This window comes from Colius striatus, chromosome 1 (assembly GCF_028858725.1).
Source record: "Colius striatus isolate bColStr4 chromosome 1, bColStr4.1.hap1, whole genome shotgun sequence".
In the NCBI taxonomy this organism is placed as follows: Eukaryota; Metazoa; Chordata; class Aves; order Coliiformes; family Coliidae; genus Colius; species Colius striatus.
Window position 1 is genome coordinate 35,505,853 of NC_084759.1, and position 288,358 is coordinate 35,794,210.

The following is a 288,358-nucleotide window of genomic DNA, read 5'->3' on the forward strand; positions in this document are numbered from 1 at the left end:
TTCCTATGTCATGGAAAAAGATGGAAAGGAGAATCTTGAAATACCACTACTTGCTTATAGCCTGGATCTGACTTAGGATCTGTGTTGAGAAACATCTCACTCAAAGCTGTTAATTTAACTCATCAGATACCCAGCCCACTCTAAATGTGATTTTAAAACTATCTCATCTTCTCTTTCTGTGATAGAACACACAAACTGCTAATTGGTTAGTCAAGTTTCTTGTTGCCATGGATCCTCTAAAAAATGATAATCCTCTGCTATCCCCCACCACAAATCAAAGGCTTTTTTGAAGGGTCAGGAATATTATCCAATCTCCAATTAATACCTACAGAATATATTGTATTTTTCCTTTGTTTGCATGAATGCAATGGAAAAAGTCAGCAACAATAGACTTTTGGGAGACATAGGCAAGAAAATATCCTGATAAGATCACTGTTCTACCAGCTGAGTTGGCTAAGCTAACTAAAAGTCCACAGTGGGAGAAATTTTCTGTTTTCCTTAGTGTTTATTACAAGTTCCTTATTGGTTTATATCTATTCAGTTAAGTCTGGGCAAATGATCAATAAATACATTCACATAAAAAGAACAGAATATTCCCAGTCTTTCACCTACACCAGCAGCTACGTGGCCCATTACTTCTTTTGTCATGTGGTTGGCTGCCCCATGGGAAAGTCAAGTGTTGAAGTCTATATTGTGACCTGATGTGGCTTTGAGCCACTCACCTAAAGTTCTATATTCCCCTGAACCACTGAACCATGTATGTTCAATATCATGCCTCTCAATAATACACTTCCACTGCATGTTATGTTTTATGAGTAAATCTTCCAGCCATGGGAATTTACAATTAAAATAACCTTCATATTGAGGACACTTCTGGTATTAGCTCCGTCTCTTATTATCCTACTTCTGTTTAAGCCTCTTGGATATGAAATTGAAATAGTTAGTTGTACATGGTAAAACAAGGAAAATCTATTTCCATTTTCAGAAGATGAAACTTTCTGGTGCATGAGCTGGGACTGAAGTGGAGGGTGGTAAATTTTCGTTATGGTATGTAGGGACTTAGCTGTATGACTCATTAATGTTAATTCCCATCTGTAAATAATTCTGAAATACTTTAACTAGCAGGGGAGCCATTTCATCTTTTATATTTAGCTGATTGTAAAAATGTATGCTGAAACCACCTGGCCTTAGTGTTTCGCTGGACTTCAGACTTTTAGCAGCCAGTCTGATTTCCTTCACTGAATTGGGGTTTTCTAATCCCTGGCTCAATTCTCTTTCCAAACTAGGTAATACCATGTTGCTATTTGCTTGTCAATCAACGCCTATCTCACCAATTGAGATGAATAACAGAGTTGCTATAAAAACTTAGGAAGGCTTTGGGCCTAATTCTCATTCATGGTAAAGTTACTTTACACTACTCAGGTTGCTCATTTACTGGGTGTAAATGCAATTTACTGCCTGAGCAATATAAAGCGACCGTAACATAAATGAGAATCAGATCCCCTATGTTCAGAGCAGCTAACAACTTCAAATTGCTGAGTGCGTTTTTCCCCTAGGAGCCAGCGCACTAGGATTTCAATGCATATAAAGAGTGCCACAAGCCAATTAAAAATGAAGATATTAAACGAGAAATTGAATGGTTATTTCTAAGGTCTGTTTAGAGCTGATTTTTCCAAACAATGGGACCGATTAAGCCTGGCTGTTACAAACATGCTGACTTCATCTAAAGTTCAACCCTGCGTGAAGCTTGGGTATGTGCCACAGTGCATGCAATGAACTCTCCATATTACTTGGAGGAGAACTGTATTTCAGAGGTGCCCACTGCGCTCTCTGACTCACCCAAGGGCGCTTTTCTCCCAGGGACTGTCACTAAGATCCAACAATTATTAAGCAGTGATGCACAACAGCACATTTTCACAATTGGTGAGTGGAGGGATAATGGCAAAAGTGCCTTGAAATGGTAGTTATCACAAATACTACAGCAGATGCTACTACTTCACACCTTCTCTCATTTCTGAAGTCACATTTTTTATTGCCTGGAGACTTGAAGAACAGTTTTTGTTGCAATGACCCATAATGGCAGTGAAAATCTAAGCTGACATTTGATGCTAAGCAGACTGTAGAGTAAGCTATTTCAGTTCAGACAGAGGTCAGCCACCTCCAGTTTCTTCTTGTACCTCTGTTATATGAGCATGAATACCCACTTTCTTATGAAGTCTGCATTCATTTGGTCTACCAAAGATACTTCAACAACCCACACGCTAATTAAGAATTGTTCTATCATGGAAGCTGCAAACATAAGAAAACCAAATAGCTAATACACGAATCCTTACATGCCATAAGTAAATCACCCTCTGTGCTCTACTTCAAGACGTATAAATTATAGAATCGTAGAACCACAGAATCATTCTGGTTGGAAAAGACCTTTAAGATCATCAAGTACAACCACTAATCTTACCCTGCCAGGTCCATCACTAAACTGAACCGTAGCCCTCAGCACTTCATCTATGTGTCTTTGAATATCTCTAGAGATGGTGACTCCATCACCTCTGTGTGCCTAGTCTTCTCTCACCAGCTGCTAGATATCTGATTTTAATCCCACGTTTAGTTTTCTGAAGATCACAGGGAATATAGTGTATTTTTCATCTTATGCAAAGATTAATAGCCTTCCATGGTTGCCAAATAACATCCTGGTTGTCTAACTGAGGACTGTGTTATGGTGTGCGTGTCACAGCCCAGATTCCTCACCTGCTATAGCAGAATTCTTAAGCAGTGTGGTGTTTTTGCAGTACTCCTCTTACTAACCAGCTCTTGAAGCTGGATTCTGGAAATGAAACCCATGCAGTTCCTCTGCTGAAGGAGCACACGTGTTCCTGTTGCACAAAAAAAACATCAGCGAGGCTTGTGTCCATGTAAAAGTAATTTTTGAGCTGTTGTAAGACAGTCCTATGTCTAAAATGACTTTGCTAATTTTTAAACAAAAGATAAAAAATAATCCTACTGCTCCCATGTAAGCACACAGTAGGGTTTATGGGTGCTAATAAACAGAATCATCTTCTTACTCTTTGGCATTGAGTGCTGTGATTTACACCAACATAAATGAAAGTGGAATATTTTCCTGCCTTCCAGTTCAGATAAATCATTGTAAATAGTAAAATATTTTTGAGATGTGGCTCCTGCTATCATATACTGTCTGTTTTGCTATGAGAAAAAAATCAATGGAAATATTTCAGTGCAGAGTTGATCATCATGTATTACTTCGGCAGTTATGATTAGCTCTGCATATGTTAAAATGCTGTGACATTATTTAAGGTTGTGGTGAATACAGGAATTACTAGTGCCATCTATTGTTGGAAAATGTAGACTTATAAATGTTAATCAGCATATTCTATGGTAAAGTAGCATTAAAAATTTAGTATTTCACTGAAGTTTATTGCAAGATAAAATAGTTTATGTAATTGCATGTTGGAATTTTTGTACTTGACATTCTTTGAAATTTGCCTTCAGAAAAAAATATCCCCGGGGTTTATTGTCATTGCAATCTTGCATCTGAAACCAAACTCTGTTTTAGTTTTGGAACTTGAAATAAAGCTTGTGATGACTTACTGCACAATAGGAGAGAGATCAAGTTTTTGCTTGCTGGATGGAGTTAATTTGGAGTTGAATTGTCTTCAAAAGTGCGCAGCAATTTGAGCCTGAGTGTCACGTTCCAAAGCAGTGCTGTGATGCAGAAGTCTCCGTTTCACTGACATAGAAACTTGGGGCTCGATTTAGACTATTTCTTTTACATCTCTGTGATGTTTAAAAAGTACAGGCCCAGACTTTGCTTACAGCAGAGCGAAGTGAGATATGTGAGACAGCTATGCCACCAGCACAGGAAGGAGGTGACTTCAGAAGACCTGAATGTGGCTTTTACCTGTCACCATCGGTGTAAAAGGAAACCTCCGATGGGCAAAGCTGATAAAGCAGAAGTAAAGCTGTGGATTTTCTCAACCTTGGCATCCTTGGGAGCTGTTGCCTTCAGAGTCACAGAGTGTCTTTGTGTTTTTCCCAATAAATTTTTCCCAAAAGGAAAGGTGAGAGCTGTTCCCTTGACACTAGGGGAAGCACAGAAGTATTGCTACAAAGTATCTAGAGCTCTGTGGTCTCCAAGTGCCAAACTAGGTGATGTTTGCCTCGGTGACATTTGAACGATGATGTCTTAGTGTTGTTTTCCTGTATCGCAAATGCTTGCTGTGGTTCCCGCATCGCCATACTCCATAAGAAAAAATCTTTATCAAAAGAGGGATCAGAGTACTCCAGGAGTGTGAGTCTGACTCAGCAACACTGCTAAGCCGCACGTGAGTTCCTCACCTGGTGTTTTGGGGACACTCTTGCTTTTTGCCTGCTATCACTGTACAACAAATGGTAAAAAGTTTGTAGCTATGAGAAAAGGGCAGTAGCTGCCTGCATCAACAGGTACATTTGAAGGACGATGACATGATCCAAAGAAATCCAGTCTAGCTAAATCCTTTTAAAATCAGGCTAAAACTCAGCTATGCCCCCTGCAGCAATCTATTTTACCTTGGTTTAATCCTTTAAGTACTTAAATTTGTTCGTGACGGGTTCCCACCTGTCACTTTATCCTCCACTGCAAGCCCCATATAAGCAGGCATTACTTTGACTCAATCCAAATCACCTAAATATTCCCCAACTTTCAGATGTGGGGGCCCAGTCATGATGAGTGCACCACTGTATATAGATAAGCATACAAGTGTCATGTGGAAGCACAGACAAGCAAACCATAAACAAAGGGGCTGTGGTTAAGGCAATCACCCAAGAGGGAACAGGCCTCTGATTTCCAAGCCAGGCTTCTCAAAATCATGCGCTTTCCATTGGACCACCTTTGATTAAAAATTCCAGCAACCTTGAGAGCATGAGCCGAGGACTCCCCCCATATTCTAGCAGAGTGCCCTGTGAATGTCATGTTTTGTCACTAGGAGCTTGGGCAGTTTGTGTTTCTTCTTTTTTAACCTATTCACTTGATAAGAAGGGAAATGTAAACCTTGAAAAGTTATTTTATTCCTTTATCTCTGACAGGATTAATTTTAGCAATTAAAAATTAATCATGTAAGAAGGAATAGCTTTATCTCAGAGTGATCAAGGCAATACTAAATAAAACATATTCCATTTCTGCATGGCAAAATGGCTTCGTTATAGCAAACCGGCATTGCCGTTTTGCTTGGGGTAAATCACTCCGTATGAAAAATATGACATCTAAGCATAGAACAATTTACTTTTAAGTTACAAACTGTGTGTTTTGGCTTTATATTAATGTGAAACAATCTCTCATTGCCTCAAAAACATGGGTTGGGCTTTTTTCCTTCAGTTTGTAACACACAAATCATAGCACTTTGGAAATGATACTCCCTTTTCTCTTATGGGTCTGTAATAAGACTAGCAAGACACAATTCCATACAGGTATAGCTTGAAAAGTTAAGCAGTTTGAGACTTTTCAGATTGTTTTGTTTGCCCCTGAAATCGACTTTGGAATCAAGAATATCTTTGCTGTAATATTATTTTAGAAAAACTACATGAAATCTTATTTTTCCTGAATATGTTGGAAAATAAGAAAGAGGAGGCTGGGATGTTGAATCTCCTTCTCTGGATACATTAAAAACCCTCCTGGACAAGTTCCTGTGTGACCTACTCTAGGTAGTCCTGCTCTGGCAGTGGGGGTGGATGAGATGATCTTTCGAGGTCCCTTCCAACGCTTAAAATTCTGTGATTATGTGATATCTTCCACCTGATAACATTTTACTCAGCTCTGGTTTGGCTTGCTCTCCGAGTTATATAACAATTACTTCTCTTGCTGTTTTCTTTGTTTTCCTTCTGATATACACACATGCACACACAGTAATTTCAACTCAGGTCATGTATTACCACTTAATCTAAACTTGAACACAAGTCCTATGAGGAGAAGCTAAAGATTTTGGGTTTGTCTACTTTGGAGAAAAAGAGGTTGATGAGAGATGATCTCATCCTCTTTACCAAGAGGATGGTCAAACACTGGAATAGCCTTCCTAGAGAGGTGGTTGATGCCTCAAGCCTGTTGGTATTCATGAAGCATTTGAACAATGCCCTTAACAACATGCTTAAATTTTTCATCAGTCTTGAATTGGTGAGGCAGCTGGACTAGGTGACTGTTGTAGGTCCCTTCCAATCGCAATTTTCTATTCTAAGCTTCTATTGCTGTCTGCCATTAGTAAACTGAAATTCAACTGCTTTCCCATTTGGCTTGAATGAAATGGCTGGCCTTATTATCCACATCAGCTCTTGAAAATCTGTGATCGTCTACCAGTTAAAGACCAAAGAGTCATAAGCCATTCAGTTTCCTGCATAATAGCTAAACTGTGAACAAAATATTGAAATGAAGCTTTTCAGTTGAGATATTTACCTCCCTCGGGCTTTTACGGTGCTTGGGATAATGGAAAAGAGAGAGATTTGAGTATGCACAATGAAGATTAATAATAATATCAGAGTTATGTCATGACAAGTTTCAGAAAGAAAAGGCAAAAATGAATTCTTAAACGTCAAGTGTGAAGACATGGGGAGTGTTCTAATCAAAAAAATCAGAATCTTTTTAAGAAACTCAGCTACAAACTGTAATTTAGATTTTAGCACTGTGTTGAGCTTTCTATCTTTTCAGTGGTTGAGCCACTATCATAAATACAAACTGTTTTTAAAAAAATTCTTACCAATAGCTACAAGCAACATCAGAAGTATAAACCCCAACTGTTTTATTAAGAACGTGTTGGCAGACTTTCAGTTGCTAGATTTAATGTTATTTTGAAATTGGATAAAGGTTTGATGGGACTGATTCTTCACTTAAGATAAAATAAAAAAATCTACTGAGCTGCTTTGTAGATCTGATAGTTGAAATAATTAGGTGTCCCTGGGCAAAACACTGGTCACATCTAAAGTCGATTAAGGAATGTGATTTTCATGGATCAAGATGTGTTCATAAGTAGGACATGAGCAATCCACTTGACTGCCTCAGATCCATTAGAATCACTTCCAGACACTGTAACTAGTTTTGGAAGGTTAAGAGATACTTAAGTTAGATGCTGTTGAAATGTCTAATATCATTTGCAGAATTCCTTGTGTTATAGTCATGTATCTTATATCAGCTCCAAACTTCAACCATGCTACCTTTTACATATTGATTTGTGAATCTAAGAGCACTGTTTAAATTTGTCACTACCTGATGTCTTGAATTGCCAGAATGCCAGGTGAAGCCATGTACGTAAATCATGCTCAATTGGAGGAGATAATGGCAGAGAGCTGGAGCTGCAGAAAGCTGCAGGAAGCTACAGAAGACTACTTTAGCTCTGCTTGGCAGGTGTGATGTTCCAGCAATGTTTCAGGGACTCATGGACAAGATATTAATGTCAGCATGGTTATGTATTCACATCTTGATAAATGCTACCTTATGCACACATCTCACAGACTGAACAAGTACGAAGAACATGAACTATTTTTCAAAATTTATTCAGGGTAATGGAATTCATTTCCATCCCAGTCCTGTAACGAAATATGAGAAGTGAGAAAAACCACAGAGGATAAGCTTTGATAAATTAAAAAACTGTGAGGCTTGTAGACGTGCCTTTTGCTGAACTGTCCAGTTTTACCCACAAAATTGCAAGTAAAATATTTCATGGGCTCAGTTAGTTGCATGCACATATTTTTTTCTAACTGTGACTTTCTAATGGGCTTATTTGATACGACATCAAATTAGAGAGATGATATAGAGGTCATACACTGATGTGGCAGGTTAGCCACGACTAACAGTTAGACTCTCACCCAGCTGCTGTCTCTCTGCCCATCATCAGGGGGATAGGAGATAAAAACATGATGAAAAAACTTGGGTCAAGATGAGGACATGGAGATTGCTCACCAAGGATGTCATGGGCAAAACAATCTTGACTTGGAGAAAATGACTTAATATTGAGAATTAGAGTAGGATGATAATAAAAAGGACAAAACCTAAAACATCTTCCACCACCTTTACTCCCTTTTTTCCCAGGCTCCACATTGTTCCTTCATTCCCAGCTCCTCTATGTCCTACTCCTGGCCCTGAGTGGTGCAGGAAGAATAGGGGTTGTGGTCAGTTCATAGCAGCTCCTCTCTGTTGCTCCTTCCTCCACACACTTTACCTCTTCTTCAGCAAGGTTTATTCCATGGGCTGCAGTCCTTCAGGGTAAACTTGCTTCTGTCTGGGGTCTCCAGGGCGTGCAGTCCCTGTCAGGAGCCTGCTCCACTGTGGTTGGCAAGGAAATCTCTGCTGCAATGATGACACTAAAACCTGCATTCCCTGCACCCCTGAGCCGTTCAGCGGGAAGAGAGGGGGGAGGGGGCAGCGAGATAAAGACAACGGGATCAAGACTCTGGGTCCGGGAAGAGAGGAGGAGTGGGGAAAAGGTGGTCATAAAGGGCTGATTGTGCTCTTCATCACTGTACCACTCTGTGTTGTTTTCTGTTTGCTATATTTTGGTTGGTGGCGGATTAAATTATTTTCTGTTTTCTTCCCCAAGCTGAGTAGCCTGGTCTGTTTTGTCCTGGACCTTAAGCAGCAATTAAGCCCTCCCTGCCCTTTGGGAATTCTTAAGTCTGTGGTTCTTGAGGCTAATCGTGGTCTTTTGCCCCTGGATGGGCCTAAACTATGACAGTGCCTAAGAGTCAGAATGAGACTGGAGGTTTCTTTATCTGCCAGGAGAGATTGTCTTTGTTGCTTGACCATTCATTTCTTTTCATAAGTGATAGTGCTTCATGAAATCCACGCAATGGCCCTTGCAAAATTATCAGTATTATCCTCCCTTTCCTGTGTTTCAGAGTATGCAGCAATAAAGTGAGCATGTGGCAACGGATATCGACTACAGATATATTCTACAGAGCAAAAGATAAGATGATTTTAAATTTGTAAGCTATCTGCTAGGTTGTAGAATTTAATTTGCAAGACCAAACTTCCGCAATATTGTGTTTATGTTGCAGTGTCATTTACTGTTTAATAGAAACATTCACAATGCCCTGGTTCCATCTGTTATAAATAGTGAAGGCTGATAAACACTATGCAAACACAAGATGCAGCTTTCTGGCAAATTATGTTTAGTACAGCCCCCAAACATAAAGCAAGATTTATAATATTTGCATCTCCTTTTTTTTTTTTTCTCTTTTACTCCACAGTAATTACTCTACAGCCTTGAGTAGATATATAAATAACACCCAAAGCTTTACATTACATTATTGTTTGAGAAGACGGGGACAAGTGTACTCACATACACATACAGGCATTTCACACCTCCAGTTGTACTGCAGTTATAAATCTTGTTATGGCTGCAGAATTTTTGATATCACTACTTGTAAATACATTATTTTTATTGGATAAGTGCAGTTGAAAGGCAAGCCTACACGGTGTTATGCATTGTATGAACAAAACTCTCAGTTTTCAATTAAGAAAATGGGGATGTACCAGACGAATAGCAATAGACTTGCACAGAGCTCTCTGACGAATAACCAAAGATGAAACTACTGCTGTTCCCTGCTCTCAGGAGAAAGGGAGAAATTGTGTAGCAGTAGGGTGAGTCACTGAACAGGACGACTGTTGGAAGGTGTGGGTGAGGTGCAATAGCAAAAGAAGGCTTCTCATTATGCCGTTTAGGCACGATCATTTTATTGTTTGGCAAGACTGAAAAATTATTCTACACATTTAAGAAAAACAAACTTGCAATCTGAAATACCTGAGACGGCCTATAGGAGCACTTGAAAAGACAGAGTTTAGCTAACTTTATGTCTTCTTTTGCTCAAGCTGGATTGCTGGCAGGTGAATCATGCATCCACGCAAAAAGTGGAAGAAAGATTTCTTTGGTTATTTGATTTTTGAAGCAGATCTGTTTCAAAGGAATTAACTTGACAAATCTCACCATAGTTACCGCTGACAGTCTTTAAGGACTGTGAACATTTCTTCCTTTGCAGAAGACGTTTATTTGTTTTTCCATTTGAGTTGCCTTTGACCTAACCACATCCTTTCCAGAACATATTCTCACCATTTTAATGCTTCTGGATGTGTGAGCAGGTCATGTTATAAAGTCAGCTTTTTTGAAAGCTAATTGCTTTTGGAAAGAGAAGGTGTAAAAATCTCCGAGATGAGTTTTGCACATCCATCTCCTCAATTATATTTGATCATGGAGCAATTAGCAGGAGCAGACATACTCTTTAAGGCAAAAGGCATATTACAGAAAACAACTGCTTCCCAGTCTGTCACACCAGTGCAAGACACTTCTTCCATATCCACAGCCTCAGCTGTGTAACCCACAGTGCTCATGCATTCATGGTTTCATCTTCTTTTCCCCTCAATGTTTTAAGTACTGACTTCTGAAGTCTTTTTCTCTTCTCAATATAGGGATGAGACTTTGATGCAAGCCTCAAAATGAAGAGGAAAATGAGAAGAATATAATACACTGGCCAGTGTAGCTGTAGTTTGACTCATTAATGTTCATTTGTGACTTTTTTTTTTCCTGGAATACGGTAAGTTCGGTTTCTGCAATAAAAGTGCAGTGTTTTTAGGTACATCAAGTCAGAATGTATAACCAGAAAGTGACCTTAATCTGGAACACAGACAAATAAAAAGATTTCCATCAGAAAGACAGAAACTCATAGAAAATGCAAGCCCCTTATCCCTCTGGCCATTATTTCTTTATATTCCAGAATTTTTAAATGTGTACTCTTCCCATTCCTTGTTTGTGACCTTTCTGGTAAGGACAGACATTTTCTTATCTTTTTCTTCAGGGAGTCAAGTTAATTTAATTTACTGATCATATCAAAGGCCTAATTCTTATGTACGTGTATTTCACTGGATTAGTTTAACGGGGTGTAAAAGAATGTTAAGTAAAGATAATAGGATGATTCCTTTGAACACAACAGGTACAAATTAAGTTGTTAACTGTATTATATATATTGCATTGCTTATCATGTCTGATAAGCAAGCTCAATAACATTTAGCTTCCGCACATTTTGTAGTTTTGTGAAGAACCCAAGTTTTCCTACTGATTTTTACTTGCAATGAAAGCAAAAAAAGAAGGCTCCTGATTCAGAAATTGGTTTTGCCCGTGCTTCGTTTTCCTCTCGACCATTCTGCCCTCCACCTCCTGTGGGGAGAAGTCAGTGTTTTGTGCAGCAGCTACGAACATATTTCTAGAAATTACAGCATGGTCTAGTATGAGGAACCAAAACTGATCAAGGGAGGAACTGAAACTGGCGGTAGTTTACCAGGTTGTGGTGTAAAGCAAAGTTGTCCACTTCATAGAGGAGAGACGGGGAGGTCCAAGAGAAGTATGACAGAAGGGTGAGATGGACATTCAGCTCTTGTCCCCAGAAGAGCCCTTTTTTTGTACGAATCAACACTTTGATAAAAACCCCGGTTCCTTTGAGGTATCATGTAAGGCCTACGTGGAGAAAGGTCTGCACTTTAAGCCTAAATTACAGTATCACTTCAGTGCCACTGCTGAATAAGGCCAGAAGAGCTAACTAATTGCTTATGGAGTCAGAGTCCATTAGCCTGGAAGGAAACTCCCTGGAAGGAACCTGGCCCAATCCAGCAGCAGAGTAGGTCTTGCAGGCTGCTTAAGTCATCCAGATGAGTTTTGAGTATTTGTAAGAGCGGAGATTCCTCAGCCTCCCTTGGCAACCTGTGGCTGCCTACCCTCAATAGTGCTTTCTTTTTTTTTTTCCACTTAATATTTCCTTTGTAGCAGTTTGTGCTCACCCCATCTCATGCTTTCACTGTGCACCCTCAATGAGAGTCCGGTTTCATCTTCTCTGTACCTCTCAACAGACATTTGTAGAAAACAACTTCCCCCAGACTTCTCAAGGCTAAACAAACTCAGTTCTTTTAAGCTTCTCCTCATAAGTCATGTACTTCAGGTCCTAATCACCCAGAGTAGATAAACAGCTTTATCTAAATTTGTAAATTAAACACTGTATAGTGTTCAGCTCTTGGAATTCAAGTCCTAGACATATAGGAATCTTATCTTTGTGTTCAGGAGACAGAAGAGCCACAAGAAATAGCAAGATTTATCCTAGATGCATGTAAATCGGCAGGATAACTTAAAATCTGAAGTGCCTGAATTAATTGCTGAGATCTTTAGATAAATTAACAAGAAAACTGAAAGCTGTATTTGTGTGCTTATATTGGGCATTAGTGCAGAAATGCATTAAGAAATAACGTTCTTCTGTGTAGTCTTTGAAAATATACAGCAAACACTTGTAGTTTTCTTCAGAATCTTTTTTTATCTGGTAACATTCAGAAATCATATCTTAAAGCCAAAAGATAAGTTAATGAGTTTCATTTACTAAGTTTGGCCAACATGAAAGTCAGTGGTTATTTGATCATAATCTATCAGTATGTACACTGGGATGACACTTACAGGAGAGAACTGACAATCAGTAAGACAACATATCACAGTTCCGTAGTTGGAAGACAAACATATCCTGTGTGACCTGATCTAGGTGGACCTGCTTTGGTAGGGGAATTGGACTAGATGATCTCTAAAAGTCCCTTCAAACCCCTACCATTCTATGATTCTATGATATCAGTGCAAGCTAAAATAATGCACATCATTTTAGTGTGATGGCAATTTCCAATAAAAAAAACCCCTTACATTGGGAATTAACAAATTTCTCACTATATGAAGTCTTTAAATTACAACTGTGTGTCTTTCTAAGGGATGTCCTCCAGTCCAGGCAGAAATTATAGGTCAGGAATTGTAGGGTGAGGTAGTGTGACCTCTATCATGCAAACACTGAGAGTAAATTGTCTGCATAGCTATTTCAGTTTTTAACTCCGTGAATCTACTCTGCTACATGGCAATCTCCAATGGCTGCCTGGACTGGAAAAAATGCTGTACTCCTGTGGCAGGTACTACTGTGCTCTTCATTTTCCAAATTTCTACTTATCACTGGCGTTCACTTTTGCAACAGCCATGCCAAAAGATGGCAGAAGGAAAAGATGTTCTCTTTTTTTGGACATAAGTTAGACTGTCTTATTTTGACATTGAAAGTCACTTGGGTTATATCTCCTATTGCAAATAACTGGATTTTTTAGGGTAACTTCTGACCAATAAGCAAATTAAAATCAAACCTATTCAATAATCCACGTGGATTAAATTCCCTAACAATATTTCACTTTCAAATCCCCTGAATTTATGTTTTATTTCTTGACCCTACTGCATATGAAATTTTACAAAACAAATAAAAAACAAGCAAAACCAATGCATATAACTTGGAAGAGAATAGAGAAGAGCATTTCAAACCTAGGAAATAATTTGTCTCTCTCCTTTTGGCTACACATGGAAGCAGAGGAACATTTAAATCACCCAAAGAAAGCTATTAAGATAATTATGAGCTAAAATTTCTGCACTTCATCTTTCTGTGATGTTCCCAGTTGGAAAAGCATTAGGCTTCATTTTTCTGTGATTTCCTCTAGAAAGCCCTCTCTTCTTCACTGGGACTACTCCTGCTTTGCACGAGGAGGCTCTTCATCCCTAAAGCTATTCCATCACTTCTGTAGTAGCATACCATGTGCATCCATCAGCCTCCTTACACAGCAGATTGCAGTAAATCTTCATTTTAATACCCTAAAACCTTTTTTTATGAGGCACAGAAATAAACTTTCCTTCAGTAAGTGATACTTCCTCAGCTTTCCAAAAGCACAACCTAACTGGAGAAAGCAAAAATAAATTGTATGCGTGTTCTACAGAAGACCTCTAAACAAATAAAACCGAGACACATTTTATAGCTGTAATAATTTCTTACTTGCAAGTGTTTCAAAAGACTCCCACAGCAGCAGGTGTTAAGGAAGTATCCATCTGTTCTTGTTTCTCTGCACAGAAGTATACTGAATAGAGTTTCTAAGTGTTCAGGGTTGCCATTAAAATGGGTTAGCTGTGATTGTCATTTAAGGCATTCCTGATATGGAAATTAAAATTAAGACCATCTCCGGCTCTGTTGCGATCTGAGAACGCGAGCAACGGTTCCCTGAAGAAACATCCTCTTGAGGATTCCTGTGACTGAACTGGAAATGCTGTGTCAGCACCACTGCTGTTCCCTGATAAAAATGGATCAAAACCCAGCTGTTGTAGATATGTTAATTGATGAAGAAGGTTAAGAGATCCAAAGCCTTTATACTACACTTTAAACCAACGCTTCTGTTTAAATATTGAAGGCTTTTCATCTTTCTCCTCCATTGTGAGGAGTTATTTGAGTCACATCTAAGCAAGGCTTCAGGGTCTCCAAACTTGAGTGCTGGTTTTGAAAGTGAAACAGAAAATATATAGGGCAAGGGTATAAGTGAATCTACAAAACATCTAGGAAATTTCTACACACAAGCTACTGCATTGTCATATATTCAGATTAGAAAATGCATCTTGGCAAGCAGTGTGAAAGTGTCATTAAGGATGACAATACCCTCTTTGCTCTTTAGCATTGTACCCCACTAAGCAGGAGGAAAGAAAAGAGTTTTTTGCATGTAGCACATATTACAGTTATAAAACCTTTCAAATCAAACTAGCACCAACTGAGGTATTAAGGCTTTGTATTAGTTCACGATTTGCAATGACTGATAGCTTTCATCCAAAAACCTGCCAGCAACACCTTGCTCGAATGCCAAGATTTTCACATTTATTTCTATATTCCTCTGATTATTTGTCCTGTCACGAAGGCAGACTGCTTGAAACCTAATGGAACATTTTGCTATTTGTATGAGATGACTTGTTCTGGATACCTGGTGGCCAAATATGCTCATTCCATGATGGAGTCAGTCGAGTACGGTCAACTGCAACTGTTTACAGCTGAATCTACAGGAAAAGCTTCAGGATCTTAGCTCTGAAAACATTATGTTAAAGAGAAATACACAGAGCTCTGCATCTTCCAAAGAATCCTCTCAAAAAAGTAAAAGCTGGCTAGCCTCCATCTGGTATGGGATCTTTCCAGATTTCAAGTCCAAGCGTAAATGCAGTTACACACTTTACATTGACTTTTTTGTGGTTTCTGGAAGGTTTGTTTGTTTTTTTTTTTTTTTACCTTGGTTGTTGATCTGGCTGAGATTTTCAGAGCTACAAAACCCTGAGTAGAGGAAACTGGGTTTTTTAGAAAAGAGTTTGTTAGCAAACTTGTAGTTTATAGGTGGAAAAATTACAAGACTAACATTTTTACCCAGGAAAAAAACCAAACATACAAACAAAGAAATAAATCTCACTCTACCAACAGAACATGTGATATACTAATTTGTTTGATGGAAAAGTATAGATTGTGTGCTAGGATTGTTTCAGCACTAGGCATTTTGCTAAGCCACCTGCCAGGTTAAGCCACTCTAATAATGTAACCATGGTAATAGTGCTGGTGTTAGCTTGAAAGACTGATTTGAACAGCTAGTAAGAACTGGGCACCTTAATGCATTAACTGGAGCTGTTAGGAAATGTTTGGAAATAAATATGTAAAATAGGTATAAAAGGTTCTTTAAAATTGTTTAGTGTTTCGCTCAGGGCAATATTTGTTAACAGCAGGCCACCCTGTTTATAGGGCTAAGTGAACATGGTTGTGAGCACTGAAACAGATAATAAACTGCTGGCAGATTCTGTTCTGCTGCTTCGCTTTTGATGGGAAACAACTGTTTCATTTTCAGCAGTAAAAGTGTGTTAGCTTGTGTATCTGCTGGTGTAAACCTGAGACTTGACAGCAGTAATTGCAGAAAATCTGAAGAAAGACAAACCCAGAGAAACCTGGAAGTTTCAATTAAGCTCTGTAAAAATGGTCAGTGAGTTGGCCAAAGTGTTGCTACCATACTTTATCCCTCTTCTCCTCATCGCTCTGTTGTTCTCCTTGTGCTTTTCCTATACACACATTCCCTGCCCCTCTCACATATGCCATTCATATGCCCCTTGGTTATTTCTCCTCAAACCTCTAATTTTAGCTACGCTACTCCACAGTAATGGGTTGGTTTTGTTCCAGAGAGGCAACGATTTGATGATATACTGTCTCCAGCATCAGTGCTGACCTAATTTCTACCCCTATGTCAACACAAGTGGTCCAGGACTGTAACATGAATCAGAGCAGAAGAGAAATTAACGTTAAGGTAAAAAACTCAGAACCTCTTCTCTCCAATTTCCCTTTTTTCAGCTGGACAGCTGGTTCATATGGTAGCCCCATGAGCATTAGCATACATAAACATGATTAAAGGAATGCCTCTGTGTATTTTACAGAGAGTGGAATAGAGTACTGATTATTTCTGATTTTGTGGCCAAATGAGGAAAAAACCCATACATTTATAAAATCTGGATTCACCCCCTGTGCCAAAAGGCAAAGAAGAAAAAAGGGAGTCCTTCATGACTTCTTGTGCTAAGAAATATTTTTCATTCATTATTTTACTGGTGTGAACTCCATTTGACACAGGTAGCCCAAGTTGTTGCTTTAGGCTGGGGCCCCATTATTGCCAGCTTTTCTAATTTTGTCAATTTGCATAGAAACAGAATCACAGAATGGTAGGGTTGGAAGGGACCTCTAGAGATCACCCAGTCCAATACCCTGCTAAAGCAGGTCCACCTAGATCAGGTCGCACAGGAACGTGGGTTTTGAAAATTTCCAGAGGAGACTCCACAACCTCTCTGGGCAGTTTGTTCCAATTTTTTATTGTCTTCCTCTAAAACTTTTTCTTATGGTCTCTCATTTCTCTCTTTTCCCTCCTTTTGCTTATTTTCCATGCTGAGTGCCATTTCTCAATGGTTCACTAATTTGCCAGATAGCACTGGGCTTTCTGGAGAGTATTTGTGTTCCTCAACTGGTGGATTCTGCATACAGCACTTGCTGAATTAGCACACAGATTTGCTTCTGAACTGAATCAGATTTTTTATTTTTGAGTAGGCTGTGGAAAAAGTGAACTTATGCTTTTGTGTTGAATTTAATAAATCACAGCTTTTAAAACAACTGTGGCAACAGAAGAACACTTGTGAATTTGGGACTGTGCAGCTTTTTCAGTCTCTGAAGCTCTTCGTTTTTATGTCCTGTTGTTTTATAGACTCCAATTGAAATATCTTAGGCACTCGGGATAAATATCTAAGCCAGGGAAATTCAAAGTGTATATTTGCAGATAACAAGAAGTTGCTCAGGGCTCTAGCATTTCTGTCTCTTTTCATTCTTCATCTTTGAGAGCTGCAGAATTTAACCTAAAAGTTAACTGAAACATGCAGTTGGAGAAAGAATATTTTGCGTTTAATAACTTAAAATATGTAAGGCTGTTTTAAGGGTGGTTCTAGAATGCTGTAATTCCCTTCATAATTCTGCAGTAATTCAAATAGAGGATCAAATCCTATACGGAAAGAAGATTAAAAACCTACTATGAAGATCAGATAATTTTTTCACATTGTTTTGGTTTCTTGTATTTTGCTAAGAGGCAGGGAAAAAGGAGCACTGGGGACCGAATAGTAACTAAAATCAACAGAGACGAAAAAGTTACATAAATAAAAACAGAATCAGAAAAGAACTGAATCATTCATAAGTGAAGGTCAGCAAATGGCACGCTCAGTTACTGCACTCAATTGTTGGAAGCATTGATTTTGGTGCTTCTTGAAAGTTCTTAGGAAATTCAGTTATTTTTCAAAACTGCACCAGTTTGAGTCTGCAGACTGCAGGGCAAAAGCAGTGGTAGGTAAAAGCTGGCATATTTGAATAGGAAAGACACATGACACAGTATATTTTCACTGCCAGGAAATAACACAGAAACATTCTTGCCTGTTCGGTGTGTATTCAGTCATGGACAGAAAGTCAACTGCTTAGCTGCAGCCTGGCATGGATTTCCAATAACTCGCTTTTCCTCAAGCACAAACATACAACAGCTCTTGAGGAAAATCGCAGAGTGAATCTTTTCTAAACCAAAAATAATCTTTATGTGTTTGCCATGAGAAAACACTATCTATTTATTTATTTATTCAGCCTTTTTTTGTCCCACCATGCAATTAAGTCAAGTGCTGACACAGATCGCTGGATCGTTTATGCCCCGAACTGTTCATATGGAGATGATGCCTCCTGTGATTGTGTGAAAAGTACAACTTCATGGCTTTTAATAGTAATAATAGCAGAACCAATACAGAGAGTTACCATACAGCCATATATATTGCTGCATAATCAGTGACTACCTGTCACTGTCTTGCTGTGCAGCTGTGCTCTCCAATCTAATTTATGTTTATAGTTAAGGTCATATTCTGTTCGTGTACTATACAGGAGGATGATGTCTTTGCTCGTATTGCTCTGATGGGTTGATCTACGGCCTTCCATCAGCTGCAGTACTTTGGGTGTTGCTGCCCTGCCCTAGAGGAATGGGCTGTGCTTCCACAGGGATACCCATGGGGCTGGACAGGCTGCTCTAAGGCATTTTACCCATGCCCACGCTGACGGTATTTTATGTCACACTGAGAGCTACCTGACACTGTGTGAGGTGCCCTCTTGTATGGCAGCTATTCCACAGGCCTTTGGCAAGCCTGGCAAGGCCCTCCAAGGGCTTTTCCTAACTCTTCTGCTCATATACATGCCATGTTTTCACCAGGCAGCTCCTTCATGAGCAGTTCTGCCCAGAAGTGACGATCAGTATCAACCTGAATTTCTCTGAGACAAACTATGACGAATTCAACTTGATAGGCAGGGAAAGCAGAAGTCTGCAGAGAGCTCCAGGCATTCCCTACCTGTTCTCCTATCTGAGGGTGCTGTTGCTGCCTTGTGCATTAAGTGATTGTATGGATGGCAGTCGGTCTTCAGCAGTGTCTCCACTGTTCCTGTGTTTTGTTCTGTTACATCACGTGTGCCCATTTCAGACATGAACTGACTGTCAATGTGACACTAACTTCTTGATATAACAGACCATTATCCTTGTTCTGGGACAAGAGGTGTCAGGAAGCAAAAATCACAGGCTGTCGTGCAAGGGAGGAATCCAGGAGCTGAAGGCAACAGCAAGGCAGGTAGGGCAATGATCTCAGCCAGGCAGCCACAATCCCACAGCACCTGAGCAGGGTCAGTTCCCTGACTAGATGGACTAGACATGTAGGCAGTGATGAAGCAGGTGCAAGAACAAGCCAGTAAGTCAAATCAGTGGTTCAGGATCAGCAAGGCACATGGCCAGGCACAGGCATACCTTAGGCAAGTCTCAAGGATGAAGGCCTGAGCTTCAATGCAGCTCCTAAGCAAAGAGTAAAAGACACCTGTGAGGCTTATCGTACCTCCTTCTCACATAGCTCTTTCCCTAGCAGCGTGATCCAAAGCTACAGCTGCACCATATCAGAGCTGGAATGCAGCACTGGCAGCCAAACTCCAAGGAGGGGAAAAGAGGCTCTTGGTGCACTCAGAGCCATGACAACAGCATGCTTATTTCCAGATTTCCATCCAGTCCAGAAGGTATCAGTCTCTTAAAAGTAATCTTGTTAGAGATGAGACACAGCTGTTCAGGGCTGGAATGTTTACTGCAGCCCAGTAAAAGTCTGCAAAGCCATATGCTGTTTGATCCTCTGCTCCCTGGCTATTATCCAATTCTGTATCCAGAGGACCAGTAGGTTGAGCAGTGCCAGAATCTCTGACAAACACAAGCATTTCTGCTAGCCCTCGAGGGGCCACACCAGTGTCATAATTATATGAGATTACATTCATCTGCACTTTTAGATCTGAAATGATAGTCTGTGGCTATAGGTGGTGATATTATGTCCCAGACTTCATCATTATTAACAATTTCCAAGCTTCAAAATGTCATCCCGTTTGCCTCTTTTCTTCATCCTTCCATTTTCCAAGCCTCTCTCCTAACTCTCCCCCAGAAAAAAATCATTACCTCTGTAATTTTCCCTTCACTCTGTGAAAAGTCGATTCCTTTTCCAGTTGCTGTAACAGATGACAGTCGCTTGATTGCCTTGAGACCCAACTGGTCAGGCTTTTTCCTTCACCTCCAGCAAACACCTCCCTAGTGTGAAGGACTAGTAGTAATCAGCTGTCTTTGCTCTTTGCAGTTTAGAGAAGTTCATGATAGAAGAAGGATAAGGACAAAAACCCTTCAGACAAAACAGAGAAAACATTTGCAATGCGATGCAATGCTCTTGCATTTTGGTAAGAGGGCATGTTACCTTCAGATAATGTAATGAAGAAAGCCCATTCTACAGAAGAGGAAATGAAAATTGAGACCAAAATGGCATTCTTGTCCTCGTGGTGACCTTGCACCAAACCTGGTTTTCAGGGTCTCTGTCTCACGGTTGCTTGTTTCGGCACACCAGGCTGGGGTGCACGGTGCTGTGACTCACAATGACTTCTACAGGTTCCTGCTCTTGCCTGTTTCTGGCAGGCGCAGTCAACAGCTTCAGCCCCCCAGTTCTGTGAGCTCATTGCTGAATGTAGTGGGTCTGGAATGGTCAGGGTTGGGGTTGGCAGGAGACTACAAGGCTACATGGATGAATCAATCCATGGGTGGGAACCTGCAGGGCAGCTGCAAAACCTGGCTTTTGCTGTTTCGTCATGTGTGCTAGTTCTGTCTGTCGTCTGCCTCACAAGTGACCTAATGGAGGTGCTCAAGTAGATCAAACATTTTAGGTACTTACCATTACAGAGCATTGTGGAAACAACCTCTTTGTCATACTTTGTCATACTGCCCTTTGACATGGGCAGCAGTCTAGAAGAACTGCATTGTAGGCACATCTTTACACATATCTCACTACCTGGTGCTCCAGAGGAGGGGCTGCTGCCCTCAGTCACTGCATGATGCGGTGTACACTTTGTGGATTTGGTGAAGAAATCACAGGATCTAGTCATTCTTTGCTAAAATAAACAACAGAAGCTAGTTACTGCCTAAACTCAAGCCTCTTGCATTTCTAATAAATAAGGTAGATAAATACAGGATGTGCAAGCAAAGTGATAGTCATGCAGCACTAAATAGCAGTACTTCAAACTTTTTTTGGTTAATAATCTGAACATAACAGAAAAACAACCTGTACTGCATAACTAAATATTGCTTAGAAGTAAAACACATCAACGCTTCCCTCGGTCTTATGTTATTGGACACTGTTTCATACCTGCAGTTAGTTACCATGCTTAAGATTACATCTTAAGATGACACATTAAGCAATCTTTCCCCATTTAGTCCCTCTACCTTTTTAAATAGCCACGTCATAACTTGAACATACATAACATCAAAAAAGTGTATTTAATAGACCTAAAACTTAATGAAACAATCCAGTTGATTTAAGAGGATCTTATTAGAATGTAAATAGCTTCATGCATAGCACTCTGAAGATACAAAGTACTAGGTACATTTTATTTATTTGAAGGAGAAGATCAATACAGGTAATTCTCTAGTTTTCCTTGAAAGCTGAAATCCTTTGTAAAAGATGTGCCAGAGTAAGCTGTTAAGTTCCATGCCCTGGTTTTGGATGATTTGGAATGCAGTTACTATTAAGCCTGTTTCTGCTTAAAGCATTGAGAAACCCATCTTCAGAGACAAATCAAGGATAAATGAGTATGTTGCTCACCAGACCTGTTTGCACACTAATACAGCAGCAGAACTGTCTCGTTCTCAGGGCCTGGAGCACACCCGCTACTAGGAGATCAGTAAGTTGAGTCAACAGGTTTAGCTGACCAAGCTCATGGTTGGTTTTTTTGCCAGAAAGAGCTGTCAGAAAGAAGGTAAACATGAGGAGTCGCCTCTGCTTTCCCACAGGAGCTACATTTAAGTGGTGGCTGTCCCACCAGCCACAGCCTGGGCTGCACTACAGCCATTTCATAGCTACGTCTATGTTTGGGCATGGACCTCCTCCATTCTGGCCTGGGCTCTGCCCCGGCTTCCTCGCTGCACTCAGACCAGTCTCATCATGCTGCCTGTGCAGGGTGATGACTTCGCGGTGTCAGATCCTGGCCACCATCTCTGGCCTTGATCCTAGTCTGGACTTGCTACTCATATCCTGGCTCCTTATGGTGTGGTATCTGCTCTGCCTGCCATGTTACTGTACCCCACTCCTAGCTTGCCTTGAGACCCAGCTGACCCCTGCTGCTCCATGACACTTCTCTGTGTCATTTGTAGGAATAACTGGTTTGGGTACTTCTCAAAATGTAGCATTATCTGTTTGGCATGTGTAACATTTGTAAACGGCACTGTTACCTAGTCATGCACGGAGATGCATTTGTGTAAACTATCACAATGACTAAAAATTACTCTTTTTTGTTTGTTTTGGATGCTACTGACATCTCTCAAAGGTACTACAGAAAGTGATTTTGTATCACAAATTATCCTGAAGCTAAATACGAAGCTTAGCAGTGTTAGTTGTTCCTCACAGACCTTGTTTTTTAACCTCACACTTTTCTATGGCTAACACTTTGAAACAGACACCTGGGAACAGAAATTGGAATGAGCCTTTCAACTTCAGTGATCAAACTAGATTATGGTTTGAATTTTGTGAACAGTGACACACTGATTCATCTTGAGTAACATGCACTTTTCAGGGAAAGCTATGGAGGCACAGAGCCCCTTACACACGTGCTGGTTCCTGTATAACTACATATACTCCAACCCTCATTAGCTTCAGCAATATCCTTTATTCTAAAGGTGATAGATATGGAGAAACGCTCTAAGAATGTTTTATCATGAGCAGTTGGTACAAGGGGCCTTATCTCTCCAATTTTCTGACTGCCTGGCAAGCAGCAGGTCACCTTCTGTTTACAGTGGAGCTAATGATCTACCTCACTGCAGCACAGCTAACAGCAGCTAGAAACACTAAAGATTGGGCAGTGCCTTCTCTGAGCAGAGAAACATGTACTAATGGAGATTTCTCAGGTCCAAAAGGATGTGTGTGTATATATATACACGTTATCTCAGCTTGCACATAATGAATTTGTTAGAACAGCTGCCTGTGCAACCTTAAGTTGGACAGTGCTGAGTACCACATTTTCTTTATAGATGGTGTTTTGTGCTGTGAGGTGCAACAGCTAGCCATAAGGTGTAAATTGCTGGTATAATTGCCTGGTGATTTTGATGAAGATTTAAGTAAGCAGAAGCTTCCATGCCTTAAACTAACATGAGGTAACACATAAAGTCTGTAATTCTCATTATCTTCTCCTAGGTCATATTCCATCCCTTACTAATTGGCTCTACAGGCACCCTTTTTCGAGCTACAATAATGTTTACAACCCTTTCTTGGTCATCTAAAGTGCAGCCAGGTCAGATTCCAAATGCAAGGTGCTTTTATTTCCATTTCTTTTTCATAGGAAGTGTCTGAACTGGCACTACCACGTCTCTGCTGGTGCTTTTGCGTGTCAGCAGCTGCAGTGTGCAACAAGGGTGTCACTTGGCCACTAACACTTCAGCGTGACTCCCCTGCTTAACTTTAGAGTATTCTTCAGCATTAATTTCACAGTTTCTTTGTTACAGGCCTACAGTATGTATATTTCTTATGTTTGTTGTTCTTGATGCAATTCCTTTGGAAGCTCATATTCACCTGGAGTCTTGCCATGATATGGGATTGCATAACTTTTGAAAACCCAAACAACTGATTTGGTTATTCAGGCTATGAAGTACACAGCAAATGGTAGGGGGAAAAAAAAAAAAGCAAATACTGTTGACCAGCACAGCAGAAATCACAGCTTGTTGCAAGACTCCTCAGTGACTTTTACTCAGTATAGCAAAGAGAGGTTTTCAGGTGGGTAAAAAAAAATAATAAAAAAGGAAAACCAGCAAGACTTGAAGATGCTGCACAACCAAAACATCCCAAGGATGTGAATGACCCACGAAGAAATGTGCCTTTTTTACAGACAAATATAGTAGGTAGCTAGGTTTTGAAACCTCAGTGCAGCAAAAGAATTATTTAACACTTGTCACCAGTGGGTTACAGAAGCAGAGGGATGTGACTCACTAATGCAAATCCTTGGATGTCTTCTGGAAGGCCGCTGCCCTCACCTGCAAGCGGAGTGCCAAGGCTCAGGAACGCATCTTCATAACTTCCGACCCGCTGACGTTCACCTTATGTCAGTTGCCTTTAATGCTGGAACAGAAAGGAGACGTGAGGACGGCGGTCCCGCGTTCCCTCCTATCCCTGTCTGCCTGCTGCTGACACCTGACCCAGCTGGGTACTTAAAACAGCAACAACTAAACACTGCTGTTCTTTTAAAAGATAGCTCCTGTTAAAAAGGCAGATAGCAGTGAATAAACAAACAAACACTCATGCCACTGCTCAGCCTTTTTGGGCACTAAAGAGATAAAAAATACGTTAAAGAAACACAGAAATAGCCTTTCACATCCAAACACGCTAAAGGCTAAAAAAAGCCCTCCTCACCAGCAATACTAATTTTGAGGGCATGTATGAAGCTCTTTGCCTACACAACGTTACTACCAGTAATATTACGTACAGATGAAACGCGTTTAAAACAAACTGTTCCCGCTACTCCAAGGTGGTAATGGCCTCTCACACGGCTCCAGCCCCGGCGGGCCGTGGCGGCGCTGCCCTGAGGGAGCCCGGCGGGACCCGCGCTCCACCCCCGCACTGCCCCGCGACACCGCCTCCTCTGCCCTCACTTTTTCCCTTCTCCGCCATGGCTGCAGCGGCTTCCCGAGACGCGGCAAAACGTCCTCTCCTACCGTCTCCCACAGTACCGTAACAGCCGGTCGCGGGTTTTGTTCGTCTATGCCTGGGCCGCCTCCGCCCCTTCCTGCCCTCGGCTCCCTTCCCCCGCCGTAGAGGTAGCCGGGCCAAGTGCCCGGAGAGGGCTGAGGGGCGGGGGAGCGAGTGGGCCCCGCGTCCCTCCTCCGAGCGCTGGGGCTCCTTGCAGCACCCGGCGGCCCCGCGTCTGCCCGGCCCCACCGCTCCGCCCCGGCGGCCCCGAGCGCGGTGGGGGAGCGGCGGCAGGAGGCGCCATGGCTGACAGGACGAGGGCGGCGCTCTCCGAGTCGGGCTGGTAAGTGGGGGCGGCTTCGGCTGCCCCGCGGCCTGCTCGGCCCCCGAGGCCGGGCTTCGCCGCCTTCGGGGGGCAGTGGGCCGCGCCTGGGGCAAAAGCAGTGGTTGGGATTTGGGGTGGTTCTCCTACTTTTTGAAGCGTGCATCAGTGAGGGGACCTCTGCGCCCGAGCTACGGCATGGAGCTAGTGGCGGTGTGTGCGGGTTAGGGGAGGGTGTTGTCCTGCCCGAGAGGCACACGAGACCTGTCGCTGGAGCGGCACCCCCCCCCCCCAGCCCTTCCGCCCCGGAGCAGGCCGCCCCCCCGCCGACGGGGCCCAGGGCCGGTGGAGGCTGCGCTGCGGCCTGCGTCCTTTTCTGCCTGCTTTTCTCTGAGGCCTGCCTTAGCTGCGTGACGGCAGCAGTAAATGCCAGGAGGCCTGGTGGTTGTTGATAGCTTCACTTTGGACTGCACTGTGGTCCCTTTCGGCAAGGAAGATGGAGAAAGTGGACTTGAAGTAGAGTAAACTTGTGAAGCTTGAACCCGTGTGTTTGTGTTTTCTAGTCAGCCTAATTGCTGGGCACACCATTTCTGTTTTGAACTTATGTTTCCATAAGTTGTGCTTTTCAAATAGCTGCTATAAACTCTCATTTGCTAGCCTAGAGTTGTTTTGATACTTCAGAAGTTTTGGATATTTTTTTATTCTTTCTTTAACTACTTACAAATCTTCTATGGAAACAAAAGCTCAATCCGACTTACCAAAACATAAAGCAACTTACTTGGTCTGTAACTGAGAGAAAGTGCTCAAATTACAGGCAAGGTTATTATTTACAGTATCATTTTTGGGATATTTCTTTTCTGCTGTTAAGCTTAGCGGTTCTTGTGGACTGTGATTTCATGTATGGGTAAGTTGTACATGATTAAAACACACATCACCTGGTCTGGAATAAAATAGGATAGTTTGGTTGGAAGGGGCCTGTGACCATCATCTAGTCCAACTGCCTGAGCAATTCAGGCCTAAACAAAGTTAAAGCATCTTTTTAAGGGCATTGTCCAGATGCCTCTGATGGGCTTGGGACATCAACGAGCTATCTAGAAAGCCTGTTCCAGTTTTGACCACCATCTTGGTAAAGAAATGCTTTTTAATATCCAGTCTGAACTTCCCCTGGTGTCCCATGGCTGGATACCAGGCAGAATAGCTCAGAGTACCTCCATCTCCACTTCCCCTTCTCAGGAAGCTGTGGAGAGCAGTGAGATCACTCCTTGGCCTCCTTTCTCCAAGCTGGACAAACCCAAAGTCCTTAGCTGCTCCTCATAGGACATGCCTTCCAGCTCTTTCACCAGCTTTGTTGGCTTCCTCTGCATTCGTTCAGACTTTCACATTCTTTTTAAATTATGCACACAGTGTTCGAGGTGAGACCACGCCAATGCTAAATGCAGGGGGATATTCAGCTCTTTTGACTGTCTGATTATACTGTGTTTGATAGGCTTTTATAGTGCTTACCTAGCCTTTATGGTGTTACTTTGTGTTAATACTACCCAAATTGAGAAAATTAGTGTTTTCAGGTGTGCCTCTTGGATAAGCATATCGTATGTTGCAAAAATACTTTTCTAAACAGATCTTGAGTGTGCAGTCCTGTGATTCCTGGCTCTCAGTGAATTCAGTGCATCATAACTAACTGTGCTATTTTTAATAACATTAGCTTATTTAAAGGCAAGTTTTGAATGTAGCTGGAAACTCAACCCATCCTCTTTCTTACTTATTTTTCTCCAAAAAGAAGAAAGCTTTCCATAAGTTATTTTTTATTTTCATAGTTTTAATTTCTTGCTTTCTGTTGCATATTCAAAATTTTATTGTGCAGTTTTCAGTTCCTTGGTGTTTTACTACTTTGTTAGTTGAATGAGTGCCATCAGTAAATGGCTTTCAGATTTTGTCAGTACAAATGTAAGGCGGCCCCGAGGTGATATTTTGTTCTGCAGTGTTAGCCTCTTTCCTCATATATCCTTGAATGACTACAAACAATTGTTATTCTTGCAGTACTGCAGGGTGTGAGCCAAAGACAGACTGAAAGATTATCAGGCAAGTAACGGGCTGAAAATCAGGTCATCTGGAATTATGCCTTGAGGTAGTTGCATTCAGAAGGGTAGTACGAAAGGGGGGAAAATGGATGCATATAGTTTTGATGTGACATGGAGTGGAAAAAGACGCTTCAGAAATGTTTAGCTAAGTTTCCATGCACTTTTAAAGTTTTTATTTAAAAAATAATGACCTAAATATCCATGCTTTTAACGGTTTCGCCATTGCTTTTAGGTTGTAAGCAAATTGTTAGCATATTATTAGTACATCTTAGTTAACATATGTATGAGTAAGCCTTCAATGGTATTTAATGTGTTATATTTCTGACTGTGCTTGACTAAACTGGTAGTTGAGTCATTGTCTGTACCAAATTGGTTGCCACCGTTGCTGTCACTTTGTGTGTCGAAGTCGTACATTTTTCTAGTACAAAAAGATAGTTGAGTTTATACATTAAAATCTGTCCCCACTTAAGCTACAGAAGCATAACTTGATGCTTCCAACCAAGGAAAAACTGTTGTTCTTCCATAGTTACAAATCTTGCTAGTTTGTACTGATTGGGTTTTACAGTAACTTTCTTAAATCCTTTCTACTTTTAAAGATTTAGTATAGATGGTCATCTATGTGAATATCTACAGTTATTTTTTCTTCATTACAATTCTGAATACAAAGTACATTTATTTTTCAAGTAAAGCAGTAACATGATGTAGTTAATTTTTTTTTTTTTTCTCCTAAGTGTTCTAAGAGTGTTATCTGTTGTGAAATTGCCTGGGAATTTGTAATGTTTGCCTTTAAAGCTTATTTCAGCATATCAATTACATTTTTATCAGCTTTGGAAAGATTAAGTAGCCGTACCAAGTAAATGTAGCAGTGGTAGCTAAAGCAGAGAATAGTTTTCTTTTTTTTTTTCCTTGATAATGGATTTTCATGAAAATTGATAAAAGACCCCTGTAAGTTTGTGTGCAGAATTGCAGTTTTTCTGAAGAGATGTCCTTGCAGCTGTCTTTAAAAGCATGCATTTCTTGAGGCTAGTTCTTTTCATTACTCACTATACTATACCTTGGAATGAGATACTGGCTTTGACTTTAGAGAGGAGATAAGGTGTGTTTGTATTATGTTGCAGTGAAAAAGATACTCTGTCTTGGAGCAAAAATTGTATGTTAACTTTTTATTTAATTACCAGACGTGAGGCGAAAGACTAAGGGGCAGAGGGAATTACCTTTTTATATTGTTCTAGTTATGTTCAAGAATTTTGGAACTGGTTTTCCAGTGTTCCCATTAAAATACAGACCTTGGTGGAACCTGAGTTATTGAATTCAGTTTTCTTTTCAGCAGTGAAGTCCAGATAGACTACAGAAAACATCCACCTTATGTAAACACTGAACCACAGAATACTTCTCCCAGGCCTGCAACAGAATTTTTTTGTCTGGGGTGTTTTGTTTTGTTTTTTTTTTTGGAAGTCTCTTGGGTGGCATTTCACAAGGGAATGTGACAAGCCAAGGCCTCCTCAGTGTCACAGATGTTTGCAGAACTCGGGATTTTATTATGTGGAAATGCATACGTGTTGTCAAAACTAAACAATATATTGTATCCTACAGCAGGTTTAACCTGTAGTTCCACAGCTCTTGGGTTTGGTGAGTGATTGATCTCTGAATGTAAGAAAAGAAGACATGCAAACAGGATAACTAAATAATTTTTAGTACAACTAAATGTACATGTGAGTTCCTTGTCAAGCAGTATGGATTTTCTTATTGCAGTGTGTGATGGCATAAAAATTAGTAAGTTTATGGCAAAAACGTATAATCTTATAAACACTTTAAAGATGGTTTTTCATTTTAAAGATTATGTAAACAGTATTCCAACTAGGAAAAGTTGTTCCCAGAGATGAAGAGGAATTGGAATTGTACTAGTTGTTTGGAAATAAAAGAATACTGCTTAGTAATCCTTGAGAAAACCCTTATATCAATCTAAACCTGAAATTATATACTTCTAAAGTGAAAACTATGTAATTGGTGTATACCAGAGTGAATTTTAAGTATTTTGGCCAGTAATGTGCTGTGTATTGGAAAACTTCAGATTTTAAGATTGATCTGTTCAAACTTCTCTTGTAGGACTAAGCATGTGATGTGATCCAACCTCTAAAGCAAAAGCAGGTACATACCTAGAAACACAGGGAAATACTCATGGGGTACAACTTTCAGCAGGAATTTGGCCAAATAGTCAGCTCTGGCATCCTGCAAGGTGTTCTGCTTTTCTTCTGTGTTCTTTTGCTCTTCCACTGGAAGCTCAGCTGAAATTAGTCCCTGTGTGTGGAGCAAGTTTGGACTGGATACAAGATGCTCCTTAGACAGAGGGATAACACAGTGATTCACAGGAGAGATATATACGTATTTTGCGATGTACGTTATTTTGTTGGTACGTTATAAGTTTGATTGGTACCGTGAAATCTCAAAAGTGCCAGTACAAAAGAAAACGCTGCATCATTGCATTTTTTTGACTGCACTGATGGGTTTGCACTCTTCCTGGATCACAAATAATGCATAGTGGGGTCTTGAATTCTTTGTCATTTTCACTCTGGAGTTGCAGAAAAGGTCTGGTGTGTTACCTTATGTTAGGGGAAACAAGCCTAAGGAGCTAATACAGGTTGGTGACTTTTTGTTTTTTTTTTGGTAAATTGTTTTCAAAGGAAATGCTAGGCGGTAAAAATGACAGATATCAGATGGAAATTTCTCAGCTTTTGTAAGAAACAAATTTAAGGCTATAATGAATAGATAAAAAAAGTGAAGAAGGATAACTAAAATAAGGAGGTAGAAGGAGGTAGTGGACTAAAATGTTTGAAACCCCTCAGTTTGCAGAGGGAAAAACCAAAAGAAGTGGACCTCTTGAAGTTTATATAGTCTGCAAGCAGTACGTAGAATGAAAGTAGAACTTTGGCTCACCAAATCCTGCAGTATTATTGCTTACTGAATGCTGCAACACTAGAATTAGGGAGCACTTACAAAGCTAGTAGCAGACTAGTTTGAAAATGGGTAAAATATTTGACCGAGGACCTCAACCAAACCTAAATTTCCAAGGATAAAAGATTATCTTGTGGATTAGTCCATTTGGTTAAAAGATGAGAAACTAGGTAATTAAATGACTGCTTCACGATTGAAAAGTGTTACCAGTGTATTTCTGCTGAGATCTAGGCGTTCATTGTATTAAATAATAATCTTAGGGAATGATAGTGTTGTGGCACCACAGCAGTTTGTTGATCTATATGGGGACTGGTAAAATCTAAACTGACTGGGTAGTTGCAGCAAAATCTTATGATACCGTTGCCTGGTGCTATCACATAGAAATGTAGTTAAGTTTTGCTGAATGCCAAATGATACTCTTGCAGGGGAAAATAATAAAACCTATCTACCCAGCAATAAGCTGTACATTGGCTAATGTTACTTTGAGAAGGGCTGTGGTCAGAAAGCTGTTGGGAATTATTCACAAAGAATGAAATAATTGATAGGTTGTTATGTCATTAATGGTGTGCATTAGTATAATCACCCCAGCACACCAAGTCTTTCTTAGACAGTGGAAAAGTGGATGAGAGGTTTGGGAGATCCTCTGTGCTGAAAAGATGAAAATCTTTAGTGTGGCAAACAGAACAATAAGGGGAGAGGTGATAGAGGTCTATAAAATCCATAGATTGTGCAGAAGTGATGAATAGAAAACAAGAACAGCTATTTTTTTAAGACAAGAATTAGGCCACCCAGTGAATTAAAGCTGCTACCTGATGAAAGTCAATGTAGCTTTTCAAGCTGTGTGTTACTGAATTGTGGAACTTAATTACTATGTGATACTGTGAAGTAGAAAAATATAAGTGGGTTAAAATTGTGATTAGGCAAATTCAGGTGGAGTAGATGTACTGAATACTGAACATTATTCGATTACTATCTAAAATGGCTGAAAGCTTGGAATTACTACAGACACTTCTAGAAATTGGTAGTGTTGTACATTCTTTACCTGAATCATCTGCTTTCTGGACACCCTTGAAAAAAGAGAAATGTGGTAGATAAGTGTCTTCACACTGTACTTCTGCTGAAGGAAGAATTTTCTCCTCTTAACTGGAGCTGGGGGAAGAGGGAGTGAGAATTTGGAGAGAAAAAAACAAGACAGAGAGACACAAAGCAACTGTGATGGGCCCTTATGTACTTGGTCTCAGGTGTGATTTCCACTGCTTTACTGCATCTCAGCCTCCAGGTTTTCATTAGTTGCTGGGAGAGACTGCCCTTCTCTTGTCTTGGTGTGCCAGATCTTACATTGATTTATGCATCATCTTTGGGGACAGAGGCTTCACTTTCTTGTATCTCTGAATAATCTGCTCGGAAGCTGAAGCACAGATATAAAATGTCCTTTATTTATAGAACTGTTACAACTTACAGTGAAGATATTGCTACTCTGAACCCCTTACTCAACAAAAGAAAAAAAAAAAGAGGAAAAAAAAGCTTAGTCTGCTCACAACACATCTAAAGCTGAAAGTTGTTTAAATTGTTACAGACCTTTTTTTAACACCCACCTTTTCAGTGGCTTTACCTTTGTTGATATAGTGTGTCTGAGGTTGATTCTCTCCAAGCAATGAGTTTTGGAGGAGTGTGTAGGCTTTCCATAGTTAGCCTCCATTTTGTTGTCTTTGGAGATTTTGAATGTGTTGAGTTTTATTTCCGAAGTTATTGATTTAGCCTTATAGTTCATATGCTTTGCCAGCTTTGAGTTGGTGTAGTAGCTTCTTTCTTTCATTCTGCCTCTTTTTGTCCCCATGTTCTTTGACTGATCTGGTATTGAACAGTACTCTGTCTCTGAGGTGATGTCTTCGGATTTCCATAGTTTACATCAGTTTGTCTATTTTTAAACTAATAGATGTCATCACCTAAACAAGGGGATTAGGTGGAACTTATTACATGACTGTGACTGTTTGGGGCTGGTTGACCTCTGCCCTCCCACATATTTTGTTTCTAAGTATACTATAAGCAAAGCATGTAAAAGGTCATCTTGGTATGAATTTGAGAGAAGGACTTGGGCAGAATGAAATAGTAGCGTGTTTGATTGTTGTTTGCCTTGTCCAACAAACCTAAATGAACTTCCCAATGGAAAAATGAGTTAGTAAAAGCAATATGTTTAACAAGTCAGCATTTTCTTAATTTATTAGCTTGTACCTTCTGGAAAATGGAAATTTGAAGCATTTGGAGTAGATGATGGATGTAGATGAACTACCAGGTCTCAGGAGAAAGCCATTTCTAAGGATTTTTCAATCTGAAGTCATGTTATGAGACTCTTGAGAACAGATAGGGGTTTTTTTTGTCATCAGTTTCTCTATACTCAGACTTCCCAGACCCTGAATCCCTGGACAACAAGCTAGTAGGAGAGTAGCTGGTGAATTCTGGAGTGAGATGCTGCTGTCTGTCATACTAACAAACTGATACTTATATGTGCATGCTGTAAATTGATGTTACTGATGGAGAAAGTATAACTTAATGTAGATAATACATATTAGGATATGTAGAAGTATGAATCTGTCCTGAAGTGTAACATAGATAGAATGAAGCTTAGAAATGTTGGATTTCAAATATCCTACACACTGGTTATTTTTTAAATAGATTTCTTACTCTGTGATAGTCGTAGCACTATAACTAAAACAAATTTAAGAACTATTCTCCAAGCTGTGTACATTATTTGTATTTTCAGAAGTAATACATTTTCTGCCTCTTCAGAGCAAAAGGGAGACATTTAAAAGCAAGTAACAGTACTTCTAATGCAGCTGACAGAAAGAAGGAAAAGTTCTCTGGAAGATGAATGGTACCTGAATGTTTCTAATCACATTTTATGTATTTTGCGTAATGCATAGTTGTGTGGTGTCAGAACTCAGGAAGACTGGACAGCTCTAAGACTGATATACAGCCTTTGAGCTACTTCACACATTTAAAGGAAAAAAGAAAGTTTCTGGTTTAAATAATCTTTATAACAATGGTAAGCAATTGAAGCATGATTGCATTCTTGCATTGACATCGTTTTGAGCCCTTCAATTTGAGAAATGTAGCATAGGTATTAGAAATTTGAAGTGATAGCATTAACTGACAGCAAGTGAAGACTTACTCTGAGTTAGAGAACAGACTGATGAAATTGCTTCTTTGTCAGAAAGCACTATTTGGGGAGTGTGGTCAGGACCAGATATTTCTTCCTATTGTTTTTCATAGAGCTCTAGGAACGGCTGGAGCTTCTTGTGCTGTGTCGTGTCTGAAAATGAATTGCTGAGGAAAGCCAGTGGAGAAAAAGCTATGTGTGTTCAGATGACTTCAAGATACTCTCAGTGGCATGGCAGCTGTGTCTTTGGCACAGCCCCAGCCTTAGAACATTTGTTTTTGGTTTAACACTTTATGATGGCTGCCAATGTTTTCTTGGGGAAATGTGAGTGAGAAAGAGTGTTCACAACTTGAGCCAAAAAACCCCCAACACCAACTTTGATTAGATGAAGAAAACAAACCCTCCTCGTTGTTTTAAATGTCAGATATATGTGTACCTTTATGAATCATGGGGTAGCAAAGCACCCAAGAGGTCTTGTCCAGAACTTTCTTGCCGCAGGGACCATTTCTAGCATCAGTGGTATTACAGCACTGCTGCTTGCTGAAAGCTAATCTTTCCCAAGTTTGAAGTTAGTGAGGTTATCTTGGGCACCTCTCTCTTACCTGGAAAAGTTTGACATTTTTGCATGACAGCTGGTTCTGCTGGATAGAAGCGTGTGTACTTAGTCACTAAAGCTGCTCTGTGAAGTAGTTGTAGAGACTCACTGTAACTTGTTTTTTTCCATCTGCTGAAGTTGCACTGTTATCTTCTTTTACAGTCATAAAATAGAATATTTTGTTATCTCAGTAGTAATTTCTGAACAAGACATTTTTTTATGTTGAAGTACATGAGCTAAAAGGAATAGTGAGAGGACCTTGTATAAAAATATGATCCATCAAGCTACTTTTCAGTGAAAACAATATATAGTGAACACAGTCATGATTTTTGTTTTTGAAACTTATTCTGACTTGTGGTTTTAAATTCATATGTAACTTAAAATACACAGATGCATATCTGTGTAATACACATAATTATTGGTAGACTTGAGAGTTGCAGTTCAGCTATCTACGAAACAGCTTGGAGATCTGCCTTGTGGCAAGTACTTGCCAAATACCTCTGCAACTTCTCACTTGAGTGCTATCTGCAGTTTTTGACACAAACAAATCTGATATTATTTTCTACCTGTGAAAATCAGAGTAAGTGAGGGCAGTAAATGCATTAATGTTTACAGTTAGTATTTTAAGGTAAACCAGTTTGCGTTTTTTAATAGTTATATTTTTCTCTTGACTATGTAGCATGTAATGATTTCAAACCAATTCTTGTTAAATAGTGAGTCAAGTAAAAGTTTTTGTGACTTTGTTTTTAGTGGCTGATGAAGCCTCACTATGAAATTGGCCTGAAACTTTCATTACATATGTTTCAGAACTTTATTTTGAAGGATTGGCTAAACTGGAGTGAATCCTTGTGGAATGTACAAATGAGGAAACAAGAACTTTGAGCAGTTTTTGTGCTTGAAGTGTGGAGTTTTGTCAATCCACCAAGTTTTCAGCCTTGATCAGAAACGTATTGGAGAAATTAACGATTGATGCTGACTATTGTCTTGTGCAGTTAGGCAAAATTTTCAGTTATGTGGTTTTGAGATGGAAAAAGATTTCCTTGGAGAATGCTGCTAAAGGTTTACCAGTGTCCCTGTATCTTGGAATGGGGAAGAGAAGGGGAAAGGAAATGCATTTCTAATTACTTCATTACTCGTTGCCCGTTCTGATGTTTTACTTTACATTTCAGTACCTAGTCTAACCATGTTGCCATGTAATGGGATGAAGCTGGAACACAAAAAGTTCCACTTAAACATAAGAAAAAACTATTTCACTGTGAGAGTGACAGAGCAGTGGAACAGGCTGCCCAGGGGAGTTGTGGAGTCTCCTTCCTTGGAGGTCTTCAAGACCCACCTGGACATGTTCCTATGTGACCTGATCTAGGTGAACCTGCTTCTGCAGGTGGGTTGGACTAGATGATCTCTAAAGGTCCCTTCCAACCCCTACCATTCTATGTGATAACAACATGAAGAAATGGAAGAAACTTAATTTCGTCTAGAACAGTAATTGCTGTTATGTTCCAGCTATGATAATATTTTCTTCATGCTGTTGCTCTAGAGAGATGAACTTATTGCTTTTTAACTGAAGTTCTGTTCTTAAATGTTCTCCAGTTTCTTCTCTAGGTTTGAGTTTGTAATTATTTTTTTGTTCCATGCGAATAATTACTGTGTTCTGTTGTTGTTTGCTTTTTAAATTAGTAACATTACTGTTATTGGAAGATAAAAATTATAACTGACTCCTCTCTCCTCCTCTCAGTTACGGACTGGCCAGAGGAAAAAAGTAAGGTTCTGTCAGATTAAATGTTTCTTTGATTGATTTAGAAAGTACAGGAAGTAAAAGCTTGAGTATAGAGCATCGTTCAAAAAAAGCCAGGAGAATGAAGACTATTGCTCTTCTTTTACACGTTGTCTGCTTGGAAGGTTAGATGAGTCTCTGGAGTGTTACAGGACCTAATTTAAATCCTTTCTCTTTCCAAGCCTACAATGCTAAAATATGAAATTAAAAATATTAATTAATCCAGAGAATATGAAAATAAATCTTGATAGTGAAGGATCTCCTTCACACCCTGGTTTGCTTTTTTTCACGTGTTACTTCAAAGAATGGTTAACAATATCCACTATAGCAACTATTCTTGGTATCTTTGTGTTGGTGATAAAATTCTGTTTTAAACATTTCAAATAAAACTGAAAGCATTTGCTTAGTATCTTGCTTTGTTAGTCAGGAAACACAGTGGATATTAAGCTGGATATTAATAAATACAAAATGTCTTGCAGCAGAAGTATTTCACGTCTTTGATGCTGATATAGAATATGAGGAATATGTGCTTTAATAACAAAATATCAATTAGTAATGTTTCCAGGTTTCATTTTAAAGTTTTAGGGTTCAGTACTGTTCATATGTGGTAATAAAGTGATATTTCACAGTGTAAATTGAGGAATATTAATTATCTCCCTCATGAGTACAGTCAATAAGCTAAATAAGGTGATTAAAAATGGTCAAAATTATATGATACCTGCTAAAGATACATACTAATATTAATATTTATATGTACAAATATTATAACTCAATTATTCCAGTCTCAATAAGCCTACTTTTTGGTATCCTTACTGGAAAAAGTGCACAAAATTTTCCTTTAAAATGTGTTTGGGGAATTAATTCTTAGAAAGATGTCAGGCTTCACTTTGAGACACTCAAAATATATTAAAAAATAAGTTTGATTGAACAACTTCTGGAGAGGCCATCCTAGTCCCAGCTCTTGCTCAAAGCAGGACCAACTCCAAAGTTAGATCAGCTTGTTGATAGTGTTGTCTAGTTGAGCTTGGAATATCTCTAAAGTGCCTTGCTCCAGTGCTCAGCCACTTTTGGGGAAAACTTTTCTCTCCCTTATGTCCAGCTGAGCTTTCTTGTGTTTCAGCCCATGTTTATAATTTCATTCCACACCTCTCAGAATTGTCTCTGTCTCCTTAAACTGCCTTCAGATAGTTGGGGCAGGAGAAGGGGAATGAGTTGCTCTTTTAGCCTGGCCATCTTCAGGCTGAACAGACTTGACAAACCAAATGAGGCTCTGAGCATCTCCTCCTATGACATGGGCTCCAGTCCTCAAAACATCTTAGTGATCTGTTTTCAGTTTGTGGGTCTTCTCTCATATTGAGCTCCCCCAAAACTAGACAAAATCACGTCTGTTGCTGATCTTGTTTGTGTTGAGATTGTTCTTTGCCGTGAACCCACAGAGCTGGTTTCTGTCCAGCTGCTTGTCAGCCTAAGCGGTTATAAGGGATATGGATCAGCACTTACCTTTGAGCTCCATGATATGCCTTTTGGTTGAGAAACAATGCCTCTTACATAGTTCGGTTTTTACTAACATTTCATCCTCCGTATCCTTCCTCTCCAAAAAAGAAAAAATCGGAAGTTGGTTGTATATTTCTTGATGAAAATTGGTACATCTCTTCTAAAGTGGATTTGTTAATACAATTTTGACATTTGTTCACAGAAAGTATGGTGATATGTAGTGAAAAAACTGAAATATACTACTTGGTTATAGAAAATGTGATTCTTGAAAGTAAGTACTTAATCACAACCAGTACTAGAATGCCTTTTTTCATCTGGTAGCTACTTCAGGTTCTGATTTCTCTCAAATTTATCAACTGGAGACTAACAAGAAAGATCTTTTCATTTCATGTGCAAGTGGTGTTTTGAGTTAACTTTCCTACAGACCCAAGAAACTTTAATCTTTCTGTTCCCCATGCATATCTTTCCTTGCTTGGTGGATGATCTTGAGCTGTCCTTTGCTGTGTTGATCAAAGCTTCTGTCCTTGTATTATGTCTCTAATCAAGTCAATAACTAATGCCTGTAGAGAAGCCTGAGACTGTGACAAATACGCAGAGACGATGTCTCAGAAGGTTTGCCCAGTTTTTAACTATTGTTTTTTCATCAGTTTCCTCAGCTGGACATTTTCTTTATGTTAAATAGATTTTTATTAACTTCTTCTGCATAGATCTGTGCAGTTGTTTTTGAAGCTGTATAAAAATTCAGCAGCCTCAGAACAGTGAGTAGCAACCTTGTATGCTATAGGAAGCACCCTGTTTTTGAGTTTGCTGAATTTCCCGCTTGCTAATTTAGAGACCAATCCATTTTTATCTCTTTAACATGACTTGCAACCATATAGATATGTTAAATCCTTTCATCAGTTTTTCATTGTGAGGAAGCCTGTTCTGTGTAGTTAATCCTCAAAAGAAAGGTGTTCTGTATGTTTGATCTACTTTGTTACTGTCAAATAAAAAAGGGCAGGCAGAAGACAGGATTCTGAGAAGAGAAAAAGACGTGGTCTCAAAAGATGGAAGAGGAAGATGAAGGCAGATACTCTGTAGATATGTATTGTTTAATCTCTGTCATTATAAGAGGAAAGTACCAAATGACTGAGAAAATGTGATGTGACGCACATATGACATTCAACTCCTTCCCCCTCCAAAGGGTAATTAACAGTTTATTAATCTAAATATAATTCATGGTAAATGACTTAAAAATTTTAGAATTGCAAGTGTGTGGCTTTTAGGTGATGCTTTTTAGCTCATCACACACTTCTGAGTTTGGGTATAAGAGTAGGCGTAAGTGTGAACAGTTACTTGCAGTTACAAGAGGTAGAGCTTGGCTTGCACAGGCTTTTGCTGAGATCTGGTGCCTGGATGTGGGCGTGTTCTTATGTCGTTAAACATGCAGAATAAAAAAAGGCTTAGCTTTATTGTGTCATCTCTGTCTGTGAAGATGTCAAACTTTGTTCACTACTTGGCAGCTGAAAAATGTGATCAGTGATGGCTACTCAGCTGAGACATGCTTGTTCCTTGAGTTGTCTTATCTCAGCTGGTTTTTGTTTGTCTGCCTGCAGCCGTTGGAGTCCTGACTCCATCATGTAATGTGAATTACATTTTTCTATGGAATACAGATGTCTGTTTCACAGTGTATTTTCTAGCTTAATATTGTTTTCTGAATGTTGTGACACATGCTTGATTTCACTATTTCTTAATCAGAATATTAGAGCATAAACTTTAAGTGACTTGCATTAAAGAAAGTAAGTAGTCTGATTTTGAGTCGTAGAGTTGAGTCGTAGAATTATGATTCTTTGACTTTGCCGATGAAATGAGAACCAAGCTGACAATAAACTTTTGAGCACCATGGAAATCTGAACGTCTAGTTGTCTTCAAGCTTGTGGCCCCCTGCTCCTAAAACAGCTTATTGTTGTAAACTTTCCCCTTTGACTCCTGTGACTGCCTGCTGCAATGCCGATGGTGCTCTCTAGTGTCTGTGTGCTGTCATGCCTTCATTTTCTTCCTGGGATCTGTTCTACCCCACAACACATTTGGCTTCCTCTCACATCCCTCTCCATTTGGCAAGCACCAGCATGTGTTATGGCTGGTTTGGAGCTCAGCGAGTGCTTCAATTGACCAGTTGATTGCTGCTGCTCAAAATGGATGAGAGCCAAGTGCTATTTCCCTCTTCCACAATGCAATTGCTAATTTGTATGTCTTGCTTCTACCCAGCAGCCCATTTCTGTGGAACTTAGGGGAAGTCAGCGTCTTTGAGACCTCTGTTTCTGTGTCGAATTTGGCTGAAATTGGCCTGCCCAATTAGAATTCATCAGTGTGACAGGGCTGCTGGACAGACTGCATAGTATATAATCATTATTTTCTAAGGCTAATTGAATTCAACTGCATTTCAGAAACTTCTGGATTTGTCTGCTAAAATGAAAATGAAGAAACTAAATGTTAATGTGAATTGGCTTGTCTGATCTGTGAAGTGTTTGCTTTTTCCAGGTATTGAGTACAAAAGGAGAGATGAGAAATTTGGCAAAAGTGCCTATTTCTTCCTTAATGCTGGTTAGTTGAACAGCTAGAGTGTTCCAATACCAGTGAAGTGAATGCCAGCTCAGGCACTGGAGATTTGAACCATGGATTGTGTCCTGTGGGAGAGTGCTTTGTATGTGAATCTATGAGATACGGTGTGGTGAAGTAGTCTTTCTTCTTTGATACCATTCTGTATTTCATATATAATCAGACTTTCTTTAGAGTTGGCTCAGTGTTTCAGGCAAGTTACCTCTTATACCTAGTAAGTCAGTCTGGTTATGGTTTTGTTTTTTGTGTGTTTTGTTTTGTTTTTTTTGGGGGGAGGTGACTGGATTTTTTTGTGTGTGTTTGTTTGTTTGGTTTTTTTCTGTATTTGGAGCAACTTCAACAGAAGGAGTTGACAAAGGCTCAGATACCTAGCACTGAAACTGGGGACAGATGTTCATGCAATGCTGTGATTTGAATTCTAATTTTTGTGCACAGTGTTATTCATTGTAGAATTATCCACTGCAATTTTTCCTTTGGTAGGAGAATATGCAGCTGTGATCAAGATCCTACATGTTTTTGGGAGCAGAAACTAAGCTTATTATTCAAGACAGGTTGGAAATAATCATTTCCTGAAAAACTTGTAGATAAAATTTCCACAGGCACAGAAAGGATTTTATCAGTATTTTTCCAAAATGAATATATTTCTCTTATGAGTTAGCTTATAGGGCTTACTTATTGGCAGGTAATTATCCCATGAAGTGTGATAAAAATTTTTGAAGCATATTATCTTCCCAGCAAACAGAAGTTTCAATGCATCTTACCTTGATTTGAGGCTGTGCCTTCAAAATAAGGAAGATGATGGTCCTAAGCATTGCTTTGCAAATTTTACTTTACCCCACTCTTTGATGAGGCACCATGACTTGTCCAAACAGTAAGAATTGTCAATTTAACTTCTCTATCCTGGTGTGTTAGTTTTGCTCACTGACATGCCCTCTTTTAGTTGGCAGAGATCAAGAGCATGTGCATACTAAGGTCTTTAGCTTTCAGTACTTCAGACAGAAGGAGACTGGAATGTAACTGTCTGTGAAACTTAAAAGGAAAACAAAAGCTGAAGTAGCTGTGCAAGGACTTGGGTTACTAATGAAGAGTGACAGAACTGTAGGAATTCTGTTTCAATAGTCTGCCATGCACTTAATAGATAACAAAAACATGGGTCTTCTGTTACAGGTTTTCCACATTTGCTAACATATTAAGTCCAGTCAGGTACTCCTAAAGCTAGAAAAGAAAAAAACAAAGAGAGGAGAAGGAGTGAAAAGTCTTCTAAAAAAGCCACAAGTTATCTGACAAAATGACTGTCAGACTAGTTACTTCTTTAGCTTGGAGGAGACTTGAGGGCTGGTCTCATTACTGTTTACAAGTATGTAAAGGGTGGGTGTCAGGAGGATGGAGCCAGGCAGTTCTCAATGATGTCCAGTGATAGGACAAGGGGCAACAGGTCCAAGCTGGAATGTAAGAAGTTCCGAAGAAACACAAGGGAAAAAATATTTCGCTGTGGGGCTGATGGAGTGCTGGAACAGGCTGCCCAAATGGGTTGTTGAGTGTTGTTCTCTGGAGACGTTAAAAACCCCCTGGATGAGTTTGTGTGACCTACTCTAGCATGGGTCCTACTCTGGCAGGAGGGTTGGACTAGGTGATCTTTCAAGATCCCTTCCAGCCCTTAAGATTCTGTGACAGTAGACACTTCATGTTATTTCATTCTTTCTAGACATCTTTTTCAATACTGTTTAAAGAACATCAGACTGTAGAAAACTGAATGGTGCTGTTCCAAGTGATATAAACAACAAAAAAAGCCGAAGCAAGTTTACTGATTTTGTCTTTTCTTTTTTTTTTTTTTAATAGCTTTCTTCTTCATCCTTTTATTTTATTTCTGTCACTCTTTTATATCTGAACCCATTGCATTTCTTCCTACCAAAGCTTGCAGTTTTCATTAATGTGAACAGTTTAAAGGGAATTTTTTTTTTTTTGGTCAGGGGAAAGCTGCAGTGGGCAAATGCTGCTAATGTCTGGAGCAGAACACCTCAAGTCTTAGTCCCTGTACAGCATTCCTCTACAACCCATGGCTTGCTCACAAATTACCTCATCTTGCCTCACTGGTAAACATAGGTGGAGCTGTGAATGCAGTTATATAGTGTTAAGTTTTGATGATGTATTGTCACGTACTTTCAGAAGATGGATCAGGTGTTCAGTTAATTCAAATGCATTAAAATTTTTGGACATACACGCAGAATGCATCAATTTAATACCAAGAATACTTTGTGATGTGTGTGTTACTGTGCAGTTTATTGTGAGGTGAGACTTCACACTGAAGTCTGTGGTTACACCTGTTATCATGGAGATTGACTGATGGACAGATTTAATTCCCAAATTTCATAGGACATATATGATTGCCCTTGTCAAGTTAGGTAAAACCACATAGTAAAGGATTCATATTGGCTGTGGAAGAATGAGATGATGCCTGATTCAGGAAAGAGTCTTTGAGTAAAAGTTAGTTCTCAGATTAAATTTGTATGGATAAAGCAACTTTATGAGGTCAGCACTGTGAATTGTATGATCAGTCTTCCCGAAAGCCAAATTTTTGTTGTCAAACCATTAACTTCTCTTAATTTCTCAGTAGTAAATAATGTAATAGTCTTGCCAAGTGCAAGCAGTGACTCTTGACCTTTCAAAGTATTATCACTAACATCAAAAGGATAGAGGCAATCATGTTTGGCTGTACTTTTTAAATTTTATTTTTGAGCAGACATTGGCTAAGACCTTAAATCTGTAAAGATAAAATAAATAGTTGGCCATAAATGGTAAGCATAATCTACAGCAAGACAGAAGCCCTTATTGACTTGTTGAGGAAGGCATTTACAGCTTGTTTGTGGCTTAGAGAGATGGGAAAAGAGATTGCTTAAGCTCTTAGGAAATTTTTTTTTTGGATAATCAGCTGTGTTTAGTGTGATTTAAAGAGCTCTGGTGTATCAAAAATATTTCTGAACCTTTAAAGTCATGAGGAAATTTGGTAGCATGGACGTCTCATATGATGATATTTAGAAAATCATGGAATGGTTTGGGTTTGAAGATGTGGTAGGTTGATGCTGGCTGGGTGCCAGGTGCCTACCAGAGCCACTCTTACCATTCCCCCTCCTCAGCTGGACAGAGGAGAGAAAATGTAACGAAAGCCTTGTGGGTCGAGATAAGAAAGGGATCACTGACCAGTTACAGTCATAGACAAAACAAACTCAGCTTGGGGAAAATAGTTTGATTTGTTGCCCATTAAATCAGAGAAGGGTAATGAGAAAAGCTAAATATTAAAACTCTTTCCCCTCATCCTTCCCTTCTTCAAGGGCTCAATTTTTTCCTATTTCTCTATCTTCTCCCCCAAGCAGTGCAGGGGGGTTGGGAGTAGAGGTTACAGTCAGTTCATCACTGCTGCTCCTTCCTCCTCAGGTAGAGGACTCCTCACATTTGCAGTGTGAGATCCTTCCCATGAGAGACAGTCTCCCATAATTTTTTCCAATTTCAGTCCTTTCCATGGGCTACTGTTCTTCCAGGTTGCTTCAGTGTGGGTCCCCTTGATGGGGGAAGCAATCCTTCACCAATAGGCTGCTCCAATGCGGGACCTCAGTGGAATCACAAATACTAACTTCATGTGGGCCCAGTTCTTGAGCTTGTTCAGGTCCCTCGGGATGACATTGCACCCCTCAGATGTGCATCAGATAGGCTGAGAAGTGAAAGAGTAGGAATTCTGACGAGCAGAATGATGAGGAAAGAAGTCAGGATTTTCATAAGTCCAGCGCTTATGACTGTCATACATTCAGTGCCTACCTCTAAATCTATATGAAAATACTAACTTTTCAGGCAAAACAAAAGTTGAGTTATTTCAAGCAGGGCATTCAAAGTTAATGCTTGTCTTTTGGATGCTTTTAACTAAGATGTAACTGTACTTAAATTCCATATTGTGAGATGAAGGTAATGTAATCACACATTACAGAAGCCCTCAAAGGCAGCTTTAATTATTTCATATTGTCCACTTGGATACTCTGATGACAACATCCTAAGAACAATTTAAAGAAAAAATCATAATGGTGGCATGATGTTATATTTAGTTTGAACTGCAAATAGTAGCTTTTGAGAGTAAGAGTGAGTGCATATTGTGATATTGCTTATACCTGAAGTGGTGTGTGTAAATACATATAAAAAGACTGTTTATGAAACCTCAGGTTTTTTGTGTCTTCTCTCTGGTGTTATTTTTGAAACCTAAGTATGTCTTTAATAGGATTTTTGTGTAGCAAGTAATAAGTTATGAAAGCAGCCTGTAGATTTCCAATATATCCCAGTGGATAAGTTACTGAGAGATATATTTTTTGTATACCTGAATTTTCTATTTATGTGTGAACGTATGGTGATAAAATCGACTTGAGAGAATTGTGAGAGGCAGTGCACAATAGAAGAAATTTTTGTAGTATTCATATGATGAAGCAGAGTAGAAGTTGTAAGATTATTGCAGTTAGCTGTGTCCATACTACTTGTGACAAATCAATTGCGTGAAGTAGAAGTTCAGATTGGTGTCTGTTCATTGAAAAAGTAATAGCAATTTTTTTCTGAAAAGACACCTGCGTTATATGTATTATTCACTCATTATAGGTTTGTTCCTTTCATGTTCTGCTGGTACAATAGTCTGTCTGGGACTATGAAAGGAGTTTGTGGCTGTAGCTGTGCTGTTGGCTGTGAGAGTTGGAGTGCTGTGTATATACTTGGAGACAATTTCTGAAAGGAATGGCATTCAGTCATTCCAACTTAGACTGCCTCCCTTCTGCAAGCTTCTGGAGTGTGTTAGAGCCACTGGTGCTGTAGATGTGAAAGTAACTTAGGGTTTAAAGTAGCAGTTTCCCTGAAATCGTCCAGATCAATCCATATCATTTTTGTGAGACAAGAAGTTCAGTCATCGGTGAAGGATGGTGAAATGATTCGTTAACTTCTTGAGCAAGTCCTCTATGAGACTGATTGTGTAGAAGCTGTTTCTGTTGTCTTATTATAGGAAACAGTAAGAATCACAAGTGTAGTTCCTCCTAAGGAGGACTTGGATATTCAGGGGATTTCTTGGGATTCTCAGAAGATTTTGATTATGTATATACGTATTTTCCATTGTTATTTCTGAAGAGAGTTTCGTTTTCTGTAGGACTGTGATTCTGTCTGTTTTGCAGAGATTTTATCTTTTCTGTTATACTGAAAGCCTTTCTTGCAGTTGAATTCAAATAGTGGATAAGTCTTAGCCTGTGCTTCAGAAAGTATGACTCTTGTCTTGATGCCTGTTTTCAAGCACATGTAGTCTAGGAGTTATGCTCCAACAGTAGACAGAAATTTAATTCTCTGTCCAAATTTACTTGTCTAAAATGTAGATGCCAGTGTTGAGCTGGTTATTCTTAAGTCTCCATTAAATTTACAGAAATAATTAACTCCAGAAGGTCATTCATCACTTTCTAAGCTAGGTGTACAAGATAAGAAAGATAAATTGCTGTGGTGATTACAAATGGAGCAGAATGACTCATTCAGATTCAAATATCTAGCTTACCCTCTGTGGTGTGGGTCACCGAATCTCATCAGAACTGTTCAGATGGCACTAGCTCAGTTGCAGATTGCTGCTTCTTGTTTCTACCTGTGTAAATGATATGTATACGTGTGGACATGGTGGGGCTTATCTATAGAAGAGCAATGAGGCTGGTGAAGGGTGTAGAGCACTAGTCTTCTGAGCAGTGGCTGAGGGCATTGCAGTTGTTTAGCTGAGGGGGAGACTTTATCACTCTCTACAACTACCTGAAAGGAGGTTCTAGTGAGGTATGTGTTGATCTCTTCTTCCAAGTTACAAGTGATAAGGCAAGAGGAAATGGACTCAGGTTGCACCAGGGGAGATTTAGGTTGCATATTAGGAAAAAAATTCTTCACAGAAAAGATTGTTAGACATTGGAACAGGCTGCCCAGGGAACTGATTGAGTCACCAGTCCTGAAGGTGAATAAAGATGTATAGATATGGTGCTGAGGGATATGGTTTAGCGGTGGGCTTGGCAATGCTAGGTTTATGGTTGAACTTGATGATGCGAAAGGTCTTTCAAAATAAATGATTCTATGATTTGATATTTTTGAAAAAACTAATTTTTAAGTGTAAATCAGCTGTCACAGCATGCACTCGAGGCTCTGGAGGGTTGAATGAGTTATTGCTGTTTGCTTCACCTTTTGGTTCTGGAGAGCCCAGTTCTGGAGAGCCCAGTTCAAAAGAATCAGTTGTAGTTCATATGATGTTTCTTTTTATCTGAGTCATTTTAAAAAGAGTATTTGTTTTCTGAGTTGTTTAGTCATAGTTCAGATGGATGTATAATACAGTCCAGTGATTTTTGATTTTTTTTTTTACCATGGTAGACAATATTAACTGGTTCTACTTTTTAATTAAGTTTTTAGTTATAGTGACCATGTAGTAGATCATAATTTATAAAATACAGATACTTTTTCATGTGCCTTTTCCTTGGAGGATGTGGAGGAAGGAGTATGGCTTTGTGTGTGACTTTTGCAGTTTTCCTGAACATAAGGTGTAATAACCATGTTGCTTCAAATGTTTAGTTGTTGATTAAGAAGACTTGAAATTTGATCATGAAAATATTGGTGTTTTGTCTTTGAATGCTTCCTACCTCAAATTAATTTTTCCCTTTGGTTCTTTTATGAGGTAGAGAGAGAGGTTGTTATCATTCTTATTATGGATGGCAGCTGTGGTGGAGGCTTTCTCATTGTAAGCTGAGATTGCAGTGTGCCGGTGTAAGCCAAGTGCCAAGTCCTGTAGACATGAGGGCTCTGTTACACTCCTGGAACTGGCAGTTTGCAACTAAGGGCTGGCAGGTGTGACACAAAGCTTCCATGAGTCTACCTGTGAGCTGGAAGCTGGTGGTGTCTCAGATTAGTACTAATTGGTACCTTAAAAGAAACCTCTTTAAATTGATCACATGAAGATTGCAAGATGGCTGCTACTGGAATACTTTATTTTTTTGGCATACTTTTCTAGAGTCTGATTGTTCCAGTTCCTTTGGGAAACCAGAGTTTTCAGTCTGAATTGACAATTTCTGCATGGTGTCTTCATTACCATTAGTTGGTAAGTTAATTATTTTTTAAGTAGGAGATCTCTCAAACTCAAGTTATTTATAGAAAACATAACTTTTTTTGCAAGTCTAGGCTTTTTTTCTTTGTAAAAACTGTGCAACATACCTTGTTATCTTGTGTGTTTTGACTTAAGTTATGACAACTTGATGCTAAATTTGTTGTAAATCACTATGTTACTATTCACGTCACAAGTGCTAGTAGCAGGTATGTAGGAATATTTAATTATGAATGAAATAAAACCTTCTGTTGGTGTATTACAGTTAAATTTTGCTGCTTAGATTTTGACTTTTTTTGTTTTCTGTGCTTATAGAAGACAATGCAGGACTAACTGAAGTGTTAAAGTTTGACTTCTAATTAAGCAGGCATGGTACTAGTAAACCTTCTGACTCTGTTTACACTGTCAGAGTTTGGAGAAGAGAGGCATGCTGTGGTTGTGACCACCTCAAAAAATGCTAATGATTCTTGGAATGATGCTGTAAAACTTCACTAAATCCTGAGAAATACCAGGTCTTCTGTGTTACTTTGCGAGAAATATTTTTATGGTGTAGTTTCTATTTTAACCTTTATATAAACCACTATAAACCAGCAATTCCAAAACTTGAGGTTGTTACCTCAGATAGAGTTGTGACAACTGGAAGCAGAGTCACAAGCATGAGCAAGAATCTTTTATTTTGTCAATCCTGTAATAGTTTTCAAACAATGCTTTGAATTGTCTCAACTGGAATTGTAGAAAAATGAGTTGGATTTCTTACTGAATACTGGATGTAAAGGTGAAAGTTCCAGTTAGCAGTATTCTGAGAAGCATTAAAGTTGGTGGAATGTAGCTGGTTGTGGCTTTTGAAAGCTGTCCTGGTGTTGGGACACCCATTTGTGTCACTTCCTCATAGCACAGAATTATTTCCAAGGAAACTCAGGTAAAGTTAACTTGCGTTACATTTCAAAAAAAGTTTTGTTTTCTTGCTAAGAAACATCTAAGGTTTTGCAACCTCTGCATTCTGAGGTGTCAAGTTTGTTGTGTGCTCTACCTCCCTCAAGAGGGGACTATTTCTTGTGTACTGTCACTGAAAACTCTGATTTCTATCTGTCAATAACAGAGATGACCATTTTCTGTCTAATTATCTCTCCTGGTTTTGGATGAATTCTAGGGTATATTCTGGGCAGAAAGGAGCTCTGTTTTTTCTTCTTAAACCTGTATACTCTTTACTTTTTTAAAGCTCTGAAATCTTTTATTATCCATTTTTTTTCCTACTTTTTTAATCTGTAGTAATGGTAGCAGTTAGAGCTGTTTTTCCTCATTGAAAGTTATAAACTACAGAAAGAAACATTTCCTAAGCAAATTACAGTAAGTGGTAAATGGTTGTAGGGGATTGGCTGTTTGTAGTGTTGGCTTTTGGTTGAGGGGGATTGCATGCTACTGTCAACTGAAAGATGTTTTTGAAAATTATGGAAGAGCCTACTAGCTGTTCAATTTCATAGAATCATCGAGTGGTAGGGTTGGAAGGGACCTCTAGAGATCATCTAGTCCAACCCTCTGCAGAAGCAGGTCAACCTAGATAAGATCGCATCGGGACATGTCCAGGTGGGTCTTGAAGACCTCCAAGGAAGGAGACTCCACTCCCTCCCTGGGCAGCCTGTGCCACTGCTCTGTCACCCTCACTGTAAAATAATTTTTTTAGTATGTTTAAATGAAACCTTTTATGTTCCAGCTTCATCCCATTACCTCTTGTCCTGTTGCTGGATACAACAGAAAAAGGGATGCCACATTTCATTGCTTGTTGTGACTTAATTTATTTTCAGTATGCATTAACTGTTGTTTCCTTGATCATTTGTACTCTGTATTATATATGAAACAATGTTATAGATGGATAAAGGTAAGATACCTTTAGAAGTACTGTTGAGAATTTTTGGGGGAAACGTGTATTCCTGTAAAAACAAATGCTATGATGTATGTATCACTGTCAGATGGACTCTGTGTTAGTGATTTTTTTTTTTAATAAAAACTGCAGCAGTAGTGTTATTGTAGCCCTGATGGACTAAGAGTAAAAGGAAGCAAGACTTAGATGAAGAAGTAATAAATCAGGACAAAGTGAAAAACATTTTGTACTCAAAATCCCTTCAGTTTTTAACACTGAGCAAAGTGTAAGGTAAATGCAGATCAAAGTACATACAGATTTTATGGATCAGCAGCTAAGTTTTTATACTTAGCATCTCTTTGGAGGAGAAAAAAGGGAAGTTTACCACCCAATAGATGGAGGGAAAGGTGGGAGCAGGGTCACTTTATCCTTGGGAATAGTGAGACTTTGACAAGTGTTATTGAATTTATGAAAACGTTTTTTCTTGGTGTCTGGGAGTTTTGCTTGCTGATTGTTTGAATTCCTTCTGTGCTACAGTAGCTCATTTTTTTCCTGGGATATTTTCACTGTATGTTGAGCCTCTCAAATGTGAGTTCTTCTATGCTTAGTATGTCTTGACTTTAGGAATCTGATTATTATGAATGCTGCATCAGTGCTTAAAATTGAAGAACTTGTGTTCTGAAATATTTCGCCATGGCATGATGTTATCTTGTACTTAACAGAAGGAGATAAACATCAGCATACAGATGCATATCTACAGCTATGCAAAGCTGTTGCATTAGGCTGAAAATTAACTTGATTTTAGTTTATTCCCTTCCTGTCATAGCAGGATGAGCTCTAACACAACTTGGACAAACAAGTGAGTATTTTTTGTTGCTGGACTGCAGGAGGTCAGATTGGAACCAGCACTGTTGAAAAAGCTTGACAAATGTACTGTTAGAGCTGTGAAGCCCCTGTACTTCTAGTAAAAAACAGTTACCTCCTGGGAGTTTCTAGGAAGTGGGTTTGAGGAAATGTGCTGAATTGCTTAACAAGCTTACAAAGATGTTTTTTTCAAGCCAAGATATTTTATGACACAAGTATGCTGCTTTGTTAAATGAGAGAAGGGAGTGAATTTTCCTTTTGTAGCTAAAAGTGGTTGGAGCTTCTTCAGCTACCTGCAAGCTGCTCTTTTAATGGCATAGCATACCCTGTCTCCATAGAAAGGATTGGGACTGCTGCTGAGAGGTTCCAGAGAATCTTTGATGTGAATTTCACCACTACAGTTAGGCTGTTTCCTTCCCCCCCGCCCTGAAAGGTATAGTCATTCTTCTCTATTGTACTGACACAGCCACCTGAACTCATCATAGCAAAAAACTTTGCTGTAAGATGCTGCCAGCAACAACTTGGCTGCCATCCTGCAACAAGAATAGCCCACACCCAAGTTCTGATACCAAATCATGTGTAAGTTAACCTTTGTAACCCATGTCAACTCGGTATGTGCCGTTTCTGGAGAAGAAGTCTGACCTATTTATACGAATACGATGCCTGTATTAGATATCTTGCATGCAAACTACACATTTAATGCCTCTAGAAGTTGTTGCTGAGAAGTTTCCCCGCTGTGAGGCAATGTCCGTGACAAACTAGTTTTGTAGAACATAAATCCTCTTTTCACCTTAAGATTCCACTTGCCTGAGTCATCGAATGTGGGAGTATCAGTAAAGTGTCTATTGCTGAAATACTATCATATACAGGAACAAGTTACAGTTCATATCTCTTTACCTGACATACGACATGGGTGGTAACTAGCAACATCTAAATGAAAGATTTTGTGACTTGTGATCAGGGATGTCATGTGAGGACTGTTAACACTGCAAGTCATACCCGAAGCTGACATCAATTAAATTTCAGAATTTCGAGCATTCAAGCCATACTTGAATGTTAGCACTTAACATAGTTGTAATGGTTCAGCTAGTAGCAATTTGCACAGAGGGAAAGTTTAAATGAAGAGGTATTCCCCAAAATCTGAGCAATGGGACAAATCTTTTGAGAAAAAATTTGGTAACTATCTTTTACAAATTTTCTTTCTCTCTCTAAACTTTGACTAGGGGTGAGAAATATTTTCCTTCCAGAGATTATTATTTGTCTCCCTCTATAATAAAGAAGTATCCCAAGGAGCAGGTTAAGGTAGGAGTCTTATCGTATGAAGTATGTATCTTTTTTCATTTTATGTCTTTAATCTGTTCATCTGGATAATTTCCATCTAGGATTAGGTTAAAGTTGTTGTCCTATGGTTAGGTAACAACACTAACTCCAAAAGGCCTGGTTTTCACTATATGTTAAGTTGAATGATTCACACTTCACACTTTTGTCGATGTGGCATGAGAAGAACACTGGTAAAAAAGATTAGTGGGCTTTCACCTTTGTTACTGCTTCTTTAGATTTTTCCTGTAAAAATGAGAATCTTAAAATTCTCAGGCTAACAATGTGTTTGGTAAACAGTTTTAATATTTTTTCAGTGTTTCTTTAAACAAACAGAATGACAACCAGGCACAAACAGAAATCTAAGAAACAAGGCATGACAAGTTTTGACAAGGAAAAGTGCTACTGTCTTGTATCTTTAATGAAGCTATTGGGTTTTGTTAGGTACTTAAAATATAGTTCATATACAGCAGACATATTTGCTTTGTGGGATTACTTACAGTATGACAATATCTAACCTGAAGCATTGTGAGCACTTCAGCAGCATTTGAAATGAACTTTGAAAAGGGTGCAGAATGCAAGAGAAACAAAAGCAAAATATTTCAATAGGCTTGATACAGATTGTTTAGTGGGTGTAGGTAGGTTTAGTCACTGGCATATGGTAAGGTTCATAAGCAGTTCTGCAGAAACACGTTTTCAGGGTTTTTTTTTTTTCTGTCATCTTGTATAGTATATAGAGTGTGATGGAATATCATGCTGTTGCATGGGGTATAGAAAGCAGCTGTTCTGGTTCTTATTTAAGTACGGTGTTTGTAAAATACCTGGAAATGTTCTTTTCCTTTGATCAGTACTTTAAGGCATTAGCTGGAGTTAGTGTCCAGTTTGGATACAACACTGCATGAAAGGTCTGTGGTTCGGGAGAAGGGAAGGGAGGAACAGAAGTCTTAAGTAGAGAAGTAGAAAACAACATGATTTTTTAGGGAAAAGCTGAAAGAGTTGTATTAGTTATCAAAATTCGAGTGTTCAAATGTCTAAAAACTATGCTCTCCTCTCATTAATATTTATAATGCTTTCAGGGTAGTAATGGTCAAGAATATACAACTGACTTCACCTACTTCTGTACCTACCTCTACCAAGTATATTTGGGTAAATTTTATTTTGGTAGTAGAATTAATTTGTGACAGTAAAAATAATGTCGAGTAGATAAGTTACTGTATAATTTATAGGTCAAAATAAATCCCCTGAATGTGAGCATAATAGTACTACAGTAGCATGGAGGTTAGTATATTTTCAAGGAAATGCATTTGTATGGTGGATCTTTCCTCTTGGAGAAAATTGTGAACTGCCCATATGAAAGCTGTCTTCTATCTGGATCATTAAGGCTTGCTATCTTACATTGCTTTCTTGCGTGTTATTACATGAAATCAGCTTATGTTATTCTGCAGATCTTCAATTTTAGAGTAAGAGCTGGTTAGATCCATGGGGAGGAGGAAAATAGAGTAAAGAAATAGAAATGAACCTGTCTGCCTTTAGAAGTACTATGTAGGCTTATCTTATGGATTCAGTTATTTTAGGTAAATGAGGAAACACATAATCCTCATGGGTTAATTAAAAATGTTGACAAATTATGGCTATACTCTTATTTGAAGATAAAATGAATTAAACACCGAGTTAGAAAGGAGAGCCTTTACAGAGATCCTTGTCTTTGTTACTGTCACTGGTAAGGCGAAGTCTCAAAACGTAACAAAGTTTTGCAGAAGTTTTTATCCAATGTTGATGATAGACTCCATTACTTTCTCAATATTAGTTTTGAAGTTCAGAAAACTGAATTAAAAAGTACATTTTGGTGATTAGAAAGTATTTCTAAAAACAACTTCTGGACTTCAGTAGCAATTATATCTGATTATTTTGTGAAGGGGAATAAACATTGTCATGTTTGTGTTGATGTTGGAGTTGCTTTTGCTTTGTTTGAATTTTTTGTGTTTTGATGGAATTCACTTATTGCTGCAACACTTTGTGTTTCGAGTAGTAAAATGTTGCCTTTTGTTTTGGCAGAAAACTAGTTGTTGTCTGATGGTTGACTTGGCTTTTCTATGTAGTGGAATGCCAGAAGCGTCACAGCCTCTCTTTGTATCTTGCAATAATAATTTAGCATAAACACTTTAATTGCTGTATTTACCTTAACTAAATTTTTCCAGCCTGTAAAATTATAAATTACATGTATTTAGTGGGCAGTAATGTCAATTTGGGTGAAGGAATTAAAAAGAAACAGTGCTAAGTTGATTACAAATGAAAAGGCCAAGATGATTCTGGAACTACATATTAACAAATATATGCTTATGAGGATGCAACCCAAAATTTGCCAGCAAGAGAATGACTTAAAATTCATGCTATTTTATGCCTAATCAAGGGTTTTCTTATGTCACTTTTATGTCATCAAATTACTGATGGTAACAATTACTTGATAGCCATACTATCATCTTTCTCTGCATCTTAATTCTAATCCTATTTTTCTTATTTGCCTTTCTTGAATAAGAGAATGGTTTCTGTGGGAGAATGACTTGTATCTGGTCAGGTTTTGCAGTGCTGATGTCCAGTTAGAGCCATCAGAGATGGTGGTTTTAGGAGTGCTCTACATCACCAAACTGCAAATCTCTATTATTTAGTCATCTAAGCCATGGTGGGATCTTAACTTTGGATGACTGATGGTGTTGGTAGACGGGGATAAATTGCTGCGTTTCTGCCAGTTATTAAGCAAAGTGACCTTAAAAAACCCAGCCAAATAAAATCTCTAAATATCAATTGCAAAATTGCATTCAGATTCTTAAAAGTGTTTATATAACACTTAGAACTTGTTGTTGTGACTGATTTTGGGGGGAAAAAAACAAAACCATTTCAGTAACATTTGCTTACTTTTTTTCTATGTGATAGTTGCTTACAGATCTGTTTTGGTATTGGAGACATTATTGATTCTCAACTTGTTCCCAAGTCATTAGTTGTTGAAAATACATACTGAGTTCACATACAGTAAATTACCACTTCATTAGTTGTGTATGTTTAAGAGTTGGTCCTGGTTTATTCCTGTATGTCTTTTTATAGAAAGCTGAGTTCTGTAATCTGTAGCTTTGTTACCCATGTGGTCTCTATGTATCAGCTATTGGCTGTAGGTCTTAAAAATGTTGGTAAACCAGAACATTAAAGTATAAAAGAATTGTAACATTTGAGGACATGTCTGCTATGACACTATGCCGAGGCAGCAGTACAAATGATAATACTTCATGCTTTTGAAGATGGGAAATGTACCATGTAGAGTTATTAGATGTACTCCAAACTGGGATTTTGTATCTTTATTTCTCTTTAACAGTATTAGCAACTGACTTTGAATTTCTCTTGTAAAATGTATACGTTAACTAAGTTATTTCAGTATTAAAAAAAATCAATTTATAGAAGCTAAATATCTTTTGCTCTAACGTAGGAAAGAAACTAAACAAGCAAACCACTGACTAGAAGGTCTGACAACATCTGTGAAACTGCTGTAATTCCAGTTGAATTGAAAACCATGGAAATAAAAGGGTGGGTGGGTGTGTTTGTGTGGGTGTGTTTGTAGATATGTATAAATCCAACATGGAAATAGGAGTAAAATGCATGAACTGAGGGCAGCGTAACTTCAGGCTATTTAAAAATAAGCCTATAAATTTGCATAGTAAATGGTAAAGTTCAGGTACAGATGCCAATGAGATTGAGCTCTTGAAATAACAGAAAATTTGATAGAAAGACATCCCTGAAAGTCATCTTAGTGAAAGCTTTTGATCCAAGAAAGACTCTAGATAAGGTCAACTATAGTTTTGCTGAACTGTATCTTAAAGTCTAAAGGATAGAGGTTCTGCCACCACTCTGAGGAACCTATTTCTGTTCTGTGACCTGTGGTGGAAGTCTGCATTAAAATTAAACAACTCATCGTCATCAACTTGTATAACTGAAAGTTATGTACAGCAGCACTATTACTTATTAATTCTGATTCTATTTGTATTGTTTTACAATGTTGTGTCTTGTGTTGTTTTGAAAACAGATCCTAGTATTTTTTGTGTATTTTGGATTGCTACTGAGCCATGAGTTAGTGTCCACAAAATAACCATATGACTGTGTATTTTTCAGAAATGACAACTAAGTTAGAGCTCAGGACTGTGCATGTTGTATAATGGTTGTTTTCCTCTCCTTGCGGAGTACTTGTATTAATGCTGAACTTCACCTGACACTTTGTCCTGTGGTCACAGAGGGCAGTGAGATTTAGATTTTGGTGTCACGTAGAACTATGTGTGATCATCACTTGTTGCCACATTGTTGTCCAGTCCTTTGTGTTAACATTTGTGCTGTGTGGTGCAGACCAATGGAATAATATCTAATATGAGTTTGCTCTTAAGGTCTATATAACTCCTATGGATTGCCCCTTTTTAAAACGCTGTGTCATCTTTTACTGTTTTCCATTCTTCTAAAGCATGTCAGCACCTTTGTATTCTGACTCTTGTTGATCTCTTGGGTGAATACTTGGTTGATCCCAGTGGGATTTGTTGCCGCAGCTGTATTTTGTTGCCACAGCTGTATTTATTGTAAGACCTTTTTTATTGTAATATCAGTTGAAGATGCTTGCCTAGAAGTGTGTTTCAATAATAACTTCAGTTTGGAAAACTTCCAGGTGTCTGTGGAAGAGATGCAGTTTAGAAATAAATAATAATTCAAAAAGAATCTTATATATTATAGCTTTTTCCCCTCTTTATTAATCATTTTGCATTTCAGCCATTTATCAGCACTGTCATCTGTCAGATTTCTTGAGTGCTTTGAATGGCTTTATTACTAGCTTTTATCAAATTAATCCTCCAGAATATGTTTGGTCAGTCTTACCTTTGAATTAATTTTTTTGTTGTTGTTTGGTTGTTAACCTCCTTTTCTCCTTTGAAGCATGTCTGTTAATTTTGGGGTTTTGAATATAAAATTGTGTACCCTTTTATTGTTTTTCCTAAGCCATCAGTAATAATAACCTTGGAATAAATTTATCTTTGAAGTCACAAAAACATGAAACACTTTTTAATTATGAAGTAGAAATTCCTTGAGAATATTTTTATAGAATTTTAAGTATCTAATGTTTCCTGAGCCTTTGACTGTGTTCTTTGAAGTTGATGGTAACTCATGCTCTCTGTAAGATTCTGCATGTTGCTATCCATGTGATGAAGTGAGAACTATTATGTATTTTTAATATTAACAATAAAAAAAAGCAAAACATACAGCCACTAAAGCAGAATGGAATTCTCAGTTTGACATTGCTAGCCTTACGTGGCGGTGAAAGAAGTGATTTCTGTGTTGCATTTTGATGTGATTGATGATTATCTTTGGGTTATTGAACTTGGTTGGTTACTTCCAGCAGAGAAAGTTAAACTCTGTGTTCCTGCAGGACTGAGTAAGTGGAAATAGTCATGGGTGAGATGCGCAAAAATTCCTTCTAGTTTCATACTAAGCAGCTGGCAATTGAAGTCTTAAATTTGGGGAAAATTCTGTTCTCTTTCATTCTTTCAATCCACTTAATTCCATACTTCCTAAAAAATATTTTCACATTTTTAATAATAAAAATGTGTACTTTGTTAGATAATTTTTGACTGTAAACCACCTGCCACAGTATCAGTTGTTTTAAAGTTGAAAATAAAATGACTGTTTACTTAGGTAAACATTGAGGGTAGTTACCTTTGTGTATGCTCACAGTGCTGCTAATGCAATTTAGAAGTGTATCACAAATAAAACCCCAACAGTGCAGCTGTACAATTTATTAAAACCTACCACATGTGGATCTGACAACTTAATTTGTAGCTTTTATTCTGTCCTTGAGTGATTTCTTACCCTGTTTACAGATGCCAATGCAAAGAGATGAGCATTACAGCGTTCAGTGAAGGCCATCTAATTTGAGCTTTTTGGAAGCATAAGGAAGTAAATTCAACAGCTGCACAGCCTTTTCGGAGAGTACCCTGCTTAGTAGTTTCTTGTCTATTCAAGTGAAGCCACTCCACATGCATTTCTCCCTTTCCCAGTCACTTACTTTGAGAAGAACAGTGGGTGTCCTGAAACCAGCCTTCTGTAGAACTGTGTGATGAGACATTCTCTCATTTCTAGGATTTGTGTCTTGTTCAAGGCCTTACAAGTGATTATTTTATATTCTTCTGTTGGGAACTGAGATTATGAAGTAAAATTGATACTGTTTTTTAGTTCTGCTTACACAATTTAGTTAAAGCGTTTAGTGAATGAAATATTACATTTGGGAAGGACAAGCATGGAGATTGAGTTTTTTAATAGTTCCATTATTGGAGGTTGGTAACGTGGCTGTAAAGATATCCCAAGTGTTATGTTTGATTCTAGTACCAAGTTTGTCTTATCTTTCTGTTGTGAAAATCATGTGAAAGATGTGCTGCCAGTCTCATAATCTAAGTTTTAAGTCTTTTTGGGTTTTTTTGTCTTTTTTTAAAGTGCATTCCCAGCAGCAGGAGTCTTGTAGATGAACATAGACATGCAAAAAGCTACAACACATTACATATCACATTAAGGGAGGTACTACTATGAACACCACAAATGCAAGCGTTAAAATGTCTTAAAATGCGTGTTCCCTGTAAGAACTAGGAAGGCTATGCTGAGAAGTTGGGTTTGATACTTAATTTTTGGAACAGAGTAATTTCAGGGAGACTGGAGGGAAGAAAACAATACATGTTTCAGTAATTAAAAAGAAGAATGATGTGTGGGTCTAGGGAGGTGTGAGAGAAAGTGATGGACTGTCAGGCTAGCCTAATAATAGACTTATACTTCTGTTTGCATGTCAAACCTATTAAAGAAAGATTCTAGAAAGTATCTCTAGTTACTCAAGCTTATTTTGTATAAAAATAGTCCTTTTCTTTGGAGATGGATGAGAAACTGGGTTAGTAAAGTGACAAAAAAAATCATGACAGAAATAGAGACTTGAAATATTGCAGGGAGTACTGGGATGCCCTCTGCCTTTGAACCCTGGCAGAATTCTCCTTTCCACAAAAATTCCTCTCAGGACCTACTGATGCTGTTATAAGGCAAATCTCTCATACTGCTGTAGGAGAGGAGAAAAACACTGCTGGTTAGGGAGAGTGATTACGTCCAGACCTTTCTCCTCTTCAGTGTTGATAGGAGTGGAAGGAGCTGATTTTGCAGGAAGATGAGGTAGTCTGGGTAGGGAGCAGGAGGTTCCTGAAGGAGCAGAACAGTGAGTGTTTGTGATATTTGCTTCCCCACAAGGGAGCTTGGGGGGAGGGGATAGGGGAACGGGGCAGCAGTAGATCTGACAGACATTCTGCTTTCAACCCCAACATTTATTTGCTTGTTTCATTCTAAGGATACATTGGCTTTCTTAGTGATGTCTTTATCGAAAGCCAAGTGTTATAGACGACTGACAGAGCTTTAAGCCTTATTTTTTTTCAACTAAACATGTGAGAACTGGAGCTTGGGAATGCATATTTTATGAATTCCTTTCTGGGGTTTCCTTCTGACCTGGGCTGCAGACTGCACTTAAGGAAATTATGTATTCCCATATGTGCAAGGTTAGGTAGCTGGGATGCAAGTTTTACTGCCCAGGCTGATGAGATGCTATAGTTGCTGTGCACTGCTTTTAGGAATATCAGTAATATTTTAAAGATAGACTTAAATACCTTGGTGTCTTTCCTCTAAATGCTTACTTAGTTGCAACCAAAATCCTGTAATTCTCAGTGTTCTTTCAGCATGGTGCATAATTCCACTTAAAACTTAGTGAGCTTTTAATTATGAAATACTTTCTGTTGTTTTGACATCTTGATTTTGGATCTTTAAAGGAAAGAAATAAGGAAACAGTTTAGATTAAGTTCCTTTAAGGCACGATTTGACTGTAAGATTGGTTTGCTGTTCCTGTAAAACTGGTTTGACTGTACTAGAAAGAATTGGTTATGGTTTATATTTACTGTTAAAGTCTGAGGCTGCATGAAGGCATCTAGGTCAAGTTTTATTTGATACTGTCATTAAACACCAGGATGGTGTAGCATGAAATACTGAGCTTAAACACAAGGTAAAACTCCTTAGGAGTGTGAAGCTGTGAGTGCTCAGGGTCAGAGTTAAAAGCAGTTGGAAAGGTAATAGGAGAAAAAAATACACTTGGATAGCAATAATCATCAGTGTTAAGTACAAGATACAGAGGAAGATACACCAGATACAGAAAAAGATGTGCAAGGTATAGGAAGTAAGTCTTTAAATGTAACTGCAAAAAGGAAAGACAAGTTCTCTTCTCCTTAGGTATGTAAAAAACAAGGTAACAGAAGAGAATATAGCAAGGTTAGGTTAAGAAAAACGTTCCTTTTCTGGGTATGAGAATATTAATAGTAAACTTGATAAGGATGCCACTGAACCTGTGTTTGTCAGTCCTTAGATGTTTGCATTGTGGATAAAGGAAGAGTCAGCCCTAACTTTGGCAGGGCTTTCAAATCTTTTTCACCCTTAAGTTTAATTTTATTGTGTCTGTTAGTTAGTATAATACTACGTTATTCTTAAAATAAAAAGCCCATAAGTTAAAGGGAGGTACAGTGTCAGTTGCCTTCCCAGTATTGTTCAGCAGGTTGTAGGGTATGAAGAAACCTTCTTTAAAATCTGTTTTTGATATTTAGCATAGTAATATTTTAAAATGTGTTGTCTAATGATAGCCTCTCAATAAAACTTGTAACCTTGCAATGTGATTCCTTTATAAAACTGAAATTCAGTTGAACAATTTTGAAACTTCAAAGAACTCCCCAAGTTTTTAAAGTAGCTAATATACGAGATGAGGTTCTTCGGTTATGGAACAATACTGGCACCCAGTGGTGGTCTGGTACTAGTGCGTTCCTTGAAATTGCTCTGCGTTACTGTCAAAATTGTTCTCTCCAACTGTTACCACCTATGAGACATTAGAAAGCTGTCTATGAATGTGGTTTTGCTTTTCCTTTAAAACCTTATATTTTGTATGGCGTGATTGTATAAACCTGCCTTCTTTGTTGGGTAGGGGAAGGAACATACTGATCTCTGCATATACATATGGAAAATAGAGATGTAAAATTTACTCTAAAACTTCCAATGTTGCTTCATGTGGCTGACACTGAATTACAAGAAGTACTATTAGTGCAGTTCTGTGTTTTCTGCTAAAATACAGTGATTCTGTGAGGAGCTGTGAATCAGAAATACGTGAATTTTATAGACCAATATTAATTTCCCTTATTTACTGCTTCCCTTAAAGAAAGCTTCTCCTTAATAAAATGTTAATTGTAGAGATGAAAGGAGAAAATTAAGGGATTTCTAGAAAAATACGTGACAAAAAAGGAGGATTGATGATTAGCATTTATACATGAACTGTTAATTACAAATAGAGAAAGCACACTGTTTAAGAAAGCTGCTTGTGAAGAAGAAACTTAATTAGGAAAGCTGTTTACCTGATGGCTTTAATTCTAGAACAAAGCTCTTATTTTAAACCTTTTGAAGTCTGTGTATACATGTACATGTTTGTCTGCAGATCAAGTATTTGACCTAGCAGTACAGAGCAGACAAGCAAAAATGCATCTTCCTTTCACACTGCAACACTGAAAAAATCAGCAGACATTGGTGGTAATAGTGTAGCAGTAGAGAAACCTGTCTGTTTAGTCCACATCATGTGTCATCTGTTCGTGATGAAGTAAAGCCGAAGATAAAATGAGCTAAGTAAGGCACAGCTGAGATTGGTACTACAGAGTTATAGCCCTTAGCAATGGGGAATACTGAAAAGAAAATGTGCACACCTATAATGTGTAAGAGTGAGTTCTTAAATCGATATCATACTTGATATGAAGGAGCAGTGGGAAAACAGCTCTGCCTATTACTGATATAGTATGTTTTTCTGTGTATTACAAAGGAAGAATTACTGAAATCTGTTTTTCATAGAAGCTTATTGAGAACTTTTTGACAGAAAAATTGCAGATTTGGCTTTGTATGTGAATGATTCACATTGATTCACATTGAAAATGCTGATTCATTACTAATGACTTTGTTTTAAAATTTCATTTGAAGATAAGGTAAGAGTCTAGGTACTTCCTAGGAGACATTCGTCTGACAAAAGCTTTTACTAAGCGATTGTACTGCTACAGGTCTCAAATGAATGGAGCTTGGGGGGCAGGGGAATAGATGAGATCCCTGAGGTTTCAGCAAGCATAATATGAAAGAACTGCAGCAGAAGCACTTATTTTCTTCAGTTTTCTGATCTCCTTGTCAGGAGAATGCTTCACACTCATTTGGTTGTGAACAGATTTTCTTTCTTTTTTTTTTGGGGTTTTTTTTTTGTTTCTAAAAAAAAATTGTATTTATGTTACAGGGCCTATGTTACAAGTCCCTATGTGGCTTGTGCGGCAATGCTTGCTCTAATTCCTTTGAAATCAGTTGAATTGTCTGCATTACTTCAGCTTAAAACTTTTGAGATTGTTTTAGAATAGATGCAAAAAAGAAGACTCATGAATACTTTTTTCTTGGAAACTGAAGTTGCTAGGAATATATGTTGTTAAGAGTTATCAATCCTCATAGAGGAATGTTCAGTGTGGTGTGTGTGTTGTGGTTTTTGTGGTTTTTTTTGGTAATGGTTTTAAAGTTTAAAGGAAATTTGGAAAAAAAAATAGGATACTTAAGATTTTGATGGATAAAGCTAATAAGTAAGCTGACAATTTGAACACAGTTGTATTATTTTTTAAGTTTTTCAAGCTCATCTTTTGAGGTAGTGTCTGCATTGTACATTGAGGTAAAAATGTGTTTCATTGGTGTAAGATGTCAGTCATCAGCTACTGACTGTTTGATTGCTCCTCACCCATTCATTTTACCATATATTTATTTGGTCCTTCACGATAAGCAGAAGTACATAATTCTGACACGATTGTTCAGGGAAAGACAAAGGGAAACTTGCTGATTGTGGCAGCAGCATTTCTGTGTGAAGTTATTCCTTATGCCTGCTTGCCTTTTAAAGAAAATGTGGAGACATCTTGGGATGGGAGATATGGAGAGCAGGAGTTGATGAGGACTGTACAGCACCACCAGGTGCCACATGGGAACTGGGAGCTTGTGAGCTGCTTTCAGCAGTGTGATCTGGTTCATTGGTGGTTTAGGATTGCTTCTTACCTTTTGAAGATAGGAAATATATTGAATTAATGTAATAGGATCATGTTGTAGTTTACCTTTAGTTATCTAAGGTTGTGATGGGCAGAATGTCACATAGATGTTGTGAAGCACTCTATTATAGAGACACAGAGCTGCAGGACTGTTCTCTTTGACTCCAGATGATGTTTTTCTGTCTTTGGTTTGGTTTAGGGTCCTTTTTTCTTGATCTAATATAGGGAACAAAAAGATTGAGTGGTCTAGTGCTGTAAAGGTCCTGTCTTCAGCACATCACATGCCCTTATTAAGAGCAGATAGAAAAGGAGACTCAATTTTGTTCAGAGCCTGGAAAAATAATTTCGAACTTAATAATCTGTATTTTTTTGGAGGGAAAGATTATGCCAGCCGAAAACTTAATTTTATCTATTATAACTCCTTTTTCATACTTGAAAGGTATAGAAGTATGGTTTTTTTTCTGTGTAAGGACATTTATTTTTTAAAGAAAAGTCCAAGAAATAGTGATTTTTGTTTTTCCTGCCCCTTCAATAATTTGTGGGCCTGGAGCAGGAAATAATCAAGACTAAAATGGATATAATTCTTAAAGGAGACTGTACAAAAAAATGAGGAGAAAACAAAGTAATTTATTATAAGTAATTATAGAAAATCTAAACATGTATTTGAAAATACTCATTGCTCTGTAATGTAAGTTATTAGGGCAAAATGCAAAAGACTGACTTGATAGACACATGTTCCAAGCTTCTGCCGAAGGAGGAGAAATCTGTGCTTTGGCTAATTCTGGTGTCCAATGTTTCTTAGTTGTGGTCTGTTTCCTAACCAAATCTGCACTTTTGTATGGTTGCACAGAAGCAACATCTGATACATTACTAGAGAACTCTGCTAGTTTTGTTGTTTTGTTTGTTGAAATTCTTCAGCATAGTTTTGCTGACATACTCATTCACTTGATGCTTCTCTTGAAAGTAATTTTTGTCCTGATCTTATACATTTAAGTAATTTATACTTTCATGTAATAAATATCTTTATAAACCAAACCAACCAAGTCCAAACTATAAAGTATCCCCCCACTCTGAGTTTTCACATTTTTAGGAGTGTTTTAATAACCATTATTAATCAATCTTTTCTGAAAAGCTGTAGTGTTTGCTTAAACTAACAGATGTCTCCAGTGGCACATCATGTTTGGTGCCTCTGTTATGTTGGCAGAGATTTTGGGCAGGTGGGCAATGTTTCTGCTAAGTGATGTTACTTAAATTAGCACAAGTCAAAAAATTAATAGGATTTTTCAGTGGGTTTCACCTTATCCTTCTGTCTCTAAAGACCTCCAAAGTAATGAGACAAACTAAACAGGAAATTTAGGTATAAATGTATATGTAAAAAGTTATGTACTGGAAATTTTGACCAAAGCAGAACGTAATTTTTACAACTGGTTCAGTTTTCACTTTGAAGTGAGCCAGTAAAGCATGACTCAGCAGTGATTTTTGTGATAGTAGAATTAATCTTGTCCTTTATAGGGAAAACTTAATTTGCAATCAGTTTCCTGTTGATTCTTTCATGTAACCATTTTTTTTTTTTCCTGCTGAAAAGCAGTAGTGTGTACATCTAAATGTTAGGTGAATTAACTCCATAAGAGATCTGTGGTCCTGCTAGCTTCAGTAGAATCAAAGAATGACTTCATTTACGGTAGGAACAGAAGAGGAGGAATTTTTCTACAACTTATCCAAGTCTAAAACTTAGTCTATGGATTTTGTGCTCCCCTTGACTCCTGGTGTTGAACATTGTGTTCAGTTTTACTCGGAAAATGAGAGAAGGTAGATTTGTAGAGTTTATGATACTGCACTTTCTAGGAAATATATTGGTGTAGTTAAACTACAATTGAAGCCTCAAGAGTAGGATAGTGCCTGTAGCATATATCTGCTCCAGTTTCACAGAATCACAGAATAGTAGGGGTTGGAAGGGACCTTTAGAGATCATATAGTCCAAACTCCTCTGCTCAAGCAGGTCTACCTAGATCAAGTTGTACAAGAACTTGTCCAGATGAGTTCTGAAAACCACCAGAGAAGGAAACTCCACACCCCCACTGGGCAGCCTGTTCCAATGCTCCCTCACCCTTAGAGTGAAATAGTTTTGCCTTATGTTTAAATGGAACTTCTTGTGTTCCAGCTTCTGTTACCCCTTGTCCTGTCACTGGATATGACAGAAAAACAGTGATGCCTCAACCTCCTGACATCCACCATTTAGATATTTCTAACTATTAATGAAATTTCCCCCTCTTATTCAGATCTCATCTAATGAGATCTCCTCTCTAGACTAAACAGCCCCAGTCCCACAGCTTTTCCTCATAAGGAAGATGCTCCAGTCCCTTGGTTATTATGATGGCCCTGCACTGGACTCTCTCCAGAAGTTCCCTATCCCTCTTGAGCTGGGGAGCCGAAAACTGGACGTGGGACTCCAGATATGGCCTCACCAGGGCAGAGTATAGAAGGAGAGGAGAACCTCCCTTGACCTAGTGGCCATGCTCTTTTTGATGGACCCAAGAATGCCATTGGCCTTCTTGGCCACAAGGGGACATTGCTGGTTTAGCTAAACATGAACCAGCTTGAGCTTTCTGATGAGGATGTTATGGGAGACGGTGTCAAAAGCTTTGCTGAAGTCAAGGTAGATGACATCTGCTGCCTCCACCTTGTCTAGCCAGCCGGTTTTGCACTTATAGAAGGCTATCAGGTTGGTCAAACAGGTTTTCCCCTTGGTGAATCCATGTTGACTTCTCCTGATAACCGTCTTTTCCTTCATATGTTTAGTAATGATATTGAGGATGAGTTGTTCCATCACTTTTCCAGGGATGGAGGTAAGGCAATTTAGAAAGGGAATACTGTTCTGCTTGACCTTCTGAGCCCAAATAACAAGACTGCTGGTTCATGGTTCATGTAGTACTGAAGCTCAGGGTTTCTTGACTGAGAAATCCTGTTTTCCTGTGTAAGCCACCAAATTTTGCCACCTTATTGTTCTCAAGCTTCTGCCTTTTATATGTATGTATATATGTATATGTGTGTGTATATATATAAAGGATTGTTTCTTCTTAAGTTTTTATGTATGCAAGTTTTTTTTGCATACAGTGCATCCAAGTTTTAGGTTGTTTTTGACAGTGATCTTGTCCCTCAGGATTTTCTAGATGTTGGTGTCCTGGGTTTGGCCAGGACAGAGTTAACTCTCCCCAGCCGCCGCTAGTGGGCGTGGCCAGGCTATTCAAGCCCATGTGATTTCACGCTCAGTATATAAGGGCAGTGGCAGGGCACGGTGGCGCTGCGGCAAGTGCGGGAACTGCGGCTGAGCGGCGGCGGGGCTGAGCGGCGGCGGGGCTGAGCGGCGGCGGGGCTGAGCGGCGGCGGGGCTGAGCGGCGGCGGGGCTGAGCGGCGGCGGGGCTGAGCGGCGGCGGGGCTGAGCGGCGGCGGGGCTGAGCGGCGGCGGGGCTGAGCGGCGGCGAGCAGTTACACTGGGCATTGCTCGTTTTTCTGTGTCCTTTGGTCATCATTGTAACTGCCTACTCTTTGTGGTGTTCTATTAAATTGTCCTTATCTCAGCCCAAAAAGTTCTAGAACTCTCTTGATTCTCCTTCCCATGCTGCTTAGTTGGGGAGGAGTGAGTAACTGGGTGGTTTGGTTATTGTTTAGTTAGGGCTAAACCACCACATCTGACTTGGACAGTTGGTTTCCATCAGGTTTTCTGGGTTAGAACACAACTGGTATCATTAATTAGTCCAGAAACAGTGACAGGAGATTAGGGTATTTGTTACCTTGGTTAGAATAAAAAAGATCTGTCAAGTGAACTTGCCATGTTTATATGCCAGATAATAGAAGTTACTTTCTTCTAAAAGAAATATTTCTTCTCTCTTGGGAATATTTATTTTTCATATTTATTCTAGAAACATAAAATTATTTTAGTTGGAAGAAACTTTTAAGATCCTGTAGTCCAACCACTAACCTCACACTGCCAAGCCCATCACTAAACTGTGTTCCTCACCACCTCATCCATGCATCTTTGGAACATCTCCAGGACTGGTGACTCCACCGCTTCCCTGGGCAGCCCATTCCAGTGTTTTACTACCCTCTCAGTGAAGAAGTTCTTAGTACTAGCCAATCTGAATCTCCCCTGGTGCAGCTTGAGGCCATTTCCTCTTGTTATATCATTTCCTACTGGAAATGAGAGACTGACCCCCAGATCACTAAAACCTCCTTTGAGGTAATTGTAGAGAGTGATCATGTCACTGCTCAGCCTCCTCTTCTCCAGGTTAAACAGCACCAGTTTCCTCAGCTGTTCCTCATAAGATTTGTTCACTAGACCCTTCACCAGCTTTGTTGGCTGCTTCTGGACATGCTTCAGCACCTCAGTGTACATCCTGTAGTGAGGGAACACAGTATTCAAGGTGCGGGCTCACTAGTGCCAGGTATAGGGCCATGCATAATCATTTCGTTGTCCCTGCTGGTCACACTATTTCTCATACAAGCTAGAATGCCATTGGCCTTCTTGTCCACCTGGACACACTGCTGGCTCATGTTCAGGCATCTCTTGATGAAAACCCCTAGGTGTGGAATTGTTGTGGCCCAGCTGCAGGACCTAGTACTTGGCCTTGTTAAACCTCATACAGTTGGCCTCAGTCCATCCATTTGGCTTGTCCAGGTCTCTGTGAAGAGTCTTCGTGTCCTCAAGCATATGTATGCTACCACTCAGCTTTGTGTCGTCTGTGAATTTACTGAAGGTGCACTTGATCTCCTGATCCAGATCATTTTTGCAAAAAGATGTGCACCTTGGACTACCACCATGAGGGTCACAGATGCTGTTTCCAGATGTGATGGTGAAAAAATGTTTGCTTCTAACTTTAACTTTTTCACTATATTTGGCTCTTGATACACTGTAATGCACTTGCATTTTTATAATTTCCTATGTAGCTGTGGTAAGCAAGAACACATCTTATAGGATGACAGTGTTATGTGCCTCAGCCCTTGAGGGTTTAACTGCATAGTCTTGGGAAACAGATGTGGCTCCTTTGGGTTTTTTTTGTCTAGGATTTTTTTACGTTTATTTTCACCTTGCAAGTGGATGAGTTTGAAATGTGTCACTGACATTAAATAAAGCCCAAATGGTTGATTTTGAAACCAGTTTCCTGCAATTTAAGGGGACAGGCATGAGGAGCATAATCGTAACTTGATGGATATAATTGGGATGATGGATGTGGTTACATTTTAAGTGGAGCTTTTTTTTGTTTCAATTGGTTGATTTTTGTTTAGAAATTATCAAGAAGAACTATCTTATTCTCATCTTGGTATAAGGAAACTGATTATATTGTCATTATCTAAGTATTTTTAATTCTACACTTCACCAGTAAAAAAGATACAAGCTACAGACAATCTGAGATACATAAAAAAGTTGACTTAACAGATACATCATGATATTTTAATATTTTCTTTTTTTCCTTTGACAGGTATCTTTCAGATGAAGGAATTGAAGCTTGTGTAAATTCCTCTGAAAAAGTTAATACAAATGATATTATCCTAGTTGCCCTTAATGTAAGTTATGATTGTGAAAACTTTTTTTCTGATGGATTGTGCTAAAAATTATATATATTGTGGCTCAATTGTAGGCTTATGTGGCTAATTAAATCTAATATTGTGTGATTTACATAAAGAACAGAGTACCTATCCCTGTCCTTGCATGTATTTGAGCTGAGAATTTTACTTGGAAACAGCATCTATTTCAAACTGAGGAACCTAGAGGAGAAAAGTGAACATAATTTGGCTTTATGCTTTTCAAACGAAAATATAAAGTCAAAGTACAAGCAGGAATAAAATCAGAAGTGCTGCTTAGTGACTTGATTAGGATCTAGTTTATTGGGATGAGTAAAACAGTCTTATGTAGTTTGACTTCTGGACATGATATTCCTTAAAGCATATTCAAACTAGTGGTGCGTTTTCCAGTGATGTGGACATATTTGTGTAATGATGTCAGGTTTTTTTAATTTGTGGTAGAAATCTGGATTAGGAGTCATTGTTCCTGCGAACAAAAAAATTTAGTTTACTTTGTTTAAAATTTTTGTCATCCACACCCAGAAGCTGGAAAGGTTCTATGCGCAGTTTATGGATTTATGTAAACTTCGTCATTTGTAATAATGGTATGTAGCTCCAAGGGGAAAAACAATGTAGTAGAGCATTTAAGGGAAAGGAATTATTTCTTAATCAAGTTATGAGTAAGAGTTAGGAATTGTTTTTTCTGTCTTTGAGGTTCAACCACTGTTGGTTTAAGATGATACTCTTTTTTTTTCGTATCTCTAGTGCACCTTTTGTTTAGTCTTTGAAGCATGTATTTTGGTCAGGCATTTGATATGTGTGCATGTACCAATTCATGTAATGAATTTGGAAAAAAGTAAAGCAAAATTAGTCTTTGCATTTTTGCATTATACTATGAAACATGCAGAGGTTAACGTATGGCCTCTGGGCTGTAGTCACATGCCTGTATATAACTGAGACTGCATTATTGCTTTGTAAAAAGCCAAATAAAATACTTGCAAGTAAGTTGCTGGGTTTTACCCTGCAGATAATTACATGTTGAACAAGTACTAACATAATCATTTGTACATGCATATGTTGTATTTCTGGTTTGTTTGATAATAAAAATAATATAAACAAGAATTGTTATGCAAGTATTCCAAAGCCAGTTTTAATTACTTACCAATACTTTGTTGTTAAGTCAGTTGTTTTGATGTCCAGAAGATTAAATTGTTGGGTAAGAAGACAATAGCAGTGGGGCTTGAACAACAGGTTAACAGTGAATTTAGATTCTGCTTCTTAAAAATTCACAAATTCTTTTCTTGTCTGCTGGAAAAATGTCGAAAGAAAGTCAGAAGAAACCATGAAGTCAATTGAGCTATCATTTTTTTGGTGTGAAGTGCTTAAATAAGTATGAAAGATGTAAACATACCTCCAATCCTTTAAATGCTTTTATTCTGTGTAAGATCTTGCAAAGAGTTTGTGAAACTTGTATCTCCTTGTTGCTATGATTGCAAAGCACCTTGCTGGAGACTTGTCAATTATATGGGTATGGAAGATGTGGGGACGGTTTCTAGCAGCCTGTGTGCTATTCAGAGATAAATAACGGACAGATGACAGATCAGTTCCCTCAGATGGACTCAGTCTGAAAACCAAGTATGCTTTCTTAGTGGATTGGGCATTTATGCGCTACAAATAGTAATAGTAATAGTAAATACACTAAAAGAGCATCCCTACAATTAATTTTCTCTTTGTAGGGTGGTAGTGTTTCTCACTGAAAAACAGAATAAAGCACTAGTTTATAATGTTTTAGATAGTTAACTACAGTGCTGCTCAAATCTACATCAGGATGCCAGAAAAATAGTCCGTTGACATATAGAAATGGCAAGTTAGTGCACAAGTTCCTGTAGTAATTATATTTAGCCTTTCTTTGTTCGGAATTATTTATGACCATTTTATAAATAAGGATGGTTTTCTACTTCAGTACAGTAATCTGCACCAGCATCTTCTATTTAAAACAACAGGCTTATTTCAAGCAATGGAGTTTAGAAAACACAGGTGATTTATGTTACACTACTGTGCTTTATTTTTTTTTCTTAACACATATAAATCCACTGAAAACTTACTGTGTGAAATGTAATTATTTTTTATTCCTTTTTGTAATATTATATGCTGCACCTTTTAACTATACAGTGCATCCTTTTGTCACATGTTGGCTTGATATGATTGTGTTAGGTGAAGGGAGTGCTTTTCTGGAAATTTACTCCATTGATGTATGAATTCTTCGGTTTAATGTTGTCAGTGACCATGTTGCACAGTTCCTGAATAATGCAACTGTCTGCCTTCCAAAAGCTTCCATAAGAAGTAATCAGACATTTAAGTTAAAAATATTTTATGGAAATACGATATATGCTTTTATTCCAGGTATAATTGCAAAAGTTGTCCCAGCCTTTTATTAAGGATTTGTGCATGTAAAAACACACAAACAAAACATTTATTTTCTCTTAAGTATCAGCTGGAGAATGAAGAAAGACATTTACCTCTGTTAAACTTCTGTTATGTCTAATAATTACACATAGTTATCTCTTTTCATCTATTCAAAGCATTTTAATCACCTTTGGAAAATATGCTTAATAATATAATTAAGAATGCAAAAGGTTTTATTTTTGTGAACTCTTTATCATTTTTTTCCAACATAGTTAGTGAGATGTTTTTTTAATAGTCTGTAAATAGTTGGCGTTATGAAAGAAATAGCCTTTTTCCTTTTTAATGACGATCAATTTTTTGAAACGGGATATTTTAGGTTAATATTCTCTTGTCTTCTGTATTAACTTCAGACAGATTTAAGAACGATTGGCAAGAAATTCCTCCCCAGTGACATCAATGGCGGAAAGGTGGAAAAGGTAGACAATAATTTTATTTTCATTCCCTTTTTCTGTGTTCTGTGATTACTGTGTGATGACAGCCTTCTATGGTGTATTAATATGTTTGTCGTTTTCACATACAGAAAAAGAACCCAATAATTGAATCTAAGATAAATATATGACACACTAATTTGCCCACTAGGCTTCCTGAAGAAGATACTCATAATTTCTCAGCTTAAATGCTTAATGAAATGTGAACAATCCTAGCAATTTAATCACCTGAAAGTCATTTAACCTGTTTAATCCTGACATAATCGCAGAAGTTCATTTTTTTTTTTACCCTGCTCTATTCTTGTGAGGGCAACAAAGCAGTTCAGGAATGTTTGTTACTGTATTACTTGACTTAATGATATGCATGATTATAGCTATACATATTATTTTTTCCTATGAGACTCTGTTCTATATGTTAAATGACCAACATTTTGTGTGCTGCAGAATAGTATACTTGCGACTTGGATGTGATACATTATATGTTGTGTGTTTAGATAAAAATTCAATTTGCCCCCTTTGAGTACATGCTGCTTGTTTTCTTACATGCAGTTAAGAGAGTGCATAAAGGAAGGATTTAGTTTCAAATCTGGTAGTGGTTCTCAATTCAAATCATTATCCTTAACTTCCAAGTAGTGTCAGTCTTTATCACTGACACTGAAAGTTCTGGAGGAACATGTTAGTGTTGAACATTAGTGTTGAAATTCAAATAGTGATAAGATGAATTTGTTTTAAGAAAGCAAAATTGACAAGAGAGGCTGTTAAGAGCTGTTCAGATTTGTTTTTCTGCTGATGCTATTGTCTAAACAATGTGGTGACTGTTGCAAACACTGACTGTTGCAAGAACAACAGAAGGAACTTAATTGCCAAATATAAAAGCACACTTCAGAGTGTATTGCAGGATCGTAGGCTGTAACCAGGCAGCAATCTGCGCATGCAACATACTACTTATTAAACTAACTTTCTGGGAGAAGTTGTATTAACTCTATTTTTTTAATACCTGCAAAAACCATGGTCACACATAGTAAGAAATAATCAAGATGGTATTTTATTAAACGGATTCTTTACCTCCATAGGTTTCTGGTTAACATTGTGTTTAAGATAATTCACTGCTTAAATAATTTTTTTGCTACTTAGAAGAATTTGATTTAGCTTTTTCTTACATCTATTATTTTAATGTTTTTCTTCCTCTTCAGTGTCATGTTTTTAAATATAGAAAAACAAGCAAAATCATTGCTTTTTATGTCATCTGGTTTTACACTATTCATTTATCGACTGCTTAATTGGAATATTACTGAATTTTGTATTTCAGATCATGTAATATTCACAAGGTTCAAATGTATCTTGTTAAATATAATTTTGCCAGAGTTATTAAGGTTGTATTTATGCTAACACTTCCCTTACTTAGTTTTGATGTTGAAACACGCCTTCAATAGTACTGTTTTTCAGAGTTACATTGTATTATGGTAGATTTTCTTTAGAGACAGTTGTTTAGTTTTCATTTATCACTTGATGGTGAATTACTTGGTAAATTTCTGTTGTTTTTATGTAGTTCAAGTGGTCAATTAAAGGTAAAAGAGTAATTAATTTCCTGAAAGCTTTGATACATGTTGTATATGAAAACCTATTTCCGTGTTTTAAAATGCCTCAAACTAGAGAGGGTGCAATTATGCCATTTGTTTCCACAAAAGACAAAACCTGAGGCATGTGTGCCTCAAAACTGGTAGTTAGTGCTTTGAAATCCTTGTGAAATAGTAGCTACACTTTCATGGGGAAAACCCTCTGCACCTACATACACACAAATACATATATATTGTGTAAAACTCAACATCTCGGAAAAATTATAAGGTAAGAAAAACTTAGTTCAGTTTTCAAGGATCCCTAATAGACTTGCAACTCTTCCCACAGTGTGTATGTTCTACTGTATGTTTACTGTGTGTCATTTCAAGGGTTCTAATTTTTTGTTCCTGGTAGTACAAAAATACATATTTAGGTAAAAAAACCTGCAAATTGTTACTGAATGCAGCTTGAATAGTTTCTGCATAGGATTCTCTTAAAGTTGTTGTAGATGGAAAGCTGGATAATAAGACTGAATGCTGCAAGAATCCACTTCAATCCAAACTTTCTTTTTGAAAAATTGTTTGATACACAATCTGTTTCCGAGATTGTCAGATAGTTGAGAAATCAGTGTTTACAAACTCTTTCCATTTTTAATGGCTTAAAAGTGAAAACAGAGGAAGAGAGTGGGGTTTTTTTTGTCTTAGATAATGACTCTTGGCAACAGCAGCAGGAATTTCAAGAAGCTGGAGGAAACAGGCAGGACAGAGGAATACTATATCCCCTAATGGTCTTAATGTTTGTTTAACAAATGGTATTTGTTAAAGCCTAGACATTTAGGTACTTCTCAGTGTCGTTAAGGAGTCAGGATTCTCAACACATGAAGAGAAATAAAATTTAGTTTGGTGTTATTTTATTCAACTGTCTTCATTTGGATCATAGATCTTTGAAAATTATTCTTTAAAAAATTTCAAACCAAAACAGACACCTGCATACCGTTTGCTGGAGGATGGTAACCCTCCAAGTTTTGAAAAGTAATGATTGCAGAGAGAAAGTCTGTTTACTTATTCCTGGTTTTTAACCCAACCTATTAGGTAATGTACTGAATCTTTACTTTTTGAACTGTAGTGTTTCCATTTAAATAACATAAAGCAAACTGAAGTATTGAGTAAGTTCTGCTCTTTAGCTTATAATGTATACAAATATTTTATGTTACAAAACTCTGTGTTTATAAAGGACAGTATTTGTATTATGCAAGTAGAGGATACTATTGGAACAGGAGTGACTTCTTAATATAATCTCTCAATAGACTGTTATTTGTGGTTTAGAAATGATTCAAGAAGCAAAAGAAATGATACACTGCTATTGTTCCCTTCATCCAAGACTAGGACAGGAATTAGTTTTCTCTAACCCTGTAATTTGTTCCTGTCTCATAGAAAAGTAGTTTGTAGTGTTACTGTAATAGGCAAGTATTTGCATAAAGGTGACGTCAAGTCCTAGTGTAAAATAACACAAGTATTTCAGTGTTATAGGTGATTATGAACTTCAATCATTAATACGTAGGAATATTTTATTCACTCATTTATATCTGCGGCTTATCAATTTAAAAAATAAATCAATGTTACCAACATTAACCACAAGATGGCCACATTTGCATAGGATTTGAAAAAGCTGAACCCTCCTATTTGCATCTAAGTGACTATATACCGTAAAAATACATGGAGTATTTTAATGGGATAAAAATTCAGACAACTATAACATTACAACATAAAATTTAGTAACAGTGTTATGTTTAAGGTGTAGCTGGCTTTCCTTTGAGTAGTTATATCTCGTTACCATGGCAACATTAATTTCAGGAAGCATTCAGTAAGGATTTAATTTCTGAGCTCAGAGAGATACTTTGTGAGTATGGACAGATTCATGGTAAGCAGTTAAAACATAAGTTGCCAGCAATTCTAATTCCTGTTTAAGGTTACTCATATGTTTTGCAATTTCTGTATCATTACTTTAATACAACAGTGCTTTGTTGCCTTTTAGTGTCTCCTTGATTGTAGGTTCTTGTTTCCTACATGCTTTTTAGTTTTTGAGGGATGATGATATTTACTGTTCCAGTTACAACTGATTTGCATTTTAAAAAAGCCACTCTCCAGTTTTGAGGTACTCATCTACACCTTCTAGTGAGAGTGATTGCTACATCAGACCTCCTGAGCTGTGTTTGAAACTGCATGTGTCAAAAATTATCCTACATATTTTTAGCTACTTGAGGTTTAAGGGTTTTTTTTTTGAACAGCTGAAATAATTTTGGCAAGACTTTGTGTGGTAATGCTGACAGGTCAAACTGAGTCGTAGTCATTTTAGAAATAGCTGTTTGACAGCCTTAGGTAAACAGTGAGTCTTTGAGCTATTCACCTTGATTAGTGTTTTGATTATATTCCTAGCTCCTAATGTCTAACTCAGAAACCCTTAAAGGCATGATTACTTCCATATTTTTGAGCAAAAGTATATAATGTCAGATATTATAACCTAAATCCTCGTGCGAAGCTAACCAGTTTTTGTTTTCAGCCCATTTTGAGTATAGGGAAGCAATGTCTCTAGAAAGACAGTGCAATAATAACCTTGAAAAGAATAAAATATAGTCTAGTTCCTGTAGTGCAAACTTGTTGCAAATTATTAGCGAGCTATTGGGCATTGTTTGAAATTTTGTCTCTAGCTTAGGAGTCTGAAGAGTGATTTATTGGAAGACTTTTTTTCTACCTTGATCACATTGACATGTATGCTTCTATATATTTGTCACCCTAGCTTCCTCTGGATCATCTCCTTTTATTCTAAGGATGGCAGTAGTGGTTTAATGCCAGTTTGTGAGCAAAAATATCTTTTGGCAGACATTGTGGTAGATGTAAGCACTGTTTGAAGAACACAGATGTAAAGGAGTTTTACCGACTCTCGGGATTTGCTGGAAAGGCTATTGATTTGTTGTAGATTGAGATAATATTTCCAACTGTTTATCAGTCTTTTCCAGTTAGTGTGTGTAGTAAATATTTCAGAATTATTTTTTCTGAACATGAGGTGATGTGAGTCCGTAAGACTCATTTCTTCATATTGAAGAAATCTGTAAGCTGACTACACATGAGCGAATGGTATTTTAGTTAATGTAAGCTATGTCAAGGAAGACCTAAGTATATTCTATCGTGTGATAGCATGTATATTTGTTTACTTTGGGGCTTTTATTTTATTTTCTTTTTTCTTTAGAACAGTCGTGTGTTCTTGAGTTAGTACTGATAGATTTTGTGCATAAAGAGGAAAGAGTGGGATGTAGAGTGTCTCAATAGATTTTTACAAAACTTTTAATTTTCAGACGTCCATCTTATGCCTCTTTCCACTGTTACAAATTTCACATTCTTACCCAGTAGTTGTCCTAGATATTAGTGTAAAACCTACAGTATGAATATTATAATGGCATTCTATAGTATAAGTTACTACTGTATTTCCACTCTGAAAAGTAGGCAGAACGTTAATTATGGAATTAATAATGGGTAAAGATCAATTAGCTTATGTTCTGTACTCTTGTTTACATTTTTTAGACTCTAGTCACTGAAACCTATTTATACTGCTCTTATGGCACTTAAAATACAATTAAAAAAATTGTCTTTGCGTTTCTATTTTTTTTAATATAGTTTTAAAATTAAAGTTATTTGAAGCACGTTTAATATCTTTCTAGCCTTAACACGTGTGCAGTTGCTGTTTGGTTTGTAAATACTTCTGTAGAGAGCAATCTACAACTATACTGTTTGGAATTCGGAATGAAAGCATTACCTAAGTATTAACACAGGATTCTGTAAAAGAAAATAGTCACAGGATCGGAGAGTGACTGAGATTGGAAAGTTCCTGATGAGGTCATTGGACCAACACCTCTGCTCAGGCAGGACCACCTAGAGCCAGGTGCACAGGAACACCTCCAGATAGCTTTTTGTTGTCTCCTAAACTGGACACTCTGCAGCCTCCCTGAGCAGTCTGCTCTAGCACTCAGCCACTCTCACAGTAAAATAGTGATTCCTGATGTTCAGATGGAGCCTTCCATGTTTCACGTTGTGTTTATTGTTATTCTCCAGGCTGAATGGTCCCGGTTCTCTCAGTCTTTCCTCTTAGCAGAGATGTTCCAGTCCCTAAATCACCTTTGTGGTCCTTTATGTCCAACCTTGATATCGGTCCTGGAATAATATCCACTACAGTTGCCCATCAGTCAGTGTTTCAAGAGAACTGGACTTCACTACTGTCTCCATTAGGACTGTTTTATTACTTTCTCCATGTGTTCATCTGTTTTGTATGCTGAATAACGTTTTAAATGTACAAAACTTTACAAAGCATTCATCTTTACAAAACACAATTTTGTCACATTGCAGTCCCTTTTTGTAAAGGGTAGAGGGTGTAGAAGTGTTGAAAGAAAGCACATGTTAATCACAAGCCAGACATACTATCCATTTTTAGAAATACTAAAGTTCATCTAGCTGATGTCTTGAAATGTTTTTTCTTTCTTCCCCTTGTGGGGAAGACAGAACTGTAGGTGACGCAGAAGTTGTCTGAGGTACTCAACATTGCTGTACAAAGTGTTCAAAGTGTTTTGTAAGGGAACTGAAATCTTGTTTTTATATTTGAAAGTGATTCGTAACATTAATAGCTGGGTTATAACCAGCCTTAATGCGTAGGATACTTGTTCAGTTACTAGAAATTTTTGTTGGATAAATGAAAGTTGTCTCACCTTTTTGTATGACATTGAACACCTGAGTGCTGAAGAGGTTTCAGATTGCCTGACTCTTTGATTAAATGTGTGAGTGTACCTGTTGACCATAACTGATTTGATTTTTGTTTATTTATTATCATTTTTTTCCCTGTCCTGGCTCTCACAATGACACTTTAAAATAGTTCACACTAGCATAGATTTTCTGGATTCACCTGGAATCTAGTGATGGTTGTTCTTGTTCTGCAGGAAGACTGACCTTGTCTCTTGTTACTTTGAGCTCTTTTCATGTGATGACACGAGAAGTAAGCTAAAGTGGGACTAGAACATGTGACTGTTCTAAAGTGTTGATTAAGTCCATCAAAATAACTGCGATGTCAGTGTGGTGTACATTTGGGAAAATTACACAGTTTCATTCCTCTTTTGCACCTGTTTTCTGAAATGACATGTATTTTTTTTATTGAAGAAGCAGACACCATTGTCCAGTCTCAACAGATGTGCAGCTCTGCTTTACTGAAGTGTATGCTTGACACTGCAGACACAAAACCCTGAACATATTGGCATGTATATTCATAGTTAGCCCTCATTTCTTTACACACCAGAACTACAGAACAGATGTTTAAAACCAAAAGCAAGTACCTAGAACTAGAATTGCTTGACATTTGTGAAAGTTGTTGACATAGTAAAGCTACTACTATTCAGCAGTGATGCACCTAGTTGTCATTAGAAGTGCTTCTCAGCTGCCTAGTGTTTTTTCATCTTTTCAAAAGTAAACACGGCATGATATTAGAAATTGTTAATGTTAAGAAATGACAAGTTAGTCTTTCGTTGAAGCAAGTCATGAATGTGGTACTGTGGTTCATTCAGTTGTATAAACAGAATTGTCTATATTGATTTTTTTTTTTTTTTGTGACTGCTTTGCTGTAGTTAACTAATAAAGAGGAACTTGTCTTTTTACTGTGCAGTAGATTGTCCAGTTTTGGTTCTGTTGAAATAAAGAGGAAGAAAAATTAATTCCTATGAGAAACAGAATTATTTTTTAATTGTTATTGAAAGAAGTAAGATTGAGTCAGCATTTACTAAAAATGGATTCATTTCTTTGAACATTCAGTATTGAAAAAAAGATAAGAAAGCAAGTTTCAGTAGATTCCAAAGAACTTTTTCAACTTCTGAGAAATCCTACATGTAAAATACTGTGTTTTTCATTGTTGGATTTGAAGTCATCAGCAAGTGTCTTCAAATTTTATTTATTTGAAAATGTGAAGAACAGGAAAATAATGTAGAAATTTTAATTGCTATTACTGACTTCTGTGTCAGGATCACAAAACCATTTCAGAAGTGAACTCTTTAGGGTGCTACTTTTAGTGACTGTTTTCTGTCTCAGTACAATTTCATGCTTTTTGGTATTTCAAAATATCTTCTTCTCATACTAACTGAAGTTCCTGTTTCCTTATCTTTTAATTTATCTAGTTTCACTGCTGCTATTCTTTTATTCATGTATTCATTTACCTTTTCTTTATATCTATTTACTTTATGGTTATCTGCTCTCTTTATGTGTTTTTCTGAGCTGCCTATTAGTTGGTCAAAGGGAAGAAGGTGATGAAATGTGCACTTCATCTTGTCTGCTGGCTGTTAAGTGCTAGAGATCAGTTGGGTAGCAGCAGACTATTCATTTTTATTTCTGGAAGGGATCAGAATGTGTATTCAGCAGTAACTGAAATGTGATGAAGTAGGTTGGTGGGTTTTGGTTGGGATTTTTTTAAATGGTTTTTGTGGTTTTTTTGGTTTTTTTTGCGCTGGTTTGTGTGGGGTTTTTTGTCCTTTTTTTTTTTTTTTTTAACAAGCTGTAGTGTGTATCTAGGATATGCTGTATTGTTTAGATAACACAGTAATGTCCCTTTAGGTTTTTCTGTTCTGATTTTGTTTCTAGGTAGTGTTTACAAAGTGCTTGTACTTGAAATGTACTCTTGATACTACCACACAGTCTTCAAAGCTGTTTTTTGGTGTCTTCAGAATACTTTGTCAATGGGATCATGCAGGACAATGTGGGAAATCTTACCTGGACTCCATTATATCTTGAATGACAATATCCATGTCTTTGCATTTTTACTTCCCCAGCTCTCTTTATTCACTTACGTTTTATAATTGGTATTGCAGAGATATATGAAGCATCCCAACTGTTTCTCTGAAAAAGCAGTTTTTGTCATGCTTTAGAACATACAGTACATGAGTGATAGAATTTGAACGTGACTGATCAAATTACATATTCCTGTGCCTGGGGATAACTCTTAGTGTGTCTACATATTGAAGTGTGTTTGCTTAATGGTGTTAACAGTTTTGTCTCTTTTGTATGTGTAGCTGGAAGGGCCATGTGTTCTGCAAATACAGAAAATACGCAATGTTGCCGCACCAAAGGATAATGAAGAATCTCAGGCTGCTCCCAGAATGTTGCGTTTACAGATGACTGATGGGCATACAAACTGCACAGCTATAGAATACAGTAGCATGTCAAAAATAAGGTGAACAACTTTCTTCTCAAAGTTTTGCTTGGATACTTAGCTGTCCTTAAAATAATGGAAGTGTCCTTGGTAATATGAGGAGAACTTGCTTCACAAAATAGGCTTCCTTCTCAGTTTTTGTATGTAAAGGAAAACCTTAAATTCAGCATGCAAAGGTGCGTATGAAAGTAGCTTACAGTACCATTTATACTGAAGTACATAGTGGAAAAAATTGGATTTTTTAAGCTAACTGCTGAGTTAGCATTGATGCAGCACACATCATTTTGGGTGTTTGGCTGCAAATTTGAGCAAAATACCATTTTTCATACTAGCGGAAGTTTTGCCTGATTTCAGTAGCAGGAATGTCACCTAACTTAATGAAATTAGTACTGCTTTATCATGGGAAGGGCTTTCACTTGTATTGAATGAGTAAATATTTCTTCAGTTAAAAATGAAGGGTGAGAGAGTTAATTACTGTTGAACATGGACGATTTTTTATGTTTGGTTATGAAGATGCTGAAAATTATCTCTAGAGTTTTGTCTTTAGTGTCATGGTATGCTTTGCTCTTCTCTCTAGTTCAGATTACTTTGATTTTGAATAAACCTTCTCTTTTCCTGTGCTAGGTGTAACAATTAGATAAAGATATGTACTATATTTTTGCTTGTCATCCTTTACTGCTAAACTGCCCCTGAGCAGGTGGTGGCTTGTGTACTGTCTTAAAATGTAGAACACTTGATACTTTAATTTTAGCTTAAGCCAAGAGAACTTGGATCATTATATTGCAACGTGACTATAAAGAGAGTGGAAAAGGGAAGTCAAACAGACTCCTGTTTAAGAAGACTCTAGATTACAAAATACTTAAAGAACACCCAGCAAAAGACATAATTATAAAGGTTTTATATAAAATCTCAAAAATGTCAGAGAGCTTATCACTCTGTAGTAATGATGTGAGCTCTTCAAGTAATGTATGAAAAATTGATTTTTGTTGCCTGTGTTCGTTTCAGGCTTGAAGTTGGACTTTTAACCTGGAATAATATACTGCTGCAGTACATAGTGTTTCTTTAAAGAAATAAAAATCACATTTTTCTTCTAACTTAAAAATTTTTCATGATTAGTGTTCCTACCTACCCCTCCCTCCCTATTCATATATTTTTTTGCTATATTTGTTTCTTGTTCTTTCTGCTTTTATTAGAACAGTACTGAAGATCCATTAATATTCCTCAAGTTAATGCACTAGTTCTAAAATTGTGTGACTCCACTGTGAATCCTCCCCACTATATAGTATTGCCCTGTGGTTGCAGTGATAGCTTTAGTGTGTTTTAAAGAGGCTATTTTCTGTCAGTTGGAAGGTTATAGCTAACTGCGTCCTGTTCCTCACAAGAAAAATCAGTTTCCAGTTGTGCTGCTTGTCATATCTTTCAGTAGTGGGTTGGAGATGTCTGATGCTTTAATGCATCTGCTGTTGTTTTTTGCAGGGTAGATTCACATAAAAAGAAGGTCAGGTACTTCCTTATGAGAGTTGACCACAGAGAGCATTCATATGGTTTTAAATGACATAGTAATGACAGTAGTACTACAAGATGCATGTGCTTTTATGTTTATCCCAGTACAGTCCTGGCTATTAGTACTGTATAGAAAGCTTCTATTCTAACAGATCTTTGTTTTCTCCAAAGTTAAATGTCTAAAACAAATGAGATGATTAACTTCTGTTTTAACTATAAATACATGCTAGTATAAGGAAATTAGACAACTGACTTTGAGATATCTTCTGATAATCTAAACAAATCACATCCATAGTTTGATATTGTTAAATTGGATTTTAACCAAACAGACAATTTGCAAATATTCATCTCTGTTAGAATCTAATTTGCAATATGGCATTTTTGTGTAATGAATGGGAAGTGTTCCAATAAAGCTATTGAAAAGTAATGTGCATGTTGAAGGAATTATTGCAAAAGTTTTTGATGCAAATTTTGTATTATGAAATATGACAACATCGGAAGTATGGTAAGAGTAGAGTTTTATGTTCTTTTGATGGCCGAATATTAATAAATGTATTTGAAATATTTGATTTTGTTTCTATTTCTAGCCTGAACACTCCACCCGGAACAAAAATAAAGCTTTCAGGAATTATTGAAGTGAGAAATGGATTCTTGCTCTTGGATGACAGTAACACATTAGTTCTGGGAGGTGAAGTGGAGCATCTTATAGAAAAATGGGAATTACAAAGGGTGAGGTTAACACCATTGGAAATACTTGTCTTAAAGGATGCATATTGCATTTAGTGACATGAAGCTTAATGTATTGGCTGTGAACTTCCATGTGATAAGCTTTTTGAAATTACTGTCCTGGTATTTTTACATATGTTTAAATAGATCTTATGTATAATGTTGCAAGAATTGGTGATGTTTGTGCATTATATACTGATATATAATTGTATCTTATTATATACTGATTCCTTTTGATTATATACTGATTCCTTTTGTAGTCTGCAGGAATTAAAAACATTAATCAAATGTATGAAATTTATTATAGTGCAGTCATAAGTGGTTTCTAAAGAGTGTGTTTGGTACAAAAATGTTACAGAATAATGTAATTTACAATTACCATCTTCAAATGGTATATTTTTGAGGCAAAAAAAAAAGTCATGGAAAGGAATGAAGTTGGTAATCTTAAGTATGAATTTTTTATTGCAGACTTTACCAGTGTTTTAGGTCAATTTGTGATTAGAAAGACAAATAGGAGGTCTAGAAATTTTTTCAACAAGCTGTAAGTACTTCTAAGATCCTGTAGTCTCTTTTATCCTGGTACCTGTCCCAGTAGAACATAAGTTGCTGCAGGAAGACTTTTTCATGCAGTTCCACATATCAGTGGAAGTTGCTAGGGCAGGAAGTTGTGACTGCTGCTATCAGTCCCAAGTACTTGCCAGATCAACTATCAGTACTACCACACGTCTGTCTATTTTTACATTCACATCTTGGAAACAAGAGTAGCTGCTTATGAAGGCGATGATAATTTCTGTGTCAAGTACTACTTTTGTTGTTGCTGATGCCAAGTGTAGCACTGCTGTTTTGCTATGACTAGCCTTCTTCAGTGTTTGTTTGCTTTTTATAGGCTACAGCAAGTAGTGCCAAAGTTTATTTGAATATTTGAGTTACACAGTGTCCATTCGAAGAGATTCTCTTTGGCATCCTTTTTTTGCTTTTGTAGTTAAAAGCAGTTTTCAAAAATGTTCTTGTTTTAAATGAACTTGCCTGTTTGAGTAAAAAGAATATTCTGTGATCAATGGCAGAAACATTCCATTTTATCACTTCATTCATATTTTGTATGAATCTTGTGAATTCTCTCGCTAGTTAAAAACCATTTAAGGTTTAAAATCTATAGAATCGGAAGAGATATGTAGAACTAACGTAGTCTTAAGAATGCTTTTAATTTGTAAGAGAAGGATCAGTAGAGTTAGTTAGCTTTCTTGGGGATATTTTGGATGGTTTGTTTTCATGTTTCTTATATCTGGGCTTCAACAAGTAAATGTTCCTTTATAAATATTAATTTATTTTTGAGGTCAATGTCAAGAAATAACTCTGATCATATTCTGTTTACAAGATAATAAGCATTGGCATACTTCTCACTACAACAATTTTCAGCACTTGTCGTTCAGCCACTACTTTTGGCTTTATCTGATGTTTGGAAGAAAGTTTTACAGGAGAGAACAACTGACAGATAAATGAGTTTGTCAACTCTGAAAGGTATTTGGGCAATGACATTGCACAGAAATCTAAATGAACTATTGAACTGTATTTACGCAAAAAGAAAACTTATATTTGTGACTATCTCAGATTACTTCGAAGCCATTTTTTGTCCTTCTCCACTAAAATGTCTGAAAGTGTTAATTTGAGTTCTTGTGTAGATGAAGAAATAAATTTCTTTTATACTTAATTAAAAAGTTCTTACTATAAAGTCAAATAATACTACAAAGCTAGAGAATGAAAGTTGATTACCCTGTCTTAAGTTTATTGCCTTTGCACCTGTCTGTCAACTTCTTGTTGTGTAGTTGCATTACCATTTTGTTCCATTCAGAATGTTTTAAATTGCTTTTGGGAGGAATCAGGTTTTAGTATTGAAAGACTTGCACTACAAATTTAGTGTGTGCAAAATCAAAGCAGTATTAGCAACCTCGAAATTCCAGCTTTTTTTTTTAACTGTCAGTGTAAGTTACAGTAAATAAATAAGGAGTAAATGAGAGTATTAGTCTGCAATCTTTTCTCTAGCCTATTTATAAATATAATGTGTCACGAGCTTCTTAAGATGAGAATACAACTGAAAATAATTCTTGCTGCCTAGTGTTCTGGTGGTGACTGGTGATTAAATGAGTGAGGAATCAGTATCTGTGAGATAATTGCTGGTACACTTCTTGTAAGGAATAACATTGCTATTAATCAAAATATCAGATGATATGTAAGTAAAGACTGAAACAAGTTTTGCTTAGATGATTGATGAGACTTTTTGGTAAGCCCTATATTTTTAAAACATAGAATCTGTCAAATTATGGTATATATTATCTAAAAGTGAAGTTTTCTAATATACTTAGTGATTCTTCTGTTATGGTGAAGGTGAGGTAAACATTGAGGTTACCTGATGGGAAAAGGGAATGGTTTTATATATAATTCAAAAGTAATATTAGAAAGAGTGTGAAGGTATAATAGTTTATTATATCTAGGAGTTCAATCTCATATTGTAAACCTTTGTTTCTTAAGAGATTCCCTGGAAATATTTTTTTAATGTCACAATCCAAATACAGCACAAAGGGTAGAAGAAGCATACTAAATGTATTTCTAAAAAAAAATTTTTGTAAATGCTAGTTACTGCTGTGCTATAACCAAATTTTAATTTTAAGTTAAATACTGTTCATATTGTCAGTTTACTTTCTGATTGGTGCAAAGTGAAGACTTAGATGTTCTTCCTGACTATAAGACATGAAGAATTAACTATGGTAAAAACTCAAGTTCTTAGGCTACCATATAAGTATTTTCATTATTGTTTGAATCAATGCTGGAGTTCATTCCAGAGTTGCCTACACTTCTCTAGAAACAAACAAACAAACAAAAGTGTAGGGTTTATTTGACCTAAGGTGCCTGCCCTTGGGGAAGTGAAGCAACTTGGCCATGAAATCGCTGTTGTACTGTGTTGCCTCAGTTAATAGATAGGGGAAGGTAAGAGTGTGCTACAGTGATGAGCCCTGGGTTAGCTTGTAAGTCTAAGGCAACACTTTAAGTGAACTGATGGAAACAAAGGCCAAAAAAATGAGAGGATTTCTGCACTTTGAAGTTCTTTAGTTTTGAATATATTAAATACTTTATCAATGTTTTTTTGCTCCACGACATCAGGAAGAGTTTTGATTTTTTTTTCCTTAACCCTTGAAAGAAGTTAATAACAAGTTATTTAGAAAATGGTCTTTGGTTACTAAATCGAAATAGTTAACCTGAAAAGAGTGGACCAGAAGTTTTGAGTTGGATATTAGACAAATTTAAGTCTTAATTCAGAAAATAAATATATAGGTAAATGTCATATGTAACATTAAGTAAATAAAAATTTCTATGCCAATAGGGAATAATAAATGATGCATGTAATCATGCAAGAGTGTCCCAGTGGGGAAAAAAGAAAAAATAAGAAATGAAGATGATGAAACAGAGTAATTCTAGGAAATGCAATTTTTAAGCATTTTAACAGCATTAAGGACCCATTTCTCCTTCTTACATTCCTGAAACCAAATATTTCTTTGTTAATTCTTTCATATTACACAAAAATAATGTCAATTACAGTTAATTTTGTTTTCTTATGAGTTGCTGCTGTTGTCATAATGTGTAAAAAGAAGAAAGTGTATAAACTAAGAACAGATGTTATAGTGCAATATTTTATAAATCTGTCTTTTCACTGTTGTTGATGACTAGTAATTTTTATTACTTGAGACTGCTTTTTCCAAGTCCTGAGTCACTGATTGTGTGATTGTGGCTAAGAGTTTAGAGCACTTTATGCTTGTTGCTATAATATTTGCAATAAAAAAATCCATTGATCAATTTAGCATATGTACTGCATGTTCCAGAGGGCTGTAGGGAAAATATCCTAGTCCTATGGTATTTTGTTTCTAACAGTGGCAAAAAGAGGTGATTTGTAGGGAGAACACAGCCTCAGATCTTATACAGACTCAGTATCCAGATTGCTTTGTTATGTTTTATCAGGGAATACAGACTAATCCTTTAATTATTTGCTTATGTGTGGTTCATGAATTTTACATAATGGTTGAGGTTGGAGGAGACCTGTGGAGGTCATCTGGTCCAACTCACTTGCTCAAGCACGGCTGCCTAGAGGCAGTTGCCCAGGAGGATGTCCAGGCAGCTTTTGAATATTTCCAAGGATGGAGATTTCACAACCTTCCTGGGCAAACCTGTGACCAGTTCTTGGTCACCCTCATGGTAAAAAAAAAAAAAAAAGGAAGAATTTTCTGATAATCAGAAGAAACATGCTGTGTTTCCCATTGTGCCTTTTGTTCCTGTCACTGGCACCACTGAAAAGAGCCTGGCTCCATTTTTTTACAATCTTCCTTCAATTATTTGTGTAGATTACTGAGAAGCCCCTGAGCTTTACCTTCTCCATGCTGAATTGATCCAATCTCTAGTGGCAGTCAGTTCACTGGGTGCTATGTAAAGAAGCATCTGCTGCCTATTTGGATGCACCTTTGTTCTGCTAGCGTAGACCTTGGTATATAACTGAATTTTATGCGTTTGCTGTATGTATTGTGTTCATAATTTTGGAAAGTTTAATAAATTTCTTCATCTTTCTTCCTCTCAATCTTCTTAAGTGCTGCAAGATGTTAAGTTTATTATTATTTTTTAATGTTTAAAATGATGATTTTGCAAGTTTCATATACTTTGTAAAGTAAATACATTTATAACCTCTTTTCTGATTAACATTCATTAATCAATCTTATTTTACAGAGTTTAGCAAAACACAGTAGGAGTAACATTGGAACAGAAGGTGGTCCTCCCCCATTTGTACCTTTTGGTCAGGTATAGTGTACTTCTCTCTTGTAATTTAATTTAAAGACAACTTATATTGTGTTACCTAGCTGACCTGGTTCCGGTTAGATAAAGGCCATCAAAACACCTTAGATTTTGAGGTCTCAGATCTAAAAATGTGCCTCTTTAAAAAAAATGCTGTGATCCCATCACTTTGTATTTAACATTTTTTCTTCTCAGTTTCAAATTTAAAATTTTATTTATCATGTAGAGACTTTGAATCTTCCAGTCAGATCTTGCAGGTGCTAACATTATCCAGTAATAATATTAACTACATCCTGAACTAAGCTTAAAATGGAAAAGTCATTCTTTTTGGCCTTGTTAGTACACCACAGGGAATGGTGCTTTCAGCAAAGACATCTAGATACCTTAGGTGTACATTTCTGTGATCGTGTTCTTTAGATGAAATTGTGCTAAAGTACTTCAGTTCTTTCAAATGAGAGTGGACAGAAGAGTTAATTAGAACTTTCTTTGAATTTTCAGAAATGTGCATCTCACGTGCAAGTAGACAGCAGGGAGCTTGATCGCAGAAAGACTCTGCAGATGACAAATACTGTAAAAACTGTTGCGGACAACGATGAATTTGAAAAGCAGAGAACAGCTGCTATCGCAGAAGTAGCAAAGAGCAAGGAGGTTAGTGTTGGAACTTTTTGCTTATAGTGGTTTATCATTTCTTGTTACTTTAAGTATTTCTCTCTTAAATGACAACTGCTTTCTGATGTCTGTTTATAATTCTATTCATACATTTTTAGAAAGATGAAGTAAAAATAGACCTTTTGGATTGATGGGTATGTTTTTGTTTTAATAAAGCTAGTAAACGTATCATAATAGTTTATTGTAGATACGATTTTGATTTGATACTACCATTAAAAAATATGGAGTTTTGTGATTTAATGAGATTTAAGTAATAAATACAGGTTATAAATTTTCATTTGCTTTTTTTAATTCTCAAAACCCCGTGATTCCCTCTGTTCAGTCTGAAGGAACAGCCTGGAAGTTTGGTTCTTCTAAAAGGTTTTCCTTTTAGTTTATTTCTCAAATTTATTGGCCAGTCATAAAAACTAGAATTGTAGATACCATTTTTACAGCCTCATTTGAGCATATGAGAAAAAAAATACATACCTGATAAATTAATCATTTTATGTAAGTAAATTAGCATTTTATTTGTTGATGGAAAGCATAATCATAAAAATTACGGCTACACCAAATTTACTGCACTTTCTCTACTAGCTAAAAATTAAGACTAATTTTTGTAAGTTTTGTTTAGTGAAATGTTGTTTTTGTGCTTTTCCAGACCAAGACATTTGGAGGAGGTGGTGGCAGTAGCAGAAGTAATCTCAACGTGAGTGCTGGAGGGAATCGAAACAGGGAACTGTTCCAGAAAGAGAAGATAACAAAACCTGAGGGAAAGAATGAAGGTGTCTACCGAGAACTGGTAAGGTGGAAATCTTAAATGGAACCTTAAACTATTATATAACAAAAAGCCAACTGTGACAAGAGCAAAACTGAATGACTCTGAGAAATAAGGGCTTTCATTTCTATTTATTTTGAATTCTGTTTAGAATACTTTGAGTGCTTTTGTACCTTCCTGAGATTGACACTCATAACTGTGTTTTTGTTGAAAAAGATTATTAATGTAATACTGAGACATGTTCTTTGGGATCACTGCATTTAATTAAGCGAGTATAAGATGAGCAGTTATTGAAGTTTCTATTTTGATTACTTCAACAATGTAAAAGTTTCTGATGGAAGAAGTATTTGTTATCAAGTACAACTCCGGAGAGACATTTCCAAGAATGCAATAACAATTAAAGATTCTGATCTACATAATGAAATCAAACTGAAAGATCCCAGCATTGTAGTAACTCAATCAACCAGTATAGAAGTATTCATTATAAGCATCATTTATTTATCATTGAATGTTTTCCACCTTATTTGTTTTTACCAAAGGTTTAACAAAGAGAAAAAAAGACGTTTAGGAACAGTAACTGCTTGTGCTATTAAAATTTTGTTTGTATAGTACATGTCATCATCTCACAGCAAGAAGAGCCTCCGGCAGTGCTGCCTTCAGCACTATGCTCAGAAATGTCAATATAAAATTGTAGGAACAGCGACTGGAAGGACCTCAAGAGGTCATTTAGTCTTTCCTCTACCTGGTGTAGCATGAATCGTACATCTTGTCGCTCTTGACAATTATGTCTTGGATCTAAATAGATCAAGTAGGTTTGATTGTTGACTTTTATGTATGTTGTTAATTTCTTAGTATATTTTGAAATGATTAAAGGCTTTTAATCTGTCTGGTGTGTTACCTTCCAAGACAACTGAAATACTGTATCTTTACCTACAAAGCAGAAAACAAAGAAATCATTTTTCCTATTTGTTCATAAACAGATGGTAGATTACAGAAGTCAAATACTCTCCTCTTTTAGTAGTCCTTTGAGGATATATCCTACAAATTTCTTTGTCTTTCCAGTTTTGTATAGCAGAAGCAAGATTTCTGCTGTGTAAACGAAGTTGAAGAGAGTTTTTGACATCCACAGATAATTAAGATACCTCCTTTCAGTCTATCTGGGAAATTGCAATTCCATTGGGTCTCAAACAAGTCTCAAGTTGTGACCTATCCAACGTGGTTTATTGATGTTTTCTTAATTCGTAGCTGTGAGTAGAGGTATTGTACGTATGAGTTTTCACGTCCTACTGGTTGTTGAACGTAGCTGTCGTGCACAGAATTTGTATGATTGAAAGGAAGTGATGCAGCAATAATGGCTAGAAATTCTCATCCTAACCACTACTTAGCTACAAAGGGGAGACAAGTGAAGTGGATTTTGTGAGGAATCACTTCTCTCCATTGGACCCTTGCTGTCATGTGAAAGAGTCTAAGAGAACAGCCTAGAGGAGGAACTATTATATTTAATGATATATTTCAGCAACTTGAAGTTGAACTCGAGTGGGATGATGATTCCCTGTAGGCACTGAAGTCACATTTCTGCTTCATTGGTCTTTGAAGACCTTTTAACTTACTTTTCCTTTGTCCATCTTTGGATGGTAAATTAAGAGTATTGTTGAACTTGGAAATGAAGAAGTCTATGTGAAAGTATTGGAGTTAATATTGCTGAGCAGATGGGAGTTGTAGCAAAGTGCTGCAAAGTAATTTATTGTGCATTATAGTGATTTTATAATAAGCGTAGTTATGAAAGTTGAGTCATTATATCTTCTGGTTTGCTGTGATGACATATTTCAGTATTCAGATAGCAACCACAAACACTGATTTTGTGCCTCAGCCCCCATTAAAGGGGACCTACTATTGTCTCAGAGGACATTGTCTAGCTAAAATCAAGATAAAAAGTGATGTATTACAATATCAGGAAAAATGAATATTGGAGAAATTATATCATATGACTGGAAAAGAGGGGAGAGGGAGGATTGAATGTTATTTGTCATACACCTCTCATTCAGTTGTAATTTTAATCATTATAGCAGTAAAATTTCATGTTCTTTTAAGCAGTGGGAAAAAGAAGAGGTTGTGTGTCCTAAAGGATAGATTCAATTTGATTCAGTAGGGGTTTTTTTGGAGGATCACAACATGACTTATGACTGTTTTGGAACCTGTGGACAAAATGCTGTGTTCATGGGATTCCAGTTAAGAGTGTACTTGATTACAGCTGTTGCAGTAGGTGGGTAACTGACATCATCTTGGTTGGGTACGGGATGAGGAAGGACAGAGGGCCTAGTGTCATTTCATGTTTAGTGTATGTAGGTCTGCACTTAAAGAGGTAGTTCTCACTTGATGGCTTTAAAGCACAGTGCAGATGTAAGGTGTTTTTCTGTAATTAATGCTCTGTGTGTCCTGCTTTGCCTCCTTGTCATGCTCTGTGCAGTTTAGAATAAGAAAACTTGCATTTCCATGAAGTTGTGTTTCTTTGCTTTCTTCTACAGAAGCTTTAGCAATTATATTTGCTCTGTGTTTTCAGAGATACAGAACTCGGTTTTGTATTGTTTGTGAAAGTTCTGAAAGGGTACAAACAGAAGAAAACAGCTTGTTTTTATACCAGTATTGCTTGGAAAGATTTGTTTCCATCTCAAGAGGGAGTATATTACAATCTCTCAGATTATTTATGTACAGTCATGGAGGAGGTAGACTAGGAGAATTTCTGCTTGTAATACAGGAGATTGGGACATCCCTTTTTTCTATTGTATCTAGCAACAGGACAAAGGGTAATGGGATGAAGCTGGATGGAACACAAAAAGTTCCACTATTTCACTGTGAGGGTGATGGAGCAGTGGCACAGGCTGCCCAGAGGGGTTGTGGAGTCTCCTTCCTTGGAGGTCTTCAAGACCTGCCTGGACATGTTCCTATGCGACCTGATCTAGGTGACCCTGCTTCTGCAGGGGGGTTGGACTAGATGATCTCTAAAGGTCCATTCCAACCCCTACCATTCTATGATTCCATGAAACCATATATTAGAACTGAAAACTGATGAACTAAAAAGTATGAGTAATATTAAAAAAACCCTCTGTACTAGCTGATTGTTTGGACCTAGGAGAAGATTGTATGTGAAGATGTTATAAAAACCTGAAATACTTATCATCAGTGGAATATGCAGTAGTGATTCAGTTCAAAATTAATGAAAAAATAAAGTAAAATCGTGTATTTTTAGAGAGTAGCTTTTGTATCTTCATTAATGCTGTGTGTACTTTTTATTTCAGGTTGATGAAAAGGCTCTAAAGCACATAACAGAGATGGGTTTCAGCAAAGAATCGGCAAGACAGGCACTTATGGATAACAGTAACAACCTAGAGGCAGCATTAAACTTTCTTCTAAACAGCAGTAAACAGAAACCTATTCAGGGACCACCACCTAGAGGTAAAACTTTCAAACAAGTGCTTTAAAACACTGTTTATGAGCAAAGGAATTTGTATATGGTGGATTACTAATGTAGATATAGAAGGAAATGTATGTTTTATTTTTTTCCCTACAAGTTAGGACACACTGCTAACCTGAACAGTGTCAACGGTTTTTAATTAAGTCACAGATTTGAATATCCTTAAATGGAAAATATCTGTATGTACCCACCAGTTAAAAATGTGTGTACACTTTTTAACATTTATTCTGCACTCACAAATTACTTTGTTGTTTACAGGTAAAGGGAAGGGCCGAGGCCGAATAAGACCTGAAGATGAAGAAGAGCTAGGAAATGCGAGACCGTCTGCACCGAGCACACTCTTTGATTTCTTGGAATCCAAAATGGGTACTCTAACAGTAGAGGGTAAGTTATTGAAATTAATGTATCTTGAACCAATATTGGACAGTGTTGGTGGAATTCTTGTTCCTAGCTTCATCATCTAGAAGATGATTCGCAGAGTTTCCTCCACTACCAAGGAGTGCTAGAGAGCTATCCTTTGAAGCACGGTCAAAGAAATTGCACTGTGGTAGTTTATACTTCTGTCTTGATTATAGAAGACCTTAGGGTATTTATTTCAGGCTTAGATGTCTGAAGGTCAGTAATTTTGAAATAAGATGACACGAGTTGCAGTATGTTAATCTAATTTGATGAAAGTTCTCACAACTTTACAGACTTAAATGTACATAAAGAAAAAAAGCTATACCCACAGTTCTCCTTCCTCAGTTTACAAGCAGCACATTTTGTGTGCTGCCCAGTTAAGAGTCGAGTAATTGTTTTAAGCTTAATTGTTTTTATACTCCCTTTCTCTAGAGGCAAAAAAAAAATCTTTTTGACTGCTATAAAATATTGAACAGATATTTTCTCCAGATTTTCCTGTGTAATAACTGTAAAGGCTGGCAGAAAGGTAGGATTTCACTATGAATAGAAAGGCATTTACTTACAAATGTGATAGCTTATAGTTCTTCTGATAGCAAATACTGTGTTGTTGCTGTACCTAGGTTGAGTTTCATTGCAAAAAAACAGTTTGTAGAAAGTGAAATAAAAAAGTGTTGTGTTAGAGTTGCTTTTCTTATGTATGTTGTATATAATTTGATGATGGTGAGTAGCCACAAGTTTATAGCCTTCTTTATGAAACATGACTAGTTGTGAATTAAACATTTATATAATGAGTCTTCTGTGTATTTGTCAGATACGTAAAATATTTAAAGGAGATACCTTTCCAATACATAAGCATTCTGCATTAGCTGACACAATTTAGTAAACTTTTCATGTAATGAATATAACCATGTTTTCAAAAGCATGTTTAGGGAATCATATTTGAGACATCATCTTTTGGCAACTTGCTTACTAGAGATGAGTTAGATTTTTACAGTTAACAGAAATGAAAACAGTGGTACTATATTTCACATTGTGAATGTTGATATTTCTTGGGAGAAGTTTTGGTCTTATATTGAGAGTTTAGAGAAGCCTTGTATGTTGTGATTGAGAGATACTTAAAGGAAAAGTAAGAGAAATAATCCCTGTGGTAATACCTTTCTTGTTGTCAGTAATCTTACAGTAATAAGTAATTTACCAAAAAATGTGAAATGAGTTAATATATTATTTTTAAATGATATTACTGATTTATAGGGTTTACTTAGGGGTACTTTGTGGTCCTTTGGGTTTAGTATATGTATGTAGCAAAGCATTATGTGAGTAAAAAATAAAGTTATATTTAGCATATATTCTTCAGTTTATAGTCTTCAATATTGTGGTTTAAAGACAAATGCCCTTGGCTTTTCTGTTTGTTTTTTTTTTTTTTCCCCTCTTAAATGAAAAAAATCAATAAATGCCATAAGAAAACCAATTCTATGAATACTTTGTAAAGGCGTACACCTTCAGTTGCCAGAAGTTTCTAGTGTGACACACAAGACTTTAGTTTATGGGTTTTTTTCTCAACATTGTGTTGGATTTTTTAGCATTATCTTGAATGATCAATATGCAATCTGGTGTACTGTTCCTGAGGCATGCTTTTCTGAAAGAAAACCCACTTTTTGACATTTTTAAGAGTTCAGAAAATGTTGTGACGGGAGTGTTAACAGTGTTTGCAACATGATGGCTGTGTCTGCAGTGATCATAGTTACCACTGTGAACCCTTATGTCATAAAGTCTGCATCTATGTGTTTGCAGAAAACAGGATATATGTTACTATTACCTTTTAAATTTCTTTGATCCCAACAGTTGTTTGCAGTAGACATATATAGTTCTCTCTTAGTATTAGAAAGATAGTGGTTAGGAATGGAAGATACGTTGGGGAACCTGCTAGAAACAAATATGTTACATAGCCAAGAATATGGTCTCTTCATTGGTTTTTCTGCACAGTAGCTCTATTAGGGAGGGCTCAGGCAGGCAAATTTGTCTGCATTTATATGTATTATCATAGAGCTTCCACTGAATATAAAAGAAGATTGATTGTTCTGTAGTATTTCTGACCCCTTGCTGTCCTTTATGGTCTCTAAAACCCTGGCTTGTCCTTTTAGGTATTCAGAGAAATGGCCTTCGCAGAGGCATAGTGGTTTTGAATAAATGAGCAAACCCCTACTATTACACTAATGCATATCATCAGGAGCATATGATTACCTGGAATGGTCATATTTATCATTATTGCAGATTACGCCTCTGTGTACTTCTCAGACAGATTGTAATTTCTTCTAAATGATGGAGACTCTATGCAGAAGGAAAAACAAAAGACAATTTTGATGAGACAAGTAGTTTTTAATTCTGCACCCTGTTGCATTTTCTTCAAAAATTATTTATGTGATCTGGGGAGAAAGTATGTGGAAAGAAGGATTGTTTCTTTTCAAGTACAGAAAGGATCGATTTGATTTTCCCTGTGCATCTCCTTGTTTTTCATACCTAGTATTTCTAATACCTCAGAACTGTTGAGAATTTCTAAATTCACTTCTGGATTTGCAGTGTCCAGGCTAGATGGTTCCATTTGTGAATAATAACTGCAGTACAGTCACTTAATTTGTTGTGTTTAATTTGGTACCTTTTCATAGTTGTATTTAGACTAAGAAAAACATTTATGAATTTAAGTATCTTTTTATTTTGTTTGGCAAGTATGTGAAGGGTTTTTTTGGTGTTTTTTTTTAAGTAGTACAAGTTAGTTGTAAGAAAGTAAGTTGTTAGTCTTTTGCCCTGTAGGTAGTGTCTTGTGAGAGCTTTTTTATGTTTAGTCTCCTTTTTTAGAGTTAATGTAATAGGTTTAAGTAATTACAGCTGTCAAAAGTGTAAAATACCGAACTCCATGGCCTATGAGTTTGTCAGTTGTAAAGCACAGCATATGTTAAATATACTTTATTTAAATAGAATGCTAAGAGTTAAACCTATAATTTTATGCTGCGTATTTATGAATTTATTTTTAACTATGGATGGTTGGTGACACATATTAAAATATATGTGTTGAAGCTAGGTAGTTTGACTTTTGGTTGGCAAGAGAAACGTGCTGACTGTGAGAGATACTAGACAAAATTGCTGTCAACTAGCTGCCTTTACTTGCACTTGGATTATTTCTGCTACTGAAAACAAGATTTTTCCATTAATTGTCTTCTTATTTTTCCTTTGTTATGAGGAACAATTCATCAGTCTTTGCCAGCTTAAAGAAACACAAGGATTATCAGGGAGAACAAAACATTACCAAGAGCTCTGACTATAGAATTAGGAAATAATCAACAAAATACTGAGAGCCAGGCACATCTCATTTTCTTTCTCTTCAGTTCTTAGGGACTGAGACCAAGGATGCTTGCATCTGCTTAGGATCCAAACTCATAAAAGCCTTTGGCAGACATCTATGACTTTGAAAGTCTCAATCAAAGATGAACTTTTAAATATCTTTTTTATTATTTATTTGTTATTAAATATGGACCCAGGATGTAGAATCCGTTTCAGATTGCATAGAATTGTCTCTTCAGTCCTTCCAAGAGATAGGCTGTGATTTGGGTGGATGTTTTATGTTCTTGCTGTTGAAGTGACCCTCCTGTGCAACGAACTACAGCATTACTGGGATGACAGAAAATGCAAGTGAGAGGTTACATGTCTGTAGCCAGTTAATAGGAGCAATTAAAGAGAAGAAAGAAAGTCATAGGTGGTCATCTCTCTTTCTTGGTCATGCAGCTGTTATTTAAAGGTGGTGAATTCTGCTCCAAGATTAATTGTTTCAGAAGTTGTTTCTGTATTTTTGGCATCTAGTAAAAATAGCTGTATTGTTAAAGATACCTGGACGATAGCTAAAATTACTTATGTGCTGTGAAATTTCAGTAAACTTTTTCTGATTTTAGAAATATTTCAGTTTTTCCTCAAGGCTTTTAACTAAAGCAATGTAGCTGCTCTGCATTCTTTGGAGATACTTCTTGCTGTTTTACAGTTTTGTATGTACTAGATGCTCTCTGAGGTAACTACCCATCTCAGCTCAGAACAGGTTTCTTCATTTAGAAAAAGGTCAAAGGACAACCCTCAAGACGAAACATTTGATTTTTTTGTCAATTCCTAAATCCTTCCAACTAGCAGGATATTAACATGCTCCAATCCAGTCTTTGGCCCATTTCTACTTCTACTGTTGGAACTTGTAGCTTGTTGGGCTTGTAACTTAATTGTTTAATTTAATGTTAAAAAATACAATTTATAGTGAAGTATTTTGGAATTTAATACATATTTTTCTTTAACGTTGTGTTGGTAAATGTTAAGGCCATCAAAAAGTTCAGTCATTTCATTGTTAAAATGAGGAATAGACATGAAAGAATAGTTTAGGAATAGGAAGAGTGGAGGAAGCTCAGGGGTTTTGCTAGCAGAGGAGAGGGGATGTAAATTATATAATAAAAGAAGACTGTTAATTAGGAAGATAAATTTTTCTTGGTAATAGGAAATCTAAAAGGTTTGGATGAATTATACAGAAGTGGGAAGTGTAATAAAGGGACTTACAGAAAAGTTACAGATGTAAACCAAAGAAAAAGGATATTTTCCTATTCCATTTGTGAACAAGAGATAGAGATACTTTTAAACTTGAAGAATTTAATCTACCCCCCCCCACGTTTTAAACATTACAACATCTAAAATGTAAATATTTTAAAAGAAAATAGTCATAAACTTTACAGTAAGACATATTTTTTTGAGATTATGATCATTCTAAGCCTCATGTATGCTGATGTTACTTTAAAAAAGACATTAGTTTTTCCTTCTTATAGGGGTATATTTGGGATCAGGCAGCAGAGTGCACCAGGCCTGTGCATGCACACCAGACTCATGCACACAATACATGCATGGCCAACTGCCGTAGGTGGACGTGGGCAAGAGAATGACACCTTTGCAGTCATCTGCATGACACAAAGTTGTTTATTTAAGCATGAATCACTCTCAATGCGTTTATGCTTTCCTTTTCGGTCAAAGTCTGGTAGCAGATCTCATACCTGGCCACGCACATGCACACACTCACATGGGTCCCATGACCCTACTTCTGGTGGCCACCTAGGATTCCTGTTGTCTGACTTGCTGACTGATACAAGTTGAAGTTTGCAGTAAGTCTGTCTGGTGTAACTGAGCCCAGACCTGTGGTCTCTGTGGTAGATGGCCCTCACACCCATGGCCTTTCCAGTATTCAGCTGCTAGGTCCTTCTTGTCATGCTTACCAGTTTATCCTGCCACAAGTTAGAGAACTTATTCGTGCAGAACACTTTCAGAAACAGAATTTAATAAGGAAATGAGACAGGCTATAGTGATCATGTGCAGAATTTGGCTGGCAAGTATATTGACCAGGAGACTGCTTACTTGGAACTATCCTGTTTAATCTCATTCCTTCTCTTTTTTCTCATACTTATTACTCCTAGATTCGTCTTACTCTTCACATTCCTGTTTCTTCACCTAAACATCCTATTAAAAATTCCTTGTTTGCTTGGAAACCCCAAAATTCAATAGGAAGTTTCACAGATCTTCACAATTCTCCTCCTACCATAGCAAACTTGCTCCTTTTCTGAAGATCCATGATAATCTTGTTTCTCTTCTTGTCAATTAGAATTATGGTTGAATCTCTTGGAGGTAATACTTTAGCAGTTCCTGTTATGGCTCATTGATCAGGTCTCCAGAGTTGTGGGATTTGTTACTGTTCCTGTTATCTGTGGTTTCACAGCTGTGTTCATTTTATTACTTCTGTTTCTTTCCTTTGTCTTCTATGCTGAATAGCTATTAACAACTTATTTTTACAGAAAGTTTCAATTCAGAACAAAAATACTCATTTTTTTCTCCTCATTTTCCTCACTCTTTTCACTTAATTTTGTAATTCTCTTTTTCTGTTTTAAATCGCAGTTATACAAGTAGGTTAGTGATAGGTCCATGGAGAGAACTTATGCCTGAGTTTTCTTTACTGATAGATCATTTGTCTCTAAGTACAACCCAGAGTACTCTGTGTTTTCCGGTAACTTGGGATTACAGTTCATATGTCTCTGCTAAATTTTCTGTGTAGTATAGTAAATCCTACATGTTTCTCTAAATAATTTTGTTGCTTTTTCATTTAGGTTTGTGTGCAACATGTTAATAATTGATTTTTTTTTTTTCTTTGTAGAACCAAAATTGCAATTTCAGCAACCACATAATGTACAGCACAGAGTTATGAATACGGAACAGAATGGCATCAAAGAGAATCATTCAAGACACATTTCTCGGAATGACATGAGACAACCAAGGAATGAGAAACCCCCTCGTTTTCAAAGGGATATTCAAAATTCAAGGCAAGCTTTGGAAAGTGGTGGATTACCAAGAAACAGAGGTCCTGAGAGGCACAGCTCTTTAGAACATTGGACAGATGAAAAAAGTAAAAGTGACAGACACTATCCTAGAAATGATAGGCCAAAGGATTTGGGTTATCCCATAGCCACACACCAGAGTGATAGCACTTTCAAAAAAAGGGATAACAATATGCAAAACAGAGTAGGAAAAGGAGTGTCTTTCACAGAATTCAAGGAGAACTCTGCTGCGCAAGATGCTACAGACAACAATAACCAGAAACGTGGGAAAAGGGAAAACCAAATACACAATTCAGAAAACTTTTGTGATAGGAAGGCACGAACGATAAGTAATGAAGCCTTTATGGTAAAAAGTGAGCAACATTTTGGTGTTACTAATGATTACCAAAATCCTGGTAGAACTGATAATTTTAGTGCTGTACCAAATGGAGATACTGAACATCATCAGAAGGGAAGACGAGTAGGACCTATCAAATCATCAGGACTTGCTACGATCCCATCTTTTGACGATAAAATGTTGTATTACAACACTGGTCCCAAAAGGAGATCTGGGCCCATCAAACCAGAGAAAATATTAGAGCCGTCGATTCACATGGAATGTGGAAAAAGTTGGAGACCAGGGGATGAATGTTTTGCTCTTTATTGGGAAGACAACAAGGTATGCTTTTGCCAAGTGCGAAGTACTCCAAATTGTACCTTTAAGGTGTTCTTAGGTACATGCGAGAGATGTGACATGCTAACACAGAAACACAGGCTTTGTTCATAGCTGTATAGTGTGCTTCTAGGATAGCTTCTTGTTTTTGTTGTGGTTTTGATTTTGAGATATGTTGCTTACATTAATTGCATGAAACATTGAGTTCTTAAATTTATCTTGAAGATGAATATTTCTCTCATTTACATGATGTTTAGGATGACTGAGCTCCTAACTGAAGCGTTTGACTTAAGTGCTGAAAATTTGAAGGGATGAGTATTGATCTAGGTGCATATATTCTTTTCCAAGGATTGAGAAACAGGATGCTGCACTAACTGGAATAGTCTGTAATGGTAGACATGTAATGCCTTACTCTAAAATAAGTCAGTGTACTACCTTTACTATTGCAAGGGAAGACCAGAGTCTGCAGGAATGGGAGTCTCTTAAAAAAATCCCCTTTATTTCTATAATTGCAGAAGGGAAACAGCAAAAGGCTTGGGTTTTATTATCACGAGTAGACTATTAGCTGAAGAATTTGTGAGTTGTGGTGCATAATTGTTCTGTTGTATTAATTTTAAAAGGTTTAAATACTTCAGCTGTCTTTCCTCTTAATAAGATTTCTCTTGCAGCAAGATTCTGGAATATATGAAACTTGCAAAATAACTAGATATAAGGTAATCCCTGACTGTTACCTGAAAAATATTCTTCACATTAGAAGAGTTTCTCTGAGGGTTATTATTTTTTTTGTAGCAGTAGTAAATGCTTCTGCTCACATCTGTGACAGTTTTGAAGTGGACGATAAAATACAGCACTGAGTTTAACCATGTTAGGCACTGAGGGGTTTTTTGTATGTTAAATAAGATAGAAGTGATTTAATGTCTTTAAAATAAATGGTCTATATTTACATAATACCAAAAAATGAAGTTTTGTGTTTAGAAAAAGGGGTTTTTTTAAAAAGGGGCAGTTTCATCATTTTTAACATTTTATTATGTGCTAAAGTAGGTAAATATTAATATATATGGTGTGTATAGTTGATAGATACTGATATTTTAAGGAAGAGTCTTACAGTAACTCTTCTCTGTGTACAACAGAAGATTAGTGATGAATTCATTCAAGCTTTAGAAAAATGAAAACCAGTCTAATTTTATAAGTTGCGTATTTTCTCAATGACTTATTCTAAATACATTTTGCTGTGTTCTAGCAGTCTACCATGTGGAAGTTGGATGTATCTGGTTTAATATATGGTACAAATTTAACTCAAAATATACTACTAAGACTAAATAATACCTATCTACATACATGTATATATGTATGAAAAGGTAGTTTTTAAGCTGTTTGTGGTGTTTCAGGTAGTGTTTTATGACCTTTGAAAATTTCTCTTTTAAGTTCTACCGGGCAGAAATTGAAGCTCTCCATTCTTCTGGGACAACTGCAGTTGTTAAATTTTGTGATTATGGAAATTATGAAGAGGTGCTTCTCAGCAACATCAGGCCCGTTCATGCAGACACGTGGGTATGTGATTACAAATTGTATAAGAAAACATAAACTACATAGTCTGTACAAAATATGTAACCCTTCAAAAACTGATGCCCAGTCATGCAAAGAATGTTAACTGCATATGTAGAAAAATAGTTAAGTGAATACACGAACAAAATCTCAGCTTCTGGTTGTCTTTATGATAAAACTGTATTATCTTGTGATGATATTCCTGTATAATAAATTTTAATTGTATTGTTTAAATGGATAGTTAACCGGTCAGCCAAAGAGTTTTATGTGTATTTTCTCTCTTAAAAGTTGTGATTTTGTCTGTTCATCTGTTTTATTTCATGTACATTCTACACTGTTTTGTAAAGGTTGTGAAGCAGTCTTTTAAAACAGATTTTGCTACATATGTATCTATGGCTTAAAATAGACATCTGTATCACTTCATTTTATATCAGGATTTCATTCTTGTTTCAGTGATTTCTTATTTGCCAGATATTGTGGTGGAGATGTATGCCTCTGTGTTTTATGAGGTTAGAATGTATTAGCCTTATGGAAGTTGGATATTTTAAAGGATTTTATTTGTGAATGTTATGGAAGTAGAGGTACAATTTGATTCAAAAAAACCCCAAACCAAACCCGAAACAAAACAGTCTGAAGTGCACAATTTTTTGCTGTTTACTCTCAGTATAAAAAACTGCTCAAAAGTGCTTCTGTTAGTTTCTTACCTCTGGGTCATATAGCCATGTTACTACTGTTGCAGAGGCTGAACAGTCAACTACTGTTTCCTACCGGTGGTCTTTTAACTTCTGCCATTGTCTGTAGCAGTCAGATAACCTTATGGCCTCTGAGATGGCCTTTTTGTAGTTAAAAAGATAGCTGAAGCTCTTGCCAGCCAGTGAGTTTCTATTTCTAAAAGTGTACCTTTCTTTTTTCTTTCTTTTTTTTCCCAGTAGCTGAGCTGTAAGGTGCTAGCTAATTTCTTACCATTTTGACCCTTCTTCTGGGTTAGTAATCAGCCTGTTCTTCACGTTTTTGATTAGTCTTGGAATGGCTTCTATTTTACTTCAGTTTTCCAAAAGTTATCTTCCACAGTCTGAGAACTTGGTCTGATGTTAAGACTAAATTGATATAGTAGTCAGCTGCCAACTGAAGCTAGTATTTGTTCTTTGTGCCTATCTCTGACCACATTTCCTTCCTCTTCCCTCATCTCCCATGTTGGATTGTTAGTCATGTAGCCACAGGATGAGTGGAATAAGTTGGACCACTTTTGTGTTCCCCCTAGGTTTCTTTGATTTTCAAGAGTTAGTTTGTTAAAGCTGACACAAGATGGTGGGACAGTGTATGGAGAGGCTGTTCTGCTGCTGAAGTAGTGTAGTCCTAACATCATATTGTGTCTGGATTAGTCATTGAGACTTCCTCATTTTTTACTGGAGAGAAATAAAGATTTTTTCCAAGGACCTTTCAAGTCCATTCAGAAGTGAAAGATACCTTTCTCCAGGTTGTTTTTTTTTTGCTTACGGAAGCCTAGGTGAATAGCATAATTTCAAACAATTAGGTTTAGGTCATTACAGTGATGAGATAAACACCCAACATCTTCACAATAGAATTTTTATGGTTTCTTTATGAGATTTTACTCTTTTTGTTGCTAAAAGATCCTTGCAGCTGTAGGATTTTGGCAGGAGAGAGTTGCTTAGAATGCTGTTGATTTTATTTTTTTGTGTTTAGATGCTGACTCTAGTCCTCATGTTTTTGCAGTTCTTAATCACCCATTGGAGTCATGCTCTGATACTCAGATTTGTCCTTTAAGCTGAACACTATCACTTGGGTTTCTCTCATTGTTCATGTTAATATATAAATCTATATAATGCACATAAATGCAAAATTAAGTTCTCATGCTGCTTAATACTTAATTCCTTTTCATTAGATTTAAGTAACTTTGTGGTATTTTCTCTTTGCAAGAGGAAAAAAGCAGATTTTAAACTAATGTGAATAAATACTTCTCTTTCACTGATTGATCAGCAACAATGAATTTGTTTAGAGGTTTTTTTTCAGTCCTTCTAGATAACTTCCAGTTAGCAAAGTCTTTCTTTCCTTTCTATATGGGAGACTTGTTACTAATGTAGAAATATACTGTGAGTTTTGATTTCCTAATATTGCTATTTTTTAGACTCCATTTTGAAAGAGATATTGATACTAAGAAAAGATTTAGTGAATTGACTTAGACATAAATTTAGTTAGTGTTAGAATTGATTATTCTTTACTGTTTCCTCCAGCACACTTTTTCTGTGAACTGGTGGAAGTATACCACTGGGAGGAAGAAAAAAAAATAAAGAAAAACAAAAAATTACTCAACTAGTCACTTGACAAAACAACCAAAATGTCAGTATAACTTTATTTTGATCCTATGAGCTATTATTTAAGCACCTGAGCTTCTGATCTACTTTTGATGTCCTTTAAAATTATGAAAAATGGTAAAATAATGAAAATTCTTTAGTGGGTTTAATATAATCTTCACTCCCTGCCCATTATAACATTTTGCTGCCTGTTACTGATGGCTGTCTAATACTGAACTGCATTGCATTAGTATAAATTTTGTGAGTTTGTGGGGTTTTTTTTGGTTAATTTTATTTTTTTGCTTTGTTTTTCTTGACTGTAGATAGGAACTGCCTGGTATTCTTAGGATACATTATGCTTTCCACTGTAATGGAAAAACTGTTATGAGATGATCCTAAGGCTCCTTGATAATTGATTGTATTCTGTCCATCACCCAGTTTCCCCTGAGTCCTTGTAAGTTTTCAGTCTCTCTGACACAGACCATGCTGCTATTTATCTTTCTGATGGCTAGAAGTGCAGAAGATAAAGATGTGTTTTGTGTAAGATAAATCAAAAAGCTAGTGGGAATTTTTTTCCCAATAATTACTTACAGTACCTGTATAAATACATATGAGAAAACTAAAACTGTTACTTTTTTCTTAGTGCTTGCAAAATATGTCTTAGGTATGCAATTCTTAAAAGAGATTTAATAATACAATTACATTTGGATTCCACCATTTTATAGTTCTAAGTATGTAACACTATTGTATTCTTTTATTTCCCTTGATGGTAGCAGGTGTCACTTAATGAAAATATCATAATCCTAATGAAAAACTTAACTAAAAAGCCATTGTAGAAATAACAACTGCTTGTTTTTTCATGTGAAATATGTAAGATAATGCAATCAACTGAAAAGCATGGGGCCTTCCTAACTCAATAGTTTGTTCTATGGAAAAAAATAAATAAAATCAAGATAATACTTAAAATTTAAAGTCTTACTTTTATTCTCTACCTTGCAGGACCTTTTTTCCTTAATAAATTATGAAAATTATCTTGTGACATTTTTCCCCAAAGCCAAGTCCTTGCTTTCCCTTTTCCATTCTGTTTTTCCATAATCATGTAGTAAGTCTTGCTCCACTGCTTAAACTTTGCTTTCTACTCTTACATGGAGGAAATGAAGATTACTGTTTTCCTACCTATATAAGTTATGGCCTTAATCCAATTGCTCTCATAACAAGATGGAATTCATATGAACTCATTGCTTAAAGTAATTAATTTAAACATACTAATTTTGAATTGAAGTCTGTAGTTTAGTGTAGTTCCTTCTTCCCGTGTCTTGCATTGTGTTTCTGCCTAAAGAAGTAAGAAGGTAAAAAAAAAAATATTATTAAGGTGTGTATAAGCTTATTTCTTCTGTAGTTTGTTTTGTGGAGACTAAAATTCCCCTTTGTAGCATTCCTCAGCTCATTCCTCCAAGAAGGAATTAATTGAGGAAAGAAAGTAGCAGAGAGTCTTGGATTACAGTTAAATTGATACCGGCAGACGTTTGAGAGCTTAAATGTCATGTTGTCTTGTACTTCTGAGAACTTCTACAGGTGTTGAATTATCAGAAATCAAACTATAGTTCCAGGCTTTCATATGCTTGGTCCCCTGTTTCAGGTAAATAAAGAAGTAAGCTCAGTCTTCTGAAGGTGTTCAAACCTCTCTCTAGATATGTCAAGAGCAACATTGAAAACCACTAAATAGTGTAAAGGATTTTACAGCTGCCTTTTTGCCTACCTGCTTTATGGAGGTTATGAACCCATTCCAGTGTCTTGATTTATGACAGGCAAATACTTACTAGAAGGATTGGGTGCCATTTCTTTATGGCTCGTCGGCCACGATCCCCTTGGCATCACACTATGATCTTTGTGTTCTATGTTGAACAGGAAGTCTTTCCTGCTGAATAATTAAATAGGTGCAGTAGATAAATGTGTCTTGGTTGAATCCATTGCCTAACTTCTGTCCTCATTAACTACACTAAAAACAAGACTGTTCAGAAAAGTGTCCAGTCTACTTAACTACTTCTTAGGATTACTGTAGAAGTATTGTCCCTAAATAGTTACATCAGGAAATAATTTGATGTCTTTAGTTCTTTGTCTTTTATACTGTTTGGAAAAATCCCTAGAGTAATTTTACAGTTCATAATTACTCATTGACTAAATGAATCAAATGAAGGCTGAATATTTTGGACTAACCTGCTTCTTTAGTGGTCATGCATATTTATTACTTTTTTTCTCAAAAGTTACTGGTGTGGATTTGGTTTCAACAAAGGCTTTATATAAAGACTTTCTTTTCTTTCTGCTTTATTAAAGCACTTTACATTTAGGCAGATATTTTGTGAGGATGTGCCTCACTTTCCATCTCACCAATACGTGTTGATTTCAGTTTCCTCTGTCCTGCCAGGCTGAAAAATTACTTTTTGTAGTCTATCCTAAACTTTTTTTTGGTTGAAATAATCTTTTTGCCAGAGACTTCTTTCACTTACTGGAATAGTCTTATATTCCATTATATCTTTCGCAGAGCTTCAACGTATATGCCTTTATACATTAGTTAGGATAAGAATTTATTTATTTCCTCAACCTTTTTTAAGAGACAGTATTAAGAGACAACTGTTTGGAAAACATTTATCCTGATAAACTAATACTAAGTATTTTTCTTTCACATTTCTGAAAAATTACATAGGTTTTCAGACTTCATCTTGGTGTATCCATGTTGGAGTACAAACAGATGATCACAGCTTAACTGTTCCTCTGAAAGTTACTGACCCTTAGCTGAGATGTGATAACTGACATTTAAAGGTAGTTAAGGAACTGCATTTTACTTTTTAATAAACTAAAACCAGGCAAATTTCATTTGCGAGGAGGTAATTTATACTAAATGGACATAAAACAATGGCTTTCAATTCTCTGTCTGTATCATTAGCCATGGTAAAATATGTTTGAGTCTTCCACTTGAGCATTTCATATTCATCAGATTGTGAAATATCATTGCTATTTATTGCCAGCTATACAAATCATATTAAGGACACATTATTCTTGGAGTATGTAATTACTGGAAAAGTTGTGACAGTTAAAGCAAGATACTTTGAGCATTACACTTTTTCTCCTTCCTCACGCTCTCATTATCAAATGTAATTGCATTACTTGAAGACTGCATATGGACTCCATAGATTGGTTTTTTTGAGGAACACTTCCTCACTAAATGCCTTTCTTTAAAGTGACTTGCAATTTTGTTTAGAGATAGCATAGCTTAACTTGTTTTAAGTATTCTGTTTGATCCTGTTGTCATGCACTGAAAGTTCTTTAGATTGTTGTTTTTAGACTCTTGAAGGATTCTATGCTTGGATTTGTCTGCATTGCTTATGTTGAGGTTGAACATTAAGAGAGTGTAAAAGAAGGTTGTGTAAAAATATTTGGACTATTCCTGCCAGAACCATTTAGCTTCTGATGTCCCTGTCTCCTTCATGTGTGAGTGACCTGAGTCTGCCCACATTTAATGGACTAATTCAAAGGATTTTGATTAAAGAGGAAACTTGAGGAATTGGCATAGTATTCCTGACTAGTTGCTTTTTAGGGAAGAGAAACATCATACTTGTTGTGGTTTAGCCCAGCCAGCAATGAAGCACCATGACAGTCTCTTGCTCACTGCCCCCCATCCACCCCCACCCTCATTAGGGTGGCAGAGGACCCAGAAAAATGGGAGGAAAAAAGATAACCAAGGTTGTTGTGGATTGAGACAAAGGCAGGGAGGGCTCACTGCCAATACGGTTCCAGGCAAACAGACTCCACTACTCAATTTAGAGAGGAAAGTAGGAAAGTTTAATACCTAAAGAAAAAGAACAAAGCAAAAAAGGGAGTAGGATGATGAGAAAATTACAGCCAGCACTTTAAGATCTCCCTCCCCCATCCATCTTTTTTTCCCAGGCTCAGCTCACTGCTCCCAATATCTCTACCTCTTCCCACCTCAATGGCTCAGAGGGACAGGGAGTGGGGGATGTGGTCTCTGTCACAGATGGGCTCTGCCACTTCTCTCTTCTCAGATGAGGATGACTCCTGGCATTCTTCCCCTGCTCAGATAAAGGGTCCCTCCCACAGGATACAGTCCCTAACAAACTTCTCTGGTGTAGGTTCTTCCCAGCAGCTGCAGCTTGTGCTGACACAGGACGCAGTCCTTAATGAATATCTGTGTCGTGAGTTCTTCCCCACAGTTATAACTTCTGTGAATATGGGGTCCCTCACACTGGACATGGCCTCCTCTGGCCATAGTCACTGCCCCTGATGTGGGGTCTTTAACGAAATGCAAACAAATCTCAGCTTCACCAGCCCTGTCTGTAGAACGCAGGGGAGTCTCTGCTCCAGCACACCACCTCCTTTTTTTCCTCTCTGACCTTGGAGTCTACATTGGCGCTTCTCTCTCTCTCTTTCCACTCCTTGCACCACCACCATCCGGAAAAGAAGAAGGGACAGAAGAAAGAGGAAACAGGAAGAACCCTCCTTCTTAAAAAGTGATTGTGGAGGCATTTAATTGGCTCAGCCCCAGTAGTGGGTCTGGCTCAGAGCTGGGGAGAGTTTCAAACAACTTCTTACAGGAGCCACCTTTACAGCCCCTTCCCCATTACCAGAAACAGCATCATGTTAAACCATGACAATACTGTTGGCTTGATATTGTTATGGAGATTGTCATAACTTCTCCACACTAACTTGTTTTGTAGTGGGATATGTGTATATCATTCCAGGTTTTACTCCTCCTTATGTATACAGCACATATTAAATAGACATGTTATTAAATAACCTGAAGTTTCCTTGTACAGGAATTGTTAATGTCTGCCGTGCTTATATTTTGTTTCGTTTTTTTTTTTCCTTGTTTGACTTGCAAGTATTAATAGTAGTAATACTGAAAATGAGAACTCTTCTATTATGGAACCAGTTGACCAAAAGCTTTTTTCTTTTTCCCTGGAAGGTGATTAAAGCACCTGAAATTGCTCCTTTGGGGTTTTTTGTTGTTGCTGGTGGTTGGATTTTGGGATGTGTGGGAGTGGAGTGAGAGAGTGAGGGGTTTTTATTTCTGCTTATGTTGTCTTTTATGTTATCTTCCTTTCTTTGAGTAAATTCTGTGAGGTTTGTAACTATGAGGACTCTACTCATGCTTCTTTTTCTTGATTTGCAAATTTCTTTCTCAGAATATCTCGAGAGCATAAACAGAAGAGGAAAGGTTTCGGTGTAACATCTTTTGTACAAGATTAGATGTACCAGTTAAGTTTTTAGAAGGCAAGCTAGATTTTCAAAATTTTGGAGAAGTGTTATTTGCTTCAGCCTTATGTGAAACACTTATCATCTTTGCTATGTTAATCTAGATGCTTTTTTTTAAACATAAGTATGAAACGGACTAATTCTTGTAATTTTATTGGGGAGAGGGGGGTAGAATGTGAAAGATTTTGAGATGAGTTGTATATTCCTTTTAAAAATTAAGTTTGGTATTGAAGAGCTCTTGCCAAAGTGGAAGAACTGTTTTGCTAATGAGAACAAGAACTGATTAACAGTAAAGCAATAAATATGTATTGACTGTATAGAGGGATTTTTTCCCTCCATTTTTTATGCATTTATTGTGTTTGTCTAACATACGTTGTAGAACCTTCTATGTTAGGACATGCTCTCATGCAGGAGGATATAAGTGGATTACTTCATTGCACAGAAAAATTGCTTCAGATTCTCTTAGGCTTCTAAAGCACATTTATTGGTCTTTTTTCTTTTTTTTTTTTTGTTTCATTAGCCTATACTCGCTTAGTATTTTTGTTAATATCTGGAAATGTTAATTCTGACCTAATGAGAATCTTGAATACTTCTTGTAGTGTCAGTAGATATGAAAAACTTTACTGTAAAGGTTTGTGTAGTTATGTCTTAGTATCCTGTTTTCTTCATTCCCGGTGTTGATCTGTTTTCTGGACTTCTGGGCGTTTTCATTCTTTCCCTAAATTCTCTTTACTCATACAGGACTTAAACTGTATGTGAAATGGCATAGAGGAGAAAATAAAAACATCAGTGTTTAGCTATTGCAGTAACCTTTGTTTCTCTCCAGGACAATGATGATGAACCTTCTCAAGTGCCAGGACTGAAAGAAAAAATTTTAGAAGATATTGGATGCAGGCTTGACGGGGCTTCTCTTCTTACTTTCTTTCCTTCCTAGCCTATTCTAGTCTCCTTTTCCTTGTGCATGTAATCAGTCTCCTTTCGATGTTTGACACTTGTTGGGTTACATAGGAATCCTCACTACTAAGTGCTGAGAGGCCCAGCCTTTGGAATTTGCACCGTAAGTCATAGAGTTTCATCATTACTGTCTAGTTAGGTCCCCAGGGAGAGAGTTGAATCTTCCACAGGTTCCAGGCCTGTGAAAGGAGGGAGCTGCTATTGATCTTTTGACCTTGGAGAAGGACTTCCCTCCATGCCAAGGAGGGAAGGCAAGTATTGGAAATGTGAGTAAAATGGTGTGTGTAAGAGTTATTGGGTAGTACTCTTACTTTTCTTACAAATGGAAAAGCTGTCTTTTTTTAATGTTATGCCTAACTTATTGACTAATTATGTGTAGACATAAAAAAATTTCTGAAGATTAGGTTTTAGAGCTTTAGAATCATAGAATTGTTTTGATTAGAGAAGACCTTTTAGAGAATCACATCCAACTGTTACCCAAGCACTGCTGTCACTAAACCATGTCCCCAAGCACCACATCTACATGTCTCTTTAAATAGCTCCAGGGATGATGACTCTGCCACTTCCCTGGGAATCATAGAATGGTAGGGGTTAGAAGGGACCTTTAGAGATCATCTAGTCCAACCTCCCTGCAGAAGCAGAGTCACCTAGATCAGGTCGTATAGGAACATGTCCAGGTGGATCTTGAAGACCTGCAAGGAAGGAGACTCCACAAGCCCTCTGGGCAGCCTGTGCCACTGCTTCCAACACTTAACAAGCCTTTTGATGAAGATGTTTTTTTTTTTTTTTTAAATATCGTATGTAAACCTCACCTGATACAAGTTGAGACCATTTCCATGTGCCCTGCCACTTGTAAGTTGGGAGGATAGACTTGACACCCACCTCCCCAAGTCCATGCAAGTATTCTTTTTCACTGTATGCTTAGGACTGTCTCTGTGACCAGAGTAAACTAGATCTTTCCAGAGAGCTTCATTAAACTTTTGAATGAAGTTTTGAAAAACTGGATGAATGCTTAATTTTACCTATTTGAAACCAACAACCACAAATGTGAGGGAGAAGGAAGGCCTGACAGTTGTATGTTAGAGGAGGGATGAAGATGACCCTTGATTTGCTGCTCTTCTGAAAACCAGCACAGTTACTTGCTATAGTAACATTATTCCCTATGACATGTAACTCCTTACAGTATTTCTTGTTACTGATTTAATGTTGATGAAGTTGTGCTTTGTTGAAAACATTTCCACTTTCTTCTTGCTGATTTGAGAAAACTCGAGGTGTCTGCTGACTGCATTTTACTTGTTTAGCAGATCTCACTTCAGTGTATCTACTTTTCTTTAAGAAATTACTGGACATAAACCTTTAAATATTTATACTTTGATACTACTCAGTGTGAAGAAGCTTTTACTACTAGAAAGGATTTGTTGTGACTTATGAATGTATTTTTAAGGGCCTTTTAAAGTTTATTATTTTTTCTGTGTTTAGAACAGGGACAACTTGTAGGAAAGTATGTTTGTTTCAAGCACAAACCTCACATGAGTTGCGCATTTATATTTGTATGTGCTACAGGGAATGACTGCAAGTATAAATAACCTGTGCAATACCCATAAGGGGAAGCGATTAACAAAATGTCTGAAGGATAATCATGCCCTAGGCTTACATTATCCTAGTTTTATGGAAATTGAATGTAGCCTACTTTGAAAACAAATAAATGCTTTATTTGTCAGAATTGGAAGTAAAACAATGAAGTACAAAGAAATGTCTTGATTCCAAGTTAACTGTTGTGTTGATTTATGGGTATCATTAGGTATGTAATTTTTTCCTTGTCCATCTGTTTTCCATTTCTTCATTTTTTTTATCTTTTATTTTTCCTGTAGAATCTATGTATTTTCTGAGACTTGCTCTCTTAACTCTGTTACCGTACTCAGAACTCAAGATGTATATTGTCTTAACAGAATAATTTAAAAAATAGCTGTGTTTGAAACTCGTCTGCTTTTGTAACAACTGTTTTCATCAGAGGAAAAATGAGATCAGTCTAATTAAAAAAGTTAATCCCATGTATCCAATTTTAGTGTCTTAAATGAATGTGTCGTAAGGCTTTAGTTGTTAAATTTCTGGCCCTGAAGAACGCTTTGCAATTTTACAAAAACTGGCCAAGCAAAAATAAAATCACTTGACTTCTGATATTTGGTTGTTGAAAGAAGAAAACATTTATTATCATTAATTTATTTCTGATGCTACAGAAAAGACTGCACAGGGAAGAATCATCCTGAAATTTCTGTTTTGAAAACAAAGAAACGTGTTATGATGTAACTCCATGCCACCTAGTCTTATGTACCATAGTTAGGAACCTATTTACTTGTGGCCTGTGTGTGTTTAGGGGAGGCAAAGACATACCCTCATAAGGATCAGTTCAGTTTTCTAAGTGTAAATAAGGGAAGCAAATGGTTTGTGTATGTTATGGTTGCTTTGTTTTTTGTTTTTTTTAAATGACATTACTGCAAGTTTATTTTAATGAATTGACAATAGTTTTGAATTTGACTACTCCTACGTTAAGGAAACCATGAACTGAATTTCACTGTTGCGTGAAAGTCTTTGTACAGAGTTTGAAATTAGAATGTAGGGTTTTACTCGTGTAGCACACCAAAAGTTGATACAACTTGAAAAATAGTATGAGAAAAAGGTGACACTAGTGTAGTAGGTTAAAATGTTATATGAATGTATCGGAGTTATTCTGTCTGCATGTAGAAGGGCAGTAAACAATAGTTTTGTAGCTCCAGTTCAAAGTCTCAGGAAGTTTTTAATAAATCATACAGTACCATACAGCAAGTGAATTGTATCTCTTTAAGAATGGTTAAGGTTATGTTACAAATCTCTCTGTAGTTCCTGTAATACATTTAACATTGATATTTTGATCGCCACTGTCTTATATTGTGTAGTGTATTTTACTACAGTGAAGCTAAAGCTAAAAGCTTCAGCAAAGCTATTGATAGTTTTGATGTAGAAATCAAATTGGAGTTATAGATGGAGTACTGTACACATACTGTATACACATTTGTCATCTGTACTAATTATCCAATGCTTATATATGTAGCTTGATGCTTACACGCTCACGATTTTCAAGTAGAAGAACGTATATACTCAATAAATCCTTTACAGTTGTCTATCCTGCTTGTCCTTTACAGACAGAAAATAATGCCAGTATATCAATGCAGTTGATAAGAAAGATCTTTGAAGTCCTATGTAGTCCTACTCCTGATGTAGTTCAGTTTCCTCAGTGGAAGTGGTCAAATTTCCTCAGGCATGTACTATTTAAAGAAATTTTAAATTGACTCAAAAAATCTGTATGAAATTCACTTGAAAATAAAAATCTCTTATTTTTTAGCAGCTCTTACAGATTCTTAAGAGCTCAGGATTGCTTTTAAAAAAATCCATTTAGACAACAGGGTCAGACTTTTCTAATGTATGTATTCCTTTCATTTTCTTCCTGTTTTGTTTGTTGTCGTTGTTTTAAAACAATGCATCTGTTTCCATGCACTACAGTAGATCCTCATTAATCCTGTCGATTAAATATCCTGTAATTTACCAGCTTCATGGTTGTATCCAGAAGCCAATACTGTTAATACTTTCTCAATGTGAGAAGAAAAAAAATTACAAAGCCTGAGTAAACATTTTCTTAATATTTTGGGGATTTTTGTTTTGCATTTTTTTAACAATTTAAAAATGTGCTCATGGTGTTCCATAGGTTTTCTATATGCTGTTCTAAGAATAGTCTATATATCAAAAGTTTGCTCATACAAAACAGAAGATAAAGTGCTTGTTTTAGCTCTTCATATTCAGGTATCTTTTCCTGAGGTAATATAGAAATATGTAAATGGAGAACAAGAGAGATAGAGACAGTGGGGAGAGATGAAAGAAAGAATGCAGCTTGAATGTCATCATTCTTGTTTTGTGAGTTAGAAAATGGATATGGCCTTTCATATTTCTGGTGAATTTTTCCCTTTCATTTGTAATTCAAGTATGAAGAAATACCACATTACTTATTTTTAAATTGTCTTTGCCCTTCTCTCACTATATTTTCACTAGTGCCATATAAAGTTACAGATTTTATTGGAAGTTAATGGTTTTGGTCTTCAGTGTAAGTTAATTAGAAACCTGGACAATCTGTTTTAACTTCTAAATTTGCTTACAATTGCAGTTATTTTAAAATCTGTCATTCTGTTTAAGTTATAAAAAATAGCAGATCATGTTTATCAAGAGAAGTAAAACCATAAAACATAGAACCAGTGAACTCTATGCTGTAGAAATGATCTTGTGTTAGAAGGACACGGATGATAGTGGGAGCTAACTTCAAAATGAAGTTGTGACTACATTGTTTTAACTGTTTGTGTTTAAGTAGTAGTTTAGGGACTGCTCTGACATGCACACAAGTGCGCACACTCTGAGAAGAAGATAAAAGTTCTGCTTCAGTTCATAAGTCATTTTCCTCCTCAGTAATACTGTTGTTGTTTCTTGCTTCCAGTATCAAAATCTGTTTCACACACACATAACATTTGAATAAGGGTGGGATAATTGCACATTGTGTGAGATGATTGTCATGGAAAAGAATTTTAGTATCTTAGGGGTATGATTTCCTGGACTGAGATGATGACCAGATATCAGTGTACAGAAGGAAGCAGTCCTTCCTCTTTAATCCTGACTGTTCTGCCTTTTGAACCTGCAGTAGTTAAAGGATGTGACTGGACATCTGAGCAAGAAAGGGAAAGGGAAATTGGGAAGAAGAGTAATGAAAGGTGCAGAGGAGAAGAACTTACATTAGTAGAACTGTCTGTGACACCAGAACCCACATGTTAGATTTAGGTTGTAAATTTAAGAGGATCAGCTCATTAATTATTTTCTTTAATTATGAAATATTTCATTTTAGTGTGCTGATACAGTTCAAAACATCCAGGCAAGAGTTAAATAGCAGAATTTTGTTTGTGAACATTCAAAACTGTATATTAAAAGGTTTTTTGGTTTTTGGTTTGGGTTTGTTTTTTTTTTTTTTAAACCCTTATGTGATTAACTACATTTTGATATTTTTGAAGTAACATTTTTGATATTTTTACAATTAATTTTATGGACTTTTAGTCATCTGTAATATATTACTACAGTGTCTTCCATGATATGTTTGAGGTTACTGAAAGTACATTTTTCTAAAAATGTAATGCTACCCTGACTCCTTCAAAGGCCCATTAGTATGGCTAAGAGTTTATATTAATTATCTGACAGCAATGAGGGATCAGCGCTTTGCAGGTCTAGTTGAATCCAACTTTTCCTTCGCACTCATAATTTAACTTGGAAATCTGTATGGCCTTTGGCCCGTTCTAATATAGATATGTTGTGCACTGTGAAAAGAAATTGTGAGCATCTGCAGGCTCACAGAGATACCAGTCTGGGAGAAGATTACTCAGTGAGAGGAACTGAGATTTTAAGCAACAAACATAGCTTGTAAAAAAATTTATCGAGAGCAAATATGTTGAAAAAGAGCAAAAATGTCCCTGTCACAAAAGCAGTATTTGGTTAAGATCCTTGAAAAATCCACATTAGTGGTAAATTTCTCTTTTACTTGGAATTTTCATACCTTTTGATAGTAGGTAATTTTGAAATTTGAAGTGTTGGAGGTGCTCAGCTGTCACTTGCGGCTACATCCTAAATCTATGTAAGCAGAACATTCAGCAATGTTTTTGTGTAATGTGTAACTTATGTCTGACTCCTTACTACCCTCCTCCTATATAGTAAGTATTCATTTCAAGGACTCTTTTGGTTTATTTGTTTTTATTTAAAAAAAAAAAAGATTTCCAGGCAGTTCTTTTGAATGTGTTGGAAGAAGTCTGGCAATTTAAATTCAATGAGAAAGCTTTTAATGAAATACAAATTTACTCTGCTCTAATATTGTTAATTTAAGATGGAATTAAAGTATTTTAAATGCTGGGTTTGTAACTTCATTCTTTAGTGATGAAATACGTTGACTTTTTTTAAGTATAGAAGCATGCTGGTAGTCACTTGATTAGACTGAAGTTACCTGCTGGTTTAATAAGCTTAGCTAGTAGAGTATGGTGATGGTACAAAAAGCATTTCAAAAGCACTAAGTGTTTGTATATTCCCATTTTACAGTTATTTAGTTCTTGTCTGTCTTATGGAACAACAGTATCAAAAGTAACAGCAGATTTTTGTGGCAAAATTTTTACTAGAAACTCAAATTTCCAGTAACTTATACTTCCTTGTTGGCCATCTGTTTTTAAATAGCTAAACTATGTAGACATCCTCTGCCCTCTCATGTCGTTCTAACCTGTTACTGTAATTTCTCAGTGCATTTCATTGTTTGCATTGCAAAGCTTTCCTTGCTTTTTCTTATGGATCTGCCAGTTTTTACTATCTTTGCAGTTGTGCTTAGTGGTATTGTTCAATCTCCGAGTACATAGCCCTGAAGTAGCCATTCTGCAAGCACTAGAGAACTGTCCTGGGTCCTGGAATGTTAGATAAATATTGGATAATAAGCTGAAGGATGGAGGTAAAGTTTTTGAACTAATATGAAACCTTTACAAGTAAGAAAAGGAGAAAAAAAATGATCCAAGAGAGATCTGTGGCCACCTTTTGCGTTATAAAATAGAATCTAGATCTTACATAGATAAGGAAGTAGGAAATGGAATCATTTAGAATGAGTGACAAGCAACTGATAAAATGAAAGCAAGCAGCAAGATTGATTGGAAAAAGTGAGGCAGTGGCAAGATTTGTGACCTAATTGGCTGCAGAGTTATAATGGAAGAAATGTAGACAGCTAAAGGTTTTAGGTTGAAGAATAGAAAAGTGAAGATGAAAGATACTAAGCTTTGCCTAAGAAGGGTAAAAACTGTTCCAGAACAAGGATGGCAGTTCTGAGCACTGGGAGAAGACATTTTAAAGGAAGTTGGGATAAAGATGAACTCAGAAAAAAATCCTTAAGTGGAAATAAAACAGCAGTAGAAAAGATCTTTCAAGATCAGCAGTGGTGGATTGAGTATCAGTGAGGAAGAAATGGAGGAAATGCAAGGATCATCAGCAAGGTGATTGGTAACTATGTGGGGAGACACTGTGTAGGGAGGAATGAGGGAAGAGCTGAAAGGTGTTCTCATTTATTTTGATAATTTGCTGCATTGCTTGCTTTGATTTGACGTGGAATCTCAAGAAAGTAAATATGATTTCACATTTCCCTCATGCCTGTTGTAAAATGTATTTGAATTGTAATGCAAGCATCTGAAGCTTTTCCTGCTGTGTGACAACAACAACACTTAAACAGAAATGTGCAAGATGAATTTTAGTTTCAATTTGTTTTTATGGTATTCAAAGGATCAGCAACATTAACTTTGAGATCTGCTGAAGACTTTGCTGGTCTAGAGATTTACTCTGATACATTTATCCTCAAAAAGAGGTTGACTGTTTACAGGTGAGATACAATGCACTAAAGTGGTTTTTTTTTATCTTTTTGAGTAAGGACTACCAAAGAAAAGATTGATCTCTAATTAGGTACAGTCTCTTTAAAACAACAGTATGCATTGCTGAATTTTCAGTCCTGCATATATGAGATATAGTTTTCTAATTTTTGAGAAATAAAAATAGCTAGCACATGCAAATTCACTAATTTATTCTTGAGGAGTGAGTCCTTATATTTGTTTATTCTTGAGGAGTGAGCCAAGGATTTTAAGTAAACTTGCATCTTTCTTTATTCTTTTGGCAAATAATACATACCTGTTTTCATCTATTTAGGTTTCTTGAATTATACTCAAAGAGCTAAAGATATTTAGAGCATTTCGGGCATCTATTTTACCTTTTAACATTTTAGAGGTAGGACAACTTGCATTATCAGTGATGGGAGGTGACCTCACACTAAATTGAGGGTTTATACTAGGGCTAATAGTATTGCAAAGTGTGATTTTTTTGTTGTTGTTGTTAGACCTCTGCTTCTCTATGTGTTGTTTTTCTTTCGGGTAATCAGTGCCTCAGCCTCTTTATACAGTGCTACAAGCAGTAGAAGAGATACACTGAGAAAAGTAAGTTTTACGGCAGAATTCCATGGTTCTCAGCCTTCAGCTTCAGTGAAACTAAAAGAAATGAATCAATTACACTGTTTTCAGCTGTGTTATTGCAGGCTTTCTATAGTAGGCCTTAATCTGTTCTGGAAATATGGCTATGACTACAGTGTGCCCTGTAAATAGGAGACCTTACCATGAGGAATGTGGTTTTCTGTGACTAATTTTAAAAATGCATGTTTATTTGTAGTCAAGCTTGATTCAGAAAGAGATGTTTCTTGAGTAGGATCTGGTTTGCACAACAGAAGGAAACTTAAACTGTAGATTTTCCTTTCTGTCTCTTATAGTGAAATACTTTGCGGCTGTGGCTTGCTTACTGTTTGCTACATGCATGCTGCACTCTGAGACAGTTCCTGGGTGTTGGAATTGTTGATGAACTTTTAATGAATCATTCAATGTTCTTGGTTTGTGTTCCTGTGTGATACTATATTATGAATGAAAGGGAATTAAAAGTTGTATACCCAGTACTCTTTCTCAAAAGTGAATTTCTTACAGCATGTTCTGGATGTGGTGTCTGCTACAGTATGATGTTAGAATATTAATGACATTATAACCGTTTCCCAGAGACACCATTTGACAGTCAACTTGTGTTTAGAAACTTTTTTTTCAGCTTACAAATTTTTCAGTTTCTCTTTATTACCAACTGCTCTCAAAATTCTTCTCTGTGTACCACTTCCAACTATTTCATCAAGTGAATGTTTTTACTTTAGGTAGTTCTTAACCAAAGCAAATGTATACCTATCTTCCTCTGTAAAACATTCTCAAGTCTCTTGATTATTTTTTCTGTTGTTGAGTGTTTTTTTTCCCTCTGAATTTCACATATTTTGTCAACATCTTTCTGATATTGAGATGCCTAGGAGGGAATGTAATATTGCAAATATGTAATTACCTCTACTTTTGTTATTCAGAGGTTTTACTTATTATTGCAACATATACCTATCTAAATGGCTGTCCACTATACTTGGAAGCTTTTTTTCATTATTACTGAATCACAGTTTCAGATCTGTGTTTCTAGGATGTGTATTGCCAGATACTGCTCCTTGCCTTTTCATTTCCTAATTCTTTAATTCCACACACATCCCTAAACTTCCAGAAGCTGATATTTCTCTTGCTTTGGCAGGTTATTGAGGTTATCCTACTTCTTGAGTTTGTTGACTCCATTACTCTTGAAAAATAGTTTTGCTGCAATATATAATCTTTTTTTCTGCAAATATTAAATAATTTCTGCTGCTGTCCTGGGGACTGAGTGTTGAGATTCTCCATTTTATTAGCTTTCCTAGGTTTGAAAAACCCACTCCCATTGTCTCACTTTGTTTGTTAAGTGGTCATCAGCACAAAAGCAGCAGTTGCTATGTGTGCATGAGTTCGTTCATACATGTATATGTGTTGTATGTATGTGTGTATATACCTACTCATGTATAATGAGTTTTCCTACTCTTCCATTGAAACCAATGCTATTTACCTGCAGGAGGAGGAGGAAGAAACATATGAGCAAACTCTAGAATTCCGCAGAGGAGGTGATGGTCAGCCAAGACGGTCCACACGACCTACTCAGCAGTTTTATCAACCCCCAAGAGCTAGGAACTGATTAATAAAAAATAAAAGTAAGTATATTTTAGTGATATTTATAGTTTTAGATTTCAATAAAAGTAATCTTGGATTGTTTTGTCCTTTGGAGTTCTTCAGTCTTTGTGAACCTCATGAGAGAAATTGGCAGTAGTTAGTTGTGTAAGAACTCTCAGTATTGAGTTGCAGGTGAATGTTTTGGACAAATAAATTACCATAATCAGCATTTTACAAGCAAATATACAACTTCATGCCTAGAAAAACCTTGTTTCTTGTTAAAAAAAAAGTATTAAGCAACAGCACATGTATGAGAAGCAAAGGGCAATGATTACTACACCTACGAAGAGCTATTGGTATTGTATCAGATTCTTATTTAAGTGCAAATTTTATGGTTGTGCCTTCTTAGTTTAGAAACCACTTGTTGCAGTCACCTACGTGGAAGATAGATTTGGCATATTTCTTCTAAATTGTTTTAGGGATATCCTTTTTATGGATAAATTTGTAGAATTATCCCTTTTTAGGGATATAGTTCTATCATAAATGGATTTTGTGGCTGTAGGGACTTCATATACCCATGGAAGGAAGAGAAAGCAGTAAGAATAGCTTTGTAACTTTATTTTATGTGAGCACTCATGTCATCTGAGCAAGCTTTTACATGATAATTTTTCATCTGAGAGCAATCGCCTTCTATTCACTTATGTTGGACCAGCTTCTCAGAAATAAGTGGCTTCAATCCCTACTGTCTGTCCCTAACCAAGGTCTCATGTTCTACTTCTTACAAGCCATTTCTGTGAATAAATATTCTTTCATTTTGGTTAGTATGAGAAGCAGAATTTGCGACACTAAAACCTATGAGCTCACCATTGAATGAGGAGGTACAAGGCCTAAGAATATTTACCATATTCTGAATGTTGAGGATATACTTAACACCTGTACTTTATTAATGAGGACAAATTAATGGATTATGTATCATCCTCAGAAAATCTCATATACACATTCAGAAGCCTAAGGAGGACAGCCACATTTACTAAACAAGTCAGCTGTGCAATACTACTTCCCATTTTACTTGTGCATCTTCGAAATCCTTAATTTTCAAGTGGTGGTTAAAAGTATGCAATGTCTTTGTTTTTTATTCTCCCTCCTGCTAGTCAGCTTAGTTTTACCAATCTTTTACTTAGTCTAGTTCCTTGCTGACTTAGTCTAGCTGTCCTTGCTCGGCCTTCTACATCCAGTTGACCTAATAGATGCCACTGATATCTGCTTTTGCTATTTTTGGCATGCCGTAATGCATGATTTTAAGTTTTTTGATTCTATGCTAAAATACCTTTTTCATTTGGGGGAGTACTGCCAATTTAAGAACAAAATTTATTCCTGACTTATGCCAAAGTGATAGTTATTCTATTATTGCTCATATAATTTGATTTCCTATTTCAAGTGAGTGTATCAATCACTATCAATAAACATGCTGTGAGATAATTTATGCAGGAATAGTTCTGGTGTAGGCACTGAGCTGAGTTCTTAACCAGCTCAGTTGGCTCAGAGGAGTATCAGTATGATCAGTCAAATGAAATGTGCTCAGTGCAGGCAGCAGTCAAAACCAGGGAGGGTTTTTTTCTGCCTTTAGATAATATTCTTGGCGTATCTTTAATTTTACAGTATAAATATGTAAAACTGTATTTAGCTTTGGTCAGCTGGGAGAGGGGGGAAAAACAGACATCCAGAGATAGTGATAGTAACTACTGTATGTCAAGAAGAGCAAATGAGTTGTTGGCAAGTAGGGAACGGCCTTTTGTAAGGCACAAGTAGTTCTTCCTTGCAGATTTTCTTATACCTTACTTTGAAGATTCTAATAGGATTGTGATTTAAATGGACAGCAGGCTCGGCATCAAAACGTATCTACTATAAAAAATATAGTTACAGCCCTTTGTTTTCTCTGACATCTCTAAATAAAAAAGATTAGCTTTAGGTGGTTAATAAGTGTCAGTTAAATAAACCTAAAAGCATTTACCAACAAGTAACGATGGACTCATCTGATCCAGGAAGAAGAAAATCAAGATGTATTTTAGAAAATGTCATGAAGCTGAAGATAATTTTTCAGCACCTACTTACTTTGCTATAAAATGTCCATCTTCTATTGACAAAACTTCCAGATACATCCTTCTTTTAAATGTAGGTAGAAGATAAAGCAGAGTCCTTTTCTAAATTGCTTTCAGCTTACCCAGGCTTACCCAGACTTGTACATCAGTGTAGCTTTAATGTCTTGACATATAAAAGTTCAGGAGTATCCAATATGACTTCCTAGAAGGAACTGAGAGGGAATACCTCTTTGATATATAAAGTAACTTAATATTTTTTCTTGTAAAGAGATGGAGATCCCTTGCTGATAATTATAAATTAATACATTCTGTAGAATTTAATCTTATAGTATTTAACATTAAAGATGCCAAAGCGCCTTGTTTTCAAAGGCAACTTTAATGATTCTAAAAGTGAAGTTTGCCTGTGATAGAGATGTATCAGAGATGAAACATTAGGTCCATACAGTAGACACACCTCTGACCCAAAAGCTTCTAGGCCTGCTCGTATAACATTGCATCACTTGACAAGGAGAACTTATTAGTGTCCTGGTTTAGCCAGGAGCAGCTTTTGGCTTGGTAACAGGGGGAGCGGGTTGCAGTGAAGACCCTCCCCTGGCTCCTAGGTTCAGACCCACCTCCGGCCCGGCTGGGCCAATCTGGCGCCTCTGCGATCACTATTTAGGGGACGGGAATTTGAAATGCGAGTCGGGAGGTGGAGAGTGATACAAGATGGAGGCCACCACGCGGACCCTTCAGCCAGAGAGGGAGGAAGGAACGAGAAGCAGTAGACCGGAGACCCTTCTGCAAGCCGTGGCGAGAATACAAGCTGTGCCCCTGAAACCTATGGAGATTCGTGGCAAGACTGAGAGCCACCAACAGCTCCGTGTGGGTGAGCCCGGACGGGAGAGGGACTGTGTGGGGAGATGGCCATGGCCCAGGCCGTGTTGGAGAGCCTGTGTGCCACAGAGCAGCCCCACACGAGAGGCAGAGAGGAGCTGCAGCCTTTGGAATAAGTGGGCATCGGAGCAGCCCGTGCAAGTCTGCCATGCTTGTGAGTTACCCCACGGACTTGCAGGGAGGACTGGTGTGGAGTTCACCCGTCCTGAGGAGGGACAAACGGCAGAAGCTCTCGGAAACCGACTGACTGAACCCCCCACTGCCTGCCCCCCCGAACCGTTCGGGGGGGGCAAGGTAAAAACACCGGGATCAGGGCTCTGAACCCGGGAAGAGGGGAGGGGTGGCAAGAAGGTGTTCTTAAAAAGGCTGGTTGGACTCTCCATTGATGTATTACTCTGGGTTGTTTCATTTTGGTTATGTTTTGGTTGCTTTTGCATTAAATTATTTTCTGTTTTCTTCCCCAAAACCGAGTAGCCTGGTCTGTTTTGTCCTGAACCTTAAGCGGCAATTAAGCCCTCCCTGCCCTCGAGCAATCCTCAGCCTCTTCGGTACTCGAGGCTAATCGTGGCCTTTGTTCCCTGATGGGCCTAAACCACAACAATTAGTACCAGTACAAGAACGTAGAAATGAAGAGATGCTGCTTCTTGGATTAGTTTACAGAATACTCATTTAGATGTTGAGTTGACCTTGCTAATCTGGAATTAGCATAGAAAATATCAGTTTGTAATCTATATCTATGGTGTAGTGGGTTGTTGAGTGTGAAGAGGTTTATGTTTTTAAAATCCTGAGTTGCTTTTTAACAATGGAATGTTGAGATAGGATAGTGGTAGGGTAATGGTTATAAACTAAAAGAGGACAGATTCAGGCTAGATAAAAGGAGCACATTTTTTTTTATGATGAGAGTGGCTAAACACTGAAACAGATTTCCCAGAGAGGTGATGGATGCCCAGTCCCAGGAAACATTGAAGGTCAGGTTGCATGAGGCTCTCGGCAACCTGGATTGAAGACATCCCTGCTTGTTGCAGGGGGTTTGGACTAGATGACTTTTAAAGATCCCTTCCAACACAAACTGAGGGGGGATCTTATTAACATTTATAAATATCTAAAGGGTGGGTGTAAGGAGGTTGGGACATCCTCTTTTTCTATAGTAGCTAGCAACAGGACAAGGGGTAATGGGATGAAGCTGGAACACAAAAAGTTCCACTTAAACATAAGAAAAAACTATTTCACTGTGAGGGTGAGGGAGCAGTGGAACAGGCTGCCCAGGGGGGTTGTGGAGTCTCCTTCCTTGGAGGTCTTCAAGACCCACCTGGACATGTTCCTATGCGACCTGATCTAAGTGAACCTACTTCCACAGGGGGGTTGGACTAGATGATCTCTAGAGTTCCCTTCCAACCCCTACCATTCTGTAATTCTGTGATTCCATCCCTCTGAAGAGCTTCTTACCCCACTGTTCTACGCTTCAGGTATTAAGAACAATTGTTGCACACTTGTAATAAACGCCTTGGCTTGGTGTTTATTACGAGGACAGAGAAGTCATGTTAAGAGGAAGTAACAGAAGTGTGGGGTAGTCAGTACCTCACTGTGATTGCACTTGAACTGGAAATGATCATTTATCAATTAATATCTGTGTGAGGCAGAAAATACTAACTCAGAATTCTATCAGTGCACTGCCCTGAGAGTCTTTGAACCCACTCTAGATTGTTTAGGGTGTGATCAGATATCAGTTTTAACAGATCTGTAAAATAAGGTAAGACTCCTAGAGAATCAAGATATAAGAATTAGAATCTAACAGTAATGAAAGTACATTCTGAGTTTACGCTTTCTGTTGAGAATGTCACGTTAGTCTGAAAAAGAAGAGGAAGAAATAATCAGAAATGAGTGTTTTGAAGGATCATAGCTTTTGGAGGAACTTGAAAGAACCTGTGAGTGTGAACCTATGAGTGCTTGTTCATTATCTATTTCTTGAGTCTTCCTTTGTTCCATGACAGAATTAATCTACGCCTTGTCACACTTGCTACAAAATCTGTATTGAAGTCCTTACCAATAGAGAAATTGCATTTTTGTGAGAAGATGTTGCCAGAAAATGTTCCTTCCTTGTATTATACCAATTATATTTATTGCATTGAAGTGCAACCTTCTGATTTATTCTTTTGAAGGCTTGTATCTCTTGTAAGTACGGAGAAGCAGATATCCACTCGTTTGGAGGAAGAAAATGAAATAGCAGTAAAGTGTATGTTTCACAAAAAGCAGAGATTTCTTTTTTTGCTTATCTATTGTACTTTATTTTTTTCATTTAGATACCTTCTCAGAGAGGGGATGAAATTTACTGGCAGCTCCAACTTGCTGAAGACTTCTAGAAGAAATTCTGGCTTTTTCTAAGCAGCAGAATGGAACAAAGAAAGCTCATGTGAGCAGAAGGAATTTGGACCTGACACCATAAGAGACTTTTTTAAAGTTCTTAGTTATATGAAACTGAATACTTTTTACATATAAAAGAGGCAAATTGTCATTGCTGCCATCAATAAAACCACAGTGCACTATTCTAGTCTTTGCCTTGTATTCTTTTTACTGAGCCTCCATTGTTAGTTAACATAATACTAATGTAACATGATTTCTATTAATTTTGAGTTGGTTTTGATGCTAATATTGTTTCTAGTAAAGTAAAACTTCTGTTTTCTCAAAAGCAGACAGCATTGGGCCTTTAGATTAGGTTTTAGGCTAGCATTGAAAAATACATTAACAATTTTCAACTAATTATTGTACAGTGAAATTCTGAATAGATTTTGCCTGTGTTTTCTGTCTTTTCCAAAGTTGCTGAAGGCCAAATTACAAATTTGCCTATTATGTTTTTCATAATGCTGTGACTGAAAGATTGTAAGGGGAGTGGAAAAAAAAGTCATCTGTTTGAAAGCAATTTTCTAAATGATTTTAGGTAAATATTTTCTTTTTAGGAATATTTATATTACAGAAATAGCAACATTTCTGGAAAGTACAGGGAAGTAGTGAAGATGCATATGAGTATTTTAAATGTAAATATGTGTATATGTGCACACACCTGCAACCTTTTGAATAGTAGGTTCTAACTTTCTTGTGGCTTTAAACTCTGCTTTTATTACTTCCTATTATTAGATTTTCTTCAATTATCGTTGATGCTTGAAAGAATCTTTTGTCAAACTACTTTTCATTCTAAACTTTGATTCTTATGATAAATGGTTGAAATTCCACTGTTTTCTTAGCTTGAGAAGCACTCAAGAGCTATGTACCATGCAAATCCCTTCTAAGCTTTTACTCTGATCATTTAATTAAGATTTAAACACCACATTAATTTTGAGGTAGTTCTGTTAAGACAGAGTTTTACCTGCAGTGTATATTGATATGTAAATTGTACGATTAATTTTACTGAATTTCTCTTAGTGCTCATACAAAGCTGTTTGGCTGGAACCTGGTTTAATTGGATGAAAAGAAGTTTTATATAGATGATGTAATTGAATGTATTTGCAGCAGATAATGTGGATTACTGTCCAAATGCAGTTGAATCTTACCAATTGCATAAGCATTTGTAGAACAGTAAAGAACCAAATGTTTTGCTGCCTTAATAGATCCTAATCAACTCTTCAGATTTATAATGCAACTCATTAATAATTCTAAAAAAGAAAATAATTTGGAAGCTTAAAACGTGAGCTGTACAATGGTGAAGTTCTTCACTATCTACTGACACAACAAATTTTATGAAATTTGTTAGATTTGAGTTAGAAACCACTTTCCAAATACTATGAATCGTCCTAGTCAGTTCTGCTAAATTGTACCAGCAAATAAATAAATGAGAGATCTAATACACTGGATGTTGGATGCTTTACTTCCAGAATTGTCACTGACACCACTGATAGCAGATATTTAGCTTCACAAAGCGATGCACCCATAGTGTCATTTTAAAAAGCAGGTTTGATTTTTCTTTACAAGTAGACTGTGCATTAAATGAGCCCTATGATCAGTGTACCAAAGCAATTTCTGAAATTAAGTAACTGTTATGTTTTTGAGCTTTCATTCTTGCTGTGCATTAAATCATAAGATTCAGAAGGCTGCAGTTTAGCGAGCTGTGAGAAATAAAGCCTAAGAAGCCTAAAGAAATGTGAAGACTGGAGAAATACAGTGCAGCATTCCTCTGTGGTGGTTGTGGCATTCTAAAATTACTACATGTGTGTACAGCTCTTTGTAGGCAAATTGAATGCATTTGAGAGTATTGTTTTGGTTCATAAAGCAGTGAAGACCATATCCCAGTGTTTTCACCAATGCTGAGGACTAGGAAGCTGGAGTCAGCAATCAACTGGAGAATTTCCTTGAAAACATATCACATTTATCTTTTTATGATTCTTTTCTGTTTTGATTTTGACGGAAGTAACTTCTTTTGAAAGCTCAGCCTCTTGAGGATCTTGAACCCATGACTGAGTAGATAAAAACTATTTGCATCAACCTGTTCTGAATTCATATATTCATGCTCAGTGATTCCTGTATCTGGAAACAACATGATGACAAACTAGGTATGTATTTAAATTATGTTTGTTGTTTAGATGTATTGTGCAAATTGAGAAAATAATTTGTTTAAGGTAACACAGTTTGCTTACACAAAACAGGATTAATTTATTTAACTTGTGTTAAGAAAAAATTATCATGACTAAGTGAATCTCAAAACTGCTGTAAAAGTTGCCTTTTAATTTGTCAAAGTTATAGCAAAAGCAGTTTCCTGAACTTTCTGGGTAATATCTGTGTAGTTAAACAAAAAAGGCTGATAAGGAGCACTGGATCCTGGTCATCCACGCTGCTTATTTACTAGCTTGATTCAGATTCTGTTTTGGAGTGTTCTTGACTAGCTCTTTCTAAGACAACCCTGTCACAAAGAAACTTTGACCTTTGCAACCTGGACATGAGTCAATCTCTGCCTCTTGACCTGTGAACTGGTAGGTTATCGGTCTCTGGCCCTCCTCTACTGGGCTTGTAGAGATAGCTTACTAGAGTTTCTGTCTTGAATTTAGGAATGCCATGCTGGTGAGATGTTTTCCTTGCCAGGGACTTGCGTATAACATTTTTACCTAAAGGAAATGGAACAAGAAGTTTGAATTTTCAGTTTAAATGATTCTAAATGTTATGTGCCAAGTTGTTAATGCTATCTTGAATCATGTTTTATTTTTTTTTCTGCTTTATATTGTTGAGATATAAAATCTTTTTGAAACAAACTGGTTTTGTCTTGCATGTCTTCAAAATTTCATAACAAAATCTGTTTGTCATGTTTTCATTTAAAATTCTTCCGTGGAGTAACATCTTCTAATAGATACTCATGTATATTTTATGTATATATTAATATGGATTTTCTTTTGTAGCTAACAGGTACTATCTTCTTAAGTCTTTGGCAATAACTATACAAAGCATTTTGATTATCACTTGTCAGGGTTGCTCTTCAAGAAACACTGTTGGAGTTGTCTCTGCAGAATCTCTCTCTAATGCCTTGAGCCTTCTGCAGACAAAACTTACTAGGAATATGGCCTTCCAAGACAGTATTAACAACGCATTTCCATAGGATGGTGAAAGACTAATGTCACAGGAAAGACAGATCTGATCCATGATATGGGCGTACCATTAGATACAGAATGAGTAAAAGCTCAATGGGAGATAAAAACTTAGCTTGAGGTGCATCTGAAGGTGTATTTGCAAGAGAGCTCCCAAACAGCCAAACTAGCTAATGAAAGTTGGTCTAATGTTAGCCAGGTAGCTGAAGGAATCTGGTTGTGTAAAGTAAACAGTCCCTTTCTAGCATTATAGTTGGAGGGAACTTCATACAGAGAAATCTCCAGTGCTTTAGTGTGTAGACAGGAGTGTATTGTTTGGACTGACTCTGTAGATACTTGAAGAATCCCAGTTTGACTGTCCTTTCTTCACATGACTTGAAGCAACTCCAGTAAATTCTTGAATTATATAAGCTTCAAGAATGGCTGCTTGCACAATTTGGCTGGCTCCATTTAGCTTTCTACATCCTATAGAACTATTGAAGTGTTCTCATGTTTTGTTTCTGAAATGTTTGAGAACAACATGTTTCAGGAGAGCAGATACACTATAGAAGGTACTCCAACCATGCAGGCAGTTAGCTTCTCATAGCATGATATACATATGAAAAGCTTTGGGTATTTGTACTACCCTTCAAAGCAATGGTAAAGACTCATAATTCAGGCTTTTTCAATACTTGTTTAATATCAATTGCTTATGTTGGCCTGTTCTGGCTTTAAATTCCAATTTTGTTTTGGGGTTTTGAGAATGATTCCAAGTAATTAAAAAAGTATAGATAGAAATTACGTCAATAGTTAATTTTCTCACAAGATTAAGAAACCATAAAAAGTTAGTTTCCATAGAAACATGTGGGCTGTTGATGGACATAATAATATTCTGGATAATATGGTGTTATGAATGAAACCAGAATCTAGTGTCTATTAAAAATATATCATTCATATGTTCAAATAAATAGAAACTCTTGGAAGGAAAATGATAGCAACAGAGCACTATAGATGGTCTAAAAAAGTTCTGCAGCTGTTTCTAAGGAAAATGTTTGTAGTCATAGTGCCTTGTAAAATTTAATGCAACTTGACTTACCTATTTCTCTTTTAAAATGGATACACAGGTAAGAATTGTACATAAGATATTAGTATGGTTTTCAGGCAGTTTAGTACATTAATGCTTTGCTTTGATTTGATAGCATATATTTCTAAATTGCAAAGTTTAATGAACTTAGGTATTTTATATTTGTTTTGAAGTCAAAAGTCTTAACCCCAAGTATATTTTTAGTCATTAGATAAATGGCTGCACCTCTTATAAAACAGCTGTAATCTTTCATGACTATGCACTGATTTAAGTCTCAATTAACTCTTTTATGCTGATTATTCTTCTGTAGCTGTTTAGCAAAGGAATTTGATTTGTTCACAGTAATAATGCAAAGCAGAATAAAGAAGGGTGCTCTATCATTTTGACATGCCACAATTACAAAATTCTTTGTACTGAAGGACTAGAATAGCATATACCAAGTCAGTTCCGTGTGCCATTTGAATGGATAAAATGGCTTGCTTCAAAATTGTTGAGGTTTTTTTGTGTGTAAAAATGTGATTATTCACCCCCACTTCTGCTACTTAAAGAAGACCTCCTTCCAGTTTAATTGGTAGGATAAATCAAATTATCTGCTTGATCCTACCACTGTCTTGTCCTATTATTTACTGTGTCTTTTAGGATCAGATGCTCCTAATAACATATATTCTTGATGGCTAGGTACTAAGTGTGTTTTTTACTCCAGATAATTGGATTAAAATGTATACAAAAAATGATGTGGCTAAGTTGAGATGTAGCATACTAACATTAATCAGAAGTAGGAACTAGAACTAAGCTTCAGTGTACTACAGCTGCAGAAATTACAATAGAATTCAGTGTGTGCTGCTCCATTTTACTCAGATGCTTTAACTTTGAACTCTCAGTTTCAAAAGAAAAAAATTAAAAAATTGATTCTTGCAGCTGTCTATAAAACACTGAAAATGTGACTGAGTTGAAGCAAGAAGCTGATGCCCACTACATCTTTAGAAGGAGACAAAAGACAATAAGTTGCAAGAGCTGTGAAATCATACCATACACGTCAGACAAGAACCTTTGCACTCTGTGATGTGGAATCTGGCATTTTTTCCCAAAATATTGAAGACCTGAATAATTCAGATGGAGAGTAGTTGTATTTCAAAACAGCTTATGCCAGCACTTCATTCAGTCTCTATACGCCCAATGAGAAATGTGGCTTTAGTTGCTTCTGGAATTCTAACTTTCTGGTAGCATTTGGTTTGGGTTTAGTATGTTGTGTTGTCCTGGCAAAAATTCTATTGTAAAACAGGCAAAAGTATTCTTGTTCAGGGTTAACTAGGCAGACATAATGGTACTATGTACTTTTGTCTCAAATCCTTTCATCAAAGAGTGTTTATCAGTACTACATCACATTTTAATATCACATTTTTAAGGCAATTTTGACTTGTCACATAGGCTATAGACATTTATTCAGGCTTTTCTTCAGCATGGAAAAGAAGAATAAAGTTCTCTGCCCATGAGGACTTTGTTGGTTTTTGTGGACATTGATTAATCTCTCCGTCTGATAAAGTTCTTTAGGTCTTGACAGCACTTAGCTCTTTTATTCTCAGTTGCTCCTGTTACCACATTATTCCAGAATTTAATTCTTCAGAAGGCCAAAAATCTTATAATTGCAACCTAAAGATATTCAGTTATACACACTTGTCACCATTGACCTTCACTTGAAAGAACTCTCATCTGACCCTTGAGGTATTTCTAGGCAATTTCTAAACTGCTGAATGAGAGCATGAAAGAACAATGTTATGCAAATCCCATTCAGTAACGACTTGCAGTGTGGCAGTGCACGAGCGCTGGAGATTCTATGGCCCACACGGTCCTTCATGCTTATATTGTGTGCAATAATCTCTGTTCAGTTGTACAGGCCTTCACTGAATTCAATATTTTTTAAAAACTTGTAGTTTCACGTGCCTTTCTTAGGGGAAAAAGACTGTAGTATTTTCAGAACAGTGCAGGTTGGAGGGAACCTCAGGAGGCCAACCTCCTACTCAATACAGGGTCAGCTATGAGATCAAGTAAGGTTCAGGCCTTTATCCAGTCAGGTCTTGAAAATGTTTGGGGGTGCAGATGCATAACCTTTCTGTGCAACCGACTCCAATGTTTGACTGTCTGCCCTCATGGGGAAAAAAAATTCTTTCCTTACATACGTTCTGAACCTTTCTTGTTTAGATGAAGGCTTGTTATCTGTTGTCCTTCTGCCAAGTACTGCTGTGAAGAGTCTGGCTCTGTTTTGATTAGTCTCTCAGTGGGAATGTGGCTGCTGGGTCTCTCTGCAGCTGTCTTTTCTTCAGGCTGAATAAGCCCCATTTTCTTGGCTTTCTCTCACAGGGCAAGTGTTTCTGTGTTTGACCATTAGGGTGGCCTTCTACTGAACTCATTCTATTTCATTGATGTCTGCTGTGTGTTGGTAAATCCAAAACTGTAATATTTTAGGTGAGGTCTAATATCTGCTGTCAAGCCTATGGCTTTATTCTTCTCCCAGCCCCCTTCCAGTTTGGTAGCATTGCAAACTGTATGATCATTTTGCTTGGTTGCCTCTTTCAGGTCATTCATAAAGATGTTAATCAGGACAGATCTCTGGATAGACCCCTGTGGTACTCCTTTTGTTACTGGCCACCAGCCCAGTAGATTTTATGGTGTTATGTAAAGATGTAGCAGGTCAGCACTCAGTGACTGCTCTTTTCCTTGATTTATCTTCTGTCTCCTTTATCACCATAGGTGGAGAAGGAACATTGGTAAGACAAAATAAAGTTGATAATAACACGAGTTAATTATTCATGTAATGGAGAGTTCTTCAGCTATATGATGGTCTGTGCTTCAAAAGACAAATGAAACCTCTTAGCTCAGTAAGAAGGATTTGCAGTAAGACTATGTGGCAAGGAGTACCTGTTACTGCAGTGTGCCATGTGAAGTTACAGTTTCTGTGCTTTTTTTTTTCATCTTACAATGTTTCATCTCCTTGTAAAATATTAGGAAGATACAAAAATAGGCAATTTAGGAAATAATTTCAAGAAAGCTGTCATGGTTTAGGCCCATCAGGGAGCAAAAGACCACGGTTAGCCTCAAGTACCAAAGAGGCTGAAAATTGCCAAAAGGCAGGAAGAGCTTAATTGCTGCTTAAGGTTCAGGACAAAACAGACCAGGCCACAGAAAAGAATGCAACATCAACTAAAACATAGCCATAAAACCCCAAAACATAACCAAAATAACACAGAGTAGTACAACAATGATGAGTCCGACCAGCCCTTTAAGACCACCTTGCCACACCTCCCCTCTTCCCGGGCTCAGAGCCCTGATTCTGGTGTTCTTACCTCCTCCTGCCTGAATGACTCAGGGAGGCAGGGAATGGGGGTTTCAGTCAGTCTATTCCTGATAGCTTCTGCCGTTTGTCCCTCCTCAGGACAGGTAGACTCCGCACCCGTCCTCCCTGCAAGTCCATGGGGTACCTCACACACAAGGCAGCCCTGCATGGGCTGCTCCGACGTGCACTTATTCCAAAGGCTGCAGCTCCTCTCTGCTTCTCGTGTGGGGCTGCTCTGTGACGTGCAGGCTCTCCAGCATGGCCTGTGCCATGGCCACCTCCTCACACAGTCCCTCACCCGTCCGGGTGCACTCACACGGAGCTGCTGGTGGCTCTTAGTCCTGCCATGGCCCTGCATGGGTTGCAGGGGCACAGCTGCATTCTTGCTACAGCTTGCAGAGGGGTCTCTGGTCTGGTGCTCCTCCATCCTTCTACCTCCTCTGACTGTAGGATCCGCGTGGTCACCTCCATCTTGTATCACTCATACACCTCCTGCCAGCACTTAAAATTCCCGACCCCTAAATAGTGATGGCAGAGGCGCCAGATTGGCCCAGGCGGGCCGGAGGTGGGTGTGAACCCAGGAGCCGGGGGAGAGTCCGCAAACTCTTTACCAGGTCTTCACTGCAACCCCCTTCCCCTGTTACCAAGCAAAAGCTGCTCCTTGCTAAACCATGACAAAAGCAAAGATAAAGGCTGTAATTGTGATAGAATTACTTGGATGAGCCTTTCTGATCTAATGCTGCTACTGTGGATTTGCTCTAATCTGTTTCTAAAATACTCCTTGTATGATGGGTGACTATTGCTCAACTGAACAAAACCATGCTTTGGTAACGGATAACTACAGTTTTCTGTCAACCTCCTGATGTTTCTTGACAAGGTATTGACCTGACTGTGAAATTCCACCCTGAACATAAAGATGGATGAAGAGTTAAGCACACCTGACACACAAACTGACACCATAATGTAGCCTGGGGAAGAAGAGGTTGATATTATTAAGCAACTCTTTTATCTTAAATATGCTATTTGGAATGCTTTTGAAGTTGGGCAGGGAAGGCATCTGCTGACCAGCAGTATATTATGTAATATGGTAGAACCTAGGAGCAAAGCAGTCTAATGCTGGCAGAGCAAAAGCTCTGGGGTATCTACTTGCGTTTCCAGCGTGCAGTAGAAATTAGTATCTTGGACAATGCCTGAAGAGGGCTAGCCTTGGGCACAGAATTAACAAAGTCTGATGAACATCGACCTGGCAACAGAGAAGCTGGACTAATGTGTCTATTCCCAGCAGCAGGACCTGAGGATCCGGGAGCTCCTGGCATGGTCTCTGAACTGCCTCCAAAGAAACTTGGAACTATGAGGGTAGGCATATCCTGAAGTGCCCCTTTAATGAAAAAAAGAGAACACTGTTTTTCTCCAGGACTTGTTTTCAATGGGTATGTTTTGTTGCTAGCAGTTAGTTACTATCAGGAGCTGTAACATATATCTGCTTATCCTGTAAAACTTGGAATAGCCTGTGCCAGTCACAGACTAGTCTGAAAGATCAGAATATCTTATTTTCTATTAGATTACCACATCACTTTAAGTATGTCTTTTCTTCTGTACTTGCCCGTGGACTGAGAATTTATGTGAGAATAAATTTTAACAGTCTATATTTATTGAGCCTTTTTTTGGTCCAGTTCCTCCAGCTGCTTATTTGAATGTACGAAATATGAAAGTTGTTAGCATATTTAAAACTTCCCTTTGCATAGAGATTTATACTATGAGTTCGTTTATTATGAGCTATGATACGCTGTGAAGATAAATAACCCAAAATACAATATAAAAGTCTACATCTATATGTGATTAATTGAAGGAGTTATGGAGGAGAGACCTCAGCTGTGCTTGGCAAGTTCAAAAAGTACTTCCAATTTATCTAATGCCAAGTAATATGTAATGAACAAGATCAAATTATAATGCTATGGTCCACTGAGTGTGGTTGATTAAGGTCATTGTTCATTCACCTAAGGCCTGTCATTTAACATTTACATTGGTGGAGAAACTTATGACTGTGAGCCCAGGAGTGCTTACCTTTTCAAAAAAGAGCTATTTATAGAACAGAGTTCTTTCTAAATACCTTAACACAGGTGAACCTGGGCCTAGAATACGTTGAAATGTGTTCTCTGCCTTGTAACTATATACTTTTCCTTCCTGAGCTAATTATACCGGTAGAAATCCTCCAGATCCTCTATCTCTTCAGAGATTTATAGTCATTTATGGTCGTTCCTTTTCCCTTATAGAAACAAATTGCAGTAGTATAAATACTGTGACTGTACCAGTACAGCCATAGCAGAATGAGTTTTATTCCTGTCCTTACGTAATGCGTCTGTGTCCTCTGTCATAAAAGCAGCATCAGGGTCTGCTCCTGCGAGCGCCTTGGGCTGTATTTGAAACAGGCTGGCTCACCAGCTTGAGGAAGCATTAGAAGATCCCCTGACCCAGACAATGGGTATGACTGCTCCTACCCTGTGGAAGGACAAGGCTCTGTGCTACTCTGCAACACAGAGTATGTGAATGAAGATTGTCATCTCTCTCCTTTTCTCCCCTTACTGTGTAAACGAAGTAATCCATGAAACTTTTCCCGCCCTGCATTTGGCAATTTGGTAACAGTAGTCTAAGAATAGCTGACTTCTTTCTGTCTTGCCCCACTGCCATTATGTTTCAAAGGGTTGATTGTACTAATGTAGTATAGAGTTTTTATGTTTTTAACTCTTCTATACAGGCAAGCAATCCTGCAGTCAACAGAGACTGCTGTAATCTATAAACTTTTTGCCTGCTAATTCTTAATGATTTTCCTTTGCAACTGGGACACAACATGACAACAGGTAAATGAATGCTGACTGTATTTCACTCAGTTCCTAACTGATAAATGTAGCAGCAGTTTTCCTAGTTTTTGTATTACAGCAAGTAATGATAAATCTAGAGCATCCAGACCTGAAATGTCATTCATCTGCGTGCTCTGCATGGTCTTGATTTGCCAGGTCACTTCTGTACATTGGCATTGCCCACTTTTTGCATCTTTCAGTCATTTTACAGGGATCCCATTTTGCATTAATGGTTTATGTGCTCTTTTAAAAACAATGTAGAACTGCTTTTTTCAAAACTTTTGCACTAGAAAAATGTTTTAAACTCCTACAGACAAAAGAGAGTTTTGAATACCTAGACAGCTTTGTCAATGTACTGAAGGCATTTTTTTTCTCTAGTGCAGGAAAATTATTGGAAGGAAATATGGTGTGATATAGAAACACACAAAAAATAATGACACGATTGCAAATAAGCATCTGTCTCAAAACCAGTCTGAAAACTCTGAATATATTGTTAAGATCACATCTGACATGAGAATAAAAGACGTTGCTTTCAGAAACAACATTAAATTGGTTTGGGTTCTAGCATCAGTTTTAATGGTTTTCTTCTGGTTTGGTGTCTTTGTTTTGAATGTTGGCTTCACTGTTTCTCTGTTATAGTAATTCAGATATTCACCAATGCTTATAGAATACTTCTGTTTTTCTGAGGGTTTCAGATTTCTTTGCATCCTGGTGTCCCTAAATTTCAGGCTTAAATTTGTTAAAAGTAGCATAAATTTAGCTCTGTCCAGTACAGAAACGCTAATTAGAGATTTTCTTATTTGTATAGTAAAAAATAGGGCTTGATTTAGAAAGGAAATCTTAATGGCTCTCTAGTCCCCAGTTTAAGAGAGTTCAGCTGGAATGACAGGAAGCTCATGGAGTTCATATGTTGAGCTAGATTGGCACCAAGCTGACATTTCTGTGATACGGTCACAAGTAGATAACATTTTTCCCTAAAACAAACAAATAACACCCCCCCTCCCCCCCACCCCCCACCCCCAAAAATCAAGCCCAAACTATTTCCTACAACATCCTTCTGTGTCTCCTCCTTGCCTTTGTGGCTTTTAAAATATACGTTCTAATAAAACATTTGAAATGAGCGTTTTCTTTTTGCAGAGCACAGCACAAAGGTTTTGCTGATTATGGATGCTGACAAATTCACTTACTAAGCCTATAAAGTACAGAAATCTTTTTCTCTCTAATATTTTACTTATAAAATAATATTCAAAGTCACTCTTCAAATGAGAAGCACTGTATGATAATTTTGTTTTAAAGATTTGGTTAGGAAGTGCTTAATCTAAACATACACAATTCCTGTATTTCCCCCCATGATGCATGGGAAATTGAATAATTATAAATAGATAAGAAGAATAAACATGTGTTAGTGTATGCATTGACTACCGCCAAAAAGTATGGTTTTCAAGAGCTGGAAAGTTTTCTTGGCCGTTCCTGTTAACACCTCTGAAACAGATGAATTAGGCTGACAGCAAATCTTTTACACATTGCAGACATTATTTTCCTCACATGTTTGAAGTTTCATTATTTGTAAGCTGCTTCAGGAAGGCTCCATTTCTAAATGCTTAATGATTCTACAGTGGAAGATTTTATAACCCCGCAAATTATTGTAATCCCGGATCCCTTTGGAGGATCCAGACCTAAACCTGCTATAGAGAGCTTGAATGCTGTGTAATGAATACCATTAAATCTGCATGTAACAAGAAAAGTCACTTTGCCCTGGACAACTGCATCATATTTATGTGAGAGCTTTGGATAGCTTGTATTTTCAGGGGTAAAAGAAAGGGGTAGTTACGTTTATTTGGACAGAAAACACTTACATTTATCCAAATACGTAGTTTTTGCCTCAAACTCCTCAACATTGCATGCTTTGCTTTTCTGTCTTTGAGGGATGGGCAGTTAATGGACTTTCCAGAATCAGTAAAAGCAGGATCTTAATTCTTCAGTGATATTCACATTAAGAATCTCTAAGCTTCTATTTCTGATGTGTGTTGTTCAAAGTGCTTGTGCTGATTACTTTTTTTTAGCACCTCTCAACAGAGTTTTGTGATTGTCTGGTAATTACTCTGAGAAACATCCAGGCAATCTTTCAAACTGAATCCTTCTAGTTCTGAATGAAAAATTACTAAATAAAAGTATTTCAGATTGTGCAGAAATTTAAGGATACAGCTACTTCATTAGAGGTAATTTCAGACAGATGCTACTTATAACAATATAGACAAACATGTGTGACAACTGCAATTTCCTTTTTACCTCAGATGTTATATTTCTGTGTTGCCTTTCTGTAGAAGCATTTGACTTTTAGACTCTTCTTTCAAATGGAAGGTACAAAAACATGAAAAAAACCTCCAACTGTATTTATTTCTGATTTCATCTATATTTGTCTTAAGAAAAAAAGATGCAATGTGTTACACCTCTGTCCATGCTGGCTAAATTGTACTGTGTGGATTTTTTTAACCAGTGCTGCTTACAATTCCATCTGTGACATTAGTAGACTTGTGTCTTGCTCTATTAGAATGCTCCTCCCAAATCCTTAGTGTATCTTTATGGTTTATCTAAACATAGTCGTTGTCCTCACTGCTTCATTTAAAATACAGCAGTTGTCTTTTTTCATTGGTTTCTAATTCAAACTTTGATTTTCAAGGAAATTTTGTATTCTTTGTTGTCATTAATAAGCAGACCTGCATTTAGTAAGCAAATTGAACAATTGGTTTGGAAACATGAGCTGGAGTCTCTGAGCTACAGAGCATGACTGCACGGCTCCCTTCAGGGCCTTCATTCCCTCCTTCCTCCCAGGGAGAGAAAATTAAGCATGCAAGTTAGAGTTTTGGATTTTCCTGACAACAAAGAAACAATCCTCAAAGCACCTACATGGAGGTGATTATAGGATGTGTAGGTTTGGGGAGAAAATTTGGATTTTCACAAGTAAATTTATCGTAACCTGGTATTGACTGAGTGAAATGCTCAAGCTTTTAAAACAGAGTTCTGTGCATTTCCAGGTAGAAGAAGCTCTAGGAGTGTGGTTTACATTCACAATTGACTGTCCAGCCAGGAGCTCTAGAAGCATCTTGTGATTGCTGCTGCTGGTACAGCCCTACCACGGGAACTCACAGGTTGGTTGCATTTGAAGGCCATATATTCCCTGGCTGCTTCTGTTGTGGGACAGAATGACCTGGTGGATGTCCACGAGGCAGGTCTTACAAGACATCTATGTGAATTTTCTGCTCCCTGCTTCCCATGTTCGTATTGCTGGGCCTGTTGTTAAGAAAGCTGTAGCCTGAAAGCTAAGATGAAGCAGTGGAAGCTAATTGAATTTCCAGCATGGTTTAACCTCTTAAATTAATGTACCTTACTGTGAAAGGCAAGACTGTAGTTGCAGACAATAATGGACATGTCCAGCTGAGATGTATAATACTGCTTTAGGGTCTCAGTTTAAATGGTCATTATGTATTTTCATAGTACATGTTATTTTCCTTTATTTAAAACATTGACTCGTGATGTAAAAGAAGTGTAGTCCAGTGTAATTGATAGTTGCTTTATCAGTCCTTCCTTAAGATCACCGTCTCTTCTGGTAATATACCATTATCTCTTATTCAAGAGTTGTCTTTCTTTGGTGGTATTATTTCCAGGAGCAATATACAGTTTGGATAATTTGCCGGTTTTCTGTTACACAGAATTTTGCCTCTCTGTCCATTGCTTCTTTTTCTGTCCTTGGAGAGAAGGACCTACTCACAGAACAGTGCAAAAGTTCCTGGCTAAATGAGTTGGAAGGGGGAAATATATCCATCCTATTTCCATTTTTATTGCACAAGGAATCTATTCATCTGATTTTGTATTGGTTTATAAGATAAAGTCAAGTTCAACAGCCAAGATGGCTTTTCTCATTTTCTCTCTTGTTTTCATCTGAAAAAATTGTTTCTCTGTTCAGATTTTGTTTTATATTGCAGAGAAAATCTTACTTTCTATTTAATTTCATTTGCCTTTTTTTTCCTCTTTGCATTCAAAGGGAGACAATTTAATACATTTTAGAGTTGAAACCAAGTAATGCAAATGGAGCTGAATAATCCTGAGATAAAATTTGCTAAATTGATTGTATTAATGTGACTATCACAAATTGCTGTTAATTTCCAGATGTCGGATTAGGGCTTTTAGCAGCGTATACTTGTCAGCTCTGGGCAAAGTCTTCTGTTCTGCCAAGTGTCTGTAGCAGCTCCACTGCCATGAGATAGACCCCAACTTCAGCTTCTTTAATTTTCACCAGGCTTCTCCGCTGCCAGAGAATCTGGCTTCTTTTCAGAAGCACAACCGTCTTGGGAGCAAAACAACCAGCAGGTGTATAAATCTGCACATGGCAATACTTGTTAGTGTGGGGAACACAGTATATAGAGTTCATAGGTCAGAACAGAAAAACAGAGATGTACAGATGCATTTTGATCGCTCTGCTGCTTAATGTATCACAGACATACAGGATTTTGTTTCCTTTGTTTCAGGCAGCATTATGCTCATCTCAGCTAATGCTTGCTTCCACTCTGTGGCTCTAAATGCCAGCAAGCTCATGGGAATAAATTCTGTGCTGTCTACCCTAGAACAGGAGAGGACTTGCAGAAAGGTGGGGAAGGGGTTTAGCTCAGTAGTGCTCCTCCACATTAATGCCTCAGTTACTGCTCCATATCACATCCCAGAGTAGCTCCTTGTATCCATCTCTCTTCCTGACAGAGACAACTTCAGAAAGGACAAGAGCACATACCTCATGTTCCTCCTGCTTCTGTGGTAGATAGCAAGGCAAGATACAGCAGGGAAAAATCAAATAGTTTATACATTGCATGAAAATACTCCAGTAGTTTTGCATTTTCTCTCTATGCAGCTACACTTGGATTTATACAGTGTTTTATAGAGCAATTATGCAGTGTTTTATACAGCATTTATACAGTGTTTTATACAGCATTGTTATGTTTAGCACTTTTGTGTGTCATTAAAGGTCCTATGTACACAAAGTGAAAAAAAGGAAACATTGTAAAAATGGAAATTTGGCCTCTCTAAGGTCGAGGGTGGCAATGGCACAAGCTAAGATCTGAATTGTCTATGTGACACACACAGAGATGACAGTATTCATAAATTCAGACTCTGATTTGACAAAATATAAGAACATGAGTGTACAAAGAATTTCATGAGATAGGAGCCATATTCCAAAGAATTCCTGTGACAAAGGAGCCATCCAGAAGAAGGAAGTGATGCAATTGCAGTTTAATGAGCAAGGATGACTGGCATTAGGAAAATATAATGTGAAAGTGAGTATGTGAGTGTGTGTGAGAGGCACATGAATAAATTGAGGAGGAATACAGCCACCCTTAAGTTTTGTGCTGAGTGGAGTCAAGGTCCCTGATGCTGATCTTGAACCTGCTTGCTTTCTGCCCTCTGTTCTTCTCTCTCTCTCTCCCCTGGCCCTTTTTGCAATGTGTAAATTTCATATTTATGCAAAAAAGCTTACTCTGATTCTTATGCAATCTGTCAGATTCACTTGTACTTAACTTGCAAACTCTGTTTGGGACAGTACTAGCAGAGAATAAAAGCCAGACCTGGGTTAAGTCAGGACAGTGGCATGGTTGCTTCTCTTAGGAACAAAAAGGAGATTCCAGAAAGCCATTATCTTGGAAATTCTTTCCAGAGAAAGATCATCAAGAGCTACCAACTCTCTCTAGGTACTGGCAGTTCTCCATAGAAAGAGACTATGATATCATACCTGGAAGGAGAATTGCATGATCATGCATTCCGGTTCCAGGTCCATCCATTCCTGAGCTAACATGGAAAGTCTCCAATTAATTCAGAAACATTTGGGATTGACTGCTGATCAAGACAATCTGCTCTTCTTTGTTGAAATTGTTCAGCCTGGAGAAGACAAGGCTCAGGGGAATCTTGTCAGCATCTATAAATACCTGAAGGGAGGGTACAAAGCAGGCTGACACGGGCTCTTTTCTGTGTTTCCTAGTGACAGGACAAGAAGTAATAACCACAAACTGAAACACAGGAGGCTCCTTCTAAATGTCAGAAAATTCTTTTTTTCTGGGGAGGGTAACTGAGCACTGATGCAGATTTCAAGGGAAGTTGTGGAGTCTCCATCCTTGGAAATATTAAAGCGCTGCCTGTATATCGTTCTGGGCAACCAGCTCTAGGTGGCCTTGCTTGAGCAGAGAGATCAGATGACTTCCAGAGGTCCCTCCCAGTCTCAACCACTCTATAGGGTCTTTTTGGGTTGTTTTTTGTTTGTTTGTTTTAAGTAGAGTAATTTTCTCATAAGATTAAATTGGTATAAATGTCTGTCTTTTTTCTTACTGGTTATTCCATTCAAACAAAAAGGTGGGAAAAAAATCATCTTGGAACTTGTTTTTCTTGAGGTGGCTAATAGTAAATAGGAAATAGAACCAGTTTATGCAGAGTAAAATACAATCAAAATGGCCAGAATAGTGAAAAATGAGTGTCTGGTGACGGCAATAGTAACAGCTATTGACCTACATAACAACTATAGTATCAGTTCTTGCTCTGCATAACTCCTGGGAGATATTTCAAGTGGGTGCAAGAGCACAGGAACCTGGGAGAGTGTTCTCAACAATGGATAATTTAAAATCTTCCTGGTATGATGTCTATAACTAGCCCTGGAATCGATTCTACATCTGGTGATATGTCATTAACTAATGAGAAGCATGAAATACAAAAGGCTAACTAACTATTCTAGTTTAGTTTGAGTTAAGAAGCCTCTGTGAAGGCTGGAAATGACAAAACAGAGGATGCAGTTGTCTCAGATTTTGGCTTTATAGGAGTGGCTAAGGAGATAAAGTGCCTGAACTCTATGGCTGAAACACTTCTCTCAAGAGGCTGCAAAACAAGTGACCCTAGAAAATTCTTCTGAACATTTCCAATGGGAGTTTGGAAATGGAAATCCAGTTAGACTGGATTCTGGGCCTAGAGATGGCAGCAGTACAGGTAGAAATTCATCTGAAATTGTACTTAGGCAGCAGACTGCCAGAAGACTCCACACTGATAAGGCATTTTCTTTCTAGAAAAGGGAATTTGCACATTGAGACTTTGTCATCTGCTTTTGTTCCTACAGCAAAACTGAAGGATCTCTTTCCTATGTGGTGGTTGGAAGCAAGTTCGGAGGGATCTCATCAGGAAGGTCAAAATTCACTGACAGAAAGGGAAAGGTCCATATTTTGCTTACCTTTGGTAAGAAGAACCAGAAGTTTAGAAGCTATCCCTGAAGCAACCTGGCCATGCTTTTCTTGAGTCTGCAAGGTGATGTGGCCCAGTATAGCAAGAGGAATTTAGTCTCTACAGATGATGAACTCCAGGCAGGTGTTTCTTCAAGAAAGAGCTTAATCTTAGGGCTCTGTGAGTGCAACAGTTTGCAGCTGTGGATGCAGACCTGAGGCAGGCTGAGAGGCATCGAGACAGGCAATTTGTGCATAGGCACCTGTGTGCAAATAGAAATTTATTTGGACATACAGAATTATTTTGACTCTGTTAAAAGTGACAGTTGATGAAGTCCAGACTCACTTGTGGGTTATGTTTCTTTTCAACAAAGCCCTTTTTGAATGGGTCAAGATGCAGAAAGGGAAAAGATCATTCATATGATGAAACCCTGGAAGGCTTGTCAAGTACACTGTGGCCAGGTGGTTCCAGCACATCAGGACATTAACACTTAGGGGTTATTGACAAAAGTGAACCTGAAAGTGTAGAACTACTGTTGTTAGCTTTTAATCAAACCATGAGGAAAAAATCCTGATCTGCTGAGCTGTGTATCCTACTTGTATGTTGTGATATAATTAAGTACTGCTAAGTTAAGCAATGTTGCTTGTCCAAAAATAGAAGTGGAAGTGTATGCTTCAGTTCCATTTGAGGGGAGGTACATGGCCCTTTAAAAATCCAGGAAAATACCTGGAATTGCTGCATGATCTAAATAGGTACAATTGATAATAGATATTGGAGAGAATATAGATGAGTAAATACTTATTTTAGAAGTTTAAATCCTCCTTTTACGAAAGAAAAAGAAATTTTCAGCAAGGAGTCAGTCTCATGTACAGACTCAAGTTCAATCTCTCATCTTTGGGCAAAGACTCCTGTACTAATATTCCAACCATTCTGGTCTTTATTCTGTATTTCATTTCTCAGAGAGGACTTCATTCTCAATGAAGTGTCTCAGAAACTGCTGCTTGCAGGTGCTCACGTTTTTTTTTTCTACTTGTGTTGGAATTTAGAAGAACTGAAGAAGAGTTTTTCTGGGGTTTGTTTGCTTGGTTTTTTTAAAGAAAGATCCATTTAGCTGTCTGATGCCTAAGGTATTGCTTTTGGCACAGGAAAAGCTTTTGGGCTAGGAAAAGGCTCAAATTCAATAACTGTGTGTATCTTTTCTCTTTGCTGTTCATCTGAAGTGAAGGGTAGTTCAATATGCTTTGCCTAGCTTGACAAAATCAGCTCCTTTTATATTTGTGCTTTGTTACCTACGGGATAAGGATGATCAGAGAGAGCAAGGCAGAATCTGCTGCTGGATATGAGCTCTTGCCTGCAACCTTTGACAGTGACCAGAGCAGTGTTCTTGGGCAGGGCTCAGTGGCTCAGTCACAAAATAGCTTTCCCAGGCTGTAAGACCCACGCAGACTGTCCATCTGTTTTGAAGAGTTCAACAGACTTATTTGTGCAGAAGCTGATTTTAATTGCCTAATAATTTGTACATGGGCATAGTGATTCCTGTATCACCGGATCATTAACTGAATGCAGCAGCAAATTAATATAAATTGCCTATGAATACATGTAGGCTGGAAATTGGGAGTTACCTAGGCTGGGTTTGAAAGAGCGCAGCAATATACTGTTCTCAAGTTCATCCTCACCCCTGAGGAATTTGCTGAGAAACACCACAGAACTGTAAATGTCTTGAAGGTTAAGTGTACACTTAATCTTGACTCCAGCACTTAACAGTAGGGTCTGTTGACTACTGAGGTAGGAGAGGCACATCTCAACTGTCAGCTGTAAGGTCTGCACTATTCCATAAAACACCTAGCCATTTGGTTTCTATCCCTCATCTTCCTTCAGCTGAACCTTTGTCTTGGAGAATCTAGCTGGTTTTTTTTATCCCAGTGGCCCAATTCCTAATCTCAGTTTTACTTAATTCTGGCTAGATTTCTGGCTAGAAAACCTCTCTCATTATACAGACTCCTGACTGCACCTTGGCCCAGATTAGCGGTGTGCAGGAAGTTTAGCTTTCCAGACACAAATCCTAGTCACAATCCTGACCATAACCTGCATATCTTAAATTTGTAATTTTTTTTATCCTAATTCTGTAACTCCAAGATGAATCTTGAATAAAGTATTTATGTTATCCTCTTTCTATCTGGCTTATCCTCGAAGGTTTCATCAGGTTCCTAACTATTCCTTGAGTACAACTACCCAACCAGACAGACAAATCTGTCCCAGAGTTATTTGTCCCTATTGGTGCTGTAAATCATCATAGCTCTCTGTGCTGTGGATGGTTTTCTAGGAAATACAATTCTTCTCTTCCAGCCTTATAAAGCCTTAACCTCACAGATTAACAATCTCATGGTTTTCTTGGCTAGGATTAAGGCAAAAACTATGACTATGCCATTTGAGTCTTCTCTGTTGTCATGTGTATATCTCACAAGCAAACAACAGATCTCCAGTTCCTTCTATCCCAAACCATTACTGAGTCTCTGCTTGTGGTGGCTTAACCCTTGTCTATGTACCATGTGCCTATCAAGTTGTTCTATCACTCCCCATTCCTAAACTGGACAGGGGAGAGAGAAATATATCAAAGGGCTTGTAAGTCGAGATAAGGACAGGGAGACCCCTCAACAATTACTGTCACGGGCAAAACAGACTCAACTTGGGGAGAAATGGTTTGATTTATTACCAAAGAGTCAAAAAAAGAGTAGGGAACCAAGAGGTAAAAACTGAATGTTAAAGCACTACCCCCCACCACTCCCTTCTTTCAGAGTTTCTACCTCCTCCTCTCGTATGATGCAGGGGCACATGGAATGGGGGTTACAGTCAGTTTATCACAGATGGTCTCTACTACTGCTGCCTCTAGGGGAATCCTTTCACACTTTCCACTACTACAGTGTGGGGTCACTCCCACAGAAAATAATCCTCCGCGAATGTCTCCAGCATAGGTCTTTCCCATGGGATACAGTTTTTTACAAACTGCTCCACTATGGATCATGCAGGGTGAAACAGTCCTTCAGGAACAAACTGCTCCAATATGGGTCCTCCACTGGGTCACAAGTCCTGACAGCAAATCTAGTCTGGTGTGTGCTCCTTTCCCCACAGGCTCCCAGGTCCTGCCAGGAACTTGCTCCAGGGTGAGCTTCCGACAGAGCCACAGCCTCCTTCAGGCATCCACCCGCTTGGGTGTGGGGTCCTCTATGGGCTGAGGGTGGATCTCTGCTCCCAGGTGGCCTCCATGGACTGCAGGGGCATGGCTGCCTCACTATGATCCTCACCACAGGTCACAGGGGAATCTCTTTTCCAGAGCCTGGACACCTCTCTCTCCTTCTCCACTGACCATGGTGTCTGCAAAGGTGTTCTTGCATTCTCACTCCCTTCTGCTGCTGTTGCTTCCCCTTCTCAAATATGTTAATCACAGAGATGTTACCTCTATTGCTAATTGGCTCAGCCCGAGTCAGCTGTGGGTCCATCTTGGAGCCAACTGGCACTGGACCTGTCAGCTACAGGGGAAGCTTCTGGCAGCTCTTTATTTAATGAAGCCGCCTTTGTAGCTCCCCACTACCAAAACCTGGCCACACAAACCCGCAACACTGCTTAAGGCTAGAGTTAGCCATAGTGCAGCAAACATGACCTGCCTAAAAAAAACCCACAAATCATTACTTATTGCCAGCTCTGACCCTTATACTACTTCTGTAGACAATGTTGGATACTACAGCAAACAGTAAACATTAAAGTTAGTTTTCCAGACTATTTTATTTCATGACCCAGAGAACCTTAACTCAATACTGACCTAGGCATTCCCACCTCCCCAGGATCAACCATGTCAACATCTCTATGACAGCAGACCTTTCATTATCCATTGTTTATCTTAAAAAATTTGACAATAAATCTCTCTTCATACTCTTCCATCTTATTTCATTCCTCAAGCTTTAACATCCCTCTACAAATTCCAAACCAATTCGTCTCTTTTACATTGCTGTATCATCAAGGCCTGTAACTTTGAAAAAAATCAACAAATGCATAATTAAAAATAGTCCTTCTACAAAGTATACATGGAATTAAAACAAACTTTTGACCTGATTGTTAACTGAAAGCCCTTTCAAGAAACTAAGATGTTATCAGATGAAATGGAAGTTACATTTCGAGAGAAGTTGAAAGATTACAAAGTGAAGAATTGATTTTCTAAAAGGAGGAATGTCACTGATAAGGTGTTATCAAATAGATCTATACTGTTTAACATAACCATAAATAATCTGGGAGAAGAATGACTAGTGAGATAATTCAGTCTGATGATGAAGAATTATTTAAGGTAGTTTTAACCATAAAGGTATAGAGAGAAGGCAAATGGATCCTGACTCCTCTGTATGCTCTGAAGGAGTAATGGCGGGACAAGGAGACCTAGTGACATAAAGAGAAAGGATCAACAAAGGAGTCAAGGAGATGTGTTGAACCATTTAAAGCTCGGTAGATCAGCTCTGATTAGGGTAGATGAAGATAAACTATCTGAAAAACAACACAGGACTATGAACATAGGAAGGTGGGTAACAGAAGTAAATGTATAAAATGTAAGATAAAGAAAACTGTGGGAGGAAACCTAGCAAGTTCCTTAGAAAAAGTTTTTGTGATGAGAACAATAACAGGAGGAATGGGTTTGAGAAAGAAAGGAGTGCATTGATCCTCTCTTCCACAACCACCGTGGCATGTAGGTGTGAGACAGTCAATGCCATTGGACTTCAGAGCTATGGATCAGTCCCCAGATCTATTTTCTCCACAGCAGCTTGGCTCCTTCTTTGTATATGTGTTTACAAATGTAAACAGCTTTCAACTTCTGAAAAAGATACATGGATATGTATACTTTTTTAAAAAAATAGATGAAGGCATGAGTCTTCTCTATATGATGAAGAAAGAGGGAAATGCAACTATTACATGAAGAATGAGAAAAGACCATTACAGCTGTGAGACACTCAATCCCTCCTGACATCATGGTGGCCTGGAAGTTAGGTAGGATCAGGGGACACATGGCCTCTGGCTAAACCTGGGCTGGACAGGAACCAGTGTAATAACGCAACAAGGTTGAGATTAAATTTAGGGATACTACAATGTGAAAAGTTGCATTCTGTGGGCTTTGCAGTTCTAAGATGGGGTCATGTTCTAGTAAGGCAGAGTTAGCTCTGGGATGTTGTTTGAGTTGAGGACAATATGGCATAAAACCTCATGACTACTGAAATACTGAGGTGTTCTGAGGGATAGGGGGAAATTAGAGAGACAAGTAAACTGAAATCAAATAGGAAAATGAAGTTAAATTCTTTTAGATTTGCATATGTCACTTCAACTCAGTTTATCTAATTCCATAAAGCCAAATTACTACCATAATTTAATAGTACTTTCTGATTTACAGTTCCTGTGCATTTAACCATCTCTAAATATAGACGCAGAGGTGATGTTCCAGCCACCCACACAACACACATTGAATCTCGTTACTCTTTGTACAGTGGAAGCTCTAGAGCAATGCTTGTTCTGAAAAGAATAAAAAATAACTTTTTCCTGCATCATTTGAGAGAGAAAAATGAAGATATAGTTGAAAGACTGAAATAGAAAGCTTAATAAAATCCATCTGGAGCCTGAGAAAGAGCTCAGGTAGCTCACTTTAAGGGATGGATTTCACCTGCTCTGCAGTGCATGGTTACTTTTCCATGCTTCCCCTGTAGCTGACAGGTACGTTGCCTCCTCAGAGATCAAGAACTGTGAGTCTTTGTTTTATTTCCATGCTGAGTAGCATATATAGGATGGTACATTTTATCATACCTTGAGATTCCACACTGTTGTAATTTGATTCTGTTGTAGTTTGGTTTTTCATCATGTTGCTTTACCTTTCTAAATCAATATCCAATCACAGTTCCTTCAGGGGAAAAATTTGCAACTCGTTAAGGCTTGTCTGAAAGAAGAATATGAGTTTTATCTCAATAATGTGCATGCCAAAGTCCACTGAGTCATTTAAATATTTTTCATTGTTTGCCACTTCTCATATGATGAAAATAGCATTTTAGAGTTGACAGAGAGCAAGGTAACAGGACAAAACCAGAAAACTCATTTATGAAACACATTTTATAGGACTTTTGATCTCAACAAAATATTTTCCCACTCTTGAGAAGGTTAATCCTACTGATGTTAATTTTGCAATCATCAACACAGGCTTTTATTTGTTGGTTGAACCTCTTCCAGTTCTTGTATAATAGTATCTTTCAGTATTCTGAAGTCACAACTGTTAAAATAGTTGTTAAAATCTTCCTGTTTCCTGTGCATAAAAGGATGTCTTCATCTATCTAATGGGAGAAGGAATTTTTTCCTTCTATAAAGACAGAGCCACTCTCTTTTAAGTAGTACACTGGTAAAGGATGGGAGGCAATGGACACAAGCTGCCTCAGAGAAAATCCTTATGAGACATTAGGAAAAAAAATCATAGTAAAAATAATCACATACTGGAACAGGTTGCCTCAAAAAGTTGTGGAGGAAGCTTGAAAGTACTCTGAATTCAATTGGGTAAGGCTCTGAGTTACTTTATCTAATGGCAAAGCTTCCCCTGTTGTGTGCTCAGGCCAGATTGACCTCCTGTGGTCCCTTTCAACTTAAATTAGTGTATGATTCTGAAATACTAAGAAACAATCAAGATGCTTGTGCTGACTGAGAAGCATGCTTCTCAGGCTATACTGCCACTATTTCAGTCAGCAAATTACTTAACTGAAAAAAGGTGCAACATTTTTCTAAGTTTAGGACTGTTACCTGTTGCATAATAAAACTGTCCGAGGGTGATATAAGTGGACCCTGTCTCCTTAGTCATTGCCGCTAATGTGCAAATTAATGTTTTTGTCTTGCTTCATCTGTTTTATGCAACTATGTGAGGAGGGAACTGATCAAGATGGTAATCTTTTCAGCTGGAAGAATGTAGGCTGTCTTCACACATTGGTAGGAACAAATAGAAAAGATTATACCTGAAACTAGTTAAAAACTATGTCCTTCAATCTGTGAAAATAATACAAATTTTAGTGAAGTCTTCTTGCTGTATTTTGATTCTGCTTTGAAACTTCCTTTCTCACATGGTAAATGTTCATCTAGCAGTGGAACCCAAGTCAGCAACAGGACTGATTGAGGTGTTTTTTGTCATTTTCTGCAAAATTTACTTCAGCCTTCTAAAATACAAAAAAAAAAAGGAGACTTGAGACTTTGACTGTGACATTTGAGGCAATTTCACATATCTGTTTCCATATATAAAATGATAAGGCTTCAGGTATCTATTATATAATTATACAACTATATTGTTATTATATAAAACTATATGTAGTGATATAATTTCCATTTAAATGTAAGAATAATTGGAAAAACAAATAAGCTAGTCAGAAATAATGTACTAATGAGTTTATCACTCCACACTGGAGCTTCTTGAAACATAAGCTAATGTGTAAGCAATTATAGCCTTTGGGAAGAGAAAATAGAGCACCCTGGGCTCTATTGCCCTTGTCTGGTTTTTGTGGTTTGGCAGTGTGGAGAAGCTGTAGAAAGAAAATCTTGTAAGCTGAGTCCATGCATTTATTTTTAGTTTTATATGAGTCATTTGCTAATGGCTAAATGTCCTTGAGGTATGGGAGAGTTTTTTTGGCACAGACAAGTTTCTGCATTACAATTTTATTATGATTTGCTCTTTGCAATTAATAATGAAGCAGTTTGAGAGGAAACGAAGGAAAGCAATGAGACCTGGGAGGCCAAGTTATTAGCCCAGTGTTATTTCCCTCCTTATAAGCAACAAATATAGTCTAGGGCACGCAGGTAGCATTAAGTCTATCCCATACACCATCTCCTATTTCGTTCTACTGCAGATTTACTCTGATATAAAGCCCTTGACTTCAAATTATTTCAAAATGCAAGAGTTGCAGGAAAGTGTTACTAGGATGATCAGGAAATGGAAGGCCAGTCTCTCCAGAATGAGTTAAAATAAACAGGCTTGTTTAATCTAGCAAGAGATGATGTGATTGCATAGTAGAAACATATCCAGGGTAAATGCTAGGAAATAAGAGTTAAAGGAGAATGTCAGAAGAAAAGCCAGCTGTATTCATTCTACCATGTGTAAAGTTAGGTTAGAAACTAAAAGGTTACAAACCTTCAGAAGGGCATAGGATTTGGATGCATTTACTGAAGGTGAAATAGCTTGATTGAATCCATTAGGAGGCACTGCCCTTGATTCAAGAGGTCCTTCTAATCTATATCCGGAGGAATTGCAGGAGGGTATGGAGCAGTGTGTGACTTTTCTTACCTCTCTTCAGAATCTTTTTGCAGTTTAAAGAAGTCTGAGTCTGTATCAGAGATTTTTTTTTCTGCCTCTGGTACACCAATGATTATTCTTTTTACAGGGGATGTTATTTAAGCAGTACAATGCCATTCAACATAGATGATAAAAACTGTAGAAGTGTATTTTGTTTCAGCAGAGACCTTTTCATTATGTCCATTTGCCTAAATCTGTCATTATCTCTAGGTTTGAGATAATGTCTTTTTTTTTTTTTCTGAAAATTTATAATTACTTAGGAAATATTTTTACAGAATAGAGAGAATTCTATTTGGCAGTCTCACTGAGACTGAGCTTGTATAAGTTTCTAACTTACTGTTTTATTATAATTTTTTTCTTCTTGCCTCCTTGCCCTTCAAATAGGAAAATATATTTTCTATGCATGTGCTAGTAGAATAATTTCTTACTATTTTTAAGCTGTTTTTGTATGGAACATATCACTGTTTATCTTACAAAAGCTTTTCCTGATGTGTGGCTTTCTGTCTTTTGATTACTTTCTTTGTCTCCTGGGATGTAAATGTGTTTGTGATCACTGGGTTGAAAACCTGCCATGAACTTCAGGTTTCATCTACTTTCTTGTCTTTAATTAAGCATATTGTCATGTTGTTAGTAAGGATGGTAGTATCCTGTGGAATAGCTGGCAACTGATTTTGCTGTTATATTTATTTATGAGATATCAAAGGAGATGGAATCATTACTTTGTTCACTGAAATCTTTGAATTGATCTCTTTCTGTGCAGAGAAACTGTGTTATTCCCATTCTGATTCAAAGAGATGTTCAGAAGTAGGTAGGGATGTCTCAGCTCAAAAATTTGGGGAGAATTACCAGGTGAACTTGGTATGTTTTAAAATGACTTCAGGAGTAAATAAAACACGTCAGGGCAGATCCTCAGCTGGTGTAAATTAGCATCACCCCACTGAAGTGAGTATAGCGAAAGCAGTTTAACTGACTATCCCTCAAGTTATGCATTTCTTTCTTGTTTTGTTGCTTATTTTGAAATAAGAGGACTCCAAGTGAACTTTTTGACCAAGTGATTCTGTTGAGGGTCAGATCAGGTCATGAATAAAATAAGAGTACAGATCAACTCTGAGCTCTTTCCACATGAGTTATACCCTAATCATGGCCTCATGCACTCCCAGAACTCGATTCCCTGCAGCCTCTCTCCTGCTCCTGCCTGACCCTGATCTGGAATTAAAGTGTTATCAGAATCACTGTAGCATATACTGTATTACTGTGTATAGCAAATAAAAGTTGGAAACTTGGCATATTCAGGACTAGGAATCATCTACCTTAAAGCACTTTCAGAGAGCAGTTCATCCACCTCATCCTAACAGGACTGCAATTTATTAATAAATGGATGAAGTATTAAGACAAAATATTAGGTACTTGTTAAGTCAGCATCCTTAGTGTTCATTGTGGGTTTTGTGGCATACTTTGTTATATCTAAAACATAAAGATATTAAAAAACAAGCAAAATTCATTTTCTCTCTGCTGTCCAAAAAACATTCAGTAAATGATGCTGCAAACTTTTGTTTAAATCTTAATGATATGAAATCTAGCAAAACTGTTCTATTTGCAAAAAGAATAACAGTTTTTAGATAAATAAAATCAGCTTTTGGAAACATTTTTTTCAAAGCAAGTTCATACCTTAAGGATTACTTTCATGTAAATAAAGATTAAATATCTACCTGAATCAGGCCTACGTTTCCACCATCTAGTGCATGAAATGTTTCAGTATGGATTGTATCCCGTTTGCAGCAGGCAGAGGGTTTGAACCTTGAGTGAGTGGTAAACTCCTTCCTCTGGTACTTCCATTTTGTAAGGGCAAGAGATCTCCATGCACACACCCCTCAAAAGCTAAAGCTGGCATTTTGTTCAGAAAGATGCGACAACATGATTTCACCATGTGCTGCTGAATTTAGGAAGGAAAGATCACAGAATCCCAGAATGGTAGGGGTTGGAAGGGACCTTTGGAGATCATCTAGTCCAAGCCCCCTGCAGAAGCAGGTTCACCTAGATCAGATCACATAGGAACATGTCCAGGTGGGTCTTGAAGACCTCCAAGGAAGGAGACTCCACAATCCCTCTGGTCAGCCTGTGCCAGGGCTCCATCACCCTCACAGTGAAATAGTTTTTTCTTATGTTTAAGTGGAACTTTTTGTGTTCCAGCTTCATCCCATTGCCCCTTGTCCTGTTGATGTTGAAATACTAGGTTGCTCCTTAAAGGACCAAACTAGTCTATGCCATATCTCCCTTCATTGATCTTTTCACACGACAAGTGTGTTCAGTAGCTTAATGAAGTTAAACATTTTTGATATTTCATCCACGGTTCAATAATGTTTTTTGCCCCAGGGCTACAGAGTCTACACGTCTATGCATGCTCAGTTCCTGCTGGGTCTGATAGCAGAACAAGGCTGCCCTAGTTTTTGCTTCTTCAAACAGAGAAGTCACTTTTCAAGATTAATCACACACTTCTAATTGTGAGGACAGTTTAAAAATTAACTCGTTGCTGTGTTTGTATCTCTCCTTTAAATAATGCATAATTTCTTTTATTTTCTTTTAAAAATACTCTTATATTAAATACTCCTCTTTTAAACACTCTTCCTTTCTAGTCTTCAGATACTCTTTTATTTGATTTCCATTTTAAATATTCTTCTATTAAGTAATCTTCTGTTAAAAGAGACTAGAAGTCTTAGAGTCTGCTCTTCTATTAGATTAACAGTGGGAAACTATGCAGCATAACCATCCATTAATAGCTACTAATTATTCTGTAAATTAAAGCTATGAGCAGGAGTTTTGTAGCATGTATGTGGTGAGAATATGATGAAAAATAGAAAGTTCACATTGTAGAGTGAATAATGCCCTTTTTTTCCCCCCTACAAATGTCTTTTTTTTTAATTTCCTTGGGATTTGGTTTAGTTTGGAAGAGATTTCTTTTTTAACGTACTCTAGTTTAATATTAGTAAATTCATTCAGTGTTAAAACAGCATATGATGAAACCATTCATTTTGCACAAGGTAGATTTTGTTTGGCATCAGTGACAGAAAACTACTTTTTTCTTTCTCTGTAATTATACTGATTACACTATTTTTCCAGGTTTTTTTCCTGTATTGTGAGCATTTAAACCCTGAAGAGCTCGTTTCAACCTTTGAAAATTCAAGGCTTAATGAAATCTTTTAATACAATCAGCTCTAGTTCTTGCTGAATGGAAGAGAATGAAAGTGCAGAACAAACCCATATTTTTCCTTTGACTTCTTAGCAATTAGTCTTTGCCTGCTCTTTGAAATGCCAATGTTCTGCCACTTTTTACTCTTAGAATTTAACAACACTTTCAGTGCTTTACAAAAGTTGCAAATGATTGAGACAGGCTTAGTTTCTTCATAATTTGCGCATTTTAGAAACACAGCATTCAGGAGTAATTTTTGTATGCTTTTCTACTTTGTAAACTGTTCAATTTAAACTTCAACAACATATGCTTACTTCCACTGCCACTTGAATATACTTGTAATTTATGTTGAATTGTCTGCATGAGGGATGAAAGTTATATGATGTGTACTAGTGAAAGGTACAAATATGTGTACTATATTCTAAGTGACTAAAGATCTTGGAGGTCAAACTGAAATCTGTGGAATTACAGAGTAAATGGAGCACTAAAAAACCCCTCACCCTAACTTGGTGCTACTTCATGTACTTCATGGAAAATAGCATTCAAAGAGCATATAATAAAAAGAGCAAATAATCTCAAATTATATTTCTTTGGCCTAGTTTGTCCTTGAATATTTAGACACAGCCTTCCCACCCCAAGTCGATATGAAGCAGAATTAAAGTTGAGTAGGAACAGATTGAGAATCCAGGAGCATCAAATTTGCTTTTTGGTGAAATATACTCATAGGAGCTCTGTTCCCTTTGACTGTGAACACTGTCAATTTACCTGGTAATGCCAGCTGACTGCTACAGCCTCTTGATACCTCTTGTGGAGATCTCCCTTTTTGCTGGAGATCCTTATTGCAGCTTAGGACCTCAACCTAGGCTTCATAAAGTGCTCTGAAACAAGAAGGGATAGCAACGGTGCTTTGTGCTTTGATCAATGCTGATCAATGTTGGCATTAATCCACAGGCATTTGCAACAAAAAAGTTTTATCTTCTGTGATGCTCTTCTGGGTCATTACAGTTAATGGCCTTCACTGAGAAATGCAGCAGGAGTAACTGAGAAATGAAGCGAGGACTCGCAGATGATTCAGAGGAGAGATATCTGTCTGCTCTTTGAAACTTCTGTAGCATTTGCATAGTTACACAGGTGTGCAATCTGCCTTCAGCTGCCTTGAATGTATTTATTTTAAAAACTCCTGTACAGCTGGATCTCCATCCTTCAGCAGACAGGGGAGGGTTCTGGCCTAACTCTGCAGCAGGTCACACAATGATTTTATTGACCCTATGGCAGATCAGGGAGTTTGTGTTCGCTAAAATCAAGTTAGACATGTTCTAACCAAAGTGCTTGTGTTCCTCATGGACAGGCTCATAGCTTTAAATAAGTAAACAGATGTTTTTTGCCTAATTTTTCTAGATGCTGGTTTCGAACATGAGCTAGACAATTCCCCATGTGATTTGAAGCAACGTGTTTATTTTTCTAGATGAGGTTGTCTCCCCAGGGACTTCATCTGCACAGCAAACATCACTGTACTTTGCTCTAAGTTGGAGCAGGAGACAGTGGAGAAATCGCTATAATACCTCTGTCCCACTGGAGGGCTCCCCAGCACTTGAAGTCATTCTCCCTTTTAACGACTGTCTCAGTTTTAGAGCTCTCTTCTTGCCTGCAGTGCAATGCAGAGCTTCTCTCTTGCAGCAGAAGAAGTGGATTTAGAGACGTGGGGGTGGCATGAGACTCATTCCTTCGCTCTCCGTGTGTATTTTTAATCTCTGTCTTTGGTATTGTTATCAAGCAAATGATGTGCTAAATACAACTGGCTGCTCGTTGTATTTTGAATTTTGTGTTGATTTCTGAGTGAGGTTGGCTAAATATCTTTACTACCTCTTAACTGATTACAGCTTTAGAAAGGTAAGGGCAATTATTCTGGAATTGTTCCCTTTATTGTACTTCCATTTTTAATAAATGCCTTCAGAACAGTTCAACTCCTTAGAAATGCCCTAAAGGGAAAGTGACTACACTTGAAGTTGGATACTCTGCTCTTTCGCAGCCATGTAGCTTTTAATTTCACTTAGAGAGAAAATAAAATCGTTGCTCAATTAAATTCATGAGCAGTTTTAAGTTTCTGTTGATATTTTAGGTGGCTGTTGAGCCTTGAGAGTCAAGTGCTTTAGAGATACCCCAACTAGGAAGCTCAGGTGATTGTGTAGGAAAGCGTATGAAGGCAAGGGGTCTGTTTTGTGCATAGCAACAGAATAGCTTTCTACAGCTTTCCATTCCATCCAAAGTATGTTAGATGTGTCAGGACATGTTGGAAAAAATCAGTAATTGTAAATGAACTTTTGTGATGATTGTAACTTTTCAGCTGCTTTAAAAAAGTTAAATCTTGGCAATTTCTATATTTTCTTTACAAATACATTATTTGATTTTCAGATTGGATTTTATACTAGCTTACCTTGTAAATTATAGTTACTACTTTTTTCCTGCACGAGTTGCATAGGGTTTCAAGAGTCGCATATTTTATGTTAGATGCAAGTATCAGCTTCTCCAAGAGTCCCTTTACTTGGTGTAGCATGCTAGGCCATCTTTGGTTTTGTCTTTAAGACAGAAGTAATCACCTGAGCCCAGTGCATTCTTACTGTCAGCTGTCAGTAAAATAAAAGGACTTCTAGGGCTGTCGACTTTAAATAGTGATTCGTTCCTATGGAAATTCACTACTACAATTTGCCAGTAGGTATCCAGAAATGAGCTTTCAAATACATCTTTTTTAACCACATTTACTTTTAAAGCATCATTGGCACACCTTTCTCCCTGCTTCCCAAAACAACTTTCTGCAGCCTCTCCTTTCCTCAGCCTGCTGCAAGCTGTTGAAGCTTATTCTGAGCTTTAAAGAGAATTATCCTTTTAAATTTAATTGCATGTTACTTGCAAGGGGCTTCAAACCATAATTAAAAAAATCTCCACTTGTATCAGGAGTTGTTCAGCTGTGAGTAAAACTGTTACTGTTGGTGAAACTTTCCCATTTAGCCAAGTTCTTAGCTAAGGGCTATTTTGTGAGTTTATGTGAATGCTCTGCTGATGATATTTACTTTCAATTTGCCCTGCCAAAGGAAGATATGCACAGTGAGGTACAATAAAGCTATCAAAATGTTTCATGTTCTTCACTTAGAAAGAGATAGAAATGTAGAGAATATCTCCTAATTATTCTGAGCATGGAAAGATTAAGATTATGTATTAAACAGAAGGAGATTTTAGCACAGTGTCTTGTCTGATGAGTATCATCTGAGAAGGTTGGAGTGCTTTTTTTCCCTTGTATATGTGATTTGTAATTTCTATCTCATCCTAATAAGCCACTAGAAATGCAACAGCTCGTGTTGACCCTTTATAGAGTTGGAGAACAGTACCTGTGTGGTCTGGAAATCCTGTTAAAATTCCCACAGCAATAAAACTATCAGGATTCCTTTCCATTAGAGACATTGTAGCGTCAGTGATGTGTAACATACACAACAATAATGAGCAGACTGTATGGTTTACAGTTTCTGAGCTGCAGAAAATGTTAGCTCTATAAATATGTTTTAAAAGACTAGCCATCAAATATTTAAAAATAATTGCAAATTCTTTGGTGATGTAGACACATAAATTAAGGAATTTTGCTGAAGCAATTATAGTGTCTCCTGCTGCTGTGCCAAATGTATTAGTGTGATACATGAGACGTCCCACTGTTTGCAGATCTCTGCGGTAACCAGAGATTTAAAGTTTAGAACTTGGAGGTGGGCTGGAAAGATGTTGTAAATAACGACACAGGTTTCAAATCTAACAGGATGACTGTGGTGCTCTAAATACTGCTGTACTCATCCAAGAGCATTTGCCACTCTATAAAACTTTTGGAATGGTTTATCTTTCTAAGTATCACATAAATGGACTATAGTAAAGATACTCAGACAAAATGCTTGTTAATATGCTTATTAACTAAAGACATGTACTTTCCAGAGCCTGGGCTGTTCTATGTATGCGCTTCCAAGAGCTGAGAAAAGTGGGGAAAAAGTATTTTCATGTTAGAAGCTAGCCTTGCTTCATCTTTCTTCTCTCTAGCGTGATGGATTTGTTGCCTGCTGTCTCTGAAAATCTCATGGCACCATTCTGTAGAACAGCAGGACACCTTGTCTGAGGTCACACGGGCAGTGAGTAACACAGCCAGAGGCTGAACCTGTCATCCTTGCTATCAGGCCCTGTTCCATTCTTTTCTCTGCTGGCAAGCTGAGAGTACCACAGATACAAGTAAGTCAATAAATCTTGGTAACTTAATTAGATATAAATATTTGTGACTTTTAATTTTATATGTACCCTGAAGTTGAGCAGGTGTTCACAAATGTGCACTATTTTATAAAGCTATTTGTGCTTTATATATCTTCTCGTATTTTTCTTTTTGAATAAACTTGATTCAAATGAATCGACTTTTCCGTGTTTTATAGAATCAGACAATGAGAGAAGTGTTTCTAAATTTTCTTTGAAATTATTCTTCAACAATCATTAAAAATTGAGCAAAAACCCCACATCTGTGTTTGTGGGATACTTTAATACTCATCTTTTCTTAAGAGAGCCAAGTTAAAAAATGGAGACAATTATCATCTTCGGATATACCTAGATGATGCTTAACTCACACCTCTCTGTTTTTTGGAAGTGCTTTGTAGGTGTATCTGATTTCATACATATGCATTGTGAAATGTCAACTGAAGTGTGATCGTGTCCATAGCTTGTGAATATTTGGATCTCTGTTTACAGCTTCGAGCCACCCATTTTGCCTAGGTTGTTACTACTTTAGAGGACCTGGAAACAGGTTCTCCGAGGTAGTCAAAGCGTGCTTTCAGGTCTGTAACTTAATTGAACCTATGTCTGCAGGCAGAGTCTTACTGTATGGTTACAGATGTCAAAGTACTGCTGCTCCTCCTCTGTAATTCTGAGTTGAGGGTAAGTATGAAAATACATGGTGCCAGGCTGAAAAGCTCTGCCTAGGATTTATCTTGATTACCATTGTTTTAGCACTAAATAGGTTCTGATATTGTAGAAAAACAAGTTAAAGATTTTTGTTCTTGTTAGTTTTTCATTTTATAGGAAGACATGCTTATTTTTCCATTTATTTTTGACTGCTAAAGCAGAGACTTGGTCCAGCTGTGAGTCTATCAGCTGTAAACAATGCTCTTTGCCTTTGGCTAGATTTTAGTCTCCTAGTGTTTTAATTTTGCCTAGAGTGAATGTCTGTACCAACAAATCCCTGAAAGTAAGAACATAAACTGTAAAAGCATTACAAGACCCTTAACAACAGCAGAGCCATGGGCTTTGGTATAAACAACATAATAATAGAGTGGATTTGAGCGTCATCCTGGAATTTCAGTCTTTTGTTACGTTTCTTGTCCAATTGCCTGCATGTCTCTCTCAAAGTAATGTTTCCTAGGATAGTCCAACAGCTACAGTTACTCATCTACAGGCTCCTGCCATAACCCAGCAATAAAATATATGTTGGGAAGTTAACTGCTCTTGCTTTTATAACAGAATAAAAGTAGAAAACCCAAACTGGCCGTGGAATAAGATAGTAGTTAAATTAAGCCTAAACAGGTAGTTGCAATGTGCTGTGATACTAAGATTTGTCAGCATAAGGCGCTGTGACAGTGCCTACTGTGTGCTGATGGGTCACAGTGTGAAGCTTAAAGAGCACAATCCCCTTCCTCCTCCTCCTCCACCCCGTGTCTTATTTGAAATGAGTGTATGTTGAGCTAGGTGTGTATGTAACTACTCAAGAGACAGTATCTGGGCTTCCCCGTGCAACATATTGTGCAACTAAACTCTGAAGAAATGGGGTTCTCAAAACTTTAATCAGCTTTTTAGAAAGGAATAAAGATGCATGAGAGAGAGAGAGAGAGAAGTTGTTTTGCCTTGAGATGTCATCTTCCAGTCTATGAAGGTCTGGTCTATGTGGTTTTACTTCTCTCCTTCCTCAAGGGCTCTGAACTAATTTTTTCTTCTCAGCTGCATAATGTTAGGGGAGGGTAGTGTTTCTGAGTGTGGCATTTCTTTTAAAATATTTGTAGTAGTTCCACTGCTATAGCCTTTCTCCTAGTTGGAAGTACATTAGCTAAAGCACTCAGGGAAAGCCCAATCCTTTGTAATTAGCCCATGTACATGCTGCTATTAAAATCAGTGTCCCCGACACGTGTCAGTTCCTATTGCACTTCAAAACAGAGTAAGTCTCTGTTTTGCCCCAGCCTAAACAAGGGTAGCAACACTCTGAATAAAGATTCAAAGTTTGACATATAGATCACACTTGAGGTATTGTACCCAGCCCAGGAGCCAGGGATAGTTCATAAATAATTTGACTGGCAAGCTTGTAAGATAAACGTCAATTACAGTGTAGGTTCTTTGCTTTGTGCTGCTAATCCTACAAATCTACAGGTTTTTAGCCTGTAGTGCTAATATAGTTCCTAATTTTAATTTATTTCCCAGAGGCTAAATTATTTCTTTTTATTATCTAACAATTAGTGAACTCTTCAGTCCTTAGTAGGACGTGTGGTGGGAATAACTTAAATCTCTCAATATATGACTCGTAGAGTAAGAAGAGAGGACTATTCCTAGACTACATTCTCTCCATTCTTTTTCTTTATTCATGTCCTCAAATCTACTTTGCTAATCAATTTAAATTGAAAGTTGGAGATTCCAGGTGTGGGGAGATTGAGGTCATACTGAAATGTATTAAACATAGACTTATTAATAGAATTTCCTGTTTTCAATAACAGGCTTTCACACTTCAACTGTCCTTGACTGAATAAGATACATGAAGCCCCATCTGCTTGTACTTCACCTGTCCTTGACTGAGTAGATACAAGAAGCCCCATCTGCTCATACTATACCTCTCCTTATCTGAGATACAAGAAGCCCCATCTGCAGTAGTTGTGAGGTTACAATTCAATAGATAATCCAATTATATGCCTTTCTGAAAGCTAGATCAGAATTAAGTACAGAAATGTATTGATTGCATTTTAATACCATCATGGCAGCAGAATGGCAAAACGCACTGTCAGCCATCACAGAGCAGATGGGCTGCCAACACATGCAATATATTTAAGTGTTGTGAAGAAACTCTAGGCAGTTTCAGTGGATACTCAGATGTTTAATATGTGATGTCCCTGAAAGGTAGCAACTTAAAAAGTCAGCACCTATACTTGGTGACACTATGGTTAGCTGTTATCTGCCCTGGTGCCTTGTCCTGAAGCTGTGCATTTCGATGTAAAGTTCAGATGAATGCAGGTTATGTGGGAGAGTCTCTAAAGTTGACATGCAAACAAAAGCATTGATTCTTCATGACAAAGCTGCAGTGAAATTTCAATATTGGAGTGCAAAATTTTAATCCAGTCATCTGCTGCCTGGTGTGAAAGGGGTTTGGTTCTTGGCTAGTGTCTAAATTTCAAAAATATGCAGAAATGTCTTAGTCTTGTTTTTCACACTAATACCTACCACTTGGCAAAGGAGGACTGGACTCCAGATACTTTACTTTGTTTCAGCTTATGTTCACCGTTTAAAATGTTGCAAAGCAAAAGCAGGGAAAGGTGGTAATGACGTGAGAGCATTCACAGTTAACTTGGAAATCCCTCCTCTATTTGATGAGAATCATATTTACATCTCCCACAAATTGCCTTAGCTATTAGGCAGTAGTCCATCTGAACAGACAGTATTTCCTCTCCTGCTGGTGAAAGCTCACCAATGTGCAGGAAAAAAAGTCAAGGCTCTTCTAATCTATCTGTCTGTTTCTCTTACTTCAACCTCCCACCTCAAAGTCACATCTCTCCTTTTTTTCCTAATCCTTCCTGTCACTCGCTTTTGTGCTCTACCCTCCTAACAACACAGTACACTTCAGAACACTATGGGAGCAGAGTGCCAAGGAGAGACCCGTGGTTGGAAGCAATGATTCTCAAGCTATAATTCTGGAAGTATCAAAGGTCTCTAAAGGTTTTCCTGAAGTTGTGTGAACATGAATTGAAAAAGTAAAAATAGTGACTGAGGCTGCTAGGAGGGAAATCTATGATTTTCTCTGATTAAGTCATCTGGGGAATGAACTGTTGAGAGATTTGCTGGGCTGAAAGAAAAGCTGTGTTCCTTTATGTATTCCTTTCTGGGGTTACATACCATGGTGCACGTTGCTGGAAGCTAGCATTTATGGTCTAATGACATGCAGCTCTACTATGGATATCATCTCCTATCTACAATGGCTGGGAAAGAGGATTAAAACAATGAATACTCCAGATAAGTTTAGTTAGCTGCCTTTGTTTAAGACAGTGCTACATGCTGCTTTATTGTGAATTCAGAGAAAAACATAATATATTAAAACTTGCATTGTGATGATGAAAGTGACTATGCATTTTCTGGAAAACAATTAGAACTTTATTGTTGTAATAATTTAGGGTTCACTTATTTACTTGAAAATGTTGCCTCATAACTCAGCTTCACGGAGCTTTTGGTAGATTCTTTCTGTAAGAGCAGAGGAAATTCCAAATTACATGAACTACAAAGATCCTTGTGTACATATATATTTATGTGTGTGTATACCTGTAAGTGTATTTTATAAATACCTATGTATGTGTGTATATGTGTTTATACATACTTTTATATAGGACTCTGGTCAAAGTTGTTCTGAAAAAAATGATTTTGCAAATCTTTTAATGAGATAAATCAAAATATTTTGAATTTGAAGCTGACAAATTTTGAAAGACAGCATTAGTTGGAAAATACTCAAGAAACTTGACTTGTGTTACCTCAAAATACAGAAGTGCTTTGACATTTTCTGTACATACACAACAATACAGTATTTGATAGGCTATACTTAAGGACTGTATGTGAACTGTGATGATTTAACCTTAAAAGTAGTGTGAAATATTTTCCTCAATGTTAACTTAAAAAAAAATATTCTGTATTATAGCTTTATGCACCTGTAGTAGATCCTGAAAGATCTTTTGGAACTGTAAGCTGCTTGGGATCAGGAGTCTAATATGTGTTTGATGCATTTCATTCGACAGACCTAAAGGATGACTTCCTAGTGGAGCTCAGATGATGGACTAAGGAAGCTTTATCTCTTCTTTCTCTTGAATACTATGCAGTATGGTATATGTTCAGAAAACTCGGCTTTCAGAGAAGAAAATCCCCAAAACAACGAAGAAGAGAAGTAAAGATTTGACACTATCAATTTCTGTACATAATGCATAACAACTCCCTTTTCATTCAAAGCTAAACGTCCTCATTTTTTTTTGTGTACCCAGCATGAATGGTTCAGGTAGCTGTGGTTATAAAATCTGCCTCTGCCTGGTTGCTTTACAACATGAAGTTTGGTGAGTATTTATTTAATGTATTCAATCTCATGGGTTAAGGAGAGAGAAAAGCAGGGCCTATGAAGTTAATCACTGCAATCTCTTCTAAAGAAATAGCCTGAAAATGGTGAACTCTGCTACATGTCTGAAACCAGAAACAAATCTGTGCTCTGGAGAAAGAAAGGGATTAAAGGTGAATGACTTCAAAAAATCAAGGCTGTCTTCCAAGGCTGAAAACAGCAAGGACTGAGTCCAGATAAAAATCTTTCGTTACTCTGTGTGGTGGCTGTAAGCTATCTTTCATATCAGCATTTAAAGGTAATCACTTGGACTCTTACATCTTAAAGTGAAGGTCTTACATCAAAATCCAGCAGGTTTATTGAGAAATGAATTGGAAAGCAGAGCTCCCAAGCAGAGAGTTCACTTAAAACAGACTGCAGTTATAGGTACTACCTGCAGGTTCAGACTAGGCTCATGTTTAAGGCAAATCAGACTCTGTTTGGAAAGGCCCAGATACTCTTCTTTCCGGGAGAAAAACATGTTCTTGTTCATTCCACTATTTAAGTATAAAGAGATAGCTACAGATGCAACAACCAATTACACATCTGCTTTAGTGTAGTTAAAGATGGTATTCACAAGAAGATGCTTAATTATTATTTGAGATTTTCAAGATACTTTTAGCAAAAAAAGTGGGAAGATAATGGTCCAATACAGACAGTTTCTCTGATAATTTCTCTGTGGCTAATGTGAATGTTTAATCCTCGTGGCTGCATGGCAAAGTGTCTGTAATTATCCCTCAGTGAGGAAGTGGTTTAACTCTTTGCATTACATAGTTTGAAACATGCTTTACAAGTGCTGTCTCATCCATCCCAGAGAGCAGAGGATTGCTAATATTAAGATCATGATTTATATATAACCTTTTTGGTTTTTTTTTTCCTTGCTGGTACCAGTTGCTGTGTGTTAGGCTTCTGGTTTCTTGAGGAAAAAGTAATTGACTATATGCCACCTGCATAAGGGGAAATTATATAAGACTCGGGAAATGTCCTTTAGTCCTTAATTGTATGTTACTGTCTATAGGGCTACTAAAACCCATTATGGGTGGAAGATCATTTTAATGTCTATATAAAACTTTTCATGGGGTATTTTAATGGAATTGTGGCAATATGTGAAATTTGCACATGGACTGGGGACAAATGGTGTGGGCAAAACAGAAGGGGCTGAAGGACTGTAGTGGGTTTGTGTGGGCAGGTTTTGGTAGCAGGTGGCCCACAGGGTGGCTCCTGTAAGAAGCTGCTAGAAGCTTCCCCAGTATCCGATAGGGCCAATGCCAGTCAGCTGCTGAACCAGGGCTGAGTCAATTATTGATGGAGGTAACGCTTTGGTGATTAACATACTGGAGAAAAGGAAGAAGTTGCTGTACAGATGCTAAACTGCAGCAGAAGGGAGTAAGAATGTGAGATCACCTCCTCAGACATCGAGGTTAGTGAGGAAGGAAGGGGAGGAGGTGCTCCAGGAGCCAGAGCAGAGATTCCCCTGCAGCCATGAGGTCCATGGGGGAGCAGAGCGCCACCTGCAGCCCATGGAAAATCCCACCCCAGCCCAGGTGGATGCCTGAAGGGGGCTGTGACTCTGTGAGAAGCCCACATTGGAGCAAGTTCCTGGCAGGACCTGTGAACCTGTGGAGACAGGAGCCCATGCCAGATCAGATTTGCTGTCAGGACTTGTGATGCCATGGGAGACCCATGCTGGAGCAGTTTGTTCCTGAAGGACTGTTTCCCCTGTGGATGAGACCCACATTGGAACAGTTTGTGAAGAACTACACCCTATGGATGAGACCCACACTGGGGCAGTTTATGAAGAACAGTATCCCTTGGGAAGGACCCACATTAGACAAGTCTCTGCAGGACTATGTCCTGTGGGAGAGACCCCACACTGTAGCAGTGGAAATTGTGAGACGTCCATCCTCCCCCTGAGGAAGAAGCAGTAGCAAAGTCCATCTGTAATGAACTGACCATAACATTCCTTGTCCCCCCATGCTGCAGGGGTGGGAAGAGGTAGAAAGTTAGGATAAAGGGAGGAGTGAAGGGACATGTTTTAAGGTTCAGTTTTTATTTCTCATTTCCCAACTCTATTTTGATTGTTTGTTAATAAATTTAACCATTTCTCCCCAAGTTGAGTCTGTTTTGCCTGTGACACTAATTGCTGAATGATTTCCTTCTCTGGAGACATTCAAAACCCACCTGGACGAGTTCCTGTGTGACCTACTCTAGATGGTCCTGCTCAGACAGGGGAGGTTGGACGAAATGATCTTCTGATGTCCTTCCCAGCCCTTAAGATCGTGTGATTCTGTGATCTCCCTGTCCTTATCTCAACTCGTGAACATTTTGTTCTCTCTCCCCTGTCCAGTTTAGGAGAGGAAGTGATAGAATGGCTTTGGTGGGCACCTGGAGCTCACCTTGGGTTAAATCACCACAAAGACTTAGTTGAGTGTAATCAAGTTGCTAGTTTATGTACTTACCTGATTGAGCCTTGTGCTTAATTACCACAGTTTGCCATATCTTCTTATTAAACCCTATTTTTACTGTCAACATGGGTGAGCTTTCCATCCTGAATGTGTGTGTGTGAACATTAATGAATTTAAAACTGGACTAGCCAGTGAGTATGGGAAGAGAACAGTACCAGCAACTGGACTGATACCGTGAACCTTCAGAGTATTACAGGTCTGTGTGTGAACAGCTGGGGAGACCACAGGATCAGGGACCAGCTACTGGAGAGACAGTATCTAGGCCAGCTGCTGGAGGGGTTGATATTGCATATGCACATATAACAGATGTGCGTATTCATAACTATGTATAGACCCCTACAGTGTTACACTGTACTGACAGACTGAATCAGCTGGAGAAGAGGAATGGAGATCAGGCTGCCAGTTTGTGAGTGCTGTGTGCTTTCTGACTGTGTTGATCTGTGTGATGTGTGTGACTCTGGCTGTGTCTATGTATGTACACTATATCATGTGCGTCTGTGCTTATTGGGAATGAATGCTCAACCTCACTACTGGCTGGAGATGGGGTCACAGAGATGCAGCAACCTTGTATCTGTCAGGCTATGCGATTCATCAGCTTCTAAGGCAGAGCTCCAGTCTGAGCAACTGAGGCTCTTTTTTTTCTTTAAAAAAAAAAAATCCTTATGTGCAAGTGTATTTTTGGAGATGGATCTATTACTGCCAAGCAGGTTTAAACCTCCTGCTTGTAGATGGTGGTTCATTCTTATACCCACTAACATTGCTCTGTAATCCTTAGAGACTTTCTTGTCTTAAGATTGTGTCACAATCTATTTCCATAGAATAAGATGACTTCAGAATGAACTGACAAGCAGGAGAATCATGAGTCATAAAATATAAAGAACAGAGGAACTCACTTTATTAAACTACCATTTTTGAACAACAGCAAAAGCAAAATTTCTGCTTCTTTTTACATGCAGTGTTATAACAATGATTGCTTTACTATTACAAATTAGCACTGCAGTTAGGCAAATGATGAGCTGAAGTTCGTTTTCCAAGGTGTAGAGATGGGGTGAGAGACTGCATGCTAAATTGTAGAATCTAGTTTACTTGTTTCCTGAGGCTCAAGACAGAGTATATTCCCGTGAAACAAGAAAAAAAATATAATGACTTTTCTATTTGAAGTACAATTATACATCCCCTCCTCTACTTGTACCCTGACTCATTTGGCAAGTGGAAATTCTGATCTTAGAAACTGTTAACAAGGTTTTCTCACTGCTTGTGGAGTATTTTATGGTTTTAAATGTTAAATTGAAAGCAAGGCGATGGAAAATTTTAACTTGACTTGTTCAGTTTGTTGAGGTCACAAAAAAGCCAAACCCTGAATTTTTTATAATAGAAAGTGTTGCAAACCTGTGTACCCCGTGCTGTTACAGTCACATAGGAGCTATAATTCCATGCCTATTTAAGACTCGGTTGGATTCAAAATTTTTCAACTAATAAGGTAAATTCTCTGAGGGGCAGGTGCCTGTTATCCAGTTAAAATGACAAGAGAAGACAGGTTGTAGGAAACAAACAAACAAACAAGACACTGACAGTTACTGCGAGAGACTTGTCTTTGAATAGGAGAAAAAGTTGCTAATTTAGGAAACAAACTTACAGTGATCATTTAAGCAATCATGCTATATTATGGTTCTTATAAGTAATTACAATTATTTAATTATTGTATGATTCAGCACAGACTCAGTCATGAGACATATTTGGTGTCTTGTCCGTGGAGAGGGAATGGTCTCAGATATAGTATGTCTATATCTTGTTTGAGCCACTGCATCCAAAATTGGTTCAGAGTTGCTAGTGCTTTTCACACAGCTGGAAGCTCGTGAAATGACAAGCAATGGAAGTACAGGAAAAGGCTGTTTACCCTCCCTTCCAGCCTATGAAGGCTTGTCCTGAGAATAGTTTTTCTAACGTTGTGTCTGATGGAACTTAAAGGTCCTAAGTGCTCCTCTGCTTTTCATTATTTTATTCAAATGATTATGCCACAGTTTAATAATTCCCCTTATTGGGATATTTTTTCTAATCATTAGTCAAGGTTTTAATTTCCAATAATGTGATTATATTACTTTTTTCCCCTACTTATAGCTACTGTTTTTCTTATCTGACTAAAACAGAGAGGATTATTTTCCTCCTACTTCTGTGATGCAATACTTCAACTGGAATTGCATTGCCTTTTTTGTTTTTGTTTTCCTGTCATATTACATAGTAGTCTATTTCATTCCCTATTAAAATCTCTAGATCTCTTTTGGGATCAGTGTCTTTCAGGTTCATCTCACCCAGAGGCTAATAGTTAATTTAGTTTTCCCAGATGTATTAAACTCCAGTCCTACACACAAACTGCTCAGAGACTGCAACCGCTCAGTTTTATCCTTTGTGACTATTCCTGTTGAGTTGGGTAGGAACCCTCAGAGTGCATAAACTGAAGCACACATACAAATTTTTTTGATATCAGCATTGTATGAAAATGAATCTTGGTTCAAAGTGTTATGATAATATCATCTTTTAATCTCTTAACTCTGATGAACTCATGTTTACAGTTTGTCTCAGTATGTTGTATCAATAACTTCGGAATAAAATCAGAATGAATTGTTTAAATTAATATACATTGTTTTAGTCTAAGAATATTTTATATGTCTCAAGACATTTTTATTTTTCTGAGACTGTAAGTTTTCAAATTCTAACAGAAATTTGCTTGTTTTTCCAAGGAAGTTAATTTTTTTTTCCTTCTTCATGCATTATTCAAAGCAGACAGATGCTTTGGGTATTCTGGTTGCCTTTGGAAGGAAACTAACATTTCCAAATTAGGGTTGTAATTTAAACTGAAATATCTAGGTCTAGGACAGTTAGTGTACTTTATTGCTTTCTCTCTGATTAAACACGTAAGACTGAATTATCTTTACAACTATCCAGTTTTAGTTTCTCTCACATGTCCTAAACTTCTTTGTTGAGGTATATTGTCTTCTGTGTCTCTAAGAACTGTCATTTCCCAGCAGCTTTGAAAACTTTAGCATTTTGGCCCTATTTTCTTTTTAATTCTTTCTTGCTAAAACCTTTTGATATGCTCCGGCTCAATGGCAGTTATTAGACCTGAACTAGAATTTAATACCTGTGGCCTGTGTAACAAGACAGAACAGACTTTGTTATAGCAATGGTGCCTTTTTTATCCTTATCTTAATCTCAGAGCTTAAAACTCTGATTTATAAAGAAATGTGGCTTTTTGAACCCTGATTCAACCTTACTTTGCAAATCTCTAAAGCATGTGTGTATAGAGGAATACTTGCTGAATAGAGAAGGATGAAAGGATGTGCTTATGTTTTATTGAATTACTGTATCAGAAAGGCTAGAATAGCTGAAGGTTAACAGAAGCAGGAATCTCTTGGGTATTTTTGATACTTCTTTGGAATGTCTGAAGTTTTACTTCTTGAAACGTTTTAGATGACCAGAGGAAGAGCAGGGCTTAACAGGTACTTGAAAAGGTTAGGTAGCTAGTCCTCAGTCCAGAGATTTGCATTTGTATCTTCACTCAGATTATAAGATTCAGCATAAGAGATACAAATTAAATCTATTTCTGCTGATCAGTTTGCTTGGTCCATGAGGAATTTTCTTTCCATTTCCTCTGTGCCTATGGAAGGAAACTAATGCTTCATCTTTTGTTGTCTTTGATGCACCTTGATCAAGTGTGACTTTTCTTTTGAACATTTCTATTTACTCAGTACTCTTACCTATGTCCACTCTAGAGAGACAGTCACAGACCTTCTAGGAAGTGAGAGAGATCCTCCAGTCTGGTAAGAGTACTTAAGAGTATGACAAGAAATATCAAATGTTCCTATAGTGTTGGAGTGAATGTCTGTTGTCTGAAAATAGCCTAACAAAGGGTGCATGAAGAAAATCAGCTTTTGGTATTTTCCAGAATATTCTCCTAAATTCCAGTTTTACTGATTTACAGATTGAAATGTGTCTTTGCGTTTAACAGCCCTTGATGTTTTGTTTTGGGTTTTCTTTATTTGTCAGGTTGTTTTTTTCCCCATGATATTGTCCTGTCAGTTTTGAATCTGCCTAGACTTTTAGCACTGGCATTCATCAGTAACAAGGAATTCTACTGTATGGGGTTACACACAAGAGAATAAAGGAAGGTGGTTTATTTGTTCTAACACCTCCAGATTAAACTAGCTCTTCTCTTTCTAGACAGACATCTTGAGTTCCTCTGGAGGAAGTTAGCACCTCACCTTTTGGAACTGTTTTAACACTCTGTTCTACTGCTGCAATCTTTGTATAAACATACATGCATTCTCACACATCACTTCTCCATGGACTATTCACACAAAATTGTCATGCTTTGGTGGCCAGCACTCAATTTCAATCAGCTCTGTCTGTCCAAATCTGTACATATCAGATTTCAAACCTTGATCTATCAGCTCCTGTATGAATTCTCCTGGGCAGCCGAAGGAGAAATGAGCCAGCTGCTGGCCCTACCCTCTTAGAGACCAGGTTATTTCATTGTGATTCAGCCAATTACTTACTTCCCAGTGCAAAACCATTTCTATGAGCAGAGAAACTGAAAGTGGAATTTGCCTTTTGTTATTTCAAAGATAAACAATATATGAGTGTTTTAGGCTGGACTAACTTGGATTCAGCTCCCTAGCTTTAGATATTTAAACTAGCATCACTGTCACTGGCCTTTTCTCAGTCAGCAGAGTGAGTTAATCTGCTTAAGGGAAATCTGGACCTCTTCCACTTAGTCTCCTGTTCCAAATGACTTTGTAGAAGCTTGCCTTTTCCTACTGACAATAAAGGGAGTATGAGGAAACTGGACAGCAAATTTGAACATTAAAGTCTGTTAGCTAAAATTAGACATAAACAAGAGCAGGCAAGGGAGGACATGTGATATTGACCATGACAGTGAATGGGAAGCTATCAAATGCATTACTCATCTGAGCTGAGGTTTCTAGTTATAAGATGTGAGTCTGCTAGTATGTAAATGGCCAAAGTTGGCTTTTAACTTCTGTAGAAACTCCTGACTTCATGTCTGAAGTCCTTCATCTGCTTCTGCTATGCTGTACAGAAGGGGATCTGTCTTGTTAGTATACATTTGAAATACTGTCATGTGTAACTTTCTCTTCTGCTCCTAACAAAACATCATATTCTCTTTTTTACTGCAGTTGTAGGATAAAGATTTCTTTGAGAGCAGAGCCCTGCATATTTGCTGCTGCAGTACTTTGATATTCTAATCTCAATATCGCCTTCCTTATCCTTTTAATAATATATTATAGTGTAATTTATAGGTGATACCATAAAAAAAAAAGTGGGGTCACAGCACAATGACAATTTAGAGATTTAAAGTTTAGTTACCATCCATTCACTGCCCATTAAGTCTACTGAAAGAGCAGTGTAGAGGCTTGATTGCACCTTATTAATCTGTGCAGAAGAAAAAAATTAGACAAGTACAGTTGAGCCTTGATGTGACTTTCAACATCATGCCATAAATAAACTGTATTCTGTGATGCTGCAGATGGTATATGTGCTATTTTTATTGTCATATTTTTACTCTTTAGATTTTATTTTCTTATTGTCCTTTTGAATCACTGGGCAATTAGCAGGAAACAAAAAAAAAAACCCACTCAATACCACAGACAGGCTCTTTCAGATGAGATATATTTTTATTTGGATGAGCTAAACAAAGGCACTGTAAAATAAAACTTTGAAATGAGGTGTATACCGAAAGTCAAGAAGGTAATAATTCTGCAGTTGCCTGGTGATGTTGGCAGGAAAAGATATGTAACTTCTTTCTTTGGTAATTATACATTTTCTTGAAACAGCTAAAAACTTGTTACTGTTCCTCTATGAGTGTCCGACTAAAAAAGCTCTCCTGTCAAAAGAAAGAATAGTTAGAAAATAGATAGGAACTGCCTGTAGTTTTCTGATCTATAAAATGTAGTTGCTCAAAAAAAATTATTTAATAGCTATCAGCGGCAAGATATACATTGTTTCAATTTCTGTACCAATTTATGCAAATGATTATCTTTCTGTTACTAAGCCCTTCACACTTTCTACTTACTGCTGTATCGTTTGGCATTTCTGTTAACTGCTATGAAATTCCCAGCTGGAAAGCTGTCCAGCGGAAAAGGACCTGAGGGTACTAATCAACAGCTGTCTGAACATGAGCCAGCAGTGTGCCCAGGTGGCCAAGAAGGCCAATGGCATCCTGGCCTGTATCATAAATAGCGTGACCAACATGGCCAAGGAGGTGATTGTCCATCTGTACTCGGTGTGGTTGTGCCTTGAATACTGTGTTCAGTTTTGGGCCCTTCACTATAAGAAGGACAAGGAGGTGCTGGAATGTGTCCAGAAATGGGCAATGAAGCTGATGAATGGTCTGGAGAATGAGTCTGATGAGGAGTGTCTGAGGCAACTGGAGTGCTTTGGCTTGGAGAAAAGGAGGCTGAGAGAAAACATAATCACTCTCTATAACTACCTGAAAGAAGGTTGTAGTAAGGTTGGAGTCATTCTCTTCTCCCAAGTAACATGATAGGATGAAAGAAAATGGCCTCAAGTTGTGCCAGGGGAGATTTAGATTGGAGATTAGAAAAAATTTCTTCACCAAAGGGGTTATCAAGTATTGGAACAGGCTGCCCATGGAAGTGATTGAATCACCATCCATGGAAGTCTTTAAAAGACATGTAGATCTGACACTTAAGGACATATTTAAGTAGAGGTCTTGACAGTGTTAGGTTAATGACTGGACTTGATCTTAAAGGTCTTTTTCAACCTAAATGATTCTGAGTCCTACTTCTCTCCATTAGCAGGGACTTCTTCAACTAGATCAGGTTGCTCATAGACAATGTGGACTGGAGGAGATGGCCATGTTTAACTTTCCCTAACAGTACAAGGATGTATGTGGCTAAGCCAGAACTTTTGTGTGCAAGTCAGCAGAATTTAACTCTGTAGGGTAACACAAACATTTTATACTTCAGGTTTTGAGTAGGAGGCAAACTAGCATGTGGCCTTTGCTTTTCTCAACCAGATCTCCTCTTCTGGGTTGATCAGCAACAAGAACGTGAGCAAAAGTTTCAGCTAACTTCTGTTCCTATCTGATCCCTTTTCTGATTGTTAGCTCCTTTGCTTTATATAAGACTTCAGAAGCAGAGGGATGAATGCTCTTATTTTCCAACATATATGTTCTAAGACCTGTCTGGAATTACTGAAGATTCATGAGCTTTGTCTCTGCGGTGGTCAGTTGATCAGGTGAACTGAATTGTTGACCAGCAGCATTCCCAGAGATCAAAACCGTTTTATGGGTCAGTTTGATCCACTGTCCATACCTCGATTAGTCCTGGTCCACTGCATTAGCTCTACACCTAAGGAACTGTTCTCAACTAAGATGATCACGAGAAATGTATCTGTCAAAATATTACCTTTCCCAAGCACCATACGTGTTTTGCATCTTTGAACATCTAGCTGCTGCTAGAGACATGTTTCTGTTGTCTCTTGTCTTCCTGTAAAAAAGTATTAAATCAGACAGATTGTGAAAACTTTAGGAAGAGATCAGAACTGATCTGTCTAAATTGAATACAAGTTTGAAGAGAAACTTGAACATCAGACATCTTGCTAAGAAATTGCAGGAAGAACGGTATTTTCCTTTGTAAACTTTTATTTTTCATAAATTTAAGTTCCAACTCCTTAAACTGCTTTATGTCCAGCATCTAAGTAAGAACATGTTGCATCTGGAAATCTGAAAAAGGTCATCTAGCAGAAGCATTTGTTGATAGGTGTTTGGGGATTTTTGTGGTAGTCGTGTACTTATATACACAATATATATAATGAACAGGATGCCACCTCATTATATGAAACTGTCAGAAGTGAAAGTGCATACAGTAATAAGAAACACAGGTGTATTAAGTAAATAATTTCTTGTCAGATGGTAAATTAATTGTTAAGACCTTTTACAGACTGTTCTACGTGTCTAGCATTGTCTCTATTTTTTTTTCCTCAGGATGATTCGAGGAATCTCATTTCTTCAAAGCAACATTTATAATTCCCTTGTAACTGGCAGAGGTTTAGAATATGCTAAACTGTGCTCCGAAAACAGAAGACAGGAGGAAAAGGAAAAAAAAGAAGTTAAACATTTTAGCAGTGCAAGAGACTTGGAAGCCTTTGGCTTCTGTCAATGAGAAGTGGTTAAACTTGCATCAAGGATGTTGATGTGGCAGACTGTGCAGCTGAACACTAAAGTATATGTTAATAGTTATGAGAAAAACCCACCCCATCCTGTTATAATTCCCAATGATCTACACAATTAAGGCAACATTTTTGTATTTTCTCCTGTGTTGACAGAGAATGCTACATCAGTTGCTTCATTAGCATGCATTGTTGTATGAACTGATTCCCTATAGTAGCTGTAGACTGTCACTGGCAGTCACAGGAGGCCTAGGAAATTATACAAGTATGGATCACAGAATGATTTTTAATTAAATGTGACAGATCATAATAAATCTATGGTTTACTTGATTGATTTACATTAAAATAATATCTATCTATTGATAATGCAACAACACTTTAATTCAACTTTACTTTTTTTTTCCCTAAGAATTCAGATATCATTCTGCTGAAATACCTATTAAAGTAATTTATAGGTGTTTAGTTCTATCTGACTTTTCCATTGTTAGAGATTCATTCTCCTGCAAATCAAAGAGCCTCTGGTCTCTCTGTATTTGTGCCATTCCTAGGGGAATGTTCTTGAGAACTGCATGTTCTGTGCATGCCTGAATATATTTGTTTTGCTTCTGACATTATTCTTCGTGAGAGAGTATTTTGATTCATTCCTGTGACATTTATTTCTGAGAATTTGTTAACAAATATGAATATGACTCATCTAGAAAAGCAGAAAAATCCACATAGCATGTAAAATATATGAGAGTAACAGAGAGTTACAACACTTACAGGTATGTTTTTGCACTTTATGCTATCAATCTGTATGTTCAATATTACTTTTAATCAGATGTTTAAGAATTTTGTCTTCTGTTTTGGTGAGAGCACTAACTTAAGCTATGGTTAAATTTATGTTGTAAACTTCTATTCTGAGAACTTTGATTCAGAAACACATACATACATATGCATATACATATAAATGTGTATGTCTGTATATGTTAAAGAAACTAAATTTTCAAAGACTGTCTCATTTTCGTGATGAAATTTTTGTCATTATGTTTCAGTAGGAGGAGCCATAGGGCCCAAAAGTGACTTCCTTGACATTTAAAATGAACCATATACTTTTAAGAGATGAGGTATAAATATATCTTTGACTTTTGTGCTTTTATCTCATTGATATTCAAGATACAAATTGATCATGTAAATGAAGTATTTCAGTTTATTAATTCATATTGATATTTTTCTTTTAAATGTTGCAAGGAGTAATTAAAGGAGCATTTTATGAAACGCCAGTGAAAACTGTCACAGTATCTTCATCATCCTTAGTTTTCTGTACATTTAATGTTACTGAAATATAGTAATGCACCACTTCCTGTGACTAATCTTTCACATGGAAACGTGTCCTACTGTGATCACTCTGTAATAGATAACAGCAATGTCGAGAATTCAGCTACAGTGTGTTCTGTCAATTGGTATCTGTCAGTCTGTCAACTGAAACTTGAAACATGACGGAATGTATTCCGTGGTGCGAGTCTGTAAAACGCATTAGCAATAGTTTACATTCACTATTTGCAGCATTCTTAGTCATTACAGTGTGTGTTGTGAATGCATATTAAGAATAATGTGTTATGCTCAGCTAATTTTTAACGTACTGGTTGACATGTTCCCCACCCCTAAACAGCTTCTAAAAGCTGCTGCATTTTCTTTCTCCAACACAAGGCAACAAAATGCCATGACCTGTGTTACAAAATGTTGCGGGTTTGATTTAGAGTCTCAAAAGGTATATGCTGTCTGTGTTGCTCAAAGGTTTTGTAATAAGAATACCAAGCCTTTAGCTATCCGTAATCACCTGAATTTATTACCATCTGAAGACCCCATGGTAGTCCATGCAAATTGGATTGGTAGCTTCAGTCTTCCCAGGGGATGGACATCCACATCATAAAACTGCCTCCATAGTTGTTACTGGGGGTGTTTGTTGAAGTTTGTGGATGTACAGAGAGGAGAAAAGTGATATTCTGTGAGCAATTCTGAAAGTGAATTGCTTCAACATCTTCCTGAAAGTGGTCATAATGGTTTTTGAGATACACTTGAGAAAAACATGGGAAGAACTCCCTCCCCTTCAAAGGTGGATAGGTATTTTAGTTTCTGCAGCTGCCAATCCAATTTGAATACACTCATTTTGATAGAAAAAGACATGCTGAAAACATGCTTAATTGCTTGGATCCTGATTGTCCATGCTTCTCATTCCCTCCCTCCCCTTGAATTATGTTGGCCACCTTTACCCAAGACAAATTTGCATTTGGGAAGGATAGGGAGATAGGCTAGCTTGGAGCAGAAGATATAAGAGCTTACTCATGACACGTGGTTGTGTAACTAGAAGTCAAACATTATTGGCTAAAAACAAACAAAAAGTCACTGCCACTCAGTAATACTCCTTTTAAATATGGCTTTCCTATTTTTCTGTTATATTTTATGGAGGCTGCAGCTGCTTTTTATGTGGGTATGATGGTTGAGGTCCACAGGAGTCCTAAGATCCCTCCGTCCCCTTAGTACTGATAAAAATGGTCATCAGCCATCCATGAGGATGAATCTGGAACAGTAGCTGTGTGATGCTTTAGGGACTTTTTCCCCATCTCTCCAACTCTCACCCTTTAGATCATGTCAGAGCTGGGAGTAAGTTTGAATTCTCTGCCCAGTGCTGATGAATCTTAATACTTTGGTTTTGACTGAACTTTGTCTGCTTGGCTACTTTTAATTTTTCAGTTTCTCATTCCCTGTCATTCCTTGATTTCTGGTCTCTGTTAGTCCATTATGCACCTCACCATGGGGCGCTATAGGGTTTTTCTCATGGCCTTGACCTAATAGCTCTACGTGTCTTGCTTGCAGTAGGTTTTTGTCTATATTAAGTCCTCAAAATTTCTTGGCAGATACCACCTGCTGTTAATAGGGCATTGTTTTCTCTTGTGCTATTTTGAACATCAAATAATTATAGAATGATTTTGTGTTGGAAAGGACTTTAAAGGTCATTTCTTTCCAATCCTCTGGCATGAGCAGGGACACCTTTCACTAGGCCAGGCTGCTCAAAGTCACATTCAATCTGACTTTGAGCACTTCCAGGGAGAAAGAATCTATAACTTCTTGGGGCAACCTCTTCTAGTGCCTAACCATTCTCACAGTGAATAATTTCTTCCTAATATCTATTCTAAATCCATACTCCTACAGTTTAAAGCCATTACTTCTTGTCCTATCACTATGTGCCCTTCTAAAAAGTCCCTCTCCGTCTTTCTTGTAGGTCCCCTTTAGGCATAGGAAGGCTGCTCTAATGTGTCTTTGGAGCCTTCTCATCTCCAGGCTGAGTAGCCCCAACTCTCTCAGCCTGTCTTTATAGGAGATGTGCTCCAGCCCTCTGATTATCTTCTGAGCTTGCTCCAACATCTCCATATATGACTTATGTTGCAGAGTACTGCAAGTGGGGTATCACCAGAGTGGAGTAGAGGGGTAGAATTAGCTCCCTTGACCTGCTGTTCATGCTGGTTTTGATGCAGACCAGTTGGCTTTCTGGACTGAATTGCTGGGTCACGTTGAGCTTCTCGACAACCAACACTCCCAAGTCCTCCTCTGAAGGGCTGCTCTCAATTCATTCTCCACCCAGACTTTAATTGTTCTTGGGGTTACCTGGATTGCCCTGATTGTGAAGGACCTTGCACTTATCATTGTTGGACTTGATGAGGTTTGCACAGGCGCACCTCTCAAGCCTGTCAAGGTCCCTCTGGATGGCAACTGCAATGTGTCAACTGCACCTCACAGTTTGGTATTGTCATCAAACTTACTGTGAGTTCACTCAGTCCCACTGTCCATATCACCAACAAAGACGGCACATAGCACTGGTCCTAATGCTGCTTCCTGGGAAATACCACTCATCACTAGTCTCCACAATGTGTATGAATGTCAATTGTGCCCTGGGAAGCTGGAACGAGTAGAAAGAGAATTATAGCAGGTTGTTCTATAGCATAAAGAAGATTAAAATTTCTGCAATTACTACTTCTAACATTCCAGGAAAATTTAGTCTATTTACCCATTTTTAAAGATAGCATGGTTTCTAGGTACAGTACAGTAATGGTAGAAAAGATAATATCTTTTCTGAACAGATTTTCATTGTTTGACCAGTTTAGGTTCAAATAGAATTATTTGTGTGAATTATTTAACTAATTTAGTTAAGCAAAGAAATTTGTGGACATCATGGTCATTGTGACTGCTGCTGTCTTTAATTGTGTTTACCACGCATGTCTTATTAAAAGTGGTATTATCAGATGACATTGAAAGACACGGTGTATTGTTATCTTGTTCAGACAGTGCTCATGTTATTGATTTATATGAACTGTAGACATCCTTATTAAAGGACAGAATGGTAAAAGGAAAAGCATAATTCAGACACAGATGATGAGTACATTTTATCTCTGTTCGTGTCAAACAAAGCATTGCTTTCTGCTGTTCCTGCTTCCTTGGTGACAGAGTAGATCCAGAAAAGGACTGGTGGCTCAAGCAAGGTTATTAGACTGAAGGAGCACAGATGCCAAATTGTTTACTAGAAACTCACCATTTCTATCTCTCTTAGACTCTGTTGTCAGGCGGTGCCTCACAATAAACACAGTCTTTATATGAAAGGAAACACATTGACTAAACAATAATAAAAAGACTCCAGTTCTTTATGAGATATGTGTAAAATCATTTGCTGTATCCTGGTTTGAATCTGAATCCACAGGACTGATTGGTTTTGTGGCATGGGTCATCCACAGTTAAATGGACTGTGGCCAGAGAACATTTTGTATTAACTATCAAGGTGTGAGTTTGGTAGTTTGCTAGGTTGCTTTCTGAATGAGAAATGCAAATAAAAGTACAGTAACAATCTCCACAAGCTATTTGGTGGCAGTTGATAATTGTGAAATACAGGACCACAATCAGTGAAAGTGTGTCTAATATTTGTGAACTACCTTTGAATATTGCTTATTTCAAAGTTATAATAGTGATTTAAAAAACCTCATACTCTCTTATTTTGAACCATATTCATTTCTGCTCTGTCCTAAGGCAAAAAGATCTAATCGTATACACAAAGAAAGGAAAATGACATTTGAAGTGGTAGCTGGATGGTGGTTTTGGTGTCTCCAGTAGAAATAATTTATGATCAGTTTCATTGTCCTCAAAATGAGGTGGGAATGAGTTGACTACTCTACCTAGCTAATTCACTGTAAGAAAAAAAAATGTAGTAATGACCTGCTTGTGGAGATCAGTCTGAGATCCAGTAATTAAATAGTTATATATCCAATATAGAATTTCACTAGGATATTGAATTAAGTTAGAAATATTGATTATTAGAAAAAGTAGTTAGAAAATGGTTAGTAGTTAGAAATATTAGTTGGTAGTAGCAGTAGTAGAAGAAGTAGGAGTAGTAGAAATATTCATTAGAAGTTAGAAATATTGATTCATTTGATACAGAATCACTGGAAAAAATGGCCATTGGAAAACCAGTTAGCAGTTTCTTCCTGTGAAGAACCAGAAATATGTTGTTTCCCCTTCTCTTACTTTGCTAATTGTAATGAACTATCATCTGTCATGTTCCTCTTGATGAGATTCTACTCTGTATGCCATAGCGTGTAATGAAAATTAATGTAAAACTTACCTGAGAGCTACCTATTAGTCTCTCTTTTTTTTGTTGTTGTTTATATAAGGTTGTTCATATTAGCCTTGTGTCTTTTTGATTTATCCTTGTCTGCCTCAGCAGAGAGATTGGCCATTTGAGCATGCAGATTCATTGACTCTGAAAATGACCTCATCACTAGGGAAATCTTTAGGAGTAGTTGGTGCTGTAAATGGTTTATGGGTGGTAGTGAAAATAAATGACTTATGGGTGGTTAAAAATGGTAACAAGGCTACATAAACATGGTCATGCAACCTCAAGAAGTACAATGTGTTCAAGAAAGTTAACACTGGGTTTTCAACAGGATGGCTTTATGCATATAAGAAGCCTTTCTGAATTTGGTAAGGTTGAGGTGAAACATGTATAAAGGCTTGCAATGACTTTTGTCAGGCTACTCAAAATATTAATTGAAGTGTTTATTGCTGCTATTAGCAGGCTTCATGTATGTTCTCCAATTATCTTTTTTTGGGGGGAAGGGTGATGGTATCCCCTTGTTTCTTAAAATCACAGAATTACAGAATGGTTGAGGTTGGAAGGTCATCTGGTCCAACCACTCTGCCCAATCAGGGCCACCTAAAGACAGTAGCCTAGGACTCTGTCCAGACAGCTATTGAATGTCTCCAAGGATAGAGACTCCATGACCTCTCTGGGCATCTTGTTCTAGTGCTTGTCTGTCACCTTCTCTAGGGTTTACTATCTGTAATAACTAAAGATACCTTTTCTTCTTACTTCCTGCACTGCACCCTTCTTAATCTATCTGGACTGGGGTTTTTTGAATCTTTGCAAAACCAAATAGTATTTGGGATAGGTCTATGAGTACACTATTCTCATTGAAACAAGGAAATCGCAGGAATGAGAGATGATACATATGGAACTATCAACCAGATAAAGCCTGAATGTGCAATGTTTAAATATTAGTGGTACATATGGAGAATGACACATTCAAACCTCATCTGACTGTTTCCTTACATACAATCTGTATACTTACTAAATCATCCAACCGCTAACTTCTTTCTTTGACTACCTAGGGACATACCTTTTTTAATTATGATGTTTAGTTTGGGGGTTTTTTTTGTGTTTTTTTTTTTTTTTCCAATTTTCATTCATCATTGGCTACTTCAGCTTTTTTTTTCAGAAAAATTCTGTAGTCTCTCATACTGTGGTTGCACCAAAGTTTATTTGTAAATTTCATTGCCACATTTTCAATCAAGTAACATCTCTTCAGAGTTTTCTTAGCTTTAAGTACTGGTGAGATTCAATGCACATATCTTCAGGTGCCTTGCTTTTAATTTACAGCCCATTTCAAATTGTTTTGCCTTTCTTATGGGTGAATTGCGTTGTGGCTTGCTGAGTCAATCATTAAGGAGTTCTGGACTATTAAGCACTTTTTGTTTCTCACTTTATGGGTTGTTGGATTTTGTGGCTGGGAGGGCAAATGACAGATGGCTTCAACTCAGTTTAAATCATAACATTACATAAGTTACTTCTGATTTTCTTCTGACATTGTAGATTAGGTGAGAGAGAGATGTAAAATAGATCTGTATATTGATCCATTACACTAATTTGATTGAAGAACTCACAATTTACCTATACTGTGGTTTGTTTCTTTTGGTTTTTTTAAATCCATAAGTGATCTTAGTAACACTGTAAACCTCATCCTCAACCTGTAAGCATGATGTAACTTTTTAATAGTAGTAAGTAATCCCCCCTTTAAAATATATGTAAAGGAAAAGAAGTCATCAATTTATTTTTACACATGCTTTGTAAATGAAGTCAAGGTCTGTCTTCTTTCTTCACATCAGTAGACCCTTGCAAGCATCATTGTCAGCACTGTTATCTGTGCTGTCAATATAATGACCCCTTATCACACTACAGTTCACCTCTTGAATATTAACTCTTTCTCATTTGGAAACCTCGCTTTGCATTCGTTTGGAATCACAGAATCACAGATTAGATGGATTGTAAACCTTGTTGAAGATGCAGATATAACATTTCTGTATAACTCTGAACTGCATGTTTTCCTAATGAGACAATAATTATATTATTCTTTTATCAAACATCTCTCTGGAAATTAATTCCATTGCTTTTTGCCTTGACTTGCGCATTGAGCTGGAAAAAGAGGAAAGAAAAATGTTATGAAAATGAAGTTTTTGAAATGATTGCTTGTTGAGATGTCCTCAGATATGTTATTCCTATCTGTCCATACAAGTATCTTCAGTCTCTGGAGATGCTATGTAATTATCAGAGTGGTGATTATACTTGGTAATGCCAAATTTTAATGATGCCAATTTTATATAGTTGAAGTGTGAGAAATGTGAGTTAATGAGCTATATAATAGGATGATAGGATCTGAGTTTGTTACAAGATGCCAGTAAAGCAGAAATCTCCTTTCTGACTCAGTCTCACATGTAGTCAGATGGGGTTTATTAGCAGGGGTAGATGAGTTGGAATGTTATTGTGTAGTAACGGAAGCTAGGAAACAGAAAAGAAAGTTCCTGTAAGAAAAATGATAAAGAATAACTAAGCTGAGGAAAAAGCTTACACAGAGATTGATATTGCAGTCATTTAAGTTAGCCATAAGGCAAAGCACAACAATTCTGGGAATTTTCTGTTAATTTCTGTGTTAGAAACAGGGTTAAAGCAACATCTGCTTAGAGCAACACATTGCTTAGTAGGGAATAAGTTTGTATTTTTGGCCTAAAGCATGTAAAAACAATCAAATGCAATCAACACGGAATGGAGGACTGCCTGTGGACTAATATTTGAAGACTCACTTGCACAGAAATTTGTATAATACATTCCCAGTCCAGTGGGCAGATGATAAGACCAGGCAAAAATCCTACCCCTCACTCTAGAGATTTTCAGCATGTTACTATTCTTTTTTTTTCCATTCTGTACGTAGGCAGTCTTCATAATATTCTCTTGGAAATTATAAAAAATAAAAGAGAGAAGATGGTTATTGAAATGCATCTGACCTGTATAAATATATGGATGATTTTTTTTTTTTCGGTGGTTACTCTAACTTTACAGAAAAACAAAGTCTGGTATGGTGAGTAGAATCACAGAATCATAGAATGGGAGGGGTTGGAAGGGACCTTTAGAGATTATCCAGTCCAACCCCCCTGCAGAAGCAGGTTCACCTAGATCAGATCACATAGGAAAGTGTCCAGGTGGGTCTTGAAGACCTCCAAGGAAGGAGCCTCCGCAACCCCTCTGGGCAGCCTGTTCCACTGCTCTGTCACCCTCACAGTGAAATAGTTTCTTCCTGCTTATTCCCCAAGCTGCGTGCATTGGTGTAGAGGCAGTGCATGGGCTTACTTGACACAGGTTTCCTTGAACGGGTGCAGGAGGTCGCTCCCCGATTTGGCTCATTCTCAGGGTGGTCAGCCTTCTGTATGTCAGCCCAGTGTGCAGATGAAGTGCATTTATCATTGCATTCCCTGTCCTGCCCTGTTTCCCAGCTAGAGGGGACAGCTTGTTCTATTTTGCTTCTCCCCCGACCTCCCAAGTCCCTTAGTTTAACGACCTCTTTATTAAGTTTGCTAGCCTACTCCCAAATGATCCAGTGTCTTTATGGGAGAGATGAATCCCATCTCGTCCTATCAAGCTGTAGTCCCCAGGGAAGGATCCATTGTCAAAGTACCCAAAGCCTTCCCGCCGGCACCAGCCTCTCAGCCAGGAGTTCACTTGGCTGATTTTACCATTGCAGACTCCCCCTTTATCTCTAGTGAACGGAATAGAGGAGAAAATAACCTGAGTCCCTCTACTTTTTACCTGCTCCCCCAAGGATTTAAAACCCATCTGAATCCTGGAGTTGTCATGCCTCATGACATCATTTATATCTACATGAAACACAAGTAAGGGGTAGTAGCATGTACAATACTAAAACACAGGTATCTAGTGATAATGTTACAGTGATCTTGTAGAATGAGCAAATGGAATTGTCTCCACGCTAAAAGGTTAGCACCATATCTGGCTTAGTATTACACTAGTTGAAAGCTGTCTTCCCTTATGGGGAGATCTGCAGAACTATCCTATATTCAGTATTTCATGGAAGGGACCTTTGTCTCAAACTGGGTAAAATCTGTGGAAAATATTCACTGAATCAGAAAAACGGTATGGAATTTAACAGTGAGGTTTCAATATTTAGTAGAACTCGTTATGCACTCAAGTATCAGTATCCCAGAGGATTTCACAGAATTTTTCAACCGTCTGTAGCTTGTATAACTGCCAGCTACCGCAGAGATCAAAGTGTGGAATGGAAGGCCAATATGTACATGTGTCATCCTAGATTACTCAGTCATACAATCTACAGTGAAGCATCCATATAAGTTTATAATTTCCAACAGATGCACCAGTCAAATACTGGTTGAGCATTAATATAAATATCTGTATCAGTTTTACACAGACCCAACATTCCTAAATTTCAGAAGAAATAAGTCTTTTCTAAAGTTCATATAATGATTAATTTGATGTCTTCTTAGTAAAGATAATGTGTTTCAGATAAGCAAAAAACGTAGTCAGCTTTTCTTTTTCTTTCCATCTTTACAGTGCTCTGTCCTGACAGAATTTCTAATGTAGAAATAGTTTCAACAAAATATGTTGTTGAATTATAGTATTCTTTTAGAATTCTTTTTTTAGAATACTATAATGGAATAGATTTTAAATAAATTATCTTAAAAATGCAAACTGACAGAAAGTTTTTATATTTTTACTCTACTGCAAATGCCTAAAATGTGCTTTTTATGAAGAACCAATTTGTTTGATACAGCCTAGGTATTTTTACCATAGTCAAAGATCTATATAAGCCATGCTTTTCAGAGTGAAGAAAAAATACTTTTCTTACTCAACACAGTGTCTCAACAGACAATGGAGAAGAAATTGGGAGCAGTGATCAAGTCTTCACAGTTCAGTGGATTTTTCCAAGAGTAGAGAAAATTCCCTTCTAATGGAATGCTGAAGTACACAAAGTATATTTTGAGCCTCTTTTGCACTGTTGTCTTTTGATCTTTTGGTACCTCTTCCACGGATTTGATGTATTCAGATGCATTTGGGAGGTAGTCTGAGGAAAACAGATATTGTAGGAGTCAAGAAGATTTGTACAAGTGATTCTTCAAAGTTGAGCAAGCCTACCAGAAAAAAAAAAGGATGTCTCTGATTCTACGGTGAAGTGTTTTGGGAAAGCAAATTTTAAATCTTTGGTCTGTAAGATATGAGCCCTCTGAGGCAAAAGAAAGTTTGCAGAAGCATTATTAAAATACAGGCTATATAAACAAGGTTGTTTTGAGATGATTTTGCAGGGAAGTGACCATTTACATGGACAAGAAATGGTTTTTGTTCTATAAATAATTGAGTGTATTCACAAATTCAGGGGATAGAGTATATGAAAACCTTTTATTTTTTTGTATACTCAACTATCAATTGAGTGAAAAAAAGAAAAAAAAGTCAAGTTTTTGGTATATGTTATCAGTTTGATGACATTTCATCTGGGAAAAGAGCTGTTGGTCACTATCCCTCACTGATGAAACATGTGACTCGTTCTGGTATTTTCTTCTACCTTGATAGCTGAGGGGAAGGTTTTGATTAAATTTAGGTTAGTCATTGGGTTTGTAACTATCACTGTGCTCATTGCTCTCTTAAAAGGAAAGGATTCTGATGTCCAGGGGCAAGAAGTGAAAAGATTATGTACTGACTTTAATGGATGAATAGTAATCAATTTCAATCTAATATATAGTGGACATCTCTGTTACTATAAATATAAAGTATTCCCCTTTGCTACCAGCTCAGCCTGCTGGATATATTAAGCTTGTAAGAATTACAAGCCATTTCTTCTAATGTAGGTGCTGTTTCCCTGAAGATATCTCTGAATATTATAGCAGTATGTAACAGTAATTTAGCTATTTTTGCACAGAAGAACTTGAGGAGGACGAGGAAGTGAGAAAGGACTCAGAATTTTCAGGAAAAGAAGTGTTTTCAAAAAAAGTTACTAGTGAAAAACCTTCTAAACCAAAAATTAAATCATCCCTCCTGAGCACATTTCATAAGGGAAAACAAAAGCATTTTAAATGATTAGATTATAATTTCTATAGTCTAGTGGTAAGAGATTAGATCAGATCCTTGAAAGTGTGCTGTGATGAGCTGTTTATGCAAAAGTTGTGGATGGAGCAGCAGCCCTGCTTGGTTAGTCATCACATTGCTCTGCAAAGGGTTTATGAAACTGTAGATTTTATAAATTGTTTTTTGAAAGGCACATGTTTTTTTCAGATACATAGAGATTTTGTATTATATATGAGGATTCTTATCTTCCCTCGTACTGATGTTTTCTCTGTTTTCTTCCTGCAACATTTTTGTCTCAGCCCTCAGTGCATTTATTAACGGTTGAGCAGGATGATAAGCTACCAACGTTCTTGGACCGATAATGAGAAAACACAGAATAACACATCCATCAAATATGTCAATTATACCTGTATTTTCCCAGTGATTTTCCATCCTTGTTTATAATTGGGAAAGAAAGACAGAGGACGAGAATAGTTCATTTTGACCCTAAGTCCTATTGCAACACAACACTTAACAGAAATTGGACAGAAATGGATCTGGAAGGCTTTTGTTGACAACTATTGGCAGCTGCTCAGTGAGAAAAATAATAAAAGCTTTAGAACATTTTCTTCAATTATCAAAGCCCTTTGTTGCCTAGATTCAACACCTGGTTTGCACAGATTTCCCAAAGCAAAATCTCTGAGAATTGCTTTTTGTCTCTGTCTTTCTAACTTCAAAACCAAACACTTCAACCCCTGTGGCCTGGTGTCTCCCTCGTTCTGATTCTGGGAGGTGGATTTCACAGTTCCCCTTGTCGGTCTCTATTGCTTCTATTTTTCTATTGCTATTCCCTTTATGTCAGTGGTTACAGTCAACAGATGCCAATTACAGTGATTCAGAAGTTACGTACTTTGTATGATTTTACTGGATTAGATGGCCCTATGGGATCAAGTTCCTGATCTGATGAGTTTAGATATGAAGATGATAGGTGTGTTGTGAATACCTAAGATAGAGAGCAGGATAGGTCTAAATTGGACGGATGCGGCACAAACAAAAGATGAAACAGAGAGATGGAAGTCATGGTGGAAGGCTGCACTGCCAGGCCACACTCTCATTTGCCAAGCCATTTCTTTTCCAACTATAAACTGGCTCCATATCTGTAGGCTTTTTGATTCAAGTAAACTACAGACTCACACCTGTGTCTTTTGTATTTAGACAGTACATTGCAGAGTTAAAGTGTTATGCATTACTAATTCATTAATCCATTTATAAATCATCTAATATAAGAGCTGTTAGTTCTTTGCTAAACTAAAGATACAAGAAAGAATTCAGAAAAGTCTAGAATAGGATTTTAGGCCAATTTGGATGAAAAAGTTATTGTTGTTTTTTTTTAGATGAAAATGTTTGGGTGGTTTTGTGGGAATAAGTTTTGTGTGAAAGTATCAAAATTTTACACAGAAATTGATTTTTGCCTCTAAGAAGGCGAAAACATTAAAATCTATTTATTACTCATATGCACTGACATTCATTATTAGTTTTATGTCCCACTTTATTGCTTTCCTCAGGGCAAAACTAACATTCATTTGTTGATCAGTGATATAGAGTCAACACAAGGTGTATGGCTGCTGATTAAAATACAAGCACATTAGGATCATTTTTTTTTTAATGGGTGCTGGCAGTAGCTGCTGTTTGACAGTCAGTTAAGGGCAGTTTGCTTGCTGCTCTGGTAGACTAGCATTGCTCAGTGTGTACTTTTAGCCAGCATACCATAATTGAAAAAAATAAATGAAGAATTGCCTTCTCTCTCCATGACTGGAAGCTAACAGTATGGAGGTATTATTTTTTCCAGACTTGATAATGAACTCTAAGTTACAGCCTTAAGCTACAGCCCTGCACTGCTGTGTCTTATCACCTTCCATCTCTGGGAGAGCTTTCCTAAGAATCTGGAACTCCTGTTGGCACATACGCTACACTGCCATAGACCTTATACAGGATCACAGAATCAGAGAATGGTAGGGGTTGGAAGGGACCCCTAGATTTCATCTAGTTCAATCCTGCTGCTAAAGCAGGTCCATCTAGATCAGGTCACACAGGAACTTGTCCAGGCAGGTTTTGAAAACCATCAGAGAAGGAGACTCCACACTCTCCCTGGGCAGCCTGTGCCAGGGCTCCCTCACCCTTACAGATGTCCTTCTGTAGCTGGAAAACCAGCTATGGAAGTTGGCATGGAATACTTTTTCTCCTTGACTAAGCACATCTGTATTGAGACACTTTGCTCCAGTTTGAGTTACTTGTTGGCAACTTGACCTGATCAAGGCAGCATCAATTTGGCTTTATGGTCTCTTGTGCTATTGAGCCATTATACTAGATTAAAAAAGATTAAATTTCCAAAGACTCATTGCATACTTTGCCAAAGCAGGCTCCCACACCAGGATTTTATGGTGGTGGGATTTATATTGAGGCGTTTTTTTCGATGGTTGCTTCTGATTGTTTAAATCCTTAGGCAATGATCAAAAGCAGAAATAAGAATGACTGGTACGATTTCAAAAAGCTACATGAATTCTGAATAATTTGTTTGCACAAATCTTTGGTTTATGCGTCCAAATGCTCATATGCATTTGTAAACCTTTGGAAATAAGGCTATATACCTTATATGCAATGCAAGTGATTCTTCTGAGGCTTAGGAAAGGAATAACTATAGGAGAGATATGATTAATTCCAACTTGCCATTTCATAACAGAAATTGGTGTTTGGTTTAGATTTGTACTAATTAGGTGAAATATTACATATGCAGACCCCCATAGCAGATTTGGACTCTCTTTCAGTGGCCCATACAAGTTCAAATACCTGTTTACATGAAGCCTGCTATCTTTCTCTCCCCATTTAAAATACATCATTTACTTAAAATGGAGTGTCTGTAGTGAATGGATTTACTTCTGATACTCCACTTGTTAAAACAAAGACCTCTTCTGTTTCAGGAGGCATATTTATGCCCTCAAAAAGAAATATTTCAATGTTTACACCTATCTATTGTGTGTTTCATTACGTCTGTTGGTCAAGAGGAATGATGAAGTATGTGTCTCTCATAATACATATTGATCTTCTTGGATGTGATTTAAACATCTATCAATACTCTCTTCTGGCCTACATAAAAGATAAAATGCTGCATCTTCTCTCCATTTAAAATTCTTATTGTGTCACGAAATCCCCTTACAATTCTTTTCCTTCTCTTCAGCAATATTTCAAAAATATCTATTTTAACAGTGAATCAATTAATGGAAAATTACCATACTGGATTTAGGTTATTTTTCTGGTGTTAACTTCACTGTTACTATCTGAGTTCTTTTTTGTTGCATGTAGTTTCATTACAACTTGTTTTCTGGTTTTTGATTGTGGGACTCAATCAGTCTCTTTGGTACTGTTAGTTCAATTAAAAAAACCCACAATACAGTGTTGATAAATTTTACTCTTCTGTGACTGTAGTATAGCTTATGATAGATTAACTATGAGCTATATTTTTAATATAATTATGAGCTTGTATAACTTGTTTTGTACACCTAACATTCAATTAACCTCCAATTTTCTTTGCTGTTAACTTGGAAATCCTGTCTGGATGGCTGCATTCATAGCTGGATTATGTAAGCAGTGTAAAGACACGAAATAGTAAAGGATCCCTGACCCTCATCTCTGCCTCAGCAGCTTCACCGATACTTAGTTTCCTTTGTTGTTCTGCGTATGATATTGTTCGCCTGGATAAGTTTTCACTGTTTCAGAGTCTTTTTTTAACATAATTGAATAAAGAGCATCTATATAAATTGAATTTCCCAGGTGGACTTTTTAAAGCCTCTGGAACCTAATAAACTACTGTAACAGAAGCAGAAATGTTTCATGTTGCATTTCATCAGGCACAGTGACACCTGACTCTCACAGTTTTACTATTTTTTTTTGTCCTTGCCTCCGGGTAAGAGATTCAAGAAAGTTGTTTTGTTTTCAGCAATAGAAAATACTGCTGAGCCAATTCATTAAAGTAACTTAAAAGTTCCTCTCTTCTTGGAGAGAACTTTGCATAAACTATAAAGAGTGTGCCACTTTTTTGTTGGGCTCTTTGGATACAGTTGTTTAAAAATCTTGGAGAAACTAGTAGACCATTGGAGAATCCAAGTTGATAAAATGAGGGGAGATGAAAAAATATATAACACATCTCATGTTAAATTAAAAGTGATATTCAGAAAAAAAGATAGCTTAAGTGTGAGGCTGTAGGACAAACGTGGTCTCCTGCCTGGTTTACCATTTACAGAAATGGTGACAATTGACACATAAGGATGAAAGCAAACATGCATAGAATGAGAACACTTTCCACCCCTTCACTTTAAAATACACCCATTTTGTGTTTGCTCTGTAGCTATGAAATGGAAGGGGACATATTTTAGAGTAGCAGAAAGGAACTGTGAATATATTCTTACAAGGTATGTGAGCATTAAGATTTTCTTATCTTCCCTGGAGTCAGATTTTCTTAAACATTCTCAGCTGGTATAGCAAAACTCTATCAAAGAAAACTCTTCTTTTTTTGCTTTTTCTTCCAACCCATACGATTCTACGATTCTATGATTCTGTGATTCTATGAATAGTAGGTGTTGGAAGGGACCTTTAGAGATCATCTAGTCCAAGCCTCCTGCAGAAGCAGGGTCACCTAGATCAGGTCGCATAGGAACATGTCCAGGTGGGTGTTGAAGACCTCCAAGGAAGGAGACTACACAACCCCTCTGGGCAGCCTGTGTCACTGCTCCATCACCCTCACAGTGAAATAGTTTTTTTCTTATGTTGAAGTGGAACTTTTTGTGTTCCAGCTTCATCCCATTACCCCTTGTCCTGTTACTAGCTACTATAGAAAACAGGGATGTCCCAACCTCCTGACACCCACCCTTTAGATATTTATAAATGTTAATAAGATCTCCCCTCAATCTCCCCTTCTCCAGACTAAACAGCCCCAGTTCCTGCAGCCTTTCCTCGTATAATGGCATCCTGGTTTTTATCAGGAATAGTGTGATCAGCAGGAGTAGGGAAGTGATTGTCCCCCAGTACCTGGCGCTGGTGAGGCTGCACCTCAAATGCTGTCTTCAGTTCTGGACCCCTCCCTACAAGAGGGATATTGAGGTCCTGAAGCATGTTCAGAGAAGTACAATGAAGCTGGTAAAGGGTCTAGAGCAAAAGTCTTATGAGAAGCAGCTGAAGGAACTGAGATTGTTTAGCTTGGAGAACAGGCAATTGAAGAAAGACCTTACCACTTTCTGTAACAACCCCAAAGGAGGCTGTGACATGGTGGAGGTTGGTATCTTCTCCCAAATAATGAATGATAAAACACGAGGAAACAGCCTCAAGTTGTGCCAGGGGACGTTTAGATTAGATATTAGGAAAAAAAAAATCACCAAAGGGATTATCAAGCATCGGAACAGGCTGCCCAGGGAAGTGATTGAGTCATCACCCATGGAAGTCTTTAAAAGATGTGTAGATGTGACACTTAGGGACAAGATTTAGTGATGGACTTGGCAGCGTAAAGTTAATGGTTGGACTCAATCTTGAAGGTCTTTTCCAATGTAAATGATTCTATGTTTTTATGGTCTTTTAAATAACAATAATAACGCTATCCTTGCATAGATGTCATGGTCTTTTTTTTTCTGTTATGTAGAGTCTATTCTGCAAACAGGCAGAATGGAGGTGATAGAACTCCTTATAGAAGATAATGGTCTTCAGATGAGAAACTGTTATAGCCTAGATCTCTCTGGAAGCAGGTGACACAAACAGAGGACATGAGAAAGGAATAACACTGTTCAAGGACGTTTTGTTGGAAGTAGAAGTTCTTCTAAGTAATATCAGAGGAAGTTTGTGTAACAGACAGACATGTCAGGGAATTATCTTGTCTGTTGAAACTTTCTGAGGGTAAATCTTCAAGAGCTGAGTATCAGTATGTTTTTCTATGAAATAGGGAAGGATAGAAAAAGATTGTATTTCTGTTGTTGAGGTGTCCAGGACACAAAAGCCTTCTGTAAGCCGTGCAGACACAGAACAGCTCTGAGAAGACAGTATTGCCCAAAGCCTTGTTCTGTGTTGGAACTCTTAATAGCAAATGTCTTTTCTCAGCAATTCCTGCCTCCGCTTGTTTCAATTACTATTTTTTTTCAGTTCTTTACTTTTTTTTTTTTTTTTTTACAGGATGAAGCAGGTAAGAAAATAGCGTTTGCAGGATGCAAAATTTCTCCAGGTTTACCTTATTTATTTATTTGGTTATTCATAAATCTAGAGGATTTATAGTAGGGTCTCAATTTAAGCAGTTTTATATTACTATTTGGAGAAATTTCTCTCTTTATATGACTGATAACGAATGTTTAATCACTAACTTTCAAACTTCAGGGAACATATTCTCTAATAGAAGTTCAGTGAGAAAGAAGAAAGTAAAAGTTGGAAGTTTGTAGAAAAAAAGTAAAGGTATATGGAAATTTGCTATTTTTTTTGCTTTTTCAAACTTAGGTCATTTGCAGATAAGCTACTCTACCATATATCCCATTGGACACAGAATCACAATAAGTCTACTAAAATATGAGGAAATACATATATTTTTTTTCCAGACATACGATCATGGATTTATTCAGATTTATTTTATACCTGAGATGTCAGGAAAACCTGGAGTTAGTTTTTATTGCTGTTATTTTTCCACCTTTAACGGTGGAAATGCTATCATGAATGACATTTAGTTTTATTGACAAGTAAAAAAGAAACGGTATCTAGATGGTACATTGTGGAAAAAAGACAACAAATCCTGTGTAAGCATTCCTCTGTCCAATTCATTGAAAAGCTGCCAAAAGCTTGGGGAAAGCACTTAAGCTTTTGCTAGAGAGTTTTAAAAGGTTTGCCTGTTTGTACTTTGACAGATGCAGCCCAGATGTGCAGTCATGCATTTTGGGATAGTAGTCCTAAAGCTGGTCGCTAAGTTGATTCAAAAGCTTCATTATATCAGTTTGAATCTTCAACCAACCGCACATTTTTTGCTGCAAGGATTTCTTGTAGTGTTGAAAGTAGTGAAGTGTGTTTCCATTGAGTAGATGGCTTAAAATTGTGTCATGGGTTTCTGTGGAGCTATTTCTGGTAATGGGCTATAAAGACGGCTCCTGTAAGAAGTTCCTCAAAACTTTCCTCCCCTCTGAGTCAGACCCACTTCTGGGACTGAGCCAATTAGGTGCCTCCATGATCACTTTTTAAGAAGAAGTCAGAAAAGGAGGATTCTTACTGTTCCTTCCTGTTCTTCCTTTCTTTTCTGGCTGCTGGTGGTGGAAGGAGTTAGATGAGAAAGAAGAGACCATGCGGACCCCAAGGTCAGCAGGAGGTGTGCTGGAGCAGACACTGCCCTGCATCCCATGAGGAAATGGCAGCTGCCTCCCTGCACTGTGGAGAGGAATGGTGAAGCTGAGATTTGTTAGCAATTCATGGAATACCCCACTCCAGGGGTAGTGACTGTGCCCAGAGGAGGCTGTGAATTTGTCTTGAAGGTGATGTTGCAGCAGAAGGTGCCCAGAATGCTGCTGGCTGCAGAGGAGTCCCATGCTGAAGGAGTTCATGAGCTGTAGCCCTTGGGAAGGACCCAAGCCAGAGAGATTTGTTAAGAATTGTATCCTGTTGGGAGGCAGTCCGTGTTGGAGCAGAGAAAGAATGCAAGGAGTCCTTCTCCTGTGAGATGAAAGAAAGGGCAGAGACCATCTGTGAGGGACTGACCACATTCCCCTTTTCCCCATGTGCCACTGAAGGAGGAGGAGGTAGAGATATTGGGAGTAGTGAGCTGAGCCTGGGAAGAAGGAAGGGATGGAGGAAGGAGATCTTAAAGTGCTGGTTGTATTTTCCTCATCATCCTGCTCTGTTTTTTGCTTTTTCTTCTGTTCTGTTTCTTGTAGGTAGTAGAATAAACTTTCCTGACTTTCCTCTCTAAGTTGAGTAGTGTAGTCTGTTTTGCCCAGAACCATATTGACAGTGAGCTCTCCCTGCCCTTGTCTCAATCCACAACATCCTTGGTTATCTTTTTTTTCTCCCATCTCACTGGGCCTCTGCCATTCTAAGGAGATTGGAGGTGGATGGTGGGGCAATGAGCAGGGGACTGCATGGTATTTTGTTGCTGGCTAGGCCAAAAACACAACAGGTTTTTTAAATTCCTTTTAATCATTGATTCAATTCCATTTCTGTATTTAAAAGCAGAAAAAAAAATGGCTTCAGGACCTAATTTGAACTCATTTAGTCAAGTCATCCTTCCCTCACCCTGAAAAATTGCAACCCAAAATTAGTGTGAGGAGGGTTAATGTTGAAGGTAGGAAGTGCCTTTCAAGGCAGATGACATTTAGAAGCATGTTCTATGTGGAAAAACTGTGAGCTTACAAAAGGATTCAGAGGACTTTTTCTCACCATGCAGCAGACATCCTCAAAGCACAGCAGAAGAGCATATATCCTTTTCCCATTTTACCACAAAAGACAAAAGTAATTCTTTAGTTTAGAGGCATCACTCTATTGACAATCATTTTAGCTGAAACAGATAAAAATGTTCTTGGAGCCAGAGTGGATGCTGCAGGGTACTCCTTTAACTACTAAATGCATTCTTCATGTCTACCTTTTTTCCCTGATACTGATTTTGCTCCCTCAGTGCAAATTCCTGTACAGCATGAAGCTCATGTGTGTTCATAAAGCTATCAGGCAGTAAACTCTATTCTTTTTCAGAGCTGTTCAGATATCGAGGAGATGAGAAAATGAAAAAACTTCACGCACAGCGTTTCTGTACATATAATGAACATAAACCAAGAGAAAAATGAACGTAATCCAAGAGAAAAACATCATCAACTATGTTCATGGAGAGTCTAAATTCAGTTCAAGATGAGAAGAATATTTTCTACTGTGCCATCTGGGTAGTATGACACTATGATGAAGGTAATTCTCCTGCTCTTGCCATCATTCAGCAACAGTGCATTGTTTCATGACTTCAGTCACTAGGTTACTCATCTTGTGAGGTAAGTCATCTTTCGTGTAAGAAATTGATTTCATATTTTGTGCAGGTTTTTTATATTGTTTTATGCAGCCATCACTTTGTTTTTGTAAAACTAAATTGTCTTTCCTTTAAATTCACATGCTTATTCTTAAGGTGGCAGTGAGAAAAGAACAGCTAACAAGATTGTCTCACAGCACACAGGTTATGAACGTATTACTTGTCCCAGCTCATATAAATCAAAATTCAGTGTAGCTTTCATCATTATTGTACTGACATATGGTTTTCCGTGGTGAGATGCATCACAGGTTGTGAATCAGGATAGTACTTGCATATCTGCAGCCAACTGCTAGAGCTGGAATCAGCTGAATACCTTCTAATACCTATTAATTTTATTCCATAGAAAGTACTAGTTTGGAAAACATTATCTGTATTTTTTTTTCACACAGTGCAAAAATAATCCTCCATAAACCCAGTAGCTCGAAGCCTGAGGAGAAAGGTTGATCTTTCTGTCATCTCCATTGAGATGGGAGCCTGTAAGGGCTTTCAGGCTTTTCTAGGAAAACAGGCCAGACTGGCCCAATAGGCACAGTGAAATAGGTTGAATTATGGATCTCAAAACATCTGGAGGCATTTTTGTTAAAGCCAATTAGTTAAAAAGTTGGAGAAAATGTGAGATTTATAATTATGCTGGAGAAATGCAGAATAATGCTTAGAATAATTTTACTGGAAGGTGTTGCTTCATGGTTTTTATTATTACTAAACTTCCTAAGAAATGAAGTGCCACATAGCATGTGAAGTCATTTCAGGTGAATGAGTAAACCTTTTTCTTCTTTTCCAGTGCTTCTTTTCAGTTCTGTGGAAAACTGTTCCTGCCCTTTATGTGCAACTGTCTGACTTCAGTGGGATACTGTCTTTAGGATTTAAACATTTGACAATATAAAGGTCAGAATAATTGATGCAAATAACTTCAGTAATCATCAATCATTTTCTAGTCTTTTTGGGCTTGCAGAGTAGTGTACTTAGACAAAGTTGTTAAGTATTTCCTTGAAAAACCCATACAATACACTGCAGCAGGCACAGTTATCAAGAACTGAACTATAGATAGTAACCTCTGTGGAAGAAATAGTTCTATTATCTTAAATAATGAAGTTCAGAGGCAGAAAGATAAAAGCATTTTCCCTTGTTGTTTTTAATCCTCTAAGCTTCAGGATCAAAAATGCAAGAATAGATGTCTCCCTGGTATGAACAGAAAAAAAAATGGAAGGCTTAATAACTATAGTTTTTGTAACACAACAGAAGTTTCTTGACATTAACCTATCATTGCAGCATTTTTTTCAACAGCACCATATATCTTCTGTAACTGGAAGTCTTGACTGACTTGTTCATAAATGTGATGTGTTTGGGAAAAAAAACTTATGTGGAAAAAAAAGGTGAGGCTTTGAAAAAATTTTTGCTTCAGTCAAAAAAGGTGTGACAGAAACATATAGAAAGTGATTTACAGCAGCTGACAAGTGGAGCTGTTAGGTCTGCTTTTATTCTGTATTGTCTTTTTGCATCTGGTGTTAACCTTATGTCTAACAGTAGTCAGAATTGGTTGTTCAACATAAAAGCAAGTGTTCAAAGTAACATCACACCAAAAATTATGTGATTTGTCGTACCACAGAGTTCTCTAGAGAGAAGAGGGACTGTGGTGAAAAGCTGTCATTCTGTGACACTGTGAGAAGGAATCTTTTAAAAGTCAGAGAAATTGCAAAAGTCACTTCTGCCAAATCAGGGTTACACATTGAAAGCTGCAGAAACATCTATTGCTTGCTGAAATCTCCCAGTTGCACAAACACTAGATACAAATCTCCAGCAATTAAATTCCAAGTGGAAACTGGCACTAGCAGATTAAAGTTATTTGAAATTAAGATACATTAAGTATGTTTATATAATGCTACAGACAGTTTTGAAAATTAGGCCTTAAATATATATATCACTGAAAGAGTCCATCATTATTTAAAGGCATACTTTTGAAAAATGCTTAAAAGTGAATATTAAACAAGACTTTCTCCTTTGCATTAATGAAAACTTTGAGCAACTATAGCTTCTATTCAATTATACTCAGTAGAAAAAACACTTAACTCCCTCTCCAACCCAAAATCTAAATCAATCTTTTTAAAACCAGACAGCAACAGACAGCAAGTTTTGGTATGGGCAGCTTATTTTTTCAAATCTTTGTAATTTTAAATTAATGATTTGAGAGGTTTCATAAGCTCATCAGAGAGAAAAAAAAAATCTGCTTACAACTTTACAGAAAAGGCTATCGGCATTTTGTTGGTTGTTTAATTTTCTCCCCAGAAATGTTTCTCTTGAAGCAATCTAAAATAATGTATCTGGTGGATAAATAACTGGAGAGAATGATCAGCAGATAATGAACTCTTCTGTTGTGTTGCACTTGTAACATTAAAAAAGTCAAATGTTTTTAAATCAAACTGAACAAAATATGATAAAAAGCAATGACACTGGTTTTGATTTTCATTTTTTTTTTAATCAAGAGAAACTTTACTAAGGCTGTGTTAACCCCAGCCACTTTGAGTAACTAACAGCTAGATGGGAATATCATTAGTCTTTGCATCTCTGCATCCAAAGGAAGAAGTGTGTTTCATCTCATGCTTTCTGAATGATTAAAAAACCAGACAGCTATTTTACCATAGGTTAGTTACCGGTGTAATAGTGCCAACTGTGAGGCTGATGCATAAGTCCTCCACGAAGGAGGAGTTTATTTTTTAATTCCTCCATCTTTGCAACACATTTACTAGACCACTTTTAATATCACTGCTATAGCTGATAACTAGTAAACTGGATTTGGTTGGAGAACTCTCTGTAAATTACCAAATGAAACTCATCATTCATATTTCACTGAAACACAATAAAGGACTGCATTTTATAAATGAAAATTTACTCTGCAGCAGTTCTTAAAGGTAACTAGTTATGAAAGGAGCAAGGCATGGTGCAGATATATTTGAAACACTGAATGCTTTACAGTTTTCTACAGCTTCTAGAAGACTGTTCTCTGCTCTAACAACTATATTGAGATGTTCCTTTTTGAGGGAAATTAGTGATATTCCTTTGTTGATTAAGGCCAAAGTTGTTGCCATAGGAATGTTGTCTTCTAAAAGACAGTGATGAAAGGAGGTTTTGATGTAGCCTTTCTTTTATAGGAATGTTTTCTTAGTGATTAGGCAGTCTAGACACTGTTCTCCACTTACTACATTCCCTGGATCAAATTACTTGAACAACAGCAGGATAGAGTACCCTCAGTTAAGTGGCTTTTAGATAGTCACAAGACATCATGGCTGTGATGATTTTCATACAGGAGCTACGTGGGTGATTGGAGTTGCAGGAGCATGATGTGAGATAACAGTAAGCTTATTGGTCTTGTTAGGAAATGAAGTGGGTGAGATTATGGCATGTATCTTGCCTCCTGCGTTCTTACACAGAAGAAAGGCTTTAACTTCAAGGTTCTTGACACCACTTCTTGAAAATGGCCTGTCTCCCATAGCTGAGGATTCTGTGTCCATGGTAGGTGTCAGGCTGTGGGCATTCAGGATCTTCCCTCCAAGAGCAGAGGTCTTAATTCAATAACAAAGTCAAGATTCATGGCAGCAAGGGACCACAACACATACCATTGTGCTTCGGTTCCTGGGTCTAGAGCAAAAAAGAGAGGCTGAAACATTGGGTGTAAGAGCAGTAATAGACAGCAAGCTATATGTAAAATCATAGAATCATTTAGATTGGAAAAGATGTTTAAGATCATCAAGACCTCCCGTAAACTAACAATATCAAGCCCACTACTACCCCGTGTCCCTTGGCACTACTTCTATGTGTCTTTTAGATACCTTCAGGGATGGTTACTCAGTCCTCCCTGGATGGACTGTTTGCTGTCAGGACAGTATGAGAAGCTGAAGAGTCCATGACCACTGCTTAGCAGGAACTAAACTGTCAGTTTTGTTATAAACATTCTCATCCTAAATTCAAAATGCAGCAGTATACCAGCTACTGGGAAGAAAACTCACTCTGTCCCGGTTGAAAGCAGGACAAGAAGATAAAGCAATTGGCCAAGTCAGTGTAGCAGAGAATCAAAACTTCTGTCAAAAGCCCTGACAAAGAAGCAAATGAAACTATGTACATATCCTGACTAAGAAACAAGAAGAATTTAGTCTTTACACGAGCATTCAAACTTGAAATACTGTTTCTTTTTTCTTTTTAAAAGGAAAGGTTTTAAAAAAATAATTTTTGAGGGCAAATGGTTGACAGCCTGTAAAGATTTTGTTTTTAAAACATTAAAGTCAAGTTATTTGCATTAATCTGTGATGAAGTGGAAATAGGACTTGTCAACAGGTCATAAAAAGAACAACAAATTAGTGTGCCATTATGTAACACACAAGGCTATGCCCTACAAGAATAGCTTCTGTGAAGATAATAAAAATAAAAAACAATATATGAAGCGAACTAAATTCTGTGAGATACTAGTAATAAAAAAACATTAGAAAGTAAGCTACTAAAAGGTAAAGAAACAGAATTTTGAATATACTCAGTGACATGATGTCCAAAGCAGTATCTGTAAGAAGAAATTGAATAAAAGAGCTGAGGTGTTTACTGAGTATTAATAAAAATGACAAGCATTCTAAAGACAGAAAAAATGGAATTCAAGGAGAAGGAAACTGTTATTAGATGAAAGTAAACATGCTGGAAAAAGGACGAAAAGTCTTTTTATAAATTGTTTTACTATAGGAATATGTCCTAAACAAATTAGATGGTTACGTAGGACTGCTAAAAGGCACCATTAAACCTATTACCAATAGATGACTCAACTACCATATAATCAAAGTGTGTTAAAGGATTCTTTTTGATAGCACTGACATTAAAAGATATCACCAGACTCAGCCATTATTGCATTTAACAGAAGCACAAGTAACTCACTAAGATCAACATGTTGCTCATCATCACTGAGGTTTGTTCTGTAATGTTGTTTTTAAAAGACAGTTTATTTCATGTAACAGTCATAAGGAAATATCATATAATGAGAAAGCTCTGATTTATCCTCCAAATAATTGTCAGATAACATGGAATTAAGTCAGTCTTTTATTTTTCACCTATTTTAAAAACCTTTTTGTAAATATGTCAGTGAATAAACTAATAACAAACAACCTTAATTCAAATGCAGATCAAATCCAACATAAAGTGTCCTAACAAACTGTCATTTACTATTGTAGTCTCATTGCTTACAGCCTCTAGAAGAAAGTAAAAAAAAACCCTACCTTTGTTGCAAGGCTGGGATTATATTCATCTGTATTGTTTTGAGTTAATCATGAAAAGCAATTCCATAGCAATTAGTAATGAAGGATTAAAGAATTACAAGATTTTAGTTCAAATTACTTTTGCAAATAGATTCAAAGCTACAGATCTTGAAATCGAAAGACAGTAATCTTTTGAATGAATTGGTGCAAATAATGTGCTAATGGGAGACCTTGGAAGATAAATGACTGTCAAGAACAGTGGTTGATAAGTAATTGATTTTTAGTTTTGTAATCAAAAGACTGGTCTGACTGAAAGCAAAAAATATTCTCTTCTCTTTTTGTACTGAAATGTAAAAGTTTACAGACTTCAGGTGGAATACTGTGGTTTCTTTTATTTTTTTTTTTTAATGCTGGAAATATCTTTTAAAACATGGTAAAATAAAACCTTTTGTCTACTTTGATTTGCTCTGAACTGTAGTACAAGTTCATTTTCAATACTGGCTATAATATCCTTTGACATAGATGGGAACTTAAATTCCTAGCTCATATGTTGACCTATGTATTTAGACAATGAATTGTAGGTGAGCCGTATCTGCTATTTTCATCACACAAAGTTGAGCTGCATCCCATTCCTATTTTAAAACGGATTGCTCTGTGGAAATTCCCCTATTTACTTCTATAGCAAAATGTTTAGTGAAATCTCAGAAGCGACTCTATAGACTAGACATTCCTCTCTTGGGATGAGCCTTATGTTCCCTTTCTTGCTTCAGACTATATGTAATTAATACTGACATGATTTCATTTTGTACCTGGGAGAAAGTAAATACAGGCCTTTGCAGAATATTCCAAAAAGCAGTAATAAGGACATTTATCTGAATAGTTAAGCCCAAATAGCAAGATGCACAGAAAGATCCTGAACCTTGATCTTGCATATACTGGCTAAATATGCTGGTTATTGAGTAACCTTGCAAAAGACTGTAACCATGATATCAATAGCTTGAATTCTATAATTTTTGGGGAAAAAAGATGGTTGATGTTTTTCAGTGAATCCAACTACCTATTGACTCATTTTTCTTCCACGTCAACATTTTTTTTTCAGATAGTAACCTACCACTCAACTTTTCTTTATTCTGTTACTTTTGAAAAGTGATTCTACTGTGCATCAGCAAAATAGTTCATAAATTCAGCTCACCAAACCCCATTACTATTCCTTTTGCATTTTGATTCATTTGGTCCCATTGCATCTGAACAGTTTGATTATAACTGATGCAAACTGGTGCCTGCTTGAAAAGTCACAAAAATTAACTTAGCAAAGTTGATGCTGAAATAAGACTCTTGCTTTGAGTAAGTTTTTCAAAACCAAGTTTTGCTTCATATACTGATGAAAATTTTCAAGCAGTCAACCCCTTTTATTCATCTGCTTGCTCAATGGAAAATACCATGGCCTGGATTGAATCATTTCCCACAGTAGCTATAGGCTCCTTGAAGGTCTTTTGGCCAAGTACCAAACTAGCTTGGCTCTGTTCTGATTGTGTTATTTTGCTTGATCACATCATAAAGTGTTAAGGCTGTGGAATGTATACATAGCACGATACACTAATAACGTATTTATTCTTTAATGTCTTCCAGATGCTCATGTATAGCTTTTTCCAATAGTAAAGAGAATGCATTGGCAAGATGTGATCTTATGTTTATAGTGTCTGCAGGGTCTGTGTGTTAAGTCATGTTCTTTCCTCCTTTACTTTTGTAGAATCAGTAAAGCAAGTATTGTATTAAAAGTCTGTTACTCTGGGTGTAAAACATGTTACGTCCATTAAATAATGAGGATTGAATTGTATTACAAACTGAGACTACAAGAACCTTGAGGGACAAACAGTCAATGATTTCCGTGTTACGTGACATCACAAAATTCTGTGAGACTGATGATGCTTAACTCCAGGGAGGTTTGGAGTAAGTACCCAGGTAGGTATCCCTGTTAAACTAAGAGTGAAAATCAACCAAGAAAAAACAATTGGAATATTTTAATGAGTTAGAATATGGGCCTTTCAAGTCCAAGTACTCTTTGAATAGCAATACAGACATTTAGGCCCAGACTATGCCTGTCAAAGCACTTCACAGTGTATGTGATTTATTCTGTGTCTGTTATAAAAGCATCTGCCAGCATAGAGATTGTCATCAAGAATGTGATCTTTGGTTGACAGCAGAAGCTTCCATTATACAAACAGTTGTGCTGTCAAAACAGAACTTTTGCTGAATTAGCTATTTTTGCTTGAAAGGGCTGGAAAACATCAAGTTAGTGGACACATTGACTTGTCAGAATGGTACAGAATACCATCAGAACTGAATTTTTCCTAGTCCAAGCATTATGTTAGTTGTGCACATTCTGTTTTCACATAAGTGTAGAACCATGAAGCCTCACCATATAAGATTCATTACAGATCTGTGGATCTTCAGGATTACCTCTGGAATCCCTTGGTGTAATGGACATTGTTGTAGAGAATCCCACATCCAACAACAACACAGCTCCCTGTGCAGACCCTCTGAGGCACTTTGGAAGGAAATCCTCACAGCCAGCACCTTGAACCAGTTGTAGCCTGAAGTCAGCTTGCTAATGGGAAAGTGGTCCTGAGAGAACCACTAAACACCAAGTATAGAGACAAGCCCCACAAGCCAGGTGCTACATGTCTCAATACTGATGCAGGAAGATAAAGAGCCACAGGTAGATGATGATGACGCAAAGTTCATAATTGTCTTAAAAAAAATCCACCTCTTTGGTGGCAGAAACAGCAACATTCTGCTGCTCTAACAAATATCTGTGGTGAAAACACACATCAAAGTAGCAGGTGACTGATTCATTTCTCTATGATACCTGAGGGGATCATATCAACTATTTCTGTCTTTTAAGTTGGAAGCTACAGATGCTTTTCACCCATCACAGTTAAGCTATGCAAAAGACAATGACCCTACAATGAAGAGCACAGCAATCGTCTGATAGGATTGTCACCTACAAAGGAGAGAAGAAGATTATGAACTCCATTTTCATGTGAAATACCTGCATGGGACTGTTATTGGACAAAATATTTAACTGCTGAGACAATCAGTAAGTGATGAATAAAGGTGAAATGTTAAGCAGGAGTCTAAAGGCCATTAAGGAAAACTTTAGGCCATTAGGATGCCTGGTTAAGAGACCAGGAGCATAAGCAGTGTTCTCCTCTGTACCTTTGGTTATGGGTAGTGAGGAAGAAAGCACATGGAAGGCAAAACAGATTAATACCTGCCTCCAAGCCTGATGTCACCGACAAAATTTGGATTTTTTTTGAGCACAGGGCACTTTACAGGGCACAGGGGATAATTCAAAGAGACAGGATACATCTATCACAAAGAGGGAAAAAGCAACTGGGACAAGAGTTATCAAGGCTCATTGGGAGGGCTTCAAACAGAATTTGAAGGGGGAAAAGAGTAATACTAGCCTGGGGGCAGCATGCAGGTGTCTGAGGGATGGTCTGCTGCTGACATCCTTGGGTCTGCCACCTCAGTGGAGGCTGGAGTTGGAGGTCTTTGTGGCAGCACGGAAACAAGGGGTCTCGTGCTACAGAACAGGGATGCATCTGAAAGTGGACATGAGGAAGTTAGGACTTCTTCTCCCAGAAAGGTAGCTGAACTGGGGCTGTTTAGTCCGGAGAAGAGGAGATTGAGGGGAGATCTTATTAACATTTATAAATATCTAAAGGGTGAGTGTCAGGAGGTTGGGACATCCCTTTCTTCTACAGTAGCTAGCAACAGGACAAAGGGTAATGGGATGAAGCTGGAACACAAAAAGTTCCACTTAAATGTAAGAAAAAACTATTTCACTATGAGGGTGATGGAGCAGTGGCACAGGCTGCCCAGAGGGGTTGTGGAGTCCCCTTCCTTAGAGGTCTTCAAGACCTGCCTGGACATGTTCCTATGATCTAGGTGAATCTGCTTCTGCAGAGGGGTTGGACTAGATGATCTCTAAAGATTCCTTCCAACTCCTTCCATTCTATGATTCTATGAATCAGTAACCCACCTGAAGTGCATCTACACCAATACTTGCAGCATGGGCAGCAAACAGGAAGAACATAAAGCCATCGTGCACCAAGGGAAGTGTGACATTGTCGCTACTATGGAAATGTGGTGGGATGTGTCACACGATGAGTACTGCACTGGATGGCTACAGACTCTTCAGAAGGCACAGGCAGGGCAGGAGAGGCAGAGGGGTAGCCTTCTATATTAGGGAGTTTCTCAAGTGTTTTGAGATCAATGATGGTGAGGGTAGGGTTAAGTGTCTGTGAGTGAGAATCAGGGATAAGGACAATAAGGGGGATGTCATGGTAAGAGCCTGTTATAGACTGCCCAGATGGAATGAGGAGGCAGGTGAGATGTTCTTTAGGCAAATGGAAAAACTCTTGGGATAACTGGCCCTCTCTCTCTGGATCACTGGCCCTCATTCCCATGGGGAAATTCTACCTACCGAATGTCTGCTGGGAATACAACACAGCAGAGAGGAGACAGTCCAGGAAGTTTCTGGAGTGTGGATTATAACTTCCTCATGCAGGCTTCCTCTCTCATTGGTGAGAGAGCCAATAAGGGAAGACAGTTTGCTGGACCTGATGTTCACAAAGAAGGTCTGGTGGGGGACATGATGGTTAGATGTCACCTAACTAGGACATAGTGATAACGAAATGATTGATTCTCAATCCTTAGAGAAGCAAGGAGGGGGATCAGCAGAACTTTCATCTTAGACTTCTGGAGGGCAGACTTTGAATTGTTTAGGAAGTTGGTGGCCAGTATCCCTTGGGAGATAGTCCTGAAGGGAAAGGAATCCAGGAAGGCTGGACATTCTTCAAGAAAGAAATCCTAAAGGTGAGGGATCAAGCTGCCCCCATGTGCAAGAAGATGAGCTGGTGGGGCAGAAGACCACCCTGGATGAACAGGGAGCTTCTGCTGAAGCTCAGGAGGAAAGAGAAAATGTATGATCTCTGGAAGAAAGGGCAGGCAATCCAGGAAAACTACAAGAAAATTGAATTGAAATGGGTTGAAGTTATGCCGGGAGCAGTTTAAATTGGAAATTAGGACAAACTTCTTCACTGAGAGGGTTATTAAGCATTGGAACAGGCTGCCCAGGGAGGTGGTGGAGTCACCATCCCTAAGATATTCAAAAGACTCATATGTGAAGTACTAAGGGCTATAATTTAGTTTAGTGATGGGCCTGGCAGTGTTAGGTTGCTGGTTGGACTTGGTGATCTTAAAGGTCTATAATAACTCTATAATTCAATATATAAGAGGGAAAATAGTTACTAATGCAAGCCCCACATGATGACATAGAAATTAGGAACTCCTGATTTGTGTTCCAACAGGTGGACATACTTGATTGAAGTTAGTAGCTTCAGAGGTAGAATACAGTTACAGATGTCTATAACTATTCCTGTGGTATTATTGGCATGCTGATTAAACATACATCATTATCCAGAACTGCTAAAATACACCTCTGTGGATTCTGAGGTTTCATAAAGCTATACTTAGTGGAGAAAGATCATTGACAGAAACTATTTTGATTGCTTCATTGATGTTGATAATAGGACCACTGTTTTCAACATTTCCACCAACAATTTTAAAAGAAATGTTGAAGTCTCAATGATAAACTTTACAGACTCAACTATCAGAGTAGAAAATAGTGCTCAAAACACAGACATTCAACATTTTTAGATTCTTATCTGTGACTTCTCCAAAAACACACACCTTAGTACAGCTGCATACAAACGTAAACCTTTTAAAATGACAAATGTAGAGTTCAGCTAGGCTTTTTCCTACACTGAGGATAAGGTAACACCTATGATTGACTTGGTTTTGCCTAGCATATATTCTATGGCTGATATGGACATGCAAGACACCTGGATTAAGTACTTAATTTTAGTTTTCATGCTGAATCTAGTAGAAGATGCATGCTATGCAATGACGATTTGCAGGATATGAATATTCCTTTGCATGGAACTGGATTGGAAACCACAATTAGCTGCAGTTAGCGTATTGATTTAAAAGATAATATACATGCAATCTGTTTTGGTTGTTATTTCTCAAGACTATACTTGAACCAATGAGTTAAAAAGTCAAGGTTCTTAAAATCCATTAAATAATCACTAGCAGTCAGATGGTCTGCTTAACCAATAGCAACATTCTTAGCTTGCACAGGATTGGAATTGCACTAGGGCCATATATAGTATCAAAATGGTTTTCTTTTTGTTTTACTTCAGAAGCATTGCTCTGCTAATAATCTGCACAGTGCATGTGTTAATTCAGTCATGGATTCCAAGTAGTGAACTGAGCAGTAGAAAGCTGGATATGGAAGAAAGAGGAGTTTGTTGCATTATACAAAGACCATTGATATGAGCCAATCATCAAACTTGTCCTAGTAACCAGGGTTCAATCCATGTTATTAATAATAATGTCAGTATAGATGGACTTCAGGCAGCTAAAAATTCTGTCAGTAGGGAATGTAAGAACTATATTTAGGGAACATAGCTCTAATTAGATCTATTGGTGAAGCAGAGTGTGGGACAAAACAATCACATCAGTTTAATTTATAAAAACAGAAAAAGGCCATGAGCTTTGTATATTTTAATGTCAGAAGTCACTGTTTGATGTTCTGGTTAATATAGGTCATAGGACTTTCATGAATTAATTAGCATTGACTTCTGTGGGACCAAGACCTTTACTGTTTGGCTTTTCCCTGTTACATGTTACCGCTGAAATCACCAGATCAGAAAGAAATTTAAGATATTTTTCAGTTCATTCACTTTGAACTTTTCAATGTTATTTGCAGTCTACTGCATCAATGTCATGTGCTGCTATAAAGGGAGCTCATGTGCCCTTTCTCATCTAGGCTGTGCAATAGCATAATTCTTATTAGCTCCAGGTAACTATATAATTCTGTGAAAATAAAAATTATAGCCAACTGATATTTCCACAGAGAAAAGGAGGGAGAGGTAAAGGAATGAGTTAGGAGGAGAAAGCCATGAATGTATTTGCTCTTGTTTCTGGATTGATTTGCAGACTAATGGGCTAAATAAGTGAGAAAGAAAACATCCTCAGCTGTTTTAAAAACTCATTATCATGGATATCTCACTACTTCTTTTTCGAAATTATTTTTCCTTCACATTTGGAAAGGAAACTAAAGTCTTCCATATGACAATTTGAGGAGAGTTTTGTACTTGAAAGTGGATACCTGTGTGACAATATATGAATATGGAGATTATGTGGGAGTTTTTCCTTAGTAGATTGCCTTCACAGATCTACAAGTATAGGGAAATCTGTACTTGATCAAGCTAGTTTTGCATTTACTGACTACTGCTGGATTTAAATTTTGTTTACATTTGTAAAACTTTCTTTTGTGAATAAAGTTTGGAATCCACAGCAACCTGTGGCAACTAATTCCAAATTTTAATTACCTATTGTGTGAAATCATTCCTCATTTTTTTTTTTGTTATTTTTAATTATCTACTTGATCATTAATTTGATGACCTAGTTTATTTGGTCATTTCTTATACTGAAGCCTTTCCTCTTTTTTTTAATTAGATCTGTCTCGGATAGAATTAAGCTGGTGCTGTGTTTTGAATTTGTGATCAAAATAGTGTTGATAACATATCAATGCCTTAGATATTGCTGAGTAGTGCTTACACAGCTTCAAGACCTTCTTGTTTCTCAAGCTGCCCTGCCAGGGAGGAGTCTGAGGATGGGAAAGAAGTTGAGAGGTGACACAGCCTTGACAACTGCCCTCAGTTTCCCAAAGGAATATCCTATGCCATATGATGTCATACTCAGCAATAAAAGCTTGGGGAAAGTAAGAGTGAAGAGGCACACTTATCGTTATCATCAAGTAAACATGAAGTGTGAAGAGGTTCTGCTTTCCTGGAGATGTCTGAATGCCTCCCTGTCTGCAGATAAATTCTTTATTTTGCTTTGCTTGTGTGTTTCCTTCACTTATTAAACTGTCTTTATCTAGACCATGAACTTTCAGCTTTTACTTTTCTGATTTTCTCCCTTATCCCACTGAGGGTAGTGAGTGAGTGACAGGGTGGGTGCTTAGCGACTGGCTGGAACAACCCACCACAATTGACTTTGACAAAGTTTGCTACCTTTCTTCATAAATCTTCTAGGGCTACTGTATTCCTTTTTGAAATGTGAGAACTAGAGCTGCATAAGGTTTGTAAAATGCAAGTGCATCACAGAATTGGATGGTGAAATAGTTTTGTCCTCAGTTGTGTTATCTATTCCTTTCCTAATAATTTCTGGCAGTTTGCTTTCCTGACTGACAGCTACTGATGGATTTTCTTAGATTATCCATTATCGGGAGTTGGTGGGGGTTGGTTTTTTGTTAGTTTGTTTGTTTTCCCTCAATCATAACTAGTTCAGAATTCATCACTCTACATGTAATTTAGGATTGCTTTTCCATCATGGTCATAACTCTGCATTTATCAAGATGGAATTCCATCTGTTATTTACAACATCCTTTTAGACTACCTGTATCAGTGGACCAAATAGTAACTGTAGAGTACTCTTGGGAAATACTGTTCCATACCAACCAAGGTGATAAATACTATAGAGAGAAAGTGCTACAGGAGACTGAACTAGATTTTCCAGAAAGTTCTGACAAGATTTTTTTTTGTGCACAATTGTTCTCAGGGGAAACCTTATATAAGTTACAGTGATTTGTACTGACAAAAAGTGACGTTTGACTTTGGCTTCGAAACATGTGACTATCATCTCAAGATATTAAAAAAGAAGCTCTGTATTAGCCAGTCTTTCTACTTTAATCATCTAAAAATGAGTGGACAGCCCTGTGACATTAATAGGCAATGTTACATATCTTTGGCTTGAAAGGTATAGTCACTTTGAGCTATATTTTTCTGACACTAATGCTCAAGTTCAAAGACATCAGTAAATACAGATTAGAATGTAAATACACAAGGAATCGTATGTGTGAATCACTTGCTTAGGTAAAATAAAATGGAGCTGAATTTCTCCTTGAAATTGTTGGGAAATCTGTTATTAATATAACATATCAGACTTTAGAAATATGCTACTTCTAATGCATGTGAATATACTTATGAAAAAGTATTTCAGATTTAAATTGAAATGTATTTAAAAGGAAATTGTCTCAGCCATTTATTTTTCTGTTCTTGCAAAAGCAGTTATTTTTACAGAATAAATAATCAAATCACAGTCGGACTAGATCAATCAAGAATAAAATTCAACCCTGTAACAGTAAATATGATGGTATTTGCTGACAAGACCACATATTTGTAAGAGAGCGACCTAGAAACCTTTCATATCTAATTTCCTGCTTTTATTCAGAAAAGCAAAAGGTCAAACAAAGTGGATTGTAAAAAGAGAAAATATGCATAGAGTAAGTCTTTATTTGAGATCCTAGGGTTACGTATCAAGGGTAGTTATTTTCCTCTCACATTCATATGCTAATTTTAAAAATTAGTCTATAACTTTCGACTCTGTTGTTGATCCCAGAAGTATTGCTGTTCTGTTCAGAGACATGCAACTCAACAGCTGAAGGGAGGGCCCAAGGTGTGGCTCAAAAAACTAACACTTATTTACAGATTTTCACATTGTCTTCCCAAACATGTATCCCTAGCCCAAATTCTTTTTACCTGCCTCTCACAATTTAGTCTTTTAAAACATTATGTTTTATTAAATATAAAAGCATTAAGTTTTTAAAACTAGTATATTGAACATCCCTCTTGTCAAAAATCATAGACATCAAAAACATATCAAGGACATAAGGTACATGACTAAGTAGATTTTGATCACACGTGTACCAGGAATTAAGATATTTTGTTGCACCCTTTGAGAATAAAGCATTAAATGTGCATTTAGTGCCATGGCTGTCTACCATACATGCTGAATCATAGTGATTTTTCTGTCATGCTTCCTCTATTTTGCTTCCCTACAAAAACTCTGACTGCAGCCCACACACTGCTAAATAAGGCTGTTTCTTCCTGCAGTTCTCAGCATAAGGTGTATGGTCAAAGTTTTGCTGCAGAAGCTGACAATACTCAGCTGGTGGCGTAATTTTAAAACTTGTTGCCAGAATTGCCTCCAGGCTTTTGCTATGATCCACATTAGGGGCTTGGTCCAGGAATAGAGTTAGGATGCTGAGAGGTTTATCTTTGATTCTTATTACTGACTCTATCCACCACAAGGCAGGCACAGCAGAAAGTAGGATCCAACAGCTTTCTCACTGCTATGAAAGTACCTGATCAGCTTTTCAGATGATATGTTTCTGGTCTCTCCCTGATGAAACTGTTCCTACCTGACACATGCATTTCACTCTGCACTGTACCTTTCAAGGAGATTTATTTTTTCTCTGTGTTTATCTAAAATAAAGTAGTTGAGAGTCTTGAAAGAAATATTACTTTCTTTTTTAATATATTTTTTTCCTCAGGAGTAGCACATGAAGTTATATGAGGGTCAGAGCTGCTAACACACAATTGTCACAAAGGACATTTTGGAGGAAGCTCCCATAAGGATCCTCAGCAACTCCAGGGTGCTGAATGGCCTGTGTAAGTTTCATTAACTAGGTGTTTGTTGTACTTGTTTTCTAGATTTTATCTTATCTGGGAGAATATTCCCCTTCCCTAGTTGAATTTAGGCTGCAATAATTAAAATGAAGGTTTTCAGCTTGCTTGGCTACTGAAATAAATGACTGTGGTTGAAAGCTCTCATCAAAGGTACAGAGCATGTTTAACCATATCTTATTCAACTTTCCACAGTACTACTCTGCTGGTCTACACTTAAGCACTGGTAGGGAAATCAAAACTCGATCCCACTTTATATCCTGGGCTAAATCCTCAGAGAGCTGCAGATTAGCTGTTTTCCACCATGAATCAGACAATGACACTACAATTAACTCTTTTGTGGGTTGTAAAACAGAGAACTTTTATGTGACCTTGCACTCAAAGCTTCATTGCTTCTCAGAGAACAGAAGAAATGTTTGCAATGTGGCTCTGCAATTTCGTATTTGTGATTGAAAGACTGCTGTTATAGGTTGCCAGATTTGTGCTAGGTGTCCTTAACTCACTAAGAGTTAATATAAAGCAGTAAATACTTCCAGGACATAATTCATCTTATCCTAAAGTGGTTGTCTAAAACAGATCAAGTGAGTGGTGTTGTAAGAGTACCAAGAAAGCCTAGAGTGAACTGTTAGTCTATTGACATCTAAATAGTACAAATTTAAAATCAGATAAGATAAATCCTACTCTTTTCTCTTCATTAAATGTCAATTGACTTGCATGCTACAACATTTGTATGTAGCAGAGTACCAATAAATTGATGTTTAATTCTTGCTTGAAAAAATTGTCTAGAGAAGACAAAAGCTGGTGCTCAGTTCCAGATTCAGACTCCTGACTATAAGATCTCTACAGTGCAGATATCTATGTAATCTCTATATATGTGAACTATGTATATAAAATCCCGTAAAGTTAACAGAGATCTAATTAATAGTTAGCAAATCTGAGGTGGCTGTTCATGCCTTCTTTAAGCTGAGCTCTGAGAGCTGTCTATTCACTGTCCGTAATAGAAACCTAGACACCCTAGAAATAGATACACAATATGTACATGCATTTAGATGTCTGAACATGAGAATGAACTCTATAACAAATATGGTTAGTACAGAATTTTTGTAGTGCTTCTGAAGATAACAGTGGTATTTAATTGGTCACAATGCTTTAATCCTAGTGGATGAATGAATGACTGTGCCTTTGACATTTTTGCGCATGCTCAGGTTTGGAATTGAGGACATAGATGTGTTCATCTGTGTTGGCTTAGTGAATAATGACTCACTCATGCTGGACAGAAAAGTATTTGAAGGATGATTACAACCAATTTAGCATTTGTAAAATGGGGAGGCATAACATCTATACAATATTTTTACATCTTTTTGTGACATACATATCAAGAAAGAGATTATTTTTGCTTCACAATGGAATTTGTATGCTTTTCTGTGACTTTTGTTTGAATCTTCAGCTATGACACTGTCATAGTTAAGGTAAAAATACTATGTGAGCATTAGAAAGTTGAATAAAATTGAACTGTGTAGATATAGGCCAGGGATTTTGATGAGCTAGGGGTGGGGATGAAGTTAGTTCGCAGCTGGAGGCCTTCAAAAGTTTTAACAATAAATATGTATCAATGGAAAAGGAAAAAAATGTCATCTGGAAGCACATTTATTGTTAGTTCCACCATACTATTGGTTCAGGAGTTACAATGACTCGTGCTAACTCCTAATAGAGGAACTACATGGCTCGTAAGTATACAACCTTAGTCTATTGATATTTACAGTGTCAGGGCTGGGTGACCTTAGAAATACCTAAAAGCTAATAGCTTATAGAGTTCAGAGCACCTTTTGAATTGAGTATATGGTTCCTAAAATTTCTATGCTTTGTATTTTTGGACATATTCTACTGCATATAGAGCCTGAGATCTGATTGGGACCTGGGAAAGCTTGAGAAGTGGGCCCATGTGAACCTCATGAGCCTCAATAAGGCCAAATGCAAGGTCCTGCTCCGGGGTTGGGGCAACCCTTGGTATCAATACGGACTGGGGGATGACAGGACTGAGAGCAGCCCTGTCAAGAAGGACTTAGGGACATGTGTAGACGAAAAACTGGACATAAGCTGACAATGTATACTCTCAGCTCAGAAAGCCAAACCTATCCTGTGCTGTATCAAAAGCAGTGTGGCCAGCAGGTTGAGGGAGGTGATTCTGTCCCTCTACTCCACTCTGATGTGACCTTACCTGCATCATTACCTCCAGCTCTGGGGTCCTCAACACAGGAACGATATGGACCTGTCAGAGCAGACCCAGAGAAGGGCCACAAAAATCTCAAATGAACACTCCTATTAGGATAGGCTGAGAGAACAGCGGTTGCTCAGTCTGGGGAAGAGAAGGCTTTAGGGAGACATTATCGTGATCTTTTAATACTTAAAGAGGGCTAATAAGAAAGATGGGGACAAACTTTAGTACAGCCTGTTGGGATAGGGAAAGCAGTAATGATATTAAACTAAAAGAAGGTAGACTAGATAAAGGGAAGAATGAGGGTCATAAAACACTGGAATGGGTTTCCCAGAGAGGTGACAGATCCCCATCTGTGGAAACTTTCAAGGTCAGGTTTGATGAGGTTGAGCAACCTCATCTAGCTGATGAAGTCCCTGCTCACAGCAAAGTGGAGTTGTACTAGGTGACTTTCAAAGGTCACTTCTAATCCAGACCATTTTATGATTCTGTGATTCTATAGCTGAGCAGATTTTTTCATGTCTCTAAGAAGTGCTTCTTAGATTCAAGTGGTTCCTTATGTGAAGTGTAAATGCTTAATCGTTTCCTTCCAAAGCCCATAATCTCAGTCATGGTGTTCAGTATGTAGTAACTAGTTGCCAATATCTGTGATATACTGTGGATAAGACCATGTTTTCATCTGTGCTGCTGGTGTTGACCTGTTCAAGCTCACACTCCCTGTTCCACTTCTCTACATACAGACTGGAAAGGTAGTATTACTGCACTATGTAAATGTCACTTCCAGTGCAAGAATTTGCAAGAAGTTGCACCAGCATCCTGATTTTTTTAAGTAGACCAATAAGAAATATCTGACAGATCTGGAAATTTTGGTAGTGCATAAGGTGAGGTGATATACTTTGATTTATTTTTTCCTCCTCTGACAGATGTCTTTTTTTTCCTGTTTAAGACTTAATTCTGGAGACCCCTAAAGTCATTGTTTTGCTTGACTTACATTTACACAGATAAGAAAGTTCTTGGCAATGGTGGCAGTGTTACAGCTAATGTTATGACTTATTATTTTACCATTCTGTGATTCTATGATTATTTTTTATGTTTCATTTCTAACTACAGCATAAAAAAAAGAAAAACATGCTCAAAACTCCACTGTTTTGGTTTTTTTAATGTCATAAAGATTGTACTTTAGAAATATTTCTTCTTTTTAGCTTATGAACTCTACTCATGGTAGTGTAGTTTTCAACTCAAAACACTTTGAAATGACTGCCTGGAAATACTTTCTCAATTCAGTGATGAGTTTGGATGATTACTTGTTTTCTATTTTCTCTCAGACATTTGCTAACTGTTGAGAGACCAATTTATCTAAACATTGTGTAGGAGGACTAAAAATTGAAGAGTTTATTTTTGTTATAGAATGTACTTGGAGTTTTCAGAAAATGTAAATGATCTATGTTTTTCATGCAGTACTCAATTTTTGAATAGAGGTAATTAAGCTGCTGTAATGAAATCATTTTTGGTTGCTTTACATTAAAACATTTTTTTTAATGAATAACAAGAATCAGCTTCCAAAATAGAAAAGAAGTCTAGGAGTCATATAGAGTCCAATTATTCAGGTCAGTATAATTTCATTGTCTTCAATAGAAACGTTCCTGACCTACCATGATGGTTTGTTTCTAGATGTCATTTCTAGAAACTTGGACAAAGTAATGGTATTATTCTGATATAAAGAAAAGGATATAAATATTAAAGTTCTCTAAATGGAGAATATAGTTGATGCATATAATATTAAAGCACAACCAGCTGTAGAGCACTGAATAAAAAACCCATTTGAAAATGCATCCAATTCAAAAATAAATAATTACCCAAGCAATTTCAGAATCATTAATACTAAGATCTGAGAAGTCATGGAGAAAGAAAAGAAATGGGGTAAACGTAGTGTCAGTGCTCAAAAAAGGAGGAAGCTAAGAATGACAAACTTATCAGTAAAATTTGCATGGTTGAAAGTTCTGTAACAAATCATCAATTATTTCAAGACATCTGGAAGATAATTAAAAGCACAAATAACAACAAGGAGAAATCTGATAAAAAAATACTATTTCCAAATCAAACTAATATTATTCCACAGTAAATTAATGGACTTTGTAAATAAGGGAAAATTAATGGATAGCTTCTATTTTGAATTTAATAAAGCTTTGGGCACTGTCTGTGTGTCATTTTCACAAGGAAACTTCTTCTTTTCAAATATACATGCAATTTATATTAGAAAGATTAGATGCATGCAAAATGGATTAGAATAAAATAATAGGAGTGCAATTTATAATGGATCTAAATAAAATGGAAAAGTGTATTGAGGTTATTTTGAAAGGGATTTTTCCTAGATTTATTTCTGTTCAAAATTAGCCTTACAGTCTGGATGGTGGAATATGGAGACTGCTTATTACAACTATGGAGATGGAAGTATCTACGGTGTCCTGGCGGACAAGATTAAAATTCAGATTATTTCAGTGCTGGAGATAGGGTTTTAAAAGGAGTGTAATTCTGTAGAGATTAATGTAGAAAAAAATGAACAAGGAAAAATCAACCAGAGAAAGAATGTCAAAACACTGGAGAAAATACTCGGAGAATTGAGACATCTCCACCATTCAGTGCCTTTTGAGGTTAAGTAGGGCGAATATCTACCAGGAGCACTCTATCTAGAATCAGAGACGTGCTCAATGAGCTTGTGCATGGTACCAAACCAGGAGGAGCAGTTTAAGTTGTGGGAAGGGCTGCTATTCAGAGGGATCTCTACAGGTTAGAGCAATCAGCTAACTGTAACTTTATGAAGGTCAATGAAGGCAAGTGAAGGCCTGCGTCTGAACAGCTGGGGAATAAAATTATTTGGTAGAAAAAGACTTAAGCATCTTAGCAGACAGGAAGTTTAAGAAAAGTCAGCAGTAGGCCCCTGCAGCAAGGTAAGCCAACCTCATACTTGGCTGCAGAAGTGTAGGCAGCAGGTCAAGGCAAGTGATTATTTCCATCTATTCAACACTCATAAAATTACATTTCAGTACATACTGAGGTAATGAAACCACTGAAGGAACTACTGCACTAGCAGTACAGGGAGGGACTGTGAGAGCTGGATTTGTTCAGTCTTGAGAAGAACAGGCTAAGGGGAGATCTTATTGTTGCCTGTAACTTCCTGATAGGGGTAAATGAGAATATGGGGTCAGACTCTTCTCAGAGATGCACAGCAGAGGGATAATGAGCAACAGAAACAAGTTGGAACACAGAAAAATCTCATCAGATAGAAGGAAAAATTCTTACTGTGAGAGTGGTCAAATGTTGGAGAAGGTTTCACAGAGGAGTTGTGGACTCTCTGTCTGTGAAGATATTAAAAACTTTATTGAATGTGGGTTTAAGCCACTTACTTAAGTTGTCCTTCTTTGATCAGCAAATCCAGAAATTTCTTTCAATATTAAATACTTTATGCTATGTGATTCTATAGAGTAGAAAAATAAAATTATCAGAAGTATTATATTCTAACACATGATATATTCTAAAACATAATGTTCTAAATTTGAGAAAACAGAATGCTTTAATTGAAAAAATGCTGTATTTGTTCCTTGATTATATAAACAATTTAAGAACCTGTCCACAGTAGAGAAATCAGTAGGTGATATCCTTAGCCACGTGTAAACTTAATGAATCCCTAACCAGCTGTGTATAGCCACAAAGTTCACACTGTAGGGTCATTTATAACATGAAGGGTCATGTGAAGCATTTGAAAGGTCAGACATACATGCAAGATACAGAACAACTAATCAGTAATTACAAGATGATGCATGTCAACAACTTTTGCATGTGTGTATTTCAGCTTATACTGAACATGCTGAGGAATGAATGAACCAAAATTAGCAAACTAAGATTTAGAGGGGCTAAGTGTCTACGTGAACAGTGGCAGTAATTAGCTTCTGGCTAGCTCTCATGGCAAATTATCACCTTCATATTCCTTTTCTCCATTTCTCCCTGTTTAGTGCTTCCTCTGTTCTCTTCTCTCTGCCTTTTTTTTTTATTTCTTTCTTTCTTTGTTTGTAAGAGTCTGTCTTTTTCCCCAGTTTTCTGTTAAATCTTACAATTCTTTTACAACTTTTTAATGTTCCATTCTCTCTATTAATTCCTCGTATCATCTTTTGGATGAATTATCATTCTGTGCCTAGTTTTTGTCTTGCTTTATTTGATAATGAGTTTTTTGAAGTAGATACTGGGCTGATTATGTTGAATATTACTGGATTTAGGAAAGGAATAAATCTGGTCCAAGATATTTCAGTGTGTGTTTGTAAAGCATTGTATACATGCATAATAATAGCACTAACAATTTTACTGTTGTCATGGCTAATAATAAATGTGATCAATACCAATACAAATATAATTTGTCACTAGTTCTGTAACTGTTCAATGAAAGTGGTTTTGGTAATAATAAACACTGACAACAAATTATATTCTTGATTATAGAGGAGGCAATCTAGTAATTTGCCTTTCTCATAATTTACCTGCTGTAGGTAAATTATAAAATGGATGGCTAATTATTAATGTACTTCCAGCTACTCATATAACAAGAGGAATAATTACTACTTGCTTCCACTCTTCAATCATTTTGCATTACTGTGTGGAAATGTTCATATCAGAATAGCAAAGAGTGACCCACTGAACTCTTGGAGGTTTTTTTTAAGCATCTTAATGGCTTTGTTCTGTAAGACGTATTTTAAAGAAATTATGTGTTTTTTCTTAAAGAGATCTAGAGCCACAGGAGTGAATAACCTGATTATGGTCTAAAAGGTGGTAAATGTCTAAATTAATTTTATAATGTCAAACATGGTCAGAGCTCGGAAAGGCTTAGAAAGCATTTTTTAATGTTGTTTCTTTTCCCAGGGTATCAGACTGTGGCTACCATGGAAAGTTGGTTGCTAGGCTAGATAGACTTTTCATCTACCTAGTGCAGCCATTTCTATGAGCACAGGAGCATGAGGTCATTTTGGAGAGACACTCTGGAAATCAAACAACAGCTGTACCCGAGTGGAACATAGTGAGAAGGGTATGGAAAATACCTTAACTCAGAATGGGCTTATTCATTGGGCTTTCCTTCAGGTGAAACAGAGCTATGGATATGAATCTTCTAAAAAAGAAGAGAGTTAAACCTTCAAACAGTTGTATGCGTTCTTGTCATTCTTTTATTTGAGGTGGTATCCACCGTGGCCTTAGTGTGGTGCTAGCTGCAAATCTGTGCAGATGGTACCTGTCTGCATGACCAGGATGGAGGAAAAATGCAATTTTTGAGACCTCCTAAAGTACAGTCCTGAGATGATAACTGTTCAGCAGCTCAACTGTATCCAGACATTTATAATAAACAGGACTTTGTATACTTGGAAGCCTTAATATTAACCAGACAAGATCTTGCCAGGAATAGAATCCTGAATTCTACCTGTGTCTCATGAGTTTCTTTTCACTGCTAGTCTCAAGAGTTTTGGCTCAATCACTAATGTTATTAATTCTAATGAGTTAATGAAATAAAAACGGCATAAATGTATTTTATAAGATATTAAACCAAAAAGATTTTCAAATCCTACTTTATAAAATATTTGGTAGTAATTAAAATAAAAGCCCTAATTAATAAAGTCAGTGAAATTTTATATTTTTTAAAGGATTCTAGTTACTTAAGTTATGTTTCATGATGTTTCTTACAAAGTTCTAGTTTCTGGAGTTATAATATTCATAATTTATACTCTAAAAAAGTAAATTTATGGCATTTTTGGTGTCCCTTACTGTTGCAGAGAAACATTCAAAATATAATCACATTGGAATCTTAAGGATAGCTGTAAAGAGAGCAATTATATTTTTTTTTACTTTTTTTGTGTCTTTTTTACTAGAAGACCTGAGGTCTGGGTTTTCCAAGTGATTATGTTTGAGTCATTAAAGTTGATGACTTTACTTCTAACAGAAATCTAGATTCTGAAAACAAAATAGAGCTAAAAGACTGTAATTTTAAAGAGCAGTAAAATTAAAAAATATAAAGTTCTTTTACTTAGAGTTAACAAGTACATAATATTCTACAAATAAACATAAAAGGTGAAAATTTGGTTTTGAATTCTTAGTGAAGGAACAGAATAATCCTTTGGAAGAGGACTTAAAATTTTAAAGCACAGCTCCACTCCAAAGATAAAAAACAAACATCTGGGAAGTCCCTGTATTGTGCATTAGCAGGACAAAGAGAGTTTTTCTCCTCAGCTTGACTGTTTTGTGTTCTTATAAAAAAAGAAAAAAAGAAAAAAAGAAAAAGATCTTTTTGTAAGACTTTGGAATTATTATGCTTGGACAAGAGAAAGGGAGACGTGCATCTGGAGACTTGGGAATGATGGACAGTAACTGGTAGCTGCAATTAAACATTAATTAGATATTCACTCTGCTTTGAAAGTTTGTGTCAACTCAGAGATCTCAATTTGTTATGGTAATCAGGTAGACTTTCTGTATAAATAAGACTATATTAAGACAGTTGATGTGGATAGTAATTTGTTCATAGACTTGATTTTTCTAGTTTATGATCATTCCCATTTTAATGAATTACTTATTTTTACATGAGTGATAGGAAAGTCATATGCCTTCAACCCCACAGCATGTACCTGGAAGGTTTCTCTTGAAGTGTTTTTCAGTAACAGAGGTAAGTGAATGCTGGGCAGACTGAATTTGCATAATAAGTGACATTTTTATGTACATGTGCATAAAGAACTAATTTTTTACTATAATATAACTGAAAAATATTCCCAAAGGGAAAAGATCTGTTATTCCCTTGTATTCTCTTTCTTAAATATGGTAATCATTGTATCTACAAACATATGCACAAAAATATCCTGTCTCTTGGATCTGCTATCTTTGTTATCTCTGCTTAATAAATCTGTCACAGTGTTAATAACTATCTGATAGTGAATGCTTGTTCTTTTTTGCATTCATTCAGGCTTTCAATGAATTTTTTTAATACTTAAGAAAATCCAGGAAAGATCAGCTGTGACTGATATATTGGAAAGTGCTACAAAATCTGCTTAATTATACTGGTCAATACCGCATCAGAAATTTGCAGTTTTTCCATTACAAATGGATAGTTGAAGTGTGCTCCCAAACTGAAGCAGGTCATGACTTGTACTCCTCTCTACTAAAAAATTATTTAATATTTTTTATTTTTGTTTTCAGTTTGTAATAAACTTCAGATATTAAGAATCATTAATTTTTATTCTGTGCACACTTGTTATGATCTTGATACTGCAAACCTGAAGAAAGCACAGGATCAATCTTCTCTCTTCTCTTTGCTAGATTGTCTCAGGGCAAGTTCTGCTGACATCCATAGAAGTTCAGATTATAGTGCTCAATTGACATGAGCAGGAGTCTTGTTTAATACCTGTCACAACATAAGTAGTATTCAGAGTGCTCCAAATGAAGACTTTAGTTGTCTGAAGAAATGCTGTAGCAAAAGCTGTCAGCATAGATTACTAACTGATTCAGGATCTTGATGATCTACAAACTTTTTCAGAATGCTGGCATCTCTGGGATGATATGAAGAGAGGTTAGTGTTTCACTGCCAAAAAATGAAAAGCAGCAGGCACATTAGCCATGGAAGTGTAACAATTGTGTAAACAATTCATGGATCTTGAGGTTTTTGGTTTGTTGTTATCTTTTAGTCTAGCCATTATGTAACATGTTGAGCTCAGTAATTCTACAGGATGAATTAAGAAGTGAGGAAAAAGTAATTATTCTCCTAATGGTCCTTATGTTCAGAGAGCACTTGGCTACCATCATACAAGAGGAACTAAAAAAAATATTCAGCTCAGATTTGCTCACCTCACATGTCTGAAAATGTCTGGTTTACCATATGCATACCTGGAAGCTGTAGTGCACCTAACATTAAATACAGTCTCATTATATCATAACAGAAATTTGAATCCAACTTTTCAGTTTTATTTGCCGATTTTCACTGACTTTAAACAATTCTGAGATTCTACAAACTAAGGTGAAAAACTGTGAATCATTCTTATAATTCATGTTATTTCTTACACATCTCTTAAAAGGGTCAAAACCAATGAGTTTCTGTGCTATCTGTATGAAATAGTTTGGCATATGTGACTTCATCATTTTTCACCAGTGTGAAAACTGCAGACTAAAACTAAGTTCCTCCTAGCCTCATAATTTGTATTTTTTATGGTGTTATGGACTCCTATCGACAGAAAGAGGAGACGAATCCTCTCTGAAACAGAAGAAAAAAAAAATCAAGCAATCTAGGATTTGGCTTTCTTGCTCTAGGCCCTGGGCTATTGTGTTACATCCACTCAGCTCAGTTAGGTACATCTATTCTGAAAGTAATCAATAGTTCTTATTGTAATTAACTGTATCAGAGAAGAAGTTCTAGGTAACATTCCTATACACTTAAATCTCTATTGCATGTACTGTTAACTATTGTCCTTCTTTAGGCCCATCAGGGAACAAAAGACCACGATTAACCTCAAGTACCAAAGACCTGAGGATTGACAAATGGTAGGGAGAGCTTAATTGCCACTTAAAGTTCAGGACAAAATGGACCCTGCTACTCAACTTGGGGAAGAAAACAGAAAATAATTTAATGCAACACCAACAACTAAAGCATAACCATAAAACCCCAAAAACATAACAAACATAAAACAATACAGAGTGGTACAATGATGAAGAGTCCAACCAGCCCTTTAAGACCACCTTCTCCCCACTCTTTCCCTCTTCCTGGTCTCAGATCCCTGATCCCCATGTTTTTACCTCCTCCTCACCCTGAACGGCCCAGGGGGGACAGGGAGTGGGGGTTTCAGTCAGTCTATTCCTGATAGCTTCTGCCCTTTGTCTCTCCTCAGTGCAAGTGTGCTCCACATCAGTCCTTCCTGCACGTCAGTGAGGTACCTCACACACATGGCAGCCCTGCATGGGCTGCTCCGACGTGCATTTATTCCAAAGGCTGCAGCTCCTCTCTGCCTCTCGTGTGGGGCTGCTCTACGGCCCGCAGGCTCTCCAGCACAGCCTGCGCCATGGCCGCCTCCTCACACAGTCTGTCATCTGTCCAGGTGCACTCATACAGAGCTACTGGTGGCTCTCAGTCCTGCCATTGCTCTGCATGGATTGCAGGGATACAGCCTGTGTTCTCACCATGGCTTGCAGAGGAGTCTCTGGTCTGGTGCTTCTTCCTTCCTCTCCACCTTGTTCCACTCTTACTCCTCCTACAAGAACTTCAAATTCCCGTCCCTGAATAGTGATCGCAGAGGTACCAGATTGGCACAGCTGGGCTGGAGGTGGGTCTGAACCCAGGACCCGGGGGAGAGTCCAAAAACTCTTTACCGGGTCTTCACTGCAACCTGCTCCCCCTGTTGCCAAGCAAAAACAACTCCTTGCTAAACCAGGACAACTATACCAATTTCCAGTATTCAAAAAGACTGGGAGCCATTAGTCTCTTTACTGAGGTCATGTTATTTTGAAGGGTTTAGACATTTAATATTTTGTTGTGGACTGTTTTGTACTAGTTGCTTAGATGCCAGAGAACAGACTTGGACTTTTACTTCTTTAGGCAATAGCCACGGTGGACAAAGTTGCTTAATTGGAGGCTTAACTCAGAAATCTCAGAAAAGACATACTATGTTGAATCTCTTTCTGTTTGACTGTCTCTAAGGAGATTCCCTGTTCAGTATGTGGTCCACCAGTTGTCATGTCAGCTGACTCATGGTTTTCTTAAAGCTTAATTATTCTTGCTATATTGTATGTAAAGCAGATGAGTTAGGGATAATTCCCATGCTGAAGAGCTAGCAGAAGTTTCAGGCTAACAAAGCTATTTTCTTCTTACATTATCTTTTAATCTGTTGTATAAATGTCACGAGCAGGATCTACTTTAATTACCAGGAAGACAGGTGATATGATGTCTTATTTCTGTAGTTAGAAGCAGAAGTAACAGATATGGATTTATTGGAGTATGACTCTCACCATGAAGAGGCAGTGAGACAGCTATAAAAGAAGGACAGGGGAGGAAAGACATTGCGCTCACTTTGGTTAGATGTAACAAAAATGTCAGTAGTGAAAGAAACCAGAGCTGATATCTTTACCTATTGCTGCTATTAGATGTACTAATCAGAAGAATCAATTCTGAGTCTCAAAAGGGTTTTTTTGATAGAAGCAATAGGAAGTATTCTGAATGTTGCTTTTCTGTATCCAGTGAAAATGACTGACACTCATAAGATGCTCCTTCATTAATGTTGATTTTATTCTCAGAAAACTCATCAGCAACACTCCGACGCTAAATAACCACATTACTATCTTCATCTCAAATATCCTACCAGGATTTTCCACTGTAGCTGCCTTTGCTTCAGTTGCAGTATGTCTTGTTGTATTTAAAACCAGATGGATCTTGGTCCACTTGACCCCAGGAAAATGTTGCGATTCATCCTTTATCACAAAGATTTTTGGTATTTGATTGCTGACTGAAGCACCAGGTTTAGAATCAGTGCTAAGTTACACAGCACCATAATTCTTCTATAGGTCTTTGCGGTTTGTTCGTATAAATGTGTATATAGAGAAAAATATACCCATTTTCCTGCTGCATAGAAAATGTGAACTATGAGTGAAAATACATGCATGAAATATAAAAAAAGAAAAAGCTCTGACACTGATAAATAGTTCCCTGACTTTTATGTTCCTTGTTTACAGGCATATCTAAATTTGGAATCATCAACAAGCAAAAGCAGACAAAATAATGACATTACTCTTTAAATCAGAAATTAGCAATTATGATCAGTTCAGCTGAGTTCAGTAGCAGAACAATTCCAAACTATTTGTTTCCAAGATATATAAGTATTTGGAGCTCTTCCTTCATACGATGATCACTTTGAGGTTAGTGCTAGTTCACAGAATTACAGAATCACAGAATCTCAAAGGCTAGAAAGGACCTCGAAAGATCATCTAATCCAACTGCCCTACCAGAGGAGGGCCACAAAGGAACTCATCCAGGTGGGTTTTGAGTGTTTCAAGAGAAGGAGAGTCAACAACCAATCTAGGCAGCCTGTTCCAGTGCTCCATTACCAGTGAGGAAATTCTTCCTTGTATTTCTTTGGAACCTCTTATGTTCCAGCTTGTACACATTTCCACTTGTCCTATCATTGGCCATCACTGAGAACAGCCTGGCTCCATCCTCCTGACATCTACCCTTTACATACTTGTAAACACATCATCATAAGGGAGATGCTCCACTCCATCATCTTTGTGGCCCTGTTCTGAACTCTCTCCAGCAGCTCCCTGTCCTTCTTGAACTGAGGGGCCCAAAACTGGACACGATATTCCAGATGTGGTTTCATGAGGGCAGAGTAGAGGGGGTGGAGAACCTCTCTTGACCTGCTAACCACAGCCCTTTTAATACTCCCCAGGATGCCATTGGCCTTCTTGACCATGAGGGCACATTGCTGGGTCATGGTCGTCCTGCTGTCTACCAAGACCCTCAGGTCCCTTCCCCCTACAGTACTCTCTAAGAGTTCATTCCCCAGCCTGTACTGGTACACGGGTTTCCCAGATGCAAGACTCTACACTTGTCCCTGTTGAATTTCATTAGATTTCTCCCCACCCAACACTCCAGCCTGTCCAGGTCTCACTGAATGGCAGCACAGCCTTCTGGTGTGTCAGCCGCTCCTCCCATCATCAGCAAACTTGCTGACAGTGCCCTCTGTTCCCTCATCAAAGTCATTAATGAATATATTGAACAGTACCAGTTCCAGCACTGACCCTTGAGAGACTCCATTAGAGACAGGCCTCCAACTAGACCCTGCCCCCTTGATCACAACTCTCTGCCTTCTTCCCTTCAACCAGTTAACAATCCACCTCACTACCTGATCATCCAGACCACACTTTCTCAGTTTCTCTGTAGTTCAAAACAAAATACCATTGACTAGAATTCAGTGCAGAGAGTTTTTTATAGCTAAGATCTATTATGAGATTTTCATCTGTAATCAGTCTTCTGATATCTTCTTTGCTACAAAATCCACCTGGTTTCTGTGTAAATCTGAAAAAGGAATTGGGTCAACACCTCTGACTTCTATTCCATAGAACATGATATTTTTAATTCAAATTGCCTCCCTTTCTGAGGCTTTGAAAATGTTTGGTTTATTTTTCCTGTTCTGTGACATCTCCCTGTTCTTTCTGTGATACCAACAAGTTCTCATTTTATTCTGCATTTGCTCTTTCATTGAGGATCCTGTGAGATCTTTCTGTATTGTCCAACTTTCTGGCCAAAGGCAACAATCAGAGCCGTGTATTAATAACAGAAACATGTAAAATATGAAGTGGAAACTAATAAGTTTCGTGCCTAGTAAAAAATCTAGTAAAAAACTCCCTCCAAACAAACGAAACACAAACAAACAAAAAACCCTCCTGCAAAAATTCTCAAGAAGTCTGAAAGCTGTGGCTACTGCATGTGCAACAAGAAACCTTGTAACGTATGTTCCAGTTACTGCTGGAACCTGAGAATCACCATGATAGCTCTTAAATGTGAATAAAGGTATTGAACTTCCTAAAACCTCTTTGCCAGGTTGTCAAATGATATGAGAGCTGGAGCAGTCTATGTGGCTGGGCTGACCTTCAGCAAAGTAGAATGTAACCCTTTCAAAAGAAGAGTTAATCACTTTATAGAAGTGAAGCAGTGATATGTACAATTCCTGATAATATGTGGGTGAATACACTACCTAGTCATTGACTACGATACACACACACTTTGTATATGTTTTGGCATTTGTTGATAGTAATTTTTGAATCTGAAGAATGTTATACTCAAAATCTTGTTATAGACAGAAAAGAAAGACCCTTATGTGTTAACTAATTTATTGTTAATGTATTTCAAATCTTCATTTTCATCAATGAATTACTAGCCCAGATATAACACTTAAAAAAAAGTAAAAAAAATAAAATGAGTAACATAGAAGGCCAAGAGTCAAAATTTTTACACACACTGCTCCTTTTCATATCATCATAAATTTACAGAGAATTACAGAATCATATGGTGGCTGAGGTAGTAAAGCATCCCTGAAGATCACAGTTCCACCCCTCTGATAAAAGCAGAGTGAAATACAGCAGGTTACTCAGGGCCATGTCCAGTTGGGTTTTGAATATATCTGAGGACAGAGATTCCACAACCTCTCTGAGCAACTCATAGCAGTGTTTCCCCTGCCTCATTGTGAAGTAGTGGTTTTTTTTTTTTTTATGTTTAAGAGCAGTATTCTATATTTCAAATTGTACCTGTTGTCCTGTCACTGAGTTCTGTCTCTGTCTTCTTTATTCTCCTTGAGATATTCGAACACATTGACAAGATTCTCTTGAGCCTTCTTCAGACTGAACAGTCCTAGCTCTCCCTGCCTTTCCTGACGGGAGAGATGCTCTAGCCCCTCCATCATCTTTACAATCCTTTGCTGGACTTAGCTCTGTCTCTCAGTCCATGTGTCTCTTGTACTGAGGAGCCCAGAACTGAACCCAGTACTTCAGATATGATGTCACCAGTTGATTGGTTGATTGGTTTTATGCTGGTAGTGTGGTCGCTCTTCCAGTGGTCTTCTGGATCATAAAATGAATGCCTTCATTCTGGTACATGTATGGCATGAATACAGTCAGTTGTCAGCATCCCAAACAGTTTGATCACAATGATAGTTTCTACCTCCTCACTCTAGGATCAGTTTGGGATCTTGCTTATGTACATGCTAACAAAAATTAAACCTTGCTCTTTTTTTCTCTGGTATGTCAGTTCACATTATATCTGGTTTTTCTCTATATGGCATTTTTTATGTGTGTTAGCTTTTTTTTCTTCTCTTTGTTACCCCAAAAACTCTTTTTGCCAAGTTTCATGTCTACATTTCTTTGGTTGGCCACTGTAAGTTAGTTTTAACTATTCAGTTTCAAGATTTCCAGTGCCAGGTTGTGCCCATAACCCCTTTACAGTGCATCTGCTGTCTCCAATTCAAGGTCCCTGCTGCCATGTCAGGCCCATATCCCTCTACACTCCATCATTATCTCAGTGTCATAAATATTTAAATCTGTGCAGAATAACTACTTGTTATTACTGTCTTTATAAAATTATGGTTATACCATACATAGATTAACAAAAGTAAAATAAATTAGGCTTCACCACCTGTTCATTGGAAAAAAATCCACTACATTTAACAAGCTAGAACAAAGCAGCAGACAGGTCAAAACAATTTCAGACAGTCTGACAAACTTCAGCCTTAAGGAACATCAAACCGTGTATAAAGCCCGTCTCCTGTTGCTTGCAGTGGCAATGCTATTTGAACTCCAAAGGCTCCAGAAGGAATTTCTAAAGTTCAAGTGAAATAAATCTGAAAAGTGTATAAGAACTATAGTATATATAAAGTTCATTATTTTATTCTGTTTTCAAGTCAAAGTTTGCAGTGTTTTCTGAAGTACTGGCTTGCTGAGAGTATGAAGAAGTTGTTGCTCTGACATTTAGAAAGCAAGCATCCATAATTGAAAGATTAAACTTGATTTTTTTTTTCAAGGTAGAACTTGAAGGAATGAAAACTCAACAAGACTTGATTAATCAAGTTGGCAATGTCAACACAAAAGCCTTTTAGGCATCATATTTGATGTATGTATAAATTATGAGCAGCAAAAGGTATATACAGTTGCAGAAAAATGTACAATGTACAAAACAAAGATGTCGTTTTGAAAGTTAAACACCCTGAAGCAGCTATCTCAACAGGACCTTTGTCAAATAACAATATTCTGCAGCCAATTAATTACACAGCTAAGTGTGTCAACATATTTATATAGGTGGTCCTTAATGCATCTGTTCTAACATACTCAGTGGAAAACTTAATAGGAACGTCTCCAGAAGCAAACCAAGATTTATATGCCTAGATGGACTGATCTCTATCAATCTACTTCAGCAGTGCTAAGGCAAGATAAGAGCACCTTGACCACACAGGTAAAAAAAGTTAAATCTCACAACTCTTGGGAACTCTTTCTTGCAGTCCATAAAATTCTTACCACTAAAATCATACTTGTATTAAGGATGGATGAAAAATGTGAGCTTCCATGAAGCAATGGAGAATTTTGGACATATTGGCATTGCTTCATGCTGAGGCTCTGATTTCTTCTATCGCGATCAACTTCTCTTTGCTATCTGCCAATAAGCCTGATAGCAGAGAAGGTCTAACATGATTCTATGAACCAAGCAGTAGGCTTTTCTAATGACTAACATTTGTCCTTAGCTGGTGATGCCTTCAAAAGTTCATTTTGTGTGCCACATCTAATCTACCTTCTTGACAGCTCCAAGAACCTAAATGAGCAGAACTTTCCTCTCCCGAGGCTGAAGCTGAGCCTTTGTTTACATGTAACTTGATAAAAGCATTCATCAGAAAGTTTAAAGGTAGCTGCTTCCTAGGCATATAGAACAACTTTATCTTGCTTAGGATCTTACTGACAGAAATAAAAAACTGTGTTTGAGAATGTTATGGACCTGATGTCCAGTGATAGAATTGTTTTCCTGGTGGGATGAGAAAGAAGTGCTTATCTGTCATTCTGATTCGAGCTGCTATTGGCTGTGTTATATGAGTGGGTCCTTTCAAGGTAAATGCTAAATGTCTCCTAAGGCTGTAGTTTCTGGATGACTTTTTATGTCCAGAGACTCAGAAATGTTTACTCTCTCTAAATAAGAACTCAAGTTTCCTTGGAAAAGCCCTAGCAGTTTTCATTCTATTTCTGGTTCCTGAGCCAGGCCTCTTTTCCATTACAGTGTCAAAGAAAATATCTTGTTAATATTTTTGGTTAAAAGTAACTATAGAATGTATTCCTGAAGACTTATCTTTGTGCAGAATATGTTTTAGTATCTGGAGAGATTTATGCATCACCATATTCTTATGGAATTTTGAATTCTTGTTCCTTTAAAAAGATGTTCCTACCTCCAAAAGACTCTTCTACATTTTGTTATTGTTTCCAGTAAGAATCACAAGTGAATTCCAAGATAATATTCTCTCCTCTACAAATAGAAACTTCAATTTTTAAAAACTTGGGAACTCATGTTCCGTTATGGTTAGAGTCAGCTTTGTCTTCTACTAGAGCTAATTTAGCATTTAGAGGCCAACTTCTCAGTCTATGCAAGTACAGAGTAAGAAAATCTGACAAGGAATGAAAGTCCAGACTCTGACACAGCTGTACTGAATGCCTCTTCTGTTCTGCCAGACTAGTTTAACTATCTTGCTTTTTCTTCTGTGCAGGCTGAGAAGACCAAATCTAATTAAATAGCAAAGAAAAATGAGACATGCAATTGATCTGTGAGAGGAGAAAGGGGAATAAATTAGCATTGAAAAGTTTAAACTAAAAAGTAATTTCAGTATATTTATCAGATTGACATTTGAGGCAATCCATTTGTTTTGGAAGCCATTTTTACAGTTAGCCAAGAGATAATCCACCATTTTCCCCCTCTCCCCCCACCCCATGCTTCTTCCTTTCAAAGGCAGAAATCAAATAGTTTTGATAAGCCTTTAGAATTTATCATACAGATGAAAACAAAAAACCCCATTTCCTAACATCCCATTTTCTTGTACTTGCTATATATCTATTATTCTCCCACAAGACACATATCCTTGTCAAGACCTTTTTTATCAGCTACATTTAATGTAATTTCTCTTCATGAAGTGCCACCTGGCCTCTTGCATTTGGCTTTGGCAGAATGCTTTGAATATTCAGATAAGGTATACATAATCCATTGAAGGGCCAAGTCTGAGTTTCATAATTTTTACTGTGAAGGAGAGAATGAGATTAGAAAGAGCTTGAATTGCCTTTTGTATTATCACATTGTCATGTTCAAAGTATATTTAATATGTAAACACAATCAATCTCATTCTGAGTATAGCCTGCAGCATTATCTTTACAGATTACACAAACAGGTGTACAGTGCACTTCATAGTCTTATTTTAAAGGGACTGTAATTCCATATCTGCTTAGTGGGTCTCTGCTCTGACTCAAAGCACATCAACATGCAAATAAGGACATAAATCTTGAGGAGAAGGAAATGCAACAGAACCTTGGCTGTAAATGAACCAAGTTTCACAGTCAAATATGCAGTATTACTCAATATTTGGTACATCACAGCTGTTTCTAGTCTCTGTAATCTCAGTATGTTCAATGTCTCCAGAGCTTTTCTTTGACTCATTCATGATTTATGATCAGAGGTGTCATGAGATGCAGTTAAGCAGTTCAAATGCAGATTGGATGAGGATGCTGTTAAGATGATGGTAAGTTATACGCTTTCAAATGTTTGATAATATCCCCTTGCAGTGTCATAATCTCAGCGTCAAGTATTACCAAATCTTCAAAACTATGGGGCATGATGCATTGCCTTGGCCTGACCTTGTATCTTTTAGAATAGAATATTTTGTAGGCTTCACAAGCTTTCTTCATCTGTTTATGCTATTAACACAGCAGGATCTTTTGGTGACTCAAATAAGCTACCTCGGCATTGGCTTTAAACAACTTTTGAAAATACAGACATGATCATTTTCGAAGACTTCCAGTGATTCATATTAATTCGTTTAGAGGCAGAGGTAGATCATGAATTCTTCATATGGAGAAAAAAGCACAAACTCTGCTTTTCTTCTTCTGCCCTTGAAAGAAAAAGAGGTTCTATTTTAGTGATATTTTGAGGTGGGTTATGCAAATATCAAGTGGAAACTGGGGACAAGGCCTCTGTTCTCTCCCTTTAAACAAAGGAGGAAGAAACAAAGGTATCTACTACAGTCATGAGATATTACCAATGCTGAACTACATATGTAATCAGTGAATTGGGTTGGAAAGTGGTGCAGTCTATTATTGAGTATCATGTGGACACCAGCTTTTGGAACCAAAGAGAAAAACAGAACAGAAGAAACTTAGCGCTATAGTGCACACATATCTTTGTGGTTTGGGGATTTTCCTAAACACTACTTTTCAGTTCATATTCAAATCCTCAAGGAATGTGAAAAATAGTTTTTCCTGAGAAATTCTATAATGTCTCACTGTAGACCATGCCTTAATGTGTATGGTTTTACTTTGAATGTATCTTAAATGCTTTTTTCAGGTGGTGAAGTTGCAAAACCAATAACCAGAACTGAGATTGAAACTAAATGGTAAGTATTGTCTGAATGAGGCTATAAATGTCTCCATCCAGAAGCAGGAAAACAATATTTTTTGGTGGCAATCCATAATTAAAAATTTTGCATTGTCATGGCTTTGGTCCAGCTGGGAACAAAGAGCCAGAAGCAGCTGATTTCACATTCCTCTCCCTCCTGACAGGACAGGGAAGAGAAAAGTAACTGAGGGTCTCTGGAACTCCCTAAGTACAAGGAGGGCTCACCTGCTGCTTACACTTCCAGGCAGAACAGACAGGACTACATGACTTGGGGAAGAAACCAAAAACATAATAAACAGAAATACCCAATTGAAAGCAACAGAGAGTAGGAAGATGACAAAGGCTACAACCAACCCTTTTAAGATCCTTTTCCCCTCACCCTCCCCTCTTCCCAGGCTCAGAGCCTTGATCCCAGTGTCTTTACCTCCTTTCTGCATGAGAGGGGGCAGGGAATGGGGGTTTCAGTCAGTCCTTTCCCAATGGCTCCTACCACTCATCTCACCTCAAGGCAGGTGGGCTCCTGGCTGGTCCTCCGTGCTCCAGTGTAGGGTCCCTCACACACTGGGCAGCCCTGCATAGGATGCTCAACCTGAGAGCTACAGATCCTTTCCACTCCCTCTAGCACGAGGCCCTCCTGAATCTGTTGGTGACTGTCAGGCCTGTCCATGGGTTATGGGAAGACAGTCTACACTCTTGCCATGGGCTGCAGGGGGGTCTCCAGTCCAATGCTTCTCTTCACTTGCTCCTTTGCTGACTGTGGGGTCTGTGTGGTGGCCTCCATCTTGTTCCACCTTTCCACCTTCTCCTACACACTACAAATTTATCTTCGTAAATAGTGATGGCAGATGCACCAGATTGGCCTGGCTGGACCGGAAGTGGGTCCAGCTCAGAGCTGGGGGAATTTTCAGGAACTGCTTATGGGAGCAGCACTGCATCTCCCTTCTCTTGTTACCAAGCAAAAAGTGGCTCCATACAATTGCATCACGTACATAAACATGAAAATATGCTAATGACATATTCTTGTGAGTACAGAAGAAGAGTGAGTTCTTACTAAGGAAGATGTAAGATGTACAATATTTGCAGTGGTGTGCCTTGTTAGATGAATTTTCAAAATATTTAAGTGGGTGCATGCAGAACAGTAGAAGACCCTTGTGGTCATACAGCTCAGCTTTCCACTGTAATAAATGAATTGTTATTTCTGCCAATGTGAGTCCCGACTGAAAATCAGAGAATAAAAATATAAACCCCAGAGTAATCCAACATAAACTATAAACTTTTATTTGACTCATGCTAATATAACACATTTTCAAGGGAATGGGATAGCATTCTTCAGGGTATACTTCATGCTTAACAAACACTTTTGTTGGCTGGATATTTGTTATTGGTTTTTGATGATTTGTATTAATTCTTCACCTACTCATTAGGGTGTTGAGTTCTCTGCATGTGTGTCCCACTATGCTTCTCTTGCTTAAGGAAAACTCTAACACTGTCTCTTGTCTCCTTCAGAATATTTCTATGGTGCAGTCTCTGTGTGAAATATTTCTTCCTAGAAGCAGGAACTCAAGGTCTACCTGTCTTAGTCCTACACATCAACCACTGAACAGATTTTCAAACAAATGAAAGATGAACAGACTTTTCTTGATGAGTGTGTAGAAGACTAGAGATTTATCTTGGTAGTTTATATCATAAAGAAATAGCTACCACAGAAAATGTGAAATTGCAACCCCCTTCTAATCTCTAAAATAAAATTATAATTTATCTTTGTATTATCATTTTACTTGTATCAGAGCTAGTGTAGGTGTGGGAATTTGAGGCCACCCTCTAAAACTGAGTCCCAGAAACTCAACCAGAAATGACTACAAAGACAATGTTTTTAAGAGTTTTTAAGTTTAGCTACAATTAGAGATTAAAAGACTGGAAAGGTAAATTTGCAGTACAGATAAATCTACATCAAAAATTAAGAAAGCAATATGAAAGCCAATGCAAAATTTAATTGTTTCAGAGTTTGTCTGCCCCTACTCAATGATGTCTCTTTTGGCTTTTTAAATTTCCAGTTGTTTTTTCTTCCTTCCCTCTGTACTAAATGGGTAATAATGGCTTGTATTATCTCACTCAGCACATAGAATATGAAAAAAAAAAGACACATCTGAAGAACTATTTTGGGCATCTACTGCTTGTCATGTAATGAGTAACTTTATTGAAATACTTTCATTATTAATGCTTTACAGTGCTAGGATCTCTTTTTTTCATTACCTTATGTAAGACTCACTGAGACTGAGTAAATGTGATGTGCATATGTTGTTGTGCATATGAGCTCACTTTGCAAGCTCGAGCTCTTGGTAACTAAATTTCTTTCTTAGGTGGTGATCCAATGGTGGGAAGGGAAAACCTGATGGAAATGTTACATATGTGAGGATTCTGCACTAGTGACAGAGGCGATTTTTTTGCATATTCATGTCTCTGTTGCCAGCATTGTAATGTTATGCTATCTAATTCATAGTTTCATTATTGCAGGTGGTCAGGAATGTATTTTGATTTCTGCATATATGCATACAGAAATGGCAAGCAAATTACAAGTTTCCACTGTGAGTTGTTAGAAAATATTTCTTGTCAGTAATTTGATGTCAGACTGAAAAATATGACTTGTGAATCGATGTTAAACCATTTTGTTTCAAATCACTTAAAACATTAAACTGAGTTTCTTTGTCAGTATTTATCTCAACCAGATTGTAATTTGGTTATGAGTTATTTTCAAGAGCCTGTAGTTCCTGAAAAACAGTAAAATGAATGCAGAATTCATTTTCACAAGTGGGGAACTCAAGAGATCCATGAAGCTCTTGGTACATTTTGAATCTGGCTTTTAGAAGGGCCTGGAGAAATTATGCTCCTGTACTAAAGTTCTCATGATAAAAAATACCAGAATGTTTAAACAATGTGTTATATCGAACTCACTAGAGAGGTAGTAATGAAGAAACATCTTAATTTTGCAACGGGATTTATTTTTATTAAACATGTCAGAAATTAAGCTGTCTTGTTTTCAAATGAAATTGTTAAGGTTATGCACAAGAAATTTTATTTTTTCAGTTTTTGCTCCATGTTGGACTAAAACTCAGAGTCAGAATTCTCCCTGTCGAAATTCTCCCCAGATATGATTTTTTAATTTTCTCAAAAGCAAAACAGCAGACTAAAAAATTAAGAAAGGAAGAAATGTAAGACACAGAAACATTAATACAGCCTTAACGAACTTGTAAATAGGGCTTTTATTTTTATGTAACTGATAGTGTGTTGAACTTGGACCTGTCTCTTTATTCTAAAATAAAGTCTTCCTTTCATATTTTATCTTGTTACTACTGTTACTAATATTTATTGGAGGATTTCATCGGGTAAAATTTAAAAGAAAAAAAAGAAGTTAGGAGCTGAAATTTCCTATATGTTTATATATAGGGGCTCACGTTAGTGCAGTATGCCAAAATGGATGAGGTATTTTTGTGAACACCTAATAAACAAAATAGCTCTGAAAAGCAGGAAATCAAATGGGAAGCTCAGTCTAACAGATGAGGTTCTGAACAGTCATTATTTTAGGAGTGTAGATCTAATGAGGAGTACCACAACAAAATCCTTTAATTAAATAGACTGGTTTTGAAAATTAGAGGTCAGATATTTGAAGTAAATGGTATGCGGTTATATATGAATAATTTGCCTACTTATTTCTTTCACCCATTATGACTTCATGTCCTTCTTGGTTGAGGAATTGTTATTTTCAGGATTTTTTTTTGGTGCTTTTTTTTTCCCTGTTGTTTTTAGTTTGAAAACATTTTTTAATGTATATGGATATCATATGATATCTATATTAACTTCTATATATTCATATTTTTAAGATTTACTTTACAGCAATGTTAGAAACTCCAAAGGAAATCAGGGCTTCATTTTGGTATGCATTAGAAAATAATAATGTAATCATGGAAAGGAATCTTCTCTTCCTACAGATATCAGAAGGAAAAGAATGACAAAGAAGATTCTTTCATTAAGGCAATTGTAGCATTTCCAAAACAAACCCACTTATTTTCCCTGCTCTCACCATTGTTGACATTACTTCTGTGTTGAATGTTGAACAGAGGCATAAGTGATTTCAGAAGCATAGTGCAGGAAAAATAATAAATATAGGCAACACTTCCATAATTCTATAATGCAGTCTTTTGAGATGGTATCAGTCTTTGACCTACACTTCATTTTGTCTTGGAAAAGGTAACAAACTTTAATAAACCAGCTGCTGTAGCTGCAAAAAACAGACATGCTTCAAAGTATGCAAATTTTCAGATTTGAAGATGAGCTTGTATGTTGGTTTTCTCTGTGTTGATTGGTTTAATAAAGGAGGTTATTTCTTCCTATAAACCTATCTTCACTTATATCCTTGAAGACAGTTGTGATAACTTTATTAGTGTATTTTTTAGCATACTAATAATTTTCTTCAAATATTTCAGGTTTGGTTAGCTATTGTACAGAATTTCCAAGTTGGATATACTTTCATTTTGCAAATTGTACATTCAATTTGGTAAGCCTGATGTGTCCCACTATTGACAATTGTTACATGAGGGTCTGGGTCATAGTCCATCTTGAATTTCTCTGCTGCAAAGGAAATAGTACATATGTTGTTCTGAAGTAGTAGAACATCTTAATTCCTTGGGCATTAACATTTGTCAACAACATTGGTTATTTCCCTGACTGTTACATGGGGAAGTGTGTATATACATATCATAAGAAGTTCTTTATTGTAAAAAATAATTTTAATAAATCATACCATTTCATTTTATTCAATTTTTGAAAGAGAGCATATTGTACTGAGAGAATGTGTATGTCCTTGGCAGATAATACCTACCTGAAAATAAATGGGTTTGAGAAATAAAACAGAAAGAGGGATCATTAGGAAATCAGCAAGCTGTTGAAAGAACAGTCAGTCAGACATTGCCATAAAGATTTGAAAGGCTGCAGTGTTTTCTTTTATGGTAGTTCTCATTTGGAAAGGTCATGATTGTATCGACGATGAAGGGTTATCTTTTATGATCTCTAGCAATTTAAAATAGTGTAAACAAATAAATCCTAAGAATAAGAAAATGTTTATTAGCCTTCAGAGTCTTTGCAAGATTTTAGTGAAGTTACTGAAGTGCTATGAGTGTCATAGAAGGTGACAAGAAGTAGCTATAACCATGCACCGTAGATTTTAATACTTTGGAGAAATGTTAACACAAATTCCACACAATAATAAAAGTAGAAATTTAAAATCAAGGTATCATCACATAAAACATTTCCTGAACCAGTAGGCAGGATAGAAAGAGTGTAGGATTTACAAAATGGGTGACATTTCTATGTAGGAAAGGAAGGAAGAAGGAGATGTTTGATAAACAGATAAGGTCAGACAATCCGTGGAAGGTGGAGTAATGTTCTATTTATTTAATATTCCACAGCCTTTCTGAAATAAAACATCACCTTGAGTAATATTGGTAGCAGCTTCCTTCTTCTGGCTATCAATTAAAAAAAAAGTTGGTAATTTTTCAAGGCAGTCAAAGTAGTCAGTACTAAAAGATCCCTGTTTTGATCATGGATATAGGTTTGGGTAGTTGATAAGTTGTAAATATTTCTCTCAAAAATAGGATTAACACTGGTAGATCCCCATTCCTTAAGAATGTAAAGAACATTAAGTCCCGCTTTAACTAACTACAAGAAACCCTGGAGTTCTGGATTATCTAGTTGTAACCAATTTTTGATCATGCACTTCCCACTAGTGATTTGTTTAAGCATCTGTTGCATGTCCTGTCATCTTCCTGTGAAAGTGTGGTGGTCAAAACTTCTGCAAAAATACCTGCAGAGAAAGGAAATATCTTGAAATCTCACGTGCCAACTAGAATTATTTTCTTGGGCAAATTTTAAAATTATTTGTAAAGTGGAATGACAGAATTCTTATGAGTATAGAAGAACGATGCTAACCTTTACAATTGTATTCTGACAACATTCTGAACAAGCTACTATACTAAGGATAACAGGTACATTATGATACTGCGAGTATAACATGAAAGAAAGTAGCCTGAGATACAATTTTACATAGTTAGGTCCAAGGATTTCTGAAAAATCAAATTTGAAAAGGTGCCAAAATATAGAGGTCAGATCCTACCAGGAAACCTACTCCTCTTTGTGCTCCTCTCTGTGGGCTGCAGCTCCTGCCAGGTATCTGCTCTGGCACAGTCTCTCCATAAGGTAGAGATTCCTTCAGGGCACATCCACCTGCTCAGGTGTGGGGTCCTCCCTGGGCTGCAGGTGGATCTCTGCACCCCTGTGGTCTCCATGGCTGCAGGGGTAGGGCCTGCCTCACCATGGACTGGACCATAGGTTTCAGGAGAATCTCTGCTTTGGCACCTGAAGCACCTTCTGCTCCTTCCCTGACTTTGGTGTCTGCAGAATTGTTGCTCTCACAGTTTCACTCACCTCCCTCATCTACTGTGCAATTTTTTTCCCCCTTTCTTAAACATGTTAATCACAGAAGCATTCCAACCATCACTGATTGGCTCGGGCTTGGCCAGCAATGAGTCCGTCTTGGAGCCAGTTGGCTTTAGCTCTGTCTGGCATGGTAGAAGCTTCTGACCTTTTCCCCAAAGAAACCACTCCTGTGGTGTTTTCTTCTCTACTCCTCCTTGACATTTTTAAGAGTTTGCTTATGCTTGAAATTTATTATTTCATAAAATATAAATATAATGTTTGTGATATCAATCCCTGTTTCAGCAGACAGGGTTATGCTGTTGTATCTAGATGATGGCTTAAAAAGAGGAAGGAACACATAAACTCCCAGAAATAAAGCTTCTGGTTTTATGCAAATACCTCTAAGAACAAAAAAGATTCAGAAAAAGAGAATTGCAGAAAACCAGTGACATACAGATAGTTTTATCAGAAGTATTCTGTGGGTTCTATATGTAGCAGGGTGCTCTGCCTGGTGAAAAAACAAACTAAAGGAAGTCACACTGACTTTAGTGGCAAAGGCTGTTATGGACCAGCCTGATTAAGCTATCTCCAGGAATAACTGGGAAGATAAGAAAACTCCTGAGCTAGTGGGCTGTGAAACAGACATTTCCAGTGATAACATTGCTGCTAAAAACCAGATGTTTCTGCTAGTTCTGCTGAGATGTAAATTCAGCAGTGTATGACTGACAATCACTTTATTCTTGAAAAGCTCAATCCTATTCCTAACATAGAGGATTCCCACATACTCGTCCTTTGAGTGTATCTGGAAATTCCTCCCTTGAGTTCTGACAACCCCTCAAGGTTACCCCCCAGAGCAGAGTGAGAGTCACCTGCTGTCATCAATATGGGTAGTATCATTCTCCATGAAATAAGTACTCTCTATAAGTAATCATTAAGCTATATTTGAACTGTTAATAATAAGCAGTAGCTACGTTACTTATACTGTGTAATAAATGTTTCTTTAAACCATTACCTACGTAAACACAATATCTTTATTTTTGTCTTAATTGAGCCTGTATGTAAGATATATCTTCAATTGCAATAATATCATTCTTGTGTAAAAACAAAAATTCTGGTTTACCATTTTCCCCGAGTTTGCCATCATCACCCTGCAGGAGGCGGACACTAGAAATAACTCATCTAAACATACTCAAAGATTTTAAACAATGTGTGTGTGTGTATATATATATATATACATATATATATATATACATATATATATATATATACACACTCAGATTATCACATCAGCAAGATTGTCTTCTCTGAATTTTGCAATATCCAAACATGAAGTAGCCAGAGAAATGTCAGTGTTGATGTTTTCATAATCTGAAAAATTGTGAGGTCTTGTTAACAAAATAAAATGGTTAAGGGGAGGCATAGGAAAGAGCTCATTACTGCATAGGTTTTGGAGGCAGCAGTATGTTGTAGGGAGTCTGCTAAAAATGAGAGTTTTCTCTTTGAGTTTACCTCATACCACTTCTAATGAATATCTTACCCTCTTATTCAGTCATACTGATCCTTATTACCCTGAATATAAAAACAGTACAAAGCATTATTTTTTTTAGTGGAGTACTGCTTGCATTTTCAGCTTAGCATCATTGTACAATCATGATGACAGCAGAGCCCTTTTCTGAAGATTTTTGAAATTAAATACTTGCATTTATGCTGAATTTTCATGAGAAATAATGTACTCTGGAACAAATTAATAACCAAGGTATGTGATATTAATCTGACTTGACTAGAATCTCTTGTGCACCCTCAAGGGAGACTGTGATTTAGCTACCATGTCCCTCCTGTTTCTTCTTCTCTTGAGTGTATTACTCCTGAATACACGATTTGCCTATTTCAATGGGAATTGGTGGAGACATGGACTTCTATTTTTCTTTCTCATGTGCTCTTGGAGACAACTAAACAGAAATCCACTCAGACACCTTTCACTGCCTATGCACTTGCATGGTTTTAATTTGGTCAAAATTCAGCCCAATGTTTTTATCCATTCCACACCACTGCTTTATTGATTTTTCTTGCACATTCCTGAACATGCAGTTTTCTGAGTTGCACTCACGTGTCAGAAATTGACTTTATTTCATTGAAATCAATAGCAACTCTAACATAAATTTAAAATTGAGATGACAATAAGTCTACTAAAAAAGAAAAAAAAAAAGCAGCTCTTCATGGCTGTGCTGCTGTGTTCATCCCATCTTGTAGGCCAGCCCAACGAGGGCAAGTGTTCCAGTCTGCTTTCATTCCACCTACACTGCAGTGCTGACTGTCCCTGTGTTGCCCATGGACATGAAGCAGTCATGGACACGAGAGATGTCCATGAAACCTGTGATTCTGCAGCAAAGACTTTATAGGAGCAGTCACACATCTCTGTTCTACTAAGATCCATTGCAGGATATACATTCTTAGCCATCCTCATCAAGAATGCTTCACAATTTACTCTGAATATTATATCATATTTCAAAACCTCACCAAGAGCTGTGGCTGATTTATGTGTGAGTGCTGCAGACAAAAGTCTTACAAATGATGGACAACTGTTTTGGAACTGCAGCCTCTGTTGCCAGGGCAAAAATGATGCTATGTTCCCAGCACATGATATTAACTTTCATTGAGTAGAGATATCTGTATTTTCCCATCAGCTAGCCTTCCGTCTGTTTCCCTACTTTAATGACTAAAGCATTAACATGGATTTGAACTATTCTTTCTTGCAAGCCATTAAATATACCTTCTGGTGATTCAAGACCTTCTGCCTGTGAGATCAAGACAGTCATGAAAGTCATTGGAACATGATGTGAACTTTTAAAATCTGGTCAGAAGTTGGCTGCAGGGCAGATATACTACTGTACCCAGCTCTACAATGACCTTAGATATATTTGAATGTAGCTCAAATATACGAAAAGCCATGTGCTATCAGCACATACATCTACTTCTCTCAGAATCTCTCTTAAGATCTGTACCTCCTTCTGAATTTCAGAGATCTGTCCAGGGATTTTGCTTCTGAATGTACCTACAGAGCTGCCACAGCAGAGTGAATATGCAGCCCAAGTGAGTATGAAATTAGTGTCTGGAATATTTGTGTGGTATAGAAATGAAAATGCAGTAAGATTGTCACTATATCAACTAACAAGTTTGGAGAGGGAAAGAATCCTTAGTGTTAAAATTTATATGTGTGTATAAAGATTTTTTGCTACAATGCCTTATATACAAAAATAAGATGAATCCTTAAGATTAATACTTGCAAGTAATGAAATCTGAAGAATTGTAAACATGACTAATGAAGAATTGTATTTACGGTCTCTAGGCACTTTAAAATAACTCATCTTCTGCACCTCATATATTTGTTCTGCAGACAGCTGTTAAGAAGACTTAATGCTGCTTTCTGCTTTAATCATATTTCTCCTTGCAGACACAAATTAGTTTAAGTTTTGCAAATAAGTAATCCAATAAGCTTTGGGGAGCTTCCAAGTGCTAACATCAGTTGAGATATTGTTCTTCTAAAAAATAAGACTTCATAATTAATGTAAAATTATGTCCTTTTTTACACTTTGAGTCTGAACATAGAGATTTAGACAAAAGTAAACCTTCTGAAGCCTTCTGCTATATTCAAAACACACGTTTGGGAATTTTGAAGTATCCAGCTGTGGTCCTTCGTCCTCTTTTCCTCTTCATGCAGAGATGGGAGAAATCTAGCTCTGGTGAGCACTTGCCTGGTACAACTCTAAACAACTACATCAGGCTAATATGCCAGGATGGGAAACAGATGAGAAAGAGGGAGAATTGGGATAAAGAAGTAGGAGTAAATAAGGAAGCAGAGGAGAGAATGGAAGCTATCAAGCTGTATCAGATGAACCTCCCTGATGGCAGGCATGCCCTGATGGGCCAATTACTTTATCTTAGCAGCAGGAGACAGACATTTTCTGTGGATCCCAGGCTAGTAATGCTTTAATGTTGCTGAAACTTGCTGTCAGGTGCCTGCACATAGCACAGCTGTATTCAGAGATATGATTTCTGCCTAACAGTAACTGAAAACCACTCATCCATGGAAGATGTGGTGTAAAGACAGACCATGCAAGCCTTCTTTGACGAGCAAAGTAATCTGCAACACATGAGTAAATTCCGATTCCTGTGTTTACTGTGAGGACGAGGGGAGGGAGAAGTACTGGCTCTATATCTGTACTCGCAATAAATGAGTCCAGGGCCTCTTTGTCTACCTCCAAGGCAAAATGCAAATGGCATGGCACATCATGGTAACTGCACACCAAAGATCATGCCAAAGCAAGGTGGCTACACCTAAACCTCCTAATGGAGCAGTCCTTGTATTCTGCTGTCAATGAATGCTGCCTGGGAAGAGGTAGGTGGGATGGGCTAGGACCTACATCTGTGAGAGAGCAAAAAAGCAGAATGGACTGCTATAGGTGTGGGCACAGCTTTTGCCCTAGAATACACTCAATAGTGATTTTCAGCAAGCGTCATGACTGCTGGAACCTTTTCTCCTCAGTGATAGTATCAGATGTGTGTTGTCTGTACTATGATTACATCCTCTAAAATATAGACTTACCATCAAAATGTATTTACACATCACTGCAGTGTGGGGAGTATTTTCTCATGCATGGACGAAAGTGGACAGTAGAAAAAAAATGTAAATATCTTGCTGTGTTGTGATACTTGTTACACCTAGGTTGTTTTGCTGCCTTTATTAAAAGTGAAAGGACTACTTATATACAGGCTGCATGGAGTAAATCTATTTATAGCTGCTTGGTTTAGTGAAGGCAATGTTTTGCCTAATTAAAAGGAACTGACATGCAACTTCAGATAAAGACACGTGAAGCTTAAAGAATATGTACTTCTGGCCCATAAATCTACAGTATTTACTCATAGGTCCAGTTGCAGTGGCTGGAATTCAGTTCTGCAACCTCTGTTTATTTGAAGCAGTCTGTGCAATTTGTTTTCCAGACTTGGAGAACTGAATATTTGAATGCATGCTTATTTTGCCTACAGTAGTTGATAAGAACTTTGAAGTGTGAGTTGTCGTAAAGCAACTGTTAATTGCTGCCTTTCAAATTGTTTAATTAGAAAGCAAATTTCCATGAGCAATGGATTACTAAATGGCCAGGCAATGACATTACTTCAGAAGGACTTGAGAAGGAAGGAATATATGCCACAGATCTTTCTAAAACTACAGAACACTGAGACAAGAGATTTCTCTCCTCTCGTCTCCCTTTTTCTGTGCTCTTCTTTGTTCACAAAGGCAAGTTCTGTTTTGACCTGATATAGAAAGCTTTTGGAACATTCTTATTGAAAAAGGTCTTCTTTACAGATGCTTTAAAGTGCTTTTGTAAAATTTAGGAAAATATGTTTTGCTGTAAAATATTTTGGTTTTGCTATGTCGTAAATATTTAGACATAGAAGAGCTTCTAGGGTATGTTTATTTGCCAATATTTATATTTTAACAGATAGCTTCTGTAAATAGTTGGATGGGTCATTTATAAATAAAGTCACCTGATTGTATTGTTGCTTTCTAAAATAAGAAATCTCAATTGATACTGTTTAAATTGTGGTATAACTAATTATACAGCAATACGAAACAGTCTAGCTAACAAAATAAACTTTTTCGTCAGTTTGACTGTAAAAAAGAAGCATGTTTGAGCTATGAAACTGAACTATCATTACCTACCCAAGGCTTTTCTCAGGAATGTAACTGAATGTAACAAATTGGAGTTCTGAACTGTAAATGTGGTGTGACAAGTCACAACTTGTGTATGGATTGTATATTAAGAACCAGAAGGTGGTATTAGCTTCAATCCATCAAGGTCAGAGCCACCTGTGGTTCCCCCTTGCCTGCTTTCTTGCTTCATTAGCTACACAGTCACCCAGTTTTAAAGGCACAGTGCCACCTCTTTCCTGGAAATCTCCAGAGTCTGTAGTTATGGCCCTCATTTTGAGTGTGCAAATTAGGAGCCTGAAATAAGATCTTGCAGTTCTTGGGTCAGAAATCTAGGCTATTACGTAAAACGTGAAGTGTGCCGATTTTACCACATTTCCAAATAGTATCTATTCTCAAAAGAGAGTAACATATTCATATGATTGCACAGACAGATGTGTTCATTTTCTTTGTTCCTTATAACCCCCTATTTGTACATCACATGTTTTAATCATGGAAGAATAAAGATTGCCATCTAGAACAGTCTGATTTTCCTGTAGATGGGCTCAGCTTCTTGCACAAGAATACCTACTGTAGTTGGTCTGAGTCATTTAGTTGTTTATTTTAATTGTTTCAGAGATTATACCTAAGGATGTGAAAAGCCCTTCCCAGCTTTCACCTCAAGGTGCGTTCACATCCTGGCTATGTCTAGGGATGAGATCTAGAGATATTCCCTTCTTAGTCATTGAAGAACACCAGGCACATAGATAAGGTAGTAGCCCTGGTGAGCTCCATTAAGTCCCGGTAGTTGCACTCTCTGGTGATCTTAAATGTAGTCAAGTGGCATCCTTTTCCTTTTCCATTGACTATGCAGGAACTTGAGAATGTTCTTGGAAGCAGCAGCTTTAGAATCAGCTATGTATCTTCTGTTTCCAAGAAGTCAGGGTTTCCTTGAACTATTAAATGTTAGTTTCATGGTTTTCTTATACTTCTTTCTATCAGAAGTTATTTTTTGCACAAGTCTATATTCTGGATGTGGCCCTATCTGTGCTATACAATGTTATCCAGCTGTATTAAGGTAGGAAGTACCAGGCTTGAAGCTTGTACTTATGTTAATGTCACAGTTTCTAGGTACAGTTTATGGGCAGTATTTTTAGGGAAAACCAAATTCCATTTGACAAAACCAAGGTAATTATGAAAGAGGTTTGTACTATCAATGGATATGGTGAATATCTCAGAGATAGTCCAGCAATGCCTCCTCTGCCATGAAACCAAAGATGATCTCCCTATGGCAAGTTATGCCAGTTTTGTGGACAGTGTCCATTGACAAGGAATTGCAATGTTGACAGTCAAACCAGCCTCATGGTTCAATCCAGTGTATACCATTCCCACAGCAGCAATGTGAGGTTTTTTTCACTTTCATGGCACAGGACCAAGCTCATGATTGAGTCAGTGTAGCATGATATAACTATAAGCAATTTTTTTTCTTATCCCCTTTCAGCGGGCTTGAGATGAAAACAATAAAGGAGAGAAAGCTTTTTAGGACACAAATGTAAAGTGACACAATCCAACAATAATTGTGTCTTTTCATTCCTGTAGCCAGAAACAGAATACTTTGCTAAGATTCTGTTGTTTGGATTTTTTTGAGAATATTTTTAAATATGCAATGTCCATGCTTACACAAGATTTTTAACTTTTTATTTTCACAAAGGGGATTTCATGCCTTGTGTATAACTGAAATCTGTAAAATTACTGTGACATCTTACTGCAGCACATGCTATATTTAATAAGCATTATTATTTTAATTTTTATACTGAGAAAGAAAATTAAAAACAACTAGTAGTGTTAGTATGAAACATTTAGGTTTCATGCTATAAAGAATAACCTATTCTATCTGCCTCTCATTTATGGAAGTTTATCAATATTCTTATTATTATTTGAACTACAAAAGACTGTGCAATATATTTTGGTATTCAAATTAGCTGTTATCATGGTTTACATTACTAGGAAATCTGAAGTATCAGCCACGACTTTGTGACGTAACATCCTAGAAATGGGAGTGAACATACTCTTGGATGTCTGGGTACAATATCATAGGACAGATCATGTGTTTCCTGAGTGGAAATCTCGATGCAGATTCAAATACAGGTGCAGATCAACCCATAATTTCATTATGATTACACTCAAATGCTGTCAACTCCTATTCTTTTTGCAAGGCTGCTGTGTTTGCAACTTTTTGGGTTGCTGCATCTGCTGTTCATTGTGTCCTGAGAAGGGCATCAGATTACAGAGGGAAGCTGAGAACAGTGATGGATGGCATTAAGAGGACTAGCTGGTATGGCATGCCAAAACAGTTTGAAACACAGGTAGGTAGAAAGTGCTGTGAAGAAAATGACGGGAGATAGATGACAGTGAATGGGAGAAAACACCAAGTGAATCTTTTGGGAAGAAGACTTGGAATCATGAGAAGGTAACACTGAAAGACAGCTGAAATAACAGATTAAGAAAAAAAAATTAAGTGTAAAAAAGGGATATGTAACTGAGGATCTACTGCAAGACATGTTGAAAAATACAATTTAATTGGGTCTTTAATGAGAAAATCCAGAATTTAAGTAAGCCTTTTCCTTGGATTCATTAGTCTTGGTTTCAGATGGCTGGCAAATAAAAAGCCATGTACATTAAAAATTGATAGAATTACTGATAGGACCTGAGATGTGAGAAGCAAATATGAAGGTTTTTAGGAAGTGCACTTGGTTTGTGATGAGTTTTAACTGAGGAAAATAAATAGAGAAATAAGTCTTAGAAAAGGAATCAGAGAAATATGAAGTAATTTTGGATACAAAAGGGCCGAAGGGTGAAGTTTAGTCTAATTTCCTTTGATTTAAGGGCAAGATTATTTGCTCAAATAAACGAAAATGATTTTTTTTTATATCCCTGATTCGGGATTTATATAATTTGTATTTCAATTGTACACATTGTTTCCAAGTAAATTAGGTTATTTAACTTGGAGATTGGAGACATTTAAATCATGATTTATTTAGATTGCTTTATGCATGCATAATAAGTTTTACATCTTTATTGCACTAAAATGAGGGCTAGGCTGTGCACTGTAGCTTTCATTTTAATGAAGTTCAGTGGCAAAGAAGTGCAATGGAAAGCTTTAAGACTACTAGAGAAAAAGATAGTGAGTTACAAGGTAAAAGAAAGCAAGCTCTTACAAAAAATTTGTTTACAGATAGATAGGATGTGTGTAGCTGATTCCTCTAAGGTTTACCTATTTTTTCTAGCTACACAATATGCTACCATTTAAGCTATATGTATGAAGATTTTTTGTAAGACTAATATGAATTGATCCTTTTTGACATTTTTTGTGATCAGAGAGGAGATATCTAATTCTGTGGTGATAACCAATGAGAAGACATTTATACCATTTTCAATGCATCTTTAAAACAGTTATTATAGAATTGTCAAAGGTATTCCACTGTACTCCTGGATCACTAAGGAATACTATTAGCCCAGTAGCTTTAATGTTTTAGTTATTGCAAAATCATAACAGACACATTGATTGCTCTGTCTTGTGCAGATCAAGTCATCTATTTTTGTTGAGAAAGTATTTTGAATCTATCGATATTAGAGTGACTTTTAAATTTCAAAACTAGTCATAGAATGATTTCAATTAGAAGGGACCTTTAAAGATTACTTAGTCTAACCTCCCTACTGTGGGCAAGGATATCTTTCACAGGTCAAGTTGCTCAAAGCCCTGTCCAACCTGTCTTTTAACACTTCCAATGACGAGGCAGATGCTGGACAGGGTCTCTGGGCAAGCTGTTACAGTGTCTCACCACCCCCATTGTAAAAAATGTCTTCCTATCTAAATCTATCTTCTTACAGTTTAAAGCTGTTGTCTTTCATCCTGTCACTACACGACCTGTAAAACATCTGTCCTCATCTATTTTATAAGCCCATCTTGAGGTACTGAAAGGCTGCAATAAGGTACCCCCAAATTCTTCTCTTTTCCAGGCTTAACAAGCTCAACTCTCTTGGCCTGTTCTCATAGGAGAGTTGTTCTATCCCTTTGACCATTTTTTATGGGTCTCCTCTGGGCCTGCTCTAACAGGTACTCCAGAGCTGAATACAGCACTTCCTATGGGGTCTTGTGAGAGCAGAGTAGAGGGATAGAATCACCTTCCTCAACCTAATAGCCATGCTGTTTTTGATGCAGCCCAGGACAGGATTGTTTTTCTGGGCTGACAGTGCACATTGCTGGCTCGTGTTCAATTTTTCAGTCAATTTTTCAGTCTATGTCTCTGGCATAGACTCATAGTTCTGAGATTAAAAGTGCAGTAGTTGTACTTTTCCTGGATTTGCCAATCAGCATAGGAATCCTACCAAAATTAAAGAGAAAACTTTTGGGGCTTACCTTTGAATGTTTTTGCTTGCAAAACTAGATTTTACATTGTGTTTCTCTCTACTATTCCTCTCACTTGAAGTGAAAACATTAAATATTTACTTCTTTCAGCCAGGATTAGCCACTCATATTTTGCTTGTAGAAGACAGAACTCTGTCCCTCAAAGGAGCAAAAGTTGTTCTTTAAGATCTCCTCTTGTGCTACTGTACTTCTGGACTACTGTTGGTTCTCTGGGAGTCACAGGAATGAAGTTGCTCCATGAGATGGGATAAGCTGGGAGTTGAGCTTGGCTAGTGCTTCCACTGAAAGAGTATCATCCAACAGGGATGGAGCAAGGACTAACAGCTCTGAGGTGAGCCGAAATGGGATTCTGGACCGTGAGCAGGGTAACAGAAGTCTCAAGGGACACTTGGGAATGACCCCAGGACTCTAACTGATATGGACAGGTCCTGAGTTCTTGTTTCAAGGCCAATATTTAGCTTTGAAGCTATATCCCCAGCTCAGTATGTGGGCTCAGCTTCCATTACTGGAATTTGCATGTGAATTAACGGAGGAGGTTTGCCAGCAGAAAGATGAGATCTGATCTGTTAAGATATCAGATAATGAAATCTAAAGCTGTCTTAAAGTCTGCATTTAAAAGATTTCACACCAGATGTTGCACAGTCTCCGTTAGGAAATAAAACTTTATTGAACCCTGGCAAAGGGTGCTGACATTGATTTTATTAAGATTAATGTAAAACTCCAAAATTATCTGTCTCATAACTTTCTGTAGAAAGGTGAAGAGATATTTTTTCTTTTTTTTCTCCTCCTGAACATCTATTTTCAGCTGTCTTACTTCAGATAAATATAAGTGTCCAAGCACCTATTTTTAATCCCTTCATATAGCAACCTTCTTTTAAATTTGAGTTATCTCAAGATTTTTTATTATCTAGTGATTCATTTTAGTGTAAAGAATAATATTTTATTTAGTGTAACTTCTGCTATCTAAAAGTTAAAGGTCTAGTTAGTCATCTAGACACTATCTGTCTGAAAAGGAATGTAATCTCACGTGTTTCAGATATAACAGCTATGATAGGCTGAATCATCTTTGAGGGAATGTCTCACTAAACTAAGTATGAATAATCTAAGTGATAATTTACATCAAAAAAGTTACATGCATAAACTTATGTAAGGTAACAGATAAAGACTTTTTTAGCTTGCCATATAGGTGTTTTAACTGCATTCCTCCATATCTACTTACATGTCTGACATTCTTGTATCCATTTATAACGGAATTTATTTTTCTGCAGTGTACCTTTTCCTTAATTTAAAAAAAAATAAATACCAGCTTTGCAATTCTATATGTTTGTGTCTGAGGTATATGAGGAAAAAATAGTGCATTTGTCACAAATATAGCTGAGACTTTAGCTGAATTCCCTTGAACCTTTTTTAATTCGCTTTCCAAATATATTTCCCACTAGGATAACCTACAAAATTGCATAAGAGCACTCTCAAATCAAAACAGACAAGGCAAATGGAAAAATGCACGTCAGTAAGACTACCTGGACATATGTTATATTATGAAGTATGATAAAATTAGGTACATTTTTAAGGAAAGCTCCACTGCATTCCTTTATATTTTTCCACTGTACTCTATCATTGTCATTTTTAAACTAAAAATCACCCTTTGGTGATTCTGACTCAAGTATTGTGATTTGTTTGTGCTTGCTATAAACTAGCCCTTAGCTATTAAACTAATGGGCCTAAGTGTACCTTTGAGTACATAAATCATCATGCCTAAATGCAGATTTATAACTTTTAAGCTTAAAATATGAGAACTGGTTTCCCTAAAACATATTTTAAAAGCCACAGTCAGAGATTATAACATTTTCCATTATTACTAAAAATAAAATATTAAAATACTGTCTTTTGGGTGTAGATCTCTCACATATACTTTTTTGTGCATAAACATTAATTGAAAGTTATGCATAATAATCCTTTTAAGAAGTCATAATGTTTGTTAACATGACTATCACAATCCCTTCATGTCTAGTGAAGTTTTGCACTTGAGAGTGTTGTAGCTTCTGCACTTAATGAAAGCTGAGATGGGTGTTTTTTCAATCTGCTGCTTTATATCTATAATTCAGTGCCGAAGAGCTGAGATACCTTCCTTTTAATTTCTCCTTTGTCCTAAGTATGGTGGTACTGACTACACACAATTCCAAATGGATTGTGCTTGGTCATCAGTAGTTATATGGCAAAGAAAAGTCTGCAGATCCAGCTTCTCTAGCTTTTACAGTTTAGTGAGGTCACATCAGAGCTTTTAAAGATGCCACAAACCCAGACATATTCTTTCTGTTTTTCCTAAGATGCCTAAGTTAGGATCCCTTGCAACCTGAACTAGGTCTTCTATTATATCTTGAGACCCTGAATCTAAAGTAGATAAGGAAAGTATGTGGGATCCTGCATTGCTACTAGATATACAAGGTGGAACATTTTGACTCACGTTATGTTCATTCTAGGATGAACAAACTGTAATGATTTGAGCCGAGAATGAAAAGCAGTTTGCATAATTTACACAACAACTTTTGAAGGAGTTTTCTTCAGTACTTTGGTTTGATTCACTTTATGAAGTAGTAACAAACTCTGAACAAAGATATTTCTGTGTTTCTCTCCAGTTTCTCAGTGTTGTTTCAATTTTGTACATCCACTTCACCTCCAATTCGAACAAAGATATTTCTGTGTTTCTAGTCTCTTGATGTTGTTTCAATTTTGTACATCTACTTCACCTTCAAGACCTTTTTTAGGTATCAAACCAGCCCTTTCACATAATACTTAACTGTTTGATTACAAGCTCTTTACTTGTTTAACAGTAAGGTAGTTCTGGGACTCCTACCACCCTCTACATTTACCAACGTGTTAGATAATGACTTGGTTCCTGCTCTTCAGTGTCTTACTAAAATAGCAATAGCCTTGTGGCTTTTGCAGCTGCTACTGCTGCAACAGTTACATTTTAACCAAGAAGCAGTGGATACCGGGGGAAGGAGAAAAGAAAGAACGCATATATTTTGCACTGTGTTGCATTCTCTTTCCAGTAAATCCAAGGCTTTTTTAGTTTTCAGACAACTAGTCCTTTACTAACGTGTTACTCATGCTAAAAACTGTACATGTCAAGAAAACATTGCATAGATTAAGGCAAGCCATTTGCTTTCATGATGTTGCTTTTGTTTTGCAGCACAGGAAATTGCCTTATCTTGGAAAATCAAAACAGAAGTTCAACACAGACAATGAAGAATATATTCCATTCATTCTTATTGTACAGCCCAAGGGTGTAAACCACCTGAAATAAAAATTGGAAAATACTGCAGTAGAAAATTAAAGCAAACCATTTTATTTGCCTGAAATAATCAATTTCCATTTTTTTTTGTTTTAAAAGTATTATTTTATCTGTGTTGATATTTACATAAAATTATTGAAATATTTAGTTTGAACATATTCATTTTTTAGTCAGAATTTGTTACTGATTATGAAACTTTAATTCATGATAGTTATTCAAAACAGTTTATTTAATCCATGTGCAGTATGTCTACAATGTCCTTCAGATTTAATTAGATGACAGTTTGTTCAAACACTCATTTTCTGTGGTCTATTTTAACGTCCTCTTGAAGACTACCCACATATAGGTTTATTCTGTCTAATTTTGGGCACTTATCTGAGGTGCTTATTGAGAATGTGGTTTAATTAAGCACATAGTCTTCCTGTGTCTCAAAAAGAAGCATGTAAAAATGAAGAATGCAATCTCAGAGTGCTGAATAATTTCCTGTAATTATCTGGTCTTCCATTCACAAGAAAAGCCAAGCTAACTAAGCTCCTAACTTTTCCTATATAGAGGTTGAGAGCTCAAAGAAAATCTTGTTTTGTTTTCACTGTTTTCAGCAAGAGAACTAAGGTGTTTGTGAATAAAGGATATCAATACCATTGGAAAGATTTTTGGCATTTCCATAGTTAGGAACACTGTAAAGCCTTGAGAAATGCTTTAGTTTGATGACCTTTGTACATTTCATCTTAGTTCTCAGAAAGATCCCAGTCTTTAGCTTTATTAAATGTAACTTAAAGACAGAAATCTTTAATTTTCATGAAAGAAAATGATGTTATGGCTTCAAGATGGCTATCTCTAGACATGCAAGGAAAAAAAGGATCTATTGATAACTGCAAAGCAAGTTTGTGTGGGTTATACAAGTGGACCATATTACAACATCTTTGAGATGCTGCTTTTTCTGTGCAAGCTTTGCAATTAATTACATAGTGAAAGACTTAGCACCACATTGATTTTTTTTTTTTTTTCCAAATTTCAAATGAATGAAAAGCTGGTCTTTCTGCTTTAACACAATATCAAGAAAAGAAATTGAGAAAAACAAAAGGACATTATTTAAGCTCTGTAAGACTCATATTACCATTCTCATCTTGGCAACCAGATGTACAGAGGTTGTAACTGTGGGAAATTATCCGTCTTCTTTGAGATGTACCACTTATTCTATCAAGAGAAAAGAACCCAAGAGATAGTGACTCCATCTTCTTGATGTTAAATGAAATGTCTTGCAAAAGTCTAATATCATTATTCTCTTTTTTTCATTTAAATAGAGTTGTAAAATTTTATTTTATACTGTTTACTATCTACTAATTTCTGCACCAATGAATATAATTTAATTTCCCCTCTTTTTCTCGTGTTCTATGTCCGCTCTCTTTTGTTATAGTCAAGTTCTCAAATTGATCATTGATCTATTTTAGTTGATAACTATTTTTAACATGTTACCTCTAGAGTTTATACTAACAATAATAATAATTAAAAAGAAATAAATTAATAATTGGTCAAAATCTCTTTTGGTATAGTATAGTCACAAAGATGACAAGGCTCTTTATCTGCTGAAGAGAACAAGGAAGCACTCTTTTACAGTATTTGCAGTTCTCCTGGTAAGTACATAAACCACAATATGGTAGCTAATATTTCTGTAATTCTGCTGTATGAATGAGTTCTATGTTTTAAAAACCAATTGTGTTCAGAAGGCCCAAAATCTGCATAATTTTCACATCAACAAGGTTAATTATTAGCTTCCTCTGTCTTTGTGTAAGCACAAGTAACGTTTTAAGAATGCAGGATGGAGATTTTAAAGAAGTGGTTCAATTGTATTCCACTATATCTAAGTGGTTCTATCCTCTATGCTCTCCCACTATATCTGTAGAAAAAAATCTTATTATAGTTACAGAGATCTGTGGGCCTCTGTTAAAAACTTAATTTGCTTATTCTATCCTTAATTGGTTAAGATAAGAAATCTTGTACTGGCAGAATAATTTAAGCAGTTCCATTAGTCTCTTTTGAAGGAACCATTGATTTTTAATGCTATTGCTTCCTAAGCTCATTTTGCCAAGGTTTTATTTACCATTAGCTTCTAATCCTTACATGTTAATGCATTTATTAACCTCTGGAATCTGGTGAGAGTCTGTGTTAACAAAAGCAATGAAGAAAACTTCAACTGTTTGGCTTGGATTTTACATGCTCCATTCAAAGCCTAATTCAGGAATATTCATTTTTAATTTTTCTGAAATTAAAGAGCCTCTGTGTTTCAGGAACACAAATGCAAGGAAACTGCAAAGCACTACACAGAAAGATGGATTTTTCTATATTTTTTTCCAACTCTGCCCATTTGTCTTCTCTGTTTTGATCTAATCATGAACCAGAGAAAGCTGTTAACACATACTATTTTTCCCTCAGTCAATTTTATGATAACACTCCTTGGTCTGGCACAGAGCCAGACTGAGGGTTAAAACAGGATTGGCTAAGGAGTACATTCAGCCCTTCTCTAATCATTGCATTAATCCCCAGCCTATGCAACCGCTCTGTAAGTGGTAAAGATATAGAATTATTAACTGTCTTTGAGTTATCTGTTCTGGTAACTCGCAGAAGGAGTCAACTGCTACTTCAGATTCTTGTGATCAATTATATTTTTCATTAGATTTTATTAAATAACAAGTCCCATATATTTCAGTGGGTAAATATTTTTTGCTCTTTACTTAACAGTATCATGGAACCTGTTAGCTCAGTTTTATTTTGAACATTGCTCTCAATCTCCTTGGAGTAGGAGTCCACCAGACTGCAGAACACAGACTGGCCCCACACACCTGGATCCTGACAAAAGTTTATTAGGAGATTGTGTGAACTACATTAATAATGATTATTATTACCCACTTTTCTTGACAGAGGCATGCCTTCATTAGCTGCTTTCCTTGCCGAAATCCTGCCACACAGTAGGTGCTTGACAGTCAACTGGCAATTGCTGAGGACAGCTTGAGAGCTCTGGAAGAAAATGCAAACTCCCTTCACAAATGTCTCAGATGTTGTGCTCTGGAAGTGAGTTCCATAAATCTGATATGGGAACGAATAGTTTTTACCAAACCCTGAACACAAAGGAAAGGATGAGATAGTTTTACCTGGATAACCTGTAAGATTGGACAATAGTATGTGTCTGCAATCCTCCTGTTCTTTGAAAATTGAAGTCTTTTCTGTAATACTGATATAAATACCCACCTGATATTAGGACTATTCACATATTTTTAGGATTTTTTAATTATTTTGACCATTCTTTTGACCATAATAGCTTGGTTAAATCCCTTTCTTTGCAATTTCAATCTGAAAATACACACCATTAAACAGTAGACAAGGAAGTAACACATTTGTCTAGGAAGTAGATGAATGGAAGATTAGCTTCACTACCTCAGTCTACATGTTTTATGCTATGAGTCTGTTTTAAAATGGCCTGGTAGCCCTTGGGAGTAAAGATCACTTTCGTGGAGGCTGATGGAAGCATGTAAACATGTCCTTTCTTCAGTCTCTGTTTGGTATTATAAACTTTTTATAGTTGTCTGGGCTCAATGACTGCATTTTAGCAGAAGGCATGGAAAGAACGGCCGATCTTTACTTTCAGTTGACTGATCTTTACTTTCAGCTTTTGGTATCCTGGATAAGTAATATTGTAGTCTTTTTAGCTGAAGCTAACATAGAAAGTTGGGAAATGACATTACTTCCTTCCACACTTTTGAATGAAAATGACCTACTGGTGGATGTGAGTGCACACAGCAGTTTAATCTTTTCAGGAGACATCTGAACCTTAAAGTTGTGTATTTGTAAAATAGTTGCTATGATATCAGCTTATCCAACATAATACTATCTTGTACATGCATAAAGCTGTTAACACCGACGTGATTCCACCAGCAAAATCATAGATGATGTAGAATCCTATGCTAATAAAAATGCCCTAAGTTAAATGCCCTAAGTTAAATGAACCATACCTTAAAATTTACTGTTTCTCTTTATTACCTGGGAAGCGAACCTATCTGACAGGTTTAGATAAAGATGTCCACTTGATAGGAGGGATGCATCCTGCTTTTGGTATCTAGAAGGCATCTTTTGAGGTCTTTTTCTTGGTTGTGTAGATTAACAGTCCAAGTGTTGAAGGATATTTAAATAATCATATGACAACGGGAAGCTGAAATTTGGAAGTAGGTACCAGATTCATGGTGTCTGCATTACGTTTGTTGAATTTGATTAAACATTCTTCATCCTCACAGAGTAGGTGGGCAAAAAGGAAAAAATTAATTTACACAATGCACAGAGACCATGTGGCCAAACAGCTCAACATTTGGAAAAAGAGAAATTCAAACAAGGTCAGGGTGTAGTGTAGGTTTTGGTTGAATTGGAGAAGTTTCAAAAGCTTAATTCAAATAGCTTCTAATGTGGACACATGAAATATGCTTAACTTAAAATAAGTTTTGCTTAAAAATGAGTCCTTTAGTTTTAGTGCTATCTACTTTTCTTCAAATGAATCTGTGAGTAAGGGTATATCACTGACAGCTCAGTATCAGCTGCTGTTTACTGATCATGACTGTTTAGCTTACTGTACATGACTATTTAGCTTAAATTTGAATGTTCATTGTTACCTTGTTTTTCAGGGAGGTTTAAATCATGCACACAAATTACCTGTAATTCGTTGACGCTTATCTGATTTCATAGTTTAGGCCCATCCAGGGACAAAAGACCATGATTAGACTCAAGTACCACAGTCTTGAGAATTCCTAAAAGACAGAGGGCTTAGTGGTCCAGGACAAAACAGACCAGGCTATTCAACTTGGGGAAGAAAACAGAAAATAATTTAGTCCACCAACAACTAAAGCATAACCATAAAACCCCAAAACATAACAAACACAAAACAACACAGAGTACACTGTGGTACACTGATGAAGAGTACAACCAGCCCTTTAAGACCACCTTCTCCCCACCCCTCTCCTCTTCCTGGGCTCAGAGCCCTGATCCCAGTGTCTTTATCTCCTCCCCCACTGAACAGCGCAGGGGGGCAGAGAATTGGGCTTTCAGTCAGTCTATTCCTGGTGGCTTCTGCCCTTTGTCTCTCCTCAGGGCTCCGCACCCATCCTTCCTGCAAGTCCGTGGGGTACCTCACACACCTGACAGCTCTGCATGAGCAGTTCCAATGTCTGTTCATCCCAAAAGCTGCAGCTCCTCTCTACGTCTCGTGTGGGGCACGCAGGCTCTCCAGCACAGTCTGAGCCATGGCTGCCTCCTCACACAGTCTCTTGCCCGTCTGGGCGCACTCACTTGAAGCTATTGGTGGCTCTCAGTCCTGCCATTGCCCTCCATGGGTTGCAGGGGTACAGCCTGCCTTCTCACAATGGGCTGCAGAGGGGTCTCTGGTCTGATGTTCCTCCTTCCTTCCTCCTCTGACTGGGGTCCACATGGTTGCCTCCATCTTGTATCATTCTTACACCTCCTCCCAAACACTTCAAATTCCCGTCCCTAAACAGTGATCACAGAGGTGCCAGATTGGCCCAGCCAGGCCAGAGGTGAATCTAAACCCAAGAGCTGTGGAAAAGTCCAAGGACTCTTTACCAGGTCTTCACTGCAACCCCGTACTCCTGTTACCAAGTAAAAAGTGGCTCCTTGTTAAACCATGACAAAGGGCAGGATAATTTAGCAATTGTTTTCAATTCAGTTGCAGCTCTGAAACCCAGGAAATTAGCTCCTATACTGATTTAGTAGAAACATATTTTATTGAAGTGATAGAACAGTTATGACTAAATCTAAGCTAAATAAAAATAAGGATGGTCCACACTGCCTAATTCTTACTGCTGGATTGCTCCTAAAACTCTTCTACAAGAAGGAGATTACTTTAGAAAGAGTGAAGTCCTAAATGAGGTAGAGTAAGGCAATGGCCAGTAGTTTTGACCTCTTTTATTCAGCAGTAAAAACCTAGCTTATGACTCTACAGATGGCACTGACTGACCTAACTAAGTTCTCTTAAAGTAATTTGCATTAAATTGCTGGCTGGTTGGATGAAACTGACATTAACTCATTTTTTTTTTCCTTCAATAAAAGAATAATTGTTGAAACTCAATCTTTCCTGACAGTTCAGAAAGCATATCATCTGTAAAATTTCAACTGCTTTTGATTGACTCATTTATTTCTGTTTAAAGGGCTCATTTAAAGTGTAAGTTGGCATGTTTCTACTGTTTTTTTGTTATCATGTACTGACGATTTATTTGACAGTTTTCTAATCTAGTGCCAAATTAATGTGATTTATTTCAATCCATCAGCTTCACAGTTTATGAATTTGTGGTTATTCTTACCAACTTTTCAATATAACTATTTCTTGAAAATTACCAGACTGTATAATATCCAATAAAAATTATATAGCAACAGAAAATAGAATCATCTGGTTTCAGAGCTTCTTATTTGTGCACAATATGCTCGCTACAGGAAGTCTCAAAGTCATGAGGTGAGAAATACTTCAGAAATACTTGCAAACTATGAGAGGTATTTGCAAAAACCTTTGCTTAAATAGAAAACAAAGTATGAACTCCTGGTATAAATGACTGATAGATTTTCAAGGTTTCTTAAAATAATGTTTGCTTTAGTATCAGACATACAATCATCTGAAGTATCCTAAATGTTCTTAGCAGAGAATGGTAACCAGGACTGTTGGGTCAGCCAGTGACACTGCTACAAACTATATCACACCTTCTGACAGGCACACTAGTATACTCTTAGCAGGCACAATATCAGAGAACAGTAACAGACTTCAGAATGCCCAGCATTTTTGCACCAAACCAGTGTAGACATGGAGAAAAGATGAGCTAACTCATTTTTTAAAATTCAAACAAGTGTTTGATGCAAAATGAAATTAATTTGAGAATACCAGTATGAAAGCCGAATGTCAGACTTTGAAGACACATTTCATGCTGCTCTGTTTTCCTTTTAGCATTGAGGAATTTCACTTAAAATGCATTGGTTACTTAAAGGTAAGCAGTTAGTTGGTTTTCAAAAGTATGATACATTGCTATGTATCATTGGGGAACAGAAAGAGGGAAAAAACCTGAAAACATTTTTAATTCTAGTTCTGTAACAAACACTGAGAACGGGAAAGGGAATAGACAGAATAAAAACCTCAAACCATTAAAATTATGGTTTTTTTAATAGGGAAAATACATAGAAAAAATTATAAGTAAATTAGATCCAATGCTTACTCTTTGACACGTGTTTTAGTTTTGAAAACCAGGCACTCTAGAATTAGGATGACATATATGATTTTGTTAACTTAAAATGCTGTGGCGAAAAATATACAATACGGAAATTCTACCAGAAGACCTTTCATGTCTTGGCAGTCACATGGAAGTCAGTATCATCAGAACAAAGACATTTCAACTTCTCATTTCTGCAAGCTCGGTTACAGAGGAATGAATATGTCATGGGTCACTGCATTTGGCACTAGTCCAGTGTACTGATCAGTGAGGCATAACCCCAATTTATCAACAACATGATCTATGGTTAATATGTCATAAAGTCCATATGACCACAATAAATTCAATATAATTCTGGAAGGGGGATGAGGTGCTGCATCATGTGGTGATCAAGCTCTGCTGTTGGAATGACTTTTCAGGGCAGTAGAACTAGAGTACAACTAGAGCTTCAGAGAACAGATGTAGTAGGCAGAGAATAGAAGTATAGGGAAAAAAATTTTAGAAATATTGCACTATGTATACTTTTCTAGAGGAACTCAGACCTATTTACTCATGACTACAGTAGTGCAAACAGTCTAGTTAGAAACGTGATTTTTTGTGTGTATGTGCATGAAAGCATTATACTCAAGATCTCTTGAGTGAATCTATGGCCCTGTAGGAAGCTAGAAGCGTATGACACCATGTAACTTCTCTGCCTTTCTCCAATTTATCTACTGCTTTTTTTCCAACCTGGACAAACATAATTGCCTTCACCCAGGGACACTGTAGTATATAACAACAGCTTTGTTGCTAGCATGGTATTATGTTGACATGTTGGAAATGATTTATGACTGTGAGGTAGGAGAAAGTGGGCCATAATGGACACAAATTCAGTCCAATTAAGGAAAAAGTAAGTCAAATCTGGTACATCACTACGCTTCTATTTTTTTCATCTAGTTACTACAAATGGGAGTGAAAAATTGTAACAAAATATGTGTACAGCAATTAATACTGGGTTTTATGTGTCCTTTTTTGTGCCTTACAAGGAAAATGAGCTTATTTATAGACTCACATATTTTTCACCAAGATAAAATAAGGTAGTCAAGACAGCTAGACTTTTTCATCCTTGTGAAAGTATGTTAACCATCTGAGCTGGGCTTTCACGAAGTTAAAGGGTGTAGTACTACACCTTTTTCTATTTCAAATGTATATTTCCCAAAAAGAGGGGTGGACTGAATATCCCAGATACACAGATTCACCCCAGTCACCCCCAATTCACCACACTAAGTTAAAGTGCAGTTTACAGTTTAGCTGAGTTTAGGAGACAGACTGATTATTTCTTCTGCTGCCTCACATATAAGTAGTATGTAGAAATATTTTAGGCAACCAATTATATTTTATCAAAAATCTAAACAATTGTTTAAGTGTGATTTAGTACATAAGTGAAAAGCTAGTGACAGCAATGCAAAACTTCTCTTTCTTAGGCTGATACCGTGAAGATGAAGCAATGAGCTTTGTTAAGCCTTGCTTCACATTATAGTTTCTGCTTTTCACAAACAAGTGGCATGTACAATCTTTTGGCATATAAATCACAGTGTAATGATGTAATTTGCATCTCAGGGCATTAATACAAAGTTCTCAAATCAAAAGCTTACCTAGTGTGAAAGTCACCTACAGGGTACAGCACATCTGAAATTTGTAAACATTGCTTGTAGAGGGCAGCAAGAATTTTGGATAGTTTATCTTCCATGCCTGAAGCTGCAAAATTCTTTGTGCTTTAAATGATGGCAAGGCTTAGTTATACTGCAATTAGGATTGTTATAGCTACGTTTTACAATGCTTCTAATAGTCATCTGATATTTAACTTACAGTATCTGTCCTTGTAAATCTTATTTAAATGGCTTCACAGTTTCTAAATTTAAATAGTCACATATCATGTTCCAGTAATAGTGTCTCAGTCCATGAAAGCCTCTTTGCTGTTAACATGCAGCATATACTACCAATGAATTTCATGCTGGGCTCACTTTTACAAGCATTGGTAATATTGGAAAGGTGAAGCTATTCTGGCAGCATAACATTCTCCCAGGGAAAGCTAGGTTATTGCCTCTCTTCTCACCCCTGCATGCTGCCTTTGTTCTACCTGATTAATGCATTGAACAATTAATACAAGTCACAATTTGAGAAAGCAGATTGTTGTCCAAGACTGTGCAGTCATGATATGTAGGATCTATAGTTGCAGGATTGTATCACTATGAAAGGCAATTAAATCATAAATCATGAAATGCCTTCACTGTTAAAAGTTTAGCTCTCCATAAAATGTATTTATTATCATTTTTGCATGAGAATGTCACAAATTGGGATTTGAGATATGAAAAATGAACTTGAGAAATTGAGGATTAGAAAAAAAATGTGAAAAAGACAACTAGGAGAAAGGTTAGGAGTAAAAAAACTCATGATTTGGGAAAAACTATCTGAGTTGCTATTTTTCATGTTATCACTACAGTGATACAAAAAACATATGAAGGGGGTTTGTCATGAAAAACATTCACACACGTTACTCTTGAATGTAAATTCTTAACACGTGACAGCGCTAATCCACTTGAACATCCTCAAGGTCATAAAGTTATTGTTGTCAATTTAATACAGAGAATTAAGAAACCCACAAAAGTGAAGTCTCCTCCACTGTGATGTTGTGAGCAGCCTTTAAAGAACTGGCAGGTAACAGCTCTGAAGAGCTGCAAGATCAGTGGAGTCAGTGCCAGGTGCAATGACTAGGAATGACAACTAACCAAAGTTGCTTCGGCATTACTCATGGTGAGTTTCTTGTAGTTTTATGTTTCTGCACTCTGTTCACAGCTATAATATTTTCATATTATCATCCTCTTTCTTCATAAAACATTTGACAACTTCAGTGGAAGTGACTCTAAACCGTAGTTTGCTCTCCTGAATGTTGTTTAATGGTTTGTTCAGATAGGTGATGGTAAAGAAGAGCAGCCAATTTGAGTTCTACTGACATGAAGTTTAATAAACATTTGTCTAATTGTGCTTCAGGTGTGGTTTAAGCTTTAATGACCCTAATCCATTACTTTTGAAACATATCATGTGATTGTTAGAGCAAGATAATGTGTAGCCTAAACTCTTCAATATCAGGTTTACTTAGCAATGTTAGGATTGACTAATGCTTGTGCAGATGCTCTGCTACTATGCCCAGACTTGGCACCTCTTCAACTATCACTTGCTCATTTGCATCTTGCAGAATTCAATTGCAGATTTCTGCATGACTTCTTAATATTTTAGGTCCACATAGACCATGTACGACACTCCTATTTAAATACTGTATGACAGTCAGATTCAAAGCATATGTTTGGGTGTTCCTAGCATTAATGGCATTGATCCACACTCTTACAATATTAAAATACAGTACTGCTTCTTGTATCCCCAGATAACCTTCTGGCAGAAGGTTTTTTAGCCTGCTGGATTGCTTTGCTCATCAGAGTAAGAAACTTATTACCAATGGAATAAGTATGACATTACCTCAGAAAAAGGAGATATATGTGGAAGATCTATCAACGGGCAAAAAACCTCTCCTGTTTGTATTGTCTTGCCCATTTTAAGGAGAACTGATAAGTTGTGTATGGGTTTTTTGGGGTTTTTTTGTTTTTTTTTTTCCTTGGAAGATGTATTGTGAATAAAAACATCTTTTATTGTGGAGAGCGATGAAATGAACAAAGACTTTAGGCCAACCTAAGGCTCTCCTAAAAGTAAGAGAAAACAGAGTTGTAGAGAACCTCAAAAAGACTTTAGCTCTGTCTGCGCAAGTAAACTTATGTTTGTAGCAGCATACGACGATCTGTCTGTACAGTGACTGCACATGTCTGGGGGAAAATTTCAATGCAGGCAAAGCAGCACCTCGACAGACAATGACTAGCAGTAGTCTGAGAGAGAGCTGTGGCCAAGAAACATTCCAATCTAGTTGGTTTGAGATGTGGATATGTATTTTGATGAGGTAAAAGGTTTTATCTGTATGAATGCAAGACGTGCCAAGCTAGATGATATCAAGAGATTTTCTGAATTATTTATTTGCTGACAGAGGTGCAGCAATTTATTTCATTCTCTTACCCCAAGACATGTTCTGACAAGAAGAAATCTTGTTAGTGAGCTGAACTATCTTACAAAAGTCTGAAGCAATTCTGAAGATGGTCATGTGGTCATCAAGTATGCAACTTTTTGTGACATTGGTGACATGGTGAATTGCAGGGTTATGCATAAATATTCAGAAATATTATTCAGGAAATATTTGAAATATTGTAAGATACAGTCATTGTTTGAGGAACAGTGGTTGTGGAGAAGGTGGAGCAGGTTCAAGTTTTTTTTCCTTCAAGCCATATGCTTGAAACATGGATGGGAGTAAAGGGTTTCTAGAACACATTTGCTTTTGAAATTTTGGGAATTTTTATGTTTTTATGTCTGGATCCAGTTTTAATTCCTTCCAAAACATTTGCTTCTCATTATAATTTTTTATGCCATACCCTTCTTGCCTTTGTTGTAGCACCTTCTCTCTTACCATATGTCCAAGTTACAACGTACTAGTAACGTAATTGAATTTGTTGCTGTGAAAAGAAAACAACATCCAAATTAATTTTCTTCAGTGTTTGGTTAGTGGTATGTCTGGGATCATAGTCTTAATAGAATTTCTGAGTCACATTTCATAGCTTTGTGAACAGTATTTTACCATAGCACTTATTGCACAGCATTTTATCTGGATTTTTTGTCTGGTACAAAGACTGGCATTTCAAAAGCAGGTAAAACCTTTTGGGGGAATATTTGACAGCTTAAACTTGCATACAGATGAAGATCTACAGACATAGTAAGGCACCAGGGAACAAACGGTGGAGAATGTTTCAACCCTTGAGGTTCTTAGTACTAATTGCAAAAATCTGTTAATTTTACTTTGAGAATTGTATAGGATATGAAATGGTCCTTAAGCAGAGCTAGCTCTCCGTTTTCGTTACATTTTTTTCTATATCATTTTAACCTGAATCTGAATATGCAGTTATAATTTCTAATATTTTGGAGAATATTCCCTGTCAAAGACTGAAGAAACTGGTCTTCTTGAGCACAGAAAAGAAAAGGTTTCAAGGGGGACATAATATCTTTCCTTTAAAACATGTCCTAAAGGTAGCAAGAGGATGTATCCAAGTTCTTCACAGTGCTGGACGGTGTAAAGATGAGAGACAGTGGGCATGAACAAAGAAGGTTCAGGCAGAAAGGAGAAACTTTTTCACCATAGGGACAGAAAATAACAAACAAATGGTTCATTCTTCATCTTAGAGGTTATTTTGTGGCCTGACTGGTTAAAGCCCTGAGCAACGTAGTCTGATTGCATTTCTGACCTTGTCTGGACAAACTGGATCTCTCCTGAGATATTTTGTGGGTAAATAACATCACTCAGTATATTTCTGGTCTGAATGGGCTAATTCCTTTTTCTTTTTTTTGATCAATGATCTGTTCCAGCAGTTTCTACGGAGATACATATGTGACTTCTAACATGATCTCCACAACCCCATCCCAGTTTCTAAAATTATCATCTCAGCCATGTTCCTTTGGTACCCTGGGAGTCCCTTCAGTGACTCCCATTGACTGACAGGGAGTTACTCCTTCCAGTTAGTTAACCATTTCTCACAAGACAATCTCACAAGAGTATACTTTAAGGCTCTGTCAAACAGTAGGGCACAGAAGTTTTATTAATTTTTCAAACATTACTAAATATTACACCCCCCCCCCCCCCATTGCAGCATATTTCAAAAACAGGGCATAAGTAAGGTAGAAAATATCTTCCTGTTTCTGTATTATTCTAATAGAGTGAAGGAAAAAGAGCTGAAAATGTTTTACCAAAACTTAGGGTGATATATGCTATCCTTGATGCCAAGAAAAATGTGTGAAGAGTAGCAGATTCTCATTAATTTTCTCATTTCCCATAGGCCCAAAACTTAAACTGATCTGCAACGCAAAGATAAGTGTGTTATTGGTTTTCCAACCCCTGTAACAAGGTAGCTAGAAGTAATAATGAATATATTTGGTGATTTTCATAGGAGTTTCAAAGGATAAAAGTGGGGTATCTCTGGAACTGAGTTCCTGTGGGCTCAAAGGAGGAGGAACAAGGAGCTGATGCAAAAGAGCTCAGTACATGATAGAAGTGTCAGGGACAGATGGAGGCATTGGTTGAAGACTGCTTTACCTGAAAACAGCTGCTTACTATTGAAAGATAACTCAGACATTCTATCCCTCTTTGTAAATAGTACATGTTGTAAGTCACACACACCTTGCATCAGTGTGAAAATGACTTCATAACTAAGATATATATTTTTCTAAGGTGCATCACTTCACGAGTTACCATGAAGGGACCTTATGTAAAGCTTGAAATATATTTAATGGGGATTTTGGTGAAATATAGTTGTAACAATGGTAGTAATGAGAGTGGGAAGGTAATTGAGCAAAAGAGTCGTTCTTCTAAGTACCTTCCCTAGGTAACTCAGTGCCTGGACACAAGCTGAATTTCCAAAAAGATGTATTTTTTCACTTTTTGACAATGTATATGGCTATAAAGACTCTTGGATGTGTATGCACTGTTACCCTTTTTGTGTCAAACTGACATCTAAATATACCTAAGGACATTCAAATGTCCTTTACTTATATTTAGGAGTAGTATATTCAAAAGTCTTGCGTGGACAGTAGTCAATAAGTATTTAACATAACAATCTCTGAAATATTGTAATTTCTATAAAAACTTGGATAATATTCTGGAAACAGCCATGAAATGTTTAATTTTGAAATATTTTGTCCTAAAGAATAAGAAAGTTCATGAAATGTCATAGCAATGCTCCTGAAATATTTCATGAAACACTCATGAGAAATCTCTCTGAAATTATCATGTAAGATTTATGATATTTCCATGAAATATTAAGAAAGCTTAAAGAGAAAAGAACATTGAGCTACATCTACAGTGAAATACCACATGAAACAAAATATAAAAAGCTCCAGAAAAACTGTTCACAGAATCACAGAATAGTTGAGATTGGAAGGGGCCTCTGGAGGTCACGTAACCCAACGTTTCTGCTCAAGCAGGGACATCTAGGAGAAGTTGGCCAGAAAGAAATGCAGATGATTTTTAAATGTCTCCAAGGATAGAGATTCTACGGCCTCACTGGGGAACCTGTGCTAGTACTTTCACAGTCACCCTCACAGTGAAAAAGTGTTTCTTGATCTTCAAGGAGAATGTCCTGTGTTTCAGCTTGTGCCCCTTGCCTCTAGTCCTGTCAGTGGACACCACTGAAAAGAGCCTGGCTCCATCCTCTTCACATTCACTACAGGTATTTATGTACTTTGAAAAAAATTTCCCCTGAGCCTCCTCTCCTCTAAGCTAAACAATTGCAGCTCTTAGCCTTTCCTCATAGTGGAAAAGTTCCAGATCTTTAATTATCTTAATTGTCTCCAACATGTCCATGTGACTCTTGTACTTGGGAGCCTATGAGGAGACACAGCACTTCAGGTATGGCCTCACCAGTGCTGAACAAAGGGGAAGAATCACCTCTCTCCACTTGCTGGTAATGCTCTGCTTAATGCATCCCAGGATAGCCTTTACTGCAAGGGGACATTGCTGGCTCATGTTCAAGTTACTGCCCACCAGTAACCCCAGGTAACAGTTATGTCTTCATTTTCCTCACCTGTCCTTCCTAAAGATCTTTTATCCCTTCATTGCAGCAATCTAGTCACGCAAGCCATTCCGGTTCTTAGATATGTCCTAAAAGCCCACATTCCTTTCCATTGTCCAGGAAGAAAAAAGTACAGTGCCTTAGATGTGGACATCTAGATTGCTGATATTTGAGCCACAATCTGAGGCCACCAAGATATCTGTACAGGATATTGTGGAGACAGTAGCACTATGCAGTTTTAAAACTGCATTGAACAATTTGGCATAGAGATGATTGTGGAACATTTGTTCCATTCTGACTAGAGTACCAGAGCTCAGCACAAAATAGTCTCCTTGTGTGGACAAGCTCTAGCTTGAATAAAAAGGAGATGCCCTAATAACATTTTCAACCTATATAGTTACTTTCTTGCGTACATTTGTATCCACTTTATGAATATTTTTTGTCTTTGTAAAACTCTCAAGAAGTGGAGAATTATTTCTATTTGAAAAAATTGAGATTAAAGGACAGTTCTAGTTCTTCCCAAAGCTAGAACAGAGTGCTCCCTGCTATGCATATGCATCTGCACTAAACATGTAGCATCTATTTGTCTCGGTGGTACAGAACATTCTAAACCTTAGGGACAAGGCTATAATAAAATGATACAAACAAAGCAGGAGCTATCAAATAGAGGTGGACTTCTAATCAAGATCTTGATTCAGCTTTATGTCTATGAAAGATTGGTTTACTACTGTAATAAAGAGGTCTTAAGTCCCTTTCTAACAGTCGATAACTACTGTCCTGAGAATATGGCACAGCTGGGAATAGGGCAAACAGTGCTAACCAAAGATGACTTACCTTTTGTAACAATCTTATGATAAAAGCATTGTACTGGAAGATCTAACTTTTATTTCTTTTTCTCACAGAAACTCCCATTATGACTCATGAAGGACACTTATTCTGTCTCTATCTCACTGCCTTTTTTTTTGTTTTGTGAAATTCTGCTCCACAACATATAGACTCTGGTGCTGCGCTCACATCCAAGTGTCTCTGCTGGGTTAAGCAATGTGACTAATGTTAGTCCTGCATTTATTCTTGCACATCCCTGTAAGGAAAATAATGTGTGTAGTGCACTATTTTACCCTGGTAGATATGTGGAATAGAAGAAAAGGTATGACAGGTAGAAAAAAGTGACTTTTACTTCAAAGACAGATGGTGTCAACATTCATAAATATAAGATCTGGATTTGATCCTTTCGCAGTCTTTGATTGTCCCACATGAAAAACATTTCCATATCTGCCACTGCATTTGTCTGTTATATTTTTCATATCACACTAAGAAGAACCAGTTTCTGAAACAAACATAACATGGAAGTTTTCATGGGAAATACGGATATTTTAAACATACTTTGACATGCAGGGTCACACATGCTAGAGATGACAAACTTTGATGATGCCTCTGTAGGTTTATAGTGGAAAAGGTATGGAAATCTGGTCTTGAGGGCATTATTTAGAGGAAGCTCTATCTCACTACAAGTCTGAGGTGCATCAGCTAAGTTGTGTTTACACTGCCCAGGCCTGTAGCATATTTACCCTGTAGATGGTGGATTTCATTCCTTAACTCTGACTCCTTCAGATTACCCTTACCAATAATACCACAGGAAATGACCCCAAAGCCAGGAAGTGACACTAGAAAATGATAGATAAAGGGACTATCCATTGCTTAAAGTAATCTTTTATCTTTCTTTCATTAACACAGAACTCAAATATTTGTAGTCAAGGTTATGGAGTGCTTTCATGATAAAGGCGACATGATGAAGACATAATTACCATAAGAAGTCACACTAAAAGATCCCACATCGTCTTTCTAATAATAACCAAAAATGAGTATCTAGGAAAATGTATAGGGATGGTGCAAAAGTGGTTAAACTTTCTCAGCATGCTCTTGTAGTCCTTAGAAAAGTGCAGCGCAAGGAATTTCTGAACAAGAAATGCTGATGCATTTGAAGTTAATAACTCTTAATGAAGGTTTATTCCATGAACTTTTATAGTCTTCATTTGAATTAAAAAACCCATTTAGCGCTTACAATGTCTTGTGGCATGAAGTTTACTTACACAGTGTATGAAGATCCACCTTTTCTTTTGAACATCAGATCTAGCTTTGTTCCATAGCTTATGGTGCTTTCATTCAAAGAATGAATGAACAGTCGATCCCTACTTACTCCTTCTCACTCCTCATGACTTTATCGACTCTTATTATACCTCCATCATTTTTTCCACATTTTTTTTTTCATGCTGAAATTCCTGCACTGTTTCCACAGAGCATTTAGAGGCACTGTACTTAATTATTAATTCTACAACAATTCTACTGGTTACTGCAAGGCAGCTCCAACAGACTGATGGTAGAAATATTGCTGACATGATTGGATTCAGTGTTGGTCACAGATGAATCTTCATCTATTTCATTCAAGACATAATCCTTCCCAGCACTCTAATTTTAAAATTATAGCAATTAGATGTAGTGAAGATTAGATATCACCGCGTGTCTTCTGCATATAATTGGCGTTTGACTTTTTACTAATGACTGAAATTAGACTGTGTGGCATGTATATTCCATAGTATGCCTGTTCTTCCTGATCAGGAAAACAGCTGGAGAGCACTATGACTTTGTCTATCCATGACAGGGTTTCATTCCAACGGAAGCCAGAAGAGGGGAAGAGATACAGACAGAATGTAAATTTGCACTGTGGGGAATCCTATAGCGTAGGAACAACCATGGTTACCTGTGCTTGGGGGCTGAACAGGAGTGGGAAGACAGCTATGTTTAAAAATTAATGAATCAGTTGAACTGAAGTTCAGTTTCTCATTATTATCTAGTTTCTCATTATCATGAAGTAAGTGAGTCTCAGAATACTTTTAGATACAAGTTGTTTTTTTCTGATCAGAAAAGATTTTATTAGTGGTACCAGTTGCAAATAAAACTGGGAAGATAAAAATATAGATCTGTTTTCCATACAAAGGAGTTTCCTAATTTGTGATCTTAAGTCAGTGTTAATTCTATGTTCTGACTGAAGTTCAGTTTATATACACATACAAGAAAAAAAATTAAAAAGTTTGGGCTTGTAGATAGCATTTGAGAATTTGTTAAGCTGAAAGTTGTATGTGATGGCAGGATAAATTCTACTGTGTTTGAAAAGTATTCGAGTAACACCAATATGAGTTTATAAAAAATAATATAAGTAATATACTACTGTGATATGATCTTCTTGAAATCAATACTTCTGAAATGATGATATATACTGATAAATGATGAATACTCCTGATGATAACCAAAATAATTTTAAGGATAATGGTATCAGAGGAATGAAATATGTGATCCCATTGTACTTAAAGAACTCAAGTAACTTGAATTTATGGCTACTTAAAGCTTAGTCAAGCCTAATATTATTCCTATAATACATTCTTGCTGATATTGGATAACAGTTGTAGAATGGAGATGGGTCTCAGTGGATCAATGATGTATTTTTAGATTGTCACCTAGGATTCAAGCCAAGAGAGTAGGGGCTAAATTCCATTGTCTTCTGAGAGTAGATTGTTTCCCTGCATTGAAGGAGCCACGATATACACATGTTTGATAAGGAAATCAAAGGACCTAAAAGAATTTAGAAATTATATCTTCGCTCAGTACAAGGAAATGTCCTTCAGACTAGTGAAGCAATCTGTTTCCATTTCATGATGTATGTTGCTTAATGTGGGTATCCATTCATGAGGGCTGATAAATTTGAGATTTTCATTTTAAGAGAGCAAACATGGCAGGAAATGCAACTTCAGTCTCTTCAGCTGTATTCTTAGTCAACGTTGTAAAACCAAATTTGTTTATTTTTTTTTTGCACACGTGTAATAGTTCAAAGATGTAAGTGAATAAATGACATCCCAACAGGAAATATGGTTTAAATTTCTCGGAACTCCTTGAAGAGACCCCTCTGAGTATTTGCTTATCAATCTTTGATAGGTGAGAACTGATATAAGGGTTGTTCTCATTCAGTGATTCAGAAAAAGTGTAATATGTAGTATAATGCTTGAAAAACTTTTATTTCATCAATAGCTTACTGCAAAAATTTCTGTATGAATCATGGGAATAAACTGTAAACGGCCCCAGATTGCCTCAAAAGGACATGAGAATATCTATAATTATAAAGTACTCGAGTCTCTGTGGTAGCTTCTGCCTTCACAGAGAAGTAATTAAAAGTCCTAAAATGATGAAAGGAAGTTAAGAAATACTGTGTGCATCTCAGGCTGCAATTTCAGAATCTTGAGTGAGTGCTATTATCATTTAAGTCTCTAACATAAGAAATTCTGTAATAGCTGTAAATTGTGGTATATCTTTCATTCAAAAACATTAAAAAATTGCTATCATCTGATGAATATATGATGGTCTTAGTAAAGTGTGCATCAGCTTTTTCAAACTTTTCAATGCAACCTGCAGTATCGTTAAATTCAGTTTAAGTGTAAGTAATGCTATGACTATAGAGGGATTCATATACTAACACTAAACCAAGTCCTTGAAAACAATGAAGCACTGTATTTTGGGTGTAATGTTAGCAATAATGAATGCATAAACAAGAACCTAATGAGCTTGTCTTTTGAAGAGTCCTTTGTTGTTTTTTTCTCCTTTGAAAATCACTTCAACAGATGCAAAACTACTTTTCCATTTTTTTCCCCAAAATTCTGGCATGTGACATATTGGCCCTGATATCAGGTTTCTTGAGACAGAAAATTCAACATTATATTGAAATTTGCTTTTCTTCAAGAGATATAGTGCATTATTCAGTTTTGTCCAGAAGAAAAGAAATTAAAAGTTATACCTTTTATTGTTTCAATAAACAACTCATGCCACTATATAGTTATACACTGTGCCAAGAGAGGAATCTTCCCTAAGATACCAACAAAAGGAAATCAATGTGCTAATTTATGTTTTCATAATTCATTATTTTTGTATTTAACATCTTTGATGAAAAATGAATCCCATATTTTGATTTTTACAAAGCACAGGAATCTCTTACTTTGAGTGTAACTATATTTGATTCACTGACAGAGATTAGCTACAGAATTGAGCTTGTATTTATATTTTCCTCTAGATTAAAGAGGAAATTCAGATGCTGCTGTCTGTACAAAAGAATCACTAGATGCTATCTTTAATCTTAAACACATGGAAGCACCATGTCCTGATGACAGTTGCCTAAGATTCAGTGACCCTCAGTCAGAAAAGGTTTCAAGTGGCTGCCTAAAGAGTTTCCTGACAAACGATGCTTTTCTCAGTTGGGGCCAAGCTGCTTTATAATTACTATCTTGCAATAATCCTTGCAACGTTTGGATGCAGTGAATAAGTCGATAATGTTGTCAGCATGTTACAGTTAATGAAACTGTGGCAGACCTCTTGTGAGTTAAAGGCAGATTTTCAAATTGCCCTATTTTCATTAAGTGCTTAATTTAAATTATTAGCTTTTCAAAACATCTCATGTTTTTTCAGAATACTTGAGCATACTGTGAGAGTAAAGGGCAACATTGAAGAAGTGGTCCCAAATCATCAGACTTTGATGCTTAAAGGAAGTTTCTTAATAGCATTTTAGTACCTCAACTATAAGTACCTAGACAGACAGGGTGAATTTAAACAGCGAAGTTAGAGTACTCATATATAATATATTCAGTAAGGAGAATTGCCTGCAAAAGACAGTTTAGAAGAAACTAGGATCTTTTGCTCCTTCTCAGCATAAGAACTGTAAGCAATTCATCCCAAGTAAACAGTATGGATGTGATTTGCAGCCTCTGCCCTTCTGTACTACCCTAGAAGACTTTTCATCTTCCAAGGCCATCACTTTCCCTACTGGAAAGGTGTGGTTATGCAGTATATTCACACCTTTGTGTCTTCAGAAAACAATTCTACTGGGCTGCAGCACAGTCCTCAACAACAACTAATCTCAACAACAGCTAATCTCTCTCTTCTCAATCAGTGCTGTTTTACAGCAATAGAAGCACAGTATGAAGCCAGGAGATCTGAACTTGAAACCTATGAGGTCTGGATGCAGCTGATCTGCCATAGATAGGGCTAGGCATTATCGGGGTGGGCACAGCCCTGTGTAGTCTCTCTCAACTTGGGATTCCCATGTGGATATGCTCATCAGCTTATATATAGCTTTAGTAAACATTTGTGTTGAAGAAATCATAGAATTGTAGAATGGTAGGGGTTGGAAGGGACCTTTAGAGATCATCTAGTCCAACCCCCCTGCAGAAGCAGGTTCACCTGGATCAGGTTGCATAGGAACATGTCCAGGTGGGTCTTGAAGACTTCCAAGGAAGGAGACTCCACAACCCCTCTGGGCAGCCTGTGCCACTGCTCCCTCACCTGAACAGTGAAATAGTTTTTTCTTATATTTAAGTGGAACGTTTTGTGTTCCAGCTTCATCACATTACCTCTTGTCCTGTTGCTAGCTACTATAGAAAAAAGGGATGTTCCAACCTCCTGACACCCATCCTTTAGATATTTGGAAATGTTAATAAGATCTCCCCTCAATCTACTCTTTCCTAGACTAAACAGCCCTAGTTCCCGCAGCCTTTCCTCATATGAAAGATATTCCAGTCCCCTGATCATCTTGGTGGCCCTGCACTGGACTCTTTCCAGAAGTTCCCTGTCCCTCCTGAGCTGAGAAGCCCAGAACTGGACACAGGACTCCAGATGAGGCCTCACCAGGGCAGACTAGAGGGGGAGAAGAATTTCCCTTGCCCTGCTGGCCACACTCTTCTTGATGCATCCCAGGATGCCATTGGCCTTCTTGGTCACGAGGGCACATTGCTGGCTCATATTTAGCTTATTATCAGTCAGGACTCCCAGGTCTCTCTCTGCAGAGCTACTCTTCAGCAGTTCGACCCCCAGCCTGTACTGGTGCAGGGGGTTGTTCCTTCCCAGATGCAGGACTCTGCACTTGTCCTTGTTGAACCTCATGAGGTTCTTCTGTGCCCAACTCTCAAGCCGGTCAAGATCCCGATGAATGGCAGCACAGCCTTCTGGGGAATCAACTATTCCTCCCAGTTCGGTGTCATCAGCGAACATGCTGAGGGTACACTCATCCAAGTCATTGATGAAGATGCAATACAGTTTGTGGTTCAGGAGAAAACCAGATATGTATTAGATAAAATAAATAAAAATAAATAAATAATACATGAAATACTGAATTTATTGTGAAATTTTGAGGATTTTTCTGCATAGTCTGATAAACTCTGCTTTGGCAATTATTATCTATTTGCACTGTGCATCTGGAAAAGATTTTAGGGGCTGCATAGTTTATTGGAATGATGTTCACATAGGAACATGTCTGCTAATTCTGTCTGCTATCAGGCAAAAAACAGAAGGACCTATCTTATCTAGACTAGTAACTAAACCACTGCATACACATCTTCAGCAGCCAATCCAAACACAGCTTTTGTGTGAGCTTCTATTCCTTGATAGCAGGCTAATCCGTCATCGCAAATTGCTGAAGGCTAAATTAGAAATATAACAGACAAAACTCATGAAAGATATTAGGTTAAAAATAATATACCAGTATCTTCTATAGTAATAAAACCATTAAACATTATATAATAAGAGTATTCTACACTTTGAATAAGATAGTAAGTACTTGACAAGTCTGGGTGAGGTGGGTAAATAAACTTCTAAATAATTTTTCTCAAATAAAATGAAACATATTTATCTAGATGATCCTAACCACAGAAGAGTTTCACAGGGGACCTCTACTGATTTTAAACCATGATTTGGTATTTTCCTTAAAAAAATCCTTTCAGTTTATTGTTTCTATGCAATGATCACATTCTCATTTTTTCATGCATCCGTTGTTAATTAAATGCACATCTTGTCATTCATACAGAAATCCTGGTACTTTTCACAGGAAATTGGACATACTTCAGACTAATTATTGTAGGTAAGGAATGTTTTAAAGCAATATAAGTCTTTGGCTTCCACTAAGTAAAATATGTGAATTGTCTATTGCATTGCATGCACTTGAATATCAATTATCTATGTTATTTATATAGTAAAGACTGGTTAAGAATCTGTAGTTCTTTCCAAAACAGTTACTGCTATTGCACTGACTTATTTTCTGTTGTAGATAAATACCATATACAAGAATTCTTTGTAAATAATATACAGATAAATAAAGAAGTGCTACAATTTCAGTATTCTAAAACTAAATTTTTAGTCTTGCTTCTCTCATCACTATTGTATTATGATCTAATTTAATATAAATTTATGGTAAAAAGTCACAGAGATTTTAAATATTGTGACATTGTCACCTTATAGAGGGCTATCAGTAATTTTCCTCTAACACATAACCACTTGTGATCTAATTTCTACATCACACATTCTATGAAAGGAGAGAAATGAATAAAAGGAGTACAAAATATGACTCACTGACAAAGCAATGTCATTATACTCTATAGAAGACATACAGAAATGATTGTTCTGAAATGTAGATTCTGATCCAACTCATCTGAGATTAGGGAAAAACAACATTCCTCTTGGTCAGGTACTACTGTCTATAATGTGTTTACATCTAAGTGAGTATTTTATACTCTCTTTGACTGAACACTAATATAAATGTAAAAATAGGTCAGATAACTTGAATACTTGACATTTTCTTCCTGGTGCTATCAGGAATATAAAAGTTTGTAATACTGTGTTTGTTTTTATGGCACCACAGTGAAGTATATCTGAATATAAATGATAATAATTAATTCAGTTTGAAATAGAAAGTACATGACATAGCATATCTAAGGGCTAAAGTTTACAGATAAACATATCCAGTCACAAAATTCCCATTTGAGTCAAAAGGAAAAGCCTGTTTTAACTCAAAGTCAAATCTTAAATGCATTAAACATGAATTCATTATTTATTTAGCATGATTATAAATCCTTTTCATTTTAAGAATTATATTGGCAGTTATTAATATCTCTTATTTGATAGTGTGTGATAGTTTTTCTTTAAAAGCTAAATAAGCGTACAGTTGGGAAATTTATCTTAAAGCTTCATTTCTTTGGGGATTAAATAGCCAGTCTTCAGACCAATCTCTCCACTGCTTGCCATGATTCAAACATCTGGAAAGAAAACCAAAAACATTTCAGCTAAATGCTAAGCATTTTACTGCACAATGACTATCATCACTGAATAATAACATCTGACAAATAGGTTATTACCATCAGAAGCAAGGCTTTTAAATCAGGCCTTAACTACTTTTATTAAAAGCTTGGAAGGTAATCACTGAAATGACTTTTTTTTTTTTTCTTCTGTGTTTATGCTTCTGTCTAGAGTCTTTAGAGATTTGCCAGTTACAATCTATTTACTACCTGTTGTGAAACACTGGTAATGAGATAATACAAGCAATTAGAAAAGCATTGCTCATTCCTGAAGAAGTGTTATTGCCTCAAACAAATGTTTCCAAAGGGAATATATAATAGTGTTTCAGTGACTTTTTTTTTGTTCCTATATTATCCCAAAGATACCTTTTGTTTCTTATGTATCCTGTCTAATCGGTAACTCACAGGTAGCTGCAGAATAGAGCTAATGCAGTAAATATACTTTCTTGAGAGTAACATTAAATCTCAAATCCAGAGAAAATAAGGTCAGTCTATGAACCCTTTATATATTATGTCAAAGCAGAGTATCTTAAAACTCTTCTTGATTAGATTCAATATTATGTTTTTTAAGCATTTAAAAATCTGAAACCTATAATTAGACTTGCCCCAGTATTACACATAAAGGATGAGAATTACACAAATTGATCTCACCTCTTATCTAGATGTAAGCTCATGTATATCCCACTTGCCACACTGTGCTGCATATATTTTCCCATATGTGAGACCCTGTGTGATGGTCCCAGCTATCTCGCTAGCTGATGATTCACTAAGTGCTTTCACATGGGAAGACAAACTTATGGGGCCTCATAAGGCTGAATTATGAGGTGAAGTCTATCTTTTTGTCCCTGGTCTGCCAAGGGCTCTTCTTCTATTTTGCCTCCTACTTCTGATAAGATAAAGGGTCTCTAAGGTTTTCTACACTCTTAGTAAGGAAGGGATCTAAAAATTGGTTGCTAGAAACAATAATGAAATAAATTAGACAAAACACATCACCCTCATATACACAATACCAATGCCCTTTTAGCTGTTGGATGAGTCCTGCTGTGGGCTTTGGTCCTGTTCTGGGAAGGTCTTTCCTATGGAGTATCTCTATCTTGAATAGTGAGCTCTGGAAAGCAACCTAATGTAGATGAGTTCTTGTGTCTATGTGCCAAAGGGTGTCCCCACAAGCTGAACAGATTCACACTGTATAGCATTTGGTTGTACATCTCCTCTGGGACTAAAGTGTAAATTCTAAAAATGATAAAACACTTTTGATATGTGTTTTCTTTTTTGGCTTGTTTTTCCTTGGGATGTTTTTGTTTTGTTTTGTTTTGTTTTGTTTTGTTTTTTTAAAGTTAAAATTGCAACACAATTCAGCAGAGTGTTATATCTTTAATGTGAAACTGAAAATGTGTTTTACTTGGCCTATTGTCTGATATGAAGGGATGTAATGGCATTTGAAGAGATAAAGTCTGCTGGGATGTTATTGGAAGACAGTACAGGAGAGGAAAAAAACATGACTGGTACAATATTCTATCTATAGTGCTTAAGTCAAAATAAGAGACCAAGGTTCAAGGGTAAATTTCTGTGCAAAGTTATTTGGTACTGCAAATGTACTCTTCATTTCTTTTTTAGTAGGTCTGTGTCTAGATTATGTCTCTGAAGAACAGAAAAATTGAGTTCGAAAGAGTACCAAGCACTTTATGTATTTTCTTGTCTATCACTTTCCACGGTGTGCAAAAAATATTAACAAAGTAAATAGACCCTCTTACTCCTTTTTCATTAACTAAAAGAGTAAGTGATCTTTACATTAAAATTTTGAGACATTCATTTCAACAACAAGAAGTGTTTGCAGTTTATCAATAACTCGTATTTCTTGGAACTAAAGTTGGTGAAAAAAGTGAGTTTATACTCAGCCTCACAGAACATACTGTACTCAGATGAATACCAGGGGAAAAAGAGAAAAAAAGGGAGACTGCAAAAGACTGGAGGATTATCACACAGTCTGCTTTAGGAGTTTGGGTTTTTTGTTGAGTTTTTTTGGTTTTGTTTTAGTTGATGTAATTTTCTTTTTTACTTGTCTCACAGTTTAAATTCCAAGACACTATTTATCAGTTTTTAGGCAAGTAAAATTGTTTTCCCATAATGTGTTTGTTACTTTAACAAACTGCTGGTTTTTCATTGATATTGACTACCAAAGGCTCGGTTGTAACAAAAAGCAACATTAATTCCAGAAGAACGGGAGGTTTTAACTATTAATGAATGCAAATCAGTTTGCAAAATCAGGTGGCATGATCAGCCAAAGTTAAAGCTCTCCAACAAATGAAGTAGGAAGCTATATGATATATCCTAAAAATTAGAGCAATTTACTTGTCCTGCTACCCTTTTTTCTTTAAAAACAGAACAAAATAGAAATTTATTAAAATTAATAGATTTATACTATGTCTTACATAAAAGAGAAGCAATAGCTACATTTAAGGTCATTTAAAAGACTCTTCATAGTGAGGACACAAGTGTCATTTATCCTGTTTGAGCCTCTTGCCTTAATCATAAATTCAATGCCTGACTGGGCAAACCAGCAGGGAAATCAATGTCTAGGCACTTCTTCATATTGTTTGCTACCTTTTTAAAGATGATACTTCCTTAAACAAACCTGTGGCTGGTACTTGCTACATTAATCTCCTGTCAAATATATTCCACAATCTATGTAGCTGAAATCAAAACAATCTCAGCTGATGGAAATTGTAAAAGAGTAACCATTAAGAGACTCGGTTAATAAGAGGCTAAAATAAACTTCTGTCATTTGATCTGTAGAATAAAAGTATTTCTAACAGCACATAGGTAGACAAGCTCTTTGCAGTCATGCAAGCCTTCCTTGAGGATATTTGTACTTAACTGAAACTTTAACATCAGAAACTCAGGTTGGCTCCACCAACCACTGAATGATGGGAAGGTTTCTCTAAATCATCCATTCCTTTAGTTTTCTTCTTTCTTTATCACCAAATATGGATTGCTTGGAGGGCATTGATTAGCATTTGCTAAAAAAAGATACATCTTTGCATAGATACATTTGGAAACAGATGGTGGAACGAATGGAATAGAGAGTATTATATGCCATTTTAAAAAGGAGTTAAGAAAATTTCAAGTTAAGAGTGGTCATTTGAGCTAGAATTGTGCAGTGTGAAGCATCAGAAACTAATCAGTGAGAGTCTGTAAGACACTGCAGTAAGCAGAAATTCAATTAAGTATAGTATATAAATATTTGATTTTATAAATCAAATAGAATATTCGATTTTTTGAAAAAAGATGTAACAAAAAACTTATGAGTGAAAGTCATACACATAATATGTTTATGCATTAGTTTACAACTGCATTTTCACAGAAGTTGTTAGCCGAGCAGTTACCATTGAAGATGGCAAATGGAACCTTGTTTCTGGCTTTCAAACTGTGAATACAAGAACGGTTTTTTAAATACATCTACAAAGTTGGAGAATATAATACAGTGATGACCTACCCGTTTGGAGATCCGAGGGAGAGAAAATGTTTTAAACAAATAGACAGAGGAAGGGAATGATTACAGTTGAGTACTAAAGCAATTCTATTCACTTTGTAAAACAATGACCCAATAGAGGCTATATGCAGCAGAGAGATAAAATTTCCTGATACTAAAAACCAGAGAGGCATAGCAGTCATTGACAGAAAAAGAAACTATAGTATAAAATTCCTTGAATAGACTAACGGCCTGAATTTACAAATCCAGTACAATGTTAAGAAATTTAAACTGCTGTAGCTAAAGGGATTTTCATATAAAAAAGCCCATAATTTAAACGACCAAACACAACTGAATTCTGAGAAGTGTCTGGGGACAATGATTGTAACGAATAAATACAGATAATTTTTTTTCTTATACAGAATCCCACTTATATCAAAGTCATGTGGACTACCCTCCATGTACTGAGAATAAAACTGCATGAGCATAGCTGGCTTTGTACCTTGAGAGTCTTATTGGCAGCTCTAACTTCACTTGGCAGTTCCAACTTCACTTGACAGTTCAAAGGATGGTGGCCTAAAATTCACTGCACTCCTAGGTCCTACTTGCATATTGCTGTAGTATCCCTGGGGAGTCTCAGTCTGCCTTGCAGGAAAATAGCAATATCAAATCTCAGTGACAGACTTTACAGGAGAAAGCGGTTTTACTTTTAAGAAAAATTTGTTTAATTTATTCATACTCTCCTGTGCATATGGATAAAGAATTGGTTGAATGGCAGAACCCAGAGGGTGGTGATCAATGGCACAGAATCAAGTTGGAGGCCTATGGCAAGTGGAGTTCCACAGGGATCTGGGACCAGTCTTGTTCAACATCTTCATAATGACCTGGGTGAGAGAACAGAGTGTACTCTTAGCAAGTTTTCTGATAGCAGCAAACTGGGAGGACTGGTTGATTCACCAGAAGGCTGTGCTGTCATTCAGTGGGATCTCGACCACCTTGAGTGTTGGGTAGAGAGGAACATCATGAGGTTCAACAAGGACACATGCAGAGTCCTGCATCTCAGGAATAACAACTCCATGCACCCTCATGGCCAAGAAGGCCAATGGCATCCTGGACTCCATCAAGAAGAGTGTGGCCAGCAGGTCAAGGAAAGTTCTCCTTCCCTTCTGTTCTGCCCTGGTGAGATCTCATCTGGAGTCCTGTGTCCAGTTCTGGGCTCCCCAGCTCAAGAGGGACAGGGAACTGCTGGAGAGAGTCCAGCACAGGGCCACCAAGATGATCAGGGGAATGAAACATCTTTCATACAAGGAAAGACTGCAGGAACTGGGGCTGTCTAGTCTGGAAAAGAGGAGACTGAGGGAGAATCTCATTAATATTTACAAATATCTAAATGGTGGATGTCAGGAGGCTGGGGCACCACTTTTTTTAATTGTATCCGCTGACAGGACGATGTGTAATGGAAAGAAGCTGGTACACCAAAAGTTCCCTTTAACTACAAAGAAAAACTTTAATATAAGGGTGATGGAGCACTGGAAGAGGCTGTCCAGGGAGGGTGTGGAGTTTCGTTTTCTGGAGACTTTCAGGAGTTGCTTGGATACATTCCTGTGTGACCTGATCTATGTTGAACTGCTTTAGCAAGGCATTTGACTAGATTATTTCTAATGTTCCCTTCCAATTCCTACAATTCTGTAATTCTGTGTGATTCTGTGATATACTCATGTGCTCCAGGGTGCTTGTATATAGCCTGCCTGTCTAGGACTCCCTTCAGAGGCCTGGAGGACAAAGGATACCAGCTATCAAGTCTTCCTCATGTCTCATGGATCTCTTCGTTTGACATTCATATTGGATTTGATTTTTTTTTTTTTCATAGCTTCTAGGAGATGGCAGTGTTTAGTTTCTCTATCCTATACCAGCTGTGTGAGTTGTCAGGTTTTACTCACTGCACTTTGTTTCATGAATTTCAGTCATGCCAGTGGAGCTGTTGCACAGACATGTTACGTTGGCAGAGTGGAACCTAACAATAGGCCCATGAAAAATAGATGTATGAATTTAATTTCATTAACTGAACGTGGAAATGAGGAATAGTAACTCTGATTCAGGGAAAAATAATGGAGCTTCCCAGATAATGCTGAGATAGATCTCCAGATTGCATGATGCTATGCCAAGTTATATTCTCAGAGGAATTGGTTTTCTTAAGATAAATCTAAACCACATGATTCTGATCCTAAAAGGAAACAAAGTCACAATTTGAAATAGGATTCAATGTGATAAGACGGGTGAGAAGATCTATTTTATGTATATGGCTGCGTTAAATGATGTAGAAATTTACAAATTGTTTCATGTAACTGTCAGGAGTCGTCACACTTAACAGTGCCATTAGTATATCTATTTTGAGATAAGGGTAGACCCTGTGGTTGATTTTACTTCCTTGCTTTCATTAAACAGCCTGAGTAATTCTGTGGATTCCAAAGGGACAATAATACATGTGGTTGATGAACTGCAAATTGACACAGACCTGTGATTATATGTCAGGCAGTATAGACCCCTTATCATTCTTTCAAAACTTCCTATTTTTTCAATAATCTTCACAAAATTCTTTAACTGAGAACATTATATGGACAATAATATCATTAAAGCTATAAAAATTTATTATCACTTTGGTACTTGTTTGTTTTTTTTCAGGATTGCATCTTTGACAGTTCTGCAACAGCAACTTGGGTGTTCCTTACATGTAGGAAGGGATTCACCTACCTTTAGCTATCTAGAATGAAACATCTGTACTTGGACTGGGAATGGTAGGTTCCTTTTATAGCCAAACAGTAAATATCTTCAAAAGGTGAATCATTCTCAGATGGGTATTTTAGATCACTATTGCTGGAGAAGATTAATTCTCTTCTAGAGGTTCCTGTCTCTTCATTGTTTGTTAGAGGAGATAGGATTTACTTTATTCTAATCTGTAGTTAGACATCTAACTTGGATTAAGACCGACAACTTCCACCGTAGCTTTTTTATCATTGAATTTTTATTGTATTCCTTTCCATATAACTGTTTCTATCTTTACAAAGCTGATCTGCATTCCTTGTCTCGAAATACAAATGGCCTCAATTCAGATCTGTTTGCATAGGGAAATGACAGATTCAACACAAGATAACCAGAATGCTAAAGGAAATAAAGAAACTTGGAATTCCAAGAGGAGAGAAGATGAGTATATAACAAGTAATAAGTAATGCTGCTTAGCTCCTTGAAGAAATTGCTTAAGCACTGTGCATAACGAAGCCAGACGGTCTATATAATTACTGTTCTATAGAAGAAACTAGAAGAATTATTTAATTCTGTGGGTAGCAAATTACTACCCACCAGCAGAGTTGGTAAACAAATGACAAGGACAGATAAGAAAGCAAAGATGAATTTCAACTTGAGTACAGCAAAAGTGTTGTTGTTCATCGATACCTTCCAATGCCTAAAAATACTTCCTCCTGCTTGTGGATTTAGTTTAAATAAATGAGGAATTCCAGTTTATAATTTTTTTAACCTTTACTTTTTTCCTCTTACTAGAGGTCTCATTTGTAGTTTTGTCAGTTTACAGTTGTGATGTACGAAAGCCAGCACTGAAGAACTGTAAAGGAGAGATAGTTGTAGGAAATATTCCCTCATCAACAAGGGTGGTTGGTCTGTGTCAGCTGGGTTTCATTCTTGACTCACAATGTCATTAGTATCGACACGCTGGAACTGATGCTATGCAGTGTAAAGCCTCACATAACACAGTATTTTCTATATCAAGAGGTGGAAACTATGATTCTACAGTCTGCAAAGACTTCCCAGGGGCAAAGATAAAGCCCTGACTCTGTTTCTCCTCTCCTGATAGTTGCTTGGCCAATTCCTTGACCATCTGAAGAACTCAATTTTATTTCTGCCATCCTTTCATTTGCTTCTTTGAGGTGAGCTTTAAGGAGAAAGCAGCAAGATGATTTCAACCTTGCTGCATAATGTCTTAAGATTTGTTTTCCAAACAGAGTAACACTAATCTAGTAAGATGAATAAAATCCTACCTTGGATTGACTCACAGTCGAGGTGACAAATGAATAGCTATGAAGGGAAAGCAACAGTCAACAGCTTTAAGGAACTTCTTACATTCTGATAATGCCACAAGGTATTGGGTTTCAATGGTAGGAGTTGGAAGGGACCTCTAAAGATTTAGTCCAACCCACCTGCTCAAACAGGCCCACCAGATCAGGTCACACAGGAACATATCTAGAGAGGTTTTAAAGACCTCCAGAGAAGGAGACTCCACAACCTTCCTGGGAAGCCTGTGACAGGGCTCCACCACTCTTACATTAAAGACGCTTTTGATCACCACCCTCTGAACTCTGCCATTCAGCCAGTTTTCAATCCACTTCATCATCCACTCATCTAATCCACACTTCCTGAGCCTTTCTATGAAGATGTAATGGGAGACGGTGTCAAAAGCCCTGCTGAAGTCAAGGTAGATGATGTCCACTGCTCTCCCCTCATCTAGCCAGCCAGTTGTACTCTCATAGAAGGCTAACAGGTTGGTCAAACAAGATTTCCCCTTAGTGAATCCATGTTGTGTCCCCTGATAACAATCTTTTCCTGTATATTTCCTCAGTGTATATTGAGATGACATCCAGGATGAGTTGTTCTATCACCTTTCCAGGGATGGAGGTGAGGCTAACCAGCCTGCAGTTTCCAGGTTGTCCTTCCTGCCCTTTCCGAAGACTGGAGTGACATTGGTCTTTCTGTCTTTCTCCAGTCCTCAGGCACCTTACCTGTCCTCCACAAACATTTGAAAACAATGGAGAATGGCTTCACAATAACTTCAGCCAGCTCCTTCAGCACTCATGGGTGCATCCCTTCAAGTTCCATAGATTTATGGGTGTCCAGCTTGCCCAACAGGTTTCTAACCACATCCTCGTCCATCAAGGAGTCTTCAGTTCTCCAGACTATTGTACTATTGTACTATCCTCCAGGGACTGTGCTTCCTGAGGGCCAGTTTTGGGAGTGAAGACTGAGGGAAAGAAGGCATTCAGTAACTTGGCACCTTCCCTTACCAGGACGCTCTCTGTGTTCATCAGCAGGTTCACATTCTTCCTAATCTTTCTTTTGCTACTCATGTGTTTGAAAAAGCCCTTCTTATTTCTCAGGTTTAATTCCAAAAGGGCCTTGGCCTTCCTGATTTTACCCCTGCTTACTCTGGCAATGTTCCTACACTCTTCCCAAGAAACCAGGCCTTTTTTCCACCTTACATAGATTTCTTTCGTCTCCTAGAGTAGTTACAGTAGTTATTTTTTCAACCATATAGGCCTCTTACTTCCTTTTCCTGGTTTTCTACTTGTGGAGACACTCCAATATTGGTCTTGGAGGAAGTGGTGCTTGAAGATTGACCAGCTTTCTTGGGCACTCCTACCATCTAGAATGCTGTCCCATGAGAGTCTTCCAAAAAAGTCTTTGAAATGCCAAAGTCAGCTTGCCTGACACCCAGGATTGCAACCTGCCTCGGTGTCCTGCTGTTTCAAACCGGGTCTTGAACTCCATCATCTTATGGTTACTGCACCCAAGATTGCCTCCAACCTTTGTATTCCCAATCAGACCTTATTTATTTGTTAGCAAAAGGTCCAGCAGCACATCTCTCCTTTTTGGTTCCTCAACCACTTGTGACAGGATGCTGTCATCAATATTCTGTAGGAACCTCTTGGACTGCGTGTGCTTGGCTGTGTAGCTTTGCCAGCAATGATCAGGGTGGTTTAAGTCCCCCATAAGAACCAGGGATTGTGATTGTGAGGCAGCTCTCAGCTGTTTGTAGAAGGCCTCATCCACCTCCTCTTCCTGATCAGGTGGCCTGTGGCAACCTCCCACAATAGCATTGCTCACTCTACCCCATCCTTTAATTGTCACCCATAAATGCTCAACCTACCCCTCTTCGCCTCCCAGGTAGAGCTCAATGCACTCTAATTGATCTCTTACATAGAGAGCAACTCCACTCCCTCACCTCATTTACCTGTTTTTCCTAAATAGCCCATAGGTGTTTGTGGGTGTGCTCCAGTTATGGGAGCTGTCCCACCATCTCTCAGTAACTGCAATGAGACCATGGCCCTGCATTCTCACCCACATCTGCAATTCCTCCTGCTTATTCCCCAGGCTGTGTGAGTTGGTATACAGGCAGTGCAGGGCTTACTTGAACAGACAGGTTTCATTGGATAGGGTCAACAGGATCTTCCCTCATTTGACATTCCTTCATGCCAGTCAGCCTTCTGCTTCTCCTCTTGGTGTCTGGATGTGGAGAATTCATCATTGCATTTCCTGCTCTGACCTATTTCCCTGTTAGATGCAATGGCACACGCTTTACCATTTTGCACCCTCTCCCCTAAGTCCTTCAGTTTAAAGTCCTCTTAATCAAGTTGGCCAGGCTGTTCCCAAATATTCCAGTATGTTTGTGAGAGAGGAGTATTCCATCCTGCCCTATCAAATTAAAGTAATTGAAGAAGGTCTCTGTGATTAATATGTTTAAGAAGGGTGAAAAGAAGTTACTGTACAGAAGTAAACTGCAGCAGAAGTGAGGAGTGAGAATGTGAAAGCAACAACTCTGTGGACACCATGGTTAATGAAGAAGGAGGGGGAGGAGGTGCTCCACTAGCAGAGATCCACCTGCAGTGCATGAAGGATCCCATGCCAGAGTGTGTGGATGCCCAAAGGAGGTTGTGACCCTGTGGGAAGCCCATGCAGGAGCAGCTTCTTGTAAGACCTGTGAACCTGTGGAGAGAAAGGAGCCCACACTGGATCAGGTTTGCTGTCAAGACTTGTGACCCCATGAAAAGAAGGAGTTCATGAAGAACTGTAGCCCATGGAAGGACCTACGTTAGAGAAGTTCATGAAGGACTGTCTCCTGTGGGAGGAAGCCCACACTGTACCAGGGGAAGAGTGCGAGGAGTCCTCCCTCTGAGAGGAAGGAATCATAGAGGCAATCTGTGATGGACTGTGATTAATTTAGAATTTTTAATTACCGTTCTCTGTTCTGAATGGTAAGAAATCCTCTAGGTGATTGAGGTGAACCTGCTTTAGCAGGGGGGTTGGACTAGATGATCTCTAGAGGTCCCTTCAAACCCCTGCAATTCTGTGATTGTGTGATTCTGTGAAACTAATTTCCCCAATTTCAGTCTGTTTTGCCTGTGATGGTTATTGCCAAGTGATCTCCCTGTCCTTATCTCAACCCACAAGCCTTTCATTATATTTTCTTTCCCCTGTCCAGCTAAGGTCGGGGATTGAGAGTGGCTTTTGTGGGCATCTGGAATCAAACCAGAGTCAACTCACCACACACAGAAGTAAACACTTGAGGCTATTACAGCCATGATTGTCTGAGCAGAAAAAATGTTCATAGGTGGAGCTAATAGATTTGACTCACCAGCTAGCCAAAATGTAAAAGAAAAATCAAACTGTCAAGCATACAAGACTTGTTAAAGTATATACTCTAGAGAATTACATTCAAAGAAAAGCTCCTCCTTGCTGCTTCAATGTATTTCTGTTTACAAAAGAATGGAGATTTTTCAGGTCAATGAGAACTGGGGACATCAGAACTATGCTTTAAGCTGTATCTTAGGAGACACCTGCTGAAAGGCTTTAGCTGTCAATAGAGTTAACATAGATTTGTTTCACATGTCTTCTCTTTTGATAACATAATTATGCTGGGAAAATATTTATGATTTTAGCCCTCACACTACCATAAAACCAATAGTATCTCTTTTAGTCCTCTGTCCCTGCTGCTGCTTTAATTGTATCACAAAGACTTCTGGTATAAAGTGAATCTCTTTCACTTCTTTTCTTTTGTGACTGCCTCCAGATACTATTTTGACAACAGAACTATGTTACTAAGAAGATATGTGTGCAGTTAAATGTAATACTTGACATTTACTTGCCTCATTTCTTTCCTAGATCTCAAAGGGAACTATAAATAAGTGGAAACACTCTCGTCATTTTATACATTGAGAAAGCAAGATGCAGTCAGATGCAGAACAGAACAGAACCAAGCTTCCTTATCTCTAGACATGAGTTTGTCATTTTATACCAATTATACTGTCTAGTTTTGGCTTTATGGGGAAAAAACACATATATTTGAAGAGTGCAGTGTGTTAAACTGTGTGTAGTGTTGTCTCATTAAGAGTTTCATCTTTGCAGAGATAGCCCATCTGAAAGCTATTGTTGCCTTGTACGGTATATTTACAGAGTTTCTGCTCAGTGTTCTTTGTGAATAAATATGAAAGGAGATTATTTTCATGTCCTGGCCTCTGACTAAACTTCTGATAGCAGTCAAAAACTTCTTTTTTTTCTTTTTTCCTAAAAAATCCCATCTTTGCCGAGAAAAGCAAAAAGGAAGCTTGTATCTCTTAGACTAATTCTATAACCTTTTGGCTGTAATCTGAATAAATTTATGAGCAAAGATGTGATTTATGCTTCAGGTGAAAAGAAAGACTATGAAGATGAATTAGATCATCCAGTCCATTTGATCATCAAGTAAGTTTCAGCAGCAGTTGTTTAACAGAGAAAAAAAAAGTATTAAAATAAGAACAGAATTAACAGGGAACAAAAAAGAAAAAAAAATGACAAAGGAGATTATTTTAGGACACTAAATGATGAAAAAGTTCTTGAGTTATGAATAAAAAAATAGCTTATTATGAAACAGACACACTCTATTTGATTTTGGGAGCTTAAGTACCAAATAGTGTTGTAGAATTACATCAGACACAGCAGTTCCACAAGCAGACAATTAACCACAGTTAGGATCAGAAACAGTCAGGAGACTGCATTATTATGCTCTCCCTTGATATGAAATCACAATTTGATTTAATTATTGACAAAAGTAGACCTAGTGCAGGTCATAAGAGGGTTTCCAGGTATACTCATTGCCATTTTCTGTTTTGAGAGACCTATTTCAACATCTGCAGACTGAGATGAATGCATTCTTCTTTCAAGAAGTAGTATGAGTTTGGTCAAAGAAATATTAAGTTGTATTTTTCTTCTGATGTTTATTACAGCACTAATGTTTCCCCCTCAGGTAAAAATTCAAAAAGAAAAGAAAAGAAATTATAAACTATTTTATGTTTAAAGAAGGAAGTATTGAATGTCTAAGGTGTTTTGATTTGCAAGGGAAGGGTAGAGTGAAAATCACATTGGATTTGGATTCAAACCCTATGTATCCAAATTTTGAACATGGAAAAAGGCAGGGAAAAATTATTTTTCTTCATTCTCTGGGGCTTAGAGACAACTGAGTTTCAAACAGGCTTAATGTTGAATGAAGCAGCTGCCCTGGTGACAGAGGATACAGAGAAGGCAGTTACTGAATGCCTTCTGTGCCTCTGTCTATACTGCTGGAGACTGTCCTCGGGAGTCCCAGGCTCGAGGGGAAGTCAGGTTAAAGGAGGAGTTTTGTTTGGTTGATGAGGAGTGGGTTAAGCATCAGTTGAGCAGTCTGGATGTGCATAAATCCTTTGGTCTCAATATGATGCACCTGTGGGTGGTGAGGGAGTGTCATGATCACCTGTTGGGTTCAATTTGGCAGAAGTTAAACCCCCTTACTTTCCAGATGATCTCAGACAATCCAAGGTGGCTGGAGCAGAAGTCCAATCCAACAGGTTATCGTGATTCAGTTTTGTGCATTCTTGGGACGAGAATTAAGACTCAAAAGGCAGTCAAGTGCTAAACTACTTTATTTTTCCAATCAAAAATCAACAAGGAAAAGAGAAGGGGAAGAAGGAAAGGAAAGGAAAGGAAAGGAAAGGAAAGGAAAGGAAAGGAAAGGAAAGGAAAGGAAAGGAAAGGAAAGGAAAGGAAAGGAAAGGAAAGGAAAGGAAAGGAAAGGAAAGGAAAGGAAAGGAAAGGAAAGGAAAGGAAAGGAAGAGAGAGAGAGAGAAAAGGTGCAATAGTCACCACCATGAGTCCACAGCACCCTCAGCAGTCACTGACCTGTCTGATGTTCTGTCCGGGAGGATTGCAGTCCATGGGCCTTGGGCCTAGGCGCATACACACGAGGGTTAGACCGGCAGGACGTGCATCACAGAGGTGACAGTGTCTCCCGCAGGTAGAGTCCTTGATGGCCAGAGCAATGTGGTCTCAGTGGTTAACTATGTTTCTTGCAAGTTGAATCATATCACTACCTTACAGGGAGCTGGCGGAAGTCATTGCTAAACCACTCTCCATCATCTTCAGTAAGTCGTGGAGAACAGGAGAGTTTAAGAGTACAGGAGAACTTTAAGAGTTTATTTAAAATTCTTGAAAATAATAAACTAGATTGTGTTTATTACTGGACAAAAAAACTCACCAAACTATGGGGAACACTCTTCTCTTTTATTCTAACATTAATGATTAAGATATTCCTAACTTTAGAATTCTCAGAAAAGGAAAAAAAGCCACCAAAACCAAAAACTAAACCAACACCAGACATATTACAGGTTATGGTTTTCTCATAGCAGTTATAAAAATCTAGTACAGCATTTGAAAAACAAGTTTATTCTTTCAAATTAGGGCTGTGCTTTTCAGTTAATTTACAGTCTGACTGTAAAAGTTCCTTTTGGGCAGAGTGCCCCTGAATCTCTACTAGAGTATTGTTTTTCAAAGAGAAAACAGAGTGGTTTATGTTGCTGTGTAAGCTGGAAATGCTGGTTTGTAGACACATTATTTGACACTTCACAGTGTGAAGCTATTACTAATTAAACAGCCTTGTTTTATGAAGTTTGTGAGCTGCATGAAAAGTTTAGAAAATAGTGTCTATGCTTAATGCAAACAATCCAAGGTTAGACAACAGGTGTTTATTTATTCACAAAGCTCTGGGAATTCAGGTTAGTTCCATTTTGTTGCTTACCTGATTACTTGAGCCTGTTGAAGAGCTTTTATTTAAGCTTTTTTTTTTTTTCCATTAAGAACTTCACAAACTCTCAATGC

The 288,358-nt window shown here is 37.4% G+C and overlaps 1 protein-coding gene and 1 long non-coding RNA gene across 3 annotated transcripts; one reads left to right on the plus strand and one right to left on the minus strand.

Annotated features, from left to right (window-relative positions):
* Nucleotides 1-17,580: 17,580 nt before the first annotated feature.
* Nucleotides 17,581-25,046, minus strand: LOC133625326 (uncharacterized). Its single transcript, XR_009818644.1, has 4 exons — nt 24,611-25,046; nt 23,952-24,080; nt 19,895-20,868; nt 17,581-19,255 (listed from the first exon to the last, which is right to left on the minus strand). It is a non-coding gene; the product is annotated as an uncharacterized LOC133625326 (long non-coding RNA).
* TDRD3 (tudor domain containing 3) lies at nt 24,642-123,863 on the plus strand. 2 transcript variants are annotated; one of them, XM_061995377.1, is made up of 14 exons: nt 24,642-24,990; nt 67,432-67,516; nt 70,330-70,395; nt 79,055-79,215; nt 81,285-81,426; nt 86,188-86,259; nt 86,752-86,901; nt 87,563-87,703; nt 90,976-91,132; nt 91,410-91,535; nt 97,765-98,603; nt 100,023-100,148; nt 118,250-118,385; nt 123,620-123,863. In XM_061995377.1, exons 1-13 carry the CDS (start codon nt 24,950-24,952, stop codon nt 118,367-118,369), a joined length of 2,226 nt encoding a protein of 741 aa, XP_061851361.1. In that variant the 5' UTR covers nt 24,642-24,949; the 3' UTR covers nt 118,370-118,385; nt 123,620-123,863. The 2 variants fall into 2 exon arrangements, with proteins under 2 accessions (XP_061851361.1, XP_061851372.1); XM_061995388.1 differs by lacking the exon at nt 24,642-24,990 and having other exon boundaries at nt 67,431-67,516; nt 70,334-70,395.
* Nucleotides 123,864-288,358: the final 164,495 nt, after the last annotated feature.

Excerpts from the sequence above, each read along its gene's own strand:
- TDRD3 (XM_061995377.1), top strand. The coding sequence starts at position 24,950 with ATGGCTGACAGGACGAGGGCGGCGCTCTCCGAGTCGGGCTG. Across the intron at positions 24,991-67,431 it reads GCGCTCTCCGAGTCGGGCTG|GTATCTTTCAGATGAAGGAA; the intron begins GTAAGTGGGGGC and ends TTCCTTTGACAG. Across the intron at positions 100,149-118,249 it reads CCGTTCATGCAGACACGTGG|GAGGAGGAGGAAGAAACATA; the intron begins GTATGTGATTAC and ends ATTTACCTGCAG.